The 242,056-nt window shown below is 42.6% G+C and overlaps 1 protein-coding gene across 2 annotated transcripts; it reads left to right on the forward strand.

Moving 5' to 3' along the window:
- The first annotated feature begins 25,125 nt into the window (after positions 1–25,125).
- CARD11 (caspase recruitment domain family member 11) lies at positions 25,126–235,899 on the forward strand. Of its 2 annotated transcripts, none has more exons than XM_088466877.1 (24): positions 25,126–25,233; positions 76,427–76,636; positions 77,346–77,483; positions 98,331–98,653; positions 105,646–105,825; positions 123,603–123,755; positions 127,571–127,696; positions 137,689–137,886; positions 139,737–139,901; positions 141,462–141,510; positions 155,033–155,148; positions 162,313–162,416; positions 162,509–162,546; positions 163,180–163,312; positions 170,995–171,196; positions 175,192–175,318; positions 184,696–184,936; positions 188,156–188,249; positions 189,586–189,666; positions 192,119–192,236; positions 192,454–192,633; positions 200,886–201,010; positions 211,252–211,367; positions 235,508–235,899. In XM_088466877.1, the coding sequence occupies exons 2-24, from the start codon at positions 76,438–76,440 to the stop codon at positions 235,710–235,712; spliced, it is 3,411 nt and encodes a 1,136-aa protein (XP_088323003.1). In that variant the 5' UTR covers positions 25,126–25,233; positions 76,427–76,437; the 3' UTR covers positions 235,713–235,899. The 2 variants fall into 2 exon arrangements, with proteins under 2 accessions (XP_088323003.1, XP_088323005.1); XM_088466879.1 differs by having other exon boundaries at positions 155,036–155,148.
- Positions 235,900–242,056: the final 6,157 nt, after the last annotated feature.

Raw genomic sequence — 242,056 nt, forward strand, 5'->3', positions numbered from 1 at the left:
CTGCAATTCCATACTGCCAGCTGCATGTGTATCTGAGTTTATTGCTATACCATCTTGCAATATACAGTATCTGTTTGTGATTGCCATTATTTTGGATAGTTGTGTTTATATGCAATCAGATTATGTTATTGTCCACAGTGCACACTGCTCTCTGGTAATTACCCTGCAATATTATTACTTAGTATTGCTGATATTCACGCTACTGTTTATTAGTGTGCCTTCTATCCTGCTGGTGTCCACAGCTTCAGGCTGCTCCATGGTTAATATTACCTTTGTACTACTAATCCAGTTTTACCTTTTGAATTCCCACTGTTTGTATAAACCCCTACTGTCCTGGTGGCATCCTAAGTACCAGTGAGTGCATTGTACTTTATGGGAAGAACGGGCAGTTGTTATAGGCAGAAGCCCTCCCTAGAGTGTCTGTAGGGGACTTATACAAATACAAGGGAAATTCATTACACTGATATACCATATTCCAAACGGTATGAGAATATGCTTGCCTGCACTGTTATTTAATCCTAATTTGCATAGTCATCCAGGTTATAGACAAGGACAAAATTAAAAAATGAAGGCTGCAGGTATACTTCAGGGTCCAGTCTTCAACCGGGCAACGTCGAGTAAGCCAGCTAGTATTTAAAACTATAGCAAACATCCTCCCTGATCTGTCTTCTTCCTTTGATACTGTGAACCACCATCTCCTCCTTCAAACACTCCAATCTTTTAGTCTCCATGACCACCTACTTTTTTCCCTTTAGACCCTTTGCTTGGTGATCTCATCAGCTCCTCCAGCCACCATTACTACCTACTACTATGTTGAAAACACCCAAATTTACCACTTCTTCCCCTACCCATCTTCCTCCATTCTCTTGTGTCTTTACCTGTCTTCTATTTTCCTGGATGTCCCAGCACTTTCTCCAACTCTGTATGTCCAATTCAAAGCTTATTTTATTACCACCATCCTGGAACCCTCCTCTCATCTCCTCTCCCCTATATGTTGACCATGCCATCCTCACCTCTGTCCCCCAAGTGGGCTGCCTGGGCATAATCCTTGACTCAGTCCTCATGGCCTATATTAAGACTATTGAACAGACCCTTTCTCACCATAGATGACACCAAATCTAACATCCATGCACTTGTTGTTTTCAGCTTGGACAACTGCAACTCCTTTCTGGCCTTCCTCTTAACTGCCTCTCCCCAGTTCAATTTATACTTAATGCTGTTGGCAGTGTAATTTACATGTCCCATCACTGTGTGTCCTCTTAACATCTCTACCAACTACTTCACTAGCTCCCCAACCTCAGAGAACAATGTCTACAATTCTAGTCACCTCCTCTCGCTCCCACAGCTAAGATTTCCATGCTGCCCCACTGCTCTGGAACTCATTAGCGCTACCTATCAATCTCTCTTCTTCTATCAACACATTCAAATGGAATCAGTATGTAATACTGGCGACTGTTTAGTGGTTCAAATCCCATCACGAGAAGACCGACAGCAGCAGATCCTGACGCTGGCTGGTAAGAACCCTAACCCTCTACTCTCCCCCCTGTCACATCCTGGGTCTGTTTCTTCTGCCACCGGGTCACTTACCAATTCTGCCAGCGTTCTCTATCACATCCCAGATGAACAGGCTTCAGTGTTTCTCTGCCTGCTAGGCCTCAAGCAAGATCTAAGCCTGCTACAGAGGACTGCAGTGACAAGTCCCAATCACCTGTTTGCAACAGCCAATCAAGTGATAGCCTGAGCCTCACTATACCACCTGTCTCTGCTCAGCCTATCCCAGATAACCCAGGGGTATATATCCCAGCTGCTGACTCTACCTAATTGCCAGTACATTGTCAAATGGAGCAGGTCGACACACTAAAGGTCGACTAATAAGAAGGTTGACATGGTCATTAGGTCAACACAGAAATGGTAGATGCGTGTTTTTTTTTTCTAGCCCTAATCTTCACCCTAACCCTTCCTCCTGGTGCCTAACCATAACAGTCAGGGTAGGTGTCTGACCCTAGCCGTCCCTTCTAGTGCCTAACCCTAACCTTCGGGGGAAGTTCCAACCCTAACCCTCTGGTAAGTGCCTTACCCTAAAAAAAACAAAAAAAAAAGTGTCAACCATTTGTGTGTCGACCTAATGACCCTGTCGACCTCCTGTCCTTGTCAACCTTCTTACTAGTCAACCTTTAGTGTGTTGACCTCAGACTCTGTCTACCTATTACCTGTCTAACTTGTATTGTCTACTTAAACATTGTGTACCTTTTCACTGTAGACCTAAAGACCGGATACCAACTGTGTATGGGTCCGATGTTACCGATTGTTTTGCTATGTTGGCAAAGTATACGGATGTGAGTAAGGGGAAGTGGGCGTCCTAATGTTAGGCTGCGATCGCAATGCGAATACAAACATTTACAGATCACCGCTGATATTAGCAACTGCGTTGTGTGCGCAGTGGCGGAACTCCCGGAGACAATGGAGTCATTTGCGGCCGGGCGTCAGCCCTGAAGGGGGCACCTGGCTCCATTGTCCTCGGGAGCTGCATGGAGAAGGAGCGCCGCTGATCGGCGCTCCACCTCCATTGGCGTAACTACGGAGGGTCCTCCTGGCGGTAGCCGGAGGACGGAGCTCCCTCCGTCTTCCGGGTCCCGCAGTCTACTATGGGAGTGACGTCATAACGTCACTCCCATAGTGCCGAGGAGCGGACGCCAGGGACGGAGCTCAGGAGTGAGCTCTGTCTTCTGGGTCCCGCAGTGCACAATGGGAGTGACGTAATGACGTCACTCCCATAGTGCCGAGGAGCAGACACCAGGGATGGATGGCAGCAGCACTGGAGCAGGGATAAAGGTAAGTGGTTTTTTTTTGTGTGTGTGTGCGCGCGGTGGGGGCCATCACTACTGGGGGCAACTACTGGGGGCAACTACAGGGGCCTACTACAGGGGCCTACTACTGGGGGCAACTACAGGGGCTCACTACTGGGGGCAACTATAGGGGCCTACTACTGGGGGCAACTACAGGGGCCTACTACTGGGGGCAACTACAGGGGCTCACTACTGGGGGCAACTACAGGGACCTGCTACTGGGGGCAACTACAGGGGCCTACTACTGGGGGAAACTACAGGGGCTCACTACTGGGGGCAAGTACAGGGGCCTACTTCTGGTGGCAACTACAGGGGCTCACTACTGGGGGCAACTACAGGGGCTCACTACTGGGGGTAACTACAGGGGCTCACTACTGGGGGTAACTACAGGGGCCTCACTACTGGGGGCAACTACAGGGTGCTCACTACTGGGGCAACTACAGGGGCCTCACTACTGGGGGCAACTACAGGGGCCTCGCTATTGGAGGCAACTACAGGGGGCTCACTACTGGGGACAACTACAAGGGGCCTCACTACTGGGGGCAACTACTGGGGGCTCACTACTGGGGGCAACTACAAGTGGCCTCACTACTGGGGGCAACTACAGGGTGCTCACTACTGGGGCAACTACAGGGGCCTCACTACTGGGGGCAACTACTAGGGCCTCACTACTGGGGGCAACTACAGGGGCCTCACTACTGGGGGTAACTACAGGGGCCTCACTACTGGGGGTAACTACAGGGTGCTCACTACTGGGGCAACTACAGGGGCCTCGCTACTGGAGGCAACTACAGGGGGCTCACTACTGGGAGCAACTACAAGGGGCCTCACTACTGGGGGCAACTACTGGGGGCTCACTACTGGGGGCAACTACAAGGGGCCTCACTACTGGGGGCAACTACCGGGGGCTCACAACTGGATGTACTGCATAGGGGGACCATTACTGGGGAGCACTACATAGGCGGACCACTACTGGGGTAATTATATAAAAGGAACTTCATAAGGGGGGCGGCGGCAGCGTGGGGCTGGCATAGGTGCTGGGGGGTGGTACATTTTAGTTTGGGGGGGGCACCAACATTTATCTTGCCTCCGGGCACCTGGGATGAAGTTACACCACTGTGTGTGCGTATAAGCAGAATAGTGATCCGTAGTGAATCTGGCCCACTATCTCCTGTTTTTTATAGGAAGATTTAAGTTCTGCCACACTCTTAAAAAGGATACCCCTTACAATGATTTAAAAGCATCCCATGCTATTTCCACGCTGGTAGAGCCATTATTAACATCCAAATAGCCCTCCCAGGTTGCTTCCAAATGTAAACAATCGCCCAAACGGGTTAACCAAAGATGATTAAAATTACAAAATGATTTCCCTTCTGCATTCCCAAATTCAAATCTAGAACCACAGGGGAGTGGTCTGATATCCCTCTGGGCTCATAACTAATTGCTGCCACTCTAGGCACCAAATTAGGCACCAAATTAGGAGTATAGAGGGCAAGATCAATCCTAGATAGTGAACCATGAGTATGTGAAAAACAGGAACATTTCTTCAGTCCTGGGTTTCTCACCCTCCACATATCTATCAGTCCAATGTCTGCCACCACTGTCGAAAACTAGCTCCCTGTAGCGAAAAGGGAGCCGGTTTTTAGCATCCAACGGTCCAACAAGGTATCCATCACAATGTTAAAATCGCCACTAAAGACAGCATATATATCTTTAAACTGAGCCAGAAATTCAGAAGCTTTTTTTTCACTATTTCATGAGTATAAGGTGGAGGAACATAAATAGCCAGTATAATCAGGGGATTAGAATTAACCCGGCATTGAATAAATACCTACCATCCCCTATATCCGTTTGCAAAGGCTCCATACTTATAAGAACAGAAACCCCTCTTGATGCCATTGTATAAGGAGGAATGAAATGCCCACCCAACCCAAGATTTTTTTATCTTATTGCCTACCAAGTGTTCTTTGCAAGGCATATTATATCTGCTTTATATTTCTGAAGTTGTTGAAGAACCAGAGATCTCTTAATCTTATCATTAAGCCCTCTTCCATTGCAACTCGAAAACTTAATTTGAGACATAACATCCACATATCAAATTTAAAACCGCAGTATGCTTGATGCGAAGGAGGAGGAGAGAGAGAGGTGAAAAAAAACCCCACAAAAACCAACACATGCACCATTTACCCCCCACACCGCCCATCCTGTATACATAGCCCAAACTCTGGTATACTTACACCCCTTACAATTACCCTAACCTGGAAAAAAAAAGAAAGTGGGGAAGCAATAAATAATAATGGCCCCTAGACAAGGAATACTCCCCAGCCATTATTTCCCAAATGTACTTCAAATTTATATTTCTCACACACGTTAGCAACACAAAAAAAGAGAAAAACAAATAAATTTATAATAATAATAATAATAATAATAATAATAATAAATTAATGAATAAAAATACCTTAAGTGCAAACATTACAATCACAACTCAGAATAAATATATCCCCGGACACCAATTCCATCACTAATGGGCCAAAAATTAATTTTAAGTACTTACTATCCAACAGATTTACCAACAGTGCCAACAAATTTTTTTTATTATATATGACTAATGGTGCATACACACGGTCACATTTTTCCTTCAGATCTGAACGATAACGATTTAAAAATCGTTTAGTCGTTCATATCTGAAGGAAAATCTGACATATCTGACATGCCTGAACGATGAACGATGCGCGTTCCCGTTTGTCAGATAACGATATCTGACATCTGATGTGTTTGCAGTCAGACATGGACGATTCCATTCATTTTAATGCAGTCAAAAATCTTTCAAAACATCAATAAATACAAGGGAACCAGTTCCATTGGCAGCCATACATGCCCATGCCATGACACTATCACCACCATGCTTCACTGATGAGGTGGTATGTTTTGGATCATGAGCAGTTCCTTTCCTTCTCCATACTCTTCTCTTTCCATCACTCTGGTACAAGTTGATGTTTGTCTCATCTGTCCATAGGATGTTGTTCCAGAACTGTAATGGCTTTTTTAGATGTTGTTTGGCAAACTCTAATCTGGTCTTCCTGTTTTTGTGGCTCACCAATGGTTTACATATTGTGGTGAACCCTCTATATTCACTCTTGTGAAGTCTTCTCTTGATTGTTGACTTTGACACATATATACCTACCTCCTGGAGAGTGTTCTTGATTTGGCCAACTGTTGTGAAGGGGTTTTTCTTCACCAGGGAAATAATTCTTCTGTCATCCACCACAGTTATTTTCCGTGGTCCTACGGGTCTTTTGGTGTTGCTGAGCTCTCCGGTGCGTTCTTTCTTTTTAAGAATGTTCCAAACAGTTGATTTGGCCACACCTAATGTTTTTGCTATCTCTCTGAAGGGTTTGTTTTGATTTTTCAGCCTAATGATGGCTTGCTTCACTGATAGTGACAGCTCTTTGGATCTCATATTGAGAGTCGACAGCAACTGATTCCAAATGCAAATGTCACACCTAGAATCAACTCCAGACCTTTTACCTGGTTAATTGATAATGAAATAATGAGGGAATAGCCCACACCTGTCCATGAAATAGCTTTTGAGTTGATAGTCCCATTACTTTTGGCACCTTAAAAAGTGGGAGGCACATATAGAAACCGTTGTAATTCCTACACCGTTCACCTGATTTGGATGTAATTACCCTCAAATTAAATTTGAAAGTCTGCAGTTAAAGCACATCTTGTTTGTTTCATTTGAAAGCCATTGTGGTGGTGAATAGAGACCAAAATATGAAAATACTGTCAATGTCCCAATATTTATGCACCCCTACTGTATACAATATTTAAATCTCTCAACCGCTTCTTGACGGACAAAATTTGTGCTCTTTCTTTCTGAACACTGCTAGCGTAATCAGGAAATATTGAAATGCATCCAGCTCCAGCATTCAAATAGGCCCTTGCTATGGGCCAGATGGAGAACTGTGTCACGGTCTCCATAATGAAGAAATTTAGCTATAAGTGTCCGGGTGGTGCCCCTGGTGGCAAACGTCTAGTGGGAATTTAGTGTGCTCTCTCTTTTGCGAAGTGGGTGGAAAAGACATCACAACCCAGGATTTCTACTAGCCATTTTCAAGGAATTCCTAAGGGCTACTGTCCTCTTCTCTCTCTGGCAACCCCACAATATGAATGTTATTTAGCCCCTCCATATCAGATAATTTACTTTGTGCGGTTGCCATTTGAGAATCTAAAAAGGCCACTCTCGATTTCAATGGTAATAGATCATCCTCTATTGTAGAAATCCTCGTCTCCGCTTCTCCAACACTTTCTCGAACCTTTTGGAGGTCTTGGTGCATAATAGAGAGGTCAGACTGCGCCTCCCCTATACGATCAACTAGTCTTTTCTCGCAAGAAGTAACAGCATCAAGAACTTCTTGTAGCGTAATATCCATTTCTGATGTATTAGAGGATTTCTTGACCTGTGACGATCCTTGAGTAGGAGTGACAACAGAACTCTCATCTTTCGGATATCGAGGAGTCGAACTCCTAGCATATATGTCCAGTTTAGTAGCAGCCGAAGCATGCTGCGTCTCCCCCATATTGAAGATATCAGTAAAATACAAAACTCCACAAATAAGTATTAACAGGGCAGTTTGTACTATACAGAAACATGGGTTCTTGTCCCTTTAATATTGGAGACTTCAGCTGACAACCTGCAGTAACCACAAAGTAGCTGCACATGCATAAATAGACGACTTTATCTCCATAGCACCAATAAATATCCAGAGTGCAGGACCAGTGTCTAAAAAATACAAAAACATATTTCCAGACTATATCACTCCAAGATCATAAAATTGAATTAACTGATGCAGTGGCCCTATATTTGCTGATGGACTGTAGTCTTTTTAAAGGAGCATAAGTCGATGACCAGGGAAATTAAGTGCATTTCTCACGGGTCACAAAACACATCCTTTCAGGCAGCTTATTTCCTTTTATTGGATCGAAAGATATATCATTCTAAAGCCAGCACATATAATTGTCAGAGCTACTACACATCACTTTTTTCCACCAAAGCAGCTGAATTAATTTGTCCAAATAGATCAGTCACAGTTTGTTAGATAATAATATTGCAGATTTCTGGTGCTGGTAATAAATATGTTCAATTGCCAGAGAATATAATCTACTAACAGTCTGCACTGAATAATGCAATAAGAATACACAGCACTGGGGAGTGTAGCCTGGCAGGCATCCAAAGTTTTCCTACCTCAGCTCCTGACTGGCATTTAGTAATTGCCCCATTCCTAGCTCCTTTCTCAATGCTGGTGGATTTCCCTTACCTCTGCTGAGCCTCTGCAGCCTAGTGCTGTTGGGGGATAGGATCTGCAGAGCCGTGGGACACCTCCTGTGTCCCTCCGATTTGCAGTCTATCCGCCCTATTGCAGCCATTGCCTTAGGTTGCTTCTTGAGCAAGTGAAGAGTTCCAGCTCCCTGCATTACCAACCCTGGCCAATCATCATCCACAGTGGTGTTTCCTGTGGCCTCCTCGGACCCCCTGGAGCCCCGTGCCCACTGTGCCTACCTTAGAAGGTGGCCAGAAGATTCTAGTGTGGTGGTCTGGCTGAGACCTGCTGTGGCTCTCTTTGATATTCTGCAGCCATGTGGTTGTTCCTGGCTATAACTCCATCTACCAGTCACCCTGCTGTGTGGCTACTGACACCAGTCCACACAGGCTGGCACCTGATGCCAGGGCTTAGATCCACGGCTCTCTGATTCCCCTGCCATAATTGTAAGTCAGCGGGGACCTGTGGGTACCAATGGGGGGATCAGCTGTTGTGTCCTCTCTCCTCACTTACTTGCCCCGATAGCCCTGTGAGGCTATAGTGCTTCATTAACACCTCCAGTGACCCCTTATATCTCTATAGTTTGGGAGCAGCTATTTGGAGATTAACTCCTGTTACGGACAAAGTGACTGTCCCCTTTACAATTGCTTACCTGCTTTCTCCACTGTTCTCAATAATACTATTACCAGCTGCTATTGCTGCATTATTTCTGATTTCAGAGCTCCCCCTGTGGTCAGTCTCTATAATTACACCCTCTTGCAGCAAAAGTCCTGCTTGAGATTTATTCATCTACACAATCTTAATTTATGTCCTGACATACTGGAGCTGCTCCCTCCATGGGGCTCATAGTCCTCCATCTGGACATAGATGACACATCCTTGGCTGCCACTTCGATGGAGTGGATCATGAAATGTGACACCTATTTGATTTGTGCATAGACCTTTTTCATTATCTTTTAATGCAGACCTAGACCAGAGACTTGGTGCCCTGTTCCATGGGGAAACATAGCAATTCAAGAAGCCCACTTCCACTCCTGCCAAACCCTCCCAGACGGCAACTCTCCACTCTGTATTTGGAGCATCCACCCCTGGGTCCATGCTGTCTGGTCCAGCTTCCCCACCTATGGGTCTGGCAGTTCAGAGGGAGGCTGTACTCCTGAGTCTTGCTCCCCTACTCTGCTGCCTCAGTCCAGCCTTGGCAGTGCTGATGTCAGCAAAATCTTAACTCATCTCAAGTCTCTCCCGACAATATATTCAGCAGGATTTGCAACTCTTGGAGCAGAGTATTCAGGATTCCATCCAGACACACATTTCTTCTCTACAGACTGACCTCACTCAAGTTGGGGATCGGGTGGTGGCGCTAGAAGATGAGGAGGAGTCAGATTCCCTGTTGGCTGACCTCCACGATATTCTCTACCTTCAGTCTCGCTCAATGATTCACATGAAGCGACGATTAGATGACACTGACAATAGAGGCTGCAGGAATTAATTGAGAATCAAAGGGCTTCCTGAGGATGTGCCCCTTCAGGGTATAGTTGATGCTTTAACCAAAATCTTTAACAAGCTCCTGGGCGCTGATCCAGATTCACGGATTGTGTTTGACAGAGCTCACAGAGCCTTGCAACCCAAAGGGGCACCCTCGGATTGACCAGAGGATATTGTCTGAGGCCTCCACTACTTTACAGTGAAAGAGGAGATCATGCGGAAAGCCAGACAAGCTTCAGAATTGACTTTAATGGTCACCAAATACAAGTCTACCAAGATCTCTCATGGAACACTCTTCCTCAGAAACATTTACTCCGCCCACTCACTTATGAATTTAAGAAACGTGACATACGATTTGCTGGGAATTCCAACTCAGTATCCAAGTAGTCCATGAGGGTACTCTATGCACGTTGCAAGATTATGAAGATGTTCCGAAATTTTGCTCCACTCTCAAATTGGTTAGACCCTCTCGAACCAAAGACACCGCCTACTCCTTGTAAGGAACCATGGCACACAGGGGGTCATTCAGACCAGCTCGTGAGCGACAGTACGCTCGCAAGTGGGTCGATGTTCCCCCACGGCGCATGCGCACTAGTGATGTCAGTGGGAGTGATTTTGGCTCTGATAGAGCCAAAATCACTCCAGGGCTTGCGTCAGCGAGACCCTACCGCAGGATCTCCATCGCAAGCCCGATGGTCGCGATGGTCAAGACCATCGCGACCATCATCATGGACGCTCGCTATAGCTGTGGGTGGTAACCCACAGCTATGCGAGCGTCCATGAGGACGCTCCAAAAAAAGGTAGGAGGGCCCTGATTCAGAGCGAGCGCTCTGGTCAGAGCGTTCAGCTCTGAATCAGGCCCACAGTTCGTACTTCAAGGCGGCGACCTCGCCAAGGACAAGAAGCTACTACTTCTGCAGTAGCTTGAACAAGTACTAATTTTCATTTTTTAGTATCCTTTATATTACACAGTCTGATAAGGTCGTATGTTTATCTAGTCTGTTCTGCTGTTTGTTTTCTATTCGATCGCCCACTTTGGGGGATCACCTGGAAAACTTCCCCCTTTTTTTGATTGCCTTATTTATTAGGGTTGATTTTTTGCAGACGATGCTGCCCTGAACTTTGTAGTTTGTTGTATTCTCCTAATGAGTTTTATTTTTATAGTTTTGTCTTTAGGTTAGGTCTGCCTCAGTATTTTTGTCTAAGCCATCATTATGATGATCTATGTTTTTGCTAATTTTTTGGTGTCATGTCCACCAGTACCCTCAGAGACCCCCTTCCCTGATGTACATATACTGACCATGGCCAAGGTTTTCATGGCTTTTAATGCAGAGTATCTAGGGCCCTCATTCAGAGCCACTCGCTATTTGCGGTCGTTCGTTCTAAAACAAGGGGTGGCTATTCAAATGAACCGTTCGCTGTTTGCGGTCTGTTCACGCCTCTATATCTTGCGTTCGTTTTTTGATAAAATACGCCCCCTGGCCGCTCGCATCCTACGTCATGTCCGCTATTTATTAGATTCATCGAGTACATCGACAAGGGTATGAACTGCTCGCTATTCTTGGGGTTGGTGTTTGCTACCACAATTTTGCGAGCAGTTCTGACTATAAAATAACCCAGTGACGTGGTCAATGACGCTGCTGTTTTAAATATGCACACCCATAAAACACCCGTTTTGACCTTTAAGCACGCCTGCGTTCTGATTTCCACTCCCCATTTTCATGCACCTTCCCCTGTTACCACCCACATACGCCTCTTTCTGTCACTCAAAATAGCAGGCATTCGCTATTTTGCGAGCACATGAATTTCGGCCGCACTGACTGGTTAGCGCATGCGTATAACGATCCGTACGCATGCGCAGTTGGGCTAACATCGCTCGGAACGAACGAGCGGCCGCTTACGAGCGGCTCTGAATCAGGCCCCATGTTTTTTTTTGTTTTCTATGTATGCTTTGATTTCACAATGTGGGATGAGAATTCATGGTGCTGTTCCTGGATATCTGATGATGCTGTCCCCCCGTGTATGTGTTCTTTTCTCCCTTCCCTTCCCTCTTGCTTTATGTGACTGTATCCCGTTACATGATACTGGGAGGCTAGATCATTTACGGATTACTCTTTTATTGCTTCCCTTGGGCCAAGCTAACACTGTTTTCAAATAATGTGAAGGGTCTTAACGCTCCAGAGAAAATGTCACACATGTTGCATTCAATGCACATTGATAGGATTGATGTAGTATTTCTGCAAAAGACCCATTTTAAAAAAAGGTGCCTCCCCAGGTCTTTGCTATTGCCACTTTCCCCAGGATTATTTCAATTACTTCGCTGGCACTAAGGCCCGAGGGGTGGCTATTTTATTTTCTAAGAACCTTAAGGCTCATATCCACTATACAATTTGCTCCACGAGCATTATCGTGTAGTGTGTCCCCGGCAGTGGTGTGCTCAATGTCCTTAACGACACTGTGCACACACACTGAACGATATATCGTTCAGTGCCGGCAACCTCCTTCATCCCCGAACCTGCACAACCTGACGATATCATCAGGTTGGACAGCAGGTTCGGGCGATGAGCGACATTGTCAATTACCAGCAAAAACACGCATCGCTGGTCGTTGACGGCATATACACTGGATGATATCGTTATCATTCAATCGTTCATTATATCGTCTAGTGGATACGCAGCATTAGACTTACTGATATTACTGAAGTGCAGATAGGAGATGGCAGAAGATTACTGGTCAAAGCTACTATTGCCCATCAAAAATTCACATTTGTTTACTTGACCTTCCCTACTCAGGGTCAGTCCCACTTCCTCCGTGAATTAATTGAACCAAGTATAGAGGGAGTCCTTGTAGTTGGTGGGAACTTTATTTGAGCACTGGAGCCCCATCTGGATACTTCCACTGGGCCCTCCAAGGCCTCATTTAAAGAGGCCAGACAATTTGGAGTGAACCTCCAGGATTTTTAATTAATTAATGCCTCACAGCTACACATTTTAGTGCAGGTGCATCCAGTTGGGTTCTTTTCTCAAAAAAACAAACAAAAAAAAAATGTGGAAATGCCCTGCTGTCAAAAATTTAAGCTCTTAAGCTGACCCACAACAGTATACTTGCTCCTGACACATACGTAGAGTTTCAAAATGCAAAGTTATCTCTGAGTAGCCTACTTAACTATGGGGTCTGGGAAGCGTTCCAACGTTGTCGACATAAATACCACCGGTAGGGCAACAAACTTGGAAAGTTGTTAGCAAGAGCCCTTAGTGCCCAGAGGTCGCTTACATACATTCCAAACTTAAGGATCCTTCTCGTGCTCTTTGCGTTACAGATGGGGCAATTGCCAAGGTTTTTCATTCATATTACTCGGAATTGTATAATTTGACCGCAGTCCATACGGCGTCTGAAAGTGCGGAACATGATTTAGCAGTGCAGAAAGGATGTTGAGTTTCCTTCTTTCCCTAAGGCGATGACAGAAGCCTTAGTCGAGCCATTAACAGAAGCCAAGTTATTAGATGCTCTTAAGTTGTTGCCGACAACTTATGGTCAACTGTCTTGGGCCGCTGCTTCCGAGCGTCCCATACTCCAATCAGGTTGACTTTGTTCCAGGCAGAGAAGCGAGGGATAATACTACCAAAATTATTGACCTGATAGCCCATGCTCAGAATTAAAAAATCCCAATGTTGCTTCTCTCTACTAATGCCGAGAAGACCTTTGATCGGGTGGACTGGATCCTTATGGCGACGGTCCTGCAGTGGTTGGGTTTGGGCGAGGTGTTCTTGCAAAAGAATCTCTCTATGCCGGGTGCCATCGGCACAGGTCAGGGTGAATGGGATACTATCTGAGCGTATTAAAATATCTAAATGTACGTGCCAGGGATGCCCTCTTTCGCCACTGGTCTTTATATTGTGTATGGAGGCTCTGGTGAGGGCTATTGGAAGAAACCCAAATATCACTGGGTTGAGAGTTGGTGTGAGGGACCACCATTTGGCTCTTTTTGCTGATGATTTGTTAGCAATTAAATCCTGTGAAATCTCTGCCCAATCTTATGGAGGAATTTACTCGAATTCGTCAGGTGTCTAATTTTTAAATAATTTATACAAAATCTATTGCATTGAATGTTACTGCCTCAGTGGAGACTGTTTCTGCACTAACTTCTTCCTTCCCGTTTACTTGGCATCAATCTTACATTAAATATTTAGGTATACTTATCCCAAAGACTCTGAATCATATACTACTTTTGAATAAACTATTACAGGAGATGACACAGTGGCTCACGCAGAAGTTCTCTTGGTTGGGGCGAATACAGTAAATGTAATTAAAATGAACATCCTCCCTAGGTGTTTGTACCTCTTCCAGGCAGTACCCCTGAGACTTCCACCCCACTTCTTACAGAAGGTGCACAAGGTTCTCCGTAACATTGTCTGGGTTGGAAGGAAACCTAGATTTAAGCATCTTAATCTCTTCATACAAAAAAACAAAGGGCGGCCAACAATTGCCCATGATATCGGCTTATTATCAAGCGTAAGTCTTGCGCAGGATTTTGGATTGGTCTAGGGGGTTCGGGTGGGTAGAACTGGAAGCAGCCTCTATGATCTTCAATCTGTACAGCTTGCCCTGGTTCTCTAAGATTGTAGGTTCTGCTCACCCGACCGTTTGCCCCACTTTATTACTATAGAGAAAACTGCGCCTTGGGCTGGGATTTTCATTGGAATTATCTCCATTCACACTCATTCTTGATAATCCTCTCTTCCCTCCTGGGACTTCAGGTAGGACAGCTTCTCTTCGGAGGAGGATAGCTGTCACTAGGTAGGGCCATCTAGTTACTAATAGGGTATTTAAATCCTTTTCTGAACTTTATATGTCTACTGGTATCCCTGAACAAGATTACTGGTTTTATTTTCAGGTGCGCCACTTTTCTTTCTCCCAGGGCAGATTCCACAAATCAATAGGGCCCTTACATCATTTGAGCAAATGATCCCTCTCCACATACCCTACACATGCCATATCCAGCATCTATCAAATCCTGTTGCATGGCCACTTGCCTGATACCCTTCTGTTTGTGATGCATGGGACAGCATTTTATCATACCGTGGTTAATACGTAAACTGGGAAAAACTGGTAAATTTACCTCTTCATGCTTTACTAGTCTAGTCCATTTGTACCTTGGATAAATGGACTCGAAGGTCGCAACCATCGTCCCCAGCTGTCGAATGCACAGGTGCACTGACACTCGACGATGTTGCAGTTTCAGCCATAACATGTGTTGAATGGAGGTGACATTTTCTTGAGGAAGAAACATCACCTGCTTCAGTGTCCAAAATCATTCCCAGAAATGGCAAGCGCTGAGTAGGCTGCAGATGAGTTCTTTGGGAAATTTAGGATCCAACCGTGTTGTAAAATTCCATATGTCTAGTAACAATTTAGTTACTGAAGGAGCTTTGAGGAGAATACCCTGAGTCTGAAGCAGGGCCCTCATTACGGCCCTGACCTTCATCTAATTTTTTCCTTCATCTTGTTCTTCATCAGCGAGTACAATTGTCACCCAGGACTCGAACATCTCTCCTTTCGTGGCTGATTTCCTCTCACCTGTTAGCAATGCCACGGCTGTGGCGTACATAAACAGACAGGGCGGTACCAGAAGTCGGGCTGCCATGAGGGAAGTAAGCCGCATTCTACTCTGGACAGCAATTTTCATTCCAGGATTATAAAACTGGGAGACCGACTACCTCAGCCGACAGGACATTCATCCGCTCAACCCTCAAGTGTTTCAGCAACTGCTTCAGCGGTAGGATTTTCCTCGGGTAGACCTCATGGCGTCAAGTTTAATCCATCAACTGCCACTTTACTGCTCGTGAATGAGAGGCCCACAGGCGTTGGCTGTAGATGCTCTAACAACTCCTTTGCAGTTTCAGTTTGTTTACCTGTTTCCTCTGATCCTACTTCTTCCTCGTCTCCTTCAGAGGATCAAAAGAGAAAAGGCCAGGGTGCTATTGGTGGCTCCAGATTGGCCCAGATGGCCCAACCTACATCTTCTACTAATAGACGATTCGTGGCTTCTTCCTCTGCAAGAGGGTCCGCTTATCTATCAGGACTTAAGACAGCTGCGTTAAATGGCGGAGCTGTTAAAAGGGCTATTTTAAAATGAAAATGAATTCCTTCGCTTATGATTCTTACTATGCTTCGGGCTCGAAAGGAAGTCACTTTAAAACACTATCATATTCGAAGGCTTACGTCTCTTGGTGTGAACGCCGGGGTTCGCCTCCGTAAGAATTCAGGGTGTCAAGGCTTCTTCTTTTTCTGCAGGCCGGTTTTTCAGCGGGCCTCCGTCGGGTATCTCTGAAGGTTCAGATGTCGGCTCTGTCCGTCTTCTTTCAGAAGAAACTAGCATTATTGCCGGACGTTCAGACCTTCCTAGTAGGAGTCATCAGGTTACAACCTCCATTTGTTCCTTCAACGGCCCAATGGGACTTGGATTTGGTTCTTTAATTTCTCCAGTCTTCCCTTTTTGAACCTTTACAGATTGTGGAGTTTAAAATTTTTATCTTGGAAGGTGGCTCTTCTTTTGGCGCTCGCCTCTGCTCGGGGCTCTTTTCTGTCATCCTTCTTACCTCATTTTTCACGAGATTAGGGCTGAGCTTTACACGCAGATGTCTTTTTTGCCTAAGATGGTGTCTGCATTCCACACCAACCAATTGTGGTTTCAGTGTTGAACAACGATTCTCCAGCATCCAGATCCTTAGATGTCGTCAGAGCTCTTATTATCTATGTGGATAGGACAGCATCTCTCCGGAAGTCAGATTCGCTTTTGTTCGATATGATATGGCTCGTACTGGCTGGCCGGCTTCAAATCAAACTATTTCACGCTGGATTCCGCTGACCATCAGACAAGTCTATCTGGCTGCCTCTAAACAGCCTCCTGCTGCTATTACAGCGCATTCTAGGCGCTCGGTGGGTTCTTCGTGGGTGGCTGTCCGCGGGGTTTCTCTGACTCACCTTTGTCGGGCGGCCACTTGGTCAGGCCAGCATACTTTTTGTAAAGTTTTACCGTTTTGACACTTTTGCGGTCTCTGTTTTGCACTATGGCCGTGCTGTTTTGCAGAGTTCTCAGGGCTCTCCCACCCGGGATGGGTGCTCTGGGATGTCCCCACTGTACTTAGACTCCAGTGTCCCCTAGTGGATGAAGGAGAAAACAGTATTTTGGTACTTACCGATATATCCCTTTCTCCGATTCCACAGGGGACACTGGATGCCCACCGTGCGCTGTTTCTACCTGCATTGTTTATTGTTTTTACAGGTTCTGACAGTTTTCTTCGGGGTCTGCCTGGTTTTGTATGTTTTTGTTTGTTCATGTATGTTTTAGCTTCCCTTCTCCTCTGCACTTCTCTATTTCCAGCTCTCATCGGGCACAGTTTTTTAAGACTGACCTGTAGGGGGATATAGAGGGGGAGGAGCTAGCTACCTTTCTAAATTCTTAAAGTGCCAGCTCCCAGTTAACCCACATCTATACCCCACTGTACTTAGACTCCAGGGTCCCCTGTGGAATCGGAGAAATGGATTTATCGGTAAGTATCAAAATCCTGTTATCGCCTTCATATAAAGCCTTGGTGCCTTCACATCAGATGTAGTTCATACTTATCTAGCTATTACCTCCCAAATAGTCATCCCTCCTTATTTTTTCCTCTGCCTGTGTTACCTATAATTTTCCCTGAATCCTTTACCTCACCTTTAGCTCTCTTTTGTCTCGTCGTCGTCCCCCCACCACCACCACCTATATATGTGGTTTGCTTTGTCTCAGTTTCTTGATGTTTTGTATGCACATGTTGGTAGATGCAATTTTATATATTGAGCTCTTAATCAGTGAATATTTGCTGTAAAATTGAATTATTACCATTTATATTTTATCCATAGGATGCTACAATGTATGTTACTTATATGTTGTGAACCTTTTTTCACAAATTGAAAATAAAGAATTTATTTAAAAAAAAAGAATACACAACACTGTATACAAGATTTCAAGCTCTGGATACAATGTTTCAGTAAGTAACTAATTCCAGAATATAGCACGGAAAAGTCCAACAATTAAATCAACTGTGCTGCACCCAGCAGAGCCGAATTAGTGGCCTGGCAGGTGGATAATGTGAATAGTTTTAATAAATGTCTGCTCCTGCTGAGGCAGGTAATATTAGATGTATTATTAAATGTGCACTACTGGCAGCTTACTTTCCTTTAACAATTCCAGAATATATCACACAAAAGTCCAGCAATTAAATCAACTGAGTTGCACCCAGCAAAGTCAAATTAGATTAGAAAATTTGAATAATTTTGATAAATACCTGCAGAGATATAGAGATTAGTTTAGTTATTGGCAGCAATAAGAATACATAAACCAAGTACATTGTTTCAGACAAATGGCTCTGCTTCCAAACCTGCTTAGGCCGATGGTGTTTTAAGCCATCTAGGATAAGCAGCCCGGCATAGGTGCACTCAATCCCTTGCAGTGTGTGGACTCCAGCACTCTTCGGCTCCTGTCCCTTCTCACGTGTACTGGAAAAAATCAGTATCTCATAGCACCCTTCTCAGTATTGTCGGATAACTAATGCTAGAGAACTTAAGGTGAAGCTCATTCCTTCATGCCTCACTCATCCATGCCTGCCTTGGCCATGCACCCCCCCTATAGTTTCCATTTTGTGCATTTATTATGTTCAATTTGTCTACAATATCACTAACTCTAAATCGTCTGTCCTCCTGAATCTGACCTTCAATGGGGCACAAATTGTATTCTGTGGTGGACATGCTTGGCCGGCCGAATCGCTGCTCATCTAGAAGCCTGTCCTGCAGTTATCATAGGTTGTGCACCAAACCCAAACCTGTTTCCATGACATGACACCTAGACAAGCTGGAGATGAATTTCAGCTGCTGATGTGCCCTTTAGATTCAGAAATCTGATCACACTAGGCACCTCAATGTTTTACCATGTATCCGCCAGCCCTGCCATCATATAACTGATGTTGGGATAGTATTACTGATATGGACGCAGTATAATGGCCGTGAGGGGAAGCAGTGGTCTGGCTGGCTGGATATTAGAAAGAAATAGAGGGCATTACACATGTGAGAGGTCTTGTTACTGTACTTATTGGACCACCCTCCTATGTTCTCCATGTGTTTACATGGCTTTCCTCCCTTCCGTGATTAGATGATGAGTGTATACACATATACAGGTGCTCTGCAAAGGTGACCAGCAGGTGAGAGGGGGCCTCCCAACCCCATCCCCCTGCAAGACTGTACTACCAAAATCGGGAAGTATGGTTTGATCCATATACTCGTATTTTAGTCCACATTGACATTGCTGGATGTATATATCATACCTGGAGCCAGATGGATCAAAACTTTTTCAGAGGAAAAAATGCTGAATTTATTTTTACAGCTTCACTTTAGCAATTTTTAATCCTCATCAATTGTATTAGAACAGCGGTTCTTACACTGTTTTGCTCTGGGACCCCCTCTGAAATCAACATTTTTTTAGGATCCCAGTGAGATAGCCTAGAACAGTGCAGCTAGAAACATCATTCCCATGTACCCCTTATATGGCATCAGACATCCCCACCCATACCATTAAATCTCCATATGCAAGTCTGGTTATACTTCCTCACACTTACTGTTTTGGCAAGACTTGGATCCTGGTGCCTGAACAGAGGTTTGAGAGGGTGCACTTTGCTCCTTCTGCCTTTGACGCTGGAGCTGGACTAAAGGTGGACACACACACGGACAACGGATCGGCCTTCCAGTCAATCCACTGTCCTATCTGAGAATTGATAAATGCATACACACTTACCAATCGTCGGCCTGATGTGTCGTTACTGTCATCACAACTGGGCGGGCATTGACATGTGCCCGCCCAGTTGTGATATTAGTCACCCGTGGCCTCTGCAACAAGTGTACGGGTAGTTGGCTGACCGCCCGTACATAGAGCACGATGTGCCGACGCGATATGTCTGTGAACAACGTCGTTCACAGACATATTGTCTGTACACATTGGCTCACATGCACATGATATATCGGCCGACACGCACATGATATATCAGCCGTTCAATTGAACGGCCGATATGTCGGTCAGTGTATACCCAACATTAGGCACAGCATGAAACTGCTGCTGTACTCCTCGTAGATGTATGGAAGTTCACACTTTCCTCCTTCTGCAGCCCTATTGGATGTGCCTTCAATGTGATATCCCCCTGCTGTGCACAGTCACAGCAGGTCTGTCCGACTTCTTCACCCTGCCATCGCATAATTGTGCAATGAGTGGCGCATCTCAACCATTCAGGAGCCAGATCATGAGACCCAATCACAAGATGGTGTCAACCCACAGTTTGAGAACTGCTGTATTAGAGGATTGCCGCATGAGAATCTTCTACACAAATATTTGAATAAATAATAGAAAATGCCAGTTTATCACATCACGTCGCTGGAACCATAGAAAATCATGGTAAATGCAGTAACATAGGTAACAAGCACCGAAAATGATTTTTTAAAATTATTTTTATTTATAGTTAAAATAAATGCCATCTTCAGATAATGTAAAGACACTTGTTCAGGTTTCAATGGTGTTTTTTTTTTTTTTTGCTTGATGGTTAATTCTTCCCCTGTGGTTTATTCCTCCCACATTTGACTGATAATGATTGTACTTGTTTTAAAATTGTGCATGCTTGGTTTATTCGGGAAGAGGTAAGTGGAGTATGCAGGGTTAATAGATTCAACTTGTAAAAGCATTCATTAATTACCTGTTCTGGGATGAACAGGTAATATGGGCTGCTAATTGTTACCAAATGGGTCAGCTATATTTAGCACATTAGTGAGTCGTTATCCTTAAGTATGCAGAGCTGGCTATATTACTAGATGTGTCCAACTTGGCAAGGGTAGCGTTTGTGCATGCTTTGCTCCTGGAGTGAACAGTAGTATAAGCGCCTGGTTTATGTGACTTCACAAGTAGTAAATGCTAAAATGACAGTACATAGTCCATGTACAATACAGTGCATGTTTGTACAGTGTAATGAATAACTAATAAAGCTGCAAAAGGAAGCTAGAACAAGATGCAAAGACCAAATGAAAATGATTAAGTAAATTCTAATCAGCGCACACTTCATTCACATTTCCTCCGTTAAAAGAATAAACAGAAAAATGCTTTAATCCTGTAGACCAGTGGTGTCAAACTCGGGCCCTACAGTTTTTGTGGGACTACATATCCGAGCATGCCCTGCCTAATAGCAAAACTGTGGCACTGCATGCCGGGATGTGTAGTTCCACTGCAGCTGGAGGGCCCAAGTTTGACACCTCTGTTGTAGACAGATTAAAAATATGCACTGTATTAATGAAAATAGATTGTAGCAATCACGCTATTATAGTACTATCATAAATGGCCAATCAGATGTTGCTGCCCATCATCATTATTAGTTTGCATTTTGCAAATGATCTGCCTTCTGTCAGACACTTACGCATCTTTCTTTCTGTCAGCATGGGGCGCATTTTGCGCGAACAAGCCCTTCCTGTCCCTTAGCCATGCTTACGCGCCTCCTCCCAACTCCACTACACCCTCTTAGGGTGCAAGGACCATATTTATAAAATCATTTCAATGAGCATGTGTATGGATGCATAAACATTTTTAGTGCGCATACGCGGTTGAAAAGAAATGCAATTTATGGGAATAAAGTGCAACTATGTGTTCACGTCCAACTCTCCATTAGCCTCCTTATGTGCACCAGTATCCCTTTTCCAACTATTGTTCTATATTTATGTATATCCAATCGTAGAAAATCAATTAGAAAATAATACTGTCCAACACCCACAAAACAAGAAATCTTATATTAATTTTATTTCAGATCATTCAAATAAACATTTTTGTAACCTATATCTACAGTACTATGAATACCTAATAACCTTTATACCCAAATATCGCTAATTAGTGTTGCAAGTTGCACAAGAAATAATTGCTTTCCAGACTTTGAGTGTGGTTCCAAAGCACAAAAAGTTATTATTACAATAAAAGAGTATTACACGCTTTGATCTAAACAATGAGCGCAAAGGATTATTAAATACATAAGGTACAGTCGATACGCAAGCGCACCGGTCCCAGTTACAGTCATCAATCCTGAGGTCTGTGGTCATCAATGAGAATGGCTACTAACTGGGACCGGGGGAAGCAATCGGGAAGCCAACTGCCTATATACCGGCAGCCGGCTTCCCGACTGTCTTATGCCGGCAAGGGTGAAATGCCGGGCGTCTAGATGTAGACGCCTGCATTTCCCCGACGCCGGGAGACCGGCGCCCGGCATCACGATCGTGGTGATGCCGGGCGCCGCTAGCGGACAGCCACGGGGGGAGGATTAGGTTTAGGGCTCCCCGGGGGGACTTAGGGTTAGGCACCCCCCCGGCAGGGTTAGGGTTAGGCTAGGGGGAGGGAGGGTTAGGGTTAGGCACCCCCGGGGGGTACTTAGGGTTAGGCACCCTCCCGGTGGACTTAGGTTTAGGTAGCGGGGTAGGGGGTGGTTAGGGTTAGGCACTTAGAGGGGGGATTAGGGTTAGGCACTTGGGGGGGAAGTTAGGGTTAGGCACCCCTAAGGAGGCTTAGGGTTAGGTTAGTGGATACTTACCTATCCATGATCGGGATTTCCAGCGCTGTCGTGCTTCTGCTGCGTCGCACTCTGGTCCTGTCGGGCTGCCGCTGACGGGAATCGAACCACCAGCCATGCGGTTGGCGGTATTTCATACCCATTCCGGGACACAGGCTATATACCCTAACAGATCATGATAACAACAATGTAGACAGACAAACATAATTCCATTGGTTCTTGCTCTTGGTCTTTGTAGTACGCTGTAGTTCATAGGACAGTTCACTAGGGGTATGTCCCAATTCTCTAGATTACATTGTCTTTCTTTAATTGATTTAAACTAGATAGAGACACTACATTACAGTGTATACATTCTAACCAATAATTTCCTATATTCCATAACCATCGAACGCAAGATGCGACTCCCTCGCTGATTCAGATATCTGGAAATAAACAGTGTGTCAGTTTAGTACCAAATATGCCATGTCTATCATGTTGTATACCATTAATATCAAATACATACATTTTACATCATAATTATAACTTTAATATAAACCATAATGTGCAGGAACCTTTTATGAGTGCGTGTGTATTTATGGTTATATGTAAGTATGCGTTGTGTGTCTACATGCAGTGTAAAAAGGTGCGCTGTATGTGTTTCTATTTACAATAGCAACAGTATATATGTGTGCATGCATTGTGGATACACATGCGATCGTTTAAGTGTATATATAGTGTATATACATATATATATATATTAATATTAATATATATATATGTTGCAAATGTGTTAGGTGACCAGCGACTGACGTATAGTGAAAAGTGTGTGAATATACAATACACAGTGAAAACTATATAATCACAATTTATTGTTATAAATTTTAAAAGAATATATATCTCTCTCTCTAAATCCTGTGCATACAAGCACGGATGATTCAAAATAACAGGTTACCACAATGTGCAAAAGAGTGCTAATAAATATTTAAGATGACGTTCTAAAATACATTTCATACTCATAAATACATCTTAAAAACAATAGGAGTATATAAATTTAAATATTTAAAAAGCCAAACAGCACAAAGAGATCAGTGGATAAAACCAAGTAAAGAGAATATTTTTAAAAATTCTTTAAAAAGTATAAAAACTTTTTCTAAGAATATAAATGGGAAATTTCTGCAAAAAGTGCTTATCTGTATAGTTCATTCAATCATGAAGGCAGCTCTCCCGGAGGGCTATTCACGGCCTCATCATCTCTTGCCTAGACTACTATGATCTACTCCACTCTTGTCTTCTTAACTCCTGCCTCATCCCTCTATTTTGCTGTCCGGCTCAATATCCTCTCTTGCCGCTCTACATCTACCAGTCACTTTACTGGCTTCCTGTACCACTCTTTATCTATTTCTATGACTTAGATCAGTGGTTCCCAAACTTTTTTGAATCATGGCGCCCCCTAGAGTATCAGCATTGTTTACACGGCACCCCTAAGCCAAAAGTTTGTTATTGAGAAATTCAGAAAAAAATGTAGTGAAGTAGTAAAGTAAATTGTGTTACCTGTCATCCTCAGGATTAGTTATGTGGTGGTGGATACTCAGGTTTGCACTTCTGATTGTCCACATATTTACATTACATTGACCATACAGAATTTGATTTGATGCGGGATCACCAACCTGCGAGTATCCTGAGGCACCCCAGGGTGCCACGGCGCACAGTTTGGGAACCACTCACTTGGATGAAGCTCTGAACACAATTAATGCCACATTTATACTGGTACACATAAAATGTCAGTTGTAATGTGCATTTATATAGTTCCATTTCAATTATTGTATCAAATAGATCAATCTGTTTTTGCTGTTGCAGACCTACAGGTTAATCTACATTTGCATCTTATTAGACAGATAATAGATCCCACTCTGTTTTGCAATTAAAAAAAACGTTTTTATAAAATTGTCTAAACTAATACCAACCTGAATAATCACTATAGACCTGCCCCTATTCCTTAGCACTTCCAGGGCCCAAAACAGCAAGGTTGGCTATAAGAGCAATTTCCTATTGCCATGCACTGATACATTAATACAGCTGTTCCCAAATACCTTATCTATAGCAGTATCCTCCGTTCTCTACTTGGTATAAATCACTAGTTATAAATTGGCTAGTAACTCATACATAAGTCTTCAATCAATCTCTCATTGAAAAATGACAATAAAGCTCCCAGCAAGACAGTAACATCTGATCATAGTCAAGCAATTCTACACATACAATTAGACAGGAACTATGTGCTAATTGTGTGAGCAGTGATTATAAAATAGGGTTATTCTCCTCTGATGATCCTGCTGTACACATAGACTGCATGAGTGTAGTATATTAGTCAGATATGGTCACAAATACCCTGGGTTTTCTGTATTATACAAGCGCCCTGGACTTCATGTGCTCTGTCAGGCAATGGATAAAATAGGATAAAATACTAAATTACAGATGATAAATGTGATCCAGAATATTCCAAATGGAGAGAAACAAGGTAGTGATAGAAAGTACCCGGCAGATCATGTGAGACAGAAGTCTGGTCTTTTTGCCTTTACAAATGTCATTAAGGTGGTTTGTACAAAAGAAGTTGTAAATCCCAAACGGTTTTCTACCCTGTACTGATGAATCACTTTAGTAGTAGTGTATGTTTGTCAGATGTGTGAAGGAAATATTGGAAGGCACAAATACAGTATGTTACATTGGCAAGTCTTTTTTTGTCAAGTTTCCTGTAGGTTACGGGTCTATGGTTTCCTGTAAGCTTTTCTCATTTCCCTTTTATTGCTCCTCCCATCTCACTAAAGATCTCTTTTTAATAATCCTTTGTGCCATGATTGCTCATTACACATCTCTCCATGTACAGGTGAAAGCTGGACGCTCAGCAAAGCTCCTCAATGTCTGTATGCTGTCCTTTGCTGTTTGTTATGCTGGATATTAATCTTGTTTACCAGCTGAGAATCTGCTAAAGGTAAGATCACTTTTACTGGGTTATAAAAGCATTTTCTCTGTGTAAATGTCAGTATCTTTATTATCTTAGTGATACATGTAACTTTGCACAATGATGCAACATACCCTGTCCTATTAGTGACATAGGGCCCTATTTATCACAATCCGCATCTCAGATGCGGATGTGATGTGCTAAATTTGCCAGGATTCACTATGCGATATTTGAATATATCACAAGGATGTATTTATTTATTGCCAGTTATTTATGTAGCGCACACATATTCCGTAGCGCTTTATAGAGAATATTTAGCCATTCACATCAGTCCCTGCCCCAGTGGAGCTTACAGTCTATGTTTTCTACCACATTCTCACACACACTAGGGTTAATTTTGTTGGGAGCCAATTAGCCTACCAGTATATATTTGGAGTGTGGGAGGAAACTGAAACTGGAGTACCCGGAGGAAACCCACGCAAGCACAGGGAGAATATACAAACTCCACACAGTTAGTGTTGAGGTGGGAATCGAACCGTCAACCTCAGTGCTGTGAGACAGTAATGCTAACCGTTACACTGTCTATGCTGCCCCACAAATATGTATCAAATATCACATGCAGGGACCGAGCTTGCGAGACAGCTCTGTCCCTGCTAATCCTCTTCACACAGTTTTCAGGGAATAAATACCCTGATAAAGTGACTGCACATGCTCTGCTTGCCCCCCTCCCTGCAATCTTGCCCCCCTCCCTGCTACAGCCCCCCGCCGCTGCTAAGCTTACTCTTACCTGCCAAATGATTGGTGCTCTGATCAGGACCGCTGGGTCAGCTGGTCTCCGGGATCGTGCTCTGTGACCCCGGTCAGCTGCATACAGCATTTGGGGACATATAATAGATTGTCATTTGCTCTGCCATACATTACCAGATTTTCATTCCAACCAGCCAGATTGGACAGACAAGCTTATAGTGTGTTCCTAAACATGAGTAGACATCTTTGTATTCTACTAGCTGTCATTGTATGTGATTTGTTTGAGTCATGAGCAACACAATGTACGGTGTTGTGTATTATGTCAGTGCTGTGTAATATATTAATGCTTTATAAATATAAAAAAGTAATAATAAATGTCCTGACTGAGTTTTCCTCACCTTACTTGTCAGAGGAGGCTGCAGTATTTTATAACAATTTATAATTCAGTTACTTGCTTTTATATAGTTTTTTCAGCCTGAGCTGGTCAACATGGGCTAGATGGGGGCGGGGTGTACTAGGCACAGACAGACTCCATCTCTTCACAGTGACTGGTAGTAAAATTTAGAATGCTAAACACCACCTACACAGGACAGATAACTTGTCACTCAGTGATGTATGAATGACCCAATCACAGGTGACTGGACAGAGATAATCCGTTCAAGCTCCTAGTGGCAGCAGAGGTCAGGTATGCTTAGGGCTTAATTTAAAAACAAGTCATAATCCATACATGCCTACTCTCCTGGAAGTTGAGGGAGGCTCACGATTTTTCGGTACTTCTCCCGCATTTCTGCCCACTTACTAGTGAAGTGGGCAGAATGGGGAGAATTTTCACAGCGATCGGTGGTCTCCAAGTAGGGGGCAGGGCTTAGTGACACGATTCTACAAGAATTGCAACATTTAGCCCCGCCCCCTATTTAAATATGGGCTAATCACTGCAATTTACTGCGAGGGGGCGGGCTTAATGACACAGTGGAGCAATGAATGACGAGTTACTGTGTTAGTTATTGGGGTACGTTTGGACCTCAATAATTAACATAATGAATAGACTCCTAAGGTTTTAAACATCTCCCCCATAGTATTATTATTCAGTTTATGAGCAAAGTTGCTGTCCTGTCAGACTGATCCTCATTTATTACATTGTAAGAAGAATGTTAAAGCCACACTACATAAATTGACAGGTGACGGGCACTCAGTTGTCCCATAGATAAACCTTAATCCATCTTTAGACTTAAGGAGTATATACTTATTATGCATTTATTATTGGTTAAACTTTGCACAAGTGAATATTTATGATTTTCTTTTGGTTTATTTTACTGAAATAAACATCACAATATGGCAGACATGCAATTAATTTCTGCAGCATTTTAGCATTTGCATCTTGAACATCTTAACAATATTTTCTAATTACAAACACACAAATTAAACCCTTGTTAAACTGTACTGCAGCATACTGCTCTGAGAGTAAATGGCAGATTAGTTAAGTGTATTCGGTAAAAGGGGTTGGGTATGAGTTGCTGGCAGTCGACAGGGTTAACATACCGACATTTGTTGGTCGGTTATGCTAACCCTCCCCCTCTCCCTACCCTAATTCTCCGTTCGTGGTGCCTAACCCTAACCTGCCCCCTAGAACCTGAACCTAACCCCCTCTCCCCGCACCCTAAACCTAACCCTCCCCCCTAACACCTGATACCTTTGGGATGCCGGTGGTCGGTAATCTGGAGCCGGGATCCCGACTGCTGACGGGATTCCGGCACCGGTATTTAGATCGGCGGCATCCCATCAGGGGGAGGGTTAGGTTTAGGTACCATGGGGGAGTTAGGTTTAGGTACCATGGGGGAGTTAGGGTTAGGCTGTGAAAAGGGGGGGTTAGGGGGACCACTACTGGGGGCACTGCATAGGGGGGGACTACTACTGTGGGCGCTATATAAGGGGCACTACTGGAGGCACTGCATAGGGGGGACCACTACTGGGGGCACTGCATAGGGGGGACTACTACTATGGCATTATATAAGAGGCACTGTATAGTGGGGACCACTACTGGGGGCACTACTGGGGACACTGCATAGTGGCGACCACTACCAAGGGCACTGCATAGGGGTGACTACTACTGGGGGCACTATATAAGAGGCCCTACTGGGGGCACTGCATAGGGGGTACCACTACTGGGGGCACTGCATAGGGGGGGCACTGTATAAGGGGCACTGTATAGGGGGGACCACTACTGGGGGCACTGTATATGGGATACTACTGTGAGCACTACATAGGGGGGACCACTACTGAGGGCACTGCATAGGAGGACCACTACTAGCGGCACTGTATAAGGGGCATTACTGGGGGCACTGTATAAGTGGTACTATTGGGGGTTCTGTATAAGTGGCACTACTGGGGGCACTGCATAAGGGGGCACTACTGGGAAACTGTATAAGGGTGCACTAATGGTGGCACTACTGGAGGCACTGTATAGGGGCACTACTACAGGGGGCACTGCTACTGGGGACATTGCATAAGGGGCACTATTACAGTGGTCATTGCAAGAGGGGCACTACTACTTGGGGCATTAAGGTGCACATGGAATGGAAAGGAATGTTCCCAGAGTGACAAGAAACGCCCCTAGAGGCATGTGGTCATGCCCACTTTTTCGGCACGCATACACCTTCTTGTGGTGGGGGAGCTCCATTTTTTAATTTGCTCTGGGCTCCAGATACCCTAGTTATGCCACTGCCCAACAGTTCAAGTTTTAGAGATATCCATGGTTAAGCACAAGTGGTTAAATCAAATTGACTGAGGTACTAATTAAGTCACTTGTGGTCAAGCATGGATATCCTTAAAACCTGGGCCTTGAGGACCGTGTTTGGGAACCTCTGCTTTAATCTATAGATGAGGCTTTCTTTTTAAGAAAGTACTTTTTCAAAAATAAAACAATGAGTCCGACATGAGGAAGCTAGATTTACTTCTAAGCTACCAAATTTCTGGGCTTCTGACACTGAAACTTAAATAGACAATAATATTAAATGCAAAACTGTTTCTTTTTTGTTGTAATTAATGTTCTTGCTTCTTTAAATGATGGGGTTAAACCTGCAGCTTACTAAATTTAGCCCAATGTATTAAGCACCATCATTTGTAAGAACGCTTTTTCAATCATGATTTTGCTTTTAAAAAGCAGCAAAATAAATAATGACACATGATTAGACATAACTGACTGATTAAAAAGTATGATCTGCAAAAATATTAAATAAGCATTAAAATATTAACTTTAATGACTTTCTAAATGGACTTTATAGTGCAGGACAACTCACAATTTGCCATAATAGGACAATGCAGTGTTTCTTAAACTTTGTTCTCATGGAACTCTAACAAATGATGTGCCAGTAGTTCCAATTTCACTATTTCCAGAACACATGATATAGGGCCTGATTCACTACTGATCGCTATTGCGATCGTGGCTGCGATTACGCACGCACGTCTGCTGCGAAAATATGCTAATGACTGTAATCGCAAAGCTGTCGCACAGCCAGCCTAGAAACGCCTACTACTGCTACAAATGTGTCCTGTTACATCTTCGCCGATCGTGTTACAAACGTGTGCAGGCATCGCGCCATGCGATTATCCACAGCAGCATATGCTACGGCGCGTACTGCGATTGCACCCTGCATTCCTATGGTGGCGTGTGTGTGAACACAGTGCATGTTACCTCCTAGTGGGCACACGCCTTGCGAAATGCGTGGTTTGCTGTGTACGCAGCAAAGATGTAGAAGGACACATCTGTATCTCACATCCATAATACCTTGCAGTCCTACGTATACATCGGGAACATCGAGTAACATCAGCCCCTCATGCACAATTACAGCAGGTCAGACCTTACTCAGAAATTGCTAACCTCGTCACACGAAGTGAGTGCACAAACTACATATGCCATAGCAGTGGCTAATTCATGCACACCCAAACAACGGCGTTTAAATGGACAGGCATGTCTGCGTTTCTCCAACCACTCCCCCTTCACCACCCCCAAACGCTGACGTTCCGAGACCACAATCTGCGATGGCTTTGTATCTGCATAGTGCTAACTCATGTACGTGCACTGCAAAGCATAAGCAATATGCACCATCGGCCGATCTGCGTATGCTGTTGCAGTTGCTATCCATGATGAATCAGGCCCATAGAGTGTACACACTATGAAATCTTGTGAACGACAGCACATATACAATCAGGGCCATAGAGACCTGTCTTGGGCCTTGGCACTTTCTGGGGGCGTGGCTTAATATAAGGAGGCATGGCCACACTCCTTAAAAAATTAGCATTTGTTGCACCGGCCCACGGGGTGTTGGTGGGGGGCTGCGCCATGGGCTCCGCAGCTAGAGGCAAATCCAGGAGAGGGGGAGCACGATCTGTGTAATAGCTCCCCCCCTCCCACACAGCAAGAGGAGACTGCTGGTCCCCCCACAACCCAACACACAACAGTGTGGGCTTGGGAGATGCAGGCCGCTGCCGCTGACAAGTAAGGGAGGGGGGGAGGCAGCGGACCTGGGTCCCCGTCGGGCCCCTCCATTAAGCCTGGGCTTGGGTAATTAGTATATATATATATATACATTTAGCACTTTGAGTCCTTTTAGGAGAAAAGCGCTACATAAATAACATTGTTATTATATGTACATACTATATAATACAAGCACACGCACACACACGGAGACGCTGTGAGGGGATAGTGAAGCTCAGCAGCTGTATATTATGCAGCATGATCATTCTCTCTACTCCCACGGCTGCTGCTGCACTGTGGCTTCTGCCTCTTTTGTCTCCAGGCTCAGGATATGCAGAGTCCCCGGCTCCGTGCACTGTGGCTGCCACCGCTCATTAGAGGGTGCAGGGAGGCTGCTGTGTCCCCTTCAGATTTTGTACACTAACGTCATCAGCCAGTGTCCAACGTCATTCCCTTCCATCCAATTGGGCATAGAGGGGGAATTTAATGTTGTAGCGAGCCACCGAGCCCGAAGCGTGGCGAGCGAGCCTGCAAGGGGCCAACTTTCTTTTTTTGGTGGACTGTATGGGCAGGAAGCTGCACTTCTGCCCTTAGCCCACGTCACTTCCAGGTACAAAATCTGAAGAGGATTTATACCTTTCCCTAGGAGGGAGGGAAGGGAGGCTGACAGCTTCCGGGCTGCGTACAACAGTGGAACGCAAATCCCGGAAGCATGGCCACCAGCCTGGGCCAGCAGGTAGTTGGTGACAGGTATAGCACCGCTGGGTGACAGCAATAGCGCCGCTGGGTGACGGGGATAGCGCTGGCTCTAAGTTCCGCAGGCTGCGACTGCTGCCAGCACCAGGTAAAAGAAGGATGTCTCTTTGACAGGCGACGCCCTCAAGGGGCCGAAGCTCTAGACAGCTGCCTAAAGCTGCCTAGCGGTAGCGCTGGCCCTGCGCCCCCCAGTCAACAATACATGAAAATCCACATACAAAGATATCATCCTTTTGTAGTAATGACTTCTGAAAACTTGTATTCAACCTCTTTAATAGCTATTTATTTGTTCAATAAAATGCAGACTAGTATCATTCATATTAATACCGGGTACACACTAGACCAGGGGTTCCCAACCATGGTCCTCAAGGTACACTAACAGTCCAGGTTTTAAGGATAGCCATACTTGAGCACAGGTGACTTAATTAGTACCTCAGTTATTTTGATTTAACCAACTGTGCTTGCGAATGGATATCACTAAACCCAGAACTGTTAGTGTGCCTTGAGGACCGAGGTTGGGAATCACTGCACTAGATGATATGTTGTCCGATCCGGTGGATCTTACGACATATCGGCCACTTCGGCCAGTGTGTACCCTCTATGTTGCGAACTATGCACACTCCCGCCCATCAGACCTGCGCGCATACGCATGTGCAGCGACCACTCCTTTGTATATAAAAATATAAGAGCTAGGGAGATCTAAAAAAGGTACAAGCAACAGGAGAAACTTTACAGTGTCATCTCTGAAAATAGCTGTTGAAATAGTACTTTTGAATAAAGTTTTCATGAAACTATTCTGAGTTCACATCTCTAACTGTTATATAACCTTTATAGTATAACATGTAAAGGAGACACCTATAGCTGCCAAAACAACTGACTGACGTGCCTGACGTTAAATTACTATATCCGTTTTTTTAGTGGTAACAGAGTTCTTTGTAATTCATCTCGCAGCTTTAAATGTTAAATGAGGAACAGAGTTAAACAGGTTGAACCACATATCTATAAATCAGTTTTACAACATTGCAAGATCGCACTTGGACTTTATATTTATGAGAATATGATGTCACTGGATTTGACATATTTCTATTACCTAAATATACAGCCATTGAACCATTCATGATGGTAGGTTGATAAGAATGTATGTATCAAATATCCACAACAAGTCCTATAGTCTATCATTGCTCATTGCTGTGATAGGAAATATTTTCAGATCCACTTATTTAAAAAAAATTAAAAAATCACCTCCGTGATACTGAACAACAACAGTAAGAAGTTTTAAGGTGCGTACCCACTAGGTGATAGAGGAACGACAGTACGATTACAACATTGTAATCGTACAGTCGTTCCTCATCCCCTGTAGTGCCTACACTGAATGATATGTCATTCAGGGCAGGCACCCTCCCTCATCCCTGAACATGCCCAATCTGTTGTTATTGGCAGATTGACCAGCATGTTCAGGCGATGACTGATATAAAAAATGACCAGTGGGAGCTCGTATCGCTGGTCGTTCTCGATGTTTTAATGCCCGATTTGTGAACAATTAATGAGCGATTGAACGATAACGATGTCGTTATCGTTCAATCGCTCATTTTAATCGCCTAGTGGATACGCGGCATAAGGCTGCCAGTGAGGTAAAGAGATCCTCTGCCTCTTATATAGTCATCAGATAATGGAACTTTACAGTATATTATAACATAATTATATATTGTATATTAAGCACTAATGCCCATAGAAACTTTGCTGGATAGATTCTGCATTGTTATTTCTATGATTCACAATTAGATTAAGATTTTGATTATGCTCACTGCTGTACAACAGAGCTAATTTAAAATACCATTGGGCTATAGGCAGGATACAGGTTCAGGACCCCCATCCATGTGTGTGTATGAAAACATTATACACTCATCAGCTATAACATTAAAACACCTGCCTAATATTGTACCATCAAACCAGCTCCACAAGACCTCTGAAGGTGTCATGTGGTATCTGGCAGCAAGATGTGATCAGTCCTATAAATTGCGACTCCATGGCTCTGACTTGTTTTTCCAGTACATCCCACAGATTGTCAATCGGATTGAAATTTGGGGGATTTGGAGGCCAAGTCAACACCTTTACATATTTTTTAAACCATTCCTGAACAGTTTATGCACTGTGGTAGGGAGCATTTTCTTGCTGAAAGAGGCCACTACTATCGGGGAATACGGTTGCCATGAAAGGGTGTACTTGGTGTGCAACAATGTTTAGGTGGATGGAACATGCCAAAGTAACATCCACAATAAATGGCAGGACCCAAGGTTTTCCAGCAGAACTTTGCCCAAAGCATCACACTGCCTGGGCACTCTGATCAGTCTGCGGCTATGGAGCCTCATAAGCAGCAAGCTGTGATGCACTGTGTGGTCTGGCACCTTTCTATCATCATAAACAGCATTAACATTTTCAGCAATTTGTGCCTCAGTAGCTTTTATGTGGGATCGGACCAGATGGGCTAGCCTTAGCTTCTCATGCACATCAATGAGCCATGGGCATCCATGAGCCTGTTGCCGGTTCCCCGGTTGTGAAGAGATGTGTAGGGACAGCTCACAGTAAATAGAGGTTCCCTTAGTCTAAATTAAATTACGTGATATTGAAATATCTGTGTATTAATGTGCAGACAGTGCAAATACTGGTATAAAGTGTGGTCAGTGCAGTCACTAATCCTTAAATGAAAAGGCGGCAGCAGTCCTCTTGGGGTCCGTTTGGCCCACGGACAGAGTAGTTCTGGAAAAGAGGTTTAAGAAGACATGCGCCTAATAGAGTAGTAATTCAAGCAAATTATATACCGGTGCTCAAATACTGATTGTGCATAGCAAAATTAAATTCTTTTAAGCTTATCTGAAATCCAGAAATGAGTGGCCTGCCTTCCGGAAGGATAATATGGGATGTCGTCACCTGGATTACCTTAAAACAGAGCTTGTACAAGCTCACAGAGGGAAAAGTGTGTATATAGTGTAGTAATTCTTTTTAAATCAGTAGTATAATTAGATAAAGACGCTGCGTACCAGAATATGCTAATTCAATAGCCTATAGTATGTCTTGCTCCACATGTCTCCTAATACCCTTTCTCCGTCCCTCACTGGAAAGTATGCAATCAGTGTAAGCAAGCTGGATGCAAAATGATCCCTCGTTATTTATACTATATATAGGTCATCAAAATTAAGGAGAAAAAGTTTATCAGAGATAAACTTGATTATGAAAATAATAGGATTCAAAATTGGAGTCGCTTTCAGAATAATTCCCATCCCAACAACCAATTTAAGAATGTCAATCACACCTATAGAGCATGGATTAAACCTCCTAAAAAATATAGGAGTTTCAAACCTAGACCAAGTCCTCTGAACGAAGATGGCCCCCTTCTAAGAAATAGGTTCACTGCATTAGAAAAATTGGAGTCTAACAGCGATATTGATTTTTTTATCACCAACCCCCACTCCCTACCAAAGGAGAACATACAAAAGAACCATGGGCCTGATTCAGAGCCGTTCGCTATTTGCGGTCGTTCGTTCAAAAACAAGGGGTGGCTATTCAAATGATCCGTTCGCAAATTGCAGTCTGTTCACACCTCTAAGTCTGAACGAGCGAGCAAAACATACGCTCGTTTATTTGTTAAAAACGCCCCCTGGCCGCTCGCACCATACGTCATGTCCGCTATTTATTAGATTAATCGAGTACATCGACCAGCGTATGAACTGCTCGCTATTCTTGTGGTTGGTTTTTGGTACCACAATTTTGCGAACAGTTCTGGCTTAAAAAAAACCCAGTGACGTGGTCAATGACGCTGCAGTTTTAAATATGCACACCCATAAAACGCCCGTTTTGACCTTTAAGCACGCCTGCGTTCTGATTTCCACTCCCCGTTTTCAAGCACCTTCCCCTGTTACCACCCACATACGCCTCATCCTGTCACTCAAATTATCAGGCATTCGCTATTTTGCGAGCACATGAATTTCGGCCGCACTGACTGGTTCGCGCATGCGTATAACGATCCGTACGCATGCGCAGATGTGCGAACATCGCTCGGAACGAGCGTACTGCCGCTAGCGAGTGGCTCTGAATGAGGGCCCATGTTCAAAGAACAATCATGTCTAGCATCCCCCTTGAAAAGAGGATACACAAAGGTAGAAGAGCAGGATGCAGAACAAGAACCAAAAATAAGAAACCCGTACAGACATTAGAACAAATAAAAATGCAGGGCATCTTTAATATTTCAGATCACCAGTTATCTGGTGCAGAAGTTTCTCTCCTAAGTAAAGGTTTGAATTTCGCACCAGTACATAAAAGCAACAAATTCCAGACATTTATAGATCTCAATAAGTTCATCAGGAAACTTACTCTTAAAAGACATTTTGTCCGTAAAGACACAGCAGCAGTTTCCAATTACGAAACTTCTTGTTCCAAATCTGGCCTTAAACCAGTTTCAAAATGCTATCCACTAGAATCCAAAAGTGGCAACATCTCAATGTTTTACGAAATGACTAAAACAGACCTAATTGATACTAAATCTGATATACCTTTAAGAAATAATCTTACACAACGAGAAAAACATGCTCTAAAATCTCTACAAACTAATAAAGATCTAGTTTTGAAACAGGCCGACAAAGGAGCAGGTTTAGTTATAATGAATCTATCTGATTATACTAAAGAAGCTAAAGAAGCTTCTAGGGGATCAGAATTCATATAAACCCCTCATTAGAGACCCAACTGAGGAGTTCACTAATTTGTTAAGAGATACACTAGTAAAAGGCTTACATATTAACAATAGATGAATACCAATACCTCATGCAATCGAACCCAGTGATTCCAATCTTTTATCACTTACCAAAAATTCATAAGGTTTAAAAAAAAAACACCGGGTAGACCAATAATAGCTGGTATTGATTCACTAACTTCACATAACTCAGAGTATGTAGACATCTTTTTAAATAAATATGTTAAAGAACTACAATCATATTTAAAAAACACCACTAGTCTTTTAAACCTGATACAAGGAATGCACTGTAATCATGATTTTTTTAATGGGCCATTATAGACGTCCAGTCCCTGTATACGTGTATAGAGCATTCTAAAGGTATCGAGTCTTGCAAAAAATTCCTAGACCAAGATCTCCTGATTGATACCCAACATAAACATTTTATTTGTGAATTGATCTTATTTATCTTAACCCACAACTATTTAAAATTTTTAGATCAGTTTCATTTACAAATATGTGGGACCGCTATGGGTACGATATTCGCACACAGTTATGCAAATGTTCTTATGGGGAACTGGGAATCTAAATTAATTTTTGATAATAATCCTTTTACAGAAAAAATACATCTATATAAATGATACATTGATGATATTATTATTATTAGGAAAGGGTCAGAAGAGGATTTTAAGTGTTTTATGGATTTTATGAATGTGAACAATTTTAACCTTAAATTCACCTCCAAATTGCAAAAAAACAAAATAGAATTCCTAGACATCATTCTTGAAGGCACTAATAATGGGATTTCCAAGTCTGTAGACATGAACAGCTACTCCATTATGATAGCGGACATGTTAGGAGCTGGAAGGACAATATTCCATACTCCCAATTCCACCACATCAAAAGGAAATGCAGTAATAAAGAAGTATGCTCACAACAACTTGAAGTCTATGCAGATAGGTTTAGGAACCGCAAATACCCTGAATCCATCATTTATAAAGCCATTTCCAAAGTAGAGGCCACATCAAGAAACAATCTTCTACAATATAAAGTTCCTAATAAGAACAGAGAGGATATGGCCCCATTTATTACCCAATTCAGCAATGAGGAGAATAAGATTAGACAAGTCTTAAATAAACATTGGGGAATACTCCAAATGGACCCCGTCCTATCAAATATTCTACCCCGAAAACCTATGATCATATTCAGAAAGGTAAGAAATTTAAACGACATCTTAGCTCCCAGCATGCTTAGTCACATGGCCCCTACTAGACAAAACTCTTTAAAATGTGTTGGATCATACAAGTGTGGAAAGTGCAATATGTGCAAGTATCTTCATCCAAATAGGAAAACCATCATCAACCTCCACAGTTCTAAAAACTACAACATTAAAGAATTTATCAACTGTAACATGTCTTCGGTCATTTATGTACTGGAATGTCCTAGTCAATTGAAATATGTGGGCAAAACAAAAAGAAATTTGAAACACAGAATCCAGGAACACGTAAGAAACATCAGCAACAAGATTGAAAGCCATTCAGTGTCCAAACACTTCAAGATGTTTCACAATTCGAATCCAGAACTGTTAACTTTCAAGGGTATTGAACACGTCAAAGTAGGCCAAAGAGGGGGAGATCTCTCGACCAAACTATCACAGCGAGAGATGTTTTGGATTTTTGAATTGAACACTCTTCAACCCAATGGCCTGAATGATATCTACGAAATAGCTCCCTTCTTGTAAAATTGGACTTGTTTTTACTAATTTTACTAACTTTTTATTATATTGTTCATGCAATTGGTTTTCTATTTCCTGCCTTTTAATGTTACAATCACTATTTTTGGTTGCTTTTATAGTTTTTGTGGTCCCATTTTATGGAGCGTACACACGGTCAGATTTGTCAGACTTGTCAGATTTGTCAGATGAACGACTGAACGATTAAACGATTTGAACGATTTGGACGATTTGACCAAAGTTTTGAACGTTTTGAACGATTTGAACGATTGAACGATTTTTGACTGCATTAAAATGAATGGAATCGTCCAAGTCTGACTGCAAACCCATCAGATGTCAGATATCGTTATCTGACAAACGGGAACGCGCATCGTTGATCGTCCATCGTTCAGGCATGTCAGATATGAACGATTTTCCTTCAGATATGAACGACTGAACGATTTTTAAATCGTTATCGTCCATATCTGAAGAAAAAATCTGATCGTGTGTATGCACCATTAGTATGCAGAATATTTTAAATATCACATTTATTCCTATATGTGTAGTTGACCAAGTGACAAACATTGCCGTTTTGTAATACTGTGTCTATTCATGCAATTGGTTTTACATTCCCTGCTTTTTAATGTGACATAATCACTATTTTTGGTTGCTTTTATAGTTTTTGTGGTCCCATTTTAGTATGCAGAATATTTTAAATATCACATTTATTCCTATATGTGTAGCTGACCAAGTGATTAACATTGCTGTATTGTAATACTGTGTTTATAGGAGGTATTTAGGGCCAATATATATGTCCTCTCATTTTATTGTAATTTTTCCCTTCCCCATCACAGTCAGAACATAACATAAATTCCTTTCCCACAATCCTTTATTACACCATTATAGGCACAGCCAGATGCAATATCCATTTGTATGGCACTGTACAAGGTGTCTGTGCCAATTGTTGAAAACAAAAGCGCTTTTTCTAACCAAGAAAATGGCCACCATATAGTTATTACAGGCTCCTATTCCACCATTAAAATGGCCGCCTCCTAGTGGGTACACTTTTTCTCCCACCAACAAAATGGCCACCGCTATAACACACAGGGACATCAGGGCTCCGTTTCTTTGTTTATGGGCCCTGTTTAGAGATAACCATGCTGAGATGTAAGCCACTGGTATATGCTGAGACATGTCCAGAGCCTAACTTTACCGCTATATTGTGGAGGAGCTCTGGCATCATAGATGACATCATACAAAATGGCCGCCACACACTGCACATGCGCAGACATCGTTTTCCGCCATTTTTGGCACCAATTACAGCAATATACACCCCCAGCCTTAGGGGATAAATAGAAAGCACTCCACTTACACTCCATTACTCCTGAAGAAGTCCCCAGAGGACAAAACGCGTTGAGACCACCTGACCCAGGCCTTCTACCTTTTGGACACTCACCTAAGAGGACTGGGTACCATTTTAAAAGATAAGCATTGCTCATATTATTTAAATTTTTTGTATGTTTTTGTATACTGTGTCCCTTCACCCATGTAACCCAATAAAAACCCGTGTATAAATATACTAACGAGGGATCATTTTGCATCCAGCTCGCTTATACTGATTGCATACGTTCCAGTGAGGGACTGAGAAAGGGTATTATAAGACATGTGGAGCAAGACATACTACAGGCTATTGAATTAGCATATTCTGGTATGCAGCCTCTTTATCTAATTATACTACTGATTTAAAAAGAATTACTACACTATATACACACTTTTCCCTCTGTGAGCTTGTACAAGCTCTGTTTTAAGGTGATCCAGGTGACGACATCCCATATAATCCATCCGGAGTGGACTACTCATTTCTGGATTTCAGATAAGCTTATAAGACTTTCATTTTGGTACGCACAATCAGTATTTGAGCACCGGTATATAATTTGTTTGAATTACTACACTATTAGGCGCATGTCTTTTTAAACCTCTTTTCTATATAAGTTGTGTCAGGAGGTACTCGGGACTACTGGAAATAATCACACAAATAACGCAGTAGCTAGAAATTGACTTTCAATGCTCACAGCATTTTCTTCAGGATACAAATGAGCAGTATAAATAATCTTACCTTTATAGTACAGAACGCCCAGTGCACATACACCAGAATCCCGCCTGATGCGTGGGTACAATGACGTCATCAAGTGACAACCCTTCACCAAAGAAAACAAATACGGAAGCCTGCAGGTATCAAACTAGACAAAAAGGCAAAATGGATAATATGATAGAACATCAGAAAAGCTACATAGTAACTGTCTATGAGTAACATTATAACAAAACATACTAAAGGATCTAATGGAGGCTATGAATGTCAGTGCAAATAACTGCATATAATAAGGGACATCTAAACAGCATAGGTAAATAGCTGTTGATAACGGAGATAAGCTCCCGACTTATAAAAAACAATGTATACCCGATTGTTCATTTAACCCTTTTAGGGCCAATGTCTCCAATTTATGAATCCACCGGGATTCTGTTTGAAGGAGACAGAGAGATCTGTCGCCTCCCCTAATTAGAGGGGGCACATGATCGATAATTCTATATTTAAGGGAGGCCAAACTATGTTTCGCCTCTAATAAATGTTTGGATTGCTCTGCGTGCCCTTTCTCGAGCACCACCCTTATTGTGCTCCTGTGAAGGGCCATGCGCTCTTTAAACATCCTGTCAGTTTTGCCAATGTAGCATTTGCTCCATGGGCACATAATAATGTATATCACGAATTTTGTACAAAATGACGGATAATTTTTTACCAATCTGCGGGTGATGAAACTGTCATTGCTGACCATGTACCTGCATGTCATGCAGTTAGCACACTTAAAGCATCCAAGTTTTAGGGGTCTGAGGCAATATTTGGAATTATCTTTGCCATATGAAGTGATATCAGATTTGACTAATTAACAGGTCTTTGAGATTTTGGCCCAATGCCAGTAGTTCTGCTTCTGAAGAAATAAGGGGACAATAGTTACGAACCTGTTGTTTGACCAGGCAGCTGCCTGTTTTAAATCGAGTGACCCATGGGATGCAACCCTGTTTAGTAACCTTATTTTTTATCTCCAATATAGATGCCCGTGATTATAAAAGGGCTTTAGTTTTTTGTTTCTGGTGAGAAGATCCATTGCCTCATCACTTGTGGGTAAGGATTTTAGTCTGTGATCAACATAGAAGTTCTTTTCAACAAAATGATGAGTGTCAGATCCATAGTCCTTCTCACCTTCCTGGGCTGTTCTCCTAAGTCCATCGATTGCTACCGCAGGAGAGGGGCTATTGCCAAATACATGCACCTTCATCCGATAATCTATGACTTCATTGTTGACGTTGTTGTCTTGCTTGCCTGCCACAGGAACCTCAGGTAGTTCCGATTGTCTTCCCTGACTATGAAGCAATGGAACATTTGCTGGATGTCAGCTACTACTGCAACAGGTTCATGTCTAAAACGAATTAGCACTCCTATGAAGCTGTTGTTTAGGTTTGGCCCAGTAAGGAGCAGGTTGTTGAGGGATACACCTTCATACTGAGCGCTGGAATCAAAAACTACTCTAATTTGGTTGGGTTTCCACGGGTGATACACTCCAAAGGATGGAAGGTACCAGCATTCTTCTTCTTCATATACTGGTGGTGCAGGTTCTGCATGATCTCTGTCAAATATGTTTTGCATGAAATCCACAAAATGTTTCTCCATACCTGGTTTGTTCTTTAGGGTTCGTTTTAAAGAGGAAAATCTAGCAACTGCTTGCTGTAGATTGTTTGGTAGTTTCACTCTTGGAGAGCGAAAGGGTGGAATCATCCTGGGTGAAATCTTTGTCCATTACCTTGAGAAATTATTTATCTTCTCTTGCAGATGCTAACTTGTTATCCTCATTTGTTGAATTGAACACTGTCGATCCAAGGCTGTCATCCCAAGACAGGACAATGTTCATGTTATCTTGACAATCATGCTGCAATTTACTGCTGTCCAGCCTTTCTTTCACCCAGTAATGATGTGGGTATGGCTGAAAACGAGTGCTGCGACCATTAGGCAAGATGTTTGTCTTAAATGGCTTCTTTATCTTGTCTACACAGACATTGCCTATGATAACCCAGCCTAGATCAAGACGTTGGGCAAACGGAGCATCATTTGGTCCATTGATCTGATGGCGTACTTTATGTACTCTAAGGATGTCTCTACCGAGCAGAAGTAAGATCTCTGCATTTTTGTCAAGGGCTGGTATTTCATTGGATATAGGCCTTAGGTGAGTGTGATGAAGAGCGACCTCTGGTGTAGGAATCTCCTCTTTGTTGGATGGAATTTGGTTACACTCAACAAGTGTGGGTAAGGGTATCTCAAGATAGTCCTTGAGAGAAGCTACAATGAGTCCACTTGCTCTTCTTCCAGAGACCTCTGTAATTCCACTACAGGTACCCAAGGTGTAAGGGTAAGCATCTCCCTTTAAGTTTAACAGATCAAAGAGCTCTGGTCTTGCGAGTGATTGGTTGCTCTGGTCATCCAAGATGGAGTACACCTTTAGAATCTTTTCTGGCTGTCCCTTGGGGTATACATTGACTAGACATATCTTTGCACAAGACTTGTCACAAAGATCTTCCCTACAGAATTTAGTGCATGAAGAAGATACAGTAGTAGGACTTGCTGTTTGATCTGCATTCTCCCCACCATGCTTTGGTGCAGAAGGGAAATGTGCAGGCGGTGTGGGATTGGATTGAGATGGGTGAAGTGCCTGCACGTGGTCCTCACAGCCGCACTCTATGCACTTAATAGTGGTTTTACAGTCCTTAGCAAAATGTTCAGTAGAGGCACAACATCTGAAACATACCCCAAATTTCCTTAGAAGTTCCCTGCATTCCTGGAGAGGTTTCTTTCTGAAACCAATGCATTTCTTTAGGGGATGAGGCTTCTTATGAATGGGACACAGGCGATTGGGGTTTTCAATCCTTTCACCTTGGCTGTTTTTGTCAGGAGCTGATGTTGGAGTGTGCAGGATTTCAGTCTTTTTTACTGACACTGGACCTCTGTGGTTCTTGTAGTTAGAGCATGGACTGTCATACTTGGGAGTAGGTGAACCGATATGACTTAACTCACTGTAAGAGAAGCTTGGGTCATTCTTGGATTCTGTGATGTTCCTGGCATACTCACATAAATAGGAAAAAGGAGGAAAGGAGACTAGATTTTCCCTTTTGTACCTTGAACCAAGTGTAGTCCACTTTTCTTGAATACCATATGGCAGCATGGAAACTATTGGGTTTACCCCATGAGCTGTGTTCAGGTAACTGAGGCCAGGTAAGTGAGTATACATTTTGTACAGCTGAAGCTCAAAGAGTAGGTCACTGAGCTCTTGGAATTTCTCATTGGCCTTACCAGATATTTTTGGAAAATCTTGCAGCCGTTTGAACAGAGCATTCTCTATGGCTTCAGGACTTCCAAAGCTTTGTTTTAACCTTTCCCAAGCAGCAGTAAGGCCTGCCGCAGGATTATTAATGTGAACAGATCTGAGTCTCTTGACATGTTCTGTAGACTGTGGGCCGAGCCACGTGATCAGCAGATTTAGTTCTTCGGCAGCAGTAATGCCAAGATCACTAATTGTGGTTCTGAAAGCACTTTCCCAACCTCTGTAGTTCTCAGGCTGGTTGTCGAACCTAGTAAGGCCGGTCTTAGTAAGTTCACGGCGAACCATGTATCTTGCAAAGTCTGACATATCTGTTTTCTCTGACTTTGGGCAAGGAATTGCTGGCTGAGTAGTGCTGTTCATATTATTTGTGGTGTTCTGGGTAAGAGACATAGGGAGGTACGGGGTTGCATAGGCATTCAGCCTAAGAGCTGGTTTAAAGTCCATAGGTCTCGCTGCATGTGGAACTGTGTGGCTGCCAGGGACCTGGTGACTTACTGGCATATTGGTTTGTGACCAGGTGTTTGGATATTGGGCTTGTTGAGGTGTTGGACCTTGGTGCACTGTGGTGTGTTCAAATGGGTCAGAATGATGAAGTGGTTGTGCATTGTACTGACCTTGGATGTGGCATATTGCATAGGGATCTGAGTCCCTTTGTTCTGGAAAAATGTCCGCACTGTTAGGAATGTTTGCAGTAACCAAGGGTTCACTGTTTTGGCTTAGGACGTAGTCTCTTGTGCTCTTAAGAGAATCCTCTGCATCCACTTCACTTAAACTGATGCTGTCCCTTTCACTTCCACTGGCACCTTGTTCCAAAACCTTTAACCGTACCATTGCTGTGGTGTGCTCACATTGTTTCTCTAAAGCTTCTATTTCTGCCTTTTCGCACGCTGCACTGGCTTCCATTTCTGCCTTTTTTAGTGCTGCTCTGGCTTCCAATTCTGCCTTTTTTGTGCAAAGTCAGCTTGTATTTTGGTAGTCTCTGCGCCTTTTTAAGTTGCTCTCTGAGCATGGAATATTTTGAACATCGTGACTTAGATGATCGTTTTGAATGCCTGGTGGACACAGAAATATGTGATGATGTTTGCAGTAATTGTGCGATTCTTGCTGCTGTCCTGGATTTAACTTCATGTAATAAACTGTCTCGATCCAAATTAAGATCATTAAAGCTTTGCAATTCTTCTAAAGAATCCTGAGTATTGAGTTTCCTTAGAATGCTTACATATTCCTGGCTTTTCAGTGTATAAAGCTCATATACTGAACAAAGCTGTCCTAGGGCTCCCTCTAGTGGTGACACATCAGAAACAGGTTGAGAGAGGGTGGACATATGATTTAGCAACTTTTGCCATAAGTTTAGGATATCGGAAGAAAGTTCATGTTTCCTACCTTCAAGATTCTCTTTAACCTTCCACATAGGCTTAGCAGGGCGTTTAGACTGCAAGTTGAGATCCATAACTTCTCCTTGTTCTGATTGTAGATATTGTTCATCTTGAACATACTGCCCAGTGTTCCCTTCAGCCATGATATCACACAGGTAGAATGGATCTGAATAATACTAGAGTGAGTTTGTAGCTTGCTAGAAGAATCTATGCTGAAGTGTGTAGCTGCACACACTGACGATTTCTTCTTACACTGTATGCAAGCTTGTTATTGCCTTTGTATCTGCAGAAGCTGCAACTGGCAGTATGCAGTCAGGAAGCCGGCGGACCTAATCCCAACAGCTGGCTTCCCGACTGCTTAATCCTGGCGAAGGTTAAATGACAGGCATCTAAATCTAGATGCCTGTCATTTTACCGAAGCCGGGAGACTGGCGCCCGGCATCCCGATTGAAGTGATGCCGGGCGCCGAGCACGGACAGCCCCTGGGGGGGAGGGTTAGGTTTAGGGTTTCCAGGGGGGACTTAGGGTTAGGCACCCCTCCAGAAGGTTAGGGGAGGGAGGGTTAGAGTTAGCCACCCCCAGGGGGGACTTAGGGTTAGGCACCCCCCCGGGGGACTTAGGTTTAGACGGCAGGGAAGGGGTGGTTAGGTTTAAGCACTGGTGGGGAAGGTTAGGATTACGCACCCCTAAGGGAGGGTTAGGGTTAGGGGGTAGAATTAGGTTAGTTAATACTTACCAAAGGACGATCAGGATTTTCATGCTTGTCGTGCTGCCACTGTCGGGATTTGCACCGCCGGCCAGGGGTCCAGCGGTAAATCATACCGATTCCCAACTGGCTTACTGGTGTATAAAGCAGTATTTATCAACCATCTTTTCACTATTCTTACTCAATAACCAGGCTGTAAGTGTAAGGCCCCTGAGATACTTCGTCTGTGTATATCTGTATTGAACCAGTACTTACACCAAGAGACTTTGTCAGACAGTATCAACTCAACTAGTAAGGCACGTATGAAGAATCCAGATGAGGGTTTATTTAAAGCTGATAGTCTTGTAATTATGCATAACATAGTAGGTGAAAAGATGAGAGTTTACCAGAGCTCAACAATTGCAAGCTAAAATGGCAGACACACAACGAGCTACAGACAGGAACAAATGAGGGCTGATGACATCAGATTCTAGCTACAGAGAATCAGGAAGGACAAAATTAACAAAATGCAAAGCCTTGCAATAATAACATGACAGAAACACACAGCATATGAAACATATATATAGTGGGACATGACAGTCTATATAATGAACAAATAAAAGCATATGTTTAGAAATGTCCTTGTTAGAGAAGAATATATTGTTCTCGACCATAAACATTTAAGTGTTAGCCAGAGATAGTACCACCGCCCAGCCCATAGCACACCCGGTTAGCTGCAGAAAATGTTCTCCATTAAAGTAGAAATAATTCTTCTTCAAAATTAATTCAAGAAGATAAATTAAAAAGTTAATGTCCGGTCCCAGGTATGCTGTATTGTTTGTTAGTACTTGCTGTATTGTTTGTAGAAGCTTGACTGCCGATAAGCCTGCTTGATGGGGGATGCAGGTATATAAATTCTTGATGTCTATAGTACAAAGCAGAGTCCCAGGTGTTAAAGCTGGCAGGGCATTTAAGATTTTTAATAAGGTTGTCGTATCCTTCAAGTAGGTTTTTTCTTTCTGCACACAAAGTTGGAGGAAATTATCTACTGTAGGTAGATGGCTATAGGCTGATATAAAGAGCCCCGGGCATAAATAATAGGCCTGCCCGGGGGTTTATCCAACGATTTGTGCACTTTTGGCACTGTGTACAAAAGTGGGGTTATTGGAAAATCCGTTGTGAGAGCTGTTTTAATCTCCTGGGATATTAACCCCTTTTCCACTAACTGTAAAAGTAACACATCCAACTACTTTTTGAAAGTAGCAGTGGGATCACCTTTCAACTTGAGGTAAGTGAGTGGATCTGACAATTGCTGGTTGATCTATGTAATATAATCACTTTTGTTAAGACTGGTAATCGAACCCCCCTTGTCTGAGGGATGAATTACTATATCCTCATACCTGCTTAACTTCGTAAACGCTCATCTCTCTTTTCTAGAAAGATTAGAGAACTTGGTGTTACTGCCTTTTATCTCTGACTGTACGTTATCTGTTACAAGTCTTGTGAATGTTTTGACAGAATGACTGGTCGATGGGGGGAGGGGGGGTCAAATTTGGAGCCTGCTTGTATAGCTTGTAGTTTCTCTGGAATCTTATATGAACGTTGGGTACTGCTGGGGGGGTTTGAAAATATTCTTTAAGCCTGAGAGATCTATTAAGTCTGAAGGCTTCAATTTGCCACTGGAAAGGATCAAAGTGAGAGGTGGGAATAAATGAGAGGCCTCGATTGAGGACTTTAAATTCATCCGATGACAACTGTCTGCTAGAGAGGTTGAACACTAGGTTCTCTTCTGCAGAGGGATCTCCTGTTGTTGCCTCTGATTTGCTCCGATTTACGCATAAAGCGTCTCTTTGGCCTGATGTTAAAGCTCTTGTCGCAACCCCTAAAGGGAGGTTCCTAGAGGTGCTAGGATTGACTTAGAATTCTTGATCGCTATCTGATTGATTGGAATCTGCAGAGGACTCCTTTTGAGAGAGAAATTGATGGAAGCATCTGGGTTTAATCCAGGTACGGTCTCTGCTTCGAGTTCCAGTTAGCCAGCTATATACATATTGTTTGTCATAGTCCATTTGAACCTTTGCCAATTTGGTATTTTTAAATTGGATTAAGTCCTTTGTATACTGTTCAATCTGAGTATTGAGCTTGTGAAGACAATTAGTTGATTGATCTGCTTCCAGAAGTATTTGCTTGTAGTTTCTAACTTTTAATAGATTCTCTGGTAGAATTTAATTCCTTGGTGGCTTCTTCAATAACGAGTAAGATTAAATCGAAACTACACTTGTTTAAAACGGCCACCCATATTCTACAAAAGTTAGTGTCATGGCTCCCGATGGTTTTAATTCTAAAGCCCCGAGGGATCATTTTGCTTCTATTATAGTTGGAGAGTGTAATTCCGTGATACATATAACTAATCAGTTTCCCTCTTTCTTAACTTAAGCAGTTCCCTAAAACGATCTACATTGGAGTCCTCCTCTGTATCAGTAAGGGCTTGTGCAAAGAGGATGTTAGACGGTTCTTGTTTAGAAAAACTGAGCACATCTCCCTGTTGTAATTTGACACAATTAAAAGAGTCTTGAAGTTCCTCCATGTCTGTCAGCTAAAAAAAGTGAAAAATAGAACCCTTCAGACTGAAGGCCTGAAAACAAATAGTCTCTGATAAAGACAAACAGTCCCTGTTACTTAAGTGTGGGTAAGGGTATCTCAAGATTGTACTTGAGAGAAGCTACAATGAGTCCACTTGCTCTTCTTCCAGAGACCTCTGTAATTCCACTACAGGTACCCAAGGTGTAAGGGTAAGCATCTCCCTTTAAGTTTAACAGATCAAAGAGCTCTGGTCTTGCGAGTGATTGGTTGCTCTGGTCATCCAAGATGGAGTACACCTTTAGAATCTTTTCTGGCTGTCCCTTGGGGTATACATTGACTAGACATATCTTTGCACAAGACTTGTCACAAAGATCTTCCCTACAGAATTTAGTGCATGAAGAAGATACAGTAGTAGGACTTGCTGTTTGATCTGCATTCTCCCCACCATGTTTTGGTGCAGAAGGGAAATGTGCAGGCGGTGTGGGATTGGATTGAGATGGGTGAAGTGCCTGCACGTGGTCCTCACAGCCGCACTCTATGCACTTAATAGTGGTTTTACAGTCCTTAGCAAAATGTTCAGTAGAGGCACAACATCTGAAACATACCCCAAATTTCCTTAGAAGTTCCCTGCATTCCTGGAGAGGTTTCTTTCTGAAACCAATGCATTTCTTTAGGGGATGAGGCTTCTTATGAATGGGACACAGGCGATTGGGGTTTTCAATCCTTTCACCTTGGCTGTTTTTGTCAGGAGCTGATGTTGGAGTGTGCAGGATTTCAGTCTTTTTTACTGACACTGGACCTCTGTGGTTCTTGTAGTTAGAGCATGGACTGTCATACTTGGGAGTAGGTGAACCGGTATGACTTAACTCACTGTAGGAGAAGCTTGGGTCATTCTTGGATTCTGTGATGTTCCTGGCATACTCACATAAATAGGAAAAAGGAGGAAAGGAGACTAGATTTTCCCTTTTGTATCTTGAACCAAGTGTAGTCCACTTTTCTTGAATACCATATGGCAGCATGGAAACTATTGGGTTTACCCCATGAGCTGTGTTCAGGTAACTGAGGCCAGGTAAGTGAGTATACATTTTGTATAGCTGAAGCTCAAAGAGTAGGTCACTGAGCTCTTGGAATTTCTCATTGGCCTTACCAGATATGTTTGGAAAATCTTGCAGCCGTTTGAACAGAGCATTCTCTATGGCTTCAGGACTTCCAAAGCTTTGTTTTAACCTTTCCCAAGCAGCAGTAAGGCCTGCCGCAGGATTATTAATGTGAACAGATCTGAGTCTCTTGACATGTTCTGTAGACTGTGGGCCGAGCCACGTGATCAGCAGATTTAGTTCTTCGGCAGCAGCAATGCCAAGATCACTAATTGTGTTTCTGAATGCACTTTTCCAACCTCTGTAGTTCTCAGGCTGGTTGTCGAACCTAGTAAGGCCGGTCTTAGTAAGTTCACGGCGAACCATGTATCTTGCAAAGTCTGACATATCTGTTTTCTCTGACTTTGAGCAAGGAATTGCTGGCTGAGTAGTGCTGTTCATATTATTTGTGGTGTTCTGGGTAAGAGACATAGGGAGGTACGGGATTGCATAGGCATTCAGCCTAAGAGCTGGTTTAAAGTCCATAGGTCTCGCTGCATGTGGAACTGTGTGGCTGCCAGGGACCTGGTGACTTACTGGCATATTGGTTTGTGACCAGGTGTTTGTATATTGGGCTTGTTGAGGTGTTGGACCTTGGTGCACTGTGGTGTGTTCAAATGGGTCAGGATGACAAAGTGGTTGTGCATTGTACTGACCTTGGATGTGGCATGTTGCATAGGGATCTGAGTCCCTTTGTTCTGGAAAAATGTCCGCACTGTTAGGAATGTTTGCAGTAACCAAGGGTTCACTGTTTTGGCTTAGGATGTAGTCTCTTGTGCTCTTAAGAGAATCCTCTGCATCCACTTCACTTAAACTGATGCTGTCCCTTTCACTTCCACTGGCACCTTGTTCCAAAACCTTTAACCGTACCATTGCTGTGGTGTGCTCACATTGTTTCTCTAAAGCTTCTATTTCTGCCTTTTCGCACGCTGCACTGGCTTCCATTTCTGCCTTTTTTAGTGCTGCTCTGGCTTCCAATTCTGCCTTTTTTGTGCAAAGTCAGCTTGTATTTTGGTAGTCTCTGCGCCTTTTTAAGTTGCTCTCTGAGCATGGAATATTTTGAACATCGTGACTTAGATGATCATTTTGAACGCCTGGTGGACACAGAAATATGTGATGATGTTTGCAGTAATTGTGCGATTCTTGCTGCTGTCCTGGATTTAACTTCATGTAATAAACTGTCTTGATCCAAATTAAGATCATTAAAGCTTTGCAATTCTTCTAAAGAATCCTGAGTATTGAGTTTCCTTAGAATGCTTACATATTCCTGGCTTTTCAGTGTATAAAGCTCATATACTGAACAAAGCTGTCCTAGGGCTCCCTCTAGAGGTGACACATCAGAAACAGGTTGAGAGAGGGTGGACATATGATTTAGCAACTTTTGCCATAAGTTTAGGATATCGGAAGAAAGTTCATGTTTCCTACCTTCAAGATTCTCTTTAACCTTCCACATAGGCTTAGCAGGGCGTTTAGACTGCAAGTTGAGATCCATAACTTCTCCTTGTTCTGATTGTAGATATTGTTCATCTTGAACATACTGCCCAGTGTTCCCTTCAGCCATGATATCACACAGGTAGAATGGATCTGAATAATACTAGAGTGAGTTTGTAGCTTGCTAGAAGAATCTATGCTGAAGTGTGTAGCTGCACACACTGACGATTTCTTCTTACACTGTATGCAAGCTTGTTATTGCCTTTGTATCTGCAGAAGCTGCAACTGGCAGTATGCAGTCGGGAAGCCGGCGGACCTAATCCCAACAGCTGGCTTCCCGACTGCTTAATCCTGGCGAAGGTTAAATGACAGGCATCTAAATCTAGACGCCTGTCATTTTACCGAAGCCGGGAGACTGGCGCCCGGCATCCCGATTGAAGTGATGCCGGGCGCCGAGCACGGACAGCCCCTGGGGGGGAGGGTTAGGTTTAGGGTTTCCAGGGGGGACTTAGGGTTAGGCACCCCTCCAGAAGGTTAGGGGGAGGGAGGGTTAGAGTTAGCCACCCCCAGGGGGGACTTAGGGTTAGGCACCCCCCCGGGGGACTTAGGTTTAGACGGCAGGGAAGGGGGGGTTAGGTTTAAGCACTGGTGGGGAAGGTTAGGATTACGCACCCCTAAGGGAGGGTTAGGGTTAGGGGGTAGAATTAGGTTAGTTAATACTTACCAAAGGACGATCAGGATTTTCATGCTTGTCGTGCTGCCACTGTCGGGATTTGCACCGCCGGCCAGGGGTCCAGCGGTAAATCATACCGATTCCCAACTGGCTTACTGGTGTATAAAGCAGTATTTATCAACCATCTTTTCACTATTCTTACTCAATAACCAGGCTGTAAGTGTAAGGCCCCTGAGATACTTCGTCTGTGTATATCTGTATTGAACCAGTACTTACACCAAGAGACTTTGTCAGACAGTATCAACTCAACTAGTAAGGCACGTATGAAGAATCCAGATGAGGGTTTATTTAAAGCTGATAGTCTTGTAATTATGCATAACATAGTAGGTGAAAAGATGAGAGTTTACCAGAGCTCAACAATTGCAAGCTAAAATGGCAGACACACAACGAGCTACAGACAGGAACAAATGAGGGCTGATGACATCAGATTCTAGCTACAGAGAATCAGGAAGGACAAAATTAACAAAATGCAAAGCCTTGCAATAATAACATGACAGAAACACACAGCATATGAAACATATATATAGTGGGACATGACAGTCTATATAATGAACAAATAAAAGCATATGTTTAGAAATGTCCTTGTTAGAGAAGAATATATTGTTCTCGACCATAAACATTTAAGTGTTAGCCAGAGATAGTACCACCGCCCAGCCCATAGCACACCCGGTTAGCTGCAGAAAATGTTCTCCATTAAAGTAGAAATAATTCTTCTTCAAAATTAATTCAAGAAGATAAATTAAAAAGTTAATGTCCGGTCCCAGGTATGCTGTATTGTTTGTTAGTACAGGTTGAGTCTCCCATATCCAAAATGCTCGGGACCAGGGGTATTTTGGATATCGGAATATTCCGTATTTTGGAATAATTGCATATTATATTAAAATGTCTAAGGTATAGGGCCCAAATCTAAACACAGAATGCATTTATGATTTATATACACCTTATACACACAGCCTGCAGGTAATTTTATACAATATTTTCAATAATTTTGTGGCTCAAACAAAGTTTGTGTACATGCATGAAATTTATTTATGTGTCATATACACCTTATACACACAGCCTATAGGTCATTTTATACTTTATTTTTAATAATTTTATGCCTTAAACAAAGATCGTGTACATTGAACCATCAAAAATCAAAGTTTTCACTATCTCAGTCATGCTAAAAATATTCCGTATTTCGGAATATTCCGTATTTCGGAATATTTGGATATGGGATACTCAACCTGTAGAAGCTTGACTGCCGATAAGCCTGCTTGATGGGGGATGCAGGTATATAAATTCTTGATGTCTATAGTACAAAGCAGAGTCCCAGGTGTTAAAGCTGGCAGGGCATTTAAGATTTTTAATAAGGTTGTCGTATCCTTCAAGTAGGTTTTTTCTTTCTGCACACAAAGTTGGAGGAAATTATCTACTGTAGGTAGATGGCTATAGGCTGATATAAAGAGCCCCGGGCATAAATAATAGGCCTGCCCGGGGATTTATCCAACGATTTGTGCACTTTTGGCACTGTGTACAAAAGTGGGGTTATTGGAAAATCCGTTGTGAGAGCTGTTTTAATCTCCTGGGATATTAACCCCTTTTTCCACTAACTGTAAAAGTAACACATCCAACTACTTTTTGAAAGTAGCGGTGGGATCACCTTTCAACTTGAGGTAAGTGAGTGGATCTGACAATTGCTGGTTGATCTATGTAATATAATCACTTTTGTTAAGACTGGTAATCGAACCCCCCTTGTCTGAGGGATGAATTACTATATCCTCATACCTGCTTAACTTCGTAAACGCTCATCTCTCTTTTCTAGAAAGATTAGAGAACTTGGTGTTACTGCCTTTTATCTCTGACTGTACGTTATCTGTTACAAGTCTTGTGAATGTTTTGACAGAATGACTGGTCGATGGGGGGAGGGGGGGGGGTCAAATTTGGAGCCTACTTGTATAGCTTGTAGTTTCTCTGGAATCTTATATGAACGTTGGGTACTGCTGGGGGGTTTGAAAATATTCTTTAAGCCTGAGAGATCTATTAAGTTTGAAGGCTTCAATTTGCCACTGGAAAGGATCAAAGTGAGAGGTGGGAATAAATGAGAGGCCTCGATTGAGGACTTTAAATTCATCTGATGACAACTGTCTGCTAGAGAGGTTGAACTCTATGTTCTCTTCTGCAGAGGGATCTCCTGTTGTTGCCTCTGATTTGCTCCGATCTACGCATAAAGCGTCTCTTTGGTCTGATGTTAAAGCTCTTGTCGCAACCCCTAAAGGGAGGTTCCTAGAGGTGCTAGGATTGACTTAGAATTCTTGATCGCTATCTGATTGATTGGAATCTGCAGAGGACTCCTATTGAGAGAGAAATTGATGGAAGCATCTGGGTTTAATCCAGGTACGGTCTCTGCTTCGAGTTCCAGTTAGCCAGCTGTATACATATTGTTTGTCATAGTCCATTTGAACCTTTGCCAATTTGGTATTTTTAAATTGGATTAAGTCCTTTGTATACTGTTCAATCTGAGTATTGAGCTTGTGAAGACAATTAGTTGATTGATCTGCTTCCAGAAGTATTTGCTTGTAGTTTCTAACTTTTAATAGATTCTCTGGTAGAATTTAATTCCTTGGTGGCTTCTTCAATAACGAGTAAGATTAAATCGAAACTACACTTGTTTAAAACGGCCACCCATATTCTACAAAAGTTAGTGTCATGGCGCCCGATGGTTTTAATTCTAAAGCCCCGAGGGATAATTTTGCTTCTATTATAGTTGGAGAGTGTAATTCCGTGATACATATAACTAATCAGTTTCCCTCTTTCTTAACTTAAGCAGTTCCCTAAAACGATCTTCATTGGAGTCCTCCTCTGTATCAGTAAGGGCTTGTGCAAAGAGGATGTTAGACGGCTCTTGTTTAGAAAAACTGAGCACATCTCCCTGTTGTAATTTGACACAATTAAAAGCGTCTTGAAGTTCCTCCATGTCTGTCAGCTAAAAAAAGTGAAAAATAGAACCCTTCAGACTGAAGGCCTGAAAACAAATAGTCTCTGATAAAGACAAACAGTCCCTGTTACTTCAGTACGGGACACTGGAAAACACCTTTTGAAACTGGGACTGTTAAACTGTGGCTGGGTGCCTTGTTCTATCAATCCGTGTTGTGGCTGAACAGACCAATACTTCAATAAAGTACAGAAAGCCGGTACTCCACTGCTACATGAAAAACTTTATATATATATATATATATATATATATATTTTTATATATATATATATATATATATATATATACTGTATGTATATGTGTGTGTATATATATATATTGGGACTCATGGAGCAGAGGGGAGGAAGGCTTTGTCAAGAATGTGTGTATATGTAGTGAGAAGAACAGAGCTGTGCCTTTGCAACATGCATGATTGCACCCCCTGCTTGCCCACCTGCCTCCTACCCAGGAAAATACCTGGTGCTATTTTGGATTTCACGCAGCTCCAAACTCCTTCACAGAGACATTTGCAGAGAGCCGGTTTTACCAGGTGAAAGGGTTTTTGACGATCAGTAGCCCTGGGCTTAGAGTTTGGTACCTCTCCCCACCTACACTGCAGCTCCTTAGACTTATCCTGTTTCCTGCCTGGGACTCTTCTACCCAGCCTTGTGATTCCTGCTCGCTGTTTGTTCATTGGGTGTCAGGAGCCCGCTACTCTCTGGCACAGGATTGTTGGTCAAGTCTACAGCACCTTCTCCACTTCAGTGTCTTACCTAACTAGATGGGGTCCTCAAGTTCTGTGTGCCCCCATATGTCTTCTGCCTCTGCCCAGGACTGTGGCACCTCCATAAAGTATTTTAGTTACTTCCTAGCCCCCTTCACCTCCACCCAGGACTGAGGCACTGTCAATCCCTATTTTCAGGTGGAGCCCCCCTCATTCTAATCTATCTACTTTCTTCATGGGACTGTTGCTCTATTTTTTATGTTTGAGGTCTCACTGGCTTATGCTCTCTCCCATTTTCTGACTACAGCCTATTTGGTACCTCAGTTCTGTTTATTTCCATATGTGACTGTGACTTTATTCCTATCATCATGCAGAGGTTCAACACCAAATCCAAAAAGCAAGCAGATAGTGACATCTCACAACACTTCTTTAGAGGTGACAAAATATCCAAGATCTAGGACCCCCCTTTCTCCCCTCCTAGCCCTCGTGTATCAGCAAAAGAATCTTTATCCCTTGCACCCCCTGCCTCCTACCCAGGTGAATGTCAGAGCCCCAGGGACCTCCCCTGCTGTCTCTGTGTGTTCAATAGTATAATGGCAGGTTCATCTGCTACATGCACAAGGCTCCCGCAGCACTCTCAGTGAAAGCACTTGCCACAAGATCGCATCTACCTTACCCTTCTCCCACGGAATGCTGTGCTGGGGGGGATACAGTACTGGACTAAAAAAACAAACAGGATAAAAGACATAAAAGCGCCACATGGCAGGGGGGGCCCCTAGGACCTACCAGACCCCAGGCAGCCAACTTTACTGTCTTGTAAATTATCAGGCTCTGCTTGGCATGTAGTCATATTGTTGACATTTATAACATCGACATTCACAATGTTCGAAATGTTCACATTAAACATGGCAACATGTACAGAATGTAGATATTTTTACAATTTCGATATCTGAAATGTTGACATTCTGCACTGACTGGCAGCGGAGGGTTAGGGTTAGGCACTAAGAGGAGGGTTAGGCACTAAGGGCAGAGTTAGGCACTAAAGGACGGTCTAGAACTTAGAATTAGTCATACTCACTGCCAGAAGCCGCGCAGCATGTGCAGGAAGTCGCCCTGGACCCGGGAGACACCGCAGAAGCTGCCATACCCATTGTACCAGGAAAATCACCACTAGGTCACCAGGGACTTTTTGTTGACATTCTAATCATGTTGACATTTAATCATTGTCAACATGATGAATGTTGACAATATACCACACCCCCTGCTTTACAATGTGCATCTAACAGAATTTTAAACACAATAATTGTTGGTGTTTCAGATGAAAAAAAAAAATACTGTATACCCACCATGAATTGGTGAAAAAGAAATGGCCAGACCGCTTTCATTATGCAGCTTTGTCAGTATCACTTCCCTACTGCACACAGCTATTCATAGAACAGTTGTTACACTAAAAGAGGAAGAAAAAACAAATCTTGCATGTTTCCCAAATTATAAGCACTATATGGAAATCAATTTTTGCTGATAACAGAGAGTTGGCTAATTTGCAAAACAAACAAATGCAGTATATTTAAATATACAAAGTACAATATTTTTCTTATCATTGTAACACAGCAACTACAGTGGTAGATGAATGCATTTCCCTTCATTTAGATCAACCAACAATAAAAGAAAAAACCTCTAAAATATTTTCTGAGTAGGGATATTATACTCACAGCACTATGAATGGTATATAATTCACCACTACAGTACACACCTCCTCCTAGTGATGGCTGAACAGTGTCTGTGACATGCAACCAGAATGTACATCACAACAAGTCATGCATGTGAATGAATAAACCATAAAGTCATACTTGCCAACTCTCCCTCATTGTCAGGGAGACTCCTTGAAATAGCAGCAATCTCCCTGTCTCCCTGAAGAGTCTAGCAGTCTCCCTGATTGCACCTTACCCCCTTCACCTCCACCCAGGACTGAGGCACTGTCAATTCCTATTTTCAGGTGGAGCTCCCCTCATTCTAATCTATCTACTTGCTTTATGGGACTGTTGCTCTTTTTTTATGTTTGAGCTATTATGTAGCTGTTATATTTAAAAAAAAACACAGAGATGAATAAATTCAAATGGAATCATAAATATAATTTCCCTGCATTGGTTATAAGGCCGCTATAAAGCTTCCCGCTTCACCTCTTTACATCTCATCGCCCGGAGAGGGGGAGCGTTAACTCCCCCCCTCCGGCGCTACACGCTAGAGACCACAGCGCATCAGCCTAGTGCTGACGCACTGTGTGTCGGTCCCGGCCGGCTCCAATGAGCATGCACGGGATCTCGCAAGTATCGCAAGAACCCCGCGTGGAGCCGGCAGCCGCCGCAGCAGAGACAGTGCTGTCCCTGCTGTGGGGATAGGCTGGCGCCAGGCTGTAGCTGTCGATATCGACAGCTACAGAGGGCCGAACGGTCAGGCAATATGACCGTTCATACATGGCCCAGGCTATCGGCGCTGCTATCTTGTAGATAGTAGCGCCGATAATGACAGGGGCGCATAGCACCCCTGTCATTTACCGCCCAGACTCCCGATCATACATCGGGGAGAAGCGGTATCAGCCCTCATAACGTGTAAGTGTGGGGATATTAGGTAAAGACGCTAGTATGCGTTGTGTGCCTTATGTGTAGAGTGCTTTTGCTAAACAGCGCAACTGTGCGCTGTGCATCTTGTATTATATATGTATGATTTAATGTGTGTATGGGTTATGGTAGGACTTTTAACAGTATGCGGTAGCAATGCAGTCGCACAATGCTAATAATAGCATATTAGCATCGCACACAATAGTTTCATGCTGACGACGCAAGATGGCGTCGTCAGGGGCAACCTAAGATGGCGTCACTCGATATTAATTTTAAGATGTGGTCTCAGCCAATCATCCGGCTTCGACACCCTGCGTTCCTGGAAATGGGGGTGTGTAGCCCCCATTTTCCTGGAGTGGCAAGGCCAGGATCGGAGCCTATGGACACAGATTCCTGGCCTCGCATGCCAGACCGCCTGTGTAAGATGAGGCTTACTCAGCTGGACGGCGCCGTCCAACATAGCAACCGATGCAGAAAATTTAAAAAATCTATGATTTTACCACAAATTAGGGCACTTATTGGCTATTCAATAGCCTGACTATCATCATTGTGTATCATGTACAAGTACCTGTATATACAAATACTGAACATAAAGACCCTTAGGGGCCCATTTATCAATGATTGTATTTGCAATGTAATCTGGGAGTGATATTAGCACACATGATGGCATTACAGGATGCGATGATAATACCGGGATGCAGGGGCTGGCTGGCAGACTTAAGACCGGGGGGCGAGCCCACATCACTGGCCCATGAGTAGTAGCCCGTACAAAGATGGTTTAACATTATGCCAATTACAGTATTGTGGAAATAAAAAAAATCTCATGCTTGTTGCCAGGGGTCTCATGTTTGTTGCCAGGGGTTTGACAGGAGAAGATGCATAGTGGCGTAACTATAAATTTTGCTCCCCCCTGCCAAAAAAGTTTCAAGCGCCTCCCTCCCCATAAAACAAACACACCCTAAGGTGTGTGGTTTCATGATACAGTAATGTCCCTTACACATTATGACAGACTAAGTACTGTCCTTCTAACAAATTATCCCAGACCTTAATGCCCCTATAACACATTATGCCACACAGTAATGCCCCTTACACATTATGCCATACAATAATGCCACGTATAACACATAATGACACACAATAATGCCCTGATATTAAATTATGCAACGCCGTAATGCCCCTATTACACATTATGCCACATCGTAATGCTCCTTACAACACATGCCACACAGTAATGCCCCTTACACATTATGGGCCTGATTCAAACCCACTCGCGAGCGGCTGTCCGCTCGCAAGTGGGTCGATGTTCTGCACTGAGCATGCGCACGACGGAGGGAGCTCCATCGTGCGCATGCGCCAGACGCGACGAGCGAAGGAAAGTCCTTCGCTCGTTGTGTCTGATCAAAGGGGGCGTGCTGTTGATGTTGATTGACAGCACGCCCCCTTTGGTAGGCGTGCCGGGGGCATGCCTCCCTGACGGGGGCGTTCCCACGGGAACGCCTCCCGTCAGAAGCCGGTCCACTGACATCACTAGTGATGTTAGTGGGAGTGATTTTGGCTCTGATAGAGCCAAAATCACTCCAGAGCTTGCGGTTGAAAACCTCAACCGCAGGCTCCGGCTCGCAGTTTCGATGGTCGCGATGGTCACGACCATCGCGGCCATCAAACTGCACGCTCGTATAGCCTGTGGGTGGTGACCCCCAGCTATACGAGCGTCCAGGAGGACGCTCCATTTTCATGGAGGGCGGCCCTCATTCAGAGCGTGCGCTCTGCCCAGAGCGTACGGCTCTGAATGAGGGCCTATGTCCCTTATAACACAATACCCCAAAGTAATGCCCTTTATAACACATTATGTCACATTAAATAATACACCTAATAGCACCCATTACATCCCACCCTGAAAGATCTACTTCACCAACCCTCCTCTCCACTTTTGCCAGTCTGTCTCAGCTCAAGACAGGTTGCACAGTTTCTATGTCTGTATTGGTAACAAAGCGTATAACCTGTAAACTGTGTGTATCAAGTTAGTGCCCCTTATACAGTGCCCCCTATAGTAGTCCACATGTAGTTGTGCCCCTTATGCAAGGTCCCCTATAGCAGTGCTCCTTATGCAATGCCCCTTATGAAATACCCTCTGTAGCAGGGCCCCTTATACAATTCCCCCTGTAGCAGGGAATTAGTATTAAATACCGTCGGCCGCATGGCCGGCGGTTCGATTCCCGTCAGCGGCAGCCCGACAGAAGCAGAGTGTGACGCAGCGGAAGCCCGACAGCGCTGAAAATCCCGATCGTGGATAGGTAAGTATCCACTAACCTAACCTAACCCCCCTAACCCTAACCCTCCTTAGGGGTGCCTAACCCTAACTTCCCCCCCAAGTGCCTAACCCTAACCACCCCCCTTCCCCGCTGCCTAAACCTAAGTCCCCCGGGGGGGTGCCTAACCCTAAGTCCCCCCCGGGGGTGCCTAACCCTAACCCTCCCTCCCCATAGCCTGACCCTAACCCTCCCGGGGGGTGCCTAACCCTAAGTCCCCCCCGGGAGCCCTAAACCTAACCATCCCCCCCGCGGCTGTCTGCTTGCGGCGCCCGCCATCACTACGATCGTGATGCCGGGCGCCGGTCTCCCGGCGTCGGGGAAATGCAGGCGTCTATATCTAGACGCCCGGCATTTCACCCATGCCGGGATAAGACAGTCGGGAAGCTGGCTGCCGGTATTTAGGCAGTTGGCTTCCCGATTGCCTCCCTGTAGCAGTGCCCATTTTGTAGGCCCTCTGTAGCAGGTCCCATTATGCAATGCCCCCTGTAGCAGGTCCCCTTATGCAATGCCCCCTGAAGCAGCAGCCCTTTTGCAATGCCCCTGAAGCAGTGTCCGTTATTCAACACCCCCTGTAGCAGTGCCCCTTATGCAATGCCCCCCTGTAGCTGTGCCCCCTTATGCAATGCCCCCCTGTAGCAGTGCCCCCTGTAGCAGTGACCCTTATGCAATGACCCCTTTTGCAATGCCATCTGTTGTGGTGCCCCTTATGCAATGACCCCTATTGTAGTGCATTTTATGCAGGGCCCTCTGTGTAGTGCACATATGCAGTTACCCCTTTAGTTGAGCCCATATACAGTGCCCCCTGTAGTTGTGCCCACATGCAGTGCCCCCTGTACTTGAGCATATATGTTATGCCCATATGTCATGCACCCTGTAGTTGAGCCCATATGAGGTGCCCCCTGTAGCTGTTCCCCACCACCAGTACTTACCTTACTTCTCGCGGCTGTTGTCCGGACTGTCTGTCGCTCCTGCTGTTGATCCAGCACTGCAGGCGCGGACACGCAGGCTCTTCACACGCGCGGGTGACGTCATGACGTCACCCCGCGCACCTCCGGGTATTGCAATGCGCTCCCTGACAGTTGCTAGAGGTCAAGTAGGACCTCTAGCATCTGTCTCCACCTAGGCGGCGGCCATATTTAGAGGGACATTTCCAGCAGCCTCCATGCGGACTAGCTGTCCGCATGGAATCTGAACTGCAGCCCCCAAGCCACCGCAGGGTCTATTGTTTCCCCCTTACCGCGGCCACCAGAGCCACTTTGCTTCCTGAGAAGGCGGCCCGCGATGCTCAGCAATAGAGCGGCCCGGGGGGCACATGGCACCCTGCCCCCCCGGCCCAGCCCGCCACTGCCGGGATGTATAAAACTGTATGAGTATTGAGCTCAGAGTGAAGAGACCGCGTCAGCAGTGCCAGGACCCCTGCGCATGCGAGGCCCTCAGACCATGCATGGGCGGTGACCATTGCCAGAACCCTCCCCCAGTAAATTTTACATAATGTAGCTCATAGGCTACAGCAGCACAACGCCATTTTCAGATGGCGTAAGCTGTGGGGTTCAGGCTTGGTAATCTGACAGCATTACAACCCTAATAATAACCTATGGGGGTTGTGACTGCTGTCGGAAATGGAGGGATCGCAGCAGATATCTCTCCATAATACATCTGGTGGATACTAAATATTTGCAAGTATCAGGGAAAATGCCACAAATATTTAATGATAAATAGGCCCCCAAACCTTTTCCCCTTATGAGCCCCAAAATTCCTATTTTACTTGGTGTGAAGTCATTACACTAAGCTGCAGAATATTCACCAACTGACATCTCACTAGATTATTTTTGTGTTCACAGGAAGAGAACATTGTCAACCCATGAACTTGTGTGATTCATAACCTCATAGTTCCTCTTTTGCAGAGTGCTTGTTACTTTTTGTGTTAGTATATTGCAGATTATTATTTAAATACCTCTACAGATGGGCAGAGCATTGTTGTGTTCTGATTACATCTAAATGTTTTACTGAGGAATTCAGGAGATCTGTTAAGCTTCCTTCATGGCGGAGTTTTATTCCCACTCCTACATCATCTCACCCGGCGATCCTGTCAGCTGAACATCACCCTCTTCCTTTGTTGTGGCTCTCCGGGAGCTGCCTTAGGAGCCGCTCTCTCCCACTCTGGGCAGCCGATTCCCAGCGGCCTGCTTACCCTATCCAGACCTCCATGTCCTTTTGCTGGGACCTGCCTACGGGAGCCTCCTGCTGACTCTGTGTGCCAAACAAGACCCCTTCGAGTTTCTGGATGCAGGTGCAATTGGCGAGTCCGCGTCTATTACCCTAGGGCCCTGCTGCTGCCTGCTGCTATTTTGGATTTCATGCAGCTCCCAACTCCTTCACAGAAATGTCTGCAGAGAGCCGTTTTACCAGGTGAAAGGGTTTTTGACGATCAGTAGCCTTGGGCTTAGAGTTTGGTACCTCTCCCCACCTACACTGCAGCTCCTTAGACTTATCCTGTTTCCTGCCTGGGACTCTTCTACCCAGCCTTGTGATTCCTGTTGGCTGTTTGTTCATTGGGTGTCAGGAGCCTGCTACTCTCTGGCACAGGATTGTTGGTCAAGTCTGCAGCACCTTCTCCGCTTCAGTGTCTTACCTAACTAAATGGGGTCATCAAGTTCTGTGTGCCCCCATATGTCTTCTGCCTCTGCCCAGGACTGTGGCACCTCCATAAAGTATTTTAGTTACTTCCTAGCCCCCTTCACCTCCACCTAGGACTGAGGCACTGTCAATTCCTATTTTCAGGTGGAGCCCCCCCTCAATCTAATCTCTATTTGATTTATGGGACTGTTGCTCTATATTTTATGTTTGAGGTCTCACTGGCTTATGCTCTCTCCCATTTTCCGACTACAGGAACCTCAGTTCTGTTTATTTCCATATGTGACTGTGACTTTATTCCTACCATCATGCAGAGGTTCAACACCAAATCCATAAAGCAAGTGGATACTGACATCTCACAGCACTTCTTTAGAGGTGACAAAATATCCAAGATCTAGGACACCTCTTCTCCCCTCCTAGCCCTCGGGTATCAGCAAAAGAATCTCTATCCCTTGTTCCTTCTTCTGGATCTCTATTCCCTCATTGCTGAAACTAATGCTGTTGCCTCTATCAAATCTGGTATCTCATCTCTGGCTTCCACAACCTCAAAACTGGAGTCCTTTCAAGACAGACTTCAGAAATCCGTAACATACTGGAGTCAGTTACCCCAGATGCTAAGGAATCCTACCTGAACAATCTCTTTTATGTCCTGATCCCAGGCCTTGGGTCATGTTCTCTACCTCAAGAGCGAGCTCGTCATGCCCTGTCAAGCTCCAGTTCTTTCAGGACCATGCTTCTGTGACAATCGCTAAATGAAGAGAACTTCGGGATTTAATCAAGGCTCTTCAAGACCGGGGTATCCGCTTTCACTGAGGGTTTCCATTTAAGCTCATTTTTGACCTTAATGGCAAGACTGTCTTCATCAGGGACTCCAGAGAGAGCAAGGACTTGTTCATGCATCTAGAGGAATCTGGCCTCTCTTCTTAACATGACTCTGATAATGCCTGAGGAACATTGTTCCTGTTTTGCTACCATGGTCCCAACGCTTCATGGAAATACCTCTTTGTTTCCTGTTTTTGGACATTGGCAACACCTGTAACTAGGCCCTTGTTTGACTTCCACAATATAAGATTGTCACGCCTGAGAGTTGAGGTTGGTCGAAACAGGCATGGGAGGTTAAAGAGATTAGGGAGGCGTGAATGAATCTGGGTGGCTTGAGCCAAGACTTCCTCATGTGTTGATGTGAGGAGGTAGAGGAACAGCAGTAGATGATGGGCCCGAAGGCGAGGTCAGGAATTGAATGTCTTTATTATACAGCAGGTTGGAATGAGAATTGAATATGACAACATCGGACTTGGACCGATGATGTGGAACTGATGTTGACCTGAATAGAATAGAATTGGAATTGATGATACTGAATAGATGAGTAGAATTGGATTTGAACTGATGATGCTGAATTGATGAGTAGGGTCGGTTTGAGACCGATGATGCTGAATTAATGAGTAGGGTTGGTTTGAGATCGATGATGCTGAATTGATGAGTAGGACCGGTTTGAGACCGATGATGCTGAATTGATGAGTCGGAACGGTTTGAGACAGTTGTTTGGAGATATTGGATGTGACCAATGTTTGGAGATATCGGATGGGACCAATGTTTGCAGATATTGGATGGGACCGATGTTTGTATATATTGGATTGGACCGTTGTTGGTAGGTAGGAACAAGTCTCAGTGGAATAACCAGACTTGAGTACAGATGGAATAGGAGACTTGTGTAACCAGACTAGGAACTGGGATGGAACAGACTGGAACCGTTCAGATACAGAGTACCTGGGAGCACAGAGCTGTAACTTCAGCAGAAGCGATGTTGTACTGGCAATGGGAGCCAGTCAGGAAATGGAACTTATAGGGGTGGATCCCCAGGGATTGGATGCTGCATTCAGCTGGTCTGGGAGCTGCTCTCTGACTGGAGGAAGGGCATAAGGTGAGTCCAACATGGCTGCGCCCATACTGGCGTGCAGCTTGTGTGCCATCATGCTAAGAAGACACACTGTGAGCAAGGAGATGCCATCTCCAAGCTCAGTGACAGGATACTGAGTGGACTGGGCAGAAACACCACAGACAGACCTCAGTACCAGCCGTGAGCGAAGCACAGTGTGACCTCTGCGCCATCCAGGAGCGATGCACAGCGCGAGCTGACCTCCAACGCCAGCCAGTACAGACACCAGATAGGTAAAAAGGTAGTTTTTAGGTTCTGGAGCGTGACAAAGACTTCTTGCTTTCTATCAGAGAACCGGTTATATCTTTTTTGCACATATATTGCATATGTCTGCAGATGAAATTGGTATGTAATGCCTTAAGTCAGGATGCCTCCTGTCAAAATACAGACAGTGGCATCTCGATGGTTGGTGTACCGACAAGGGTCGGGTAAGTATACTTACCCTCCCCCTTCTCCCCCTAACCCTCCCTTCTTGTAGCATACCCCCAACCCTCCCCACCCGCACCCTAAACCTAACTCTCCCCGTTAGTGCCTAAACCTGTCTCCCTCTTTCGTGACCTAAACCTAACCCTCCCCTCTTAGTGCCTAACCCTAACCTCCCAGTGGTGCCTAACCCTAACCTCCCCCCAGGGATGCCTAACCTTAACCCCTCCCCCCCAAAACCTAATGCTAACCCTGCCATGCTACCTAAACCTAACCCTCCTCCACTGCGGCTAACAGCTAAGATGTCCCAGACTTACCAGGTTCAAGCTGGTGGCTATCTGTGTTTCGGCGTCGGTATCAAGATAGGCGTTGGACTTTCAGCATCGGGATTCAGACCGGCGGCATGCCGTACGCCAGTCTGATAACTACATCCCCTGCAGATATCCTGTTTATTTTTTTTGCAGATTTCAGACATGTTTGCTATATCAAAGAAAAAAATGGGAGTGCTAATCAACGGCTGCTAATTTGAAAAATATTTAGAATTTATTGCACATAATCACATTAAAACCTAGATCAAGCAATCAATGATACACAGATGGATAGTAATTACTATGAATATTATTGTCATCAAATAGAGAAAGCATATTAGATATCAAATCACCAGTAGTTCAAATGTCAAATTTTATGAAGCACAGTATTAGATGTTTGAAATTTTAGTCACAGTCAGCAGGCGTTAGTAGGCAGTTGCAGCCAGTTAATGATGAATGGGTTAGTATTTAGTAGACGGTCAGCAAGACTTTAAAGTGATTTAATAAACAGTACATTACCAACCAACTCAATGATCGATATCCAGTGTGGTAAATCTTGTTCTCACCTCTACCCCTGACACATGGGGGGAGGGTATTAGAAGCTGCTGCCGATATGTATACAATGTCTCCTGGACACTTGTAACGTGTCTGCTGTGCGCACCTAGCGATCCAGGGTGCTGAGGTATCAGGCAGAGGGGCCTCTGCTGCTGGTCCACGGCACTCGTGGCTGCTGGCAGCGCTGTGTGTGATAGGATTCACTGTGGTGCCTCGCGCTTCGCTACTTCCGGTTTCTGGCTTCCAGCTTCCGGTTTTGCGGTCCAGCTGCGTTCCAAATGTCAGCTGACGCGTTTCTCCGCCCTATGACATGGCGGTTTCATCAGAGGATCTTTGCTATATTTCTATATTTGTACTAAGTCAAGTTTGTGCTATTTGATCAATGCTGGAGAGTTTTGAGTGCTATTAGAAATTGATGTTGATTAAGCCCAGCGCGAAGCCAGGGGGGGGGGGGGGCGCGATCAGTGTGATCGCTCCCCCCCACAGGCATAGGAGACTGCTGCAGCCACGAGCAGTCTCCCACTGCAGCCCAGCACACAGCAGAGATGGAGGGGGTGGCACCAGGCACTGGCCCCCGCCATGCCCCTCTAACAAGCCCGGGCAATTAGTACCCTCCTCCTCCTGGCACCCCTGGTTTTTGCCTCTTTGTTGTATTATTATAACTGTTAGGCCAATTGAACTGATTGTTCTGTCTCATTTTCTAATGACTTGGATATGCAGTTTTGAACTTGTTACCTATGCTCTCCCTCTATCTTACTGTTTTCCAAGTTCTCTCTAGCCTCACTTATTCCTCCTTTTTCATCTAATACACCTGGGAGGTGCAAGAGTCATTATATTTTCCACTCCATTAAGCTCCAACACCCCAGCAAATTACTGTTTCTGATGCTCAGTTAGGTTTAACTTCTATGTAAGTATATGTAGTAAGCAAACTACAATACCCGGCGCTCAAAAATAAATACCAAAAAATAGTCCACCTGCTAGCTAGTAGCAATCTTTGATCTAGTTAAGACCAAATAGTTAACAAATCAACCTGAAAGCAACAACCTGTGTAGCTACTGCGCAAGGTGGATGGTGATACTAAGTGTCAATGCAGTTAATAAATCGCATATGTGCTCTCTGTTCAAATGAATGGAAGACTGGATAGATAAAATACTCTGTTTTAATAACCAATAAGTACACATATATAGTCACAATCCAATCATTAATTCTCCAGATGCCAATAAATCTGGTGAGAGTGATTTCAACTAAATAAAAATCACTATGGGTGAACACATATAGAGGAGATAATAAAAAGAGTGCTGGCGTCCCAGCTAATATTAAAATACAAGAATTTACTTGATCTCTTGGTAACCAATATTAAGTACTCTGAGCGTGGCCACGCTAATATACATACAGTCCCATGGAGATGTTCACAATCATATCAAAATGGTATCCAAAATAAATTTCACGGGATGCAGTGGAATCAGTTAGATATACACGTCGAGCGCACTGGGTAGAGTGCTCTTCTAATATTCTAGTGAATGCTGCAGACACAATCAACATGTACTGCTATATTGAAAACATGCAGGGCTTGCTGGGCGATAAGTCCTCCAGTGACTCCTGACCCAGATGCGTGTTACAATGTAGCGGCTCCGGCCGCTAGATGATTCCAAACAAGGTGTGCGCTGAAAGTCAGCTGATCGGCAAGTCCCGCTGTGTGTATAACGGGTAGGGCTTGCTGGGCAATAAGTCCTCCAGCAGCTCCTAACCCAAGCACGCCTGTGTTTGGACAGTTCCAAATTCTGGCTGGATGTTCAGCAAGGGCTGCTGGGCAAATGCTCACTTGAGCAGCTGTAGTGATGTGTCAGTCCTCAATAGCCGTCGTTGCGTCCTTGATGAGGGACAATTTCAAAACGATGACTAGATGACAATTATGTTGCAAATGTCCTGGGTCTCCTGGTAAGCACTTTGTGGCTCTGGTCAACGCGTTTCGTCCTATATCGAGTTAGGAGTTTTTCAAGACTGAAGACATGCCTCTATTTGGTCTCCTTTTTTTTATTATTATTATTTTTTCTATTATTATTTTGTATCCATTGTTTTTTATACTTTCTTCCATATATTCCAATGTGCTCTTCCTCATACAACATTATCTACGCCACTTTGGATGCCTTTGTCCTACCTTTTGTACATTGTTTTCTTTGTGTTTTCCAAGGAACTTGTACCCAGATCTCTCTACTAGCTTCTTTCCTATCTGATACACCTTTCCTAGCCTTCCCTGCCCTTCCTCCCCTGAAGCAAGCCAGGGGGTCTTGTGCACCTCCCCCACTCTATTTTGATACACCTTGCTGGTTGCCACAATGCCACTGACTATTGCCTCTATGAATGGTAGGGGTCTTAGCACTCCACAGAATAGATTGTTAATATTTTGTTCTAATCCCAGCTGTACTTTTACAGGAAACATATTTTCTTGACTCTGATCACCCTTCACTACAATCTAAGCACTTCTCCACTTTATTGTAGTCCTCTAGTTGGACTAAAGAGAATGGTATTGCTACTCTGATAAGTTTTGAGATGTCATTGGTTCAAGGTACTGTTACTACAGACTTGGATGGGCGATATACAGTCAGGTCCATAAATATTGGGACATTGCCAGAATTTTAAGATTTTGGCCTCTATTCACCACCACAATGGTTTTGAAATGAAACAAACAAGATGTGCAGACTTTCAGATTTAATTTGAGAGTAATTACATCCAAATCGGGTGAACGGTGTAGGAATTACAACGGTTTCTATATGTGCCTCCCACTTTTTAAGGGGCCTCGTAGTAAGTTTTAAGTAATATGGGTGCAGGGTATGCGGTGCGGGCCCCCCTGGACCCGGGGGCCCGTGTTCAATGTACACCCTGCACTCATTAAAGATACGCCCCTGTTGGGGCCTGCTTGTAGATTAAATGAAACTCTTATGAAAATACTGCAATTTCATGAATATCAATGCTGCTATGGATAACTCTTTTTCTCTTAATGTCCAAGACTCCTCTTGTGTTCGCCCCTGTTTTGGAAAGCTCACAAATCTGTGGTCCATGGACATATTAGTTATAAGAGGAAGCAAAAGCTCCAGTTGGCTGCTCTCACCAACAAGGTGCTTCATTTGGAATCTATCCATAAATGTACCCCCTTTGAAAACAACTATGGAAAACTCATGCTAGCTTAAAATTACCATAATGCCATCCTGTCTGGAGAAAAAAGGAGAAATTCCTTTGTTGGCTTAACCAGCGTTTTTATGAAAACAGCAATAAGGCAGATACGATTCTTGTTAATAGACTGCAGGCCCTTAAGGCTGCATCTGCTATTTCTGCACTTTGGGACAAGACTAGAGCCCTCCAGTATAATCCAGTTAAAATCAGTAGAGGCTCCAGAGGAGGGGCTCCTGCACAGTTCAAAATTCAAATAGGGGAATCACACCAACTGCCAGTGAGTCCCAGCCAGTGATGTTTGGCTTTGTTTGAAATGATAATTGGTGTGACTCCCCTATTTCAATTTTGAACTGCACTGCAGCACCACCTCTGGAGCCTCCACTGGTTAAAATGAATCTTTAAATCCTACTATGACAAACTATATAATATTTAGGAGCAGACCTCAACGGATGGTGCTCTACTAGATTAAACCCCTTACGTCCTAACTTAATACACCCAGATCAAGTGGGCTTTATGCCATCCAGGCAAGCACTCGACAATACTAGACATACAGTGGACATCATTCACCATATTAACAAACACAAGGGTTCCTCGTCAGTGCTTTGACTGGATGCGGAGAAGGCCTTTGATAAGGTCTCACTATCATTCATGATTCAAACACTTCTCATGTTTGGTTTCTAAGGCAAATTTCTGCAGGTCATTAAAGCCTTTTATCATAATCCTTCTTTTGACATTGCAAATGGAACTAGATAGTGCTGTCCCCTCTCTTCCCTTAGTTACTGAGCCACTCGCCTCCAGAATCAGGGCTAAACCGGACATCTCTGGCATTACTATTGGTAACTCTCAGTATGATCTTGCTGATGATGTCCTCCTTACTGTGACTGAGGGGTCTATTTACTAAGCTGTGTTAGGAGATAAAGTGAACGGTGATAAGGTACCAGCCAATCAGCTCCTAACTACCATTTTTCAAACACAGCCTGTGACATGGCAGTTAGGAGCTGATTGGCTGGTACCTTATCACCGTTATCTTTGTCTCCTAAAACAGCTTAGTAAATAGACCCCTAAGCCACTGACATCCCTCCCAAATTTATTTTATAAACTGTCACTCTACGGACAGTTGTCCAGATAAAAGAGCAAAAAAGATACATCTCAGATTCTGCCCTTCCATCTCCTGGAGCATTTGAAGAAGTGACTGCAGTCAAACTTTGACCTTACATGGAGGGAAGACTTCCTTAAGTACTTACTTATAATTAAAACCTATGACCGGCTATATATAGCTATCTACTCCCCCATGCCCCCTGCTTAAATTGTTTACTGGCGGAAGTATTTTGATTCCTTGATTCCTGGGTGGGTCATATAAATACGATAATGATAAAAGTCCTTCAAAAACTACTGTGCTTTTTTCAAGTGCTCCTTGTTGCAGTGCCAAACCAGATACTTATTTCTCTTCAATCCTCCTAATTTATCTGGAATGATAAAAAAAAACCTTGCTTATGCAGGGATATTCTGGCTAGGCCTCCTGCCTAAATCAAATGGAAGTCTGGCAATCCTCGGGTGGTACTAAACAATGGGTGCAACTGGAAAGCAATCTTGTAGAGGTGGACTCTGTATTTCATTTGCAGTGGCTTTTAAATAAACAAAGACCTCGATCTCCCCTTGAAGTCCCCATGATCACAGTTTGTTTTCTATCTGGTATAGTCTGAACAAGAAGTATGCTCTTTCCAAATACCCATTCCCTCAGACTCCTCTATGGTACCACCCCTCTTCTGGTCAGTCACCCTCCATGGTGTCTGTCTGGACCGCTGCTGGCATTACACATTTTAAGCACATTGTCTGTAAATTTTCACTGCAGTCATTTGTGGATATTCAAGAAAAATATCAAATACCCCATACCATTAAATGTATCATTTTGTATGCTCCTTGCTTCTCACTGCCCCCTCCTTTTGCAACTCTTCACCAATAGAATGACGCTGTATCTACAGGCCCAATGATAGGAGACACATTTTCTACTGGTACCATTCCATATTGGCTTTGGAGCCCCAGCCTCTAGCTACCCATGAACTGGCATTGGAAATAGACTTGGGTACTTCTCTGGGTAGTGACACATGGGTTATAATACAAACCATATCAAAATGCTAGGGAATGGTTCAGATGGCACAGCAGAAGTATAAATGGGGTGGGCTGAGATTCCCAAAGAGTTTTACTTACCTTGGCCCACAGCAGAACTGCAGCACATGGAGGACGGATCCTCCTCTTGTGACGTCAGATCCCCGGAGCTGACAACAAGAGCAGGAGAGATGAAGGGCCGGGTACACTCTCCAGCGGCGAAGCTAGCCCTTCTATCACCCCGAGCAAAGACTCATCATGGCACCCCCCCTCTCATCCCAGTATATAGCAGTCATTCTTTACCTATTTGATCACTATACAATACAGACAGTATAAGTGACTACACTGGCCACCATATAATAGACAACATTAGTGACTGCCATATCCTAGAGGCAGTATTAGTGACCACCATATACTACAGACGGCATTAGTGACCACCATGTCATACAGACAGCATTAGTGAATAGAAGAAAGTAGACAGCACTGTAATGAATTCGGAGTATAATTAAAGATTCATCTAGACCTCATCCATCTGTCTAAAATGATATCAGTTTTTATTATAATCAATAATAAGAATACAAACAATATTAAAAATGTTTAAAATGACCTGATTAAATAAATATATAGTACAATGTGGCCCTTCAAAAAGAAATTGCAGTCCTAGAAAATTAAAATATTTATACAATGTAACAGACAGATATCAGCCTATAGCAGTGTGCTCATCACAAATCTATATTTAAATTTCACAGAATAGTCCACAAACAATAGTCCACATTAGGAAATATAAGTCTCAAATTAAATGTGCAAAAATTTTACTTGAAATTACCTCCTTGACAGTTTGAAAATGTCCTCACCATAAATAGAACAGTATATTGCCCAATAATGTACTTTCAGTGGTAATTGATTTGTTGTTACTTTTTTACCAGTAACCTCCATACAATGAGATGTACCCCACTGTGGCTGCAGCACTGGTCACATAGCCTACTGTACAGGCAACTCCGATGGGAGTGGTGTTGCCTCGCTACAGTTTGTGTGTATCTGTAGCCCATTCGGAATACCACCCAGGGGCTTGTTAATAGGCAACTGTATAGTTCCCATAAATTGCTAGTGTGTCTGATACCTAGTCACATGCTGGATCTCTTATCTGCCTCCCAGGATATTTAGCTGTTGTAACAACAGGTAGTGCACCAGTGTGGGTTATAGATAGCCAACTTTTGCAGGTAGCAGGATATCCGCATAGAATGGTTGGCAGTCTGTGCTTTCAGACCACACTGGTGTTGATCACAAGCTCTTAACACATTTCCCTATCAACTGGATAGTTTCCTCAGAAAGATTACCTACTTTTGTGACCTTCGTATACTACAGAATGTATTAGTGACAACCATGTAATACAGACAGCATTAGTGACTGCCATATAGAATGAACTTCATTAGTACCACCATATACTACAGACAGCATTAGTGAATGTCATATACTACAGACAACATTAGTGAACATCATATACTACAGACAGCATTAGTGAACATCATATACTAAACCGCATTAGTGACCGCCATATAATACAGGCAGCATTAGTGACTGCCATATACTAGAGACTGCATTAGCATCGCCATATACTACAGACAGCATTAGTGACCGCCATGTAATACAGACAACATTTGTGACCACTACATAATACAGACTGAATTAGTTACCCCTATATACTACAGATTGCTTTAGTACCGCCATATAATACAGATTGCATTAAACTCTCTGATGAGAGCGCTCGCAAGTGGATTGATGGTGGCCCAGTGCACACTGCGCGTGCGCAAGCCCCGGAGCAAACGCAAAAAGCACTCGCTCCGGCGCTCGCATCCAAAAGGGGCAGGAATGCCTGCCATTTGTGGGCGGCCCTACTGACATCACTAGTGATGTCAGTAGGTGGACTTCCAGCTCTAATAGTGCAGGAAGTCCACTGGGGCTTGCGGCAACGAGACCCTACCGCAAGGGTCTCGTCGCAAGCCCGATGGTCGCGATGGTCTTGACCATCGCGACCATCATCATGGCCACTCGCATAAGCTGTGGGTGGAAACCTGCAGCTATGGGAGCGGCCAAGAGGCCGCAACAAAAAATAAAACCACACGCCCTGATTCAGAGCGAGCGCACGCTTTTTGCGAGCGGCTCTGAATCAGGCCCAGAGTTTGAGGATCACTGCTTTAGCCAATGAGATTCTGTGACTATTACAACATACTGTATATTGCCGTGATCTAAATTTGATCCCAACTAAAAACTTCCCACACATTAAAACTTTTTCAAGAATGTTGAAATAATCTGTTTTGCAATATATTCCGTTACTGTAGTGGGCCTGTATTGAAAATACTGAATTAAAGACAGGACACCGAATGTATTAATACTTTATTGAACTCATCTTCAACTGGTAAGTGACGGCCTGTTTAAGCTCTTTTGCATGGCTGTTGACACCACAGGATTTACGGCATCTTCTTTTTTCAGGAGCTCCTCTTCTCTGCTCCTTCACCTCTTACGGATGATGCATTGAGCCGTGATTGGTTCGCTGTGGCCATTTTTAATTTACGCCCTATTTCAAAAATGGAGCCGCAAGTGAGCTAAACACAGCTTGCGGTGCCAGTTTTTAAAATGGGGCACACTGACAGTGTACATGTGGGACAGCTGTGGAAACCCACCAATGCTGATCCCACAGTCGCTGCCAAACTCTGCAGTAATGGCTGACGAGGACTGGATCCTTCGGATCCCAGCCCACCGATACGCCCCGGACCTGGTATTAATCAGCTAGTGGGTGCTGCTGCTCCAGAGATCGGTCTAAGAGCTTTATTTGATTAGGCCATTCACTAATGTGTAAAGCATGAATAGTTCCACATCTTTATAGACTTTGGGGGACTGAGCCTGCCGGAGAGGTATCACCACTCTCCCAAGATGGTGTGGCCACACACCCATTGAGTTTTCACAGCAGAGTCATAAACTCTCTCTCGTACAAGGATCCAACCAGTCTCTTGGCAGTCCTGCGCATAATTTAGAATAGTATATATTGTTGTAGCAATTTACAGTACTTGCATTTGTGTTGCTGCTCACACATCACTTGGCAGCATTAACAATAGTATGCTCTATATCAGTCACAGTGGAGGATCCAGAGGGGGGTGGCAATAAGGGCAATCGCCCCCCTGTAACACAGCCCCAGCTCCGCCCCACATACTGATCCTGCAGGCAGGAGCAGTGCAGCTCTGGGGTGGATAGAGTAGAGGTCGGGCACGGGATCACCTGGTTGCGGCAGCCACAGGCAGTTAGCCCAAGGCACCCGGCCAGCTAGAGGAGGAACAGGAGTAGCATGGGATTATACTCTGAGCATTATAAGATAAACTTCAAGTCTCATGAGGCATTGCCAGCAGGATGAAAAGTCAGCGAACCCATGGCTGCTAAGCCTGCTATCATAAAAGCACTGGGGATATCTCTTGGTTGGGGTAGGAAATCATCAGATACAGGCTCCCAAGAGCCATTTAAAGTGCATGAGATAAGTGACACTGGGATATATTTCCCACATTATTAGGTCACAGGTTCAGAATTTTATACACTGCTAAAGGTATCTAGAGTAGCCTTTCTGTATATAGCAGCCCTTTCAGAAAACCATGCCTGTGTGAGTGATGGGCATAAAATATATAGGGGTGATGGGAAGTAATGATTGGCATAAAATATATAGGGGTGAGAGGACGTAGTGATGGGCATAAAATATATAGGGGTGAGGGTAGGGAATGATGGGCAAGAAATATATAGGGGTGAGGGGAGGGAATGATGGGCAAGAAATATATAGGAGAGAGTGAGTGATGGGCATAAAGTACATATTTGGTCATATTGTTGTGACTATATATAGTCACTACATTGTAGAGACAAGGGGGGTTATAAGAGGGCAAGCTGCCTAATGGAGCCGCTGGGGAGAGGGGGAGAGTGCTTAGGACAAGGGAGAAGAGAGGGAAAATTGTAAAAGGTGGGAAATAAAAGGGAAAAGATAAATAATGAATGAAGATATAAATGGATACACGAAGCTATGATGTGAGGTCACTACCTGAAAATGGGAGGAGGAATGAGTAGAGAGGGGTGGGTCAGGATTCATTCTTAAACCGCCCCACCATTAAAAGTAAAGTCTAGATCCGCACCGACCAGTAATGGGCAACATACAGCTCTAGGGCCACATGCGGCCTTCTAAGCCCTCTGCTGTGCTCTTTTCTGTTTTACTGTCAGAAATCTTTACTATAGTTTGGAACTCTTGTTTAAAATGTCTGTTGTCATATTAATACAGATGGGTCTCTTTCTTTCATTAATTGTATTACTTTAACATATTACTGAGATTGAGGGAAAAGAGCACCACCCTTTGAAGTCAGATTGCCTGTCCCTGCCCTGTGCATTCATATGTGACTTATGATGCATACACACAGTCAGATTTCCCTGTTCGATTTGAATGATAACGATATCGATATATCGTTATGATTCGAATCGACCAGTTTCTGGCCCCTTCAAACGACCAAACGATGGTCGATGTGCGGGCACAGATGGTCGATGCATTCCAACCTGGTCGATATCAACCAGGTTAGCCTGTTTACTATAGGCACCCGTGATCGTTAATCGCGGGGCGTTATAGTCGATGGGGGGTTGGTGCATGTTGCTGGATGTTCTATATTGAACATCCAGCACATGCAGGATGATCAGACAATGTCTGATCGTCCCGTGTGTATGGGCCATTATACATAGTTCACAACATGTAGTTCTATCTTTTGTATTACTTATTATTATTGTCATGCTTTATTTATTTGGCACCACAAGGGTTCCGCAGTGCTTTACAAAGTACATAAGCCAATAAGCACACAAGAAAACTGTTATTAACAGTACCAAATAATGCAGGACAAGGTTTATAAACTTTGCTGTATTAGCGATCGCAACACTTAAATAAGTAGCAGGGTGTCAACAACCAAGTGCTAGGTGCCGTTGTGGGGAGTTAGGAGTAAATGATAGTATAAGTACTTCATTATTTCCTTTTACATTGTAAGTTTCTGCAAGCTTGACATCCATTCAGGTTATGTTCTGTATTGTAATCTTGAATTGAAATGTATGTTTGATTCCCATTGTACATAAGTTTGGAATATTAGTGTTTTTTTCATTAAAATCATTAAAATAATATTAGTGCTATATATACACTGCACCGTTGTTCATTATTGAAAGAGAGAGACATTTTCGTCGAGAACCCAGGCTTACGTAATACAAATTTGTTAGTATTATTCATATATATACATATATATATATATATATATATATATTTATATTGTTTTATTGATTGTACTGCAGTGATATAATGGCACAGATATCTACTGATTAGTTATTGTATCAGTTTTCAGATGCTGATTTTTCTGTGTATATGCCATAAATATGTCACTGTTCATATTAATATCAATTTTAAATATGTATTTTTTGTACTATTGTACACAATTATTGTGCTTCAATAAAGAATATTTAAAATAAAAAAAAGAGAGAGACATTTTAATTTCAAGTGGCAAATCTTTAAAACCTGATACTGTCCTTGGAAGAAAGAAGTATCATGTATAAGGCTATATTGCATCATGATATACTAACTATTATCATTATTTCAACATTTTTTTTTCTTCCTGTGGATGATCAAATATTTTTTACATTGTTATCTATAGATTAATACAAAATGGAGAATGAAGTTGACATCTTAAAAAATGTTGAAAATGAATTATGGGAAAACATTGAATCCAATAGGAATATGCTCAGCCGCTACATTAATCCTGCAAAATTAACACCTTACTTGCGACAGTGTAAGGTCATCGATGAGCAGGATGAGGAAGAAGTTCTCAATTCTTTGCTGTTTTTATCTAGGACCACCCGCTCAGGTATGTTTTGCTAGAAAATACTCTTAAATTGCTTAGTGAATCTGAATACAGAAAATCAGAGCCTTTGATTTAAGGTTCAGTGTAAGCAGGGCTACCATCAGAAATGCCCTGATCGGAGGCTGACAGAGGCACATGAGTCTAATAGGAGCATGTGAATAAGAAGCAGTTTTCAACTGTGATCATCAGTTATAGTGGGTCCTGGTACACCGGCATCATCTGTACATCCCTGTTGGTAGTCCTGTGTCAGTCAGTACAAGCATTTTTTTTCGCCATGTACTACAGTATTTGACCAAGAAAAGTAAATCACGAAACATTTAATTTCATGGGCAGAAAAGCATGTTTAACACCAATTTTATGCAAAATGGTGCGCATAATGGGTGCATATCCATTGGGATTTATCTTATGTGTGTGTGCTTAATACAATACATATTTTTGTTTTGTTTTACTTTTTTACATTTTCACATGTGGTTTAGAGATGATTGTTAGATTTGCTTGGACAAATTTTTTTATCACATGTAATTACATACATAATTCAAACCGCATAATTTACACATAACATGCAGCTTTGCACTGGGGCAGGTCATTTATATATGACCATCTGACTTTAGATTTGTCTTACTTTAACAAATTTAAAGCTAATGATTATAATTAAGTAAAAGGTAAGTGATAATATGTGGCACAGACAGTTGTTTTGTTTTTTGCTCGGTAGGACGACTCTTGGACATTCTTCATACAAAAGGGCAACGCGGATATATTGTCTTTTTGGAAAGTCTAGAGTTTTACTACCCAGAACTCTACAAGTTGGTAACAGGAAAAGAGCCAACTAGAAGGTTCTCTACCATAGTCGGTGAGTGAGGGATGTTCATACTATAAATCACTGTGCCTTGTAAAGCTCTACATACTCTACAAGGTTTTTCTTTGCGTGTATTTAAATCAAACTAAACAAATTATGATATAGTATTGGGACTTGGGCTGTGCCATGCCTGGAAGAGAATGTGAGGACTGAGGACATAATAGTTGCTATTTGAACTGTTCAATGGACTGTCTCTGTAGCAGAGTCCATTTCATATGCAAAAAAAATTGCATTTTAAGGGAGTTTATAAAAAGCAAAAAACAACAACTCAGAAATGGAGACAGAAATGAGAAGTGAATCTGTGGGCTATTTCCCATGTGCTTCATTAGTATTGTCATTGTATTTTCTTGTTAAATGATGCAGTATGTTGTTTTCATCAGTTACGTGAACTCCAACTTTCTCAAATGTGCTTTTTTTTTAAAGTGGTATATAAAAATGTGCAGGGTTATGGAGTCTTTATAGACACAGTGGGCCCAATGTAGAGCTGAATGTTACTGTATTTGCACTTGGAGAGTCATACAAAGGACGTTAGGAATGGATACAAGTGCAATACGATCGGGAACACCTCTTATAATTTTGTCTAATTTTGAGCTACACACATCTTGAAATACATTTGCTCCGAGACTTAAATTTTGCACCTTCAAAAACCAGGTGCAAGTTTTACAGTTAATGATGATTGCAGCATATTTTCTCTGGAAGCAGTCATACACTGGATTTAAATGTTCAGTTATCTTAAGATGTATTAAACTAAAAATACAGATGTGGAAAACCAAGTGTACAGGTGCACCAATCCTCATGTGCAATCAAGTCATGTTTACATTCAACTCATGAACTGCTTATTTTTTCCTCTTTCCAGGTTTTTATTTAATTATCCATTACAGATTTCAATATTAACAGCCAAGACTGCTGTTAAATTGCATTGTTGCAACAATGCAACTCTTGACAAAAAAAAGCTATCCTTTGTGCTGTCGGGACCCATCATTAGCATATATATATATGTATATATATATATATATATATATATATATATATATACACTACCGTTCAAAAGTTTGGTGTCACCCAGACAATTTCGTGTTTTACATGAAAACTGACTTTTATTTATCAAATGAGTTGCAAAATGAATAGTACATATAGTCAAGACATTGGCAAGTTAGAAATAATGATTTTTATTTGAAATAATTAATTTGTCCTTCAAACTTTGCTTTCGTCAAAGAATGCTCCTTTTGCAGCAGTTACAGCATTGCAGACCTTTGGCATTCTAGCTGTTAATATGCTGAGGTAATCTGAAGAAATTTCACCCCACACTTCCTAAAGCACCTCCCACAAGTTGGATTGGCTTGATGGGCACTTCTTGCGAACCATACGGTCAAGCTGCTCCCACAACAGCTCAATGGGGTTGAGATCTGGTGACTGCGCTGGTCACTCCATTACAGACAGAATACCAGCTGCCTGCTTCTTCCCTAAATAGTTCTTGCATAATTTGGAGGTGTGCTTTGGGTCATTGTCCTGTTGGAGGAAAAAATTTACTCCAATCAAGCGCTGTCCACAGGGTATGGCATGGCGTTGCAAAATGGAGTGATAGCCTTCCTTATTCAAAATCCCTTTTACCTTGTACAAATCTCCCACTTTACCAGCACCAAAGCAGCCCCAGACCATCACATTACCTCCACCATGCTTGACAGATAACATCAGGCACTCTTCCAGCATCTTTTCATTTGTTCTGCATCTCACAAATGTTCTTCTGTGTGATCCAAACACCTCAAACTTTGATTCATCTGTCCATAACACTTTATTCCAATCTTCCTCTGTCCAATGTCTGTGGTCTTTTGCCCATATTAATCTTTTCCTTTTATTGGCCAGTCTCAGATATGGCTCTTGCTACTCTGCCTAGAAGGCCAGCATCCCGGAGTCGCCTCTTCACTGTAGACGTTGAAGCTGCCAGTTAATGACTTGTGAGGCATCTATTTCTCAAACTAGAGACTCTAATGTACTTGGCTTCTTGCACAGTTGTGCACCGGGGCCTCCCACTTCTTTTTCTACTCTGGTTAGAGCCTGTTTGTGCTGTTCTCTGAAGGGAGTAGTACACACCATTGTAGGAAATGTTCAGTTTCTTGGCAGTTTCTCGCATGGAATAGCCTTCATTTCTAAGAACAAGAATAGACTATTGAGTTTCACATGAAAGTTCTCTTTTTCTGGCCATTTGGAGAATATAATCGAACCCACAAATGTGATGCTCCAGATACTCAACTAGCTCAAAGGAAGGCCAGTTTTATAGCTTCTCTAATGAGCAAACCCGTTTTCAGTTGTGCTAACATAATTGCACAAGGGTTTTCAAGGGTTTTCTAATCATCCATTAGTCTTCTAGCGCACTTAGCAAACACAATGCACCATTAGGACACTGCAGTGATGGTTGCTGGAAATGGGCCTCTATACACCTATGTAGATATTCCTTTAAAAACCAGACGTTTGCAGCTAGTAAAGTCATTTACCACATTAACAATGTATAGAGTCTATTTCTGATTAATTTAAAGTTATCCTTATTGAAAAAAACTGCTTTTGTTTCAAAAATAAGGACATTTCTAAGTGACCCCAAACTTTTGAACGGTAGTGTATACAGTGTATATATATATATATATATATATATATATATAATCCAATACCACACACAAAAGGAAGTGGAATGAGGGCACTTACCACATGTTGATAAATCAGCTTGTTTAATCAGTCCAATAGGTCAATTTTCCTGGTTGCTACATAAACAAAGTTTACCGATGTTTCGGTCTACACAGAGACCATTATCAAGGTACAGCAATCCATTGGTAATAGAGCAGCCTAGGTCCAAACGAGCCATCAAATACAGGAACAAACCCAGCACATCATAGAAGTACACCATGCAGTCTCACCGGGCCCCCGTTATATAACACTCCAACATAGAGGCAATAATCAATTAAGCCAAATGATTGGCCAGCCACTTACCCAAATGCAGAGAGTCAAACAGCAAATAGCACCATATGTTCACGGCATCGCGGTGGGCGTGATGAACCATCAGGTTGCCATCCGTCCAAACCGCGTATTGCCAGTCATCAGGTGCACCACGCTGATGCTCCATCACTGGGGCGCACAGTGTGACGCTCATACAGCGTCACTCAGTAGAGCGCGCCTCTCCGTGTGGGTCGCACACGGCTGTGCGCGCACCAAGGACACGTCGCTATGGCAACGCAGCCTATGACCTCAAGAGCAGTGGGATAATAAAAGCCGAGTGCCAATCTAGTGCAAATATAATATGGGGAGAATAACATATATACGGGGACCCCGTGATACATCGCAAGGAGCAATACAAATACAGATGTGCCCAAAAGGCAATATCTGGAATACTATTACCATACACCAAATATTGCACAAAATGCTGACGATAGTTTATGGCAATAATGGAAGCATAATGGAATTATATAAAAAAGAACAAAAAGACAAAAAAGAAAAAAAGAAAATAAGAAAATAGACAGAACAGACATACTAAGCATACATTATACTCAGGGTTATAGATAAGGAGTACCAGCGAAGGAATTCATAGGGGATATATACAGCGGAGTAGTCATATTGTAGCAAAGATCAGCAAAACAACAAAAGTCATTATGGTAAAAACACAGACAAGGGATTAGTCTCGTTCAAACCCCTTGGTGCCACAGTATCAAGCCGACTAATCCAAAAGTTTTCTCTTTGATGAAGTAGCTTGATACGATCGCCTCCCCTAACTGGAGGTGGTACCCAGTCAATAAGACGACAACGTAGCATGGAGACTTGATGTTCCTTGAGCAGAAAATGCCGTGCTACGGGTTTATCCGTGTGTCGTATTTGCAATGCAGACTGGATAGTGGACCGGTGATTGGCCATTCGTTCTCTGAATGGTCTAGTAGTAAGGCCAGCGTAATATAAACTGCAGGGAAATGTTAGACTATATATAACAAACTCCATTTGATAATGAAGCCTGTAATAGATCTTGAGATGTTTCCCAGTATGGGGGTGTTGGAAAGTAGGGCCTGTAAGCAAGCTACAGCAAGAAATACAACTCCTGCAGCTCACACATCCCGGTTTCTGTTTCAACAGCCAATCAGTCCCCTTAGATATCTTTGGCGACAATGTAGGTCTCATGAGAAGTTGATTTAGATTGGCATTCCTCCTATACGCAAGCATTGGTGGCAATACTTTCTTCATTTTAAGATCAGGATCAGTCGTTAATAAAGGCCATCGATGTTTCACTGCTTTACGGATGGCATGCGATTTGCTACTAAATCTAGTGGAAAAGATCATTCTCTCCTCCTGTCTAGCCCCCACATTTTGAAATGATCGACCAGTTGCATGAAATTCTCTTGCCTTTAAAAGATTATGTTGGATCAAATGTTCACTATAACCACGTACTCGAAACTGATCACTCATCTCCGATAACTGGCATTCCACTAAATCCGGGTCACTAGTGTTACATAATACTCGTAGGAACTGTGTCCTAGGCAGACTATTGATGACAGTAGGTGGATGAAAGCTGCGAGCATGTAAGAGGGTATTACGATCAGTTGGTTTTCTGTAAAGCATATACGTTAAAGTGCCTCCACATATGGTAATAATGACATCAAGGAAGTTAATTTTCACTGGATCAACAGTACTAGTGAATTTAACTGGTTGGGGTAGATCACTGAGCCATTGTATTATCTCATTGAAGGATTCTAGTCCTCCCTTCCATAGTATAAAGATGTCATCTATGAAACGCTTAAATAAAATGATGTTTGATCCGAATTCGGTAGAATATATTCAGCCTCGAATGCTGCCATATATAAGTTGTCATACGAGGGTGCCAAATTAGACCCCATTGAAGTCCCTGATCGCTGCAAGTAATAGTCCCCATCATACATGAAGAAATTATATCCTAGTACAAAGTTTGTCAATTCAAGAATGTATTCTGTCAGTATTGAAACATGCGGATATGTAGTGAGTGCCTCACGTATTATTTCATTATCAATTAAGCAGGTAAAAGGTCTGGAGCTGATTCTAGGTGTGACATTCGCATTTGGAATCAGTTGCTGTCAACTCTCAATATGAGATCCAAAGAGCTGTCACTATCAGTAAAGCAAGCCATCATTAGGCTGAAAAATCAAAACAAACCCATCAGAGAGATAGCAAAAACATTAGGTGTGGCCAAAACATTCTTAAAAAGAAAGAATGCACCGGAGAGCTCAGCAACACCAAAAGACCTGGAAGACCACGGAAAACAACTGTGGCGGATGACAAAAGAATCATTTCCCTGGTGAAGAAAAACCCCTTCACAACAGTTGGCCAAATCAAGAACACTCTCCAGGAGATAGATGTATATGTGTCAAAGTCAACAATCAAGAGAAGACTTCACAAGAGTGAATATAGAGTGTTCACCACAAGATGCAAATCATTGGTGAGCCACAAAAACAGGAAGACCAGATTAGAGTTTGCCAAACAACATCTAAAAAAGCCATTACAGTTCTGGAACAACATCCTATGGACAGATGAGACAAAGATCAACTTGTACCAGAGTGATGGGAAGAGAAGGAAAGGAACTGCTCATGATCCAAAACACACCACCTCATCAGTGAAGCATGGTGGTGGTAGTGTCATGGCGTGGGCATGTATGGCTGCCAATGGAACTGGTTCCCTTTTATTTATTGATGATGTGACTGCTGACAAAAGCAGCAGAATGAATTCTGAAGTGTTTCGGGCAATATTATATGCTCATATTCAGTCAAATGCTTCAGAACTCATTGGACGGCACTTCACAGTGCAGATGGACAATGACCCGAAGCATACTGCAAAATCAACGAAAGAGTTTTTTAAGGCTAAAAAGTGGAATGTTATGCAATGGCCAAGTCAATCCCCTGACTGGAATCCGATTGAGCATGCATTTCACTTGATGAAGACAAAACTGAAGGGAAAATGCCCCAAGAACAAGCAGGAACTGAAGACATTTGCAGTAGATGCCTGGCAGAGCATCACCAGGGATGCAACCCAGCGTCTGGTGATGTCTATGCGTTCCAGACTTCAGGTTGTAATTGCCTGCAAAGGATTTGCAACAAAGTATTAAAAAGTGAAAGTTAGATTTAGGATTGTTTAGTTTGTCCCATTACTTTTGGCCCCTTCAAAAGTGGGAGGCACATATAGAAACCATTGAAATTCCTACACCGTTCACCTGATTTGGATGTAATTACCCTCAAATTAAATCTGAAAGTCTGCAGTTAAATCACATCTTGTTTGTTTCATTTCAAAGCCATTGTGGTGGTGAATAGAGGCCAAAATATGAAAATTCTGTCAATGTCCCAATATTTATGGACCTGACTGTATATGTTATTCTCCCCATATTATATTTGCACTAGTTTGACACTCGGCTTTTATTATCCCACTGCTCTTGAGGTCATCGGCTGAGTTGCCATAGCGATGCGTCCTTGGTGCGTGCACAGCCGTGTGCGACCCCCACGGAGAGGCGCGCTCTACTGAGTGACGCTGTATGAGCGTCACACTGTGCGCCCCAGTGATGGAGCATCAGCGTGGTGCGCCTGATGACTGGCAATACGCGGTTTGGACGGATGGCAACCTGATGGTTCATCACGCCTACCGCGTCGCCGTGAACATATGGTGCTATTTGCTGTTTGACTCTCTGCATTTGGGTAAGTGGCTGGCCAATCATTTGGCTTAATTGATTATTGCCTCTATGTAGGAGAGCTATATAACGGGGCCCGGTGAGACTGCATGGTGTACTTCTATGATGTGCTGGGTTTGTTCCTGTATTTGATGGCTCGTTTGGTCCTAGGCTGTTCTATTACCAATGGATTGCTGTACCTTGATAATGGTCTCTGTGTAGACCGAAACGTCGATAAACTTTGCTTATGTAGCAACCAGGAAAATTTACCTATTGGACTGATTAAACAAGCTGATTTATCAACATGTGGTGAGTGTCCTCATTCCACTTCCTTTTGTGTGTGGTATTGGATTATACGCATTACCAGGACTTTGACCTAAGAGGAGCACCACTTTTCTTTACAAGTTGGCTTCAATGATGATGTGAGTGCAGATATATACTACTTTATATATATATATATATATATATATATAATATATATATATATATATATATATATGCAGCACTCCACAGGAAAAAATGATGAGAAAGACTTGTCTGCAACGTTTCAGATGCTTTAATGCATATTTCATCAAGGCATAAGTACACACAAGAGAATCTTACCTTAAATAGAACCCAGTGATTAAAAAGACCGCCACATGGACCCTGCACCAACACCGGAACGTGCACACGATGATGTTATGCGGGATCAAACGTGATGACCTTACACGCAGTGACGCCATACGCACACACGGCCAACAAAAAAGCTCACGAATAACACCACCAACGTGATTAACCCGGTTTCCATGGAAACATGTAAATAATCACAACAGAGCCGCCAATAGAAAATGGACACAATGTATCAATCTACAAAACCTGCAGCACCTACACTTTAAATAAACACCTAAATACATAGGAAATGGAATTTGTACATATCGCATACAATTGTAGCATATGCTAAACATACAAATAGCACAGATATACCGCAGGGTTATATCACAAGCTGAGATCTGATTATACAGTCACACATAAAGGAACCAATTACAGAGACTATACCTACATATAACAGCTGCAATAATAATAGGTATCATGAATACCAAAGAATAAAAATAAATATGAAAAATAATAATAAAGCGACAGATGAAAACGTCAAAAATACAAATAATGAAAATGCAAATACAAAAAACAAATTTAGAAACAAGCAAGATCCAAATATTCATTAAGGCCCATGGGAGCCATCGTGTTAAACTGGTGGATCCAAGAGGCCTCCAGTTGCAGGAGCAACCTACCCCTGTCACCACCTCTAATTAATGGTGGCACATGATCAACCAACTTATACTTTAAGGTAGCAAAAGAATGCCTGGCTGACATGAAATGCCGGGCAACCGGCTCTTCACTAGCCTTACCTTCAAGGGCAAGTCTAATAGCAGACCTATGTTGGGCAGCCCGTTCTCTAAAAGAACACACTGTCTTGCCCACATATGCAAATCCACATGGGCACTTAATGACATGCACCAGTAAGTTTGTCATTTATGTAAACACATGTCTAATGTATGTTTTAGAACCAGAATGAAGATGAGTGATATAAGTGCCTATCTCTAGGTGGCGGCAGGTGACACAACCTGTGCACCTATAACAGCCCATAGGTCTGGATAAAAAATGCTGTGACTGTATAGTCACTCTATCTGTCACTTAATTTCTAACCAACCATTCTTTCAGGTTTCTGCTACGCTTATAACAATTAATTAAGCGTGTATTGTTCAAGGAAGGTATTGTTCAAGGAAGGTATACTAGAATCAGAACTGATGATCGGCCAAAACCTTTTAGAAGTTTACGAACCACCTGACTAGCTGGAGAAAAAGTATTAACAAATGGGAACAAAGACTGTTTAGGTTTTAAATTCTTCTTCAGACACTCACAACGGGGAAGAAACGCAAACTTTTGTCTAGCAACCTGTCGCTGGGAGGCGGTTTTCTGGAAGCTGAGGCCTGAGGCTGCGGGAGGAAACTGAGGTGAGGGGCCTGAATGTACGACCTCTGCATCCACGGGTCTTGGTCGTTGGCGAGACTAGTCAAAGGTGCGGAATCTAACCCACGAGATGGTGTTCGCCAGTGACCCCACCAATCGGGATATGGGCTTCAGCTGCACCTCGTAAGCAGGTCGCGGTCCTTTGACTAGGTGACCAAAGCCCGCGGGATAAAGGAGAGATGAACACTCATGGCCCAAAGGGTATGTGCCAGTAAGGGGCACGTAGGGACACTGTACTTGAGGTACAAGGAAGTGTGTACTGCGGACACACTCTACCGGGTTGCCGGTTAGAAAGAGTGCACCGCGGTGCAATACTGTAACACGTAGGTAGGGACCACAGAGTCCAGTAATGAGGTGGGTAGTGGTACTGGAGCCAGCCAGAGATTATGACGCTGGAGAGGTGGGTACGTATAACTACACTCAGGCTGTGATGGTAAAGCACTGGTGAAATAGATAGTATACTGCACACAGGCGGCGGTGGTAACGCACTGGTGGAATGGAGGTATACTGCAAACAGGCGAGGTGGTAACGCACTGATGAGATGAATGATATAGCTGTACACAGGCTGAGATGGTAAAGCACTGATGAGATGAATGATATAGCTGCTCACAGGCTGAGATGGTAAAGCACTGGTGAGATGAATGATATAGCTGCTCACAGGCTGAGATGGTAAAGCACTGATGAGATGAATGGTATAGCTGTACACAGGCTGAGATGGTAAAGCACTGATGAGATGAATGATATAGCTGCTCACAGGCTGAGAGGGTAAAGCACTGATGAGATGAATGATATAGCTGCACACAGGCTGAGATGGTAAGCACTGATGAGATGAATGATATAGCTGCACACAGGCTGAGATGGTAAAGCACTGATGAGATGAATGATATAGCTGCACACAGGCTGAGATGGTAAAGCACTGATGAGATGAATGAAATAGCTGCACAGAGGCTGAGATGAATGAAATAGCTGCACAGAGGCTGAGATGGTAAAGCACTGGTGAGATGAATGATATAGCTGCACACAGGAATAGATCACTGGAAGCAAGGGAACCTGGAACGAGAGACCACTAGTAACACTAGCAGCGACAATGGTTGTTCAGGCAACTACCTGATACACAGGAGTCGGATATATACCCCTGGAAGCCCACTGAGTGGTCCACAGCGTCAGCTGACCGACCAGACTGTCAGGGAAGGAAGGATAGTCAGAGAAGGAAGTGTCATGGCGGCGCCCATGACAGGAACTCCGATCCCCGCGCACCAGGCCGCCCGAGACACCAGCATCAGGGAGAATGCTCAGCACCTCCCACGTCGCCGCACCAACCGCCCGACTGCCCGGGAAGTCAGAGGTAGCCGGTGGGACGGTAAGGGATGGCCGATCCCCGGCTGAACTCTGACACAACCTCTTGAGCATGTCTAGAATAACCCCTAATTAAAAACTTAGCAAACATGATGTTGATATCAGATTTAGCTTGAGCTTCATCTGTAGTAACCCACCAAATTCTAATAAATTGGGAAAATGGCAAACCCTTTTTCATAGACAAAGGATGAAAGCTCTGAGCATGCAACAGGGCATTCATATCAGTGGGTTTTGTATATAAACAAGTAACTAAAGTAAACCAGAATTCACCCTTGAGATCTTCACATCTAGATAATTAACAGAATCCTCATCACAAGTGAAGGTAAACTTATCCATAGTATTGATGGCTGACATGAGAGACACAAAGTCATCTGTCTCACCTGCCCACAACACAAGGATATCATCTATATAACGAGTATAAAAAAATCTATTTTAAAAGACTGGTTAGTCAAAAATAACCTGTACTCTATCTCATACATATAAGCATTGGCAAATGCACCACCACCGACACAAACAAGCTGCAGCACTCAGAGATTTTCAAAAATAGTAAATCTGTATTCAATTTACATATATGACACCACCAACGTTTCGGGACACACCTGTCCCTTTGTCAAGGTTCAAAACTTTTTTTGTGTTTGAACCTTGACAAAGGGACACGTGCGTCCCGAAACGTTGGTGATGTCATAAATGTAAATTGAATACAGATTTACTATTTTTGAAAATTCCGAGTGCCGCAGCTTGTTTGTGTCAGTGGTATATATGGATTGGGAGTTGCTGGATACATTTCAGGAGAGTGCCGATGCGTGTGGAAATATATATATATATATATATATATATATATATATATATACAGTCAGGTCCATAAATATTGGGACATTGACAGAATTTTCAGATTTTGGCCTCTATTCACCACCACAATGGTTTTGAAATGAAACAAACAAGATGTGCTTTAACTGCAGACTTTCAGATTTAGTTTGAGGGTAATTACATCCAAATCGGGTGACCGGTGTAGGAATTACAACAGTTTCAATATGTGCCTCCCACTTTTTAAGGTGCCAAAAGTAATGGGACTATCAACTCAAAAGCTATTTCATGGGCAGGTGTGGGATATTCCCTCGTTATTTCATTATCAATTAAGCAGGTAAAAGGTCTGGAGTTGATTCTAGGTGTGACATTTGCATTTGGAAACAGTTGATGTCGACTCTCAATATGAGATCCAAAGAGCTGTCACTATCAGTGAAGCAAGCCATCATTAGGCTGAAAAATCAAAACAAACCCATCCGAGAGATAGCAAAAACATTAGGTGTGGCCAAGTCAACTGTTTGGAACATTCTTAAAAAGAAAGAACGCACCGGAGAGCTCAGCAACAAAAAAGACCCGGAAGACCACGGAAAACAACTGTGGTGGATGACAGAAGAATTATTTCCCTGGTAAAGAAAAACCCCTTCACAACAGTTGGCCAAATCAAGAACACTCTCCAGGAGGTAGATGTATATGTGTCAAAGTCAACAATCAAGAGAAGACTTCACAAGAGTGAATATAGAGTGTTCACCACAAAATGCAAACCATTGGTGAGCCATAAAAACAGGAAGACCAGAATAGAGTTTGCCAAACAACATCTAAAAAAGCCATTACAGTTCTGGAACAACATCCTATGGACAGATGAGACAAAGATCAACTTGTACCAGAGTGATGGGAAGAGAAGAGTATGGAGAAGGAAAGGAACTGCTCATGATCCAAAACATACCACCTCATCAGTGAAGCATGGTGGTGATAGTGTCATGGCGTGGGCATGTATGGCTGCCAATGGAACTGGTTCCCTTGTATTTATTGATGATGTGACTGCTGACAAAAGCAGCAGAATGAATTCTGAAGTGTTTCGGGCAATATTATATACTCATATTCAGTCAAATGCTTTAGAACTCATTGGACGGCGCTTCACAGTGCAGATGGACAATGACCCGAAGCATACTGCAAAAGCAACGAAAGAGTTTTTTAAGGCTAAAAGTGGAATGTTATGCAATGGCCAAGTCAATCCCCTGACCTGAATCCGATTGAGTATGCATTTCACTTGATGAAGACAAAACTGAAGGGAAAATACCCCAAGAACAAGCAGGAACTGAAGACATTTGCAGTAGATGCCTGGCAGAGCATCACCAGGGATGATACCCAGCATCTGGTGATGTCTATGCGTTCCAGACTTCAGGCTGTAATTGCCTGCAAAGGATTTGCAACAAAGTATTAAAAAGTGAAAGTTAGATTTAGGATTGTTTAGTTTGTCTCATTACTTTTGGCCCCTTAAAAAGTGGGAGGCACATATAGAAACCGTTGTAATTCCTACCCCGTTCACCTGATTTGGATGTAATTACCCTCAAATTAAATCTGAAAGTCTGTAGTTAAATCACATCTTGTTTGTTTCATTTCAAAGCCATTGTGGTGGTGAATAGAGGCCAAAATATGAAAATTCTATCAATGTCCCAATATTTATGGACCTGACTGTATATATAAAAAATACAATATCTTTTATTTCAGGAAAGTGGCAAAAAAAAGTTAATTCAAAACCGCATATAAAATATAGTTGAAAATTGGTGCTGATAATTTATTTTCCTCGATGACTCCATGGAATCGAACTATGGGAGTAGTTTAGGTTAGTTTAATCAGATTTGGGAAAAGTAACACTACAGTATAAAACATACAGTATCCCCTCTGTGAAACGTGAGGTGCGATTAAAGCATGAAGGCACTTGTGGTCCAGAGCCCATTTCTGTGTACCCTGATCTGTCATTGTTTTGATGCCTTTCAGTTTATAATTATTTATTGTTTCTATTTGTGCATGTTATTTTATGCAATGCATATTTAAGTTAATTGTTCTACAAGATAGACAAGTTATTCTTAAATGTTGCCAGATAGTGTGTTTTATTCAAATATGGGTTAAAGCAAAGTCATTGTGTGCTGGTGCCCTGGATTGGACTCCTGGGCACCTGCTCCACAGGGAGCCAACTGTCACCAACTGAAGTGGTGGTAGGACACTCAACACTAACCAGCATGAGGGAAGGACACACACAGACATAATTTTCCCCACCTATAACAATCTGGCTATTGCCCTTAATCTGCCCACCACTAGCTCCAACATGGTGGGAATATTTAAGGGTATATAATCTATGTTTCCAACTGTATTGGTGCGTCATGGATTGGTGATTAGGAGCTGCAATTCCATCACTTGTATATGCTGTACCTGCAAAGAAGCGCATCTGTCTGATGATTATATATTCACATGTCTGTATTGCCATCTATAAAATAAACTGCTTTTCGATAACAATCTGCCTAGGTGATTTAAAAGAACTCACTAGATTGTGCAGTCCTCACACCCTCATTCCTACTAGCATTTTGGGCTAACTTCCCAAAGTTCATAAAATTAAATCTGACAGGGATAACTTGGAGCATCCAACATATAATGCTGAACAAATGTGTGTGTGGAGAGGACCACTCTGCAGCCTTGAAAGGTTCTGTTATTGATGCTTTCCTTGCCCATGAAGGCACTAAAACATTATGTAGACAAAAGTGCAAATAGATCAACGTGGTTTTATTGACATCAGCGCTTTGTACCATGTACAGTGATTACTGCAGACTCACTTCTTGGCAAGCTGCCCACAAGTTCCTGGACAACAGCTGGCCATATGTTTTGCTATTCCGCCTTAAATACAGTTACCAACTGTGACACTGAAGAAGATTGAGTCGGCCTAGAATGCACCCATCGCTCCAATTTGTCCCACAGGTCAATGGGGTTAAGATCTGGACTCTGAGCTGGCCAGTCCATCCGGGTTACTGAATTGTCTGTTTAGTATATACCATTCCAGCGTTACCCTGGAAACATGACAGGTGTCATTCATTGTTTCCATAGGACTGCAAGTTCATGGTTCTCCCTACGAAGTGTTTTTGTTGAAACCGCCACATTATTGGCCATTTGGAAATCGTGTGCAATGGTATGCATTTCGCTTGCGTGGGGGTGTCCAATCACTTTTGTCTACATAGTGTAGAATGCACCCATATAATTGATGGCACCTCTCACCCATCTTCTTCATAAGCCTTCATGTATCCACTTGGCGAGGGTGTCTTTCGAAGCATGTTGTCCTCTGTGAGAACTCTCTGAGAGAATAAAGAGCTGATTATTCTTATGGACCTGTTTCATCTTAACTAGATGATATGAGGTTGCCCAGACTACCTCTAAAATGTGTATTTGCTATTCTTCCTCATTAGTAGAACAGGGCTAAAAAGATGGCAATTCTGTATTATCTCCTAATTTATATGAAAAGCTATTGAGACTTTAGGTAGACATTCTGGATTTGTCATTAGTGCCTCTTTATCTTGATACAGGTTAGGAAATGGCTCAATGCATCAAAATGCAATCAACTTTCCTACCCTTCTGACAGAGGTTCTGATGAGGCTTTGCATGGTGATTATTTCAGAAATATCTTGTATTAGTTAGAAAGGAGAAGATGTCAACATGTCTAGGACAAATTTGACTTGTGGTATAATCCTTTTTGCTCCCTGAAAAGATGTAAGATCTTATATTCTTCTGCCAGTTTCCTTTGTAGAAGAACACTGAGAGCATGAACTTGTACCTTCAAAGTACTGAGCTCTAAGCCCCTTCTTACTGCTTGTGTGTATTTATTACTTCTGGTCCATTGTACAAATTTACCCCAAATGGTGATATGTGCCTGATGATTATTTACCTGATTGTAACATGATGTCAGTTACTGTCTCTAAGGGGGATGTATCAAGCCTTTGAGATACTGTAGATAAAGCAGAGAAGTTGCCTAAAGCAGGCAATCCGCTTCTGTCATTTATCTAGCACAGTCTATGAAATGACAGTCAGATGCTGATTGGTTCCTATGGGTAACTTCTCCATTTTATATATCTCAAATGTTTGATACACCCCCCACCCTCCCATGATACTCCATTCTTTGTGAGCAACTGTTGCTCAACCACCTCCCAATCAAAGCCAGTGACACTGGATTCAGGTTAAAAATGGACCTTGATTCAGCATGTCCATTTGAATTGGCAGCGGCCATGGTGATTCCATGGACATTTTCTGGACTATCACAAACTACACTCAACATGGCCAAAAAGCTACAGTTACAATTACTTCCAAAGTCTCTGATCTGATCTTCTTCAACATTTTTGAAATTAAGAGCAAGGGGGAAAAATGTATGCTAGATGAAAGTTCTGTTATTTCATGAAAGCATCCAGCCCTATTACTTTGCAATCCCTTTGTCATGCAAAAAAAATCTGCCTTTTGGTGTTGTGTCTAGATGCCATTAGACCGATCTGTGGTTCTCTGAACTTTTGGAGTAATGTTTGAGAGACTTCCACAGGAAAATGCTTTGAGATGATTGATTCATTGTAGCTAGTAATTGTCACTGCTTACCTCAGGGGGCCCAGAATATAACAAGGTGTCGGTTTTCACTGGTGAACAAAAGGGTATATTGACTACACTGCTGACACTCCACAGGCTGCAGCCCCTTGAACAAGCACCAGATGTAACTTATAGGAAACATAAACAGAAAGCAAGAGGCAGCACCTTTAGGGAGGATCCATAAGGCACACAAGTTTTACAGGTATAATACAGCTAAGTGGCTGATTATTTTTTTTTAGAGGCACAAAGTATTGGAATAAGCAATAAAGATGATTGATAGATATTTTAGCTGTTTGCTCAGAGTCACTGGATGTAAAAAGGCACCAGAGGCAATACAGGTGAATGGCAGAGACACAAGAAAATAAAAAGGGTCTGTCTGCAAGCAGAAAATACAAAGTTCTGGCAACACTCTGCCAGAAGAAGACACAAGCCAGAATGCTGAACCAGCGAGAGGACGCCATCCATGACTAAAGGAGGACTACCTGGAGCACAGATATTGAGACCCACAGGATGGAGAGATTTCTTGCTGAGTGATGTGAGGTTGTTTTCTGCACAACTCACAATGGGTGCATATTTCTACATCAATGTCATGCTCCATGTTCCTCCCTGACCATTTACAGTATAAAAACAACTACTGATCAATTTTGAGATGACGCTCCTATAACAATGGCTGAATCTTTTATACTGCTTTCTATACTGCCCCATCTTCCATCTATTCAAATGACATTTCTTTTATTCTTGCTCCCGTAATCCCTGTATTGTGCGTGCATTCATGTGGGCACCCCAACCTATCAGACTTGCATACTATGACATCATTGGTTCTGTCAGAGAAGTGTCCCTGTCCTGACCAGTCCCAGATTTTTACACCAATCAAGAGATCTCTTTACCACATTGCTTAATTTAACTCTCTGATTTAATGGATATTGACTATGGTTTCACAGCTGAAGTTGTAATGGCTGCATGTGTCACCTTACCTATGGGACTATCCTGATTGCTAGCAGCAAACGTTCCCAAAAGGCTGAGCCAATTCTCAATTATAATAGTGATTGATATTGCAAATGTTGCACCAACTGGTGTATCTTTTGTAATCTGTGTGGTGAGAATGTCAACTTGTTATCTCTGGTATCTATGACTACTCCCAGGAACTGAATTTGTTTGGTAGGAATCAGATGACTTGCTGGACATTCACTGTTGGAGAAAAGCCAACACTCTGTCTAGGGTTGCCACCTCATCCCTTTAAAACTTCATAATTTCCAATTTTTTTAAAAGTTTTTCAGAATAAACCTTGTCCAGCGCGTCCTTGTGATCATTGTCCAGCCAAAACCTCTGTACCCTAAGTAATGACGACATACACAGTCCTGTCTTAATTATTGCACCTGTGAACACATTTAGCTATTTAAATCGCTTCTTCGGTTTTCTATCCATCGTATCCTTTAAAGGATCGCCAGCTTTCAAAGGAATGGTAGATTTAGATGACAGTCCGACTCTGACCACATCCACCTTTGGAATCTCATCCCATTTGAGTGCCTCTGTGTGTTGAAACATTTTTACAAGTCTCCTGGAATAAAATTGATGCTTAATATATATATGAGGGTGACCTGGAAGCTCTGCAAGTGTGATCAGGAAGAGCAGCACAAGATTAGAAAAAAGGTGTTCCCACACCTGAAGCAAATAGACAAAAATTTATCCAATCCTAAGCGCTACCCGTCTTACAATATCTCCTTATTGTGACAATATGACACAACATCCACTTGTGAATGGTGACAAGAATAAATTTAATAACATTCAAGAACTATGATAAAATAATTAGGTATTCAGCAACTTCATTATTTTAAAAACAGCAAATGGTTTTATAATTATGTCAATATATAAAATATAATGATTGGCTGAATGGCTGCTTTACCAGATCCCAGAAGTAAGTGTGCAAGATAAAAACGGTGTGAAGACTGATCCGGATTCCTCCTCCACCTTCCTGACACGTTCCTCTGTCCTGGCTGCAGTTATCTAGCTCCTCCTCTCCTCCCAACGCGTTTCGGGACCACCTGTCCCTTTACTAACTGATGCTTGTCTAATTGTACCCACTATTAAGAAATGACCTAAATGATGACCCTATGCACAAAACGCACGTTATGCTTCTTCTGTTACTCTTCAAAGAAAGCATCTTGTTGACATAGGTGCTTGTACATCCTGCACTCCATTGTTTTTTATTATTTATCAAAACAGTGTCAGGAAGTTACCAGAAGGAAGGTGGGGCTACATTTTATAGCGCCCAAGTGTGACATTTGCTTTCTCTGCTTAAATTGACTAAAATTTAACCCATTAGATAGGGCTGCAAGGAAGTCCAATGAAGAAATAATATTTCAAGCTATTCTAATGTGTGGTTGGACATGGAAGATTGATTTATTGAACCTATTTATACTGTACTCAAAGGTTGATATAGGTAAATGATTGCAGTGATGCAGTGAGCATGATATATTGATTGCATCGATTCTGCCTTCATGATATAGGCATCACTATTCTTTCCCAGAGAGGTAGAGCCAGCTGGTTATTTTCCAGCTCTGCCGCCAGTTGTTGGAGGCTGTCAGACTGTTTTAGTGAGTTGAGTCTCTCTGAGAGGATGAGAGAGCCAATCAGAAGACACCAGGACGTTTTTGGTGTCTTCTAACATAATCTCTCTGAGAAGAAGGTACAGCAGCATAACTCTGCTACTCGGATTTTTTTAGATTGAGTTCTGAGAAGAGAAGTGGGCAGGTGATGTATAGGTTTCAGCTCTTGACCAGTATAACAACTTTTTGATTTTGCTAGCGTGACCCCCATTCCTTCCTTTCATAACCCTGTGGTTTCCTGCTTTTCTCCATTCCCCTTTTCACATCATGACCATTCTCCTGTCACTGGCAGCCATGCCCTCACTAACATTGCCACATGAGTGAATATGTCTCTGCCTCTGCAAAATCAAAACCACTAATTATGGGATCCATTAGTTATTAAATGGGGCCCATAATTCCTTCTCAGGATGGCGTTGTGCACTGTAAAGTTCTGCGTCTGATGTCTCCAGGTGAGTATTCTACGTATGTGCTGCCTTTCAGCTTGCGCATGTTTAGTAACATCAGCCAGATTGATGGATTTCATCTGAGATTTTGCTGCTGTCTACGGTGCATTTACAACTTTTTTGGTATGACCATTTGCAGAAGCAATCAAAAAGAATGAATGAATGGCTGGAGGACTTCAGTCAGCGTTACTCTGACTGCAGAAGCTAAACCTACACCGCCAAGGAGGTGGTTTTTCACCTCTGTGGCTTATTGCCATTGATAGTTTGCAGCAGTACAATATTCTCTATGACTGCAATAATGTAAAGTACCACAGCAAAAGCGAGAAGAAAATTAAATACCTCTTAGAACGGCACACTGGTAACACTATCATACAGTATGTGACCTCTCTGCTCTGTCATACTCCGCATCTGAGGACATATAGAATCCTTCAAATTAAACTGGAGTATATGGCGCAGTGGAGATCCTATATAGAGTTGTGTAATATATTGTTACCATTTATCTAAGCAATCATCTAGTATAGAAGCTAGCCTTCTCCATGCAGTCAATAGGGAATGCTCTCCAGATCACACTGCATGAGCTGACCAGTCTGATAGCTGCAGCTGTCAATCTGCTGACCACTGGCATATCTATGATGGGTGCAGGGTGTGTGGTGCACAAAGTGCCCCTGGGTCCAGGGGGGCCCACCCTGCACCTATTATTAATACTGACCTCTCCGGAGCCCCACACCTGCCATTTTCCTGAATATTTGCGCATGTGCAGTAGAAGTGTCTCCGGGACCATTGTGTGGACGCCATGTAATCGGAGACCTGCGCATGCGCAGAAGACTCTGGCACAATGCCAGAGTCTACTGCACCACAGAGAGGAGGGGTCCCTCCAGAGTAGGCTGCACACGGGCCCCCTTCTCTCTTAAACCATCCCTGATGCTGACTCCGTATTTTCATCTATAAGGTATGTAGATTTGTCATCTTATCACGATGAAACTGTTATATGCCTGATTGTGCTTGATACATTATGCTATAGGTGTGTCCTCATAATAGCTATACTTTTTGCTCCTTATGGCGCAAGACGCCTGGTGCAATGTAGTTGGAGAGCAGAATTGGTGTAAATTTGCAGATTAAGCATAACATGCCAGGTACGAGGCACGGCGCAGGTCACTCTCATCACCTCTCTCCTTTGACTTTTTACGTAGATTACACTTTTTCTTGAATTTTGCATCTTAATTTGTTTAAAGAGTGCTAGGTACTCAGGAGTAGTATTTTAGTCTCAAATGAATTTGTATGAACTGAAGTCACAGATAAAAGATGCATATTTTAAGAAAAAATTGTATGGCGTGTCTAAGTCCGTGGCATGCTTAATGGGGCCATTTAACGCGATATGAGGATAAGTGTATGTGGACACATCTGTACTGTAGCTATTTTAATAGTTGAATTTGTAATATACTCGCTGGCTGACTTTGTCTCAGATACCACTAAGTAATCCATCTCTTTGTCTCTGATCATCGGTTGAATTAGTCACTGTTACTGCTAGTAAAGTGATGCACATTAAATGAACGACGGAATGATCACTGTTCTGTCCTTCATTCACTTACTATAGGCCGCTAGCGGTATCGCTAAGTTTGATGTGCAGCACATCAAACCTAGCAACCGTCGCTAGTGACCGCAGGAGCACGCAATCGCCGCTACACACTGAGCGATGTAGGTGATTTGTCATTCCGAAACGGCAAATCGACCCGACATCACTCCAGTGTGTACCCAGCTTAACTGGATAAAGTGTAGATGCAATTTGCACTCCTTGCTATTGTACAGGGCCATAACAGGGCACTTCCACACCCGTGCCATCCACCACCACCCCCATAACATTTGACATAATGATGTCATAAAGAAAGGACTGGAGTAACCAGGTAGGCGGGTACCGGGTGCCTCCTCAAGAAGCATCACAGAGCGCCTCTTCAGGCGTTAGGGTGACATTCTAGGCTCCCCACAAGTCAGAGATGGTTGCCACTGGGGCACTAAAGATGCCCGCTGCCTCAGCCTTACACCCAGTATAGTACACTGCATGATTCTGTCTCATTATTGGCTCTATTGCTCTTTTGTTTGCCTTCAGCAGAGTCTCACTTGCTAATTCCAGGTATATTAATAATGTTTAACTTAAGGAAATGCTATTCTTGCTTGTAGACAAATAATGAAATTATGAGAGATGAGCCATGTTAAACACTTTAGCTGCTTTGAAAATGTAATATGCCACTGGGATATAGGTTTTGGGCAATTGTGGCGTCAGGAGTCAAACAAAGATGATATATAGAAACTTTGAAACTAAGATCCATGTTGATGTTCATGCAATTGTTCCTTTTTATAGTAGAAGAGGGGCATGAAGCTCTCACACAGTTTCTGATGAATGAAGTCATCAAATTGCAGCAGCAGCTAAAGACAAAAGAAGTACAGAAATGTGAGCTTGTGGCTAACTCAAGACAACTTGAAGATGAGAGGAAGCAATTAAAGCTTGTTAACTTAGAGCTAGTAACATTTCAGGATCGTTACAACAAAATGAAGGAAGAGCGAAACAACTGTAATGATGAGTTAATCAAAGTGAAGGATGATAACTATAACTTAGCCATGAGATTTGCTCAACTCAGTGAGGAGAAGAATATGGCTGTTATGAGGAGTCGAGATTTGCAACTTGAGGTGTGTATTCATTTTAAATGTATTACTAATTATGAATTGCGATGCCAGTTCCTCAACTTGAAATAAATGTAACATGTACAGTGCATACTCAAATAACAAGGAAGTAATGAAAAACTATCAGGAGAGAAGGCAATGGGCAACAATTATTTGGGGAAGGGGGGGGGGGGAGTGAACTGCTCAGGTCCTGAGTGACATACCAAAGTCTAAACTACCACTCACAACATATTTCTGATAACACCCACAAGAATAATTTGCATTAGATGCTCAGTATACATTGCAATACAGACTCAAAAACCCAATAGTTAGTACATCCCTGTGACCACAGTATTCAGTACAAAACAGCTTTAGGGATCTATTTACTAAGCAGTGTTAGGAGACAGAGTGAAAAGTGAAAAGGTGCCAGCCAATCAGCTCCCAACTGTCATTTTTCAAACACAGCCTGTGAGATGGCAGTTGGGAGCTGATTGGCTGGCACCTTATTACTTTTCACTCTGTCTCCTAACACTGCTTAGCAAATAGACCCCTTAATGTCCACAGAATACAATACACCCAGGGCTTACAGTGGTCCTGGAGAGGGGTGGAACAGTATATGAAGGTCTTCTGAGATGATGTCTTGCCACTGCCAGTGGTGCAAATAGGGTTGATTGCGCCTTGACGAAGCGGTTACTATGAAGCGCGCGCTGGCATTTCAAGCTATGTGCGGGATCTGCCACTGTGTTCTTAATATATCTATGGCTGCATAATTGTACAAACATTCACACTGTTGGTTAACTTGTTGAACCCGAGAGGGGATTAATATGTATCAGTTCCAGAGAGAGCAAACAGATAATGCATGTGATGGCGTGATATAGATCACACACTGCTTTATACTATTTATTTTAAACCCAGTGACCCTGTAGTGCAATAAAGATTACACCTTGTAATTCAGATGTGAGATTCTATGTAAGAGATGTATAATAAAGGGGACATATAGTAACCTCAATCACAGAAGATACATATATCGTGCATCAATAATCTGTATTATACACATTCCTGGCTGTATAGGAATAATTCTAGTTAATTTGGGGATTACTGTTACTCAATACCTCTATAGCATTTTAGTAAAGGGGCACTGGATCATTGAGAAATACCCTCAATTCCAACAAACAGTGTATATATGTTGTTTGGTGCAAATATACAGTACCTATCAATTTCAAATTGTAGATCTCAATTGTGGAAAAAGAACTGATACAGTCTTAGCTTAAATGATATATTTTTTATGTGTAACAAATTTGTCACCTATGGCAGTGGTTCCCAAACTTTCTTGAATTACGGTGCCCTGGAGTATCAACATTTTTTTCACGGCACCCGTAACCTAAAAGTTTGTTATTGAGAAATTCAGAAAAAAATTAAGTAAATTGTGCTTACCTGTCATCCTTAGGTTCAGTTATGTGGTGGTGGACATTGTAGCACTTCTGTTTGTCCATATATTTTATGTTTTTGCCTCTTACATTGTCCATAAATAGTTTGATTTGTTGCTGGACCACCAACCTGAGGCACCCCTGGGAGTGTCCCGAGGCATCCCAGGGTGCCACGGCACACAGTTTGGGAACCACTGACCTATGGTATACTGTGTAATAACAGTAAGATATCAGACACATTGTTGGTTACAGTGTTTATGCAATATTTATAGGACATACGTCAGCAGCAATCCTGCACACAGTGATTCTATTCACTATTGCTGTCCATAAGCTGCGTATTCCACTTGCAGATATAAATGAGCGATTGAACGATAATGACATTGTTATCGTTCAATCGCTCATTAATCGTGCATAAATTGTGCAGAATAATGTCGGAAATGACCAGCGATGTGCACTCCCGCTGGTCGTTTCCGACATTAATCATCGCCTGAACATGACGGTCAACCTGCCGATAAAGACAGATTAGCCATGTTTGGGGATGAGGGAGGGTGCCTGCACTGAATGACATATCATTCAGTGTAGGCAGTACAGGGGATGATTTTAATTAGTGTAATAAAAGTTATACTTTATTTTTTCTTTGTGTGCAGCACACAATGCAAATTATTTTCTATCCAGTTTGTTAGTACTGTATGTAAGTTTGTGAGTGACTATGGATACGTGATTAATTGCAACATGGGATATGTCTCTAATTTGATGTTTACTTATATGAGCTGTGCAATTGGTTTAACTAGTACTTTGATACATTTAAGTAATACTAAAATAATGTGAAAAGGGTGTGAAAACACCCTTTTGTACATTATTTTAGTAGAAAAAAGATTTATCACTAGGCCTTTACGGGATGTAGTGCATATCCCAGCAGACGAGATGCCGGACATGGATATACCGCCGCCGGGCAAAATACAGACGCGTCCCCTTATGAATCAGGATACCGACGTCGGAATCCCGACAGCCGGCATCCAGATTGCAAGACACTGGAACCAGGTAAGTCTTAGCTGCGGGGTGGTTAGGTTTAAGCACCCCCTGGGGGGGACTTACAGTTAGGCACCCCCCAGGGAGGATTAGGGTTAGGCTGCGGGAAGGGGGTTTAGGGTTATGCACCACCGGGGGGAGGTTAGGGTTAGGCACCTCAGGGGAGGTTAGGGACAGGCACCACCCGGGAGGGTTAGGGACGGGGGGGGCAGAGGGGAGGGATAGGGTACTTACCAGCCTCCATCAGGATCTTCAGCTGAAGAGCGGCCGCTGATTGGCCCCAGCTCCTGACAGAACTGTCAGGAGCCGGAGCCAATCAGCGGTCGCACATCGCTAACGTAAGTTTTTTTTTTTTTGGCAAAGACCCCCCCTGGATCCTACAGTGACCAGCGTGAGGATGGAGATGAGTATAGGATCTTTTTTGCAGGTCATTCCATACAGATATCTACTTGGAGAAGAGGACAGACTGGCTGGTACAGGCAAGTATGTGTGATTGATGTGTGTGTGTAATAAACTTGTACTACAGTCAGGTGCATAAATATTGGGACATTGACAGAATTTTCATATTTTGGCCTCTATTCACCACCACAATGGCTTTGAAATGAAACAAACAAGATGTGAATTAACTGCAGACTTTCAGATTTAATTTGAGTTTTATTACATCCAAATCAGGTGAACAGTGTAGGAATTACAACCGTTGTGGTGGTGAATAGAGGCCAAAATATGAAAATTCTGTCAATGTCCCAATATTTATGCACCTGACTGTATATAAGGTGTGTGTGTAATGTCTGTATTTAACTATTTATTTTACAGTGGAGGTATGGGTGCCGCCCACCTGCTGGCACTTGTAGTTCCACAAGTGCCAAAGGGAAGGCATGCTGTCACCTGTACTTCACTGTAAAATACAATAGTTTTCTTTAGTTTTACACATTATTACCCCCGTACCCACAGCCAAACGGTGCGTGAAAGAGCCCCAGGCTTCAGACCAAACCTGGAGTTTTGGGAGAGTGGGGACCCCTTTTTTGGGGGGGCCCCACCTCCCCAGAGATCCCCGGCTTGGCCTGACCTGCTTGGGGTGAGAATGCTTTGGCCCTGGAGACCTGGTAATAGGGTCTCCTGGCTGTGGCATTACAACCCAGTAGGTTTGATCCGGTGCTGGTTTTAAATATAGGGGGACTCCTACGCAATTTTTTTTCCCCCTATATTTAAAACCAGAACTGGCCCTGCAGCCTGGTGCTGGTTCCTAAATTATGGTGGAACCATACTCATTTTGTTCCCCGTAATTTTAGGTACCAGGACAGGCTGACAAGTCCGGGGCTGATCATGCTTTTGGGGGGGAAACCTAGGTCGTTTTTTTTTTTTTAAATTAACACTACTTTAACTAATTACATGCAGAAACATACACAAATCACACTGATCTGTGTATGTTTCTGGCAAACTCGCAGCTCTGGAGGTGAGTGTTTAAAACTTCAATTTGGCAGAGAGTTTGCTGTTATCTCACCCGAGCTTGTCATCCTGATTCTTGGTAAATTTGAGAGATGTATATTTTAGGTGAATAGTACTTCTGAGTTGTCCCGATGGTGAGTTGATTCTAGTTAGCTATCTCCCCTGAGTTTTACCAGTGAGAAGAGAGAAATTTCTTTCAATCTCACCCAACTTTACCTTTAGTAAATTTGCGAGATGAAAATCAACCCTTAAATCACCCTAGATTGACATCTCGATCAATCTTGATTGTTAGTAAATTTACCCCTAGGACTCACCAGGAAACCGTGCTGATTAATTTGACATGTGAAACCTATAAATCTATGTGCAATTCAGTCTCTCAATCAGCATGTGAAGTGCTACGATGCAGCGGCCACAGCTTTTTCCATGACAAGTTCTTTTTACAGTCTCAGTCACACACAGATATACAAGTGTCACACATCAGATTAATCAGCACCAGCACGGTCTGTTTTACGGGACCTGACGGCTCACTCACGCCAGTCATATCACTCGGCATGGCATATTGATGCTAGATGAGCAAAGACACATCTGTATATGTGGCTTTGGGTTAGGCAGTAATTATTGGATCACTGCGTAACTTGTCAGATGCTGTCGTAACTGGCAGGACTGACCGCGGCGGCTGTGTGACAGGTGTCTGTGCGCCAGAGAGATACATTTTTGATTGCATACAAAGTAATAACCAGAGATATGCTTGTAATATCAGTACTCAAAAATCCTAATTAGCTCTTTAAGAGCGAAAGTACAACTGTCTTCTCCTCTGCTTAGTATACAATACAATTTCATGGCATCAACTCATGAAAAGGATTATAAATGGTTTGGGTTTGAATTGTAACATTATAACTGTATATAGCTCTGATAAATATAGTGGGGGTCCCAGGGGAGGATCCCCTGCTAAAATACTATTTTTGTGAATGTTGAGAGTATAGTTAAAATAATTTTATAAGTGGATAACCCTATTAATGCCTTCAGTTTTTGGAACAAAATTAGAAATTAGGGCAGTGAGACCTTTCATAGGCTTTCGATTTCAACAGGGGGACCCTACGACAATTTTTCCCCCATGTTTCCGGTACCAGACAAGGCTCAGAGGTCCCAGACTGGTTATGCTTTTGAAGGGGGGCCCCACACACTTTAGACATTTTTTATTTATTTAATTCTTTAAACAAACATGCTACTCTCAGGCAGGTCCTTTTATTTTGTGCATTGTGCTGCGATTTTGATGTTATTTTGATCGCTTTGACGACCATGATTCTTAGTAAATTTGTGATTTTTATTTAAGTACTTGTAAATGATACAATAATTGCTTCAATTAGCCGAATTGGTGAGTTAAGTCAAGTTTCACCTGCAAATAGCAGTCGAATTGGCATTTAGTAAATTGCCAAAATTGCAGAAAAACACCAAAATGTCCAGAGTCGAATCTTAGTAAGTTTAGCCCCTAGAGTCTTCTGTTGCCTATCCCCGAAAGATGGTGAAAGCGGGGAACAAGTCTTTGCAAGGCTGGTGTTGCAGCTGTCTCTAACCACTCCCGCCTCATTGGTGTAGTGAGGCTTGAGTGGTGACTGCTATTACTGATCCCCAGTGCTGGATAATGACTGTGGGGGTCGGACATTCAATGAGGCAGATGCTGCGTCTGGACTTCTTGGTATGGTGACATTAAGCGATGTGACTCTAGAGCAGGCACCGTATAGTGAGACTGTGGTCCTGCTATGCAGTGGTTAGTACTTACCAGAGTGCTCCAAGGAAGGACAACTGGTGAACCGGCAACAGGGTTATGGGCGACCACGGTTCATGGATGTGTATGGGGAGTGAAGGCTAGCCCATCTGGTCCTAGAGTTACTGTAGCACAAATTGCTGAGAAAGTTAATGCTGGCTATGATATAAAGATGTCAGAACACACAGTGCATCAGCTTGTGTTTGTATCTGTGCAGTCTATTTACTATGCCTTGGATGGAGATAAAGTGAACAGAGATGAAGTGAAGTACCAGCCAATCAGCTCCTAACTGCCATGTCCACAGGCTGTGTTTGAAAAATGACAGGAACTGATTGGCTGGTACTTTATCTCAGTCCACTTTACCTCCATCCAAGACTTAGTAAATAGACCCCTGTATTTCATTGCATTTTATATAGAAAATGTGACTTGTGTTTTTAAGTGGGTATATCTTGAGGTACATGTAGTTCATCATACATATATGCATGGATATTTTGAAACAGAACTTTCATGTATATTCGGAACACAACTGCGTCCTACTCTAAATGAGACCCCGGTAGAGATGTATCGATGTCTATTCTATTTTCAGAGGTTTCCGGATCACTGCAGGATACCCCTTAAATATCTTCATAGTTCAGAGATACCTGCTGCAATTGCTCAGTACAGAATATCCTGCTGTGATCTGAGCACATGTATCAAGCTTCGGACAGCATGACTTTAGCTTGACACTAATAACTAACGCATCTTTTGATGGGGTTAGTAATTGTAATCTATGGACTACAATAGCGTAAACTGGCTGGGAGAGGGATCTCTAAGGATAGTGTCCACTTGTGCATGCATATTACATCAGCCAGTTCTGAAACCCAAAAGTGATGCTATAGCCAGGACATCTGGGTATCACGGAGCTGTTCTGACAACATTTAAATGATGGATTCTGGTGGACCCTAAAGTAGGTAAGTAGACGATGATGGACGTCATTGATCCCCATATTAAATGCAATCATTAAATCATCTCACCTTCAATGTTTTCATTCAGAGGCCATTCTAAATATACAGTAAATTAAAGTCAAATATATAATAACTAATATAGGAAAAATTAGTTAAATATTTTTTGCATTTTGATCGAATTTCCATGTTTGTTGGAGAAATCTAAATCGAATACAAAACACAAGCCTGGTTTTTGCAATATACTGTCAGTCATGGAGCTACCCGGAATAATACAATTTTCTGGATAGTAGCACAATCAGTGTTAATTATACATTACTAACATATATAAGATTCAAGCTATTTGTTAAATATTAAAATTATCTTCAGTAATGTAATATGTTATACTCTGTTGTTAATTGAATAATGCAGATTGATCGCCTACAGCATCATTTGAACAAAGTTGAAGAGGAATGTAAACTGGAAAGAAACCAATCCCTTAAACTAAAAAATGACATTGAGAATCGTCCAAAGAGGGAACAGATGATGGAACTTGAGCGTGAAAATGAAACACTAAAGACAAAAATACAAGAGTTTCAATCTATACTTCAGGTAATTATTCTGTTACCTCACATACTGTAAAGGACAACTAAATATAAGCACAGCTTGCACTGTACAGCAGAGCTTATAATATACAAGGTGCTATTGGCCCAAAGTTTTTTTTATAATTTTTAAAGTAATTGCTATAATTTAGTGAAATTTGACACAGACATACCTTGGACTATGAGAAACTTGAGGTAGTCATGGCAAGCAGGACCGCCATCAAGGGGGGACTGCCAGGACTAGAGTCCCGGGCCCCGAAGTAAGTTTGCTGTGTGCCCACTTCCTCGCCCGCCACCTGCCCTCCAGCCCAGCAACCCGGCCGCCATCTGCCCACCGTGCAATAAAGTTTTTCTTTTAAGACCCAGTGTGGTGAGTGATGTCATGATGTTACACTGCGCTGCTGCAGCTGAAAGAAAGGAACCGCACCGTCGAGAAGAAGATAAGTGAGAGGACTGACTCTGGAGGGACAGAATGGGGCTGGGCTGGAGACAGAAGGTGGCAGGCTGCCTGGGGACACAGAAGGGGGGCTGGCTGGCTAGGGACATGGTAATGTATAGATCCCCTTCAGTAGATATACCTGGAAGTGGAGTGGAGTGAAGGCAGAAGTGCGGTTCCATGCCCATAAAGGCCACCAAAAGAAGAAATTTGTCCCCTCGCAGTCTCGTTTCACTCGCCATTCTTCGGTCACAGTGGCTTGCTTCACTTGCCACATGTTTATATTCCTTCTCTGTCCATGTGGATAGTAACTAATGACGTTGGACAGTAACTGATGACATAAGGGTACATCTACTGAAGGGGATCTATCCACTACCCTGGAGGACACAGAAGGGAGTCTGGCTGGCTGGGGACACAGAAGGAAGCTGGCTGGCTAGGGACGTTGAAGGGGGGCTTGTTGACTGGGGATACAGAAGGGGGCCTGGCTGGGGACATAGAAGGGGGCTGGCTGGGTGGAGATACAAAAGGGGCAGGCTGGCTGTCTGGAGACAAAGAAGGAGATTTGGTTGGCTGAAGACACAGAAGGAGTACTGGCTGGGGAGACACAGAAGGGAGTCTGGCTGGAACTGGAGAGACACTGCATGGCTGGATTTGCAGAAACACAGGGGGGGTGTCTGCTAACAAGTGTTGAAAGTGTTTCCCATTAGCATCCAGGCCAACTGTTCATGTATGCGTCAAGTGAAGACCAGCTGTTCACCACCCTAGTCAGTACCTCTGGAGCCGCCATTGATAATCAGTAGGTATTCCTGCTTCTCACAGTGGTGGTGTGTACTGAGGCGTCCACATTCATCGTGTCTGTGTGTTACGTGTCGATATGAGCGTTTTCCTGTACGTCTGAACAATAAATACGCATTGTTCAACTGTGCACCGGTTCATATCGCCATGTAACACACAGACCCGAGACGTGTCAAATTTAACAAAATTACGTCAATTACTTTAAAAGTTATAAGAAAAATTTTGGGGCCAATAGCGAGTGAAACACCCTATACTTCAGGTAATTATTCGGTTACCTCACATACTGTACTTTATGTAAAGGACAACTAAACATAAGCACAGCTTGCACTGTACAACAGAGCTGCTAATATACTTTAAAACATTTATTTATACAGGCTTTGGGAAACTATCAATATTGAAGATATGTTATAATGTTGAAGGTGTCTTCCTGCCTGTAACTCTGGGCCTGATTCAGAGCCGGACGCTATTTGCAGATGGTCGTTCTAAAAAAGGGGCCGGATATTTAAATTGAGCGCTCGCTCTTTGCGGTGTGTTGACACCTCTATGTCTGAGCGAGCGTTAGAAAATTGGGCTCGCCATTTTGTAAAGACGCCCCTTTGCCGTTCGCATCACACATCATCTCCGGTATTTATTAGATTAATCGGGAACATCGAAAGGCATCAGAACTGCTCGCAGTGGTTGTGGTAGGATTTTCTTACCGCAATCACTGCGAGCAGTTCAGGCTAAAAGACAACCAAGTGACGTGGTCGATGACGCTCCTTTACTAATTATGCACTCCCAATAAACACCCTTTTGACCGTTTGGCACGCCTGCTTTCGGATCTCCACTCCCCCGTTTTCAAGCACCTTCCCCTGGTACCACCCACAAACGGTACATTCTGTCAATCAAATTAGCAGCCCCTCGCTGTGTTACGAGCGCACAATTTCCGACCGCAATGACTGGTTTGCACATGCGCATTACGACCCATACGCATGCGCAGTTGTGCGAACATCGCTCAGAGCGAACGAGCGGCCGCTTACGAGCGGCTCTGAATCAGGCCCTCTGTTCAGTTACACTAAATTTATCCTTTTCTGAACCCTAAATTGTGTATACAGAGATTATAGAAATATACAGAGGTACAATGCCACAATATTAACTCTTGTTGTGACAACAATTAAACATATAGGGCCGGATCTAATGGGTTCCGTCATCTCTGCACGTCAGCTCCTACTAGTGGAATTCAGCTTCTATAATGGACTGAAACGCGAGCTGCCAGCGGCCCATAGTGATACAGCAGTTCATTGGGGTTAAATAAGATGGTAACAAGATACTATAAAACTAACATTATAACTGAAACATAAACACTTCCTAACCTACATGTAATCATTGTTGTACATTTTCGTGCTATATTATCTTTTCCAGTTTGTGATCAGTTGCGGTGTAAGTCTATTTCCTATGGTTATCTGACTGTACAGCTGTCTGTTTGTATCTAACTGTCCAACTTTTGTATTCCACAAGCAGGACATGCATGTACTGTCACGTTTTATGATTTAATGTTGGGAATATATTCAGTATTTTTAAATACCAAATTAAATAGTACATAGTGTTCTTTGTTTGTTAGAATATGACTATGTATTAAATAGCTTTATTTTATGTATTGTCTGTCCAAAACAAAAAGTGTCTTCAGTAAAATGCCATTCACAAGGCTGTCATGCACAGTAAATAACGTTTGACAGTCCACTCACCTGTTGAACAGACTATTTTGAATATTGTAACCAGTGAGCATTGCCTGTTATCACTACTCATGACTCTATTGAGGCTATTGTATTCACTGAAATTCAATGGCAATATTTGCATAAGAGCACAAGGCACAATTGTTAGTCCATTTTTATATTTATGACTTAACAGCAGGTGGGTGCTATAGTGGCTTTAGAGGAGCACAGGGAAGTACCGGTACTTTTCCAATACAACACTGCGTAGTATATAAGTCAATATTCTCTCTTCTCCCACATTTATTCAACTTTTCTAGGGAGGTCAGGAAAAGGTTTTTGCCTTTTAATAATTCACACACACAAAATCTACAGAATCACATTGCTCCAGTGTATTTAGTCCAGGTTATTGTTCCTGTTTGCATACAGCATCTTTTTGTAACTTACATATCATATGCAGCATTTAAATGTACAGCATTATGTTTTAGCTTGCAGTCTGTACCAGCTTATCTTTCTTTTTAAGCTGAAGCACTTACAGTACGTAAGTGATTTTTTTTCACTCATGGGCCCATTTATTAATGATCGCATTTGCAATGCAATCTGAGCATGATATTACTGCCCATGATCGCAGAGAAAGATATGATCATAGTGCTGGAAAGTATTATCCAACACCTGCAAGGACAGGGGCACTGAAAGCAGCCAATCCCTGTGATGTGCCCGGAGTGCTGCCGGGGCTACTGCGCATGCACAGTCCAACTGACTGCACATGCGTGGCCGCCATTGCCGGGGAGGGTTTGCATAATTAGCTCTAATGGCTAATTATGCAAAGTGTAGCCCATAAGCTACAACATGCTAATGCCATCTTCAGATGATGTTAGCTGTGGGGGCCAATCTCTGGAATGCTTGGCATTTTGGAAGATGGTAAATCTGGCAGCATCGCATCCCCCATAGAAACTTATGGGCTGCGGGAATGGAGGGATTGCAGCAGGTATCGGAGATATCTGCTGCAATCCCTCCTTCATACACGGGGGTGATGCTAAATGTTTGCAGTTAAAAAAAATGGGTGTTTTGGGGGACTGAGCTGCAAATATTTAATGATAAATGGGCCCCTCACTCACCTCCAAAATGGGGCATGGCCTGGGCAGCAATGGAGTAGGATTCTAGTCCTGTGCTGTCCAGCGCTTAATCCTGCAATCTTCTCCTGTAGCCGGTGGAGACCCCTCGGCTCTGTTGCCTCCTGCTCCGGCTATCGGTCTGGGGGTTTATTTACTATAATGCAGATTTTTAGAAGTGGAGATGTTCCTAATGGCAACCAATCGGATTCTAGCTATTATCTTCATGAAGGTGCTAGATAAATGTAAAGTAGCATCTGATTGGTTGCTATGGGCAACATCTCCCTTTCTAAAAACCTGCACTTTAGTAAATATACCTCCGGGACTGTGTTGACCACTTTGGATGGGGTGTATCTCTCTCACCCCTGCTCCGGGATCTGTATTGTGGTCTTCTGCCCAGATCCAGTGTGGGGCCGCCATTACTCCACCTCATGCAGCGGCTCTCAATCTGCTCCTTGCTGCTAGTGTTGCCGGGGCTTGATAGAAGGGACCAGGTCCACCTTCCCTCCCTTACCTGTCAGTGTCATCAGCCTGTGGGCTTTATTTACTAAGTAGTGTTAGAAGACAGAGTGAAAAGTAATAAGGTGCCAGCCAATCAGTTCCTAACTGCCATCTCACAGGCTGTGTTTGAAAAATGACAGTTGGGAGCTGATTGGCTGGCACCTTATCACTTTTCATTCTTTCTCCTAACACTGCTTAGTAAATAGACCCCTATATCTCCCCAGTACTCCACAGCCCAGCTGCTGTGTGCTAGGCTATGGTGGGACCAGGGAGGCTGCTGATGAGCAACAGTCTCCTCTGGCCGTGCGTGTAGGGGGGAGGGAAAGCGATCACACTGATCGTGCCCCCCATGGATTTGCCCGTAGCTGGGGCACATTGCACCCCTATGCGGAGCACACTGCGCAGCAAATACCATGTTTTTGTTAGGAAGTGTGGTCACAACTACTTTCATTAGGCTACACCCCAGAAATTACGCAGGCATGGCACAGTACTCTATGGCCCTGTGCTTCTAGGGAACTGGTACATTATTCTCCTCTGCTGCTATCTCTGCATTTCACTTCCTTGGATACTTTCCTATTGTGTTGAGTCCCGGCTGCTTGGTCTTGTGGTACTTCTGAGGTGCCCTTATATTCTTCTTCTCTGTAATTAACATTTCTGGGCATTTTTCTACTATGGTGTGCTCCTGTGCCCACATACTGTTTGAGAGTGTGTCCTCTCAATTGCGGCTGTGGCCCTTGCCTCCTTCTTTTAATTTCCAATGACTCACCTACCTCTGACTCCCCTAATCCCTCAGTAAATGCTCAGTCTCTTCCTGGTAATCTACTGTACAACTATCTCCCTCGTCTGTAGGGAATTCAGGCATCACTATGGAGCAACTACTGCAGGCTATTATGACTGAAAAACAGGTGACAGACAAAGTGTCTGAGGTGCATATTGATATTTACAACAAAGGAAAAAAACAAGTGATACTGCAGGGTGCTGCCAAAATAAACCAAAGCAGCTGAAAAGGGAGGGCGTTAGCTTCCTAAGCCGAGGCTTAAAATAAACAGTAAGCTAATGGAGATAACAGCGCTATAGGTTTAAATATATATAGTGCGGCTTGATATTAAATAGCATATATGTTTCAATAGAAATGAAAATATATCAGTATACAATTCATCAATTAATAAAAAAGCATAGATCTCACTAATAAAAAATATAAAATTCATTAAAAAACAGGAAATTGTAGCAACATATAAAACTGAAACAAACAATATATTATTGTGGGGGAGTAGTGCAGAGTCGGCTATATCCAAATCACCTGTACATATTTTGCTCCGCACCCTGGCTTCTGAGAAGGGTATCTCCTATAACTATTCATTCCTGATTTTACACTTTGGAGAGGGAGGACTGCAGTTGCTTTGATCACGGTAGGAGGGTGACTTCTGCTCCCTGACCGATTATGACTGGACGGAGGTATTTGGCTGCCCCCAATTGGCTTCAGCCTATGCCCGTTTTTCCCCCAGCAAATCCTGCCCAGAGCATTTGGTTAAGCTTGTGAGGTCACATTCTACCTCCAAATGCAATGCTCCTGACACTAATGTCTGGCATCTGCTATGTTCATTGGCATTCTGCTCTGCAGTGTTACGTTGTATTGTTTAGACTGGGATCGGGATCATCTTGCTGACCCCCATATTTGTATCTTTGGCCACTGCTTTTGAACTCTGTGAATTCTGATCTACAACTTTATTTTACTGTTCTTACAACACTAGCTAAAGTGCTTATTGTCAGAGGTTGGATGGCTACACAGGCTCCGTCCCTTGTGGCATGGATAGGCTGGTAAATTCTACCACCTCCCATGAACGTTTTACAAGTATATTAAATGGAAATGCCCTGATAAATTTGAAGAAGTGTGGTCTCTTTGCAATCATCCCGTATTGCCCTAGACCCGGAACTCTCTACTCCCTGAACTCCCATGAGCATTCCTGCCTCCCTATTTTTTTCCTTTTTATTTTGTGGTGTTTTGCTCTTCATTTCTCCTGAGGGATGTAATTCCTTCTATTTACATCACATGTATATTTGAATTGTTATTTTCCTTTGTCCTCTTTCCAATTGCTTTGTTGCGCTATTAGCTTGTTATGTTATATACTTCCTATATTACTGTTCTTTCTTTTTCTGTTCTTGTTTTGTTTCATTTCATTCCTTTTGGGTGTTATGTCTTTATAATCACAATAAAATTACTCAATTGATAAACAAAAATCGCCTCCAAAACATTGTAGACTATTTTTACAGTTAGTTTTTCATGCTAATCTATGGTTCTTAATTCTCTTTTTCCCATATTTATGTTTATTTATAGTACGTATTCATAAGTGAGGAATGTGATGGTAAATGGACAAATAGGGAAGTTCTTAGTCATGCCATCACTGGTGTCTCTGAAAAGGAAAGAGAGCATCACAGCCCAGATAAATTCCAAATTCATTTTCAAAAGTTGCATCAAACATGGGCCCTCATTCAGAGCCGCACGTTACCAACAGTACGCTCGTTGCGTTCCGATGTTGACTAACCGCGCATGCGTCGGTGTTACACTGCGCATGTGCGTACGGCAGATTGCGAGCTTTTTTTCTCTCGTTCCTAAAATAGCGTACAGGATGTGACATGTCAAATGTGATTGACAGAACAGGGCGTTTTTGGGTGTTGACGGGGGTGGAGATGGAAAAACGCAGGCGTGGCGAGGCGTTTTTGGGGCGTACATACATTAGCAGATGCGAACGTCAAATGTGTTCGGACTGTCACATACGTCACTGGAACATCCTCTTTCCCTTCAAAATGCTCGCACAGTTTAGGGTCTGGATTACTCGACCACATTGACGATGGCCTTCTCCTCCGTCCCGGGACTCCATGATGTTGCAGCGATTAATCGCGGGTGGTCACAAAAGCAATTAGTGTTGTATTGAAAACCGGCTTGGTATGTGTTTGGAAAGCAGTTTATTGGGATAGCACAAAACCGTACGCAGGTGGAAATCATACCTGCTAATGTCAGGATTACACAATCAATTGGCGTACATTTTTGGGGGGTTTTTTGGCCTCAATTTGTTGTTTAAGGCCTATTGTGACAATAATGTCATCATGTTTTAATTAGCTCCCCTTTTTTTTTTTACTGTGGAATTTGCATCGTTATGTGATTTTTTAAACGTTCCTTCAAGAGGCCTTTTTATTTTAAAAATGAAATGGTTTTTTGTGTCAGTTTTTGCCTTTAGGGCCAGGATTAAATGTAACCCATTTGTACAATAATGTCACAATACAATGTCAGATTTTTATCATAAATTTATTGTTTAAACACAAACCAATTGGCATAATATTTTGTTTTTTGTTTTTCTGGCAAAGATACTTTTTAACAAAAAAAAATAATCAATAAGTGCTAACATAAACGTACAAAAATATATTAAAAACATTTCACAAGAAAGGAGAGGGAAGTTTTGACCAGAAAGGAATATGAGCCAAGCACAGAAGGAGTGTGGGAAAAGTCGCCATTGCTGTCACCGTTTTTTCGCCCGTTTGGATGGGGGAGGGTGGGCGCCAGACCGGGTCCGGGATGCCATCGGGCTGGCCTGTCCAGAGGCAGATGTTGTGGCCTCTGGACTAGGCACAGGGCTAGGCACATTTGGAGGATTGGCTGATGTTGTGCCAGAGGTGGAGGATCCTGATGTTCCGGCAGGAAGGGAGGTCGGCTCCACCATGTGCTGGCGAACGAGCTGCTCCAGGGCATCGGCAATGCGGATGTTGGCCCTGGTATTTTCCGCCAGGGCCTGACCAATGGTCACGTTGGCCGCAGCATTTTGCTCCAGGGCCTCAGCCACCCGTATCAGACTGGCGTCCATCCTCTGCAGAATCTCCGTATGGAAATCCGATTTGAAATTGAGTTCTGTGAGGAGGTCCACTGCCTGCGAGGGGGCACGCCCTGGACTGGCTTCTGCAGGGTCCTCAGCCGGATGTACTGGTTCCTCCCCTGCAGAGCCAGCAGAAATTCTGCGGCCAAGGCTTCCCTCTGGAGCAGACTCATCCGCCTGTGTCTCTGTTGGAAAAATGAGAAAAGAGTCACATTAGAATCTACATATTGGCACAATAGCATTTCAGTGTTGGTGACATCACAATACTTACCTGGGCCAACATGAGGAGCCGCAAAGTCTGGCATGTCCGTATCCATGTTGGACACGCCAAACACCTCCACAGGCTGCACACACCCCTGTGCCAGCTCTTCTAAATCCGTCAACTCCAATGACACAGGGGTGGGACCCCCACCTGTCCCCCTTGCATGCCTAGCCCTGTCCGCGAGTTTTTGCTTTAGGCGATATTTGAAGTCGCCCCATCTGTGGGGAAAAATGGAAGCCATTATCCTTTGGTTTAAAATGGGGTTTGTTTTTAGGGGGGGCAAGGGTTTACTTACCGCCATTTGACATCCCGGGCTAGACGGATATAATCACCCACCCTATTGACAGCAACGGCTACCTCTTCCCACATTCTCCACTTCTGGCTTAGACTCATATTCCTGTCTGCCTGTGGCAGGATGTCCACACACTTCTGGATCAAAACCTCCATCTCCTTTCTTTTTTGGCCGCTTTGGCCGGAATACTGGGCCCAGCAGCCTCTTCCATGTCATCCTCCTCACCTATTTGTGTAAATTTACAGAATTCACAAAATCACAACTTGCCTAATCTTATGTTTCAAATTAATCATTGATAGAAAATGCATGAAAGACTTACCGCCTGACTCTTGGGCATTTTTTCCCTGGTCTGTCGCCATGTCTGAGGTCCAAACAAGAAATACACCAGAATTTGAATGTGTTTTCGTGACGTATTTATACATGCGTCCTTATTTTGCGGCCGCATCATTGATTGTGCGGCCCTATGATCCCTCCTTAATTTGTGCGGGAAACGAAACACTATTTATGGCTTGGTGTGTCTCAAGTCGAGGTGGCGTTTTTGGATTGTTGGAGGTTATCTTGGCTGGAGTTTGTTGATTGCGTAGAAAGGAGTTGGCGGTTGGAGATTCGTTTGTTGGTTAGATTTGCGTTTTTTTTTTCCGTTATCTTTGTTGGTTTATATTTTTGGGACCTCGTTTCTTGATTTGGTAAGTTTTGTGAAGTCTAACTTTTGTTCAATTGTTGTTTCATTGTGTTTCATATATTTTGTAATTTTTGGATCCATAATTTCTTCTATTTTAGATTTTGTTTATTTTCGACCCCAAAGACCTTTTGATTTTGAATCTTAGATATTTGCTCTTGGTAAGTCCATTTTTTATCTTGTATTTGCAAACTAATTAGCGCATTTTTAGTAGTTACTCTTGTGACTTGTATTAGCGAACTAATTAGCGCATTTTTAGTAGTTACTCTTGTGACTTGTATTAGCGAACTAATTAGCGCATTTTTAGTAGTTACTCTTGTGACTTGTATTAGCGAACTAATTAGCGCATTTTAAACAGCTTAATAATCATTCTAACTTTTTGGTGGTTTATCTTTCGCTTTTTGAGCCAACATTTCGACCCGTTTTGATGTACTGTGTTAAATGTCGCTTTGCGGTTTTGCTAAGTGGGTGTTTGGCATATTTTAACTTTGGTCTAGCACAAAATTTATAAACAAAAATGCACAGAGTGAAATGTGTCAAGTAATTTTGGTGTTTATTTTCAGTTTGGTCGTATCATGACAATACCCCGGCATGTAAGCAGCAATGGATGGTATCATCAAGCTAAGTTGTTTTAATATAGTTTTGGGTTGGGTCAAAAGCCTTACTTTGAAATCTTTGAATTTCAGGTTGATCTGGGGCGGATTGTTCTGGCCATGCTCCCGGAAGCCGACCAACCTCAATCTCATCCCAGGCGTAGGCATCGTAGGCATGCAAGGCCCCAGATATTTCGAACAGGTGTCACCCTTTTTGGAATGCCCGATGATGAGGTTTTAAGACGCTACCGTCTACCTCCCAAAATCATCATAGACACTCTCTCATTAATAGAAAGTGATCTTGAGCGGCAAATTGACAGTCCAACAGCAATACCACCACTGACGCAATTTATGGCGGTGTTACATTTCTGTGCCTCAGGATCGTTTCAAACAACGGTGGGAATAGTGGCGGGCATCTCCCAATCCTCCTTTTCCCGGATCCTGAGGGCAGTGATGGAGGCCCTTTTCAAGCACCTCCATCATTTTATTCAAATGCCTTTGGATATGGGTGCCCTTAGTGTGGCCAAGGCCAATTTTTACCAAATAGCTGGCTTCCCACACATCATAGGGGTTGTGGATGGTACTCACATACCACTTCAGCCTCCAGCATGGCTGGAGGCAATATTTAGAAACAGGAAACACTATCACTCCCTGAATGTAATGGTGGTATGTGATGCCTCCCTCCAGATCCTGTCCCTGAATGCTAAATTACCAGGAAGTGCACATGACTCCTTCGTCATCCGGCAATCAGGGATATGGCAGAAATTAACCAACCTACAAGCTGGTGATGCGTGGCTTCTGGGTAAGTGGAGACCTTTAGTACATAACAATGTTAAGCTTGATACACAGTGTTCCTGATGTTGTCTCTTATTTTTCACAGGAGACAGTGGATACCCTTGCATGTCCTGGCTGCTCACTCCTTATTTGGCTCCCACACCAGGCCCACAAAGTGAGTATAATTCCGCACTTACAGCCACCAAGCAAGTGGTGGAGCGCTGTATCGGCCTTTTAAAAGGCCGATTCAGATGCCTCCACCGCTCTGGTGGCGAGCTCATGTATTTGCCGGATATGGTGTCGAAAATTGTGGTCCTGTGTGGGATATTTCACAACATCGCCATAAGGAGTGGTGTCCCAATGCAGCCAGAGGATGCCTTACCTGAGGATGGCCCCCCCGAGGTTGGTCGGAGGTCAGTATGTGGGGGGGGCCATACGCGATGATTTGGTGGCCAGATTTTTTAGGTAAGTTTGACCAAAACTACAGTGTTTATACCTAATGTGTTTGTGTTTGTTTGTGAACATCTAATTTATTTTTATTTTTTTCTCCATCTTCTGTTTGTTCACATAATCTTTGGCACTCCAACGCTCACTACTTCCTGCTACCCTTACCAAACCTGGATCTGGTGATTTGGGGCATATATTCTGGAACCCATATCGCAACGCCATGTATGTGGAATCATGTTGGCATGGTCCTTCGTCAACCAGTTCTTGATTGTTTTTTTAATTTAAATATTTTATTTGTATGTGTTGTATTTGAGTTTATCACTGTGTTTTTTTTTGAGGGAGTGACCACTTTGATTTCTCATTTATGTTGTGAATAAATGTTTGGAGAGTGAAATGGTCTTCCTTTTTTTGGACGTTAACAGCAAGTGTAACCTGGTTAACACACCTTACATTTGACTAAGGGGTAATCCAGTACTGACACCAGTTGATGTAAACTGAAATATGTTTTCAGGTTCCCAACCCACACCAAAAGGAAGCCTGTCCAAACCTTTGGATTTGGAAGATTGGCCTAAGCAGCTTGCACACCAACTAGGAACCTGTAAAATATAGAAATATCTAATTGACACTACACCCAAAAAGGGAAATGACATTGTTACTGTTCTGTGTTTCTTGTGGCTGTTTTACATACAAATACAAAACACAATCTAACTTTTAAAAAAGGGAAATCCTTGCAGGAACAGTCAACTTATGTCAGGGAAATTTTTTTTTTGTTTTGGAAAAAAAGAATGAGCCAGAACATATATTCGAAATCAACAATTTATTTAGAAAACGAAAAAAAACAAAAAAAACTACTGGCGAAGGATGCCAGACAGCCGGTCAAGGCCCACAAGAACGCCAATGACATGTTGGCGCATCTGGCCAACACATTCGACCACCTCTTGCCGACGCCTCTGTTCCTCTGTGGGTGAGAAAAGTGTGTGGATTAATAAAACAATAGGGAAGCCACATTAAAAAAAAAAAAACACAACGAAATCACTCCTAAACCTAAAAAAAACAAACAAAACAAAAAGGGGGTGCTGCCAAAAATACAAGGCCTATGTACAAATTCCCACAGGTGTGATATGTGTATGTTGAAACCAGCAGGAAGAGGTAAAGGCAAACTGCTAAATCACCAAAAGTAAACCCAAAAATCACGAATAAAGGCACGACACATGATTACATACAAACAGTTTGTGCTTAAAAAAAATGCGAAAGAAAAACATACCGGGAGCCAAAACGGGAGCTCCGGAAGTCCCTCCATGTTCTTCCTCGGAGGAGCCTTCATTCCCCAAAGAACGGGGAGGGGTAATGACGGACTCCGGGGAGGGGGTAATTGGAAGAGGGGTGGGTGGAGGAGAGGGGGAAGTGGGACGGAGGGGAATGAGGCCCGACAGTTCCGGGAGAGGGTCTGGGAAGGCTGGGGAGGAGTGGGGTATAGGGGAAATATTTGGGGTGGAGTGTTGGCTGGGGGTTGGGGATAGTGGCCGGGAACGCCGTCTGGCCGGACGGTGACGGCGTAGTCTTGGCTGTCCACCTAAAATATGTCAAACAAATTGAGGTTAGTTTCTGGCCAAATCCGGGCCCAAATAAAAAACCAAAAACCACCAACAAAAAACATGCAAATAGGAGTAGAATGAAAAAAACAGAAATAGAGGGAAAACATGCACACGCAGATATGAGGACAAATAATAAATAGGACAGACAGGAAAACATGCACACGCAGATATGAGGACAAATAATAAATAGGACAGACAGGAAAACATGCACACGCAGATATGAGGACAAATAATAAATAGGACAGACAGGAAAACATGCACACGCAGTTTGCCCCACAAACACAAACATGAAAACCACAATACATAACACTTACTTTCCAGTATCTGCATGCGAAAGCATGCCAGCAAGCGGGGCGTTCGCCGTTGCAGGTCTGACCACCTGCGCTCCAGCTGCCCGATGTTGCGGCGTGAACCTAAGGACCGCAGGCGGGACCGTGCCTCCGCATACGCGGAGCGCTTCTGCCGGTTGGTGATGGGTGGAGGCTGGCTGGTGATACGGCGATCCATCACCTCCGTAAGCACCAGCAGCTCGCGCCTGGAGAATGCGGAGGCTCTCATGATGGCAATGGAGTTTTTCATACAAAACATTTTTGATAAAGTGTGCAAAAAATTTCTGATTGGCTAATGTATTTTGGAAATTAACAGGAGCAATTTTATTGGTTAGTGTATGAGTCATGTGTTCAACAGGGCCAGAAATCTCTGGAGAGTTATGATAGGCTTGATGCAGTGACATGCGTAAGCAAATTTACAAAAAGAAATGAACCCCGGGAAATATGCGGGGATCCACAGCAATAGAACAATTGTTTATTTGTGGTTCACATGTTTTTTGAACAATAAAAGCGAATGTTCCACCCGTACGTATTCTGCGGGTAAACACAAACCCGGACAAGAGTAAAGTTTCTTGCATTGTGTTGAAAAAAAAAAACAATTAAGCTAATTGATACATTGATTGGCATGATACGATTGAGGGAGGTAGGCAGAATAAAGGAGCAGGTAATCGACATCTGACAAGGCCACTTCCGGTTTCACTTGTGCGTGCGTTCCCTTCAAGCCATTTCGGGGATGTACGCTCGCTATTTCGCATGCTCGTTAGTTAGAGGAGGGGTCGCCTGAGTTTAGGGAGGAATTTTAGATGCGAACGAAAATACGAGCGAGCCATTGAATTTAAATAATTTTGTACGTACGCCTAACGTACGTTCGCCCGCTTGCGAGTGGGTCTGAATGAGGGCCATAATTTCTATTTTCCCTTTTGTCCAATTAATGGATGCAATGATTTTGGGGGAAAAAATTATTTTCAAATTATTTTAAAAATTTTTACAGAGAGGTCCACTTTCTCCTCAAATAGAGCTCTTTTAGCCTCATTTCTAGCCACAACAATAGGGGACTATTAGGGTTTTATTTCATGTGGCACTTGGGTTTGTTTGTTTTACATTGGTCAAAATGCACTTATAGAAAACTAATCTCATCCCACAAAATTAAATCTAAATTTGGTATGTGGGTAAATAAGATGGGACAGTTATAGGCCGGGATGTATGAATGGCGAAAATGCAGTAAAATCCACAAAAATGCAGTTTTCGGGAGTTTTATAGCATTCTGCAAATGTACAAAGCACCGGAATGCATCACTTCGTCCCAATGGGTAACGCCACTTTCAGTTGGCGATACCCAATAGATGCTTATGGGCTTCTTATCGGGATGCTTCAGTCTGGGAGGGATCTGATCAGATCCCTCCAATCACCCCCCATGGTCCGCGCCATTCTGCACATGTGCAGAAGGATGTCATAGTGACTTCTGGGTGTTAAACTCGGAAGTCACTCTGTCCTGGGCCGTCGCAAAAGACAGCTCTTATCTGGAGAGCTGTCCTTTGTGATATTCTTGGTACTGAACCATGGTATATAGTATACCCAAAGTCAGGGGGATGTACCACATCGCAGAAGCGATGCTTAGGTTGGGGATGATATGCCTGTGCATGAGATGCCGGCGATTGAAATACTGATGCCGGAATCTTGACTGTGCAGAATCCTGACAGAGTAAGGTAACTGGCCTAACCCTTCCCGGGGAGTGCCTAACCCTAACCTCCCCCCTGTGGTGCCTATCCTGAACCCCCCTCCCCACAGCCTAAGCTCCCGGGGGGTGCCTAACCCTAAGCCACCTGGGGAGGTTCCTAAACCTGACCCCCCCCCATCCCCGGGCTAAGGGTAATACTTACCCACATCCCTGCGGTCGGGATGCCAGACGTCGATATTCTTATGAGTTCAGCATCACGGCGTCTGCATTATGCCGAGCATCGGGACTTCCGTCCGCCGGCATATTAATCTATCCCTTATAATCTGCACCATACTTACCTACAGTACTTCTTCTCCCAGGGAACCGGGTGAGGGAGCTCAGGGAGGAGGGGAGGTAGTGTGATTCAGATATACACCCGTGACATAATGCTGTGATTTGCGGAACCATGTCATGGAGGCAACTAGGGTGATGCAATGCAGGATCCGGGAGGGTTAACTACACCATTCCTCCAAAATTCAAGCATCTCCCAGAAATTCTGGGAGTAGGCCACTATGATCTGCACTCAGCATGGAACATGCCCATTGTATCATTGAAATGGGGCAAACTTTTGAGCCATTCCCTTAATATTGGCTTGCAGATCTATGCAATTCCCTGTAAAAATGGGTGCATTTGTGCCAATGCAGGCACGTGATGTTACAAAAAAGAATTTACACCATAGGATTGCACTAGTGCCAATCATAAATGAGCCTTAAAGAGTTCAGACCTCTCCAACTTCCCCAATCTTTATTATTGTCCACATATTTTTATACGAATAAATGGGGGAACAATACGTATTATATTATAATGATGTTTTACAAATAACAATGTGGAAAGAGCCTGAAGGCTTGTTTGCCAGATATTTGTGCAGGAAATGGTCACATTGATCCGTTTGATGTGTAATTTGGGTGCAAACAACTGTCACACAGTCTGAGCAATGCTCCTCACTGACCTGTCCAGGTCCTTACCATGTGGGATGTGGGGGAGAAGTGTGAACTTATTTTCCATTTCATTCATACAAATGGGAAATGGCTAAAATTGTTCTGTCTTATATTCTATAAATACCTCAGCTCAATAAGGATCTTTTCTTGTGTCATTTTCTATTGCTGAAATCAGATATACTTTTGTCTTATATTTAGGAAATATTAGAGTAGATGTATTAAGTGCGCAATATACATTTTTTTTTTTACCACATCTAGAAGTCCTTGTTGCCCTCTAGGAGCAGGCTGTGATAAAATGGTTCACTGTTGTATTGTAGATAAATATTGGTAGATATTCTTAGGGGCAAATTTACTAAGAATCGTATCTGGCCCGAGTTTAAACATGCTTGGTATCACAAGGACACGGGAGAGAGTTGTGAGCTGAAACACTCAAATTTACAAAGCATGATATTTTGCTGGATCATGTTTTTTCGATGGTGTATGAGATTGTGTTTTCTCCCCCGTGTTTCCTGTGTGTTACCACTGACAAACACTCCTGAACACGAAGCCTGCACAGATCAGTTAGATCTGTGCAGGCTTCTGTGTGTGTATATTGTAAAAGAAAGTATGGGGGAAAAATGGCATGGGGGTCCCCAATATTTCAATGAACCAGCACTGGGATTCTGAGCCAGTCCTGGTTGAAGAAATACCAGAAAAAAATGCGTAGAGTACCCCTGTATTTCAATGAACAGTGTAGGGGGGGATAATGCCACATCAGGGGTCCCTCAGCCAAGCATTAACCCCCCAAACTAGGGGAATTTTTGGAAAGTGGGGACCCCCTATAAAGGGGTCCTTCCTCCCAAGTATACCCCAAGCCATGGCTGATGACCCGGTGCTCTTCCCTGCACCCCTGGCCAGTGGGAGCAGGGGTAATGGTAGTAATAATATTGTTTTTCACAGTGTGACTACAGGTACCAGCATGTCTGCCTTTGGCACTCGTAGAACTACATTACACACACACCGAATATTGTAGTCTTTTTTTATGTACGCACTCACGCATTTACTCACTCATCCCCACTCACGCTACCTACTTACCTTGTCCCTTGCACAGGTTGGTCCTCTTCTCCAGTTAAAGTCCTGATCTTCAGAAAACAATAAAACGTATTACCCATTCCACGAGCAGCAAAATACTGTATCTACATGCTTAATCGCTTACAGCGGAGGCCATACTCAGACGGGAAATCTGCAATTGCCATAGGGCTGGTGCAAGTTTCAGTAGTACGACCGATGGTGGCATCTAAAGATGAACCAAGTGGTATTACAGTGTGGGCGTGCTAATCCTTCCACAGTCAAACACATGCTTGTACACCAGGGGAACATTAGCATATAGCTGCATATGAGACTACGGCAAAAGATGCTTAAGTGGTACCAGCAGAGTACAACTCAGAATCAGGCCCTAAACCTTTAGTAAATATACCCCTTATGGTCCACTATCTCTTCCAATTGGTGAGGTATATGCTATAATTACTGTATGCCTACACTTTTGTGAATATGTTTTATATCATTCTGTGTACATGGTTATGTATTTTTGTTCTGAACGTCCCTAAGGAATTTGTGGCGCCTCATAAATAATAATAATAATAATAATAATAATAATAATAATAATAATAATAATAATGTGTAATTATTATAGTAAACACAGAATACAATATAATTGAATAAATAACATTAGAATTTTTTCTCTATATTTTTACATTAGCTCTGTTTTCTTTTTTATCTCTGTAGGGTGGAGGTCGCAGTTTACCTGATTCAGACAAAGCCATAGTTGATATTCTTGAACACGATCGTAAGGAAGCCCTGGAAGACCGCCACGAGTTGGTTAACAGAATATTTAATCTTCAAGAAGAGATACGGCAAGCTGAAGACTTGAGGGACAAGGTAAGGGACAATCCACTAGCCCAAAGATGAACCATTAGCCCAGCGGTTCTGGACCTTTGCATTACCAACTCAGTAGTGTCTGTTAACTTATAAGACAGATTTGTTTCTCTAGGGACCTGTTAATACTTACCAAGTACCACTTATGGCTTTGCATGTTTAACTTGTACACCTTTTTACCTGTATTTATTAAGGACTTTATATAAAATAAAATACAATAAAAAGCAAGGAAGAAAGAGAGTGGAAAGGAAGCAGAGTGTAGGAAGATTCAGGTGAGGGAAGCTCGATGAGAGATATCTGGGGCCTACGAACACCTAGACTGGCAAATATCTAGAGTTCATGTCACAGTATAGGCAGGAAATAGATTTAAGAAGCATAGTTTTAAGAGGGGAGAGGAAGACCGGAAGAGAGAGGCCACCAAATTGGACATGAGATGAAGATACCTAAAAATGGTGGAGTTAGGGAGACTAAACTCAACTTTTAATTGTTCATAAAATGTACAAATGACATTATGAAATAAATGACTAACATTAAAGACACCATGCAGCTGTCCAATATTATCAGAGCATGCGCAACTCAGGATAAGAAGTATTAAACGAAAGAGGAACCTCCAGGACCACCTCCTCCCCTCCAAACAGATTCTGAGCAAAATGCCAGATGAAGGATGCCTGACACAGCAATGTAATAGAACCTAGAAAACGAGATCTGCAAGGGAGAGAAAGGAGACCTTGGGGTAAATTTACTAAGATGGGAGTTCTATTAAGAAGTGATGTTGCCCATAGCATCCAATCAGGTTCCAGGTATTATCTTCTAGAAGGTGCTAGATAAATGAGAAGTAGAATCTGATTGGTTGCTATGGGCAACATCACTTCTTAAATAGAACTCCCATCTTAGTAAATTTACCCCCTGGTCTGCTCGAACAGACTCTTTTTTTGCTAAATTATATAACTGATTTATTCATTCAACAGGATTCTATAATAAAAACATATGAGCATGGATGGACATCCAAGTCAATTACAAATTAGATAGATGGAATAACATTGAGCTTTGCAAAAAATATTGGCAGCAATATCCTTTTATCCTGATGCTCAAAACTAAGAGAGTTGATAAGACTAACTAGTAATAGAATAGCCTGAGCAAACTCAGAGATCTTGGGTAGTGTCACAAGTGAAGTGTAAAATATTGAAGTTATTAATTTTCCTCAAAGACAAAGATGGACTGGCATCCAATATTAGATTGTAAATGTTCATGAGCAGCAGGGCCCTATCTCCTTCCGTCTACTCCTACATCTTCTGTAATGCCTTTACTTGTTTTGTGTTTTGCTTGTTGGGCCCCTTTGTTGCTGTCATAAAATAACATATTGATATATTGTACTATGCTATGTGACGGACACAAACATTTCCATCTTCAGATAAAATGCAGTCAGGTGCATAAATATTGGGACATTGACAGAATTGTCATATTTTAGCCTCTATTCACCACCACAATGGCTTTGAAATGAAACAAACAAGATGTGCTCTAACTGCTGACTTTCAGATTTAATTTGAGGGTAATTACATCCAAATCAGGTGAACGGTGTAGGAATTACAATGGTTTCTATATGTGCCTCCCACTTTTTAAGGCGCCAAAAGTAATGGGACTATCAACTCAAAAGCTATTTCATGGACAGGTGTGGGCTATTCCCTCATTATTTCATTATCAATTAAGCAGGTAAAAGGTCTGGAGTTGATTCTAGGTGTGACATTTGCATTTGGAATCAGTTGCTATCGACTCTCAATATGAGATCCAAAGAGCTGTCACTATCAGTGAAGCAAGCCATCATTAGGCTGAAAAATCAAAACAAACCCATCAGAGAGATAGCAAAAACATTAGGTGTGGCCAAATCAACTGTTTGGAACATTCTTAAAAAGAAAGAACGCGCCGGAGAGCTCAGCAACACCAAAAGACCCAGAAGACCACGGAAAACAACTGTGGTGGATGACAGAAGAATTATTTCCCTGGTGAAGAAAAACCTCTTCACAACAGTTGGCCAAATCAAGAACACTCTTCAGAAGGTAGGTGTATATGTGTCAAAGTCAATAATCAAGAGAAGACTTCACAAGAGTGAATATAGAGTGTTCACCACAAGATGTAAACCATTGGTAAGCCACAAAAACAGGAAGACCAGATTAGAGTTTGCCAAACAACATCTAAAAAAGCCATTACAGTTCTGTAACAACATCCTATGGACAGATGAGACAAACATCAACTTGTACCAGAGTGATGGGAAGAGAAGAGTATGGAGAAGGAAAGGAACTGCTCATGATCCAAAACATACCACCTCATCAGTGAAGCATGGTGGTGGTAGTGTCATGGCGTGGGCATGTATGGCTGCCAATGGAACTGGTTCCCTTGTATTTATTGATGACGTGACTGCTGAGAAAAGCAGCAGAATGAATACTAAAGTGTTTCGGGCAATATTATATGCTCATATTCAGTCAAATGCTTCAGAACTCATTGGACGGTGCTTCACAGTGCAGATGGACAACGACCCGAAGCATACTGCAAAAGCAACCAAAGAGTTTTTTAAAGCAAACTCGAACCTATCCGAGCCTGCACATCCCAAATTTTTAAGGCTAAAAAGTGGAATGTTATGCAATGGCCAAGTTAATCCCCTGACCTGAATCCGATTGAGCATGCATTTCACTTGATGAAGACAAAACTGAAGGGAAAATGCCCCAAGAACAAGCAGGAACTGAAGACATTTGCACTAGAGGCCTGGCAGAGCATCGCCAGGGATGAAACCCAGCGTCTGGTGATGTCTATGCGTTTCAGACTTCAGGCTGTAATTGCCTGCAAAGGATTTGCAATAAAGTATTAAAAAGTGAAAGTTAGATTTAGAATTGTTTAGTTTGTCCCATTACTTTGGACCCCTTAAAAAGTGGGATTCACATATAGAAACCGTTGTAATTCCTACACTGTTCACCTGATTTGGATGTAATTACCCTCAAATTAAATCTGAAAGTTAAAGCACATCTTGTTTGTTTCATTTCAAAGCCATTGTGGTGGTGAATAGTGGCCAAAATAAGAAAATTCTGTCAATGTCCCAATATTTATACACCTGACTGTATACTCAGTTGAGCATCTTTATAAATATTATGTTGTTATGTTGTATGCACTGTGCTTTATTTTCCCACCCTATATTGTGGAGCCTAAAAAATAATCAACAATTATTATTTCAACATCTGGTAACTCTATACCGCTACCCTTCTTGAAACTCAAATGTGCAAGGGTTCCTGCTGAATTGCCAATAAGGACCCCATGGCAACAGAGACTGAACTAGGTGTACTTGACCCTAGTGCACTCTAAAGGTAGATTCTGTAATAATTGTACCTACACCAACCAGTAGCATCACCGGGGTTGTTATTCACGAAAGGTAAGTGACTTTGTGACAACAAAGCCACACCCCCTGATGTATGACAGGTCCCAGTACTCATCCTGGCACAGTGGATGATGCACACATGCGCACGTCACCCATCACTGCTGCTCGCCACTTGGTGACACCATTCTAGGGAGTGACACCAAAATAACAGAGCAGCTTTGCTATTTTGTTGTCACCCCCTCGGATGGTGTCACCCAGTGTGGCCTGGACCCCCCTACTGATGCCACTGACTCCAACCACTAGGCAAGCAGGGGGCTAAATTACAGATCATTATATTTATTTTTATTATTTTTTTCTAATATCCATAATTCATATCATATAAATTGATAATTTATTGTTCCCATCATATTTGCATAACATTTGTATAATTTCCACTGGACTTTTCATTGTTTTATAGTACTTGGAAGAGAAAGAAGACCTGGAGCTAAAGTGCTGTACTCTGGCAAAGGACTGTGAGATGTACAAACACCGCATGAATACAGTTATGGTACAGTTAGAGGAAGTAGAAAAGGAACGAGATCAGGTACTTTATTACTCTAACAGCTTTCTAAACAAAATTAATGAATTTAACCCTGTAAAATATGTCACAACACTTTCAAATTGTGCTTACACAACAGGGTATAAAACCATGGTTATAGTAGCTAACAGTATCCTCCAATTATTATATTATGTAAAATGATCACATTTTAAAGTGTACTCATTGCCTTCAACTTCTTGCCTTAACCAATATATAAGAACAAAATATATGTACTCCTTGTATTGGTAAACATAATTTAACCACTTAACTGACGAATTCTTTTTCCAAAAACCGCTCCAAAATTGTCGGTTTCTTTTATGATTGATTTAGGTCAAGAACATAATTTTAAACTTATCCATCACTATTTTATTTGCAAAAAAATTTTTTTAAAACACAGTATACCATAAAAATAGCGACTTTTATGTTATATTGTAGTGATGGCCATTGACAACTGTACCATCAATGGTTCAACCATCGTTAGAAACCATCAATTGTTTAGCGATTGGTCGAGGAGATGTGTGTAGACCACATCTGCCGATGTTTCCTAAACATCGATTGAGGGTTGTCATCGATGGTGTAACTTTGATGGCCACCAGCAATGGCAAACCACTTGTTTTCAGTCAGACCATCGATGGTTTACAAACCATCGATGGTCGGTTGCCATCCCTAATCAGATGCTCTGCTATATATTATATATATATATATATATATATATATATACATACACACACATATATATATACACATATATATATAGACATATATACACACATATATATCTAGATATATATGCATATATATATATATACACACATACATATATATATACATATACGCATATATATACACACACTTCATGGGGGACGAGGAGGAGGAGCTGAGGCCGGTGTGGGAGTGTGCGGGGGGATGCCTGGGTACATAGAAGCAGCAGCCAGAGTTGTGGCTGCTGCTTCCTGTACATTGTAGTTCCGGAGCCACAGCGGGAGCGTGTCCCGCTGGTTGCCTGGATACATAGCAGCAGCGGCAGCTACCAGAGCCGCTGCTGCTGCTCCTCCACCACACAGTGATCACCTAGTGATCACTGTAGTGCCGGAGCCGCAGCGGGAGGGTCTCCCGCTGGCGGCCCGGGTACAGAGCAGCAGCGGCGGCTACCAGAGCCACTGCTGCTGCTCCTCCACCACACAGTGATCACTTAGTGGTCACTGTAGTGCCGGAGCCGCAGTGGGAGGGTCTCCCTCTGGCGGCCCGGGTACAGAGCAGCAGCGGCGGCTACCAGAGCCGCTGCTGCTGCTCCTCCATTACACAGTGATCACCTAGTGATCACTGTAGTGCCGGAGCCGCAGCGGGAGCATGTCCCGCTGGCAGCCCGGGTACAGAGCAGCAGCGGCGGCTACCAGAGCCGTGGCTGCTGGGCCAGCTGCCCGATCACTGCTGGCCACAGTGATCGGGTCACAGCAACAGCTGCGGCTACATGAGCCGTGGCTGCTGCTTCAATGGCAGTGCGCCAGGAGGGGGTTGCCGATGGTGCCCGATCACTGTGGCCAGCAGTGATCGGGACACGCTGACAAGGCAGCCATGCTTACAGAGGGACCAGAAGGTCCCTCTGATGTAGGCGGCTGCTGGAAGATTAGCTTCCCACAGCCGCCTAGTGGGCATTTCTGACTGGTCGTATCAGATACGACCATGTCAGGGAAAGCCCAGCCTGGTGCGGTCGTATCTGATACGACCGTGCCAGGCAAGTGGTTAATAAGAGCTTTTTTTCTGTTTAGCTGTTACTCTGGCTGATCTTTTCAGATTGTCAGCAAACTGACCGATCAGCCAGTATAGCAACACATTATCACAAAGATATGAATCAGCACAGCATTTAGGGTTAGAATTTCTAAAGCTTCTATAAATGAAAAGTGGTGGTGTTCCCCATAGCAATCAATCAGATTCTATAGATCATGCTCTATGTTTTCTGGAATGCAATAGAGAAATGATAGCTAGAATATGATTGGTTTCATTGTTAGAAGCTTTAGTAAATCTACCACCTAATGTTGATCTTACAGTAGTTCAGTATATGAATATCCAAATGCTCCACTGTAGATTATTAAGTGAAAAATCTCTATGGACTGGACAGTGGCAGCTGGTATATACAGTAAATAAGGTCAAACACACATGAAGTCACTGGTTAAACTAATTAAATCCCATTAAAAACAAAAGTGCTATCGCAAAGAGGGTACATTATTTGTGATGCCACTAAGATATAACCCTAGAATTAAATATAATTGAACTAATAAGAAAATTTCTGATTGCTATTATTGCAGTACTACATCATGAGATGTACCCACTTTACTCGGCCAGTTGAGGCGCCGAGCTGGAGATGTGCCGGGCACACATTGAGATTTTGTTACCAGCGGGCGCCTGGCTCCTTCCCCACAATGGCAGCCGGAGGCTGGAGCTCACTCCTGAGCTCTGCCTTCCGGCTCCAGCAGTGGTTATAGGAAAAGACGTCATGACGTCTCTCCCATAGTTCCGAGGAGCAGTCGAACCGGACGGCAGTGAACACAGGAGCGAGGCTTAAGGTAAGTATTGTGTGTTTTTTTTTGTGTAAGGTGCACTACTACTGGGGGAACTACTACTGGGGACATTACTACTGGGGGCACTACTAATGGGGGCATTACCACTGGGGACACTACTACTGGGGGCACTACAAATGAGGTGCAATGTGAATCAGGGGCATTATGTGCGGTGTAATGTGAAAAAGATTGTGCTACTGTGTGGCGTAATTTGAATTGGGGATACTATTGTGTGACCACGCCCCTTTCTTTTGTGACCACGCCCATTTCTTTTGTGATCACACCCTTTTCTATTGAGGCCACACCTATTTTGAGGCGCTCGCACTGTCCCTTTATTTAAAAAATGCCTTGGGGGGTAGTTGGGTGAGTTTCACCACATTTCTAGGACCACTTTAAATAGTGATTCCATTACAGTTTATTATATGGCTGACTATCAACCAGTTCAATAGCTCAGATCTGACTGTTAAATCCCTATCGTTAGCTATTGTCTAATATCACATTTGTACCATATCCATATGTCCGTGTTCTAAAGGTAAAATGTTGTTCCTAACTTCAATATGGTACCTTCTATCATGTAAAATCTTAGAGGTGCTTAAACATAGTGACCTGGTGTAAGAGTTTTGCTAATTCAGTGATATTGAATTTGTGGTACCCTGCAGCTGCGAGGCAACACTCTTTCTTCATGCCAGACAGCACAGCCAGTGATGCCCAGGAACAGTGCCTCTGCAGTGTCATCCGTGGTGTTATTGCATTTTTTCATGCAACTACTTATGTTATTATTGATGGTGGATACTTGTGATTATTTTTTCATTATATTTCTGCTGCATTGAATCACATTTATTAATAGCATAAAATACTGCATTATAATGTACTTATATGATAAGAAAGAATTTATTAGGTGACAATGTTTGACATACAGAAGTGATATACACTTGTCATCCCTAATTTCTTAATTGTCTTATGAATAATTGGCACCTAGCATTTTGGATCCAATAACATTTATGTCTATTTTGTTAATGTGGTTACACAGTGTGTCTTTCTGCACATAACAGACGGACAGTAATGCATCAGCATGTTAAATATCAATTGCTGCTGTATATATTGTTTCTGATTAACACAATACTTGCTGTGTTATCTGCATATTATTTGAATGCTGTTTGATCTGATGTGTATATTTGTATATCTGCATCTTATGCAGTTTATATATACATAGTAAATACATTGCACTGTATTAATATTCACTATTGTTAATTTTGGAATTATTAATTTTTTGCACTTAGCACTTTATACTTAATTAGTTGTGGTTCTTTCTGTCCATATGCTTGCACTTTTGTTTCTTGGTATACACTAGATAGACTGCAATGCATTAGCACTTTAACACCAATGCTGCTATATGTGTCTTATGAATACTTATATGAGAAAAAGAAAAGGGAATCAATTTAATTAAGGGTGCACTCAAAACCCCCTTTTTTAACACATAAAATATATCAATTTTATTAGGTATACTTTAAAAAACATATATTATTTTTTTGCTCTGGCTGATAAATATACAAGGAAAGAGGCTATATGTTGCCTCTTACAATTATCAGTCAATATATTACATCAAATGCTAGCTATTGCTCAAATCTAGTATTTTATACCCCATTTTTCCATATGCCCTAAAATAGGACCTTCCAAAGCGAAATATAAATAAAAAGATATTTTATTACACAAAAGTACAGAGTGATAGACACGAAAATTTATTAATGTGACAAGAATTAAAAATATATTAAAAACAGTCGCGTGCTGTTATTGATTCTATATATATCTATATATATATATGTGTGTGTATATATATATATATATATATATATATATGTGTTATCCATCTTGTACGTGTGTGTTTATCCATGCAAGGCTACTGTATATAAACCGGCAATTTATTATTTCTATGCCAAAAATAATAGTTAATGAATAATTCCTGCTCTATGTAAATTGGAAAGCAATTATTATAGTTGTCATTACATACTAATAAAGCTAGCAGATATAAATACTATTTAGCTAGATCTATTTCTAAATAATTATCCACATTAGGTTGAAGCTGTTAGATCTTGTGAGAAATCTGTATCCCAAGACTACATGTTGTACATTCATAGGCACCAAGTTCTTAATTCCTATTACTGAAATAGGAGAACGAGTATTGTGATTATCATTAGGTACAGGTTAAACCAGCTCTAAATTGTATTAGAGCTATTTGCTCATATAAGAATCTTATCCACAGTGGATACAGACATGAACACAGTATTACTTATTTATGTAACAATTTAGATGAAGAAACATTTGTTGCAATTTTCAATAAACATGCATAATAAGTGAATTGTTCTAACTACAGATATATGGCAATAAATTATTTCTGCAGCAATTTGTCTTTGCTCTTTGGTTTCTATTTCCTCAGTTAAGTCTACCATTTATCTTGTAGTCATTCTCACTGTCTTGTTCTCCCAGTATTTTCACACTTTAACAGAGCAATAATGCTGTCAGTGTCTTGTTGATTAATCTGCATGATCTTTTGTCTCACTCGTGTGCCGCGCTCAAGCAGTCTTATACCCCTTTTACACCAGAGCAAAAACCTGGGTTTTTGCTGGGTCTACCCAGGTCGCAGCTCAGTGTAAAAGGGTCCCTGAAAAATAACCTGGGTCAAGTGACCCTGCAATCCAACCCAGGTAGTTACCAGGGTTGGACCCAGGATGGACCCAGGTAATGGTGCAGTGTAAACGGTGCAACCCAGGTTATCTGACCTGGATCATGCCTAAAATGAGTGGATTGGTGGTTGTGGAGCATTCACCTCCCACTTTTTATGACCTCACAGGTTTAGCAGGGCAGACCTGAGTTCAGTGTGAACAGGGCTGACCTGGGAGTAACCCAGATCAAAGGTGCAGTGTAAATGGGTCTGACCAGGGTTGGAACCATGTCCAAAAACCCAGGTCGGACCTGGGTTTTTGGTGGAAAAGAGGTATTAGTGCCTTCTGTATGCAATGCCGGGATGTAACAGTATTTGTTTTAAACAGAGCCGCTTTGTTGATTTAGTAGGGCAGTAATGCTGTCAATGTTTTATTGATTGACACGGCCGTTATGACCGGTCTGGTATGAAACAACGGAAGTTCCTTGACGTTTTTGGTCTAAAATATCCAAGGAACTTCCGTTGTGTCATACCAGACCGGTCATCTTCCTTTGAGTGCTGCTCGGGTCCTTTTCCCCTTGTGCCGGATACTCGCCGTGAGATGCTGGGGTCACTGACTAGCCGTTTTCCACGGGCCTTCTGCCCCTTGCCGGGAGTCTGCGCGTGAGCCGCTGGGGCTGTTTAAGCCACAGCACAGGTGACGCATCCTGCCAGCTACGGAGCATAGAGCAACACAGTCTCCAGCCTGCCAGCATCCACGCTCCTGCTAAAGAACCTGCACCCACGCTCCCGCTGACGAGCGGTAGAGCTGTATCTCCTTCCAGAGACTCTATCATAGCACCTCTCCACTCGGGGCTGTGGACATTTGTAACACCACTGGTAACTATTTATATATTTGCAAGTCACATATCTGCCATCAAGTGGTTTACCCTTTTCCTCCACATCACTTGCTCCTGGTGTTCATAGGACTATTTATTCCTATCCATCAAGCGGCTCCCCGCAGCAGTCACTCCACCACTGCTGGTAATATCACACTGTAACCTAATAAGTTACACTGTATCCATTCCTGTACACACCAGGATTGTATCCATTTTTAGGAACAGTGTTCCCACATGAAACGCACAAATTTTTAACCAGCAGATTGGCTCCAATAGGGCAAAATTAAGGACGGTCTGAATACTGCACAGAGTTGTGCTCATTTTTTATTTTATTGTTATTGTTGTCATTTTCATAATTTAATCATTGGTAATAAATATTTGTTATACTTACTCTATTGTTTATCTTCACAAACAAGCGCTCCTACATACTTCCTTTTGCTTTTCCATATTGTAGCAGGTAGCAGATCCTACTTGATAGCAGCTGCCAGTTTTGAAGCATTGTTTTCCTTGGTTGATAGGCACACCTCACTCTCTGTTATTGCTCCACTATTGTTGGAATGACTTATCTGTATAACAACAAAGAACATTGCTCTACAGGGTTCACACCCTATTGTTGTTTGGAAGACACAGCAAATTGCCTGTAGATCTTGAGCTGAACCCTCTACAGGTGGAGGTGATTGCACCTCAAACAGACTGGGTGTGGGAGCACCAGTGCAGAATACGGGCAGCACAAGAGATCGTAGAACAACGAATGGAAGTGGTGCATCAACGTCAAGAGATAATTACAATGCGAATGCCAAAGCTGTACCTTTGAATATTGGAGACAAAGTGTGGAAGAGGAAGAATCATCGCCACAGTAAATTGGACAGCAAATGGGAATTGACACCCTATCTGATAAAGGATGTGCCAAGGCCTGATATCGCTGTTTACAAAATTGAGAGAGAAGACATCAGTCGACCAAGTGTGGTCCACTGGGATCAACTGAAGCTTTGTACGTCAACTGGCAGACAAAACTCTGAAAGGGAAAGTGGCGTGCCCAAAGCAGAGAGGTTGGGGCTCCTCAACCAACCCTCCCTGACAACCCTTTGGACCTGTTAGTATCCATGTGTTGGCCCCAGGGACAGCCTTTGTCACAAGCCTAGAATCCCCAATGCCCGTTTTAACAGAAAATCATATACCAGTTGTTAAGCCAGTGGAGGTTGCCCATATCCGCGAATCCGGTGTAGCTGTTAGACAGTCAGAAAGGAGCTCTAGAGGTGTTCCTCCAGCCAGATATGGGCAGTAGGCAGTAGGACAATACCAAAATACAAATACATGTTGACTGTTATTAGTTATGCAAGTTTAAAATTAGTTTTTTTTGTGTCGGACTGATGATGGACTATGGGGCATATCCAATTACCCGCGGGACTTCTCCCGTGAGTAATTGAGGGGTGAAAGTCCTGCGGCGCGGGGTTAAGCTATTCAGTGAAATAGCTTTTTCCCCGCGTCCAAAAACAGGACTTCCATGCGAGAACACACTGATTCCGCGAGAACTGCAGAATCAGTGTGTTATTCATGCTCGCGCGAGGCCAAATAGGGCGGCCTCACGCAGATTTTACCTCGCACCTACATGAGGTGCGAGGTAAAGCCTGACAGCGGGGACTCACGCACACCCGCGCGTGGAGTCCCCGCTAATTGAATCCTAACCTGCACGATAATTAGCCGCGGGGTAAACCCCGCAGCTAATTGGATATGCCCCTATGTCTATGAAAAGACTTTTGGTACTTGGGTGCATGAGGACATGCATCTTTTGGAGGGGAAGCATGTGGTATCCCGCAGCTGTGAGGTAACTCTTTTTTCATGCCAGACAGCACAGCCAGTGATGCCCAGGAACAGTGCCTCTGCAGGTAAAACTACATTCCCCAGACTGCCTTGTGGTCATAAGGCCAGGAAGGGGGTGAAGCCATGGGTGACCTGCAAAAGTGGGCGAAGTCACGGGTAACCCACAAAATTTACACAAAGGAAAATAGCAGGGGTTGGGGCTGGAGACCCCAGAGAAGGGTGAGGAGGAAGAAGAAGGAGGGGACTGAGCAGCAGGGAGACACAGCAGCCTGGACGCAGAAAACCTAATAGATATAGCAGCTCCAGGGATCCAAAAGCAGAGTGCCGTGCAGAAGACCCACAGAAACATCAGCTCCAGTGATCCAGAAGCAGAGTGCCCTGCAGAGAATCTTCCAGAAACAGCAGCCCCAGTGACCCAATATCCCAGTGGAAAGGAAAGCTTCAGTCATCCCAGATTGCCTTGAACAGGAGGGAAAGCCGATGCCTGAAAGTTTCACTGATTTGGTGAGATAAACCCATGTCTTATATGAGTTCACCAGCCTTGCTTTATGTGATTGACATTGTGCCTAATACGTATAACTGCTGCAACAGTACCATTTAAATACAGATCTAATTGTATGCATACATCCAAGTAAGGGCCCCATCTGTGCACACAACGCTCCCCAAACAACCTGGATTGGAACTAGTGAAGCTACTTTATTAATTCCATTACATTAGATTGTGTCCTGGACTTTGACAGCCGGATAAAGGAACATGAATCTATTTAATGAGAACTACCATTGAACCAAACCATATTGAGAGGGTATAGGAATCTATGTGACTTTAATTGTGAACTGCTAAGTATATATGATTGTGAACTGCTAAGTATATGTGATTGTGAACTGCTAAGTAGATATGATTGTGAACTGCTAAGTATATATGATCGTGAACTGCCAAGTCAATATGAATGTGAACCGCTATGTAGATATCCTTGCAAACTGATAAGTAGATTTCATTTTGAACAGACAAGCAGATAATTGCAACTAAGTAGAAACGATTTAGAACTGTTAAGTAGGCATTAGTGAACCCTGTATTTGATGTGATTTTAGAAGTGTTTGCCATCTATTGGGGGTCCCTAGAAATAAATATAAAAGAATCCTTTTGTATTCAGTCTGTTTGCCATTTTGTCTGTGTATGGGAAAGGTGTAAGTTTTCCTTGCCTCTCTGCTTTGGTGTAAGGAAGGGAAGAAGCCACAGTGCTGCCGAGGACAGCGTGTCGTAGCGAGATTGCATTCCTGCCAACACCGGAACAGTAACATTGGACCTGTGATAATCCAACACGTTAACATCCATTATAAATTTATTCGGGGTACCACACCTTTACTTGTTAATCTTAAAAAATTCCCTAAAGGAGGGATGAAATGCGTTGATCCAAATCAAACTACCCACTATTTTAAATTACATCTTCTAAATCCGGCCGTGGTATTCCCTTGTTAATGTGATCCGGAGGCCATTTACTAACACAGAGGCTGAAGGGTTATTATATAGTGATTGGAGGCCCCTGCAAAATGGTCCTCAAGTGTTTGCTACATAAACAACCACACAACTCTGTTGAATGCCTTTTCAGCATCAAGAGCCACCGTCAGGTTCAGTAGTGATTTATTTTGTGCAAGATGGATAAGGTTAATAAGGCGTCTAGTGTTGTAAGCAGCCTGTCTATTATTGATGAAGCCTACCTGCTCTTGGTGAATTAATGATGGTAAAATGGGTGCTAAGTGGTTGGCTAATATTTTGGCGAATAGTTTAATGTCAACATTTAAAGTGAAATTTGCCTGTAATTACTCATAGCTATTGGATCACGGTCCGGCTTGGGAATTACAATGATGTTAACCTTGGTGGTGACATCTCAAAGGGAATTATATAGCAATCAAAGCATAGGGAGGAGGGGCATAGGGAGAGGGCTGTGAATCTATCGGGACCCAGGGCCGCAGATTGACATAGTTGCTTAATTGCACTTTTGTGGCTGACTCCTTGTTTAGCTGGAGATACCTGGAGATCATTTGTGTAACAGCATGTCTTTTGCTCTTTTTGTCTTTGTAACAGGCATATCGTGCCCGTGATGAAGCTCAGACACAGTGCTCTCAGTGCCTGATAGACAAAGACAAGTATAGAAAGCAGATTCGAGAGCTGGAGGAGAAAAATGATGAACTTAGAATTGAGATGGTCAGAAAAGAGGCGAGGATTGTGAATCTGGAGTGCAAACTAAGAAGAATGTCAAAGGATGGTGTATTTTTGGACCAGGTGCATTTCTTTTACAAAGAAAATAGGCTACAGATAGACTACAGATGTAAATTCCATACACAATCTATTTATTTGTATGTATTTTAAAAGACAAAAAATCTATAAATCTCAAAAATAAAAGGAGGCCATGTTCAGACATTTCTAAAAGAACTTATGCAAAGGATACATGGTCTTGCAGTTCCACATCAGACTTTAGTAACGATCTAGCCTTTTGGCTAAATGAGGTTCTTAACAAAGTAATCCAATCACAAACAAAGAAATTCCTCAAAGTATTTAATATATATCATATTTAGATATTCAACACCTTGAACAGACCAATTGTAACTAATTTATTTGTTGTAAGCATTCCAATATAAATAGAATCCTGTTTTATTAAGATTTTAGAATGATAAAAATAGCAAGTTGTATAAATTACTTCTTTGATGTTAACCATATATTTTTCACAACATTATTGAAGCAGAACTTAGCATAGTGGCTAGCATCACAGTGGCTAGCATCTCAACCTCACGTTTCTGTCATGAATTTGATTCCCGACCAGTGCCCCATCTGTGTGAAGTTTATATATTTCATCCGTGTATGTGTGACTTTCACTGGGAACTCCAATTTCCTCCCACACTCCAGAAACCATACTGGTAGGTTAATTGGCTGCTGACTAAAATGTATTCTAGTTTGGGTTCGGGACTGTTGAATGACAAATAGGTCTCTATGATACATAATAGGTGGCCCTATATAAACAATCAAACAAATAATAATAATAATGTATTCAGATATCTATCTATCTATCTATCTATCTATCTATCTATCTATCTATCTATCTCCCACTATCATGCAGAGGGCTATTGTGTTGAGGTTGTATTGTGTAGATGACTATAAGTTCATTTAAAATGTATATATACATTTTAAATATAAAAGCACATAAATATACATGTATACAGGCTAGTATAAAGCCTGTATACACATGTCAATCTATTTGGACAGACTGGAGTGTACTTACCCCTCTGCGGTCACCGGGAAGCCAGGACGTAGACTGTTCCCGAGAGCATGACTGAGCATGCGCAGAGGAACAAACAGAAGGGATTGTTTTCGGAAACCAAAAACAATCCCTTCTGTAATATCGCAGGGATAGCGTGTTACCGCAATCGCTGTCCCTACTGAAAATCTTGCTGAATAGCTTACAAAAAAATTGACAATTGATAATTATTTGTGACGATGTTGCCCGATAATATTGTGGGCATCATAGTCATTGTTGCTGAAGAGGTGGCCCTATATAAACAAACAAACAAATAATAATAATAATGTATTCAGATATCTATCTATCTATCTATCTATCTCCCACTATCATGCAGAGGGCTATTGTGTTGAGGTTGTATTGTGTAGATGACTATAAGTTAATTTGTGCCACATAAATATAAGACTCCGCTAAGATTTGTGACACTGCACCAACATTTTTAGTAGTATACTCATATTCACTTGCACTCAGAGAAGCAGCTCAGGAGCTTTCATGTGTAAGATCAGTACAGTAGTGAGATGAAGACAGCTACTCCCCTTAAAAATGTTTCCAATTGTGACTTACATATATCTTTAAGATAAAGAGGTGTGTCTGTGCATGTCCCATAGGCCTAGCGCAAGTGTCTGAGCTGATGATAATGATGACGGCAGCATCTTTGTGCCGGATGTATGTATACTCTAAATTTCGAGATGCATATATCTTAAAAATTCATGTAATTTAAAATACAGCCACAGAAACATAAGTATACAGGTGTAGTTTCCATTTAACCCCAAACAAGGATCCCTATATGTGTGCTCATTCTAATTCATATTGCCTTTTCTCGTAAACGTTTCACTTGTAGAGCTTACCAAGAAATCTACACATCATAATGTCACCTGGCTCAAAGACTAGTGGCCAAGATGCTGAGGACTCATCAGATTCCATGGGATCTCCAGATGACAAATACTTCTTTGAAAATGGCGAATCAAAGAAAAAGAGAAGGATGAACCTGAAGGGAATTCCGCAAGTGTGTCCATAGAGTTTAGTAGAACTGAGAATGGTTAGGGAAAGTCAGACAAAAGTATAAGACTATTTGCTCAAGCCACATTAACAATGTTAGATCCTACAGAAAAAATATGTGAATGGAGATCTATAACCAGAAGGAATTAATGTACTAAAACAAGTTATTGGTACATCAAGTGCAAAACTTTGCAGTAACTAAGCAGATATTGGGAACTAGTTAAAAATGCAACAAGCAACATCAGCAATTAAAATATGAAAACTATATTACACATGCAGTAGCCGTGAGTAAAATTTTCTAGAAAACTGATCTTAGTCTACTACAGATTTTGTTGCAAGTAAATGCAGGTTATCTGTGTACATCTGCTTGTTGTATAAATTGCATTCATAGGGGTCAATTCAATTTGGAACAAGTTGGGTCCTGCAAGCCGTTTTCACAGTGAATTTGCAGCGAGAATTGCATTTGCAACTCGATTCCAAAATAGCATTGCCGAACAAATTCATTGTTTTTCTATGCACCATTCTGAGCAGGTGACAAAGTAGGGAAAAATCTTTACTTTAAGCTAATATTTCAGGGGACAGTGTAGAACCTCTGGTAAACCCCTCCCAATGAATAATTGTTCCTTTTGAAGGGATTAAATAGTATAAATAGTTTTCAGGTGCATTTCTCTAAATGCTCAAGGGTAGGAAAGGGGGTTTAGAATTGCAGATGTGAAGTAAAAGTGTTTATTCTAACTTTTTAAAACTTGCATAGAAACACTGAAATATTACTAGACAGACATTTCTCTATCCACAAAAATACTGTGAAGACTTTAATTCACTATAAAGAAAATAAAATTAGCCATAGGACACTTTAAGTACATCCAATACTTTCCATATGGCCACTAACAGCCTTGTATACTGTCCTGCTATCTCAGGTTGTCACTTTTGGGTCCAGGATGATTTCCCCACTTTTCATGCACTTCTGCCAGGTCACATTTTATAAAAGTGTCACATGACCTTGCTGCGAGTGCCACAAATTGGGATTTCTAATGGACTCTCGCATGTCCTGGTTGTGCACATTGCCGCAATGTATGTAAGATTTGTGATGTAAGTTTGTTTTTTCAAACTTGCATCTAATTGAATTGATCCCCTAAACTGCGGCATATAAACTTTAAATAACCTGGAGCAAACTGATAAACCAGAAACAATAATCTTCCAAGATTACAATCTGATCTGAATCATTAAGTAATTGTCAACCATATGGTCATAAAATGGCTGCTAAAGTCAAACTTTAGATGAATCACCTAAAAGTAATTCCAGCCTGTCAGGAATAGGGTAGGGTTTGCAAATATAATTAGTAAACCATGGCAATGGGTAATAGAACTTGACTAAATTTATATTGAAAAATCTCTGAGGGGATTATTTGGATTTGGGTGCAAGTTTACGCTTTTATACAAAATAATAATCCATATAGAACACATAGCTAAACATATAAAGCCAAATGCATACTTTCATAGCACAATTGAAAAAAATACAAAAAAATACAAAATTAACTTGTTGACATCTATCTGTCTTTGTTTTACAGATCTTAAGAACAAAGTCTCCAATTTTCAATAAGCAAACTGAATTTCAAGGTTAGAGAAGTAAAATGTTTATACGTGCGTATAACCATGAGGGAATTTTGCACATCTACTTACACTATCACCCTTTTTTATTTGCTTATTAACATTCACATGTTCCCTGTGTTGATAGTTAAACATGCATTACCACAAAATATTTCCAAAGGTTTCTCCTCACCCGAGTCATCGCTGTAGACAACTGACAATTTAATTTTGTACCCCAATATTAAATGACAAATGAGGGCAAGTGTGATTGGAAAGATCGCAAGCCGCAAACTCTTGATTGTGAGTGACTTGGCCCTCCTCGTCACATCTTCCACTGCGGATTTCAGCCAGGGCAGCAAGACGGATGGCGTCAACCTGGAAAATACAGCAGGATGCAGCAGGCCCTGTGGCTGTGGCTAGTGGGTGCGCCCACCTTAAGATAATATTTATTTTGGCTGGTAAAGCAGCTTTTATATTGGAAAGTGTCTGTGTTTTCATCTGACCACACTAATGTTGTGGTGCTGGGAGTAATTCACAGTTACATAGTGTACTATGTCCAGGCACTAAGGCAGGTATAGTATATAAAGATAAACCTGACATCCTATCATTGCCTGTCATAGGTTATGCTAAAATGTTGAGTCACTGGGAGTGATTCTCTGACTACAGTTTTTGTGTACTGACCTTTTGCATTGGCTGCCCACCCATAACTTTTGGTTTGGATTTTCAGATAGTTGGATCTTGATTTTACATATGCAGTGCAGGTGACTTAAGGAACTTAGAGCAGCTACGTGCTTCTCACCGATAGCTTAATGGGCATTACTGGGTAACAACAAGAGAAGCATCCCATGGGCTTGTAACCATAGTGTAACCTATTTTACACAGTATATATGGATTGGGCACTCCATTTATAGTCTCATCTTCTTACCAAGTATGGCGTTGGTGTAAGTGTTGTTACTAGTGATAACAGCTGTTCTCACGGCGAGGAGTGGTGCAGTCAAATACAGTGCATACAACTCAGAATACGGGGGGATAGATGCATAGGAAATACTGTATATAGAAATCAAACCAATGATTGCTCACTGGATGCTTCTAATCCCGGTGCTATAAATATAAGATGTATAAAAAAGATTTAATATACACATTAAAAGATTTTATTTCAATAACTCCACTATTTTCTTCTATCATGAAACACAAGTTGCTAATCTGGATAACCAGTTAAAAAAATAGAAAAAGAAAAAACTGACTGCGCCGAGTGGTGTTCAGTATAGAAGAATATACTGTAGTGGTATTAAATAAAGTTTGTCTGTTTTTTTATATAAAACACATACAAGGCTTTTCTTTACCATAAAACATATACTGAGTAGCTAACATATACAAAATATTTGTAAACACATCTGTAATTGTTTGGTAGGTATTGTTAAGATAGATAAAACTTTTGCAGCAAAAATTGTCCCAATATATATTTCGAATGGGTCAGTTTAACCTAACAAAACGGCTCTGTTCATTTAATGTCCTTTACTCTCTGGCTGTTGTAATGAAATGTGGATGCTGGTGCCGACCGTTTCAGACTCTGTGGTTACCAAGCGACTCCTCTAATCAGGGAATTGCTGAATTACTGTGGCCGTTGCCCAGTCCTACTAGTCAGTGGCTCTATCCAGGAAGACTCACATCAGGTGACGGCTTCCAAGCACACACTGAACTTCTGGTGCACACGGAGGTCCCAGCTCTGCGTCTCTTGTTTTGCTGTTGTCTTGAGTGAGTAGCGGAATGTGCTGATATAGATCTCACCTAGCAGCATTAGATAGTTAGGAAATCCCAGCAATATGCACAATGTCAGGACACAGTTTGCAGGTATGTTAGGTGGTATTGATCCATAGTAATATAATTAACGCAGCAGGTAGACACTCAATTATAAACGCGTTTCGTTCTCTCCAAGAACTTTTCAAGACATACAGTAGGGGTCTATTCAGCATTGATTTTTTTACATAAAAAATATGGAAACTATGATTCAGCAATGGGATAATGGAGAAGATAATGCAATTATCTAATCCACTAATTCCCATCTCGCTGAGTACCGCACTGTAGCATAGCAAACATTTTTAAATCGCTCAATAAATCATTACTTTATATAACGCCATTTCAGAATGGCGTTATATGAAAAAAATGCCTTAAATTTCCTGAAAACTGCCGGGTCAGAGGGAATATTTCGCATAAGTCCCTGCAGCATCTTGTAAGCCCGCCCAGTCTTCGTGCCTGCTCCCTGGTGATCAGCGGCAGGTAAGACCAATTAGAGCCTATTAAACCTGCCGAAAGTGATTGACATATGTATACAGGCTTTATACTAGCCTGTATAAATGTATATTTACGTGCTATTATATTTAAAATGTATATATATATATCGTAAATATAAAAGCACATAAATATACATGTATACATGCTAGTATAAAGCCTGTATACACATGTCAATCTATTTGGACAGACTGGAGCTGTACTTACCCCTCTGCGGTCACCGGGAAGCCAGGACGTAGACTGTTCCCGAGCGCATGACTGAGCATGCGCACAAGAACAAACAGAAGGGATTGTTTTCGGAAACCAAAAACAATCCCTTCTGTAATATCGCAGGGATAGCGTGTTATCGCAATCGCTGTCCCTACTGAAAACCTTGCTGAATAGCTTACAAAAAATTTGGCAATTGATAATTATTTGTGACGATGTTGTCCGATAATATTGTGGGCAACATCGTCACTATTGCTGAATAGACCCCATAGGGTGGTATTCAATTAGCCGCAATAAAACGAAAACTTATTGAAGGTGTTGGTATGATCTTTTTGCGTTTTTTGCACACTGCGCTCTCCCGTTTTTTGCTCTATCCAATTACAAAATGCATGAAAACACATGTGCGATAATTGCGCATGGTGAAACTAGCTAAAAGTACAGCACATTTTGGGGAAACCAGTCTGTACCCCATAAAAAGCCTAACTGACATAGGAAATCAATATAGACATGTATTAATAGCCCTAATAAAAGTATTTTGGGTTCTTAAATTGTGTCAAATGGCTGTTATATACATATTTGCATAAGTGTTGAAAAATGATAAAAAGCAATATTTTTGGGAGAAAATAATTGCTGCAGTTAAATTGGGGGTGCATTAAAATGGGTACTAGTATATTTTTGTGTCTATAAAGTGCACTTTCAAAAATTTTTAAAAATACAGCTGCTGCAGCCACTTGCAATCCTAAAAACATCTGTTCCACTATACAGACCCCTAAAATACCTGACCCAGTACTTTAAACCCATTTTTCAACACTTTTTTTTTACATTTTCACCCCAAAAATGACATGTCATTATTGGTGGGAATTAAGGTAATTTAAAAATTATTTTTGCCTAATTAGTCATTAGGGTGGGTGTCCAAAGGGTTCTGAACCAAGTCCCCACATTTTTAGCCAAAAATAGGGATTTTGCTAATTTTTTCACCTGGTCTGAGATGGTGAAAACTTTTTGCCGGTTTCTGTCTATGGAGTTTTCGCTCATTGAAAACTTTGGGAATTGGATAGCACAATTCGCACTTAAGTGCAAAAAGTTTGCACCTGTGAACGCTTTTCGCCAAACGCGACTTTTCACACCTAATTGAATACGGCCCAAAGTTTGACTTTCCAACCCTTCCTTCTTTTAAAGCAGTATTAATTTCCACATTGCATTCATTTGGGTTAAATTAGGTTTTCCTCGTCTATGGATGGAATGCGCAATTGGTGAGATGGGTTATTACATCAACAGGGATATTATATAAAGAGAACTCTGAATTATCAAGAATCTATCAATTAATTATAATCCTGAATTAACTAAAAAATGGAATGTGACATTGGATTCAAGTTAATTTACATTAATGAAATTACAAATTGAATATAGGCAAAATAAGGTTATCCAAATGACAGAAAAATTTGTTAAGGAGGAATTATTCAACCTTAAAGACACAACAGAATTTAGAGATAAAGATGAACTCCGTAACAGCAAGGGATCTGGAAGATTATGAGAAGGATAGGGTAAAAACATATAGAAAAACTAAACCAAAGCCTCTCATTATTAAAATATCACCAGTCATCCTATGCAGGATCGAGTAACTACTCCTAGGTACAAACCTCTGGATAACCATAGGAGAAATAGATAGGGATCTACCAATATGGCTTCAACCCAGAAGAAAATCTCCATTAGAAAAATGTAAGGATTCTTATCCGGAGACTAAAGACTAAAACACTTTCTTCACAAAAAAACATTTGGACCCATAAGAACCCAAATTCCAAAAAGATTAAAGGTGCATACACACTACACGATATGCTCCCTGAGCGATATCGTGTAGTGTGTCCCCGGCAGGCTGTGCTCAATGTCGTTCATGACATTGAGCACAGCCGCTGAATGATATCATTAACGATATCGTTCAGCGTCGGGCTCTCTCCCCCATTCCCCAACATGCAGCAACCTGACGAGGTCGTCAGATTGTGCTGCATGTTCAGGCGATGGACAATGTTGGAAACGACCAGCGGGAGTGCGCATCGCTGGTCGTTTCCGACATAAAAGTGCACGATTTGTGCACGATTACTGAGCGATTGCACGATTACGATGTCGTAATCGTGCAGTCGCTCAGTAATATCGCCCAGTGTGTACTCACCATTAGAGATCAAAAGAGAAAAGAGGAAGAGAAAAAAAAGAATAATTTAACTACAAAAGACACTAACGAAGGATGAAATCCAACTGTTGAAAAAAGGTCTCAGCATTGCACCCAGTCAAGAACCTAATCTAACTGATTTATTTTTGGATGTTCAAAAATATTAGAAATTTCTGCAAAAAAAATTATTGTGCCTATAAATCTTTAAAAAACAAAGAAGGGAACGATCCAATTAACCCTCAGACTTATCGGCCTATCGCCCTTTTAAACTCTGATAGCTAGTATTTTAGCAAATATCTTAATAATAGGCTCAATATCCTCCCAACTGGCTTAATAAACCAAGATCTGGGTTTTAGGCAGACAAGCCCATGATAATACGAGAAGAGTTTTTAATTTATTGACACACAATGACAAATTGTCCACTCCAATGCTTATTCTCTCACTTGATGCTGAAAAAGCATTTGACAGATTGCATTGGAGGTACATGTCTAGGGTCCTTGAAAGGTTTGGATTAGAAGGTTTTTTTTCTTCAGGCAGTTCTGGCACTATATAAGAATCCTTCTGCTAGAGTTTTTAGTAACTGTTTCTTGTCCACTAAATTTGCCATCTCCAATGGCACCAGACATTGTTGCCCACTTTCCCCATTAATATTTGCATTATCTATAGAACCCCTAGCTGAAGCAATCAGAAATCATTCACAAATGTTTGGTGGTGAAGTGGGCCGTAGCCATCAAAAAAACTGCCAATTTGCAGACAATTTATTGTTAGGTGTAAGGATCCCTGCTGATCTTCATAATATTATATATTGCAATTATTCTATTCTAATAAAACATTTCACTTAACTAAATCCTGGTTTAATTACAAAATGTCATGGTTAGGCAGATTGGCTGCTGTAAAGATGATGCTTCTCCCCAAAAATCTATATCTTTTTAGAGCAGTCCCTTATTTATCAACCAATTTTATGCCATCTCCTCCACCTGGAAAGCGAAATGCCCTAGACTTTCTCGAGCCCGTATGTTTCGGTCTAAGCTCAAGGGAGGTCTCGCAGCTCCTAACTTGGTGTTATATCACGTTTAATCTGTGAGCAAGCCCGATACGGGTGAAACGTGTCAGAATCGGCTGCAGACAAGACTGCACAATTGGGCACTTCTATTGAACACTCAGGTATTCAGACACCCTCTCATCTTTTCCCCTGAGCTACCCTGCAATTCTGAGCAACAGGGAACTCTAGGTGTTAACTTCTTATACAGACAGCAGAGGTGTCTCTCTTTTCTATCTTTCCTGTCCTGAAACACCTCTCTGATTCTCTCATCCATCATCCACTGTCTGAGAGCAGGGCCAAACTAAAAGGGGGAGGGTGCCACAGGCACTGCATGATGGGAAAACACTGGGAGACACACGTACCGCACAGCAGGGACTATGATACACAGCACTGCCACCTGTCTGCTACACCTGTATCCTTTGCAGAGAGCTCTGCCAACCAGAGCTCTCTGTCTGTGGGTCCGTGGCAGCTCCGTTGCACCCACAGCTAGTGCAGAGACTAATACAGTTCTGTCTCCATCTCTAAAAAAATTTTTGGTCCATTAGGGGGGGTTTCTGGGTACTCAGAAACCCCCATGCGTGCGCCACTGTGTGTTATTGTATATACAGTATGTGTTAGTGATTGTGTATATATGTGTATGTGGTGTTGTATATACAGTATGTGTTAGTGTGTGTGTGTGTATATATATATATATATATATATACACACACACACTATGTTATTGTGTATTTACAGTATGTGTTAGTGTGTGTATACTGTGTATGTGTTAGTGTGTATGTATGTTAATGTGTATAATATATGTGCTAGTGTGTGTATACTGTGTATGTAAATGTGTTAGGGTGTATGTATGTGTGTGTATACTGTATATGCGTGTGTTAAGGTGCCCATACATGGTGCTAGGCACCTTGCGCTGCAACGGCAGATCCGACAGCCGACATATCAGGCGGTCCCCACACATGGGGCAGTCCGCTGCCTGGCCGCCCTATATGCCGGACCCTCCTTCTCTTGCTACGTGTGGCGGGGGAGGGGGGTAGGCTCCATGTGGCTTGGTGGAGGCCACCACAATTTAGTTGCCCCAGGACCCCCACAAACCTTAATCTGGCACTGTCTGAGAGACAAATGATCGGAAAGCAGAAATCATCAGTCACTTAGAACAGGACTATGCTATCTTTTTGCAGACATTTAGGATATGCATAACATTTGAGGATATTGCACATAATTATGCTATAGGAAACTTCTTTCTTGTAGGGTGTTTTCGTCAAATTACCTATTCATACATTATTAAAGTTTAAAGAGTAGTATTGTGAGACTATTTGGTCACATATACCTATTATGATATGCATATACTGTATGTGGACTAGTGAGATACAACACACTGATGTGAAATCATTATTTGTGGTTATATCTGTGCCCATTGTGGGTTGGTGAACCAAACACACTCTTGTGGATTAGAATTTTTCACACGCAGTCTGTGAGATGATGCCATTGCTTAAGTAATCTACAATCTTTTATTGATTGACCGTAAATATATCCGTCTCAAAGATGTTCAACCTCCTGAATGAATTTATCTAATGAACAATGATCAAGGATTAATTGTATTGTGCCCAATGTATTAGATTATTGATTATTTTCACCCTTATTGTACTACACACCATTGCGTGTCCAATTATACATCTTTATAATTCAATATATACGCTTTCTTTAAAGTATATATGTTTGTTTTTTTCAGTTGAGCCACAGATGACTTATATGGCTCAAACAGGATGAAAAAAAGATGATCTTTATATTTATCTCCATGAATTATCTATATTATTTTTTTAAGGTACTTTGCTGCTCTTAACAACTTATAAAAAGTTATGTTTTAAACATTATGATGCAAAAAGTCTTTAAAAAAATTATTAAATAAGAGTGCCCCCACAAAGGAATCAGCTTTCTTTTCTCTACTTCCTTGCAGAGAACCTCACATCTGAGTTATATCAATTTGCCAGCATGCTGACCAAGCTATCAGACTGGTTTAATCTCACCTCCCCTAAACCCTGGGAAACAGCTGAATGGTCTATATCCTTTACCATTAACGGATCTCCTTTGGCTAGATTCTGATTATAGGCCATTAGCATCTACCATATAGAAAATCACTCTGGATTCTTTGCATGCCTGGGATACTATGATTAGAATCTCTGGTGAGATGGTATAACCGTCAGCCCAATTGTCTCTCTAAGCCATCTCTAAATTGATCCCAGACCTCTCCTTGTCCATCTGGGAAGAATTGGGACTCACTACGTGCCTTATTAGTTCAAATTGAGTGGGAAGAGGATCTGCGTATTTCCTTATCAGATGAGAAGTGGCGTAAGATAATTGTTATATTTTCCAAATGTCAAAGTGCTCAGAAATGCTTGTTAAACATACACAACAAATATATCTCACCTTTTCATGCTTACATAAATTTTGGCCTGAGGTTTCCCAGTTATGTTGGAGAAATTGTGGCGAGGTAGGGACTCATCCATGTTTTTTGGACATGTAGTGTCATCTCCAAGGTTACAGGGATCTTGCTTCTATTACTACCAGAAATGGCTCTTCTTCACTATTATCCTGCCGTATTACAGACACATTGTAGATATGTAACAGGTCACATTCTTATAACAACCAGATCAGTTATTGCCCAAAATTGGAAGAAGTCTGACTCCCCAACCCTCTCTAAGATTGTACAATTTATTCCAGCAGAGCTATGACATGGAGATATTGGGATTATATATTCCACTTCTTCCCTGTTGGTTAAATGGATTTGAGTATTATTCCTCATTAAGGCCTCCGCCCAGCCTCCCTAGGGTACAGTAATCATTATAATGACTAGTGGTGTTCGGTTCACTGTTTTGTTTTTCTGGTGGATTGTACTGAAACTTGTGCTCTTGGGTTCTCTTATGATTCATATTATTAACATGTCTGTACATGAACCATAGTTTGTTCATCCTCATCTCTTCTCCTAAAAATTAATTTCCCCTTTTTTACTTTCATTATTATTCTTTTTTGTTATTTATACGTGTGTTACTTGTTTTATGCTGTCTTCATTCATTCCTATTTTATTATAGCTGCTGTTAATTGTATTTTTCAAATTTCTAATAAAAATTTAAAAAAATTCTGTTAATGAACAAAGAAGGAGAGAATCATCCAATAATATTGGATGATGAAGACCTTCAAGGTTTAACAATATTATAAAGTTTACAACTAGAAACTGAACAAGCTTTACCAAGGGAATGTCTTATTTTTGATGTTCGAAATAAAAAAGGAAATTTATTGCAAAATAAACAAATATTTAAATCACAGTTTTTTCCACTGGAACATTAAAGAGTAGCAATCACATTTTTTTTATACTAAAACTTTAGAAGAATATAAAACTTTACTTGAATCATCTGACCATAAAAATAGAAATGGATATAATTAATTGAAATGGGAGAGGAAAGCATTGAAAAAAATTAAAGATGATAACACACTGGTTATTAAACCTGCTGATAAGTTTGGGGGGAGTTGTAGTCCAAAATAGAGATAAATATGTGGCAGAAGGCCTTAGACATTTGGATGATAAGAAATTTTATATAAAGTTAGAGTTTTTATATAAAGGGTAGTTAAAGTTATCCCTACCCCTTAATATCAATCACAATTGAAACAACTGTTGGAAGAGGCCACAGAGGAGGGGTCTATTTCTCATGAGGAAATGCAATTTTTATTTCCTTTCTACCCTACACATATTTTTCATCCCTCCTAAAAATTCATAAGTCACTGATAGCACCACCTGAGAGACCTATAATTTTGAGTATTGTTTCCTCACTTCAAATTTATCTTATTTTGAGGATACTCACCTGAAGGATCATGTCACACGTCTAGAGTCCCATACCAAGAAAACAACTCATATGTTACAACAAAAGTTGGTACAAAATTTTGGACACCAGTATGTATTTCTGATTTCTATATCTATACATTTATAGATTAGATGTCAAACATACTATTTTGTATATTTTATATACTCTTTATATACATTTTTATTTTTAATATTATTTTTATACATTTTTTTGTGCGCTTTCTCAATACTAATATAAAAAATGGAATACATAAAATGTTTTAAGAAAATATCTGTCTAGTCACTTTGATACATATGTATCTCTGTTGAGACAAATTGTATCAGGTCACAAATGAGTGACATGAAAATAATTCTGTGGGTTAATGTGAAATGCTGAAAACCTAATTGAATCCAAATGAATGCAATGTTGCAATTAATATTGCTTTAAAGGAATTAAGGGTTGGAAAGTCAAACTGTGTCTTGAAAAAGTTCTAGGATAGAATGAAACACATTGAAAACTAAGTGTCTATCTGCTCCTTTAATTATATTCCTACGGATCAATACCACCTAACAAACTTGCAAACTGTGCCCTGACATTGTACCTATTGCCGGGATAGCCTAACTGTCGAATACTGCTTGGAGAGATCTCTATCAGCCCTCTCGCTACTCACTGGAGACAACAGCACAACAAGAGAGGCAAAGCCAGGAGCTCCATGTGCACCGGAAGTTCAGCATGTGCTTGGAAGCCGCCCACCTGATGTAACTCTAGCTGGATAGAGCCGCCGACGACTAGTATGACTGGGGAATTCAGAAATACTTTGGAGGTGATTTTATCCTAATTAGAGGAGTCATTTGCGAACCACAGAGTCTGAAATGGTCGGCTCCAGCATCCACATTTTATTACATCAGCCAGTGAGTAAAGGACATTAAATGAACTAAGCAGTGTTGCCAACTCTGAAATGGAAACTAAGCAACCTATAAGTAAAAAAACAAGCCCAAAACAAGCCTAAACCAATCCTAAAAAGGCCAATAAAAAAGCCCAATTAATGGGGGTGTCTAGTTGTCCTCACTCTCTACCTGCCTAACTTCCTTTATTCCCCCTCTTCTCTAACCTAAATATTTTAGTGTATGCACAGCCTTATCTGCCTATATTGCTTTTCTCCCTCTACATCAGCTGCCATATTTTTACCTCCTCCCTCTTTTCATACCTCATTCCCTTGCCAGTCTTCAGCTGGGTATGCACTTGCAGATGTGTGTACCCAGCGTTGTGACGCCCGACCATGCAATATATATCGGGCGGTCGATACATGCTGCACGATGTGGTGACCAAACATCCGATATGTCGGGGACCGGCTCCATCCACTATGCCAGCCTTGGAATTTGGGTCGTTCCATTGGCCCTACATGCAGGCCAACGGAATGACCCCGATGGATGACCCGCAGGAGTGTGCAGAGTCATGCATAGTGGGTACACACTGGCTGATTTGGACGATATGTCAGCCCAATCAGCAGGATCAGGCAACATATCGTCTAGTGTGTACCTACCTTTCCTTTACCTGACTCCCCATTCCTCTCACCCCTCTTCTTTACCTCCTTCATTCCTGTCACCTGTCTAATTACATTATCCCCGCTTTTTAACAGCCTCAGTAATTTTAACTCGTCCCCATGTACCTGCCTCATTTCTGTCATCTAGTTTACCTCTCCTTCTTACCTGCCCCCTCCAATTCTACCCTGTCCACTGGCTACTGCCCTATATTCCCCAGATACAACCTTCTCCCTCCCTCAGTCACTACCTTTGCAAAAAACATACACACACATTTACTTACCTCCAGGGATGCCCTGGCAATGCACACAAAAAAAACAAGCGACCTTAAAAAAAAATAAGCCCAAAACCAAGCAACATGCAAAAAAAGAAGCAACTTGCAAAAAAAAAGATGCCCCAGTCCGCTTGTTATAAGCGGACTTGGCATCGATGGAACTAAGCAGTTTTGTTAGGGAAACTGAAAGATAAGCCTTTTATGTGTTTTCTTTTTCAAAAAGCAGATGAACTTTATATAATATATATAATACCACTATATTAATTTATTCCACCAGGGACGAAACTAGGATATCTGTCACCCGGTGCATGGCAGTATTTTTGCGCCCTCCCTTCCTGTACCTGGATTTTGTCCTTACTCCTCCATAAGGCAGTGCACTACTCAGACGTCCCTGGTATAGTGACTTACATTATTCCACACACCATAATGCCCATTACACATTATGCCACACTGTAATGCCTATTACCAAAGTGCCACTTACATATTTCCCCGATACCATTTTATGCCCCACAGTAAGGCTTCTAATTACTTTAAATTTACCTGCTCATTTTTAGGGGTTTTATGCTCATTACCAGCAGTTCCATGCTCATTGCCAGTGGTTACATGCTCGTTGCCAGGGGGTTTCATGCTCATTGCCATGGGGTTTATGCTCATTGCCAGAGGTACATGCTCATTGCCATGGGGTTTATGCTCGTTGCCAGGGGTTACATGCTCATTGCCAGGGGGATTCATACTTGTTGCCTGGGGTTTCATGCTCCTTGCCAGGGGGTTTCATGCTCGTTGCCAGGGGGTTTCATGTTCATTGCCAGTGGGCTTCATGCTCATTGCCATGGGGTTTTATGCTCGTTACCAGGGGGTTTCATGGGAGAAGATGCAGCTTTCAGCATCTTCTCCCGGCAGCGCCAGCGTTCCCGGCACTTCCGGGAACACTGTTTGCATTGCGCTGGCCTAACAGACACTAGAGGTCCAGTAGGACCTCTAGCATCTGTCTCCTCCTTGGCGGCGGCAATTTTTGGATGGCCGTTTTCAGCAGAGTCCATGTGGACGGCTAGTCCGCATGGAATCTGCTGAAACGGCCATCCAAAAAGCCATCTAGCATCTGTCTCCTCCTTGGCGGCGGACATTTTTGGATGGCCATTTTCTGAAACTGCAGCCTCCAAGCCACCGCGAGTCATCCCTTTTTCCCCACCGTGAATTCCGGCACCCGGTAGACGTGCACCTCTAGCCCCCCCCTAGTTGCGGCCCTGATACCACAGGTTCTCAAACTCGATCCTGGAGAGAGAGAGAAAGTTGACTAGATAAAGTACCAACCAATCAGCTTCTGTTAGTTTTCAAACACAGCCTTTAAAGTGGCAGGAGCCGATTGGTTGGTACCTTATCTCCGTCCACTTTATCTCTCCCCAAGGCTTAGTACATAGACCCACAGTTTCTCTTCTCAACAGCACTGTACAGATGTATGAAGGACTGTTCCCTCTTGCCAGGACCCCCCACCCACGACTGCCCCACCCAGTATGCCCTCACACCTACAACTGCAGCACCCCTAGAAGCCCCTCACCTACGGAAAAACAACACCCATTCCATGACCTACAGATCCCCCCCAGAATAGCCCCCCCAGCACTCCACATCCACTGTTCACCCCAAGCCTCAAACACCCTTGGGGGCAGATAGGACAGAGATGAGAGGCAGACCGTTTGTTCCAGACAATGCCCAGGACCATTTCTTCACCCAACCAAGCACACCACCCACCCCACAGCTCCTCCCAGCATGACTACACCATCTCCGTGAGTCCTCCAACCTGTGACCTCTCCATTGGAACCAAATCAAAGGAGAGATAGACTTGGGGCGCAGATAGAGATGAGAAAGAAAAATAGACTGGGGGGTGGACAGAGATAAGAAAGAGAGATAGGGCAGAGGGATGAGAGAAAGACAGATGGGAGAGGTGGAACAGAAGTAAAAGAGAGACAGGTTGGGGCTAGAGAGACATAGAAACGGGAAGGTGGGGGAAGAAAACAAACCCTCTGCTTCCCCGAGCATGATATCTAGTGACCCAGCGAATTATAGGTCCAAAATACAGGTAGAGTATACTTTTGTAGAGGCAGGTGTAATGATTTATCTTATGTGTATGCTGTCTAAACCAAAACCTAGAGGTCAAGAATTTAGTTGTGTTTTTGATTCCTTTTTGTTTGTTTTGTTATTACATAGCAGCTGAGGATCACGATAACAAAGCAGAATACAACAGTGGCCAAACGGAAGCAGTCTTTCATAGGTCTGGTTCTTTCAACAACACTGCCATCAACAGCTCTGATGTTTCCAAGGCAGTATGTAGAAGACTCAACTACTCACTTTATATGTATTATTAGTTACTTAGATATGAAGTTCCTTTTACTTTGCTATTTAAATGTAAATGTATTAAAAGCTTCAAATGTATATCCTAGAAAATGATGTAATGTAAATGGTAATGTGTATTACCTCTTTGTTAGCATTTTTAACTTTTGACACATTTTGAAGGTGTCAAATACTTAAGTACAAATGAATGAATGCCATGCAAAATGAAAGAGTAATCCAAGTAATAGATAATGGTCTCACAACCATCAGACAAAAATTACTTTAAAGGGGAATGCCACTGCAAAATTTTGTGTGTGTGTCAGATTTCACTAAGTACAAAATACTAAAGGAGTCTTTGTGGGGACCATTTTATTATCACTTGGTTAATGCCAACTAATACTGTACTAAATATTAAGTCTTTAATTGGGTTGTTATATAACTACTTAAGAGTCTTTGTGGCTTGTTCCACACATATCTGAAACAGGGTAGATAAATGGTGCAAAATAATGGCAGCATTATATCACATGCTGCCTTACTGCACCTGAGCTGTCAGTGGTAGGAACATGAACCTGTGGATTCACTATGTGATCTAAGTTCAAAATACTCCATATAATTACATCATTGATTGCGTGTGACATATATTCTTACCCTCATACGACAATGCATGAATGTCACACAGAACAGCGAATACTCAATACTTACTGTTTGGTCCTCTCATCAGATTTCTGTTTTTGGCTCTAAGAGAGGTAACCTTGGGGTCCTTTATCTGCACCTAGCCGACTTCCCTGGGCAAAAGTTCAGTAAAGCATTTAAAACTGCAGGACTAGTACCTGCTACTTGTAACACACTAACACCTGTAACTGGGTATCATGCAGGCATTCTGAGAATTGCAACAGTCCTTTACTATTCAGTTCATTCCAATTCAGTTCTTAATTGTCATTTTTCAAACACAGTCTGTAAAGTTACAGTTATTAGCTGATTGGTTGGTACTTTCTTTCCATCAACTTTATCTCTCTCTCCAAGGCTTAGTACATAGACCCCCTAAGTCCTCTTACCACTTCTACCATCCTCAATCTTTTTTCACATTAGACCTATATATTTTCTTCTTTGGGGTCCATGGGGTCCACAGCCATTACGTTGGGGTATATGGATTCATCCAGGCACCAAACAGTTAATTCAAGCTCTCGGCTCCCAGGATGCACCAGGTCCTCCCCCATATACCCCGCCCCTGGTCACAGGGCGTCAGTTGTTCTGTTTGGTACGAGAAGGCACCGCACGAGCAGTGGGAGTGCTGCAGCAGTCCCGAATACAAGTTTATTTTTTTTTTTGAGCAGGCGGCACGTGTTTCACCGTTAGGTGGCAACTGAGCGTCTGATGGGAGATGCGCGGGTCTCCTGCTCCATCTACCCCTGCCGGCGCCGCAACGCTGGTTAAACGACTGGTACTTTCGGCAGGGGCTTAGGCTCTGGACTGTGACCGGGCACAGGGGATGCAGGTAAGTATGGTTGTGGGCGGCCGCTGACGCCAAAATCATGTGCGGTCCATCCTCCGGCGCGGAGACTGGCCGGGGGACTGCTGTTGTGAGCAGCCAGGGTAACCTGCCTCCTTCCACTAGACCACCGGGACGTGATGTGCCTGACAGCCGGGGGTAATGGCGGCGGCCATGTCAGTGTGCCGGGTGGGTCCATGCAGCATAGGGGAGGTACGCTTCCCCGGCGGCCCCTCCCCCAACCCGAACTACGACCCTCACGAGGTTTCCCGCATTTGGGTTGCTCCTCCCAGCCTCAGGCTATATGAGTCTACCACAGACCACTCCTGGGTGCTCTCCATGGCTGTTACTCAGGAGGTATTGGGTCAGTCTCCCTGTATGCCTCTCCCTTGCTACCGGTCATACAGAAGCTCCATATGCTACTAAGCTTAAGGCTGTCCGTAGTTCATTGAGGAGCCTAACTTGCATAAGCTCTGCTGAGTATATATTTATATGCATTGTTTGTGACTTGTTTGAAATCTGTGTGTGTGTTTCAAAGTGTTAACCTATCACTACTATTTCTCCTTATTGCCCTCTGCAACAGGTGTGTGGGGTGTTTAAGGGGAGAAGCAGTGTCACAGGTGTGCTCAGTTCCTTGCATAGAGAATTGATTATGTCAAAGGAGTCTGAAAGATAGGTGGCAGAGGCCCCTCTGTTAATATCTTGTATAGCCTGCAAAGCAGGTTTGTCCCCTCAGGTTTTTATACAAAATGGTCTGTGTGCTCACTGTTTTAGGAAGTCTCCACAACAATCTAGTTTACCGGCTTCTGGGCAAGAACCCCCTTGGGCTTCTTTTTCCCAGATTTTGGCGCAAGTGGCGGAATAGTTGGCAGCTCCGGCAGCCCCAGTGGTGAGATATCCGCAGCCACTACAACCGGCAAAGGCGCCGGTATTTAAGAGCCATAGAGTGATCAAAGCAAAGTTTCCAGGATCAGAGCATTTGTCAGAGCTCTTGGGGGAAGCATGGAAGGTTCCGGATAAGAAGTTCCATCTGTCCAGAAAGATTACAGCCTTATACCCGTTTCCTTCAGAGCAGTGTGCTAGGTGGGAGGTTCCGCCGTCAGTGGACACACAAGTGGTGCATTTGGTGAAGAGTACCACTTTGCCATTACCATCGACCTGTTCTCTTAAAAACCCCACAGATAAGAGACTGGATGGTTGTCTTAAGGCAATACTTTCAATCTCTGGGGCAGCCACCCGGCCGGCTATGGCTACAGCGGCGGGGATACTATCTGCTAAAGCATCAGCAGCCTCTGTCGTGACTCGTAAAGCCTTGTGGTTAAGAGATTGGAAGGCGGATTCTGGGTCCAAAAAGGCCTTAGAGTCCCTTCCTTTTGCAGGAGGAGTTCTTTTTGGCACGGAATTGGACAAAATTGTGGCCTCAGTAGCTGCCTCTAAGGCAGCTGGCTTACCCTCAGCATTGGGTCCCAGGCAGGGAACTTCTTACTTTCGCACCTTTCGGCCACAGGGGAAAGTCAGAGGTCAACCCTCTGCTAGGGCAAGCTTTGGTAGAAAACCACTACCTAAGAAGCCCTGGCAGAATAAACGCGCGGGACCCAGGATAGGCCTGTGGCCTGATGGGGCGGGCCACCCCCTGGGGGACCCCAGGGTAGGAGGCCAACTTCTTTGGTATTCAGACACCTGGCATCTCACAACAACAGATGCCTGGGTTCGGGTAGTGGTCTCCCAAGGTTATGCTCTGACATTCTGGAGAGGTCCTCACCGAAGATTTGTTGCCGTGTCCCAGCCAGTGGGTTCAGTGAAGGCTTTGGCCCTACAACAGGCTGTTCAGTCCCTGCTAAGGGCAGGTGTGATCATCCAGGTGCCAAGGGATCAGGTGCAGAAGGGATTTTATTCCAACCTGTTCCTGGTTCAGAAACCAAATGGGTCCTTCCGACCTATTTTACACCTAAAGGAACTCAATACGTTTATTCGGGTCCCCAGGTTCCACATGGAGACACTGCAATCAATTGTATTGGCCATGGAACCAGGGGATTTCATGGTATCTCTGGATATCCAGGATGCCTATCTGCATATATGAGTATCTGCATTGTCTCACCAGCAGTTTATTCGGGTTGCAGTGGGGTAGGATCACTTCCAGTTTCAAGCACTACCGTTTAGATTATCCACAGCTCCTCGAGTGTTCACCAAGGTGATGGCACTGATAATAGCACATTTCAGGCGCCACGGCGTCAGAATTCTGCATTACCTGGACCATCTTCTGATACTGGGATGGTCTCCACAGGGGCTGTTGTGTCATCTCGAGTTGCTAGTCATCTGTCTTCACAGGCACGGTTGGGTCATAAACTGGAAGAAATCTTTTCTCCTGCCAGTGCAACAATTGGTGCATTTAGGAGCACGTCTGGACTCCATGAAGCAAAGATTGCATCTGCCGGAGGAAAAGATTGCGATCCTGCAAGGGCGAATACGCAATCTGCTTCACAACAGACGAGTATCAGTACACTCGGCAATGTGAGTGCTGGGATCGATGGTGTCCACCTTCAACATGGTGCAATATGCTCAATTTCACTCCCCTCCGTTACAGCAGGTGATTCTCTCATGCTGGAACGGGGAGTATCAGTCAATAAGGTCTCAAAGGATCCAGTTGTCTCCAGAAGTGAGGTTGTCCTTGTCTTGGTGGTTACGGACAGACCATCTCAATCAGGGTCGCCCCTTTTGGGTATCGGAATGGGCTCTCCTCTCCACTGATGCCAGTCTTCGGGGTTGGAGAGCGGTGATAGGCCAGCACATCTTCCAAGGGAAAGAGAGTCATCTGTCCATAAATGTATTGGAACTGAGGGCCTTATTCAGATCCGCTCGTAAGCGGCCACTCGGTCGCTCCGAGCGATGTTCGCACAACTGCGCATGCGTACGGCTCGTAATACGCATGCGCAAACCAGTCAGTGCGGTCGAAATTCATGTGCTCGCAAAATAGCGAATGCCTGCTAATTTGAGTGATAGGATGAGGCGTTTGTGGGTGGTAACAGGGGAAGGTGCTTGGAAACGGGGAGTGGAGATCCGAACGCAGGCATGCCAAAAGGTCAAAACGGGCGTTTTAAGGGTGTGCATAATTAACAAAGCAGCGTCATCGGCCACGTCACTTGGTTGTCTTTTAGCCTGAACTGCTCGCATGATTGCGGTAGGAAAATCCAACCACAAGCACTGCGAGCAGTTCATACGCCTTTTGATGTAGTCAATTAATCTAATAAATAGCGGAGATGACATAGGATGCGAGCGGCCAGGGGGCGTTTCTTACAAAATAGCGAGCGCATGTTTCGTTCGCTCGTTCAGACATAGAGGCGTCAACAGACCGCAAAGAGCGAGCGCTCTATTTAAATATCCAGCCCCTTTTTCTGAACGACCGTTCGCAAATAGCGTCCGGCTCTGAATCAGGCCCTGAGAGCAGTTTTCAGGGCTTTAATACAGGCCCAGGGGTTATTGCACGGCAGACTGGTGCAAGTGCAATCCGACAATGTTACCACGGTGGCTTATCGAAATCGGCAGGGGTCACTCGAAGTCGGAGAGCCATAACAGAAGTGTCAAGGATCCTGGTCTGGGCAGAGCGTCACCTTCCTGCGATAACAGTTGTCTTTATACCAGGGGTCCTAAATTGGGAAGCGGACTTCCTGAGTCAGCAAGACTTAAACGCCGGAGAGTGGGCTCTCCATCCACAGGTATTCCAGAACCTGGTATACAGATGGGGTCTTCCAGAGATAGACTTCATGGCTTCATAGCACAACCACAAGGTGACCAGATACGGGTCCAGGACCAGGGATCCGTTAGCCAAATTCAAAGATGCTCTGACAATAAGGTGGAATTTCGGGCTGGCGTATCTTTTTCCGCCTCTGACTCTTCTCAGAGTCATCAGGAAACTCAAACAGGAAGACAGTGTGGTGATCCTTATAGCTCCCACTTGGCCCAGGCGCCATTGGTTCACCGATCTACAAAATCTCTCCGTGGACATTCAGTGGCCTCTTCCTCTGAGGCAGGACCTGTCCAGGGTCCCTGCTTGTATCCGGATCTTCCTCGGCTGTCTTTGATGGTGTGACTCTTGAGGCCTCCGTCCTCAGAGCCAAGGGGTTTTCAGAGTCAGTGATAAAGACAATGATAAGGGCTCTGAAGCCTTCTTCGGCCCGCATTTACTATAGGATTTGGCGTGTGTTTTTTCAGTGGTGTAAACTAAGGAAATATGATCCTAGTGTGTTTAGGGTCTCCCGAGTGCTTTCTTTCCTCTAGTCAGGTTTAGAGCAGGGTCTTCATCTGGCCTCCCTGAGAGTGCAAGCTTCTGCGCTTGGGGTTTGGTTTCAGCATAGGATTGCTCCGCTACCTGATATAAGAACCTTTTTTCAGGTTGTTTTGAGGGTGCAGCCGCCTTTTGTTCCCCCAGTAGCACCGTGGGATTTATAATTGGTACTTAAGGCATTACAGGCTCCCCGTTTTGAACCGTTGAAATCATTAGATCTCAAGTGGATGACAGCAAAAACAATTTTTCTTTTGGCCATCACTTCAGCTTGTAGGGTGTCTGACTTGGCAGCTCTGTTGGTTCGCTCTCCTTTCCTAGTTTTCCATCAGGATAGAGCGGTGCTGCGTACCAGAGCAGGATATCTTCCTAAGGTGGTATCACGATTTCATATAAATGAAGAGATTGAGGTCCCAGCTTTTCAGGCCTCAGGTTTGTCCGGAGGTGAGGCTTCCCTGGATGTTGTACGTGCTCTGTGTATTTATGTGGATCGCACCAGCAACTTGAGGAAGTCCCATTCTCTTTTTGTTCTGTATGGCTGCCATAAATGGGGTGACCAGCCAATAAACAGACCTTAGCAAGATGGCTTCGGATGACTATATCACAGGCATACACTCAGGCTGGTCGTAGGGTGCCAGATTCGGTCATGGCACTCTCTTTACGCGGTCTTTGGGTCCTTCGTGGGCGGCCCACTGGGGTGCCTCTGCAGAACAATTGTGCAAGGCAGCCACTTGGTCGTCTGTGCACACTTTTATTAAACACTATGCTGCTGACACCTTTGCCTCTCAGGATGCCTCCTTTGCCGCAGGGTTCTCCTTTCTTGTGAGACACAGGAGTGTCCCCGCCCTTAGGGGTACTACTTGGGTATATCCCCAATGTAATGGCTGTGGACCCCATGGACCCTGAAGAAGAAAATAAGAGTTATGGTATAACATACCTTTGTTAACTCTTTTTCTTCAAGGTCCATGGGTTCCACAGGACATCCACCCTAACGCACCTGGTAATTATTGGGTAATTATTTGTATCTCTGGGTATTTCCCTCTTTGGTGAGAGATTGGTCTAGAGAATATACGGTATGTCCTTCCTTCTTATCTGTTTTGCCTTCTCTTGGTGGGCTTTATAACAAACTGACGCTCTGTGACCAGGGGCGGGGTATATGGGGGAGGACCTGGTGCATCCTGGGAGCCGAGAGCTTGAATTAACTGTTTGGTGTTTGGATGAATCCATATCCCCAACGTAATGGCTGTGGACCCCATGGACCTAGAAGAAAAAGAGTTAACAAAGGTATGTTATACCATAACTCTTATTTTTTGTAAAATACCTGCAATATTTAAATATTAGGTAATTTAAAATAGAAATAGTTTTTCATGTAAGACATTTGTGTTCTAGTACCCATTGAAAAATCGCAGTCATAGTATTATGTCCACAACACCAGAACCCCCAGGAAATGACTCCATCATGCGCAGGAGCAAAGAAGACGTGCCTGTGTACAGGTCAGATTACCAGTCCAATGTTTAATTTAAGTAGTCAGCAATTCGATAAATACTATACAAAGTTTACTCTATTCCTTTCATTATTTTTCCAGTCCTGCTGATGAAGACAATGACAGCATAGAACTAGATGGTAAGCTGTGAAATAGATGCCGTAATATATGCTTTCATTCGTAGAATATAGCTCAATATTGACTCAGTAGCCATGGTGGAATTATAATGGGGTATTGCACTGTATATTTACTAAAGTTGTGTTAACAGAAACATCTCTTGAAAAATGTTGTATGAATATATTGTGTGGAAAGACAGGCTAGCCCTTTCTTAACCTTTTATACACTTCTGTAAATGTCTGTCGTCCTAAAACTATTATTTTAATTATGCTTAGCTAGCATATTTTTTGTATACAAATGAGATGTATTAGAACAAAGGGCTCTGCAGCAATGGTAATGGGAAATGGGAAAAGTCAATTAAGTGCGAGATTCCAGATGCTCACATTGCAGGAAATCACCTCTACGGTATGCAAGAAAAAACGAACAAGGTTTTCTTTAAGGATAGTCCATATTATATTAGTGTGTGAGGTCCCATCAGAGCCACACGGCTGACAGAGACTTCGGACACCATAGAGAAAAGCAACAAGAATACTGATTTCATGCTGAGACCACTTTCACTCAAACGTTACAACACCTCAATCCATCAAAATCAAATCTCTTTCAGGCAATATGTGTTTCGCTTAATATAGTACTGTTACTTGTATTTGTCTTTGCAGATGAGTTTCATGATAAATATTCTTTTGGACCCCCATCTATCCATTCCTCTTCTTCATCACACCAGTCAGAAAGTTTGGATAGCTATGACCTTGAACAAGTTAATTCAATTTTTAGAAAGTTGTCTCTGGAAAGGTAACAAAATAATTTAGTGATGTAATGTTCATGTTATGTCATTACAAGCTGTACCTCCTGTGGCTTGTAAGAGTAAGGAAGTGTAAATCTCCCACCTTCATGAGTTGGCTAATACAAACTTTCCAGGCAACAGTGCTAATAAATAAATGTAACCACTTTTCTGCATATAATGAGTGGGACAAGGGATGTCTTGTGAATGGAATAAAACTTCCCATTTACGTGGAAATGGAACTATTGTCTTATGCACTCTATAAAAAACAGTGAACACCATTGCAGTGACTATTTGCACAATACCATATGGCAATATTAAAGTGCAGCTTCAGTTTGCTTATAGTATATGATTGGAGTACTTGTGGTTACCTTTCATATACCTCCCTGTCACATGTGTGTTTACAGTGTATTACAATTAGCACATTCCCATTACTTGCATTTTATATCTACTAAATGGTCATTACAAGTTATCACAAAATGCTGTCACTCCCATAGATGTAATTGCAATCTATGATGCTCTTTATGGTTATTATTTCAGACAAGTGCACATGTCTTTAACCAGACCATAATGAATAGATAGAAATTGTATAAAAAATATTAAATTAAAAAGTCACTTTTGTTTTGTACAGTAAACAGCATTAAACCATATGTTATACAGTATGTATGACTTCAGAGGTAAAATGAAAAGAACAGGTGAAAAAATATTAACATATTTGAAAAAGTCAGACATTTATAAAAAAATATGCTGATTGTGTTTAAGGAATTGGTTTTAATGATTATGAATTGAGGCACGATGCCCCTCGTGATGGTATAGACATTATGCAATAAAACAAATGCAGTATTGATATGGTCTTCATTATAATGTTGTGAATCTCTAGTACACCAATCAAGGGATAAGTGCACTAGTCCCGGTATAGTTAGAGTTAATGGATCAGTGTCTTGCACAACAATGATAGTGTAGGTACAGTATATAGCACCAGTCGGGTTGCGTGGATCCGACTGGTGTGTACCTGAGTCTTTGTACACGGGGTGTATCAGTATGTGTCTGGTGGGGCGGCATCCCGTACCCCCCAGGTGCACATACTTACCCTCGGCATCCTTTATCCTTCACCTCCAGGTGAATGGTGTCCTCTTCTCCGTCCTCGCTGTGGTCTCCTGTCCTATGCTCCGCTATGGATGTCAGTGCATGTGTGCAGGACACGCGCTGGCTGGGATGCAGTTTACTCACTGGTGTCTTGCGAGGCTTCCAGTTTACTGCGCTCTTGCGAGATCACGCAGTACTCTGGGCTCAGCAGATGGTCACGGTGGCTCAACTCGGCGCCGCGGGGAGACTTAGGGAGGGGGACCCGGTTGTGTGTGGGTCGTGGGGTAGTGTCTGCGTGTTCCTTCCAACGCATAACAGTTATTAAGTCTTCCTCAGGGAGTGGTGTACGCTATCTTGTGTGTGGCTATTTAAAGGGTGGTCTGAAGCGTCCGCCATCTTGGTTGTGGTTCCAAGGAATATTATATCGGTAGCCATCTTGCTTGGGGCAGAGTATAACATTAAGTATGCATAGGGTGGTTACCCCTAGTAAATCATATTAGTAGTTAATCAGTATCACCACATATGTTCATGGGTTATGTATATTTGTAAACATAGTTTATACCCACTCAAGTAAGGGGTTGGTGTTGACATAGATATCAGTGATTGTATGAATTCCTTTTGGGTGTGGGTATATTGTTAGGAGGAGGGGGGAACAGCAGGGGGGGTGGGGCGGGCCGAGCAGAGTGAGGATATTGCTAATGTGTGTTTACTGATTTTATCTCAATGTACACATCTATCAACTATACGTATAATAACCCACGAAACCAGCTGCTCTACACATATGGGGCTCATAGACACAATAAGACAACAAAGAACCACCACAGCAGAATCGTTCTTCACAGGCCTAAAAACAGCATCCACATTACAAGAAAATGGACAAAAATTCTGCAACAATTTCCTTGAACTAGAAAAACTGATCAACAAAGAGTTGAAACTGTTGTGGGAAACACAGACCCTCAATTGGTACAAAACAAACATGATAGTTCCAAAGGGGCTTAAAAGAAAACACCAACGCACAACACAGAAAATGTTCCATTCATGACAAAGTGGAATACAATACTCAAAGAATGTTCCATGAGCCTAATAACACTGATCATTGAAAACACATATAACTGAACTAGTGACTATTGACAAGGACATAACAACACTAAACTCCCAATTAGAACAATTTAGAGAGGATAAAGAATTCCAGGCACTAGAAAGTATTGCCCAGAATAGACTAAAAAAGAACGAAGATAATATCATAACAACAAAAAAATGCAAAATAATCAGAGATAAACTGAACGTAAACAAAGCCAAAACAGAGAGTAAAAAACGGCCACTACAGTCGCCTCATAAGTAAAAAAAAAAGCAAATATGACCAACAGAAGGGACAACCACCCAGAAACGCCAATATCCAAAAAAAGAGGATTTTTGGTACTTACCGTTGAATCCTTTTCTCTAAGTCAGGCTGGGGGACACTGGACCATGGGGTTGTAGGTGGGAAGGTGTGGAGTTGGCACTAATGACTGAAATCTATAACTCTCACCCCCCTCTGCAACCCCTGACTCCAGTACAACTTCAAAAGTGCCTGGTAAGGAGAAGCAACACACTGTGACACCGAAAAATAATGAAACTGACGGTCAATTAGGATCCAAATCATAACTCCTACTCAATATGACTGAGTGTGAGGGAGGGAACGCAGTGTCCCCTAGCCTGACTCAGAGAAAAGGATTCAATGATAAGTACCAAAAATCCTCTTTTCTCTTTCGTCTGGGCTCATGGACACTGGACCATGGGATGTTCAAAAGCCGCCCCCAGGGGAAGGAACGCTCAGGTTGCCCTACTGGAGAACTGTACGTCCAAACTGGGCGTCACTGGAGGCAAAAACATGAAACCTGTAGCACCACGCAAACGTAGCTGCGCGACAAACTTGTTCAGCTTAGGCCCCATGACGTGCCGCCCAGGAGGCTGCCACAGCGTGAGCGGAATGAGCCGACACTTGGCTGGTGCCGGGCGCCCCGCATCAGAATAAGCGTTTGAGATCACTGAGTGGAGCCATCTTGCAATAGTCTGCTTTGTGGCTGGCCAGCCACATTTGTGGGTGTCATAGAGGACCAATAGAGAATCCATTCGACGTAAGTCCAAAGTTCTGTCTAAGTAAATTTCCAGAGTCCGGATGACATCCAACAATGACAGATCTTCCTGGTCCCCAGAAAACTGTGAAGGTGAAAAAACAGGAAAAACTATTTCCTGGTTCAAGTGGAAAGATTAAATCACTTTCGGTTGAAAAGAAGGAACCATTCTGAGAACAGCCCTGTCGCCATGGAAAACCAGCGGTTTACAAGACAAAGCCCCCAACTCAGAGACCTGCCGAGCCGAGGAATTGATGCGGACTCTGAACCTTCCTCTTCAGGCAGAACCTTCTCTATTGGGAGTTCCTCCTCCTCTTCCTCTTCCTCACCCTCGGGATCTGACCCCTCTAACAGGCCCCTGGATGGAGGAGGACTCTTATGCGCAGTGCGCAGCCTAGGATCCTCAAAGAAGCGTTCCATAAAAGAGGATACCTTCTTGAACCCTGCAGCTGAGATGTCCATGCTATGGACCCAAGGCGGATCAGGGCCCTGGTGACCAACCCCCACTACTGCGGGAGGCGAAGGCAAAATAAGGACTGGTGCTGCTTGAGCTAGTTCCTCTTTCTGGTGCAGCAACATCACCAAGTCAGAGAGCGAACGGTTCATAACCTGAGCCCACGCAGGCTCCTCCATAACCGGAGTGGCTCCCCCTCCTGGCTACGCACAAGTGGGCCCCAACTGACAGTCCACACACAATGTCCCTGCATCCAGTTGTCCACATGGTAAATTAACCTGACACTGGGCACATGTAAAAAATATAGCCTTAGTGGGGGTATGGCCCTTTGTGGACTTTTTGTCTGTCATTTGAGCCCCCTTCTTCCTGCGCTACCCTGCCACAGCAGGCAGCCAGAAAAAACAATAGATAAATATATAACATGCGGCAATGAATATGCAAACACTCCCAAACAGGCACAAAAAAGATTCAGCAAATAACTTGAAAACCACTTAGCTGCACCCTGCAGAGGAAAGGGAGCTTGTCCCACTAAAAAGACTGTGAGCAGCCCACGCAGCTTCTGGGAATCCTGTATTCTGCAGCTGGAGAGCAGGGGGAACCAGCAGTTCATGGCTCCTCCCTCCGCTAAACTGAAGTAAGCCCCACGGCTCCTTCCCTCAAGTGCTACTCCTCTCTGTGGGGAAAGCACTTGGACTAACCCGCGCTCACCGCGGGTGGTCTGTACTCAGTGCTCTCCCCACAGGAGCCGCTGACAGGAAGCCCGGCAAGATGGCGCCCGCCACCCAGGACCAGGTACAGCAGAGTGCAATCCCCACACCCAAATGGTCTCACAGAGACCAGAGAGTGTAGAACGGGGGAAGCGCTCAGCGCTATCCCCCCTTTAGCTGCAGCTCTCACCGCCGCTTTACACTCCCACTGTGCGCTGCTATAAGCAGCTCACAGCACCTATAGTAAAAATAAATATTTACAAATAAAAATAAAAAGTCCTATGCTAATAAAGGCTGCAGCGCAGCCCTAGAAAAAACATGTCTTCCTTCCACAGGCACTAAAACTACACTGGAGTCAGGGGTTGCAGAGTGGGGGGAGTTATAGATTTCAGTCATTGGTGCCATCTCCACACCTTCCCACCTACAACCCCATGGTCCAGTGTCCCCCAACCCAGACGAAAGGGAAACTGAGGTTGACTACCAGCAGTATATGACAAAACTACACACACAGTAGCAGACAATAAAGAAACTGCAATAACAACTAAACAGATGGAAGATTTATTAGAACCAGATTTAGAATCCCTATGCATACTTAATGTTATACTCTGCCCCAAGCAAGATGCCTACCGATACAATATTCCTTATAACCACAACCAAGATGGCGGACGCTTCAGACCACCCTTTAAATAGCCACACACAAGATAGCGTACACCACTCCCTGAGGAAGACTTAATAACTGTTATGCGTTGGAAGGAACACGCAGACACTACCCCACGACCCACACACAACCGGGTCCCCCTCCCTAAGTCTCCCCGCGGCGCCGAGTTGAGCCACCGTGACCATCTGCTGAGCCCAGAGTACTGCGTGATCTCGCAAGAGCGCAGTAAACTGGAAGCCTCGCAAGACACCAGTGAGTAAACTGCATCCCAGCCAGCGCGTGTCCTGCACACATGCACTGACATCCATATCGGAGCAGAGGACTGGAGGCTGCGGCAAGGACGGAGAAGAGGACACCGTTCACCTGGAGATGAAGGATAAAGGACGCTGAGGGTAAGTATGTGCACCTGGGGGGTACGGGATGCCGCCCCACCAGACACATTCTGATACACCACGCGTACAAAGACTCAGGTACACACCAGTCGGATCCACGCAACCCCACTGATGCTATATACTGTAACTACACTATCATTGTTGTGCAAGACACTGATCCATTAACTCTAACTATACCGGGACTAGTGCACTTATCCCTTGATTGGTGTACTAGAGATTCACAACATTATGATGAAGACCATATCAATACTGTATTTGTTTTATTGCATAATATCTATATCACCACGAGGGCATCGTGCCTCAATTCTTAATCATTAAAACCAATTCCTTAAACACAAACAATCAGCATATTATTTAAGTGTAGCGTTGACCTCCACAAATATAATTTATGCTTCTAATTGGGCTAGGTACCCTCATAGAGGTCCACAGCAAGCTCTAAACCCACTGCATAACCCATAAATCTGAAGCACAGGTCTCCCATCTCTCAACTATATTTATAAAAAAACGAAATTAAAAGATCTTTCAGTAATATATATGTGCTATTTATAACTAACTAGCTGGGATACCTGGCATTGCCTGGGTTGAAAATTCGACCCTGAAGTACACCTGCAGCCTTTATATGTTTACATTGTCCTCACCTATAACCCCATTGCATTGATCCTGAAAAGGACCTCACTGCTTGCTAACATGCATGCAAACAATGGTGTAACTACCATGGGTGCAAGGGGTGCGGCTGCTATGGTGCCCGAGCTGCCTCTGTGGCCCACCACTCCCCCTGCATCCAATCACACAAACAAGGTGGTCCAGTCCAGTCAGAGCCGCCGAGGGGGGCCCGGGTGTCAGCGGTGTTAGTTTGGTGCCCTCCCACCAGCTGATTACCGGCAGATGGACAGCGCCGCAGGTCGCAAGGCAATCAGAGCTTGTGGACCGGCAGCAAATCAGCAGTGGCAGCTTCTGATTGGCTGCTGGTCCGTGAGCTCTGGTTGGCTCGCTACCGCTGCTAGATTCAAATTGCGCCAGTGCTGTCTGTCTATGTCTGCCACTGCACCAAATCCATTCCTGCTGGCTGCTAATGGCACACCAGAGGAGGCGAGCGGCTGCTGGAGGGACATGGGGAGGTGAGTTGCTGGGGGGGCATAAAGTGTAAGGGGCAATACTGTGTAGTGTAAGGGGCATTACTGTGTGGCATAATGTATAAGGAGCACTACTACTGCGTGGTATGATGTGTATAATGGGTACTACCATGTGGCATATTCTGAATGGGCTGTGTGGCATAACATGAATGGGCTCTGAGTGGGGGCAAATGTATGTGTTTTTTTACATCTGATTTTAAGATTTAGCTATGTGGCCCCAGGCCCCCAAAGTTCTAGTTACTCCCTTGCATGCAAACACAGAGGGCTGATTAATATATATATATATTTTAATTACCAGTTATTTATATAGTGCACACATATTCTGCAGCGCTTAATATATATATGGTCACTTTAAAAAGGACTAAAGCTGGGTAGACACTGAACAGATAGATCTGCAGATATATCTGCAGATGATGGTCGTTCATATACACTGAACAACCTTCATCTCTCTGGCTGGGGGGGGCTGTCCCAGCCCCCTCCCCACAGCCTCTGCTGCAAGTGTACCGCCCGTACACACTGCCCGATGGACAGATATGTTTTCCATCGACTGTGCAGCAGAGCCAATGCGATATGTCTGTGAACGATGTAGTTCACAGACATATCACTAGTACACACTGGCCGATGGTCAAATTATATTTTGGCCATCAATTGATCGGCCCATATATCTGTCAGTGTGTACCCGACTTAACTCTAGATTTAATATGAACTTGCATGAGTCATAAAGTTTGCTCAGCCTGTGAGATTAAAAGGATACATTTGTAACCTTCACACAGGTTTTTGGCAGACTGCCAAATTCCACTGGAGCCAGCCCTGGAACCTGTGTAATGTAAGAGTGTCCCCATTTTTAGGGATTGTGTGGCCCTGACAAAGTTCAAACCTAGGCAAAAACCTAATCCTGGCCAAACTACACCACCATGCCAAATTTGGTGGAGCTAGGTCCAAAACTCTGGCCGTGCATAAAGGACAAACATGCAGACAGAGACGCTTTCTCGCTTATTATATAGATGTATTCATTAAAATAATAAGCAATTATGCCCTAGTGATAGTGATTATGTTGCAATTTTACAATACAGCATATAACAGTTTTCTATTATAGTATATAATACTTTTCCTTGTATTTAAGCTCCAGGAATTATTCTGTTGTTACAGACCCTTCCGTCCATCTGTAACATCTAATGGACGAGTCAGGATCACCAGTCATCTTGTACAACATACAACAGTAGATGGAGATAATCTCATGATGGAAATCTCTCTGAGTGGTGGTAATGAGAGAGGTATATTTATCAGCTATGTTAAGCCGGGTTCTGGAGCAGAGAAAGCTTGTCTGAAAGAAGGACACCAGCTTTTATTGGTGAGATTATTAGTTCATTTAGTTTATTAAATTACCGTGGACTTGAATAGATGTATATTAAATATACATTTACATCATTCAGTATTTGCTCCGCATGCACAATTTGTATTTAGCCCATTTGCAGTGCAGCATGGTTTGCTCAGCTGTAGATTTTGGATCCAGAAAAGGACAGATCAGGAGCCATGACTGTAAGGTTTTCTACATGTAATTAATAATTGCTATATAAAAGGGGGGTAAGTGCAAGATAAACTTAAAAAGGTTCAGTTCTTAATAATTTACTACTATGTTTATTTCTACTAAAGAATTCTGCATAAGAAATGTTTTTGCATGACCCTTGAGAATAAGTTAGTACCCTTCTGGGTTTGACAAATCATGAGTTTGAGAAATGTGTTAGGGTAAGCTGGCCTCCTCTTGCTGCAAAGGGCTAAGCTATGAGGGAAGGCAGTGTGATAGCAATATACAAAATACAGTATCAGAAGGGATTCATGTGCTTAGCCTGAGCTCTAGGCTTCAGCACTGCAAAGGATATGTGAGCTTATTCCAGACAAAACCTCTGGACCAAACAGATCTACATGGGAAAGATTAGGATAGTACAGAGATTTAGGGCCTGACTCAGAGTTTGAAGCAAATCCCGCCGCCGCTGAATCTTTGTACACAGCGCTTCACCATTGTGTAGTGAAATCCCAAGTGGGGTAGCGCTGTACATAGTGTACAGTGTGTCCGTTATGGCTTGGATTCGTTTTACCAAAACTCTGGATGTCTACATGGACATGGGGACAAGGCACATTCAAGAAGTAGGTAAGTATGAAGTGTGAGTGTTTAATATAGGGTTAAAACAATCACTTAGTGTGTCCTGTTGTTTTTGTAATATTTTCTTTACAGTGGGACCACAGGTGCCAGTGGGCACTTAATCTCCAGGCATGCTGGCACTCGTGGCTCTATAAGTGCTAGCATGCAGAGGTAGGTATGCTGGGACCTGTAGTAGCGAGGGCAGGGAATGTGTGGAAGGCTCCATTTGGCTCAGCAGTTGACACACAGGCACAGCAGCAACTGCTGTGTACAAAAAGGTGGGAAGAACACTTTAGCACGCATCATAGAGTTTTCTAAAGCATTACATAAGTAAGAAGTAGTTGTTTAAGTGTTAAAGGGGTCTTTGTACTAAGGGGAGATAAGGGGTTAGAGATGCTAAGGCAGAGAAAATCCCTGTACATAACCGCACTGGTCGAACACCCCTAGAGCAGACCCTGGCTGCTGGTATCTGCGCCTCCTCATTGGAGAAGCGGGAAAGGTTGTGCTTGTTGTTACTGTAAAGTGTGTCGATAAAGTTTTTACAAAAAAGAAAGTCACTGCTGCATCTGCCGGCTGGGAGATCACACAGGGCTGTCAGGGGAAAGGGGTTTCATCTGTTACCGGGTGACTTAGTGGTCACTCTCCTCGGCAGGTCTATTTTTAGTAACAGCTGCAGTAGGAGTGGCATTAATTCCACGGTATGTGTCGTATTAGTAAATAGACTCCAAAAAGTGTTACATTAGTAAGAAGTGGCAGTTGTGTTAAATTAGTTTACTTAATATTCTGAAAAGTATACTGAAGTTCTGAAGCAGTTTATTTATGCTAACCCATGTTGTGAACTTGAAACGGTCATCAGGTATTATGGCTGAAGGAATTTTAATTCCCTCTGAGCAATTATTTTCTCAGATGAGGGAGCAGCTGACACTGATATAGCCTTTGCCATGGTTATATTAACTTAACAGTAACATGAGGAAAAAACAGTGTGTCAGCCAGTGACTGAAAATGCAGCCTACATCCACCAACGCTGAAGAAAAATCTGATCAGTGAGCAGTAGCTCTGCCCAGCTGCTAGTGTGTGACCTGTGCACAACCTAGTGTGCTGGGCAGGTGCAGCTCCACTGTTAGTGTTGGCAGGATAGTGATGGAAAAATTCCACTCCCATGCCTTTCAGCTGAGAATCAGGATACTTGCTATCCAAGCAATCCCCCGAAGAACAAATTTGGGGTGCAAGCCAAGAGCATATTAAGAACTGGGGGGGGGCTGTGTGCAATGGGCCCTCCCACCATGAAGCAGGCCCCCCCTATGGCTGATGAAATGTGCCTTTCATGCTGTGCGCCAACTCCCTATGCTTCACCGGAAAGATGGTGCATGCACAGAAGAGAGCAAAGACTCTGGCACATCATCTGCATACATCACTAGAAAGATGGAGCTATGAGAGAAGTATAGGTAGCTGGTGCACTGCAAGGGAGGTACAGTGATCGGTCCTGGGTGCCGTGTGTGCAGTGCAGGGCCCCCTGGACCAAAGTGCACTGCACACCCTACACCCATGATATACACCACTTGGGTGATCACATAGTTATCACTAGCCCTTGGGTTTGGGTAGGCCAAGACAACATGAAAAGTAACTTGAAGTCACAGCAATGGCAGCTGGAGCCGTGACAGCTACCACACAAGTGCAGCAAAGCATTGTACTGATAAGCGGAACAAAGACCTCTAGCCAGGTTTGTGAGCAATGCAACTTAACTTAGCAGCAGGGAGTTCCCAGGGTTAGCAGTGACATTATGGTAGTTGGATCTAGGAAGTCCTTGCAGTTGCATGAAGTCTGGTCACCATCACAGATAGATCATTCTTATTAAGGTCTCATCCACTTCCCATTGATTCTAAAGGTTCCCTTGCAGCATAACTAAAGATTATAAATTACATTTCCTCTGCCTACCTATATGCAAAACCTTAGAGTGTACCAACCATGGAGATAGGTATGCTCTTACCCTTAAAGAGAAGTCCCACACTCCCCCTGGCCCTTTGTACTTTCTTCTTGCAATGAAACCCAAAATGGGCACCAATAATGCTCAGAGTGGAGGATGGACTGGCATTGCCAGACACTCCTCCACCTTAAAAATGTTGCTACGGGAACTTTTAACTATGTTTTTACATCTTATATCCCCCTCTCAAAACCAGACCTTCTTTTTCTGACGGGAACCAAATCACTCCCACCTATATTACTCCGTCCCTTCTCCTATAATGTATGTCACAGCCAGAATTACCACATAGTTATATATTTAATAAATGTCTATATAGATGAATTGTCCTTTGTTCACAAACAGTACACATATTTTTTTTCCTATATAGCATGAATTTGCTAATATTTTACCTCAGAATATGTACATAAATGAATTACATATTGTATTGCAGTTCCTACACATTTAACAACTCCAACCATTCACATCCCTTCAAGTGTAAATATTTGAAATGTATATATATTTATTAATACAGTATGGTCTTTAACCCTTGACCAGGGTCACAATTATATAGAAAAGACTTACGTCTTGCTGGTAATAAGGCTGTGACGCTCAGAGAATATAGAGCCATATAGTATATGGTCTGTTGGTGAGATACCTGTGGGAGTCTCTGAAAGTGCATCCGGGTACTTGAATCTTCATTGGAGTGCCGGTCCAAAACCACACATATATATATATATATATATATATTATATATCTCCATACCCTTCAACCATACCGTTTTAGCCGGTAGAGGACTGTTTTTTAATGGTCTGTACCGGCAAACAGGGCAGTACCACTTTCTAGCGGGTTGGTACACTCACCAGATTTCTTAAGGAGTTAAGCAGTGCTGCTGGGACACAGGACTCCCGCAGTGCTGCTGAGTGACAGCTGGATCTTCTCCGACCTCCGTGCTGCTCTGCCCTGACCGTCGCCAGCAAACAGAACATGCATTATAACACGTACTGCAAGTTCTAAACCAGCCAACGCCCAATGCCTCCAGCCCCCATGGACATGCAACACACCCCTTTACCCATGACTATGCCCCTTTATCTGCGGTCACGCCCCCATGTACCGGGTTCTTACTGGAAAATGTTGGAGGGTATATATATATATATATATATATATATATATATATACATATAAATAAATATATATATATAATTATTGTGCATATGTATGTGATTTGATATTGTCCTTATTTTTGCAGTTAGATGGCTGTATTAAAGGAAAAAAACAATGCATTCCCTTGGACACATGTACTAAGGAGGAAGCTCACTGGACAATACAAAGATGTAAAGGACAAGTTACTGTGCATTATAAATCAAATGAAGAAGGTATTTAAAATTAGATTATATAATTGTTATATTAAAACTCTTCTATAGTTAAAAACAAATAGTTTTAAGGTTAATGAAAATATTACTATGTTGTTGCAAGTGGAACATTTTTTAGGTAATATTGTTAAGGCAAAAAAATGATGATCCATTATATATTTGTCTATCTTAAGCTGGCCACACATCTAAAGATTATCTGTCCAACCAGCCAACTAGTTGATTGGTTGGAATGAAAATCTGGTAAGGGATGAAAGCAAATGACAATCAGCAATTTGCTCCCAAACGCTGGAAAATGGACCAAAACTGTTGTTTGAACAAATAGTTTAGATCAAACATTTAACAAACTTGTCTGAACGACCATTTTCATCTGTTTTCTGGCATTTAGGAGCAAATTGCTGATCATTATTTACTCCCATATGTTACCAGATTTTCATTCCAACCAATCAACAAGTTGGCTGGTTGGATGTAAGTTGGTCTAGTGTGTGGCCAGCTTTAGAGGATCTGTCATGTAGCTTCTTCTTTTTTCTTTAGCTTATTTTTTTTTTAAATAAAATGTGTAAATTCTCACAATTACGTATACTAAATCTCCCATCTAAACTCTCTATGGTGTAGAGAGCATTCCATCCTCAGATAAAGTAATTTTTGGTCTGGAAAGGGACAAGATTTTTAGTTAATTTACATTGATGGAATATGGTTAAACACCTTTTTGCGAACAGTAGTACTACTTTGTTTTGCTTTTTTAGGGAGATGTAGCCATGCCTCCTTACATTAGGCCACGCCCCAAAAAGCACCTGGGCCCCGCACACATAGGTGTCTTTATAATAGGTGCAAGCTGTGCAGTGCGCACAGGCCCCTTTGTCCAGGGAGGCCCACACTGCGGGCACCATTTTTCCGGAGACCTGTGCATGCGCAGTAGATTCTGGCATGAAGCCAGAAACTACAGTGCTCAGTGCGCTGACAGAGAGCAGGGGGCCCAAATGGAGGCTGCACATGGGCCCCCTCCTCTATTAAAACGCCCTTGCGATGCACAGCTCTCTGCGGACCTGGTAGGAAGCAAGTGACAAAGATAGAGACAAAAATCAGGGCTTAGATAGAGCTCTTTGTAAATCCACAGTAAGTAAGTTTGTAAGCTGAAAGCAACAAATCCTGAGTAAGTGAAAATCGGAGCTTTATGTCATAGGAGAGGCCCTGCATCAACACCTAAAACCATCAGTTCTAAACAACTGAGGGCCTGATTTTGTGTTGGACGCAAGTCCAAATATTAGACGGATCTAGCGGATATTGCAACTGCACCACAGAAAGCAGTTGCTTATTACGCAGTCAATGTAACATGCATACGCACACAGATGAAGAATGAAAGTACAGACAGAGGTGTAGCATGGAATCATGGCACCCAGAACAAGCAAGTACTATGGTGCCCCCACCACCACCATGTCCAGCAATCAGGGCAAGCATTGGACATGGGCATAAAGGGGCTAGTAGGGGAAATGCAATGGTAAGGGCCTATGAAGGGGCATGGCCAGCAGCAAGAGGGAATGATTTGTCTTTGAGAGAGCGTCTCAGATTTGGGCTTTCATTTCCACTATAGTTATAAAAACTTTAGTTATGTTATTTTTAAAAAATAGATATATTTATTTTAAAAATATATATATATATTTAAAAACATTATAAAACTTTAAATTATCTTAATTTATTAACTAGAATATATACCACCATAATACAGTAGTTGTGGAATTTGCTTTGGGAAGCATTTGCAATTTATAATATTACTGCCATTAGGGTTATTGCTGGCATTAGAAGAATTATAGGGCAAAAAGATATTCAGCAGACTCCAGCAATTTCATCAGAAGAGTATGAGGAAGGTAAGGGGTGAAGAGCAACTGGGGGCAGTGGACGAAGGTTCTGTCAAAAGAAAAAGTGTGTGGTGGGGGGCATAGGGCAAAGGTATGTGATTGGGGCTAATTGTAGAAACAGATGGGGAAAAGGTAGACACTCAGGGGTATATTTACTAATGTTCTATTTTATTTTTAGTGTGATTCGATTTAGCCTTTAGAGATTTACTTAAGGCAAAATAGAATGTCAAATCAAACTGAAAACCGAATCCCACTCAAAACCCACTTCATATCGAACATTGGATAAACACTGATACTTTTACATAGACCAACATACAAATTCCACATTTACTAACATTTGATTTGAAAAGGAACACCAAATCGAACTTAAAAACGAACTTCAAATCTCCAAAACAATAGACCTAATTCTTGATTACGATTTTAGCATGAGCAGGTATGAATTACACAGATCCATGCACAGATCAGTGAGATCTGTGCATGCATCTCTGTGTAAAAAGCTTGTAAAGTGTTAGAATTAAAAAAACAAATGACGTGGGGTCGCCCCTAAAAGCACAACCAGCACCGGACTTTTCAGAGCAGATCAGACTCCAACATGAGCTATTCCATCCTGCCTGTTTGAAATCTCCAGGTGACTGTAAACATTTCCATAGTGTTTTGTTTTCAGAAATACACCATTTTGACTGACATATCTTTTATTGTATTTATCTCTCTATCTACTGGTTCGACATCAGAAATGTTTTAGTATTGTATACCTTGAAAGTCAGTTTTATTCATTTGCCTTAGATGTACGATCATTTAATTTTTGATGGATGGTTGATTTAGTGGTAAGCCCTGCATTCTCTTGCGTTTCGTATTGCTTGTTAATATCACCATTTTTAGTGGCTACAGGACTAATTACTTTTGCTTACTAGCTTTTGCTACTTAACTTATTTCTGCTGGGCTGTGACAAACCTGATCTCAATTCTGGACTGCAGCTGAACATAGCAAAATTCTTAGCTCTTTGTATGAAGGAGGTGACAATGGGGGAGATGTATCAAACCTTGGAGAGAGATAAAGAACCAACCAATCAGCTCCTGTCATTTTTTAAACACAGTCTGTAAAGTGACAGTTAGGAACTGATTTGTTAGTTCTTTATCTCTCTACAAGGTTTGATAAATCACCCCCTGTGTTTAAAAAAAATGACATTTAGAAGCTGATTGGTACTTTATTTCTCTCAAAGGTCCCTATTTACTACAATCCGCATTTCAAATGTGGTTGGGGTGTGATATTTTCGCTTAGGAAATGTCACAGGAATGTGTCAAAAATCCTTTGCAGGGACAGAGCTTTACTATAAAGCTATGTCCCTGCGAATCCCCTACGCACACTTCTCATTGTATTTTTCAGAAAAGATACTGGCTGCAGGGGGCTATGTCAGGGAGATGCTGCTGGGGACAATTGTGGCACTCATGGGGGCATGTGGGGAAACAAGCTGCTGGGAGACAGGTGGTCAGGGAGATCCTTGGGGCATTTAGGGCAGACGGGGCAATATATGTTAACGGGCTGCTGGGTGGGGAGGTTAATAGGCATGCAAAGCGCTGCAAATATACCACAAGTGTGTGGAGGGGATTTGCAGGGACAGAACTTTATTGCAAGCTCTGTCGATGCATGCGGATGTTAGTACATCCAAGTGATATTGCCTAAATTCGCACTGCAAATTTAGTCAGAATTATCACACTACAACCGCATTTTAAATTTGGATTGTAGTAAATATGGGCCAGAGAGACATAGAGAGGGAGGTGGCAGAAGAAAGCACACTGAGGAAGGGGGGGGCAAGGAATTCTACATGTAAATAAATTAGTAACAGAATCAATGAAACAGGGGGAGGATGAGCAGATGTGTTCAAGAACTGAGTACCACGAAGGAGCTGCAGACAAGCATAGGCATAGAAAGTGCTGTTCCCCACAGTGATACCGCAGATGCTAGAGCTGCATGCAGCTAAGCTATGACTTTAGTCTCCACTCTGCCAGGGACTGATCCCTGGTGGCATTTTAATAAGTTTAAAGTGACTGCTGTCTGATCCCCCACGTTCAGCACCTAGAGCATGAGCTCCACCGGCTTCGCCCGCGTTACGCCCCTGAGTACAGACAGATTGTTCCATTCATTAGCAGATCTCCCTTTGTGAAGTGGACATTTCTGGGCATTTTCCACGCGGATGCACACAACAGATGCATCTTGTGAGAGATTAATGGGTGTGTGGGCTGAGCTCCGTGCTTGCGTGAAGTGTATGTACAGAGAGGGGACACCTGTGTCTGACAAATCTGTTGCACCCAGTGGTGTCACTAGGGTATTTGGAGCCCAGGGCAAAATGAAAAATGGAGCAACCCCACCACCCCCTCCTATGTGCGTGCGCGATTAAAAAATGTGTGTGGTCACATGCTACAAGGGGCGTTGCTACTGAAAAATGGGGCGTGGCAACATGACACACCCCTTTCTTGTCACTCTGGGAACATTCCTTTCCATTACATGCGCACCTTAATCCCCCGAGTAGTAGTGCCCCTTATTCAATGTCCCCAGTAGAGGTGCCTCATGTAGTAGTGCCCTTTATATAGTGCCCCCAGTACTGCACCCTTATACTGTGCCCCCAGCCAGTAGTGGTCCCCCCTATTCAGTGCCCGTTATAAAGCAACCCCGGCCAGTAGTGGTCCCCGCTATGCAGGGCCACTTATACAGCGCCCCTGGCCAGTAGTGGTCCCCCCTATGCAGTGCTTTTGGATTTTTATTAAGTCAACTGGAATATATACATATGCCCCTTACTTATTATTATTATTATTATTATTATTATTATTATTATTACCAGTTATTTATATAGCGCACACATATTCCGCAGCACTGTACAAAGAATATTTGGCCATTCACATCAGTCCCTGCCCCAGTCTAGCTTACAATCTATATTCCATATCACATGCACACACATACACGCTAGGGTTCATTTTTGATGGGAGCCAATTAACCTACCAGTATATTTTTGAGGTGTGGGAGGGGAACAGAGTACCCGGAGGAACCCCACGCAACCACAGGGAGAATATACAAACTCCACATAGGGCCGTGGTGGGAACCCACGACTTCAGTGCTGTGAGGCAGTAATGCTAACCATTAACGCCGTCTGTGCTGCCCACATATGCTTCAAATTGTCAGCTGAAGGTGCTGCATACGTGCCTAGTTTTGAAAATGCCTTTCAGGGAGATTGCGAAAGCTACACATGGAAGAAGGCGTCTATTGCTGCCTGCTTAGCGGTGTGTCATAAAATGGACGTGGTGGGATTGGCTGCAATTTAAGGTGCACTAGATAAAACCTTACCGAGGGCACCAAATAAAAGATCAGCTCTGATTAATACCTTTCATTAAGCCCTGGTTATAATTACATCAACCACAGCATTAAGTTGCCTCTATTACATTCACTCCTCCAAACCCCACTCACCTGCTGCAGATCTGTAGTCAGAGCCTCAGAGGGGAGGAGAACATTTAACATGGATGCCACACAGTGAAGCTGACATACAGGCCAGGAGCCCTGCCGCTGAGTGTGGATGGGTGAGACCTCCAGGAGGAGACAGGGGCCAGCCACTGTAACAATAGTCTGCAGGTGCCATAACTTGAACTCAACGAAAAGCCGCATTTTGTTTATATAGCTAGGTAGAGATGGTCTGCAGGACTGGCACCTGTGTCATGTGACAATCGCTCACCTTGCAGTTCACTCTCTAGCCTCTAGAGGGGAGTTTACGTTTGCTTCACTGCAGCAACGTTAGATGGCCGCCTCTCTGCCTGGTTCCCGTTGGGTGGAGAATCAATGTATGCAGACTAGAGAGCGAGACCGGGTGTCTCCACCACCATAAAAATTGTCAAGAAGATGGCGACTGTGTGATTCCTAAAAATATCTTGCTGCACAGGTCGTGCTATACCCTATGCTGTCACCCTGTATTATAGAACCTATAGTAGATGCCACCAGACGCCACCCCCCCCAGACCACCCACTTTTTGCGTGTGGGCTCAGGGGGGCTCGGGGAGGGGGGCGGCTATTCCGGCTGGGAGTGGCACCCGAATTTCGGGAGGCTCCTTACAGTCCCAGGAGAGTAGGCAAATATGAGGTCCTAGTATGAAGAGACGTGAATGTAATTAATGTACTAGGGCTCCTATTTGTCTATATGTAATAGCAGTCATACACTTCTTATCTATGATAATGGCAGCTTATAGTGGTAAAAAAAATTGATTAATTAACTTTTTCCCAGTGTGGAGTTGCTGAACTCAGATGACATGTATCTATGCCCTTAGTTATATTAGAAATTAACTTAGTAATGCCCATAGTAAATGTGATGCTAGCTCTGGTATAGGCTACATGCAGGTAAACAAAACATGACTGTTTTCAAACATCTAATTTTACAGGGATGAACATTCCACCATAATGCAGAGTTTATAAAAGTAAAGGTTCCATTTTCTTGCTTGTATTATATCATATCTTCCATGCCACCCCATTTCATATCCCTTGATATGTATTGCCCTAGCTACTCCACTCCCCTCTAATTAACGCTCATTCCTTAATTACATATCCTCAACTTGTTGCCACAAAATAACACCATCTAAATCTGTTATACCTCTGTTCTTCTGCTTTTTGCAGCTAGTGGTATATGACCAAATTGAGCTCCACATCCCCCCATTTCCCATACACTTCTTTTTTACTCGACACACAATAGAATTCCAGCAAACCTGTCTCCAATTGCTTTCATTATCCTTTAAATGTGCCCCCATTTAATGCACGTCCTGACTGTAATAAATGAACCATCATCTATGATCTCTTTCTCTTAAACAACCTTAACCTCCTGGCAATAACAGAAACAAGGTTTGCTCAGTCAGACATTGCAGCCCTTTAACACTGTGGACTTCATTTCACACAAACCCTCCAGGCCTGGAAGTAGGCAAACAGGAGGAGAGAATCTTCCACACACGTCCAGGGCTGTAAGTAGACAAGGAGGAGGGTCAGTCTTCTCCTTTCCCTGTGCCGTATATACACGGTTCTACTAACTGTCCCATCACTCATGATTCCATCTTTTGAAGTATGTAGGGCTCAATTTAATAGCGATACTTACTGCAAGTGGAATATCTGTATAGCATCACAGTGATACCAATGCATATGCTGCTGGCATTGAAGAAGTCTTACCTGTCTGGCTAGATCCAGTGACGTCCTACTTCTTGGCGGCATCCTCCACTATGTTGCTGGCAACCTACAGCTGCTGGCAATGTACTTGCACTCGGCAGGGGCTCAGTAAAGCTTGGAAGGCTTCACTGCAGCCAAAAATGCATTTCCTGGCCCAGGATCCTACCGCTATCACTATCTATAGATGGTGTAAACGGTACAGTGACAAACAGATAAGCTGTTTGTTGAATACAGAATGGAGCACCCAACATATTCTCTCTATGCGTCGCTGTAATCTTTCGTCCCCTGGCTACCTCATCTTTTATACTTTTGGATGATTTTAACATTAAACTATTTTCTCCAACCATTCTCCCAACAGATCGGCTCTTCTACTCCTCACACAGTAATGGTCAATTCCTTTTCTGAACACTCTAGTACATCATACTTTGCAGCTTGTCCTCTTGCTCTTATCCCCTTGCAAGTCAGTCAATTACGTTCTCCTATTCTCATCACAGCTTTAAATTACAGCTGAAAACTTTCACTATATCTCTCTCCTGTTATATTTACACCATTTACACCATTATTTACTTATGCAAATAGTACTCCTACAAAGAAACTTAACTAATAATAACCCAAGCTCTTTCAGATCACCATTCTATTTCTTTATTTCCATGCCATTGCAAGTTTCTGGAGACACTTGCCTACACTCAATTTACATGTTTCCTTTCCTATTAAAACAGATGGGCGGGTATGGGAAGGTTCTGAGGGGTATGGGATATTTTGTCGCCATTCATCATGACGATATTCATAATGTCTATGAGAATTTTGACATGGTCATAATGTCGACTACATCGACATTCATAATTAACACTGATAAAGTGATAACTTGATTAGAATGTCGAGTAAACAGTCCTGGTGGTCTAGTGGTGACTTACAAGGTACAGTGTACTAGCGTCTCCAGCTTTGTCTTCTGGGACAGACAGTGATGCCCTGATGACTTTCGGTGGATCCTGCAGTGCTTCCGGGGGTGGGTATGACTAACCCTAACCTCCTCTTCTGCAACCTGATCTCCCCCTAGTGCTTAACTCTAACCCTCCCCTCCAATAGCCTAACACTAACTGTCTGGTCACTCCAGAATGTTCACATTTCACAAGTCGATATACTGAGATGCCGACATGTTCAATGTCAACATCAAACATTTTAGCTTACCCACCTTTAGCAATTAACAGTAGAGATTTGCCAAGGCTACCTCATATGGGCTGGAATTTCACAGCCTAGCTGCCTTTACAGTACAGAATGTTTCAATGCTTTCTTCTATTCACAATTAATGACCTCTTGTCCTTACAACAGTATATTACACATTTAGAGTATATCGAATTTGATTATACTTATACATATTAATTAGATCACCTACCATTTTCCAAGTTGTTGTTTTTTTTGTAAACTCTCTTTACAATTTAAATATTTCAATCTGTGTATTGATGAAGTTACCCCTCTCTGAACCCTCCTTTGTCTTCCAATGAGCTATCCAATACTGCATCCAAGATTCAAAATGCAGTCTGACTAGTGACTTATTCAATTGTGCCCTTACACCAATTTTTGTTAATTAGTTTTTATTGATTTAAAAAAAAAAAAAAAAAAGGGAACGGGGAACTCAGGTGTTGGTACAACACACATACTCGTTATACCACTTTTATGCCTTCCGGGACATTGTTTTTGCTTGTACAAGTTGTCAGTTTACATTACAGTAAATGTAATTATGTACTGTCCAATTTCTAATTAGACAAAATGTACCTCATGCACATCTGTACTAATGAAGACTAGAGTTTATGCTAAGAGCAAATCACATCTTAAAAGCAATGAAAACTGTAATATTATGTAGAATCAGGAATCCATAGCAACTAATTACTCAGTACTCGATTTAACAATGTTTGTTGCTATTAATAAAGAAAGTTTAAAGAGTCTCTTCAGAGAAAAATGTAAATGTTGTAAGTTCTCCATGTGCGTAAAGTAATAGCACCTACCTACGGCTACCCTCACCAGGCCTTTCAGTGCTGGTGCCTATCCACACTCTCACCGTCTGTGTTCTATCTGCACCTCGTTGTGGAAGCAAAGTGCAGTTTTAAGTACAATTGCTTGTGCCATCCCTCTATACACGGCTTGCAGTATGGTTGAAGTCCTGTAGCAATAGGCACTATTATTTGATGATAATAGTTTTAAAGATTACTATATAACATGCTGTTATGAAAATTAAATGTTTGTTATTTATTTTCTGTCATTTGTTTGTCTTCAATGTTTTATTCTTCAGTGAAGTACAGGGTACCATATTCTTGCTATGTGAATTTTTTTGCACTTTGTGTTGCAGCTTACACTAAACTAATGAAAGAGCTTGAAGAAGGAAAAATACGGTCAGGAGATTCCTTTTTCATTCGCTTGAACCTGAATATTTCAAACCAGGTGGACAGCTGCACACTGTCTGTACAATGTGATGAAATTGTACATGTTCTTGATACCATGCATCAGGGAAGATATGAGTGGCTGTGTGCCAGAATTGACCCTTTTACTGACAGAAATATGGAAATTGGGACCATACCCAGCTACAGCAGGTGTGTATATCTATCTATCTATCTATCTATCTATCTATTTATCTATCTATTGTGATAGAGGTACTGGGGAAGTGTGGAATGGCTTCTATGTATGTCCTAGGTTCCTGTCATATGTGTTCTGAAACCCCCAGGAGAAGTCTGTTAGGAAAGCAGACTAGTAATGTCGGCTTTTGGAAAAGCCGGTTTGGGTCCTGGGGGGTGTGGAAGTGAGGAGTGGGAGGGCTCCATCCACAGGCCACTCCAGGTCTTGGGCCTTTTCAGCTTGGTAGCAGCCTCATTAGGGCTTCCACCTGAAACTGGCTGATTTAAGCTGGGCTTTTTTTTGGCTGAGTGTTTCACACCTGGGAGAGCAGGCAGACTAGCCTGTTCAGAGACACTTGGTTACTTTCCGTGTAAGTACTGTGCACATGTTTTGTTGATGGTGAGGGCAATAGGCCCTAACACTGGTATAGAGAGGGAATCTGCTGTATAGCTAGTGCCCAGCCGGGCTAGGACTTATGTTTATGTTTTGTTTATGTTTGCATTCATTTGGCACAGTAAAGACTGGCGCTGACCAGTTTGTATGAGAACCCCAGACTTATATCTTGTTTCTACGGCTGCTGTGTGTGTGTAGAGAGGGAGTCCATCTACCCCAGGAGAGGGACCCCTAACCTGACTGTGTCACACTATCTATCTATCTATCTATCTATCTATCTATCTATCTATCTATCTATCCCTGAAGCTAATCTACACAACTCTGGTGTGAGCCCCTTTAACATAAGGAAGACTGATCTCCCTACAACTTTCATCATTCAAACTGCCACCACTACATTGATTGTAAAATGAAGTGTAAAAAGTGATTTATTATTATATGGCTATATAATAGCGCTCTGACACTTGGAACCACTGAACAATAGCGCTCTGACATTTGGAATCCTAGAACAATAGCGCTCTGACACTTGGAACCACTGAACAATAGTACATTTACATTTGGGACTGCAGAACGTTAGCATTCTGACACTTGGAATACCAGAATAATAGTGCTCTGAGACATGGGGCCCCAGAACAATAGCACTCTGAAAATTTGTGATCTTAGAAAAATAGCATTCTAATAACTGGGATCCCAGAACAATAGCATTGTAACACAGAAGAGCTCATAACAATAGCCCACTGACACTTTGGACCACAGAACAATAGTACATTTTACATTTGTGACAGCAGAACAATATCACTCTGCCACATGGAATACCAGAACAATAGTGCTCTGACAACTGGGATCCCAGAACGATAGTGCTCTGACAACTGGGATCCCAGAACAATAGCACTCTGACACTTGGCATCCGATAACAATAGCAGGCTGACAATGGAGATCCCTAGTAATAGCATAACACTGGCTCACTGACACTGGAATCCATGAACAATAGCACACTAACTCTTGGGATACCAGAACAATAGCAGACTGATACTGGAGATCCCAGAGCAATAGCACCTTGACGCTAGAGATAGCAGAATACTAGCACACTGACACTGGAAATTCCAGAGCAATAACATTTTTACTCTACTGATAGAAGAATATTAGCATTTTGAACCTAGGGATAGCCGAACAATAGCACACCAGCACTTGGAATCACAGAACAATAGCACTCCTTAACCAGTTGCTATGGGGCACAGAGGGGCTTGTCTTCTCTGCACCCAGCTCACATTGGCATCAGGTCTGAACAGTGCAGTATCAACAGGTGACACTAATAATACAGAAAGTGACAGGCTACAAACTACTCAACACAATACTAGTGTATTCAATAGTGTATTGAATACACTAGTAGTGTGGTGAGTAATTTGTGGATTGTCCCTCTCAGTACTCAATACAGTGTCACCACCTCATGTAATATCGTTTGCAGCAGATTTGGCAAACAGAATATAAGGGAATGAATAGAACAGCAGATTCAAGGAGCCCGTTAAACAGGAGCCTGCCAATGTGTGTTGTATAATGTGAACAGTGTGTTGTATAATGTGAACAGTGTGTTGTATAATGTGAACTGGGAGCACTTCTATGGAGCATAAAATTAACAACTGCCGTGGAGAGAGGTGTCACTCTAGAAGTATTGTTACCCCTTCAAAATGTTACTGTAGGGCCCACAAATTTTAGTTACGCCCCTGACTTTAACTCTTGGGGCTGCAGCTTAAAAATAAAAGTTTCTGCTCCAATATCCTTGTGTAACATTGAAGCAAAAGTATTATTCATTAAATGGTAGTGTGGGCATTCAGGAATAAGCGAGAAGTTGGTAATAGAAATGGCTTTTGCTCCATCTTGCTCAGGTGGAAAGCATAGATTCTGCTTCTTTTGATGCAATCTTGGGCCTACACTTATAAGCACAATGCTCCATAAGTGCAGCAGTTGCAGGCGAACAAATATATGTGATACACTTGATAATATAAACCTTATTTAGACATCCGCACTAGCGCTCTTTAGGCGCTATATGCAAATACTAGTTTCAGCCTCCCCTTGTGCAGCAGCATGCACTGGAAAGTGCAAGCACTGAGACACCCATATTCTGCGCCCCTGTATGCAGTAGCACCGCTGGTTGTTCTAGTTAGTTCACAGTTGCAGCACAATCGCATTCACTATCGACACTTGCACCAACATTTGGCAGGCACAGTGTCTTCCCCTGAACATGGCCTCAGAGAAATCGGCTATGTGTCTAAGACAGCAACCCATTTGCAGTGATCTCCCAGTCACTGCCCACCCCTTTCTGCTCCATTTCTGATACTATCGATCCCAAACGCAATATCACCTTTGTGTGTACACTTAGAGTAATGCATTCACCGTCAGGGTTATCGTAAAAATGTGTGCATGCGCAGTAGCAAATAATCGCTCAACTGCGCAAACCTCGCCATTGTGTGCAGTTACCATCCACCTCTGAATCAGGCCCTATATCTGCTATAGTGTTCATTTTTCTAATGATAATTTACCTTTTGTTGTAATAAATGATGAAGTGTAGATATTGCTTTGTTATAAAGGGGATTTCCCTAGGCTTTTAAGATGTTATTTTGCTAAGTAAAATGCATTGTTTTAGAACCATTGCACATGTCTTGGATATATTGGATACAATCTAGTATCATCGTGAACAAGTTTGTAGGTTTCTATTTTATAGTCAGCTTTATAATGTATCTAATACATTACTATCTTTTATTCTGTCATATTTTCTGAATTACTGTAACTGATTTTTTTCCATTCAATAGGGCCCAGCAACTATTTTTGGTGAAGCTTCAGAGATTAGTACATAGGAGCAAGGACGAAACTGAAAGTTCCAGTAACACATTACGAGCTATGAGGGTAAATACACGCCTTTTTGTACCTTTTTGCTGTTATTAAATTATCATTGATCACTTTTTATCTTCTCTGCAATTATGCCATTATATTCAGTTTAGGTTCTTGCTAGTTTGTTACTAGTATTGCTTTCTGGCAAATTGTTCTTCATGTTTTTGCTGGATTTTTGATCCCTCTAAGTTAAAATTGCCATAAAACTTGATTATATACAATTTTTGCTCTTTGCTTAAATGAGAATGAAGGAAGAAAGAGGAATGAAGGGAAATTAAGCTTTGGTTTAGTACTAATTAAGAAAAAGAGTTGGACATAAAAGCATTTGCAGCTTGATCCAATCTAGTGCATATGTACAGTACATCTTTTCACAAAGCGCATCTTTTTTTACAGGCGAATTGCACTTATGACCCCATATGACAAGGGGGCTGGGACGGGATTGGCAGGGGTGTATAGATGTGAAATGAGCCTAAAGCTGGGTACACACTGACAGATATATTGGCTGATCAATTGATTGGCCACTATATCTGGCACGCGTTGGCCAGTGTTTACCAGCGATATGTCTGTGAACGACGTCATTCACAGACATATTGCATTGGTTGTGCTGCACAGCCGATCAATATATATATCTGCAGACATATCTGTCCATCGGCAATTGTGTACGGGCGGTCTGCCGATGGGGAGGGGGGCGGACCCGACCCACCCCGCCGGCCAGCGGGACCCGCAGCTGCCTGGAAGAAGATGGTCATTCAGTGTGTATGAAAGACCATCATCTACAGATATCTGCTAGGTGTGTACCCAGCTTAATATCGGTGGCAAAAAAGTGCTAATGTGCCTCAATGGAGGGATATAATTTGTGCAAGTTGAGAGCTGATTATGATGATACTTACAGTGGTCTACCTTTTCTTGTGTAGGGATGGTCATTGACATAACTAACAATGGTCAATGGTTTTAAATAATCAGGGGGAAACCAATGATGGGCTTTAGTTGAGCTTGTGCAGACAGTGGCCGCCATCAGACTTCCTCGAGCCAATATTTATCATCTATGAACAGACATTGATGTTAAAACTATTTACCATTGGTGTCAGACCATGGATGGTTGCTAACTATTGAAAGGCGATGGTCAAGTGTAATGACCTGACTATAGAGCACTACTGTATACACACTATATACTAATAAAAATATACAAAACTTTAGAGATTGCCAACTAGTACTCATTCACTTACAGGGAGACCTGCAAATTATTAAGTATAGAGGTCATGAATGTACATGTAGAAATTAATAAGTGACTGTTTATGGCTTATGTATTGCATTGAGAGTTGTTACTTACACACTGTAAAATGTACTTCAGCCAGAAGATTATATACAGGCTGATTCTAAGACCAGTCCTCGACTTTCGAGAGCAAGCTTCCTTTTTGGACAAATTTTTCAGGTAATAGCTTCTTTTTATGCGTTTTAACACTATAATGGTTATAGAAATTGTTTTGAATGCTTTATTTTGAGGTTTTAAAAATGATTTTATATATCAAGTGTTGCAATTTACTTTTCAATCAAGAATCATTGTGTTTATGCTAGAATATATGGATGTATTGTCAAACTTACAATCAATAAGCTTAATGTAAAAGTTGTATGTAAAGCACAAGAGTGTAACCAGAGGTCAACACTGTTTCAAGTTGTGAACCACTGAGCGTCGGCAAGTACTGGTACTGGGGGGGGGAGGGGCATAGCTATACACAGTCAGGAGTTTTGTGGCGTGCATAGAGGGTGGCTTTGCCACATCATCTTGATGGCATAGTTATGCACTCCTATAACTCAGAAAGGCTTGAATATTTTGGTTCCCCCTCTCTTTATTAAACAGACCCACGAAGATTTATTTTCTATCTCTGGGATAAATGAACAATATTCAGCAGTGGCTTACAGCATTACCAGCCAGTTGGCTGCACATATATGACCCGGCAGTGCCAGGTTACACATTCGCACTGTGCACTGCCCGATCTCATGTTTCCTGGCATAGCTTCAATAAAATATACAAAATATAAACAAAAAATATAAAAATATAGATACAAATTATATTACAAAAATATAGAAATATTATTTGAATATTCTTTTAAACAGGAAAAAAAAATTTTTTTCTTTATTACATCTGCTATCACCATATAGGGATGGACGATAGGAGTTACAGTCATTGTCCTTTTTGAAAAAAAATATGCGGTAACACAGTATGGGTAAGCTATTGCAGGAGATCCCCTGTGATGGCCATCGCAGACTGCAATCATTAATAATCTTAGGGTGAGTGGTATGTGCTAATACCAATAGGACTAAGGCTTCATTACATAAGGAGGGTAGTGGTATGTTTCCATTTTCACAGTACGAGAGATTGTATTCCCATGTGAGTTTTCTCTGGTTTTGTAACCTGGAGCTTTACTAGGTCAAACGCGTGCAAAAACACGATTCTGCACTGAAATAGATGGCAAATACGCAACTAGAAGTCAATAGACCATTGAGCCAACACACAAGTACTTTCCATAGACAGAAATACAACTCAAGGATTTTCTAAGAATCGTGTTTAAAAACACAAAAGAACACGGAGCAGAATAGAAGAAATTAATAGAAATGTCTGTGAGCTGCGTGTCCTGCAGAAACACTGCACAGATCAGTGTGATCTGTGCAGTGCTTCTGTGTGTATTGTAAAGGGTTAAAAATCTTGAAAAAAACAACGGTGTGGAGCCTCCACCCAAAAAAAATTATAACCATCCCCAGACTTCTGAGCCCGTTCTGGTACAGAAAAATCAGTGGAAAAACAGGCGTGGGGTTCTCCCTATTTTCCTATAACCAGCACCAGGCTGAACCAGCAGGGGCAGAAATGCCATAGCAGGAGAACCACAGCGTTAGTTCCCCCTGCCAAAGAATTAACCAAACTGGTCATCCCAGGGTTGGCAATCCTTAGAAAGTGGGAACACCCAAAATAAAATCTAGTCTCCCATCCCAAGGATCAACCGCTCTTCTCCTACACCCCTAGTTGTGGTGAGTGCTGGGGTAATTTGTAAAAAGTATAAATAACATTGGTATTTACAGTGGGACTACAGGTTCCAGCTAGCCTGCCCTGCCACACTTGTAGACCCACAAGTACCAACAGGCCGCTGACACACTGTAAAGAAAATATAAAAAAAACAATACACACACCATAAGATTTAGGGTCTGATTCAGCAAGGATCGCAGTTGCTTATACGCATGCAATCGGCCAATTGTTGCGTACTATGCATGTGTATGCATCGCAGTGCACGTGCGTGAGTCGGCCGCTGCGATCGGGACTGCAATCGCAGAGAATACGCAGACCCATGCCAGAGTGATTGACAGGAAGTGCTGTTTGTGGGTGGTGACGGGGGGGTGGTCAGGCAAACGCAGGCGTGCCAGTGCGTTCGGACGGCATTATATGGGCATGCATAAATTAGGGGAAGTGGGTGTCCTTATGTTGGGCTGTGATTGCAATGCGAATGCAAACATTTACATATCACCGCTGATATTAGCGGTGCGTTGCGTCCGTATAAGCAGAATAGCGGTCCTTGCTGTATCAGGCCCTTAATCCTTTATTACACACTCAGCTAATCATGGCTATAGTACAGGAACCCAAGTGGGTTCTGTCAGTTGGTGCGCTCTGCTGTATTACAGTATAGCATATCCGTGTGGATTCGAGACTTACTTGTTTTTGTCTTCAGAAGACCTTGCATTCTACCTGAAGCTTAATATTTGACAAAGTATGTAGCTTAGAATTTAAAATATTTTTTAAATTTACTAAGTATTCTCAGTGTGGAGGATATGATAATTGGCTAATGTATAATGGAACAGGATGTACCTGTTATTTACAAATAATTATATCTTTGCAGTTTGTCAATCGGTCTGAGAATAAATACAAAAGAATGAACAGCAATGAACGTCTGCGTATGGTTTCTTCTAACTCACCTTCTATTGAGACTATTAAACTTTTATTAGACAAGCAAGATGGTATGAATTTGTTTTTTTTCTTCAGCTCATGCAATATTTGTTGAATCGTATTGGTATAGTTTACCTTTATTGTCTTCTCTACTGTGCTGCTTTTGGTAACATATTTGCAATGTTTTTATTGTAATACAATCCTCATTAGTGGGCAAACAAGAGAAAACACAAAAATGTAATTGCAATGCATGTTTATTTTCTAATGAATTTGTTACATTTCTTGTAGATGTGGATCCTGATAATGACATCAGAAAGAGCCTCAACCTGGTGCCATACAGTTTGGTACGACCCATCCACAGTGAGAAAAGGAAACCTGTTCTCTTTGCACCTACCATACTGGCCAAAACCATCATTCAAAAACTGCTAAACTCTTCTGGTGCTTTGGAGTTTAATACTTGTAAGCCAGGTATGTAAATTCAAATTAAAAGGTTGTAGTAGAACAATACTTGTAATCTACTACAGATGTGTCCTAATACCTATATCTTTTTTGCCCCATATGGTGCACGATTCCAATGCTGGGCACCTTTTCTTAATTTTTGCTAATTTGTCCTCAATTATGCATTTTAGTTCACATATAGGACTTGATTCTAAGGGGTTCATTTACTAAAGTGAGAGATGTTGCCCATAGCAACTAGATTCTACTTAATATTTAATTAGCACCTTAAAGAAGATAATAGCTAGAATCTGATTGGTTGCTTTGGGCAACATCTCCACTTCTAAAAACTCTCACTTTAGTAAATATACCCTTAGTCTTCTGCACGCACCTGCGTCTATTGGCAGTCGTCTGTCTGCAAGTTTATGCAAATGCCGCTACAAACACCTTTCTTTCTGTGCATCCATTTGGCCGAATTTGCAAGGTCTAAGACGCCCACTTTCAGAGTCCGTGCTTGCTGTAATACAGATTGGTGCGGCCCTATACGCCACCATTGGTCGCACAAACGAAACTTGAACCAACCCTATGGCAGCTGCAGATTCGTGTTCTGATTATGACCTTCTATGTCTGCGTCTGTGAACGCACCCGCTTGCATTGATACACTCACACCACTGCCATAATACACACACTGAAAGGACCATTTTTGCGTACACTACTAGCCACCTCCCAGTCACCACCCATCACTTTTCCACATTTCTGATACTGTGCATCTCAATTGAAACAGCGCCTTTGTGTGTACACTCTGTGTAACACATGCGCCGTGGGAGTTTTTACGAATTTTGGCTCATGCACAGTTTTAAAAAATCACTCAACTACGCGGACATCAGCATTGTGGCGGACGCAGAATCCTGGCCTCTTGCGTGACCAGCATCGGCCAGGCTGCGGGAAGCTTCAGCTTCCATAGCCTGACCAAAGGAGCAACTATAACGACCATCGGTAGAGTTGGTGATTCCAGCTTGCGATGTCAGTCGCGGTGCTGGGTTCGCAAATGCAGCAAGAAGGTATCTGACACCTCCTTCTGCATTTGCATCTGAGATATATGGATTTGCACAACCGCTTGTGGGCAGCTCTGCAATTCCGTCCATCTCTGTATCAGGCCCTGGGTGCAGCTCTGTATCAGGCCCATAGTGTTATCAGGGCTGAAACTAGGATTTTTGACAACCGGGGCAAGGCCATAATTTGGCGTCCCCCCCCCCCCAAAAAAAAAAAAAAATACAACATAGATGACGAAACGGGTGTGTTGTTTTGTGACACAGTAATGCCCCTTACAACACATTGTGCCACAGTAATGCCTCTTATACATTAAGCCACAGTAATGCCCCTTACATTATGCCACAGAAATGACCCATATACATTATGCCACAGTAAGATCCCTTTACACATTATGCCACAGTAAGGTTCCCTTACACATTATGCCACAGTAAGGCCCCTTACACATTATGCCTCAGTAAGGCCCCATCTCCCTTCTCTTACCTGCCAGGGCCGTGCGGTGGATAAGTGACCTCGGGGTGGCGTGGGATGAGACTGCCACACGCTGGGGAATTGTCAGTACTGCTGTCATTGTAATGTGGTGCCGCTCGCGAACCAATTGGAGCTCACGGACCAGCAGCCTCTACTGATTGGCTGCCGGTCTGCGAGCACTGTTTGGCTTGCGACCGGCACCACATTAGTCTGACTGTGTCTCTGTGCCTCTCAAGGCCGGGATGCGTCTCCAAACCCACAAAAGCAGCAACCTAACCTCCCAGCAGCCTCTCCCCGGCACCCCCTCAAGTCTGGAACCCGGCTCACGTGCCCCCTTAGCCATCCCCTAGTTGCGGCTTTGGTGTATTAGGTACTTAGGATTCTTTTTTTTTTGCAAAAGAATTAGTATAAAGTCGCAGATAAAGCATAACGATACATGGCACCAGCCTCTCGTATTGGACCTGTCTTGTGCCTTATTACACAGACTGCATACTTTTTCTTCAATTTCGTTACTATTTCTCTCATTGTTCTACGTTTTCCTCCTTTGTGCGTCTTAGTTCGCTCATATTGTACTCTGTGTTTTGGTACGGATAAGTCGTGAAGTCGATAGCGCTCTAAACAGGGCATGATTGGAGGATCAGTTTATGTGGACACATCTGTATTTCAGTGGTAAATAAAAGTCAAAATAACAATATGCTAATTGCTGTGGATTTAATTACAGTTATTTACAAAATCAATAATTGAGAGAGAATAGTTGGAGAAACTATTTCAAATGCGATCTGGAAAATATGTCACACCATTATTTATTAGTCATTCATAAATATATACTTCATTAGATGCTGCATCACTTTGTAGGAAATATCTTAAACATCTGACTAGAAATATTAAATATAGAAGGATTACACCAAATAGTAAAGCGCTCTCTAAATACCACATGCAATAAAATTGAAAAAATAATCACCCAGAATGATTAATCCTGTACAGATGTCTAGGATAAATGGTCACAGGGTTTACTTCTCCTTTAAATGATAGATATCTTTTCTTCTTATTGCCCACCTGCACTTGTATATTTGATTATATGCAGTGCTATGGGAGATAGGTTTTGAAGATATCTATCATTTAAAGGAGAAGCAAACCCTGTGACCATTTATCCTAGACATCTGTACAGGATTAATCATTCTGGGTGATTATTTTTTCAATTTTATTGCATGTGGTATTTAGAGAGCGCTTTACTATTTGGTGTAATCCTTCTATATTTTTCTTTGTAAGTCTTGGGTAATTAGTGGATGTTTACCTGTTTACACGATTAGTGGCTGCACTCTTTATTTTATTGCGCATTTTTGTCTACATTCTATTATTACTAGAAATATTAAATGTAATTTAAAATATATAAAATCAGTGAAGTGGCCCTAGAGAGGTGGTGGAACTCGCCCGCTTTCGGCCCTAACCTCCCCGTGGGTGCTACACTCCTAGACACTCAAGCTTAGGGTAATCACATACAGTGAAGGGACAGTTGATGTCGCAACGCCCAAATAATTTATTACTCTGCTATCAGTTCCATCACCAGTACAGTAGCTCCCCCTGTGCTGCTGTCTCTTCCTGTATTCATTGCTGTGTGCTGTCTTCTCCCTGCTGTTTGCTGTCTCTTTCTGAGTCTCTGTTGCTGGCTCCTGTCTCATACCTGTAGGTCTCTCTCCAGACATCCACCATTCCACGTAGCCAACATGCTTGCACTGCACATATGTCTCTCTCTGTCCCTCCCTACTCCTCTTCCGGCTTCTCACCTCTCTTCTGTAAGAGTGGAGACCTAGCCACCTCAGTATTGCTTCTTCCTATCACTTGCAGACACTCAGCCCACCCCTGCCCTCTGCACACCTCTGGATGCTCTTGGAAAGTATAGGCTTTGCCTTAGTGATGCCTGTGATTGCGATTCTCCCTCTGATGCGTAGTTGATAGTTGCCGCTCTGCTGCACTGACCTGCACGTGATCTATTGCCTTAGCACTAGTCATGCAAACTGATCTGTGGAAGTGCTCAGAGATGCTGCTGCGGGAGGATGGAGCCACCAGTGCTCGGTTCTCCACAGCCCTGGATCCTTGAGTCCAACTTCAGCAGACTGCACCACCCAAGCCCAGATCCCACTTTGACCCAACTGAGCGGCATATGCAAATGATCTATTTATCAAATTTATCTATTTATCAAATGATCTATTATCTATTCAAATTTATGATACGATATATATACATTACTAAATCTGTACACCCCTTCTTCTTTTCTTCTCATGTTTCCTAGCTCCTATAATAAAGTGACAATCCCAGACTCATTTAAGGTTGCATCTTTAATCAAATTGATTACCCCATTCTTGATAGATCACCGATTCTTCTGTCGCCTTGGGGGGACAAAAGTTCCAACTTAAGGATATGCATAGTCTATTGACTCATGGGGATATATTTACTAACGGTCGTTTTGCATACCAATCATTTTACTATAGGCAAAACTACCAAAACCCCAGCATTAGAACACTTTAGAATATCGGATCACTATCAATGTTTTTACATAGGCGTGGATCCCCAAAATCCATAACCAGCCCTGGACCTCTCAGCCTGGGCTGGTATGGGAAAAAGGGGGGAAAACGGTGAGGGGGACCCTGTTTTATATTTGGAGTCTTTACTTTGCAAGAAATTCCAGCCCTGTGCTCATCAGGTGGGGCTGGTTAATGTGATGGAAGGGAGACACCACGCTGTGTGTCTCCTTGCTATGGCATTATCCCCCCAGCTGGTTCAGCCTGGTGCTGGTTATAGGAAAATTGGGGGAACCCCATGTCATCTTTTCCCCCTATTTTCCAATACCAACCCAGGCTGAGAGGTCCGAGACTGGTAATGGATTTTTTTTTTTGTATGTGAAGCCCCCCCTCCATGCATTTTATTTTTCAATTTACAGTAACTCTTTCAAAGTTTTTTAACATGACTAAGCCTGCATGGATCATACTGATCTATGCTGTGCTTCGGTTTGGACAGGTTTGCCATAGATTTTTTAACCTCTATTTGCCATCGGTTCTGAACTGAAAGATCAAAACTGACGGCATCTAGAGCTGCAAAAACGGACTGACATCAATGTTGGGCTTCAATTGAATCTGGTATCTGGTATCTGGTATCCGACGGATAATAGTTGGTTTATTGACAGCAATACAATGACGATGACTGATGGTTACCATTGGGTTTTTGTTTAGAATCAAAACAGATGGTTAGTAAATTTACCCCTTGGTGTCCCTATAATCCCAAGGGAAAGTCTTCCACTTTTTACTCTGCGGTCCATAGGTGTTTCTCCAAAGTAGACTACCACCTGGTGTCTGATTGTCTTCTTACAGACACTTGTGATTCTAACATTGCTGATATTTTGATATCAGATCATGCTTTAATATCAGTCACACTCCGCAGGGCTTGGTCTCAAGCAGGGTTTGCATTTGAAGGTTCCCCTCTTATATTTATTACTCTGATAACTTTTCCAGACCCCCTTAAGATTAAATGGTATCAAACTCAAGGTGGCAACACAGAACATTGGGAGACACCCATTTTGTTCCAGGGGACCTCCAAGCTGGTTATCAGTGGCCATATCATTACATGTGTTTCCAATCACCTTGATACTGTGAAAGAAAACTACAACTCCCTACAACTCTATTTGTGGGAATGAGATTGAAATGCTGGCAGCTGTTTGGGATTGAAATGTTGGTTCAAATTCCGACAGTGGCTGCCCGACGGGATGAAAATCCCGACAGAGGCAGGTAAGTATGCTAACCTTCCCTTACTCATGGACCACCAATTTGATTTGTATCTGGACGTAATTCCTTTAAGGCAATTGCGGCAAAGATTTTTCATCACTTCATCCCCTATTGCTAATCTGTGTTAAAACCAGACACCCATAAGGCTTTTAATACTGTATGTTAGATGTACTGCATCATTGTGAGATTCTTCAAATTCTGGGATTTGAAAGGGATTTCACAGATCTTGTAAGATTCTTCTCTACTACCCTTGTAACCTCTTAACTGATAGATTACATAACTAGGGACACAAGACAGGGTTGCTCTCAAATTCGGACCCTGATCCTATGCTTAGGGCTTTATAATTGTAGCCTATACTGTATAAACTGCGATTTGCGAGTTTGTGATGAAACTGTCGCCTTTGCTGAAGATATTTTGCTGTTTCTCTCTAACCCCATGGATTCTTTATGATAACTTATTGAAAGGATTCAGGAGTTTGAAATTACTTCAGGATTTAAGGTTAATTTTGATAAATCTGTGACTTATATTTGAAACAGGATTACTCTAGGCCATCCTAGTCCAGGTGTGAAACTACTATATGGGCCACACAATCCATTCAATACTGTATCTAGGCGTACAACTGCCAAATAATTAAATCCCGTTATACAAGCTTAATATAACTAAAGCCATAGCGGACCTGGCCAGGGAGGTGATTTGCTGGGCATCATCTCTGTCTCTCTTTTCTCTGTGTGGCAAACCTATTAAATTATACTCTATATAAATTCCTAGTCCTATATAATCTCCAGTCCCTTCCCACTCATTTGTAAGGATATTTGTGAAATCTGAAACTTTGTTTGGGATAAAAAGAAATTGCACATATACCTTTATAACTACAACAGCTCATTACGTTATCTCACAGATTGGCTCCAGGGAATTGATATCTATGCCCATACGTCTCTGGAACAACGCTTCTGTGGTTTGAGCCTCCCTGCTTTAATGCATATACATGAGCAGGAGGACCTGTTTTTAAGAACCTGCTTCTTATGTCCACTAGAAAATTCTAACATATCCTCTCCTGTAGATATAATCTTAACCCTTATCTATGCCTGTCATCATTTGCTAATTGACCCGGATTCTAGGGTGTTGGGTTATCCATTCAGTGTGTGACATACATGGGGAAAGGCTAGCTTTGTATTATTTAAATTAATTTTAACTAAATTATTAATTCTTTCTTATTACTAAATATGCATAATGTAATAAGCACAACTGAAAATGTTATTTCCAATTATGTAAAAAAAAGTTTTAAAATATAAAAAAATGTGCCAATTTCTGCGGAGTCACTAGCTCTATATATTTCAGTAAATCAGACTCACCCCCTTACCTGTGAAAGTTTCTTTTAAGAAAATGTCTATGAAACGGGTTGGGTATGGGATCCCGGTTATTGGGATGTCGGCTGTCAGAATACCGACAGCGGCATCATGACAGTCACAATCCCGGCACTGAGAGGCAGGTTCCCTACACCTTACCCCTACCCTAACCCTAACACTCCCTCTCTGGTGCCTGAACCTAACCTCCCCGCACCCTAAACCTAACCCTCCCTCTTAGTGACTAACCCTAACCCTCACCCTAGTGCCTTACCCTAACCCTTAACCCCCAATACTTACCTTCGGGATGCCGGAAGTCGGGATTCCGGCACCGGTATTTAGACCGTCTGCATCCCGACTGCCGGGATGCTGACTACATCCCCTATGGAACTACTTTTCCTTAGAAAAGTATTACAATTAAACATATCCCTCCAAAAAAAAAACAAGCTATGAAAGGTTGGTTAGTCGACTTCTATGGACTCCCAAGCAATTATTACACAATATTAAAATCCAACGTTACTGGGTCAGCTTTGACTTTGTGGCTGGGAAGGGCTGTAGGTTGAACCATTTTGCATGAACATTTTGGTGCATGCAAACATTACATTGGGTAGTGCATCCACTCATGTAAAGCAGTGCATACTTAATTGTTCCGTCCAGCATCTTCATTTGAGGGCAAATTGCACACTAAGGCTCTGATTCAGAGGTGGACGCAGTAACGTAATGAGACCGCTTTCAGTGTCTGCGGATGCGGTAATACTTCCTGGTGCATCTTTAGATGTCACCATTAGTCACACCATCTAAACTTGCACCAGTTCTATGACAGGTGCAGATTTTCTGTCTGAGTATGGCCTCCAAAGTGAACAATTGAGCATTTGTGTACACAAACACTTCAATAACACTCCTATGACATGCCCATATGACAGACCATCTCCATGCATCTGTTTAGCCACCTCCCAGTCACCCCCCAGGAATGGCCAGCACTTTTCCAAGAGATCTCTGATACCATGTGTCTCCATCACAACAACGCCTTTGTGCGTATCCTCTGTGTAACTCATGTGCATAGGAGCTATGAGGCAGTTTTGCGCACACAGCAACAAAACCACTATCAACATCGGCATTGCATGTGGGTCTGAATCAGGCCCTAATTCTATCTTTTGGCACTATTGTCAACTGGGCAGAGGAAAAGGTGTGGTACCATTGTATAATTTATGTGAGGAATACAGTATTACATAGGTCTAGGTAATTGGAAAGGTTAGGGGTTTCACAGGTCCTATTTTGCCAGGATAATCTTAGCTTGTGCCACTAAAGATCTGCAACTTGGAGGAATTATATTACTAGACTTAATCCCAAAGTAGTATGATTTAACAAAAAAGCAGGATCTTATACCCATTTTACAGCAAGTTCCATCCCCCAAAAGAATTACGTTGTGGTTTGTATGAACTGAGTAATTCTTATTATTGTCCCAGTTTTCTATTATTCAGTGTATGGGAGCTTTAGGTGACTGTAGCTTGGACTTAAATACATCCAAGGAAAATACTTATATAATTTATATTTAGAAGTATTATTACTTCTAAATATAAGTTATAATTAAAGTGAATTTGTTTCTTTACTAATGTGACACATTTACAAATACTTTTTATCCTAGATATTGCAACAAAGGAAGCATTTCAAAAGAAACAGAAATCGGAGACAATTATCTTTTCAAGAGAGCGAAATCCAAACTCATACGAGTGTATTACACCTGCTCATATTGAGTCTGTTGTCTCTAAGGTACAGCCAAATGCAATAAAATGTATCTTAATGAGCTTTCATTAGTCACACACTTCAGTATTCATCTCTTGTAGACTTTTGTAATGTAACTTACTTGTGTATATATGTGACAGATTGGTCTTTTTCTGACACAATAGCAGTGGGCTGATTTTCACAGATTTTACTTGGGGTTCCCCTTATTGCCAGTAACCTGCCATTGCTAACCATTTCTGCTTACTTTGTCATAACTCCTGGGTATAAAATAGAGGGCTGTCTCAGGATCCTGAGTACAACACAAAAAAGAAACATAATGGAGTGTAGTGCCAGGTACACACTTGTACAACCGGCAATCGTGCCGGTGTCCAGGGACACCATGGACATCGCATGATTGCCGGTACACACCGCAGCAAATAATGAAGGATGGAAATATCACTTGTTCCATCCTTTATTAACATGCATGGGCTCCCCATGCAATATAGTCAGGTTTGATGTACAATACATCAAACCTGACATCGCATGCGACCACAGGAGAAAGCATTTTGTGCATACACACTGCATGATATGCATGAATTGTCGTTCCGATTTGGCCAAATCGGAACAACATCGCTCAAGTCTGCACCCAGCCTTAGTTTGTGTCTCTATGTCACAGGACTACAGCAGGCATAGGTGTTTGCATCAATACAGCAGGATATTTAGGAATACTGATACCAAGAGGTAAATATAGTAGAAAACACACAAACAAAAAAAATATGCAGGAGCGCTGTGATACACAGTAACTGCAGGATTAAAACATGTAAATATTTGTTACTGTTAACAAAGGGTTACTTCCCAATACATAATCATATAAAACATAGACAAATTAAACACTGTATAAAATTCAAAGCCATATATATGCAGAAACTTTCTAATTGTCTGTAGCCATAGATCTCTTAGAATATATATTATGAAAAGTCCAGTATACTGTATGGGGAAAGTTTGCAAGCACTTGGGAAAAATATATATACATCCAACTATGTTAGTGGATGCTGCCAGTTAATAATACATGTTATCTATACATTGTATACAAGACTTGCGCTGGTAGGTTTTGTTTTTTTTGCAATAAATTTTAATTAGGTTTTGAAACAAACTAAATCAAAACGAGATGTCCACAGGTATAAAAGAAACATAAGGGAGTACACCTGTATACTACAGCAGAAATAAGTATAGTAAACATCGGTACACAAGATATCATGGACTGCTAAAATGGCAAAACAGAGAAAAACTAAGGCATAAAAACAACAAGACAAGACATAGGGAGGAAGGGGGAACGGAAAAATGAGTAACCTAGTGTAGTGACAGGTAATTGAGAGCATTGAAATTAAATAGTAAGGGCATAGAAAGAGGGTGCTGGAGGCAATTAGATATTAGCCTACTAATATACATAAAGGACTAAAATTCCAACCAAGAACACCAGGGAGCACGGAATTCACGCTGCTTCTCAACTCCCAAAAGAAGGTCATCCACGGTCATGTTTTTTTTTAATCATGTATTCTTTATTAAAGATTTTCTTTTTTTTTAAATAATTTAAACAACTTAAACAAATGCTAAAGTTATCAATTAAACAATTACGGTAGATCATGAAAACAAAATAATTACAAGTGCAATTTTTTTCATATGACTATGCTACAGGACATTGTAAAAACGATAAACAGAAAAGAAAAAAAGATTTTAGCAGGCATCTCAGGGTATACCTCGAAATTCAAAACATATAATTTAATAAATAGGAAAAAATCCATAATATATAACAAATTTCCATGATTATCAATAAAGCAAAGTAACAACACACTACCATATTATACAAAAAAAAGAATATACTGGCACAGGCCCGCTCGCACACCCCACATGCAGCATGAATAAATCATGTGGCTGTGGCAGCACCAATCATTCTGCCCAATCTCAAATGACACCATCTATCCCATTTATCATGAAATTTGGACATAGAGTTGCAAGACTTAAACATATGTTTTTCATGCTTCATCACATCATTCACTAAAGCTCTCCATTTAAATGGGTCAGGAGGATCGGTCGAAAACCAGGACCGTGCTATTATTAATTTAGCTAACAGAGAGAGACACATAATATAGAGATATAGTGTCACTGAGATCAAGGCCAACAAACAACTTCTAGAAATTAAAGAAGGAAGAGGAAGCAATACTGTAGATCCTTCAAAATTTGTTCCCAAATAGAATGAACTAACAGACAGCCCCTCAACAAATTCCAAAATCCAGCATTATCCTCTCCACACCTAGGCCAAAAGGAGTCTTCTCTAAGGCCAGCTCACTGCAAGGATACAGGTGTGTGATACACTCTATGCAAAACATAAAAGTGTACTTGCTGATATCTAACACAGGGAGTGGTAAATTTAATCAAACCCAGAATTTGTGACCAATGCTCATCAGAGATCAAACCTATATTGGTCTCCCACTTCATCGTAAGGGAAGAAAGCAATTCTGGAACAAATTTAGCATTGAAGGTGGCATATATAGAGGACACCTTACCCTTAGAACCCAAAGCAGCCAATAGAGATTTAACGGGGAAGGGTGATAATACAGGAGTAAACTGCACTTGTATAACGTGACGTAATTGCAAATATCCAAAGAAGGCTGCATTGGGAATACTTAATTCACTCTGCAGCTGCTGTAAAGACTTATAATTCGCTTCACTATACAGTTGACTTATAGTTGTGACACCTTTTAAAAGCCATATGTTATCCGACGACAACATGAGTAATTGCGGATATGAACTGTTAAATCACAGGGGTGAATCTGCATCTAGGTCAGGCCATTCAAAAAAAAAAGCATGAGCATATCGTCAAACCAACAGAGCTTGATGGATTAGAGGAGGCAAACCAGTAACAGTTACACCTGAAAGTAAAAGAAGTAGCGAAGAAAGTGAGGACCCCACTCGTTCAGCCAGAAAACCCAACAATGTCAAGCCAACGGAGCCAGTTACCCATTCAGACAGCTATATAATAAAGCCGAAGGTTAGGGAGGCCAAGCCCACCTTTATACAGAGTTTTAATAGACACTCTAGCAGGTCCATTCCCCCAAATGAAAGATGACAGAATGCTATCAATAACAGAAAATACTCTTTTGGGGATATGAACTTGTGAGTGCTGCAGGATATACTTTGGTTGAATAGACCTCTTAAACAAATGAATGCGCCCCAAGACTGACAAGGGTAATTTTTTCCAAACATGTATTTTCACCTTAACACTGGCTGTAATAGGATCAATATTTTGCAACTCACAATCCGAGGCATGGGGCTTAATCCAAACACCCAAATATTTAAATCTCAGTGTCCACTGTAAGGAGCAGCTTATCTGTTCATTATCAGGAATATGATTAAACTTATTCCAATTGATAAGTAAACCTGAAAAAACCCCAAATGTATTAACAATTCGCAACATTGACTCTAAAGAGCTGCCTGAGTATTCTAGAAACAAAATCATGTCGTCGGCATATAGAGCTACGACATCTTCAGCCTCACCTACTCTAATACCACGGACATCTGGATCAGCACATCATAGACAAGCCAATGGCTATCGCAAAAAGGGCAGGAGATAATGGACAGCCCTGGCAAGTCTATCCACGGTCATGGTTTAGTTTAATCTAGAGAACCACTCCTCTATTGAAGGTTGGGAAATGGACCTCCTTAGTATCGGAATAACTGCCTTTGCGGCACTGTTAAGGTATTTGAGTAGGGATTTCTTATATCATGCCACAATACCAGGGTACAAATTTAATAACAAAAAAAGAGGGGTCTGAAGGAACTTCATTGCCCTTGATTGTCCTAGAATGGGATATAACCTTATCCCAAAAGGAGAGGTGAATGGAGCAGTCCCACCAAATATGTAGAGGAGAACCTTCGGCTGAGTTACATCTCCAACAACTAGCAGACACCCCAGGATAGAATTTTGTAAGAGCAAGGGGACACCAATACAAATGAGAGAGCACTTTAAATTGCGATTCTATAACTGAATAGCTTACAGTGCTGGCAAATGTATTAAGATCAAGTTAGGTTTTTAACGTAACTGTTGTGAAAAATGAGCGCTATGTGTGTACAATATTAACTGTAGCAAAAACATGTTGGCTTGTGTCAACAAGCAATAAATCATTAAAACAATAAAAATAGCATTAAAAGCAAATAAAATAAATAAAATTAGTTGCTGATTAATGATGTTATAGTTCTTTTCCAATATTTTCTGTGCCTCTAAGAAGCCGGATGAGTGCGGGAATAGGTTATTTATGGTTGGAAAGTCTCCTTACCCTAAACTTGCCCTGTCACTTCACTCTGGGTCTTCTGTAGCACCAGCAATCTTGTCTCCCTGCTGATGTTTCCAGTCTCTTTGCTCCATGCTTGACAGGAGCATAGGGGAGGCCAGAAGGTGCCAGTATTGGGGGTATTCAGTCCGTGGCACTGGTAATTTCCAATGCTTTTCCAACTTGCTAGACTTTATCGACAAGATACAAGAATACTGTCATCATCTAACCTCCCCTGGCTCCCGCCAAGCATGGAGCACAGAAGATGTTGACATTTTGACCATGTCAACATTTTGACTGTTGACATTTATTTTTAATTGACCCTGTTGACTTTATGACCGAGTCAACCTTATGTCGACATTTTGGTTGTCAACATTATGACAGTTGACATTTTGATTGTCAAAAATTTTACTACATCCTAGTGTTTCCAGCACTGCGAGGCTTCACAAACTAGCTGTCTCTATTATACTGTACAAGTGATTCATCTTTGGTACATCTTCATCCACTACTTTCTGTACAATTATAACAGCCATGGCCAAAAGTTTTTTAGAATGAAACAAATATTGGTTTTCACAAAGTCTGCTGCTTCAGTTTATATTATGTCAATTTGCATATACTCCAGAATGTCCTGAAGAGTGATCAGATGAATTGCAATTAATTGAAAAGTCCCTCTTTGCCATGAAAATGAACTTAGGGCCTGATTCAGAAGAGCTCGCTATTTGCCAGCACTCGCTCTGAATCAGGGCAGATTTAAAAAAAAAATCTGCCCAGGCCACTCGCATAGCTGTGAGTGACCACCCACAACTTTGCGAGTGGCCTGGCGATGGTCGCGATTATAGCGACCATCGGGCTTGCGTCTAGACCCTTGTGGTAGGGTCTCGGTTCCCGCAAGCCCGAGTGAACTTCCTGCTCTAATAGAGCGGGAAGTTCACTACTGACATCACGAATTATGTCAGTAGGGCCGCCCACAAATGCCAGGCTTTCCTTCGGAAATGCCTCCGTTTGTCCAGCCACCCTCCCTCCCCTAGCTGTTGATCAACATCGACAGCCGCCCGTTTTGTAGCGACCCCCGGAGCAAGTGAAGTTCTCACTCATGTACATGCTGCAGCTGGGAGAGACAGCCAGAAGATGGTGATCAGTTCCTCCAATTATGTATGTAACACAAACGGAGTGGCCCGGCTGCATCCTTCGCCCAGGTGCGGATTGGGATGGAAAATCAGCCCGGGAAATTTCTGGGAGGAGCTAGGTGCATTTCAAAGTTGTCCATGCTCAGGCTATGCCCCAATAGGGAGGATTGGTTTGCACTCAAGCCCTGACACCATAGGCTGCAGTCTGTTTAACCTGGTTGGTCAGTTACTGATCATCCTCTTTCCTAATGCCCTGGCCACATCCTGACCTCCTTTCATCACACCCTCCTCCTTTCTTCATACCACATCCTCTCTTCCATCACCTTGTTCCTTTCCTCGCAATTGTCCTACAAGACGTAGTATTCATAGTCCTTGAGAGTGTCTCTGTTTAAATGGTCAGGCCAGTAGAAGCAGGTTGATGAGAAGAGGTGAACAGAGCTGGATGCTGGGATACATGGTATGCAGATACGCAGATTCATTATAGGTATTCCGCAGTGAAGCCTCTTAAGAAGGGGCACAGGGCACAACACAGCACCAATGCTGGATCCTGTGCTGCCAGCATTCATAATCACACAGCCTGACAGGAGGGGGCAGGGCCTGACGGCCTGACTTCCTGTACACAGACTGTCATAAAGTGGCAACACCGGCCCCTCTGCTCATGCAGCCTGCGCAGCCAGTGTGTGTGATTGTGTTCTGTACACTGACTCCATGTGCCGCAGACTGCCTTGCTGCCTCTGAAGGCACAGATCAGAGAACAACACCTGAGCGCGACAGCGGCACCTGTCACTGAGTGACAGCGGCTGCCAGCAGTCACCTGACATAGAGGGGTCCGGCACAGCGGAAAGTGTACCAGTGGCCCAATACACCCCTGCCTCTGCCTGTCTTCAGCCACCAGGCATTCATGCAGTGCTCGGCTGCAGGCACCTGACAGCCCCCCAGGACTGAAATAGTACTGGCCTGGGGGGCAGATTGCACCCTACCACCCCGGCCGGCCCAGCCCGCCTCTGTGTAGTGCCCACACATTGTGCCAACTATAGTCCGCACACATTATGCCACCTGTAGTCACCACACTTCATGCCACCTGTAGCACCCACACATTATGCTACACTGTAGTCTCCACACATTATGCCACTTGTAGTCCCCACACATTATGCCACCTGTAATGCCCACACATTATGCTACACTATAGTACCCACACATTATGCCACACGATTGCCCACACATATGCCACACTGTAGTCCCCACAAATTATGCCACCTGTAGTGCCCACACATTATGCCACCTGTAGTGCCCACAGTGTACTCACCAACAGCATCCTCAGGCAGCTGGCAAAGCAGCAGCCACAGCCTCACAATGAGTCATACTCATGAGGCTGCGCTGTTGCTAAACTCCAGGTCAGAGGAGCATGTGATGGGCTCCTCGAATCAGAGCTCAGCACATGCTACTCTGACCCTACTGCAGAGAATACTGGGAGTTATTACCCAGTAGTGCACTGCAGTGCTGACTCTGACTGCACTGTGCTCCAGTCCCCTGCTTGTAGCTGCCCGCCGTGTCAGTCACAGCCTTGATGACTGCCCGGCAAGCAGCTGCACTGCAGTCTGCCAATACATTTACAAACTGCACCGTAGGCCACGCCCTCCCGTGATAGGGGGCGTGGCTATAAATCAGTGGGGCCCACCTGGGATTTAACCAAAGCCCCGGCAGCCCAGTCCAAGCCTGAACACAGCCATACATAAAGAATGGTTCCAAAACATGCTCCGAGAGCAACTTCTCCCAACCATCCAAGAACAGTTTGGTGACAAACAATGCCTTTTCCAGCATGATGGAGCACCTTGCCATTAGGCAAAAGTGATAACTAAGTGGCTCGGGGAACAAAACATCAAAATTTTGGGTCCATGGCCAGTAAACTCCCCAGACCTTAAACCCTTTGAGAACTTGTGGTCAATCCTCAAGAGGCGGGTGGACAAACAAAAACCCACAAATTCTGACAAACTCCAAGCATTTGGAATTGGACATCCTGAGGAAGGACATTTGTGTCTGAAACGCGATGATGGTTGTGGAACTGTATCTTTTTTTCACCTATTTTTCAAGTTATTCTTGTAGGGTTGCCCATTTAGCATTTTTTTTGCCAATTTCCATACTGACAGGAGTGGTAGTCTCACCTCCCGGGCATATGAGGATATGCTCCTTGGCTAAGTTGTGGTGACTATATATACATGTTTTTTTAATATATGTGGATTGTTTCCGTGGTATTTTTTATTAAAATTGAATACCTATAAGAAGACTCTTGATGCCTTTGTGAGATTGTGGGCACGAATATTCAAAGAAACCTTTTGGGGAATGAAACAACATGTTTATTGGTGAGTACCTATTCACTAATCGGGAGGTGTTGGGAAGGAGGAGAGAAAAAATCCAGTGGATGTGTATAATAAGTGAAGGAGTTAAAGCAACCTTTCAGGGAATGTTATATACTTCTTGATGGTGAGTTCTATCCATATTAGAGTCAGGAGAAAAAGACGCTGATCGAAAGGGAAAGGGACCACATAAAGAAGTGTTGGGGATCATACCAACCAATCGAATTTAGGTGGATGGCGCTTGTGGACTATTTCATATATATTTTTTCTTGTCAAAACTCCAAGCATTGATTAAGCAAGAATGGGTGACCATCACTCAGTATGTGGCCCAGAAGTTGATTGGCAGCATGCCAGGGCGAATTGCAGAGGTCTTGAAAAAGAAGGGTCAACACTGCAAATATTGACTCTTTGCATAAACTTAATGTAATTGTCAATAAAAGCCTTTGACACTTATGAAATGCTTGTAATTTTACTTCAGTATACCACAGTAACATCTGTCAAAAAGGTCTAAAAACACTGAAGCAGCAAACTTTGTGAAAACAATACTTGTGTCATTCTCAAAACTTTTGGCCATGGCTGTAGACACCATAGAAACAATTTAATTGTTGATACAGTATCAATTACATTATTGCACTATTGTCTACATCTATTACAGATACCAATACATTCTATCTAATGCTTGTGATAATGTGAGACTATATATGATATTATTGTCTATATCTAGTATAGAAAACTTAGCTTTGCTTACTAAACTTGTTTTTGTTTATTCAACAATAGCATACAATTGTAACAGTCTATTATTAAAGGGGCCTGTTTAATTTACATGAGATTAACACTTACATCAATATATTATATTCATACCACAGGCTCTCATATTTAAACACTATCACCATTTTATTTTCACTTTATGCTGTCACCTAGGTAGGAATGATTCACATTTGACATCAATTAGTCCATTATTATAATATGTTAGATTTAGATATGTGGCATTAACTTTAATCACCCCAAATAAATGTGATATTTTTTCAGCAATTAGATATTATTATGTGATCTTTGCAATTATATGACCTTCATACATATTATCTCTAAACCAGCACAGATTTATTTTTGCTGATTAAAAGCACAGCAATACAGAAGTCTACAATTATTAAGCTACACAAAGTGTATCTACTGTAATTGTCAATGAGAGTTTGATACAATTTACATCTCAGAAAGTTGGCCACTTATTGTATACATTATATTATTGGTGAATACCTGTACTTTTAATATTTTGCCAATAATATATCTTGGATGTTTTGGTTAGTTACTTTTTTTTCCACAATAAATACTTTTTTAATATAATTTATTAATATAAAGACTAGCAAACTGTCATTAACAGTACATATCACTCACATTTATTTACTGACACATAAAATCAGTCACCTGTGTCATTTACTAAGTGTTTTCTATAATCCCATTTATTTTTCTTTATTATTAGTATTTTTGGTTTGCAATTTTCTTTTTTATTGTTTTAATATTTCGTTGTGCTGTATGTTTCATACATGTGTTATCGTCTTAGTGCATATCAATAAATATTATATTTTAAAGGGGATCCTTTGTAAAATCCAAGGAAGATGGCACATAGGCTTTTGAGCTCAGCTGTGCTGTTATGCTCTCTGGGATATTTGTTGACACAATTGAGTTGTGATATGAGCGATAATTCAGAGCCCACATATCATTTTAATTTGGAGCCCTCTCATAAAATTGTCATAGATATCATATGTCTCCCACAGTTGCATAACATCAGTGTATTAACCTTCAAATTATCACATGATAAAATAGTCTTTACAATTATTAAAATAACATTTTTTGTGTAATAAAAACAAAAATTAAGAATTGAGTAAAAAGTGGCTGTCCACTTCATTAGGATTAATTTTTCAGTGGTTTCATTCTCCACTCCCTGAAGAAGTGGACAGACATAAGTGAAACCCATAGCAGAGAAATGTATTTAATGTGTTATTTTTATTTATTATTGTTATTATTATTTAACATGTTTTGTATTTTATCTTTTAAAGCCTCTTTTTATTCTGTGATACTGTGAAGGCTGATACACTGATTTTATTTACTGTTGTCTGCAACTGTAAGAAACATGCTCTGGCAATTTCATCTAATTGGATTTTTAAGTGAGGGCTGTAAAATGGATTGTCCCTGATATCACAACTGAACTGTGTTGATAAGGATTATTCATCACATTATAATGGATTTCTATATATCTGCATAAAAATTTAGTTTAGCACTCAAATTTATATTCAGATTTTAACCTTAAATCCAAGAACTCTTTTCAACACAGTGTCTATCAGTGCCAGACAACCAAATGCTAATTACTACCTCTTTTATAGACTACAATTATGGATTAATAGAAAATTACTGTATATGATGCTACAAACTAAAGGTAGGGCACTGTAGATGTGTAATGTATTCATAGATTATCTTGTTTGTAGAATAAACACTGCTTGCTGGATGTTGGACTGGAATGTACAAAGGACTTAATAAAAGCCAAAATCTATCCAATTATTCTTTTCGTCAAGATATCTGAGAGAAATATGAAGAGGTTCAGGTAAAATATTGGCTATTTATCTTGCTCTCTAGATTAAAATGTTTTAAAAAGCAGTGATTAAAATAATGCTAAATATATAAACAAGTCTTTGGCTCATGCGGCATTTGTGATGTGTTGGAAAATTTCTGCACCAATAGAAATCTTTAAATATGAATAGAAAAAGTTTAGTGTTTTAAATTAACTAAAGTTTGCTACAACCCCTGAACAAAATACTTATGTCTACATCTGTAAAATTCAGCCAACAAAAAGCAAATCTTGAAGTGGTTCATGGTATGATGGAGTTAATAGTTGATCTAATTGACATTGTTTAATTTTAATATGGAAATTTGTGTTTAGATTTGGCAAAACCTGATTGTAGAACAATTTGATATCCAGCTGAATTGTAGAAAATAGATGCTAAAATAATAACGTTTCCTTCTCAAATATGTGTAAGGAAAGATTTCAGGAATGTGTTTGCGCAAATACTGTATATTTACATAAAATAGTAATTTATGGGGATTCATTTGTGTCTATACCAGAATTACTCTACAAGCATGATGAAGAACACATTAGGAAGTTGTTTGGAATTTAAGATGGAAATTATAGAGGCAAATAGTTATTGGTTAAATATCAAGAATACATGAAAGTGCATGCACATTTTATTTTATTACTTTCATATCCAGATGGTAAAGAAGTGGAGAACTTTACCTTCAGAGCCCCATTACTACTACCTATCTGCACTGAAATAAAAGGATATATATAGTATGATGCTCTTTCAGTATTGCCAGTAAAAAGTTTGTAGCTGAGCACAAACAGACTCTTTCATGGTATACTTTTTTCCTGGAGGCTAGTGTACAATAAAACCACTTTATGGTGGCTATTGTACTATACACATCTCCGTATTCATGTTGGTGGGTACATAATACAGGCAGCTTTCCCAGTGGCTATTGTACTCACCTCTCTTCTGGTGCTGCATTTCAAAAAACTGATCTCTATCAGCCATAATAGCAAAAACTAGAAGCAGCTGTGGACCCTAGAGGGCCGTGAGTGATACTGGAAACAGTATTACTAGACCCACAATCTGTCTGAAACCACAGTAACTATTGTGTGGGCAATTCCTGCTGGTCAAATTGCAAAGTAGAGGAAATGAGATATCAAAACTATGTAATTCAGACATATTGGCACTGGCATAGAAGGTTGGATCCTACAATGAATGTATTGCATAGGTTTGGTGGCATTATCATACTTATGGCATATATTAATGTTACATGACATCTTTTAATATTACAATAATTTGTGTTATAGGTGTAAAACATTAAATGTTGGTACAGTTATTGGCACTTATATACCGAACTATAACATTCACTACACTTCTACACACACATATAAATACAGACATTCCCCATTTTTCTTTTGTCAGTGGAGGACACTGGAGACCATGGGTATAGTGGAGCTGCAGGAGTGCTGGGCACCAAAGCGTTAACTCCTTTTCTTCTTCAGAGTCCATAGGGAATCATAGGGATACCATGTGGTAATGTGGTTGGAGAGATCCAGGCACCAAACAGTTAAAGCTTTCAACTCCCAGGATGCCTCGGGTCTTCCTCCATATATACCCCACCCCCAGCCAAGGGCCTTCAGTTGTTTATTTGGTGCGGCAGGATTCAGACTCAGGCAGTCCTAAGCTTTTATTTAATTTTTAATGTTTTTGGGTTGGCAGTACTGAGCATCTGAATTAAGACGCATGTGCTGCGACTCAGTCTGCCTCTGCTGGGCTGCAACACCAGTTTCGGGGCTGGTGATTTCGGCGGGTCTCGGCTGAGCTTGCTAGCAGCGATGCTGGGACCTGGACTGCAATCGGATGCACAGAGATGGTAGGTAAGGCGATTCCACACTTATGGGGAATCGTGCTTGGCAGCCCTTGCTTCCAGCCCAGGAGACGCACCAGAAGCCGGTGCAGTCAGGGTTCGGAGCGTCCGAGTCCTCACTAGACAGCCGGGGCCAGGATCAGCAGCAGATGCATTTGCTGCAACGAGGCCAGTGTACCCGGCCAGTTGATGCAGCTTAGGGGAGGCAGGCACTCCCCTGGCAGCTCCTCCCCCGACCCAGACGCAGTCCCTTCAAAGGTTTTCGTGTGTCTGGGTTGCTCCTCCTACCCACCTCGTGTATATGAGATGCTCACAGACCACTTTCGGTGTGCTGCTGTAGCTGTTAGTCTCAGGAGGTTTTGGGTCAGTCTCCCTGTATACCTTTCCCATGGGTCAAGTATATAGTGCTCTATAGCATTGTGTTTTGAGTATTTGATTCAGCGTCCAGTGCAACTAAACTTGCATATGCATTATATGTGACTGTTTGCTAGCTGCTGTGTTAATACTGCCTTTTATTTCTAACTGTCAGTTATAACTATCACTGTTTTTCTCCTCATCCCTCTGTTGCAGGTGTGTGGGGTTTTTCTTTATACTTCACATGTATTTGTTATTTGTGAAGGTTGTCACATTGCATTGTTACCTATATAATTGATATGTCAAAAAATAGAGAGAATCAGGAGAGGGAGGCCCATGTGCTTGTTTCATGTAAAGCCTGTTTGGGGGGCTTGTCCTCTCAGGACGTTATAAAGAATGGTTTGTGTGCTGTCTTTTATAAAGAACCACCTCACCAGTCCAGTATACCAGTCGGAAGATGGCCAAAACAAAGTTTCCTAAATCCGATCAGCTCACTGAGCTTATGGAAGAGGCATTGGATAACTCGGATAAACTGTTTTATGTGTAGAAAAGATTAACATCATTGTATCCTTTCCCAGCTTCTGAATGTACTAAGTGGGAGGTACCGCCTACTGTGGATACTCACGTGACGCACTTAGTCAGAAATTCTATGTTGCCTATTCCGTCAGCATCTTCTCTTAAGGATTTTACAGATGGGAAAATTGAAACATGTCTTAAGGCAATATTTTCATCATCGGGAGCTGTTACTTGTCCATTTCAGGACCATTCGGCTTGTTGGGCAGTTGCCCCCTACAGCTGCGAGTACTCCCCTCTGTCCCAGTTTCACTTCATCCACCGGCTTCAGACCAGTCAGACAGAGTCTCTCTACATGTGTGGGAGGTCTGATGGGCATGCAGGAGGGTTTGATTTTATTGACCATTTAAATTATTGTTCCCGTGAATGGGTGGGTAAGGGCCCCAGTGCATTGATTTGCCCAGGGCCCACACAGCTGTTAAGACAACCCAGGTCCAGCTATGGCTGGAGCCTGGGTAGCCAAAGCTGTTGAGGAATGGACAGGGGCATTGGAAGACACTCTACCAGATGCTACCAGAGAACAGATGATGTATATCTCCCACATACGGGAAGGGGCCACCTATTTGGGAGGAGCTGCAGTAGATGCTGGAATTTTAGCTTCTAAAGCATCAGCAGCTTCAGTAGTGGTGAACAGGGTCCTTTGGTTAAGATCCTGGAAAGCTGATACAGGATCAAAGAAGACTCTAGAGACCTTACCTTTCTATGAAAATATATACTTTTTGGAGCAGAGTTAGATAAGATAATAGCTACTCTGATGGCCCTTTGGCCTATCAATGCTCCCATATCCCCCCCCCGGGTATTTACCAAAATAATGGCAGTCATGACGGTCTATCTCAGGCATCAGGGAATCAGAGTGCTACCATATATTTACGATCTTCTGATATTGGCACAAACTCCAGTTGTTTTACAATACCATCTTCAACTGACCATATCCTGCCTACAAAAACACAGCTGGATCATAAATTGGAAGAAATGCTCTTTCTCCAACACAGCAGATGGTACAACTGGGAGCGCTTCTGGATTCTCGGGTACAAAGGGTGTTTCTACCAGAGGACAAGATTGCAGCCCTATCATTGCGAGTACACAAATCAGGAAAGTCATCTGCCAATAAACATTCTGGAGCTGCGAGCAGACTACAAGGCACTTATCATGGCACAGGACCTGCTCCATGGCAAACCAGTCCAGATCCAGTCCGACAATGCGACATCAGTGGCATATCTCAATCATCAGGGAGGCACACAAAGTCTTGCAGCCATGAAGGAAGTGACAAAGGTTCTGATTTGGACAGAATGTCATCCTCCGGCCATCTCTGTAATATTCATACCGGGAGTCCTCAATTGGGAAGAGTAGTCAGGACATACACGCCGGAAAGTGGTCTCTCCACCCGTGAGTGTTTCATCTCTTGGTGAACAAACGGGGTCTACCAAACATATACCTCATGGCATCACGTCACAACCACAAGGTCCCCAGGTATGGGTCCAGGTCCAGAGCCCCATAAGCAGCATTCGTGGATGCACTGGCAGTAAGATGGGAATTCACGCTGGTGTATCTCTTCCTCCAAAGAGTCAGGCGGATCAGTAATACTAGTGGCTCCGGCTTGGCCCAGATGTCATTGGTTCACCGACATACAGAATCTATCCATAGACAGTCTGTATCCTTTTCCTCTATGGCAGGATCTGTTAACGCAGGGTTATACTCCTCAAGTGACCAATACCTAACTGCACCCCCACCCCTTCCCCCCAGCTTTTAACCCTTAACTACCTAACAAAATTACATATCAAACAGGGTGCTTATCTATCCTTAAACTTATTCAAGTATTCAGATGCTTTAATGCAGTTTAGGTTTTTCTTGTTTCGGATAAATACCTATTCATTGTATATTATTGTGTATTTAGTCCTATAACACATGTCTGTCTGCTAAATTAGTTACTTCTGCAGTTTAGGTGTTTATTATTATTCTTTTAACTGCCTACTCATTATCTGTAGTTAGATATTTTGTACTACAACACAGGTCTGCCTGCTTATTTAGTTAAATTCTGCAGTTCAGGTCTTTTGGGAAATTTGGCATGTGCCTACTCTTACAGTAATAGAACAGCAGGACCACTTTTTCTTTTATTTGTGGTTACAGTATTCAGTGCTCTTGCCACAACACAACCACTTAATATATTCAGGGTGTGTCTGTGTGCATATTTATCCTACAGTGGAACATATCATTATGTTTTCCAAAGGGACCTGAAAGGCTTCCCAGGAGAGGAGGGCTACTGTCCTGCACAGTTTTACTTGCACAATCTGTAAAGAAAACTTTATGTGCGGTACAGGATCACACTGGCCTTGTGATTGATGGTTCTTGGAGGCACGGGGTGAGCCCCACTCTGAGGTAGTTCCCTCACAGAAACCGGCGTGGGTATCTTCCTTGTCACTCACTATGTGAGAGCTGGTGTCCAAGCTAGCAGCATTCTGGCCTTCTCAGCCATTAGCCTTGGTCACCCATCAGTCAACTCTGGCAGAACACCAGCAGTCTCTCTCTGAACCAACTTGGGTTTAGGATTTGTCCCACTCTGTCCAAGGTCTGGGTCAGGTTTCTATCTCGCTACAGCAAACCCTCAAGGTGGGGTACAGTAGCTCCACACCAATGCATTCAGATTATCACTGTAAGTCAGACAACTCCTCAGACCTAGAGGATGAGTTGTCCCAGGTGTTGGATGGCAATTCTTCCTCAGTACAGGACGATCCCTTCGGCACAGGATTACTTATCAAAGATTCCAAAGTGTCTCTGACCTCAGTGGAGCCTCTGGTCAAAGGACGAAAGAACAAACCAGCTACTTTTCCTACCTTGGCTCAGTTAGAGAATCTCCTGGCAAAGGTCTGGTCACATCCGAACAAGAAATTCTTAATATCTAAACAGATCTTGACCTTTTATCCTCTAGAGGACAGGGAAAAGTGGGAGTATGCTCCCCATGTAGATACGCACATTGCATGACTGGTTAAATCAATCATGCTTCCGATTCCAAGTGTAACCTCCCTCAAGTACCCTACAGACAGGAAATTGCTATCTTTGCTAATGCGGGTGCCACCTTACACCCGGCCCTTGCTTCTGCCTGGGTAACAAGGCCTTGGGTCACTGGGCGGATTGGAAGGTTTTGGCTCTGGATCCTGCAGGTCTGACATCCGGGAGTCTAGTGTGTACTTGGTTGAGGCCGCTATTGACTCTGGTGTGTTCTCTTCAAATGTTTTAGCCTCGGCTGTTGCGGCCAGAAGGGCACTGTGGCTTTGCCCCGGCGGGCAGACTGTGAGTACAAAAAGGTCCTAGAGGCTCTCCCCTCCTTCACAAGTGAGGTTCTCTTTGGACCAGAGGTTGCGGCATCTAAGACTGCTTTCCTTCCTTCAGCAGCTCACAAGGCGAAACTACCACAGCAGAGAAACACATTAGAGCTAGTGTGCTGGGATGCTCAATCACTTGCCTCACCCCTAATTGGAGATGGATACATTGCTGCAAGTCCACCGGAGTGGGGATGACAAGCCATACTGCTAATGTGGGTCTTCACCCCTTCCTGTTGCCGCATTGCGGGGCATATGAGCGGCGGAAGTGGCGACTGCACCACATTACTCCACTATACTTGTCACTGTCCACTGTGCATCTGATGGCTGTTGCACTTGCTGCCCCTTTCAATTGACCTCTCTTCACTTGTGGCTGTTGGTCTGCAGGTAGTTCACGGCACCACTATTGTCATTTATATGCAGCGGCATCTACGTATATATATCATACCCTGCTATTCCTGCCAACTCACCGCTCTCTAAACAAACAGGATTAAGTGTACACCTCTGGGAGTCATTTATCCCTAAATATGAATACGCCGACCGCATTGAAGGTAATATTTCAGCAAGCAAATTCTTTGTGAACTAACATGTATACACTGTTTAATACAGCTGACACCATTTTTTTTTTAATGTGATCTGCACCATATAGAAAGGACTTAAATGATTTAATAAAGGCTTCCTAGTCCAGCAGGAATTAGTTTTTTAACTGGTACAATATAGTCACATTATTTGATACTAAACTGCTAGTGTCAATTTGTTACATTATTGTCTTATTTATACTACAAAATGTGACCCTGCTATTTATTTCATATGCGACTTAAAACAAAATTTATACAGCTTTTTAAGCCTTTTATGTTGGTTTTATATGTACAATAAATGTATCGCTTACCCATTATATTTTTTTTGTTTATCTACCTGTCATTGCATACTGTTACCTGAAAATTAAGCAGCTTTTTTGCTTCTTGCTTTCACAAAACAAAGATCAGCCTTCCTCCAGATCTCGGGGCTCTTCCTTTAAAAACCAAAGGTCCAAGGGCAGACGGGGTTGGTCAGGTCGTAGCCAGGTCCCAAAACAACTAAAAAGCCTTAAACTTCCTGGAATGCCCCACAGTCCAGTTCTTTTCCACCGGCTTGCAAGTTGACATTGGCAAACCAAACACCCTCAAGGCCTTCCTCATGAACCTTCTGGCCTTCAATGTGTGTCCAAGTTTCTCCTTCTCAGAGAGAAACAGGGTTTCATTCCAACCTGTTTCTCATTCAGAAACCAGACCGTTCCTTCTGTCTCATCCTCAACCTGAAGACTCTCAACCTGTTCCTCAGGTTTACCAGGTTCAGGATGGAATTGTTATGTTCAATAATGGAGATTATGGAACCAAAATATGTAGAGTTTAGTCGCACAGATTAATTGGTGAGTATTTATACTAGCAAAAGCCCCCTATCTGTAGTATAAAGTAAAATTTGTGCAGGGGGGTGCTACCACTAACACATGTAAACATACAAAGACAGGAAGTGTAAGTGTAAAATGTGGTGCACTATTGATTTAAAATATATATATATATATATATATATATATATATATATATATATGTAAATGTATATTTAAAACATAGATATATATAGATATATTAGAGAAAAAACATTATGGACATTATGTTGTGACATTATGCTGTTCCCATGTCATTTATGGATTGAATAAAGGAAATTTTTTATGAAGTCTGGTGAGTGCACCCCGGAGTTTTTTCTCTAATATATCTGGATTTATGGGACTGAGTCCCATATGGGTTGGTCACCCCAACGAGATGGTCTAAACATATCGTGAGTGCGGACCCATTTTGGATTTTATATTTATATATATATATATATATATATATATACATACACACACATATACAAAAGTTATATAGTGCACCACATTTGACACTTACATTTCACATTCACTTTGTATCTTGTAAACCATGGAACCAGGCAATTTCATAAACTCCTTGGACATCCAGGACACCTATTTACATTTTCCCACCCGGGAGGACCATCAAAGGTTTCTTCGGTTTACGGTGCAGAAGGATCATTTCCAGTTTTGGGCTTTGCCTTTTAGTCTCTCTACAGCCCCTCGTATTTTCACGAAGGTCATGGCAATGATGGCAGCTGGCCTTTACCGCAGGAAGATCCAGATTCTGCCATATTTAGATGACCTACTCCTTCTGGCCCAATCTCTGGTCGTTCGTCAGGAGCATCTGCACCTTGCTGCAAACCCATGGCTGGCTGATCAATTGACGCAAGTCCAGCCTTACGACATCTCAGCAAATGCTCCATCTAGGTGCTCTCCTGGACTCCAAAGCTCAGAGAGTCTTTCTTCCCAGGTACAAGCTGGTCTCCGTCCAGTCCATTAAACGTTCATTTCTTCAGCAACAAAGACTCTCAATTCACTTGTGCCTGAGGGGTTCTGGGGAAGCTGGTCTCCTCCTTCGATATGGTGGAATAAGCTCAATTCCATTCCAGTAATGCGACCAGTCAGATAAACAGTGTGGGCGACTGCAGGATAAGAAATTTCCCACCGATGTTGCTCTCGCCTGCACCCTCACCCATTGTCTGCCATTCTGCTGATCAGTCAGCACAGCAGGACCCTCCCCAGTGGCTGCAGAGATTAGCAGCCGCTGGGAAAAAGTAAATTAACCCCCATCCCATACCCCCTAAAGTGTACCTGGTGCTTGAATGCACTGTGAAAAGATGGCCGCGATGTTTCCAATGTTCTGTTGGTGGTCATCCGATATTTTGATGTTTGAAAAAAAGAACGATTTTTTTTACAAATATTTAAAAAACTACATTTTTTTTTTTCTTTAAATGAAATCATTTTGGTTAACTTAAAATAGAAAACTAATTTGTCAGTTAAGTGGTTAAAGCATGTGAATATGCAAATGTGTTTGACAGTGCAGTAACTGATCAAATTTGTACTTGCACTCACAAAGTCATTGGCTGTCTCAATGCTTATAATAACAGTAAATGCTAGCTGCTGTTAAAAAAAACTGTAGATGTGCATAACAACATGTGAGCATGGGGTCATTCTAAAAAATTGTTTCTAATTTAAGACTAAGCTGGGTACACACGGGCGCTGAGAGGGTGGGCGGGTACAAATTACCTTGGCCCTGGCTTCCTGAGGGGCCCGGCGGGGGCCCGGGTCCGACGCGGCCCCCCCCTCCCTCAGAGCAGACCAGCACACAGCGTGTGCTGTGCTGCAGTGGGAGACTGCTCATGGCTGCTGAGTGACCACACTGGGGGGGAGCGACCACACTGATCGTGCCTCCCCTGGCTTTGCGTCGGGCTGAGGGGGCTCAGAGCACTGCCCTCGCCAGCGCGCAGCGCCACTGAAAATCTTTTTTTTGTTCCCCAAAGGGGGCGTGGTCATGCCAACCGCGCTTAGGCCACGCCACCTGTTACCCCCGCTGAGGCTCTTGGTGGGCCTGGATACACACAATAAGATGTGTGTACCCAGCAATGGAACGACGCAATATAATGTTACATCGCGCATGATGTGATGAATGACCATAGTGAACAATGGAGCAGGTGTACACACTGCACGTCGATCCGCGACTGAAAGAAATATTGTATGATGGATCATATAGTGTGTACCCAACTTTATTTGCATTGCACAACATTAACTGCTTTTTACCTGGGGGCTACTGCCAGCAAAATTAATAAACAATGAATATTTCACGCCATTTAATTTGACCTGTGAAGCTTACCAATAACATTGGTGAGCTGGGATTTAATCATACATACCTACTTTTGTAAAAGCATTTCAGGGAGATTGTGAAAGCAACACCTATGAGTGTGGTGGTAAAGTGGACGTGTACTGCTACATCTGAGAGGGGTGTCATAAATTGATTTACATCCAAATGTAAATAAGCCCCAAAGCAGGAAGTAAGATCTACATGTTGATGAAAACACACTGATACTTTTCAGAACATGCATGTAGCCATAGGGATCATTGAGCCTTATTACCAATGCAGGGGAAATAATACTAGTGATCCAATTTGAATGTATATATCAGTTTTTTTTATATATATAACAGCTTCATAAATGGAGTAAGGTGCAATCGGGGAGTTTGTTAGACTCTCCAGGGAGTCAGGGAGATTGATGCTATTTCAGGGATAACCTCCGTTATGGTTTGACAGATGTACATATCCATATAAATGGATAGCTAAATCTACACAAACAATTGGACACGTGCACATTGAAACACACAAAGAGAGATGCTTTCCTACAGATGATCTTTGCTGCAGCTTGCAATACTAAAGTGAAATATCTTGAATACTTAAATGAATTGGGAGTTTAAAACAGAAGCAGGTGAGTTAGAATACAGAATCAGGTACACAAATATTGTGGATACCATTAACATCTGTCTGATACAACGTTTGGTCTAGTGCAGTGGATGTAATACATCAGTCTTGCGGGAGGCATTCTAGAGACTAAAGCTGGGTACACACCTATACAATCGTTGGGCCGTTCTTTCAATATTGAGAGAACGGCTGTTGAATTGTATAGGAGTGTGTGCTGTCCTGATGCAGGAGCGTTAGCCGATAAACAGCTTTTAATGCTCCTGCAACGGTCGGGATCGGGAGGGACTGTTTAATATTTATCGGTTCGACCTCCCAATCCCATAGAAGCCCGTACACACTGTGCTATGCCTGCACAGTGCACACTGGGGACAGACTGCACGGCTGATTGGGACAGTTTTACCCGATCAGCCTGCAATCGAAAAAGTGTGTGCCCAGCTTAAGATACTGTCTAATCTGTAAACCATTTTCTGCGCTGTGGGAGGCGATAAACTGCATGATGAGATATGTAGGATGTCTGTATTCCTAAGGCCACAACTGCCTCAGAGAGTCAGCATTTCGTGGCCTACGGTGAGCTCTAAAAGGGGGAGAAACGTCACATCCCACAAGCTCTGATATTGCAAAACACACATGCTGCTCGTGCAGGGCTTCAATGTAGAACTATTATAGGTAATACAGAACAGGACAATATGGGGACTTCTACGAACTATAGAAACAGTGAAATTACATCTACAAAAAGGACTGCACGTCTCTTGGGGGATTACATTGTAAGAGGAATACGTCTGTGAAAAGCCGCTGAGATAGAGAAACAAGGTGCTTATCTGGAGCCACAGTTCCAAAGGATAAAGAACACATCTTAAAAATCATGAAGGTAGCAAGAAAAGATGCGGAGGTGGATGTCATTGTCCACCTAGGGACAAATGACCTAGCTAATGCTGAAGTTATGGCCATAAAACAGGAAATTAGGTAGTTAGGGGCTACTCTAAAGCAGGTGACAACCAGTGTAACTTTTTCAGCAGTATTGCCAGTACACAGAGGTGAAGACAGAACTCACTGCATCAGAAACTTCAATGTGTGGTTAAAGAAGTGGTGTAATGAGGAGAGATTTGGATTAATGGACCATAGTCATGCCATATGGCAAGATAGGGGCTTATACAAAATTGATGGCCTTCACCCATCTTCTAGGGGAACCAGAATACTAAGTGAGCAGTTTTGATGCTTCATCAGGAGCTATTTACACTAGCAGAGTGGATAATGAACTACATATGAATAAAGCAGTCTGCTCCCCCAACCAAGAGGTATTGTTTCTGCAGGCAAATGGAACAGGAAGCCTATCCACAGCAACAGAAGACAATGCACAAACAAAACTCTGAAGGTGGGTACACACTGCACAGATATATCTGCAGATTGAGTGATCTGCAGATAATGGTCGTTCATACATACTGAATAACCATCATCTGCTTCTGGCCGCGGGTCCCGCTGGCCAGGAGGCGTGTCCCGCCACCCTCCTCGTGGCCTCTCCTACATGTGTATCGTACACACTGCCCGATGGACAGATATATGTGCAGGTACAGCTGCCATCGGCTGTGCAGCACAGCCGATGCGATATGTCTGTGAACGACGTCATTCACAGACATATTGCTGGTATACACTGGCCGCGGGCACCAGATATATTGACAGGCCAATATATCAGTCAGTGTGTACCCAGCTTTAGAGCTATGTCTGTAATTGTTAGGAGCTTAGGAAATAAAATCCCAGAACTAATTGCAATAATGACAAGAGATGATCTGAGCATTGTGGCTGTTACAATGAAAGTCATGACTGGGACATAGCTATTCTGGGATAGAAAGGAGAGAGTGGGAAGAATCGGAGGAGGGGTAGCAATGTATGTGAAAAAAAAAGCATAAATTTAAGTAAAACCCGAGGCCCTTTGGGTGACCATATAAATGGGGGAGAAGGCCATTCTTCATACTGGGGGGATCTATAGACCACCAGGTCAGGAAGAGGAACTGGACAGGAACCTACTGCAGGACATCATTAAAATTGCATTAAAAGGAGATGTAATAATCATGGGAGACTTTAACCTACTGTTCCTGATTTAAACTGGGAGGGATCTTTTGCAAGTTCCACTAGAAGTAGGGACATGCTGAAGTCCTTGCGGGGAACACTCCCAAGCAATTGGTGAGGGAGCCCACTTATAAGACGCAATATTAGACTTAATACGTGAAATGGTGACAGAATATCTGACGTAAAAGTGAGAACCTAGGATCCAGTGACTATTAAGCTGTATGGTTTAGTATAGACACAGAGACCTACTAATTACATATCAATAGTTGGAATGCGCTCAACTGACTGATAAACGTGTGTTGAATGTAACAATGATGGTGGTCAACTTAAATGTTATTTATTTGTATTAGAAGAAAATTATAATATAAGAAGTAGTAAATTGTAGAAAATAATTAGAATGTTCAGAATTTCTGAGGTTGCGACCTCACTTACCAATATTTTGTATGTTTTTCATGCCTCAATCTCCTTCTCACTGTGGGGAGTCAAAAAGTCTTTTAGGGATCTCTTCACAGCAGCCTGCAGGGCACCACTTGCTTGGCGCAACAGTTGTCCAGCACTAAGCAGGAAGTTGCCGTTACCAGACTGACCACTACAGTCTGACATGGGCATACCCCGCTACACGTCCCGCTACAATGTGACCTACTCTCTGCATCTGACTCTATTTAGCACAGGATACAAAGTGCAAGTGTCTCTACAGATTTTACCTCCATAGACTTTTTCTTAAAGAGGATTATAAAATACCACAGGAGCACCCCCTGAAGGATCCTGGAGGGTTTAACATATGAGGCAAATAAAGGAGGAACCCTCACTATCCTGGAATTAAGTGACAAGAAGACAGACGACACAAGCCAAACAAGGGTACATACCTCCAGGAGTGTTTAGAGTGATGGCCATCAATAAGAAACGTGTGGAATTATTTCTATCCTGGGTAGAAGTGATCACGAAGACTGAACATAGGACATACATACCCAGGAAGATCCAATGTAACAGCTATCAATCAGACATTGGTGAGTGTAGGTGCGGGACGCCACTTATATACGTTACACTCACCCCCAAGCTTTCAATCCCTCACTGATGGTTTCATAGAATACCAGAATTAGGGGGATGTATGATAAATGATAGAGAGTAAAACATATGGTAAGAGATGCCTAAAAGACCTTCTGACTCCCAACAGTGAGGAGATTGGGGCATGAAAAACATACACAATATTGACAAATGAGGTTGCAAACCTCAGAGATATTGGACATTATATTTATTTTCTACTTTCTATGCACTACTACTTATTTTATAATTTTCATCTAATACATATAAAATTAACATTTAAGTTGACCACCATCATTGTTACATTCATTCGACACACATTTATCAGTCAGGTGAGTGCATTCCAACTACTGATATGTAGTAAGCTATGATAGAGGAGGACCCCTCTTACCAGGTTTTGCAGCCACTGATCTGATTATAAACACATTCTGGAGAGCGCAGTACCCCCCTCTATTGATACAGACCGACTCATACTGTACCACAAAGGTATTAGATTTTAGGAGGGCTGACTTTGTAGAGATGGGAAAATGTCAGGGGTCTTCAACCTTTAAGGCAGTGTGGGCCACATTAAAAAAATTCAATGAAGCCGAGGGCCACTAAGCTATACTGCGTATTTAGACTGCAATTATGTCCCATAACTGCCCCCTCCTATAATTTTAATTAGGTCCCAGAACGGCCCCCCTTTTCCCACAATTAGAATTATGTCCCATAACTGTCCCTCCTCCTCCATTAATTATGTCAGATAGATGCCCCCATCCGCAAACAATTATGTCCTATAGCTGCCCCCTCTGTAGTGACCCTTATACAGTGCCCCCAGTAGTGGTCCCCCCTATGCAGTGGCCCCAGTAGTGGACCCCATTATGTAGTGGCCCCCATTATGTAGTGTCCCTTACATATACAAAGACAACAACAAAAGAACAATACTTACCTGAATCTCTGCTCCTGAGCCCGCCGCCTTCCGCTGCTCCATCCTATCGGCCTGCTCGGCACTATGGGAGAGACGCCATGATGTGTCTCACTTCAACCACTGCGGGAGCCGAAAGGCGGAGCTCATAAGTAATCTCCAGCCAGGGCCGGTTCTAGACATTGTGGAGTTCAGGGCGAAAGTTTCCAGTTGCGCCGCCCGCCCCAAGAGGAAAACATTTTTTTAGATGGCGTTCCTCTGCGCGCGCTGAAAGCGCGAGCGCTTCCGGAAAGGGGGCGTGTCCTTGCAGAACACCCCCAATTCATCACACTGTGGGGCGTGCCCAGCACTTACGAAGGTGCTGGGCTTCCCCCAAGCTCTCCCCTCGTGGCAAATAATTGCCATGTGCAGTAATGCACCTTACACAGTATGTCTTACACAGTAATGCCCTTTATAACACATTATGCCACATGTAGTAATGCCCTGTATAACGCATTATGCCACACACAGTAATGGCCTTTATAACACATTATGCCACATGCAGTAATGCCCTTTATAACACTTTATGCCACACGCAGTACTGCCCTGTATAACACATTATGCAACACGCAGTAATGCCCTGTATAACACATTATGCCACATACAGTAATGCCCTGTATAACACATTATGCCACACGCAGTAATGGCCTTTATAACACATTATGCTACATGCAGTAATGGCCTTTATAACACATTATGCCACACGCAGTAATGCCCTGTGTAACACATTATGCCACATGCAGTAAGGCCCTGTTTAACACATTATGCCACATGCAGTAATGGCCTTTATAACACATTATGCCACATGCAGTAATGGTCTTTATAACACATTATGCCACACGCAGTAATGTCTTGTATAATACATTATCCCCAATTCGAATTACGCCACACAGAAGTCCCTTATTCATGTTATGACACACAGTGGTGCCCCTTTTACACAATGCCCAAATTAGTGCCCCTTATACACAAGGCCCACAGTAGAAGTGCCCCTTACACAATAACCCCAGTAGTGGTGCACCCCATGCAGTGGTAATGCCCACAGTGTTAATGCCCCCATTGGTAATGTCCCCTATAGTAGTGCCCCCCCTATAGATGTGCCTCCAGTAGTAATGTCACCCTATAGCAATGCCCCCAGTAGTAATGCCCCCTACAGCCATTTACCTCAGTAGTAATGCCCCCTATAGCCATTTCCCTCAGTAGTAATGCCCCCTATGCCATTTCCCTCAGTAGTAATGCCCCAAGTAGCCATGCCCCCAGTAGTAATGCCGCTTATAGCCATGCCCTCAGTAGTAATGCCCCTTATAGCCATGCCCCCAGTAGTAATGTCCCTTATAGCCATGCCCCCAGTAGTAATGCCCCTTATAGCCATGCCCCCAGTAGTAATGCCCTCCTATAGCCATGCCCGAGTAGTAATGTCCCCCTATAGCCATGCCCGAGTAGTAATGTCCCCCTATAGCCATGCCCCCAGTAGTAATGCCCCCCCTATAGCCATGCCCCCTGTAGCCATGCCCCCAGTGCTGGTGCTTCTGAAAAAAAACAAAAAACAATTAAAATGCAAACACAATACTTACCTTAAGCCCCGCTCCTGCGTCCGCTGCTGTCCGGTCCTACCGCAGCTCCACCAAGTATCTATTGGAGAGACGTCATGACGTCCCTCCCATAGTTCTCTCTGCGGGAGCAGGAGCTCAGGAGTGAGCTCCGGCTCCTCGCATCTATGGGAGAGATGTCATGACGTCCCTACCATAGTGCTCTCTGCCGGAAGCCGGAGCTCAGGAGTGAGCTCTGGCTTTCGGCTGCTGCTGCATAACAAATATCAGCGGGCACCAAGCAAATGCAGCCTCCCTGCGGCGGCTAGCAGGGAGAAAAGCGGCGCTGGGTTGTTGTTTTTTTCAGTCCTCTCCTGCGGACTCAGTGGCACCCTCTAGGGCCCTGTTAGCCCGCTCCAAGAACCGCCACTGCCTCCAGCCCACGTCCGGCCATGAGGGCAGCAGCGAATGAGAGTCTGTCTGACTCTCTTTGGCTGCTAAAACAAAGACACCGCTGCCGGATAGTACGAGTGTACTACCCAGTGACAGCGTGTTTGTTACTGTGAAGTGCGGACCGCACTCCACTAACTGAAACGGATCTGGACCACACCACTGGTGAGGTGGTGACATTAGGGTGTGCCTGTGCACACCATCGGTGGGCAATCGGGAACAGCTCCATGGGCCATAGGTTGAAGACCCCTGGTGTAAGTGATTCATTGGCAGAGTGAAGAAACTTGATAGGAGTGCAGGAGAGGTGGGAAAAAGTGCAATACTAAAAGCAACAGACCTTTGTAAGGGTTAGGGAAAGCACAATGAAAAGGAAGCCAGTGTGGTTTGTAAAAGAAGTAGCAAGTATTGTGAAAGCAAATATGATGGCCTTTAGGAAACAGAAGCAGACTCTGAATCATAAAGACATAGGGCCGTATTCAATTAGTGGCGAAAAACCATTTTCTGCAAAAAAGTTTAGCCAGAGACGTCATTTTGCCAACGGAACATCCCCATATTCAATTGTTGCGACTTTTCGCCGGTACGAAAACGCAATGCAATGTGCCCGGCGGAACTTTTTTCGCCTATGAATAGCTCTCGAAAAAAAGTGCAGAATTGCAGTTTTGGAGTGCAAAGGTGGGGAAACCACCCTGCACCCTTAGGAAATGTCCCCAAAGGTAAACTGTGTCAAAAAATATTAAACAAATTAAAAGAACACCCCAAAAATTTACTTTGAAAAAGGTCGGCAAAAAAGTACAAAGTTGGGGTACAAACTTAAAAGCTAGCAAAATAGACTTTGGGGGGTCTGTAAGTATGGGGGGAGGTTTTTTTTTTATTGGAGGTGTTTGCTGAAGGTGAAAAACATAACTTTTTACATTTTTAACCATGCTTGCAGGAAGGGGGCAGGCACGGTCCAGTTGGTAGCTTCGACTTGGTCCAGATGGCATGGGTACTCTGATCTTCAAAGTCTCTCCATAGATGTCCTCTCCAACTTCCTCTACGACCAGACCTGTTGTCTCAGGGTCCCTGTCTACATCCGGATCTGGGCCGTCTGTCTTTAATGGTTTGGCTCTTGAGACATCCTTCCTAAAGTCTAAAGGGTTTCCCCAGCACTGTGGTTCAGACCATGCTCAGAGCGCAGAAACCGGCCTCAGCCAGGATTTATCACAGAATATGGTATACATCTTTCCAATGGTGTGCTCCAAGAAACTTTAAAGACCCTCAAGTCTTTAAAGTTTTTCATATTCTTGCCTTTCTTCAGGCTGGACTAGACCTAGGTCTCCGCTTAGTATCTCTAAAAGTGCAAGTCTCTACTTGTGTGTGTATTGGGGGTGCTACAGACAGGGCTGGCAACAGAAATCACGGGGCCCGGTACACACAATTTTTAGGACCCCCCTCATCCCCGGGTGAAGCAGAAGGTGAGAGGGTAACAGGTAGAGGAAAAGAGTAACAAACAGAGGGTGACAGGGTAAGGGTGAGAAGGTGATAGGGAGTGGGTAACAGGTAGAGGAAAAGGGTAACAATCAGATGGTAATAGAGAATTACAGAGGGGGGCAGGGCGAGAGAGAGAGGAAAAAAATTAATGAATATTATATTAAGTAACAGGGAAATGTTATGTGAAGGAACAGGAGGAGTTATTTGTGGTGCCCAGGGACCTTACCTTTCACTCAGTGAGACGCTATCTACAGTATCTTTCCCTGGCCGACATAGCAGGGCAGAGCTCTATGAGTGACGGCGGAGACCAGGTCCTCATACCCTTTGCGCCGGGGCCGGTCACTACATTTTGACGTCAGGTCCCCGGCAACAACCGTTTCAAAGAGAACAAGGTAAGAGGAGGGGAAGAGATGGTAGGGGAGGTTACGGCCCGTGGCAGTGTGCGGTAATGAGTCACTCTGACTCATTACAGTACTGCTGTCAATACCGTTGCGGCCACACTCATTACCACAGGCCTCCGATGCAATGGACCGGCTGCACCGCCAGACATTACGCCACTGTAGCAGAGCAGGCAGCAGTTACAGCTAGGTTTGTCTCTGGGCTATACCGGGGCTCCAAGAATCTCGGGGCCCGGTATGGCTGTGACCCCAGTCCTCCCCTCTCGCCGAGCCTGGCTACAGATACTGCAAGGAATAGTTTTAGGGCCTCTGCTTTTCTCAATCTATTCCATCTCTCTTGGCAAACTAATCAGCTCTTTCAGTTTCAGTATCATCTGTACGTGGATGATACTCAAATCTACCTATCCTCCCCAGAACTGTCACGACCTGTATTGGTCCATGTCACTGAATGTCTTTCTGCCATTTCATCTTGGATGTCATCTTGCCACCTCAAATTTAGGGGTAAATTTACTAAAGGTCGATTTCGGCATTTTGAGTGATTTGGCATGCGATTTTCATTCGATTTTGCATTTGTGTATTTACTAAAGGCCAAATCGAATTTCAAATCAAATTTTAGTCAAATCGACCTCAAATCGTACATCGGGAAAACATTGGTACTTTTACATAGACCAACACACAAAACCCTTATTTACTATCATTCGATTTGAAATCGAACTCAAAATCGAACTTCAAATCCCCAACTGAATAGACTGCTTCATGCTTTCGATTTGAGCATGAGCAGGTCTAATTAACACAGATACATGCAGACATCAGTGAGATACCTGCATGTATCTGACTGTAACAAGCAAACAAATAGTTAAAAGTGAAAAAAAAATTTACGTGAGGTCCACCCCCAAAACACAACCAGCCCCGGACTTTTCAAACCCAGTCTTGGTTGACTAAGTACAGGGAGAAAATTGCGTAGGGTCTCCCTGTACTTAGTTCAACCAGCACTGGGCTATGGGAACCAGTCCTGGTTCTGGAACTACAGGGAAAAATTTGCATAGAGTCTCCCTGTAATTCACAGAACCAGCCCTGGACCCTTTCTAGTGGGGGACTGATGCCACAGCCAGAGGAGCCCTATCACCGGGCCCCCCAGCCGCAGCATCAGCCCTGACTGCTAGTCAGCCCAGGCCAGGGATCCCTGGGGAGTTGGGGACTCCTCCAATAAAGGGGTCCCCCTCTCCAGGGCACTTCTAGCCTAGGCTGATAGCCCGGGGCTAGCCCAGCCACCCTTGGGCGGTGGGTTGTGTCAATGTAGTGTAAAAAAAATGAATATGTTTAACATTGTCTTTACAGTAAAACTGCAGGTCCCAGCAAGCCTCCCTCGCATGCTGGTACTTGGAGAAGCACAAGTACCAGCATGCGGGGCATTAAAGGCCCACTGGGACCTGTAGTTCACCTGTAAAGAAATGTTGAAAGAAACACACACACACCGTACACAGTATAAGTTTAATACATACATACACACACACATACTCACCTACATTACCTGGAGTCATCCCCTTGTCCATTAGGCATCCATGGTCGTCTTAAAATAAATAAACAAAAAATGCGACCCTCGCACTAAGTAATAACCATCCTAACCAGAATGGTTATTACTTCCCGAATGTAGCGCGCAGACGCGGTTTCCTCCTTTAAAAATCCGTGTCTGAGCGTTCATTGGTTGAGGTCAGCCCCCGCCTCTCAGCCAAAGAACGGCTCCCTCCATTGAACTCAATGATGGGAACCGCAGTATAAACTTTAGTTACCCTGCGGGCTCTCCTTTAGGTTCAATGGAGGGAGCCATTCATTGGCTGAGAGAGGCGGGGGCTGACCTCTCTCAGCCAATGAACGCTCAGGCACGGACCTTCAAAGGAGGAAGCCGTGTCTGAGCTCTTCATTCAGGAAGTAATAACCATCCTAACCAAGATGGTTATTACTTAGTGCGACCGGCGGTAATACATATCACACCCCAATATTTTGTACCTATCCCTGTGTATCAATGCATATTTCCCTATAGATTGTATGCTTGAGAACAAGGCCCTCTTACTTCCATGTCTGTCTGTTATTACTTACTTTTGTTCCATTAATGTTGTTTCCAATTGTAAATCGCAATAAAGTATGCTGCACTATATAAGAAACTGTTAATAAATAATAATAAAATGAATAGTAAATGGAGTGCATCCGCCTCACCCCCCTCATGATGCCACTGCAGGAGGGAAACATTCTCTAAAGAAAGAGAAGTACAGGTTGAGTCTCCCATATCCAAAATGCTTGGGACCAGGAGTATTTTGGATATCGGAATATTCCGTAGTTTGGAATAATTGCATGCCATAATGAAATGTCTTAGGAATAGGGCCCAAATCTAAACACAGAATACATTTATGATTTATATACACCTTATACACACAGCCTGAATGTAATTTTATACAATATTTTCAATAATTTTGTGGCTCAAACAAAGTTTGTGTACATACATGAAATTCATTTATGTGTCATATACACCTTATACACACAGTCTATAGGTCATTTTATACTTTATTTTTAATAGTTTTGTGCCTTAAACAAAGTTTATGTACATTGAACCATCAAAAATCAAAGTTTTCCCTATCTCAGTCATGCTAAAAATATACCGTATTTCGGAACATTTGGATATGGGAGACTCAACCTGTACTAGAACACGAGGACACGCACTGAGGGCCTGATTCAGCACTGTTTGCAGATGCAACTAGGTATGCAGATCAAGTGATTGTTAGCCATTGTGCATGCGTATAAGCCGCACACACAGAAGGAATCCAGCGCAGAGAGTGATAGGCCGTGAGTGTTTGGGGGGTGGTGACAGGGGTGTGGTCGGAAAAACACAGGCATGTCTGTCCGTTTGAACTCCATTGCTTGCAGTGTCTGCGGCAGGTCAGACCTGGTGTAAATGCTGCATGACTGGCTGATGACTGCTGAATCCTGCAACTGGAAGGAAGTAGGTTCAGGGGAAATTTGAGGAAAGGTTACTTCACTGAAAGGGTAGTGGATAAGTGGAATAGCCTCCCATCAGAGGTGGTAGAGGCTAATACAGTAGAGCAATTTAGACATGCTTGGGCTAGACATAAGGATATCCGTACAAAGAACTAAAAATCAAATAGGGTTTGAGGTTACCATAAAGCTTAATTAAGGAGCAGACTAGATGGGCCAAATGGTTTTTACCTGCCATCAAATTCTAGGTTTCTAAACTATTTCATAATAGTTTCATACTGTGCAGGTTCTAGACCAAGCGGATCCCAGGACGAACGTTTCCTTTGGTGCCCCCCCCCCCCCCCCATACAAAAAATTAACATGTCTCAGTTTAAGCAAAACAATACATGGTGCAAGGCATCACACCGGTGTGATAAATCACACTGCTGCTATGGTGAGGTGTGCATGTATGCATATACATATATTAGAATATATTCCTCTAGCTGTCCCCAGTCACCCATCATCCTACTTCTTCTCACCCACCCCCCACTAACCAATTCTCTCACAAGGCATGATCCTCCACAAAACTGGCTGGTGACTGGCACAAAAAAAATAAAAAAAGACAGTTGTGGCCATGCATCGGACCTCTCATGGAACGTTTGCTCAGGTGAACAGAAAAAACAGGGGGAATGGGAGGCACATGGAGAGGATGGGCGAATGAACACAGGAGGGCAGGGGGAGGTAGGAGGAAGACAAATGGAAAAATGGAGATGAGAAGGAGACAGGAGCAAGACAGCGAAAATAACAGAGGGAAACAATAGGAAGATGGGGAAGAACAGGGAGATGATAGGAAGATGGGGAAGATGATAGGAAGACTGGGGGAAGAGCGGGGAGACGGGAGGGAGACAGAGGAGATGGGAGGAAGACAGGGAAAGAACAGGGGGAGTCGTGAGGGAGGCAGGCGATAATGGGGAAGAGGGGGAAGAACAGGAGGAGATGGGAGGAAGACAGGAGGATCCTCCACAACAGCAGCTGGCGACTCACATAAAAAAAAGCTGCAGCCAGGCATCAAGTCGCACATGGAATGAACAGCTGAACAGGGAGAGCTGGGAGGGTTGGGAAAGAACAGGAGGAGACGAGAAGCACACAGAGGGAGAGAGGCGGAACACAAGGGTAATAACAGGGAGATGGGAGGAAAGGGAATTTAAAAAGACCAAACTACATACATACATACATACATACATACACAATGGTGGATTGTTGAAGCTTTGCTCAGTTTGTGAAAATTACACTTGCATCAATACAACTTGCATGTGCGGTATTGGTTAGCCAGGTATATTAGCGTCATAGCTCACGTACATACAATCACTCACACATACATAGTCCAACACATACATACTTACTTATACACATACAGTATATACAGTGTCCCCTCCCTAAGTCCTTCTTACCTTATAGGTTGGCTGCTAGATAGTATTTATCACTCTGGGACCTGAGTCTGCAGCAGTTCCTTCCTCTCCTATCTCCCATGCTGCAGCTGGCACAGTGCCATGTAGCACTGCCCTCTGCTTGTACCACAATGCAGTTTCCGCTCTGCACTGCAGCAGTGATTTAAGTATGGGGGAGCTCCTTGAGAGACGGGGGCCCAAAGCACTTGACTCCTGTGGCCCCCACCCCCCCTTAATCCAGCTCTGGCAGCAAGTGGGGGAGGGTAGATCCTAGTACAGGTGTTCCCAACCACGGTCCTCAAGGCACACTAACAGTCCAGGTTTTAAGGATAGCCATAGTTGAGCACAGGTGACTTAATTAGTACCTTAGTTATTTTGATTTAACCATCTGTGCTTAAGCATGGATATCACTAAAACCAGGACTGTTCGTGTGCCTTGAGGACCAAGGTTGGAAATCACTGTCCTAGTAGATAATTAATGCAGGCTGGGCACCCACATTCAAAAATAAGATAATTTTGCAGAACAAGATATTTAAAAGAGGGAACACCTAGTGACATTTCTGGAATAGAAGAGAACCATAGGGATTTCCTCCCCAGTATGATCCACTTGATTATCATACATACCATGCGGTAGTACTCCCTGCAGTAGCAAACTTTTTAGGACTTCAGAGGGGAGGCTGAAGGCACAAGTGCATTTTGTGTCACCACAATCCAGCTGTAAAATGCTGCATTTCGCTGCATCAATCTGTGTGTATGTTTTTGTGTGTGGATATTGGTAAATACAGTCATCATGGAATTTCTACCGGTGCAACACTTATTTACTGTACTTCTCTGACAGACTGGCGGACTAAGGGCTTTCTTCATCACATACACAAGATTTTGTTTTGCATGGTGGAATGTTGAATTGGAAGTAGCAAAAGTTGCAAATATATGAAGACATTCTGATTTTAATTGGTGCCACAGAACTTTTAAGCCATGCCAGATTACCAGAAATGGTATGCACTTAGTGTCTGGATTTTATGAATGACGGCCAAAGGAACATTGGTTTGAGAGAAAAACTGTTTAACTGAATAATGAGGCTGTGCCAAATTGAATATTAGAATGCTTTCATTTGTGCAAGACGTGTGATGGAGTTTCATCTTTAGTAAAAACCAAAATATGTTTGTAGGTCTTATATGTGGATGAGTATTATAGGTGATATTATTCATATGCCTATACCTACTGTATATTCAGCACGGTGCTCAGTATAGGTGTGGGGATATGTGTAAGCAGACCTGTAAATCAAGGCACAATTTCACATAGATGCACAGTACTGTGTATGGAAGCATATAATACAGCTATAAACCTAAATGCTGTACCACTGTTGTTAGTAAGCTGTAAAAACTGAATCTCATTTTAATCTCTTACTGCAGAAGGCTGCTGTCAAGGCAGGAAAATGAAGAAGAGTTTGTACGTACATGTCGCCAGAAGGAGAAGGAACTAGAAGCACTCCCTTGTCTCTATGCAACAGTAGAAGCAGATACGTGGAACACCATTGATGACTTCATTCGACTTATCAAAGAAAAAATTGCAGATGAACAAAGGAAAACAATCTGGATAGATGATTATATTTTTTAAAACAATCCATATTTGTTATATTTAATATAAAGTAATTATAGTCTGAGTCTCAGCCTGTGGCTTTTCATCTGAAACGTAAGATAAAATGGCATATGGTAAAGTAAGAGAAAGCATTAGGAATCTAAATTGTATAGGCATCATATTGTCCAGTATGCATTACATATGCTTTTATGGAGTACAGGAAGAAATGTAGACATGTAAAATTTGTAAAAAATATAAACAAAATTTTCTTTCCCCAAAATTAATGTTGTTTCATTAAATTGCCTGCTACATGGTACACAAACAAACACACACTGAGTTGGATCAACATCTTTTTTGTCTAAAGTAGCATTACAACTATATGCAGATTTAAAGGTATTATACATGTGTAACTCCTTACTCTTAGAGAAATGGCTCTGTGGAGGGAAGAGGTAGGTATACATAAGCCAAGTAATGTAAGGGACCTGTTCTTCTAAATGCATCTGCGTGTGATCTGGACACAGGTACATATAGCATTTATGCCTGGCAGGAGTTGCATCTCTTGTGGGTGCTGGAGGGCTGATGATCATCAGCCATACTTATCCTACTCTCCTGGAACATCCATGAGACTCACAAATTTTCAGGTAGTGCCCTAGAAAAGTGGGTGGTTCTCCTGCATCCTGCCCATTTCCTAGTGAAGAGGGCAGGATGGGGAGAATAATACCGGGAATCACAAGTCAATAGCGAGGGGACAGTTCCAATATGACGCAATTCTGAGAATCAAGCGGCCTAGTGACATGAAGAGCCTGGCTCCGCACCCCCAGAGTGATAAGCTGCATCACCTTTCTAGCTTCTTTGTAAATAATTAGTCTTATGTTATTATCATGTTGTGTGATAGTCTGATACCAGAATATACTATGTGGATCTAATAGCTATCTCTAGGTTCTATAAATAAGACTAGCCTAAACAGTACCAGATTAAGGTCCACATGGGCCTGGAGCTGAAATTTATGAAGGGCCTACTTGTGCGGCCGCAAGAGGGTGTGACTAGCGCCACAGTAGTGTGACTAGTGATGTGGGGGTGTGGTATCTGGAGAGTGGGGTGACTAGCGCCTACCTTCTAAAACCCTCTATCTCCCTCCCCTCTTTGCTTAATGTGATAGTCTACAAATGAATGTGTTAATGTTACTGTAATATAAAAAAATAAAAATGGCACTTAATGATGATGTAAATGTAAAACCCCTCTACCATGCGGGTCACTTAGTGATGTCATGAATGGGAAATCGTTCTATATGCAAAAAGAGAGACCTTACCTTACTAATAGCTATAGGGACATATCTATTAAAATATGTGGTCTGGCCCTGAAAATTAAGAATCCTAAACGCCGCAAATTGTGGCAATAGAGAGTCTTGTTCCGCTCGGATAATCCATTTTAATCGCTTGGACAAAGGCTCTGATAAGAGCCCAACCAGCAATGAGGAAGAAGTAAAGTGAACGTATCTGCAATCATATTACTTCTATCCACAGACCCCCTTGCAGCTACTGGAAAGCCGCACATGCGCAGCAATCGCAAAGGTGACGTAGATAGAAATAATGTGATTGCGGATGCAAAGTGCTTTGGGACATCCTGTAGCCCACTAGAGAGGGATTATAAAATCCCTTTTTGGAAGGACAGCCCCATAGCAGGTGAAGATGGTGTTAGCCCATGCAGACAAGATCCACAAAGCTTTGTGGATCTTGTTAAACTATGGGGTTGCATGCTGAGTGAGCTGGTGGATGGAAAACAGGAGATATCTTCAATATCTCCTGCTTTTCTCTTTTGGAAAAATTCGTAAAGCGTTTTGGGACATACTGCAGTACACCAGAGAGGGATTGCATGATCCCTTTTTAGCAGGGCAGGATAGGACGGCTGCTGCTGGAGCCAGCAGATGGAGATATCTCCTCCTTTCCTCTTTGGAACAGCTGATGGATACTTAATTCTGCCCTTAAACATTGCAGGGGACAGGTATGGAATGCCCTAACCCTCCCCCTAACCACAGTACTTACTTTCAGATGCCGGCGCCGGTATTCTGACAAGTGTTGGGATTCCGGCATCAGCATTCTGACCGCTGGAATCCCCGCGGTTGGGATATTGACCACATTCCCATTCCAGAAACTGCAATCTCTGCATATTTTAAGAGCAGAATTGATTAAAATATATATATCTCTAGTGTAGTGAGAATATATTAGACCTGGACACCACTGTGAGAACTAAAAAAAAATAAAAGTTAGTTATATTTATATTACTTAGTTTATATTTATATTATATTGACTCATAATTTATATTTATATTATAGTAATATTTATATTACAAATAATATTTATATTACTCAGAGCGGCACTATGGGCATATAAAAATGTTCAAAAACTAGCCTGAAGAAAGGAGTAAAAGTTCTCTGAAAACACACACACAATTAAAAAAAAAAAATTCTAGGAACAAAAATGGGGCATGCAATTGTAAAGTGTATGAAAAACGTTATAATATAAAAGCAATCAGTTGTGTACATTCAAAGTTTGAAACAAACAGCATGGGACTAGCCTCGTGTCAGTTGCTGATCTCCAAGGCTGAGCACCTCGGCAGGATTGCTCTGCGGTAACGCTCTGTGGGGGGCATTCAATTAAAGTTGAATAGCCGAGGGAGGGAGCTGCCGCAGCTATTTAATACACCACGCTGTTTGGGCGCGCTAAGGATTTCTTCTTGCACCCCCCTGGTGATGCAAGAAGAAATCCGACCAAAGTGCTGGGTGCACAGCTATTTTTCAGCTTAGCACGGCGCTAACAGCTGCGCGGCCAGCACTTTGTTAAGGCGCGATAACCGGCAATTCTCTGACCACACAGCGCACTGACTTGAATAGCTCCGGGAGCTTGCTCCCGGCTCTATTCAATTCGCATTGAATTGAATTGTCCCCTGTGTTCCAGAGTCCCTGCCGGTTAACTGAACACAGAGCGTAACTGATTACTTTTTAACTATAAAGTTTCCATACCCTTTACAATTGTGTGCCCCTTTTAAGTTCCTAGAATACACAATTCCAGGCTGGGTGAAGCCCTTAAGAGAAGCGCCACTTTGAAAGAGTGGAAGTCATAAACTAAGGCAAGCACAAGTGGTCCCATTGCACAATCATCCATTTTACACACACACACACACACACACACACACACACACACACACACACACACACACACACACCGTACAGTATATACACTTATATTTAGATACTACATATACAATATATACTCATATACTTACAAATATATATATGTACACGCACACTTATAAATGGCATATATATATATATATATATATATACACAATTCAATCTTGCCAGTACTTGCAAACTGATCAGCAGCAGCACTGCAGCAGCTGGCAAGACTTCTGAGACTTCTATTCTTTGTCCCTGATCACATCAGCCAGTAAGACCATCTGACCCAATCTGACACCTCAGGGGTACAGTCTCTGGCCGAGCAGCCCTCACGGAGATCACCCATAGTACGCGGCCGGACTGCTCCATTCATTGTGGGCACAGCCACGGACCGGAGACAGGTCAATAGACTACCCCGGAGACAGAGTGGCACTTATGTGACGTCACACGGCGCCGGGACTCAGTGTATGCAGCGCGGGAGGGGGGTTAGTGAAGCCTTTCTCTGCGCCGCCTTGTATTCAGTTTATGCCAGTATTATATCCCCGGTGGGAGGGAGGGGGGTTGCGGAGTCTTGGATGGCCACTAGATTGCTTCTGTAGCAGGGAAAAAAAATCCTTTCTACAGCAGCTCAGAAGATGCTGTGGGCCTATTTTAATGGGGGGCCTGGAGCTGTAGCTCCATCCGCCCCATTGTCAATCTGGCCCTAAGCCTAAATAGACAAGACTGCTGTGTATTGTAGCTGGATCCTAATGCAACTTGTGGGATCTAATTAGTAAATTATACTCTATCTATACTGAGTATTTAAAAACTACTGAATAGACAAGACTGCTGCTTAGATATATATCTTTATATAAAAAGTAACTTTATGTAATACTCAAGGAATGCGCAGTCTGTTCTTACATGCAAATTAATGGTTTCATTTAAACTGTGACTAAATATGTGTTAGGATATTACACTGCTGAATGGAATGGTCAGGATATTACACTGCTGAATGGAATGGTCAGGATATTACACTGCTGAATGGAATGGAATTTATCTTGCAATGTGAGGCGGGTTTCCCAATTGTCTAATAAAAGAGATTGTTGATTAAATTGGTCATCTAAAAAATGTATCAGTACGTGACATAGGGCCTGATTCAGCAGCGATCGCAGCTGCGTTCTGTGCATATTCGCAACTGTGATTACATCAGGCCCTATGTCAGGTACTGAAGAAATATGCTAATGCTCGCCAAAGCTCAGCTGGCATAAAGACACCCACTACTACTTTCTCATATCTGTCCAACATCACTCTTCTGCGTAAGCATTGGTACCATTGACCCACATCAGGCAGTCACGCAGCATTTACAACAGTCATAAAAATAAAAAAGGGACAGGGAAAAAAGGGGCAATAATTCACCGCACAGATCCTCAACAGATTATCATAGGCAGGGAATGACAAAAAGTGCCATAGCCTCCTCTGAAATAAATTACGTTATTTAATACCATTGGTAAATCAGGGTGGTGGTGCTACCTAGAGAAATAAAGGGTTCCGAAAAACAAGAGGTATTAGTCTAGAGAAACTTCAACCTAAGAAACTCTATAATGGTGCACTCTAATAGCTTAGAAATAGAACATAACTTTTATTAATATCATCCAACCAATCAGAGTACAAGGACTCACAACGATGTCAAAGCTTTGACAAAAGTAGTGAAAAGAGTGAATGAAGAAATCTTGGTTGTAATTACCCAGATAAGGTAGGCGAAATATGGAAAAGACACATAATAAACAATACAACATGAAACATGTACTAGTAAAAAAACACCAAGTTCAGGTGATGTTAGTAGTATCCAATAAACTTAGTATTAGTACTTATCTTTCATGTTGTATTGTTTATTATATGTCTTTTCCATATTTCGCCTACCTTATCTGGGTTATTACAACCAAGATTTCTTCATTCACTCTTTTCATAAAATTGGAAAACATACTTTTGTTCCAATAATAAGTAGGGAAGCATTAATCTAGATACCAATATGTTCTCTATGAGGAAGCTTCTCATAAAACGTTTTTTAAAAAAGTATGTTCGTTTACAAACAGCATCTTATTATGATATATAGGCTATCTTCCAAAGTATTCTTTAACTCAAAAATACCCAAATTTTTCTGAGGCAAACCTACAAAGTATGTAAATGATCCGTGAGGTATAGTGCTCATAATTTACATTTGTCTCATATAAGATGCCTTCAAAACTTTACACATAAAAATCCATGAGGAGGTTAATTTACCTCCTAATGGTCACTATGTGGTCAGGAAGCATTGTGAATGGTCTAAGACAAAGTAGCCCATAGATTACCTTATTTATTCTCGGCTGTCTCCTGAACAGTGTGGGCATATTAACATGTGGGAGGGGGATTACCACCCCTTCTCCATGGGCACTTGGGGTGGCCTCTCCTCCCTAGGGCCGAGCTCTCACTCTGCTCCACCTCCTCACTCACAGAGCAACTACAATCCATATCTTCAACCTGCCTATTGTAACATCCAGGGCACTAAAAAGTAGACCAGCAGGGGATGTGAACCAGTGCATCCTCTCTAAATGCTCATAAGTACTTGCTTAAATGCAAAGAAGAGTGTTTGTGTTTCATATCAGCCTGTTGTAACACAAATATACTGAAAAAGGAGGCTGTAATAGAAATTTTAATTTAAGACCACCAAGCCCATAGTGCACATGACTACTAACCCACCGAGTTAATTCATGGTTTAGTAAGTATAGTCTTTCATCCAGCCTGCTACAAAATTCAAGCTAGTAAAAAGGTGACCAGAAATGAGGGAGTTGTACTAGGGCCAGAAACCATTGAAGTGTGTTCCCCCTTTGGCAACTCATGCTTTAAATGAGAAGTTTTACTACATGTCTTCCACACACTGCTGCAACTGTCACTGCACATAGAGCACCTGGCTACTAATTCACTGAGACAATCCACAGTTTGGTAAGAGGACAGGCTTTGTTCTATGCCAGTGTTGGCTAACCTTGACACTCCAGCTGTTGTGGAACTATATATCCCAGCATGCCCTGCCACAGTTTTAGCATGCCCTAATAGCAAAACTGTAGCAGTGCATGCTGGGTTATGTAGTTCCATAACAGCTGGAGTGTGAAGGTTAGCCAACACTGTTCTATGCCATCAACCAGTCTGATACAATAATCAAGGTACTAGAAAGTAGGCCAGACTGTGGATCTAA

Source organism: Taudactylus pleione, unplaced genomic scaffold (assembly GCF_031769625.1).
Source record: "Taudactylus pleione unplaced genomic scaffold, aTauple2 ptg000066l, whole genome shotgun sequence".
NCBI classification, from domain to species: Eukaryota; Metazoa; Chordata; class Amphibia; order Anura; family Myobatrachidae; genus Taudactylus; species Taudactylus pleione.

Bases quoted from the DNA above. Each gene is read 5' to 3' on its own strand.
- CARD11 (XM_088466877.1), top strand. From the start codon at position 76,438: ATGGAGAATGAAGTTGACATCTTAAAAAATGTTGAAAATGAATTATGG. The intron at 77,484-98,330 runs GTGAGTGAGGGA...TTTTTATAGTAG, and splicing joins AAGGTTCTCTACCATAGTCG to AAGAGGGGCATGAAGCTCTC. The intron at 137,887-139,736 runs GTGCATTTCTTT...TTTCACTTGTAG, and splicing joins ATGGTGTATTTTTGGACCAG to AGCTTACCAAGAAATCTACA.